Source organism: Triturus cristatus, chromosome 3_1, assembly GCF_964204655.1.
Source record: "Triturus cristatus chromosome 3_1, aTriCri1.1, whole genome shotgun sequence".
NCBI lineage: Eukaryota > Metazoa > Chordata > Amphibia > Caudata > Salamandridae > Triturus > Triturus cristatus.
In genome coordinates, this window is record NC_140583.1 from 395,537,671 (window position 1) to 395,792,947 (window position 255,277).

Here is a 255,277-nt window from a genome sequence, read left to right on the forward strand (position 1 = left end):
AGAGCATGCCCATAAAAAACACCTGGACAATCCCTGAAAATCCAGCTGTCTTCATCCAAGTGCCTTCTAAGCACCACCCTGGTACCAGGAGCTATGCCCACATAGTGTATGGTGTCTGTTCGAGCAAGGCCATTAGGTCTTCCAAATGTCTGGAAAGATTTTGCTGGACATATCCCAGAAAGCTTTGGTGTACCTGCCCGGAAGGCACACCACACTTGATGACCTCACGGTCTAACCTGCAGAAGAGAACAAGCTCTTTCTGACAGCATTAATACATTTTGACTAACTATCCAGAGGACTGATCAGGCATCAGGGGTAGGTTACTATATTCACCAACACCTATAACATCAGGCTTTCAGGTGCACGTTGATTGGTCATAAAATCAGGATTACCAAGTGCCAGCCTATATCCCCTGTCAACAGGTTGACTGACCAAACGGCCTGAGCACAGAATGGACAAAGGAGCCATAAGGGTGGGTGTAATATTCTTGTTAAATCACAATAGTGGCGCAATAGAAGTTGAACCTCGTCAAAGGATCTCAGTCAACAAGTCTCCTTTGGTTTCAACAGAAGGCAACAATAAAATCAAGCACTTCATTTTCATACAACTATTGCAAAAGAGACACTTTTCTTCCATTGGTGGCCTAGATAGCGAGTCGAACTTGGTCTCTTGGCATGTACTAGATATTTATCTTCCCAGTCCAGCCCATCCTCATGCTGTCAAGGAGGAGCAGGTTATCTGCCTCCTCACCATAATTAGTGTCATGAGAAAGATTCTACATACTCTGACCAGTGTCAGAGTACAATTCAAATACAGCCTCTAACAGTACTGACATCCAGGCAAAGGTTGAAATTAGAGTCTGGTTGAGCCTTTGTGATCTAAGAGAGTGACATACGCCTGAAGCGGACAAACTATAGCTCAGTGTCAGACACTGGAATCTCGATCGGGTCCTGGGCTGCTGCCTACAGGGAAGGGACTTGCGTAGACCCTAGAGCCGGAATGGAAACATGAACCTTGGGTACAATGGGCCTCGGCACAGTTCCTAAGGAGTCAGTTGGTATCTGCTGGTGGATGCCCAACTGGAGCACCTCGAGACTCCATCGAGTCCAAAGGAGTGATAAAGTGAACCTGAGGCATCTGAAGCTTTGGTGTACCTGACCAGAAGGCACACCTTGAAGAGCAGAATTTGCCGCAGGGTTGATGATGGCCTGAAGAATTGAGGATGAGTCACAAACAACTGTAGGACGGGATCAGATTAGAAAGATACTTGGATGTTATGACCACATGATTGACACACTTGTGCCTTCATGTTGATTTCCAGTGGCAGGATGGAGTCGAGTCCTACCTGGCCTTCTTACATATTTTTGACATCAACTTCTTGGAAGGGTTTCCGCAAGAACAAGACTTTGCACAGGACCAGCCCCTTAAACAAGATTGTGAACTGCACGCAACTGGGAGCGGGATCGATTTTTTTACCACAACCTCTTCTTATGTTTGGCGACTTAATAGTTTCAACTCTACCTCACAAATCACAATCAGGTTGCATGAGGGAGGATTGATCTCACAACTAAGTCGAGGCTGGAGACCAAGCACCAAAGGCACAAGCTGTGTTGGTAAGTGTCCCACATCTGCTACCTACAGTCACAGCATAGCTTTAATCTTATAGTTTTCAGGGGAGACATCATCCCTGGCACACTGTAAAGTTTTGAAAGTCACAAGAAAGCCAAAAGAGTTAGGAGCAAAGCTCCAGATCTACTTAGAAGGGTGTGGAAATAAAGGATCGGATGCCAGTAATGGTGTTTATATGATGCTTCTTCACTTACAAGGAGGAGGAGAGTCTTTGTAAAGCCACATAGCGCACAAGAGCATTGCTGATAAAATTCTCCAGATCCAGTCTGGTGTCTGGGGCTATTCTTAAGGTGAGCAATCAGCCGAAGTATCCCTCAGCATTAAAAAAAAAATTCCTTATAAGGATGATTTTATTCAATATTTGTAACCCTTTATGCTTTCTCTAATTTTGTGCCGTTGTACTCTTACAACTTGGTTCAAATGTTAATAGTCTGTATAACTTGGCTGTACTGTTTGTGTCACATCACATACCTTAATCCAACCAGTAGCTCGTGAGCTACTGCAGCTCTCCAGCTACCTCCGAGTAGCTCACTTGTGTTCCGCCCAGCTTATTAAATTGGAAAGAATTTGCTTGGTTGAATAAATATATACAGATAACACATTTGAGATTATACAACACTAACAATATTAGTAGCTCTCAATGTGTTTCATTGAACATAAGTAGCTTTCAGTACAGAAAAGGTTGGAGACCCCTGGTTCGATCTGCTCTGAGCAAACTATCAGGTGTGCAAAATAAATGATCAGAGGAAAAATAATTATGCCGGTGGATTGCATTCTCCTGTTCAGATTTTGAGAGAGGAGTTATAGCTCACATTAAGCAGCTGTAAATCAACTCTGTGCCAATTCTAAGGTTTCAGCTTTCTTTAGAGGCTAACCAGTCACTGCTTTCATGTCCATTTTTGATTTATGGTTAAATTATCAGCATCAATCAAAAACTATTAACAGCAGGAAAGTACATTACCTAGTCCAGAGGGTCAGAAAAACTCATTTTCACTGGGTTTACAGAGTAAAGAACCTTTTATTTTTTCACGAATTTAAAGAATGTACCTGTATGAGGAAAAATTGGGCTTAACAAATATGGTTATGATCATAAATCCAGACCCTGTAGCACTTGAACAAAACTGTTGAGAAATCAGTTCAGTTAAGGTTTCCTCAAAAGCAGGTACAATAAAGCAACCTAAATACTGAAGCCAGGTGCAGTCTATCTTACTGCTTCAGTGACATATTTGGTTAAATTAAGTCTATAGGCAATAATGTAAACACACAAGTTGTTTATGTATTGCTCAGAATAGTCACTATAAGCTGAGAGTTTTACGTAAAGAGAAACTTCTATAAAAAGATCCAAAGTTGGAGAAAATTTGAGGAGAAATTTAAATTCATGTACTCATCTTTCGGCAAACCTACTGCACAGGATGCACATTGCAGGCATACAAGTGACTGAAGGGGGCTGAAGACTGGTATATTATACATTTCTCTGCTCTTGCATTTTGAAAATATTTTAGGCATCACTACGAAGAAATGACCAGTCTCCCCACAAGGCAATGGTCGGCTCCACCAGTTAGAATACTTTGCAAGTGCACCTACTGTTTAGAATGTTAATCATTGTGGCACTGAGTAAGAAATCAAGTCTGAATTGCTGGCCTTGTTTTATTTCTTTCTTTTAAATAGGGGACCATTGATACAGAAAGGACTTTCAAAATTCAAAGGCAGAACAAATTTGCAAAAGATCGAGATGCTACATGCTATATTTAACCTAATTGTATCCATGCTGGCTCAGAAAATATATCATTCAATTAAAACATACGATAAAAACGAAAAATGTGTTAACATACACCATGTAACCTACAGTAAAGTTGTACCTTAATTACCTTCATGCACACAACTTTGACATTACATTTTTCTTTTGTATAAAAATTAACACAATTAAGACTTCTATGAGCAATTGATATTAACAGTTCCTAATTTTTATTTGCAGATATAGGTCAAGCACCTCCAAGATACAAATTCCTATACACAGTGAGAGCTTTCCATGAAATGAAAGCTATAAAAAAATAAATCAGTGATGAGTTAAGAGTAAAGCCTACAAATAGGCTGATGTTATATCATTTGCAATGAAGGCAGTAAAACCATAGTGCTAATTGAAACATTTTTGTAAATGTACTTCAAAATGAAGTTGATTTTTAAATACATATCTTAACTTCGCTAGAATAAATAAAAAAAATTATGCATATTAACACTTCACTACAAATAATGCATGCCAGAACATTTACAAACATTGAGAGATTTTTTCAATGTGGACAGCTACTACAGTAATGCTGGTTTAACAGAAGTGCATGATGAAAAGCACTACCTGTGGCTAATGGTTTGCCACATACTGCTGTTATCTTGAGGTAGATAACACATGCGTACCAAAATGTATTTCTTCAGTTGCTGCTGGTATCATGTGTTTTAAGAAATGTGTTAAATAAGAAAAACTCTACATAGCTCACTGATGAAAGATGGATTACGACTAACAAATTGTCATTTTCATGCAATTATGTAGTCTCACTGTGTACAATTCAAGGCAAGATAATTTATTTCCCGTCAAAACATGGGCAACTGTTTTATGATAGAATGTTTAACTTGGTTTAGTGCATTTTTTCTTCCTGCATTGCATTAGTTTGCTCAGTTCTTCAATTTACATAGTGTGCAAACAACATGCCATTTAAAACAATAACTAAACAAATGATGACAAAGTAAGTCAGAATTATAAAAACAATGCTAAACTGAACACTAAAATGAAAGACGCACTAAAATGACTGAATTTGATTCAAGTAAAAAAATACTTAATAAAAAAAGTTTCATGAAGAACACAAAACAACTGTCTGCTGAGTGTTTTAATTTAGATGTTTCAAAATGCTGCTGTAGGTTTTGTGGGGTACTTTGGGGGATGATTTCATGACTGAAGGTGTTAACGTAGCTTGTATTGATTTAAGGGGTGAACCGACAGGACTGTGAAACTGAGGGATGCCAATGCATTCTAACTGCTTGTTGAAGATGATGTCCCCATTAAAACTAATAAATCCTTCATCTCTATCTTTTTCTCCCAGCTTCCCTTCTTCCACTTGTTCCGTTTCTGATAATTCTATATCTTCCTTCTTGCTAAAGAAGGAGTCTAAGTAACTGGGATAAGTGTTTTCCTTTTCAATGTGTTCATCTTTCCTTACTTCACAGCAAAACTGGCCTATAAGGAAGCTCTCGTCAGCACTGCTTACAAATTGACTATCCCAAGAATTTTGATTGAGGGCTTCAAATTGGGCTAAATTTGCCATTCCTTTTTTTTGCTTTCCCTGATTTAGTGACTTTATAACCATACTTTTTAATTCAAGCTGGGACACAGAGCTATTCAAGTCATTTAATTTGTCAATTTCAGCAGAATCACTTTGAAAGCTCAATTGTATAGTATCAGCTATGAAAGAATCAAAATCAAATCCTTGATTTTTCTCCCTTTCCTTTTCAACAATCTGCTGCGATGCTTCCTCAAGGGCTATCTGAGCTTTTACTAATCCATTTCTTTCACATTTTGACTTGCCCTTCTTATCAGCTTTCTCTTTACTTTGCTCCTTCCAGTTAGAAAGATCTATAATAAGTTTAGGCTCATAGTAATGGTTAACTTCACTATCTCGCCATACTAAATTATCGAGATAAGAAGATCTCATTTTGTAATTACAGGTGTGGCTACATTCCAGATCACAGTACTTATTTTCATGGTGATCTAGGTAAGGCCAGACTGGCTCAGTAGAAAAGTGTGTATCAAAAGCTGGATCCTCTAGATACTTTTCTCTGTCTCCATCAAGATATTTGCGTGGATCTAGTTGCACTTCTTCATCATCTGTGACATCAGAAAGAGCCCTTGGGTCACGCTGAACCTCATCAGCATCAAAATTATTATGTATAGGCCAGTCGTGGTCCGAAAACTCACTCTCTTGGTATCTGTAAGAAGTAATTGTACAAAATTAGTATGAAAAGTATCTTAAGAATATGATTTGTTTTCGGATACTCTACCCAACGACAAAATGGATCACAATGAATGCATTTTTAAAATCAATTTGAGAAATAATTGAAAAATACAATTAAATTCTTCTGTTTTGCTTGCTCCCATTTGCAATTATAAAATAAATGTCCTCTCTTTGAAGAGAAGGATCCTCTTTTAGGAACCCGTCTCAAAGAATACCAAAAGCCTTTGAGGGTGAAGTGAGTCAACCTAAACCACAAATTACTTTGCTGTAACTTGAATACTGGGAACGTCTTAATCTAGGGCAATTTTAAACACATAATTTAGGGTATACATATTTTTTAAAGTAACTATATTGACTGAGCTTTGCATTCTTTCAGATTATAAAGCATTAGGATACTATGGTCTCGCCTCCAACCATTGAAAGCCCATCACCCACAGCAACCCCTGTCATTATTGCCTTAACATTCACTTTTAATCTAAGAAAAAAGTGTGCGTATTCGAATTTTTTAATAGGCAGGACATGGTTATGAATGAATAAAAAAGAACCAATCAATTATTTTTAAGGATTGCTATTTTGAAAGACCGCTATCCACTTGTAATTAAAGAGGGTAAAGACAGGAAAGAAAAACAAGTTACTTACCTTCAGCAGTGCACTGTCAGGTGGATACTCTAACTGCAGATTCCTCACCGTGTGAATATCCACAGGCACCACACTGGATCTGGCAGATTTTTTCAGTCCAATCCCTGACCGTCAGTAGAAGTATGCATGCAACTCTGCTCTGCCCCAGAAGTGACGACCGAAACCATACATAGGCACAACTCATAGGTGCGGATGTCAGTTTCTTTCCAAACACTGTCTGTGCCCTCTGACGTGGAGTGTACTAATAATCAATTACGCCACTGTGTAGCTCTCTAGAACGGTGACCTTTTTATATTGGAAAAAAGTGCATTCTTCAGAACAGTGAAGAGAGAGGGTAAATCGCTCGCAAGTCCAGCAAATTGATGTAGAGGTGGGTATTACCATGACAACCAGCCTTTTGATCGTGACCTCTCCCAGATAACCTGGTCAATCGAGTGGCTATACATCTGTAACCACCGTCTACACCGTTTGGGGCAGGGAGAGTGGTCTGCCGCTGGGCTATCTTGTCAAAATGCCACCACTGTGGTTTTTTTTGCAGTCTCCTCTGACACCTGGTTGGAATGTGACTGGTTTCCTTGGTGCTGGACCCACTGATACCTCAAGTTTCACTGCAAAGCTTGCATGTGCAACCTGGCAGGATCGAGGAGCAGGATAGAAGAGGCTAGGAGGCCCAAAGGCTTCAATCATCCTAACTGAAATTCAGAACAGATGCTGAATCAGAATCGTAGGCTGAATGCCCTGGACTTGGTCTGGAGAAAAGGCTTGATAACGCATTATGTCCAGGATGCCTCTGATGAATGGGAGCCTCTGCCAAGGAGTAAGTCTAGCAGGTCGATTTTGAACCTCAAAGATGTAAGGTTTGTCATCCTCTGGATGCTGTCTAAGAAGGACTTTGGTGAACCCACCTTCAGCAGGCAGTCAGAGATATGGGAAGACTGGTATTCCCAACCACCAAAGATGTGCAGTGACCATGGCCATCACTTCTTCAAACTCCTGAGGTATGCTGGTAAGCCCGAAGGGGAGCAAAGAGATGAAAATGCACATAAACCATCCTGATCCTCAGGAGATTCACGATAGGAATGTGAAAAAAGGCATCTTGACGGTTAAGTGACACCATCCAGTCTTCTGGAATCAGGGCAGATGGAACATGAGCCAATGGGAGCATCTTGAAAATGCCCTTTTTCAGGACGAAATTGAGGCCTGAGGTCTAAAAAAAGGACATACCATATAAATATTCTTGTCAGAGTCCGAAGGAATTGGCGCCGTGCTTGTAAGCAGTAAATACGTGCACTGCTCTGTACCAGGTAAGGACAGATTTAGTTTAGAGTCGGACAGCACTATGGGTTAATCATTCCCTTCTAGTGCATGTGGTGTTGGGCCTAATGATGGTGTGGCAGGGTCCAGCGCAGCTCGCAGCACTAGGTTTGTAATTTGTTCTGAATTGGGTGCTGAACCCAAATTTGGTTTGGAAGGCTTAGCTGGCACAGTAGCCCAGCTGGAGGTCTTTGCAGATCTGTGGGGCCCACAGGGAACTAGTAAGGTGCAGACATGCCCCCTTTAAACACTGCAATCTGTTGTGGGGTCACTGATGGACCCGGGACCTCTGAGTGCAACAGGATCAGTTGAAGAACTGGTTCGTTGTTAGAGGACCAGGAACAAGACTTAAGAGCACTTTGACTTCCTAGCAAATTCAGAGCCAGAGAGTGGTGAGCTACGATGAAGCCAGCTTGGACTTTTTGTGCTTTTGCTTTGACTTGCACTCCAAATCTTTGGGTACATTCAACAAAGATCTGTACCAAGCCTGACCCCTAGAACAGGCTGGTCGAGTCCTGGACTTTTAGAGGGTGCTGCCTTTTCACTATTTCCAGCAATATTCGTGGCACCCTATCGCCTTCGGATTCATCAGCCCACACTACCAGCATCTACCGTGAGCATCCCACCGTGAAAGTAAACCTTGTGGGGCTCTGTCACAGTCATTTGCTTGCGACAGTCCCTGCAAGGCTTAAAGCCTGCGTTCTTATGGAGTGACATTTCCCTTACACATTGGAAAGGTTAAAAAAATATATATTAAAAAGGGAGCTCAGGTGCCTATAGATTTAATAAACAGCGAGGAATCCGCGGTTAGAAATATCTATCGGAATCAGTTGTCCAGGCTGGTCGTGGTATAATCAATTGGAAGCTTCACTTTTGAGGGCTACACTTGCTGAGCCTTTGAGGTCTTCCTGATGCAGTTTATAATTTTGCTGAGGCTAGCATGCCCCTCTCTGACTAACAGAAAAATGTATTAGGCTTTTTAAATTTTCCCTACACACAGCATATAAAGGATCAGGGCCAGATTTCAACATAGGAGCACTGGTATCATCTGTAAGGCTAAAGGAAAATCGATTCTACTTGCCTGCATGATACATGCAGGGATGTACTGGTCTGTGCACAAGTGCACGGATGGGTGCTGCATTGTACATTTACTGTCAGTGACACACCAAGTGTCAGTGGTGGCAATACACATGTCAAAGAATGACCCCCTCCACTTAACCTACACTGTGCAAAATGAATTGCGCGACTTGGAAGCACTGAAATGCACTGAAACCAATCAGAGGCTCTTTGCACTATTAGTGTTATAGCCCTTAAGTTCCTAGTTCGGTCAAGGCAAGAGACATCTGCTGCTTTTCCCGCAGCTTGTTGTCTGACTGCCACCCCACAGTGCTCTTCATACTGCCAACCACTTGAAAGAAAAAGAAAAAAAAACTAAGCGGTAGCGAGTGATCAAAATAAATTGAGAGGGAAGGAGAAGAATCACAGTTTGACAACCGCACCTGAAGAATCTCACTTATTAGATATATTTCTTTTTTGCCACCATCATCTTGGCAATTCATAAACTGGGAAAAGAGATGGTATGCTAAGGACAGAAAGGAATTTATCATCAGACCCAGAATGTAGCTACCCATTAAGGCTGAAGCTTTCATTTCATAACCCCCTTACCAATTCTGGATTCTACGATAATAGGACTGGAAAAGACCTATCTATCCCCACCGCTCAGGGCTTTCCAAGGATAAAGTGATGAAATTCATCACAAATTCCATTACGAAACTGCAAGCCTCCCTACAGATCATCGTGGCCAGCATGTCCAATGCTAGTCAAACCTATCTGCAGATTCCACTAGTTCTCACCAGGCCTCCCACCCTCCACAGGTGTACCTGGTGCCTCACAGTGCTCAAGTTCCTCCTGCCTTTTGACACATGCTGGGGATAAAATGTATGCAAGTACATCAAATACTGGTATAACTAGTGGCAGGAAGCTTGCAAAGAAGCACAAAAACCAACACCCTAAACACCTTTATGCCACCACACTATGCTTCCTTTTAGGGAGATTTTGAGAGAGAGTACTTTACTTTCATCTGGCAACAAGTCAAGAGGTTGAGCTGGCTACTGATATGGATACAGAGTGAAAACACTACTGACTTACTGATTCTGCAGACCATGTCATGCACTAAACTTCCTTCCTAGATCTAAATGGAGATGCCATTGTTCACCCAGAGAACTCTGCCATTCGAAGTCCTGGAAATGGTTTAATCTTAAACATGTCGCTCAGTCTGCTAGACTTAGGATAATTTCTTCAGATAGTCAAAGCTGAGCACATAATGCCCACTTTAAGGAACAGAGCCCGCATCACTCCAGAGAGTAATCCTAATCGTATTTGTGTTCCCCCTTTGCTCAGGCAGTAATACAAAGAGAGCATAAACTGCACCCTAATCACATCCTTGATGATTCAGGCCTCTTGTAAGCTTGTTGAATATGCTGGACCATCCAATGCCTCCTCTTCCAAGGCAGTTCACCTCAATGCCAGGAGAACTGTACTTAAACAACTGTATAACTCCATGGGGATGCGAATGCCATCCTCTTTGCTGAATGTCCGTCCTAGACCTTAATAAAACAGACATGGGTTCAGAAAAGCATTTAAACTCTCTAGGAGGCTTATTTTCAGTGATAACTTTCTCAAGGAGAGCGCCAAATTCAAAGTCTTCTTTTCTCTGGACCACACCCTTTCCACCATCAAGGTGTTCTTGCCGGAAGTATATTTTTTAACTGAATGAGGACAGGTGGGTATTCTCCATTTGCAAACCCTTTAGTCAATTCTTCCACTGTGGCTATATTTTTCCTTTCTTCCACTCCTCTCATCCCTTGTGGTTTGTGGGGGGTATGGGAATATGGATGGTCGAGGAAGGGCCATTTTTTTTTTTTAACGATTAAATTGGCAGAAATGGCTGCGGGATCCTGCTTTATTCCAAAAGGTTCTTTCTAATAGAATTTCCAGAAGATCCCTCACTTACAGATCCATCATCCCAGCTTATCCTCTCTCTCTCTGGTGGATCTAAAGTCCTCACTCTTTCACTCACACTAGCCATCGTTTCCAGCCCTCTACAAGTACATTTTGTCAACTCAATCTTTCTGGTCTGCTCCATCTTTATAATGTGTAAGAGGCTCAGACTTGTTTCTGTACATTTCCAATAGAATGCTCTCACTTGGAAGTTTTGTTGCCTTCTTTATAGATCTGTCTTCTGACCTTTAGCGTTTCATTGAATACCTTAAGGCTTGATGCACAAAATCATTTTGCAGTTACAAAGTCTGTGATTAGCCAAGTCACTGCATTTGTGACTGCAAATAGTCATTTTGTTATTTACTAAACCCATTTTGTGATTCAGTAACACTTGACCAAATCCCAAAGTGGATTGAGAAACGCATACCAAATTGCGATTTGGAAGGGATATGTTTAGGGCGTTTCAAAAAATGCTGTCATGGCATCCTGGACCTCCGAATAACTAGCTTAACATACACAGGTATGACATTCCCATGTACTTTCAAAAATATTTTTAATTCAGAGGTTCACTAAGCCTCTAAATAGTAAGGCATGTATGCTTACCTCTCCCAGTTGTAGACATGACTGTGACTTTCATCCATGAGTAAAATATCATCCACCTCATCTTCAATGTGAAAGGGATGGTTGGCAATGGGCTCATCCAATGGAAAGGAATAAATGCTCATGTATGGATGTGACAAGGCTTCCTCTGCTGTTAACCTGTCCATAGGACTAAATGTCAAAATCTGCTCCAGGAAATCGAGAGCTGCAAGGAGAAATCAAAGTGGCAATTAGAAAAAACGTACATTGTTACTTAAATATACTGCAAGGAGAACTCAAAAGTCATCAACTTTTTCCTTTAAAAAACACATACATGCCCGTGTTAGTAAAATAGTTTGCCCACATACACTAAAAATACTGAGCAAGGTGCTTAACAATTGTGATCTAGATATAGCTAACGTTTCAAGTCCACATTCAAAGACCGAGCAATACTTACAGTTCTATAGAAGTGTTTAACACTTTAAAATAGAAATTATGAAGTCACGACAATAATCCTTCTAAGCAATCAAATATTTGATGCTCATTTTTTATTTACAGCAATAAAAATAACTACACTATTCTGTTCCATAAATCCTCTTAACAGTTCATTTTCAATGGTTCAGTTCTCCCCAAAAATGCTAGCCTCTTGCGACCTAGGAAACAAATCATGCGAACAAAAAATAAACTGCTTACTTGTAACTAAATGTCCCCATCACGGGATACTTACTGAGAATACTATAGAAATGTACACCTCTGTAAAAGATCATCATCTTAAATGATATTGCTGAAAATTTCAGTTCGGCGTCGTTTTTTTTGTGGAAAGAACAGAGGCGTAGGCCTCATGAACATTTATAAAAAAAAATATTAAAAAAAACTATTCCCTGAAAGTCTCCAGTCTGACCCCTGCTTTCATAACGGACAAAACTTGGAGTTCAAATTTCTGCCTCTCAGTCACTACATTGCGGAACACTGGGCTCTGTTCATTCAGCATTTTAAAACTGAAAGTACTAGTAATGTTGAATCTAATCATCTCGCCACTAAACAGCCTTTTATTTTCGAACATTTTAGATTTTTAACTTTTTTTTCTCATTTTTGCCACAGTCAACAACATCCTTTTGTGAAGTATTCTTGTGGACGAAAATGAAAAAAAGGCCACCAGTTGGGCTAGACGTTCAAGGCAGAGCTATCCAAAGGAATCAAATGCAGAGTTGAGGTTATGCTCAAAGTCTACCACTTCTAGACAGATACAATCAACACCGATTGCCAAGGCATTCTACTATGTCAAGGGTTAAGGTAGTAGCTGCTTCAACACTATGCTGGTCCAACCATTTTCAAATAAACTAAATACTGAAGAGACAGCAAACAAAAGAGAAGACCCCTGAGCAATAACCAATCTTCTGGAAGGCTGATTCAACATCAGGGATATTGCACGTGAGAAAAGGGCATCACATTTTTAGGTCTTGCCTGACCCAGCGCATGCGCTGGTCTGGCGAGACTTATTGAGAGGGCTCCAAAAAGTGCTACCAGGCCAGCCTAGAGGTACAGTGCATGTGCCGCTTTGATGTTTGATCGCGATCACTTTCGCAGCCGTGCGGCCGCTTGTTTAATTAATCCGATGACAAACGGGCAGGAAGTAAACAGGAAGACGGAAGTGCCACGTGCGTTGCCAGAGCCTTGTCCAGTGCAGGCTCATTCATGTTGAAGAGGCTCCTTGGAAAAGATGGATCCCTTGCAGCGCGCAGTGAACGGTCGGCTGTATCCATTCTCCGCCGCGGTGGCAGTCCCGAAGTCCAAGTGACGCTTAATGAACATGTATCATGAAGCGAAAGGTGTCCTGTTGCCTTTTACTGCAGCAGTCAGCTGTTGTTGTCTTGCCACTGGCAAGCTGAATTTAATTAGCTATCAGAATTGATGCTAACTCTGGGGCGTCGGCACTTAGCGCGCATGTTGGCCCGTGCCATATTTCATGTTGAATTAGGACTATTGATCTTCTGGGTGTAAACAATATTGCATACTTCATATGCTTTGCGTGGAGTCTAGCAACGGAAAAGACAGACACATGGAGAACCAAAAGCAGCCCAGGCAAAAATGATCAAAGCAGAGGGGAACGAGTATTGAAACGCCGCCTACCTGCACCGGGATTCTCTCGCTGTTCCCTGCTGCTGGGGGGCCTCTTGCTATTGCTGCCAGCGCTACTGGGTGTTCTACCTTCCTTCTGTCGCCCCCGCCGCCGCTCTTTCACCCGCGGCCGTGAGCAGGGGGTGACTACATACCCCAGACTACCTAGCGCGCACTGACGCTACCAACGCGCCCGGAGGCGCTTAAAAGACTGCGACTACTCCGGGGGAGCGGGAACGAGTATTGAAACGCCGCCTACCTGCACCGGGATTCTCTCGCTGTTCCCTTCTGCTGGGGGGCCTCTTGCTATTGCTGCCAGCGCTACTGGGTGTTCTACCTTCCTTCTGTCGCCCCCGCCACCGCTCTTTCACCCGCGGCCGTGAGCGGGGGGGGTGACTACATACCCCAGACTACCTAGCGCGCCCTGACGCTACCAACGCGCCCGGAGGCGCTTAAAAGACTGCGACTACTCCGGGGGAGCGGGAACGAGTATTGACACGCCGCCTACCTGCACCGGGATTCTCTCGCTGTTCCCTGCTGCTGGGGGGCCTCTTGCTATTGCTGCCAGCGCTACTGGGTGTTCTACCTTCCTTCTGTCGCCCCTGCCGCCGCTCTTTCACCCGCGGCCGTGAGCGGGGGGTGACTACATACCCCAGACTACCTAGCGCGCCCCGACGCTACCAACGCGCCCGGAGGCGCTTAAAAGACTGCGACTACTCCGGGGGAGCGGGAACGAGTATTGACACGCCGCCTACCTGCACCGGGATTCTCTCGCTGTTCCCTGCTGCTGGGGGGCCTCTTGCTATTGCTGCCAGCGCTACTGGGTGTTCTACCTTCCTTCTGTCGCCCCCGCTGCCGCTCTTTCACCCGCGGCCGTGAGCGGGGGGTGACTACATACCCCAGACTACCTAGCGCGCCCTGACGCTACCAACGCGCCCGGAGGCGCTTAAAAGACTGCGACTACTCCCGCGTCGCGGGACGCGCGCGGGCGGCGCCGGGCTAAGCCCGGGCAAAGGGCGGGCCCTCTGTGGCCCTCAGAGGACCGATTGAGGCCGGGACGGGCCACCTCACTACCGTGTAAGACTTTACAAGCCTATATTATCAGTTACATGGTGGGGGTGATCTGCCCTATTTATGACATATCGGTTCTGTAGTATTGTTTTTAGCTTGTTCATATTTGGCTATCAGGCATCATCATATGTGTTGGCGTTGCCACATTGTGTGAAAGTTTAATTTAAGTTTAATCTAAGTTTTAGGTCTTCCCAGGGGTTTGCCAAACATGGCTAAAGCTTTAGCAGGCAGCAAATCCACGACTACGTCAACGTTAGATAACTACTTAGTCAAAGTAGTCACTAAAATTAATAGTGATAGGCGTAAATCCTTGGGACAGGGTTCAAACCTAACGACCACTAGCCCTCTGTTAAATAACACAGTCACTTTATCCTCTTCTCCATCTACTACTAAGAATTGTTTAAACGAGGATAATGATTTATTAACCCTGGGTGATCATTTTCCTAGTGAACAAGAATCACTTGAAGTTAACAGAGATTTAGTAACTGATGTGAACGAGACTGTAGAAGACTCTCCGGACCGGCCAACCCAGAGAGTGCTAAGATCTCGTAAACGGACTCTTTTGAAACAGGGTTGCCCACGAAGCACTCATAAAAAGACGGGTCCTGCTCCAACAAAACAGGTTACCAAGGAACCAGCCATCCCCAACAACCCCATGGCTAAGTTAGACTCTCACCAACTTGATTCCTTGTTAGGTCTTTTAGAGTCCAAAATTTTGAAAATTGTTGAACCCTTAGTCACCAAGATTGACGAACTATCTGTTGAGATTGAAGGCCTACGTAATCTTTTGACACGCAAGATTAATTCCTCTGGGAATATGACTAGAGTAGCCGAGGGTCCACCTGTTTCTGCTGATATCCCTAGGCCCCCAAAGGATACTCTAAACAGTACAGCACCACTGGTTGTCGAATCCACGACAAACGAGAATAACACTTTACCTCCTGAAAGTTGCTTAAGTAGTAATAACGCAACGGCAAGTACATACTCAGGAGGAGCAAAACCAGATCTTCCCCCTGACTGTGCCCCATTTGTTGTAGTGTTAACAAATGTACCCCCCTTGAAGGACGTCGCCAAGAATTCTTTCCCTGAAACCCATGAATCTCTTAAAAATAAATCAGTCTCGTGGTTAAATAAGCATTATGGTTTTCCAGCACACTTATCCCACCTGATTTTAACAACGAGAAGAGTTTCCTGGGTTGGGCGATCGCGCAAGACTATAAAGGGGGATTGTGTAGTAATAAACTTTAGAAATCCCTTCATAGTGCATAATATCTTATCAAAAGCTACCTTGCTCCCACACACTGACGAGGGTATTACCCTTCACTCATTGGGTTATTTTTATAAACAACAGATTAATTTACCCCGCAGTGTTCCATTGGAGGTCAGAGCATGTCATCCTGAAAGCCAGTTTCCTCAAGGTCTTGTTATCTCAAATCGTTTTCAGGCTCTGAGTAACTTAGATTCAAATGATTGACTGCACTCTGATGGGGCTACTTCTAGACTTATTAGGGAAAGTTTATCCCCTATAGAAGTAGAGGACATGGTTTCCAGTGGTTCTGTGCCAGTTACAAGTAGAGAGGGCACCCAAAACGTTACGCCTGCAATGGGGATTGTCATTGATGAAAGAGTGGATGATACTGTCAGTGCCCCTCGAATGCCCTTAGGTACAAGTGTCCTTAGCTGGAATATAGCTGGCCTAAACAACAAAGTTCATGATCCTATTTGGAGGGACAGTCTATCAGGCCACGAAATTATTGGTCTACAAGAAACCTGGGACACTGAAAATACCTTTTTGCTGGATGGGTTTTCTGCTTTTGGTCACCAGCGGTGGCCTCTAGTAGGGGGAGGGCTAAAGGCGGACTTTTAACCCTTATCGCATTGACCATTGATGGTAAATATAGTAAAGTGGAGACAGGCTCGCCTTATTGTTTAGCAGTAGAAATCCACTCCAACTCTAATGGGATCTGGCTCATTGTGAATTTTTATAATTCATTTATTCAGAATACGCCAAATGAACATTTACTCAGTCTATTTGATTTTTTACAAATGTATAGTGAATCTTGTAAAAATCCTTATTCGGTTGTTGTGCTTGGTGATTTTAATGTTCATTCCTGTTTTAAAAATTGTTTTATACGGGACAGTTTAGGTCCACACAATCAAGGTAATTTACACTTTGAACACACACCACAGGGGATATTTTTAGATGAGCTTCTAGTTGGGAATTCTATGGTTTATCCCGCGAATCACATTAATGACATCCCGTCCTACAAAGGAAGTGGCTCAGGATCCACTATTGACTACATCTTTGTCACATCTAACTTAGCTGGAAATGTAAGTCAATATAAGGTAAAATGGTCTGTTTATAGCGATCATAACCCCGTCCAGTTAATTCTCACTGATGATCTCAAAAAAAGAGATTCTGATAATTCTACTGTCAGAACACTGGACATAAGGCCAACTGACCAAACTCGACGCCTGAAATGGTGTCAGTTGGTCCCAGAGGATTTTACTGAAAACTTGTGGGGCACGGTTGGGGACGAAATACTCTTGTGTTTACAAGACGGGATCTGTAGTGACGCAGTTCTGACAGCCTATGATAAAATTTGCTGTCAGGTAAATAGTGATCTTAAAAAAGTATGTAAGGATAAACCCAAAATTGGGGAGAAATGGTTTGATCACAGCTGCTCATCTGCCCAACGGAAGCTAATATCAGCTCTTAAAGCGGTTCCACTTGATAGAGCAGAAATTGCCATTTGTAGGAAGGCCTATAAAATGGCTCCGAAAAAACGCAAAAATGAAATTAGGGATGAGGCATGGAATGAACTCCTGTCCACTGATGTCATTAAAAATAGTGCGAAATTTTGGTCTATCGTAAACAAGCCTTTTTTTAACGGTAAAAGCAACACTGAGCTTGAATGCGGTATCCAAGAGGACAAATGGTATACTCATTTTAAACAAGTGTATGATGGAGATGGCTCGAGGGTGGGGTCCTCATTTAACTCTGAGAGTTATACTTTGTCCTTCACAGAACTAGAGGTGTCGAATGCTATTTTGCAAATGACAAGTAATAAGGCGCCGGGACCTGATGGAGTCCCGGCTGATCTTTTTAAATCAGATATAAAACTTTGGTCCAAAATCCTTTTTAATGTTTTTACAAATGCCTGTCAACTGGGCCTTCCATCAACGTGGGCGAAATCGGTCATCGTTCCTATTTTTAAAAAGGGGGATAGAAGCGACCCGAGCTGTTATCGCCCAATCCCCCTCATAGATTACTCAGTCAAAGTCCTGGGGAGGGTGGTCCTCGCCCAACTAAACGGTTGGCTAGAGGAATCAGGAAAACTCTCTAGGGTCCAGTATGGATTTAGGAAAGGGATGGGTACCATAGACCAATGTTTAAATCTACAACTTTTAATTGGTAAATACTTGTGGCCAAAAAAGGAGCCCTGCTGGTTGCCTTTATGGATTTGTCATCGGCTTTCGACCGTGTAAATAGATCAAAACTATGGCCCATGCTCCTTGCACTTGGTGTAGACAAAGACATTGTCCACTTTTTAGCGGACCTACACAGAGAGTTAATAGCTACAGTTCGCTACGATCAAAGGGGTAATTGCACAAAAGATATACCCATATCTTATGGGGTCAGGCAGGGGTGCATTTTGGCACCTCTCCTTTTTACACTGTATATAAATGATTTAGACAATACCCTTATCGCCTCATGTAAAGATATCCCCCGTGCAGGGAAATATTCAGTCCCTGCCCTTTTATATGCGGACGATGCCGCCCTAATTGCTAGAATGGGAGTGGGCCTTCAGCTATTGCTAAATTCATTTGCCGATTTTATAAAGGGTCTGGACTTATCTGTTAATTTTGTCAAATCACATGTCATGGTCATCGGCCCTAAATCCGCTAAATCTAAAACCTTTTTATGTGGGGGTCATCAACTATCCAGGGTTTCTTCATTTCCTTATTTGGGTGTTCTTTTTGATGATCGAGATTCCGGGGTAACCCAAATTATGGCAAAAAAGATTGTGTTTTCAAGAGCAACAGTGGGTGTTCTGGGCTTCGCCAGAAAACTGGGTGCTAGACCAATGAAGGCCCTTATCCAGGTGTACAAAGCTAAGTGTCTCTCCATAGCTTTGTACGGAGCTGAGGTTTGGGGCATAAATAATGCCAAAAGCATACAGACTGTTGAGGATAGATTTTTAAAAAACCTCCTCTCAGTCCCGATCTCAACTGCCAACTATATTGTTCATCAGGAACTTGGTATCGGTTTTCTTGAAGATAGTATTGCTCTGGCCCCGATGCTCAAATGGATTAGCATTTGGCTTAACCCGGATTTACACCTGAATCACACAATTTTGAGAGACTGAGAGACTGTCTGTTGCTTGATCATGGACTGCACATACCCTGGTTGAAATATATTCGGAACATGGCGAACAAGCTTGGTAGACCAGAGCTGTTTCTTTTTCCTGAGACCCTGGTAAAAGGTGACATTAATTGGTGCAAAGAAACTCATATGTACATATCTACCTCGGCAGGGGAAGAGAAGGAGCTGGTTAAGGGCTCCGTTAGGGCCCACCAGCTCTGTAAAACAATACCCTCTATGGAACCTTATCTTGGATATGTAACAAATGCAAATCATCGTTTTCTTTTAACCAGATTTAGATTGAATCAACTACACCTATTGATTGGAACTAAGAAAGACTGGAAAAGGTCGTTGGACCCTGGCCCCTGTTCCTGTGATAACTTTTCCTCCCAGGACACACCTTTTCTTTTTCTGTGAGCACTTTATTGACATTAGGAAACGTTTTTTAATCCCAATATTAAGAGATAAAGGCTTTGTTCAAGTGAGACCTGCTTTCTTGTACTTACAGCTGTTAAACAATGTTTGGGAAACTTTTAATATTGCAAGTTTTTTAACTGTGGTAATTCGTACCTTGAAGAAATGAACTGTACTCTTTTAATGTTTTTAACTGGACACGTTACCTTGTTAAACCAATTTGTGTAAATGTGTTTCTTCTTAAGTTTGGTAATCCACTAAAAATGAACTTTGTTTTTTAAATATGTATTTATTGTAGTATGCTTTTATGGTTTGCACTTAAACCGAATAAAGACTTTATGACTGACTGACTGACTGACTGATCAAAGCAGTCACTCCCTTCCTTTCCTCTCGCTATGTATCTCCTTCCAACCATCCTGTCACTCTCTCTCTCTCCTGCTCTCCTCTCTCTTTTTCCACTCTGATCACTTTCTCTCTATCTTTTTCCTCCCTCCTTAATCTCTCTCCCTTCCTTTCCTGCGCCATATCTGTCTTTCCAACCATCCTCTCTCTCGCCTCTCTTTTCCCTCTCTAATACCAATACCTGATATCTCCGGGTCAATTTTGCGCTAATAAAAACAAATATAATTTCATTTTACCTCACAGTCTGCGCCCACTGCGTCGCTCTTCGCCAAGCGACCTTTTCATCTTCTTACAACCCTTCAAGCGCCTGAAAGCCCCTTGCCTAAAAGTTTTGGCGCAACTAAACATAACTGAAGCAAACACAAAAGCATCTTTGACTGTAAAGTTTACATACTGACTCCAAGAATCACGATAAATGATTGTTTTAGAATCGTGACGTGCACTTAAAGTGGTGCATAATATTCCAGTATGTCGGAATTGCACATTAATATTTCTTGTTTTCATTGTACTTTGCTTTGTGGTTTCTCATCGTCAGTTCCTTCAGAGGTCAACCTCCCTCTGCATAGAAGAGGCAACCCTTTCTTGTAGAGGTCCTTTTCTTCAAGTTGTACCACCTACGCACTCGGGGGATGTATTTATTTGTGCCTGTGGAGTTGATTCAAGGAATCCGCGTAAAACAAGACCTTCGCGTTAGCATTACAGAGCTGTTATAGTTATAAACTTCCAGCACCACGTGGCATACACAAACCACCCCCGAGGGCACCTCTCTGCCCCTCTGTGAGCTCAGTGGCGTCTGCTCAAGTCTCCTGTCCACTGCTCGATCTGTCTGCTTTGGGTGGGCATGGACTCTGTAAGTTAACATGACAGACCCCTACTTAATTGCATGCACTAGGGCTGGGTCACTGGGTGGTGTGTTCCACGGCCACTATTGTGATGTTCCTTTATCAAAATGCACTATAGGCAAAATCCGTAATTTCCGAAAGATGCTAGCCTTACGTTAGACATTCTGCTATATTCCTAAATCACAAATTATATAGCACAATAATTGTTATCGCTGTAGACCGTGTTTTAAATAACTATTGTCATCATCAAGACAGCAGCACGTCGTGTAGACCGAATGAAGCTTATATCAAGAGGAAGGAACATAAAGGGCCATCAATTCGGCTCAGGCTTTTTCCGGATTGTTTGAGTGGCAAGTAAACCTTTGATGACCTATATGCAAAGAGTAGCTAAGTTTTCGGGTCCCCTGTTTGTTGATTCCGTGACAATATTCAAATATAGCCTTGTTTATACATTGTATTTTGGGAATGCACAGTTTCTTCGAATACAAACTTTCAACCAGTGTGTCTTAATTCTCCATAGAGCTGAAGAAAGGGATAGTAAGGGCACTTAATGTTACATTCAGCGTTCATCATAGACCCGTTTGATCAAATGCAGTGCAACTTTTATGTGGTCTACTCTACCTTACTGGAAATACTGTGTTACTCGTCACCTTTTAGTACAATGCAAGCAGGCGGTCCAACCAACTTTGGGATTTGAATGTCTGGCAGGGTATGATCCTGCGAAGGCCGGCTTGCACCCTCCAAAGGGTGACATGTAACATACACAGAACTCATGGGAGCACAGAAGTGGAATAGACTTATGTTGGTGAAGAAGGTCGTGGTTGTGACCGAAAAGCCGGGGGAGGCCTTATGCAGTCCGTCTCAAAAACACCCATGAAAAGAAGTTAGTGAAGGGACAACTAGTAGTCATGAGACTGATCTATTCCATAATTTCCAGGTCTGGACAGCTTTGCACTGTTTTAAGAAGTATCTGTTGTAGATCACACACGAAGGGCCACAAAAAACACTTTACAAGTCGGAAAACGTTTCTGACTTGTAAAATGGGGTTTGTACATAATAAATAGCAATTTTATAATCACAATCCCAGTGATTTTGCAAATCATAGGGTTTGCAATTGCAAAATCCTCTACTACATCTGTCCCATTGTTCCACAGGTTGGGCCGTTGCTTGAAATGCATAGAGAGACAAGCTGTAACTCTCCCACTGATAATAATGTATACCTCCGCAGACTGGGCTGGTCATCTCCCTATCAAATAAAATAAGTGCATGTTCTCAGAGCATGGCAGTGCCTGTCCATTTAAAAGCCCCGTTCCTGGCGAATAATAAGAATTAAAGAGGAGCCCAAAAGAAACCTAATATTTTCCAAATTGGCAAAAAGTGTTAAATCGTTTGTTTTGTAGTGTCATCAGACAGATTGAACTACCTAAATAATTTGAGTCCTTACAAAGGCAACCCAGGCAGGTTTTAGCAATTCAATCAGATGGTGTTGGGGCAGAAAAGGTTTCCCTATATAACTCTGAAGACTGAGTATGCTTCCCTTTCTTGAGTTCTCCTTTGCAAGTTTGGTAGGTGTTTTTACTTTTTCGCAGCAGCACACGACACTTATGCATTTACGTTGAGGGCTTCCTGTAACACAGTATGTGACAGGGTGCATGGCTCTATGGTCCGGAAACGTACACCTTGTAGGCCCTTTAAGTACTGATCGTGACTAGCTCACCTCATCAGAGAGCTGAGACCCAACAGTGGTGGTAACAACAGTTTATAGTGGAAGGACAGGCCTTTTTACCTGTAACCTGCCAGGAAAAGACCTCTGCAGGCCTCTCCTGTATCTTTAAACTGTTTGCCAGTCCTGTGCAATCGGGTCTTTCACTCCATACATGTGGGACATGGATGGCTCATGTGTATATATAAATTCTTGGTTTGCGTGTTGCACATGAATCATGTTTGTTTCATGTGGCTGTGCCTACTCTTGCTTATTTTCTGATTTATTGAAACCAAAGTGGTAGGTAAACTGGGAGTTGAAACACTTTGGAATTATACATTCTTCTGATATCCGTAATGGTATAACATTTTATATTCTGAGTCCTCAACATATCTGGTTTGTTCTGTGTGTACAGGAGCCTCTCTGTCCTCTGCACAACCTTCAATTAAATGTAGCCGCGTCACCACACCTCTCAAATTCTTACTCCTACACATGTGACCCTTTTCCACCTCTGCATATCACAAAACGATCCATTTGGTTTTTACTTTCAACAGGAATGGTTGGTTACCTAGCATCATTGTTACTCATTTTATTTGTGGAGGTAATGAAGGTGGAGTGTTTCTTCACTAGCCATCATGCATAAACGTGTCTATGTTATAAGCATTAAGATGGCAAATTTCCTGCCTTAGCATGGCGGTGTAGTATCTCCAGCTGTCAAAGTATACTTTTTACACAGCTTTGTGCTTTCTCCCTGACTGGATTAATCACAAATTGGCATCTGTGAAATATACTTCAACACAGACCGGCATCTCTCAAATATTTTGAACAGTCACAGCCTCGCATCTCGTTATGATGTTGAAAGTCACGGATTGGCATTGCTCAACCATGTTTATCAGCACATATGAACATGTTTCAAAGACATACAGCAATCCGAAACAAGCATTGGCATAGTCAATAGGTCTCGCCTTTAGGACCTTTAAGTGTTTAGCCATGCAATAGTTGCATAAATAAATACTTATAAAGGTCCCAAAAGCGAGACCTATTGGCTATGCCAATGCTTGTTATCTTCTTCCCACCAGGATAGAAAAAGGAGAAACACAGACACAGTTGGATGTCAAAATTACATTACACTGAATACTACATTAGAAACAGCAGGCTTCTACTGGGTCACTACGAGTGCTCTTAAGACAGTCGGGATGTTTGCTGATAACTTCCCCAAAAGGACAAAAAAAAAAAAGCAAGATTTCCAAGAAATCTAAAATAGGGAATTTAATGTCATTGGCAGATGTGCACTTTGATTTCCTTGGGATTCTTTTACAAGATTTAGTGGAACATGACTGAAGAAACGAAAAATCATTTTACTCTGGTGAGCCAGTCCTTTATTTGCATTTTTGTTCTTATGTATGCCTTTACATGCTTAAAACATCCAAGTAGTAGCCATGCAAATGTTCAGAACAGAAACACATTAAAACACCAGAAGGAGCCATTTTCCCATTGGTAAAATTAGCTTTAGGCTTGTTAGATAAAGGCCACTTTCTGGTAGCATGACATTATAAATTACACTATTCACGTAAGAAAAAGCTTGATTTGCGCAAGCCACACTCATGTGAACAGTCCACAATTAGCAAACAGTTGTTTGGAAGCTGCAGAATTAAAAATAATATATTAGTGCATACTTTTGACACTAAATGTTTCAAGAGCATCACTGACAGGGAAGAAGACAGCTGGAAAGGAAAGTGAAGTGGAAATAACTTTGGGGGGAAAGAAGCGCAAGTTTTTAAGGATACTTTAAGCGCTCGCCTAGTCTGCTGTCCCTTGCTGGATTTAGTAATCTATTGCCAGAGTGCTAGTTTGCTCTTTTAGGCTCTCTGCTGAATTTAAAATTGTATTCAACTCAGAGGAAAGTCCCTCAAAATAGAATACTGAACTCACTACTGGATGCCTGTGGCCATACAGATTCATTTTAAAAAGTTGATAATTTTTGACAATGTTAATAATATGCAGATCAATAATAAAATCAGCCAATGCTGCCCAGAAATTTCGGCGTTTTTCAGAAGATCTTGGTTTGAGCAGCAGGATGTTGGCACATCCCATATAAAAAGACACACTTTAGATTAAGTATTTAATTACAATAACATGGTTCCTTTTAAGAATTTTGCAGGTGTGACCACCCAATCAAGCTTCACTAAACCCTAAAGATAACAAATCGCACAAAATCATAATCACAGAGTTATCTGGTTGTGGGGTGAAATGGACTCAAATGAGTATGCTTTAACTTTGCCAAGCAAAAAAAAAATTGGTTTATGAAGTCTACGACTTTCCAAATTGGCAATCCACACAGTAGAATAGACCTTACCGTGAAGCAGACCTAACTGCATACATATTTCAATTAGTTAGAAAAGGAGTTAAATCAAGCTAAAGTACTCTACATATGAGACCATTAGCCAAGTAAAGAACAGACCATTTCAACCCTTTTCAAGCCTGTAATCGCATATTAATGGCCTCTGAATCTTATGCAGTTTTCCGAGCTCACAGACCTCCTGTGAGGAACAAGCGACCTTTTCTCAAAAGTATTTATGACACCATTAAATGTAATATGGCGTGAGAGGGCCGAGTCACCAATATCTACTAAGCATCCACCTGGCCTAACTCTGGTAATATTTCACCCGCAATGGGAAAGATACATTTGGTGCTTCTCATGAATGCTGCCAGTGGCTGCATAAAACAAGTTTGAATCTCTTTTGGTAAGCACCATAACTGAGCTATTGAACGTATGCCTTATGTCTTGAGTAGTCCTGGATGATTAGAAGAGAAGAGCGTAGTCATCATGCTAAAAAGAAAATCTGGTTGGTCTGGTTATTTCTTCCCCTCGCTGGGCATGCTCTTGAGGTTATTTGAGTCAGGGTAGTTCACTACTTAGATGAAAGATTCAAATTTACTAGACTTGTGGCAGACAAGATTTGGTCTGGGGAAAGGAACTGAAACCACCTAGTTTACATAACTTTATGAGATTCAATCTTGGATGACAAGTAATTTTGGTAAATCGCTCGGCTGCATATGAAAAATAAAAATCCTCAAGTCTTCTGTTTTTTAGATCTGCCAAATCAGAGGCACTGTGTGGGGTTCTTCCATCTAATCAATCTTGTTCAAAATGTACATCCAGCCTCTAGTCTATGATCAGATCTTTTAGATGTCTTGCTTTAATGTACGTGGATGACACACAGTATTAGGCTGGAAATACAAGCAAATATTGCAAATTTAAGTTCTCGTTTGGCAGCATTTAATCAATGAATTGGCCATAGTTGCTTAATGCTCAAAGCCAATATAATTAATTGTTAAAAGGGATCCCCAGGATCACTGGGGCCCAAGCGTATAGCCACTGTGTCAGTCCCCACCAGTCCTAGTTGGCTATGTAAAATCTTCAGGGGAACTTATCAACAGAGAGCCTCCTCTGCAGCATCAGGTCAAATCTGTGATGGCATCCGGTTATGGCTAACAGTGGGTTTTGAGGAAGGATTTACCCTTTTTTCTGAGTGAGATGCACAATACTGTGGTGCTTTGAGCTCAAATGGAAACGGGTGCCTCAAGAAGGGCGCAAGAAATCCAGAGTAACATCCACCTGTATGGATCTTACGAATTCTATTAACCGTTAGTAGTTCTATAGCGCAAAAAGTGAGAACGAATATTAGCTTCTTCTAGATATTAGGCAACTCCCGTTTCTAAAGTGGAATATGTGTAATACATAAACCCTTGTACTGTACTCATTGCTTACTCTGAAGCCAGGGGAGAGCTCTATGCCCCTCTGATATGGGACATTGCTCAAATAAATACATATAAAAATGTTAACAGCCTTGGCAGGACTGTATCTGCATTCCATCCCACAGATGCTGATTAAATAGTAATTAGGCAATAGCAAGTGAATAGTAAAAGTTTGCTGTTTACAGTTTGATTAAAATATTGTATCACTTGTGTATCGACTGGCTTCTTAGTAGGGGTGGGCAGAACTCCGTTACACTGAGCAGAATTCCACGGAGTGCCAAAAACTCTGCGAGATTCCGCTGAGTTCGGCAGGCGGAATTTGGGATGCCACGCTGCTCGGGTGGATTTTTAGCACCGGGAGCATATTCTGCTCTGTAAAACGGACTAGCGCTGCTTCTTTCTGCCGCTGAAGTAAAGTTTCTACTGGAGCAGCAGATTTCTCAACACGAATGGGCGCAATCTACTGCAACCACCGGCACTGAGAAATGTCACTGGAAGGTGTTCAAGGACCTGAAAAATCGCTCTAGGGGATGCAAATTTTTGATGGCACACGTCAACTTAATGTTGGTGACCCACATGAGACAAAACTCCTCTACGTGGCAGGTGGCAGAGTTTTGCCAGAACTTCGTTATTATTTGTCCAGCCCGACAAACCACCCAGAGTTTGAGCCTCATATCTCAGATTAACACGGAGGCTAAAATGATGGCAAAGGCTCTCCCGAAAAGACTGGTGAAGGGGATGGGCTCTCCATTTGATAAACAACAAAATGTATTCATGCCAAAACGAGGGACTGGGCATTATATTTGTCCAATACAGATGACCTGAGCACGTTAAGACGAGTTGGAGGAGCCTACAGTCTTGGCCTTAAAGATACATACTCACGTTGGTTTGCTGCTGGCTGTTTGCATCAACACTGGTCAGCTCCAAACAGGAGTCTTTTATTAACAAAATTAGCTATGTGTGTGGGAAGTATGCGTGACGTGATTTGAAGCTCAGTGCCACTGTGAGACATCTACTTGTTTATATTGTGATTTTGGAGCACCGTTGAGGCTGTCAGAGGAATGTGGGTAGAACGAAATTCCTCTTGCTTGACTGCCCAACATCCCTGCTGCTTTCCAGAGGTATTTTGATACTTTCACGTCGACGGTCTTCGGTGGCTGCACTTAGAATACCATTTTGAATTTTTCCTCATGGTGGCCACCGTTTCGTCAGCGCTGGATTGATGTGGGAAGTGTTGATTTGTTGCATCAGTCTACATTTCCTTCTACCTGTGCTATGCTTTTTTGCCCTACTTGTGCTGTTTTCGTATGAGGGCAACAACCGTCTGCTACATATAAGGGCATGAACAAGAACTTACTACACTAAATAAAAACTCACACCACTACCTTTAATAAATCTCGATCCGCTTTTGTGAATTCTGGGGATTGTTTGCTCACCACTAGTGCTATGGCTCAGCCTGGTTTGTCTTGACCTGTGTCCCTACCCATTACACCATCAAAAACACAGTCGTCCTCCTCAGCCACAAAGCGACTTAAACGAGGTCCTTCCCTGCCGAAACCCGCTTCTCCTGCTCATTTAGGATACTGTATGTATTCCTGAGTCTATATTTACAGGCACATTTCTGGAATACCTTTTTTTTTTATATATACTACATTCAGAGTGATATCCTGGAATGTTAAAGGTTTTATTAACCCTATAAAGAGACCGAGAATCTGGTCGCACTTTGCTTCTTATCATCCAAATGTTGTTCTTTTACAAGAAAATCATCTCACTGCAACAGAGGCTCAAACTCAAAAGGCATTGGGTAGGTTTTGTTCTGGTATCTCCTACTCCCATCAAGAAAAATGGGGTACTTATTTCATATCATAAGTTAGGAATGTACTGTTCTCTCTCAAGAAAATGATTCCGAGAGTAGATAGTTATTAGTTAAGTTACTTATTAACAATATTTCGCTAACTGTTTTCAATGCGTATGACCAGACTCAGACTCTTCATTTTGGCCTACTAATACACACAAGTGTCTCTAATATAAAGATGACCTTTTATTGTAGGAGGGAACTGCAACCAGATTATGGATCCATTTACTGATCGTCAATCCCAAATTAGTTTTATTCCCCATAAATCTCAAACAATTTCATAACACAATTTCTCAGTCTTACCTTGTGGATGCTAAATTATGCAATCCTAAAATGATAGAATTCTGTTTTTATTCCCCTCCTCATGGTTCCCTTATCCAATTAGATATGTTCCTTTCTCAATCTTTGGTCCAAAACCTTGTTGCGTCCTCAATTGAACCCATTGCTATTTCTGATCATGGCCCGGTTGTTGCGGACGTTAATTTGCTCCAAGCACATTCCAAGTCTAATAGCTGGAGATTTAATAATTCGATTTTGCATGACCCAGTTTTTTCTTCCTTCTTCACATTTTTCATGGATGAATTCTTTCTATTAAAAATAAAGATCCGAGGATTTCTCCTCAATTGTGGTCGGATTCTTTTAAGGCTATAAATATGAGAAAAGGCCTTAATCGATTAGATAAGCTTCTTTCTTCCTGGAATCCCCTCTTCCTCTCTTGGTGGGGACGCCTGGATACCAATAAAATGATGGTTACTCCTATTTTGTTATATATTTTTTCTAGGATTCCAATCCATATCCCATCCATTTATTTTAAGAACAGATTCTTTTCTAAAATGTCTCTGGAATAGGAAATCTACATTGTCCTCATCACATCTTCAGAAATCCTAATCTATTAGTGCGTCATGACTTTAGGGTTTATCATAAAGTCTTTTGCCTTCAACAAGCCTCTCATTGGCTTTTTTCAGATCCCTCCCCTTTTGCACCTCGATGGCTTGCTATTGAACTTGCTTTGATCGCACTTTTTTCTATAAAAGAGGCCCCTGCCTTTTATTCGAAGAATACTATTACTTCTCTTCCACTTTTTAAACATACATGTTCACTATTGCGTCCACTTTGTCAGTCAAAGGTCACGTCTATGGACTCTTTCCTTCAATCTCCTCTCTGGTGTAACCATTTTATTACTATTAAAAATAGATTTCTTGGAAATTTTGGCGACTTACAAGGATAATTTGGGTTCAGGATTTATTTGATGGTATGGTTACATGTTCTTTTCCAAATTTTCAGGCTTTGTGTCCTCGCTCGTTTTGGCCTAAATTCTCAGTTCTCATGGGCATTATTCTGGATGTCATTTATTCATTTTCCTCTCCTGAAATGATTCCCACCGAAGATTTGCTTCTCCATCTTCTTGCATCTTTTACAAAACCATAGTTAAAATTATACGTTTTTCTCAGCTCCAGACCCTGCTCGTGTTAAACCTGGGAGGTGGACTTGGGTTGTGTTTGGAGCATTGATTTCTGGACTACACTCTGAGCTAGTTCATTGAAGATGTCCAGATCTGCACCTACTACTCAATCTATGTTCTTTTATATCATATTGTTTTTTTACATACATCTGTCTTTACGTCATTTTGCCCATACTACTGATACGAACTATTGGTCATGTGGTTCTCCCTCTGTTGATTTGTTACATCTTCTTTTCCGGAATAAGGTTTGGTTTCATATTTCACATATTTTTATTCTACGTATTCCTTGGTCCAATGTTGTTCTTTTTATAGGAAGTTTATAAGATAAGTTGGATTTAGCTTCATGTGACACTGCATTATTAAACCTTATGCTGCCTTTGGCCTTTCAAAAAATTACACTGAACTGGAAATGTTCCTCTAATTTATCAGTTAAGGCTTGGTAGAATATTGTATGTCATTATCATAGATTGGATATTGTTTTTGCCTCTTCTTGTACACCGTCGTTTAATAGAGATTTATTTTGGTTACCATTAACTATTTAATTAAGTTTGAAAAAATGCATTTACTCCATACATGCTCTGAAAATTTTAAACCCCCATTCCCCATTATTTATTATCTTTTTTTCTGTTCTTTTCCTAAATGGTTTTATTGCCTTTTTATCATTATTTGTTATTAGATATTATTATGTACTGACACTTGTTCTTCAGTTGTACGTTTTTTTTGTTTTCTTTTCCGTTTTTCCCCTCCCTTTCATAGTGCTAAAATGGTAAAAAGCTTTATTTTCTAGTATATTGCTGATTTGCTCATGCCTTCTGTGTTTGTTATGTAATCTTTCTTTTTTGTCTCTTTTGTTATTCTTTATCTTCAATGAAGCTTATTAAATATAAAAAAGACCTAGATATCACAGGGGCATATCTGCTTGTGCAGATATGTCCTCATATAAAATATAATGCACCCTGCCTTAGTAACTTTGGCATGGCACACAGGAGTGTAACATGTCATGTTTTCACTCATGGTCTGCACTAGGAGTCTGTGTGGAATTGGTGTGGGTACCTTAGGGTGGCAAACGATATGCTGCAGCCCTTAGGGACCCTCTTTAGTACCCATGCCTTAGGTATCTGGTGTACCATTTACTAGGGACTTACAATGGTCCTAGAGAGCCTAGATCCATCCCAGATTCTCAACCTCCCCCAGGTTTTTGAATAACATAACTGCCTTGATATTAGTAAATAGGGCGGGATACCCCAAGAATGATAGGTGATTTACAGTCAAACGCTGAGTTATGGTCCACGTAACATAGATACAGGGGCTGTTTCTTAGACTTGTTTATCCATTACTAGAGCCAGGAATTGCAAATGGATTTCAGTTCTCACGCCCTGGATGAAATCCTGTCTGATTTGGAGGGACAATTTTGTTTTCACTTTCTCACTTTAAAAGATCTAAAAGCAGCAGGCTAGCCAAGTATTTAGCATCTATATCTTGGAGGGTAATTGTAAATTACCTGGTTGATGTCTATTATCCTCCTTAAAATGGGGTTTATTAGTGAACCTGTGTTAACCTGCTAGCCTAAAATTTTACATCTGCCTTAAATAAAGCCTGAGGGAGCCCATTTGGGCATTTGAATCTCCAAGAAAGTAGAGGCTAAGGGCACCTGCAAACAGGGCGGGGGGAGGGGGTTGCTTCTGACCTGCGTAGAGGGAAATGGATTACTGAACCCTCGCAGAAGAATCGGTCTATAAGGCAAGGGATGGTCGTAAAAAATATGCTAATATTCAGGGGGCATGGTGGGAGCACTTTGAATGTTATACCCAGCCTATTGTGGGTGTAGCATGCCTAATGTTAGTCAATGGTACAGGAATCCCAGGTGGCAGGTGTGTCATGGCAAGTCTATTAAGTGAGACTACAGATCCGAATGTGAAACTGTAGTTGTGGCAAGTTGTTACTTTTTTCACATTGTATGCTTAAGTTTTATTGAATGAGATGATAGTAATAGTCAAAATGAAAGCTTTAAAAAACAAAACAAAAAAAACACAATAGATTAAGTAGTGTAAACTAACGCATCACTATTGGATTTTAAAAAAATCATTAATTTGCAACACCTTCCTAGAGAGGTTACCCTCAAAAGTTTACAAAACATTCACAACGATTAGAATGTTTCCATTAAATATTAAGTTACCTTCGGGACTGATTCCGGGAAGCAGCTGCATTAAAGGCTTGTGTGGCTCAGACATGTCATTTCTTATGTAAACTGGAATTACACTGAGAAGCTCCTGACGATCTTCTTCATGAACAACAGGAATTGATTCAAGAATAAGCTGCATCTGTTCAAGCTCATGTGCCCCTGTACAAGTGGAAAAACAGATGACAAATAAATCACAGGATTGGTTTAAAAAATAAAAAAAAGCAAAATACAAGTTTATTATTCTGGCAATCAAGGGAGCGCTCCAAGACTCTTTATCGATTTGGCGCTGCTCATAGCCAGGAAATCCACTGCTATGCACTAGAAGGTCAATATACCACCTACATTCAAACAGTGGTGCGCAGGAACACTTAAGTGGGGGTAGGGCTGACTTTGTAGCCCTCCGGTGGAAGGAGACCAGAGGCCAGGGCAAGGCCCCCATAGCGGTGGAATTGGACACTGCTACACGAACTGCAAGTATTCAAAGATGACATTCCTGATTTAGGGAAACCACTGAAGGGCATCAACCAGTACTGCATTGAGAGAATCTGGTAAGTCCACCAAACCACCTTCCCCTCAAGGGGAGCTCTCACTTGCTGTTGATAATAAATACGAGCTGTTCTGGATCAGCATGCACCTGGCACTGCCCCAATATGCTTAAACATGCACACGAAAGGGAGATTTACTCTAAAGACGGACAAATGAATACATTGCTTCTTAATTACTTATGTGTGAATATATGGTTGTTATGACCTAAATGTTATCATGGTTTATTCACTTGTTTGTACCCTAGGGCGAGGTAATCCTGTCAGACTAAGCATGTGGTAATGTAGTCACGGGCCCCATCGGGAACACATACCATGTTTTTAGAATTTTGATGCTCATGCCTTATGTTACGCTATATTGAAAATCAATAAAAATTGGCTAAAAAGATTATTCAGGTGATCAGGTTCAAAATTAGTTTTTGTAATTACTACATTTAACTGATCAATCCCCCCTCCCCCGACTTCCGTTACCAAACAAATCCGAATGTCTATAATGAAGTGTTCCAAGTTAACTGTGCCTGGACTTTAGTAAAAGAGAAACAAAACCTTTATAGGATGTGCCATTCAACAGCTTCCCACCTTTTACCAATTAAAGCCAGTCACCGATTGGTCATCACAGCGCACTGAGTCGTCGTTTAATTAAATATTTTTCTTTTTGAGCAACCTGGTTTGAAAATGTGATATTCATTTTATTTAAATGAATACTTAAAAAAAATTGGATCTAGGCCCAGATTGCAGCGAAATGCTGTACATACGTACAAAAGATACACATCTCACATTGTATACTCATGCAGGTTAGTTTATACTGAGAGTTTAAGCAATGTAAGTAGATGAAAAAGCTAGTATTTCAGATAAAAAAGAGGAGAACACATATGGGGCTGTTCATAAACTGCATTTTGTAGTTCTACAAATATTTTACAAAATGGTTTCACAAACCTAGATACTGAGGTTCTGCCTCTCCTATCTTCTGTGCTAAGATCTCCGCCCCGACTGCACATGTAATATACTTTTAGTAGTAAATGCAGGAGAACATATGGAAAAGGCTGGAAAATGGGATGTACTTACTATAAAAGGAGAGGGGTTAAGGATTTGTGTGCACCCACACACATCGCGCTGTCTATTGCCATTCTCAAACTGCCCTTCTAAAAAGTTTATACAGTCAAATAGGGACCCAAAATGGTAGTACATTACTCCAGCTCAGAGCAGATACTTGCACCAGATGTCATTCCTATCTTTCCCTTCAGGGTGAACCACACCAATGTAATGCTCTTTCCGAACTGGAAATTGTGGAAGTTTAGGTAACTGCTTGGTATTTCATGTTTTTTAGAATCGGAAAAAGGTGAATTTCCTCCGATACCGCCTATCAAAAACAAGATTTCTAGTTTTACTTGTTGATCTATTGAAAGAGAAGTGTGTGGAAATTAATGGCCTATATAAATTCCAGTGTCTTGAGTGTCTAACCTAGTATCCTTCTGTTAGCCTTGAAAAAACAATCTTAAGGTTCTCCCCGTCACTGCAGTGTGCTGAAGACTCAGAGAGCTAACGATTCAGACCGCTTGATTTCCAACATTAGTGAAGGCTACTGAGTGGGCCTAAGTTGCTAGTCCTGGAGCCACAGGCTTTTAAAAAATATATATTTATTTACTCTTTTCAAATGGCACATGTACACAGAATTTGCTCATCAAAGAATGATAAGGGAACAAACAAAATACAACTTGTCTGGGGAAAAGTGTAGTTACAAAGAAGAGAAGCAACTTACCTCAGCAGATAAAAGTCATGAAGGTATAGGTGGTGCATCCAATAATACACAAAAGAGATACCTACCTAATAAAAAGTCAGCAAAGCTAGTAATACAAAAAGCCCCATGCATTGAGTAACTTGACCAAGTAAATACAGCAAGTCAAGTAGCATGACTATGAGCTAGCATCAATGTCCACGGACAGTAGGGTGCTCCGGGAGGGGCCCATATGTATCTTTGGGTCGTGATGAATGGGGTTGCAGCACCGCATAGGCCTCACTGGTAGAGTCACAGTAGATCATATCACACAGCCAGTCTGCATCTTTTGGAGGAAATCTATTGTCCCAGTGCATTGCAATACAGCGTTTAGCGTGCGTCAGGGCCAAGAACCGTCAGGTGCCCGGGAGGATATCCTTGACATAGCTTAAGAGAGCCCAGAGGAGTCTCCATCATGGAAACTATAAGCACTGCCACCTTGGCCTTGGATCGTCAGACATGTCCAATCGAGATGTATAAAGTCAGCATGGTCGACTCGACAATTGGAACAACAGTGGAACTGGGTAGGCTCAATCCTGGCAGATCTCTCTGGCGTGGCGTAAGTGCAATGCAAGTAGTTGTAGTGTGGCAGTTTGTAGCAATAACTAGGGGAAATGGGTTTTGTTGGATTACAACTGTATTGCCACATTGCATCAGGTATAGAGTGACCCAAATATCTCTCCCAAGCAACCCTAAACCTCTCCACAGATTTCAGTCTCAGGGCAATGTGCGTGCGGCACAGCCTAGACACTAGTCTTGTGGTGTTGGGGGGAGGTGATAGTAAGGGTTAACGGAGCAAAATTGTCCAGTTCCACCAAGAGGGATAGGAGATTAATCGCACAAAGTGTAATGCAGCCTTGAGATTAAGAAACAGTCCGAGTGCATTGCATCGCAGAGATTGGCACCAACCTCTCCCCTCATGAGTGGGAGCCATGGGTTTTGCATCAGGGAGATGGATGAAGCATAGGGCAGTCTCCCACAAAGCTTACAACTAAGTTGTGTGCAAGGCCCTACATGCGCTCGAGAGGGTCTGAATAATGGCAGAACTACGAGGCAGCCCCGCGGTAAGGAGGTATTGCAAGGGAGCATCTTCTGCCTAGTCTCTACAGTCGAAGATAAGGAGGGTGATCTTCCACATGGTACCAATAACTTGCAAATAGCATTGCGCAACCAAAAAAATAAAGCTTGAAATCTGACCCCACGAATCCGCCTCTGTCATAAGGCAAAGTCAATACCTTCCATTTGATCCAGATGAAAACGCTTCTAAGCATGTGATCATGGCAAAAAAAATAGTAGTCAATTGAATAGGAATGTTGGTAAACAAATAAATAGAGCACTTAGGCAGCACGATTATCTTAATGATAGAAATGCAGCCGGCCACGCATAATGCAGTTTAATCCAATTCTCCACTTGCTTAGCAAGTTTATCAATAGCTGAAACAGTTTAGGTGGACAACAGTTTCTCTCCATCTGTGAAATGTCAGTGAAGTCGGTGCTCCATGTGAGCAGGTATTCCAACAATCAACGGCTTAGTTTGTCTGTGATGGGAAAGAGCTTAGACTTGGCCCAATTGCTATAGGAGGCCAAAGAAGCTGTCAAACCGGATTATTTTCTGCACTAGTTGGGATACATTTGTGTCAGTTCGCAGTACGAAGACTAATATGTCAGCAGCATTTAGAGAGATCAATAATTGGCCGGAACATTAGCCCGCAGTGAAGGAGTTTCTCCTGCTGATGCTGGACAAGCAGGCCGATAGCTATAATAAAGAGTAATGGGGAAAGTGAGCAGCACTGGAGAGTACCTCAGTCACAGGGAACGGACCTGAAATAATATCAGTGGCGGGGATACACACCCAGGCTCTGCATAAAGCAGCATAATAAGATTCAGAAACCCACGGGGGATCCAAAGTTTATACAGGGTTGGCTCAGGAGCGCCCACTCCGAGTTAAACGCTTTCTCAGCATAAAGAAGCGCGACTACCACAGGGAGAACAGGAGATATTCGATTCAGTATGGCGAAGAGGATTCACAGATTGATGCGGAACAAAGACAGGCTGCACTGGGGATATTATGTGCTCCATAAGAAGAGACAAGCGGATAGCAGCAACCTTAGCAAGTATTTTATTGTCATGATTAAGAGGAGAGAAGGGCCTGTATGAGAAACGCAGGCTGGGAGTCCTACCGGGCTTCAGGAGCGGTGAGATCACTGCCTCCAGTGCTTCTGTGTAGACCTCTAGCAAGTAAAGGGCAAGTAAATGTTTATAAGGCTTGTAAAAGTTACCTGTAGGGCCGTTAAGCCCAGGGACCTTAGTGCTATTGAGAGCATCAATAGCCAGTACTATTTCCACGCAGGATATGGGGCACTCAAAAACTGCTACTGCCCATCAGTAAGCCACTTCTGTGAGGTAGTTTGTGGGGACCTGCGTAAGCTCCGTGGTATGGGACATGCGTAAGTCCCTTTAGTAGTAAACAAGCACTTGCTTTGGCGTTGGTGAGTATAGGTGAGCTGTCGGAGCCGAGGAGCTCCATTATGTACCCAATTTGATGGTTGGGACGTGGCAGTCGGGCTAACGTTTGGCCGGGTTGCTCACCTCTGTCACAGCATGACGCCTGGGCATTCTTTCACAGATAAGCAACATTTTGGTCTGCCAATTTCCCTAAATGCCTCCATAAACAGGGAATAGCGATGAAGGTGGTAGTCATGGCTCAACTGCACTGCGGTCAAGTCACCCCAGCCTCAAGATAACCCAGTTGGGAGAGAACGTCCTACAACACTCCTGCGTGCTTGCCGAAAATAATGCCACGTATGTAGGTCATGAAGGCATTCCAGAGTGTCGCATGTGTTGAGATGATTCCATTATTGATCAAAAAAGTTTCCACAATTGCGTCATGCAGCTCAACTCAAAACACAGTCATGCAAAACCTCAGTGGGGAACCTCCAGGGGACCTTGGGATGCTAACGCTGGATATCTCCAAGATCATTCTAACCGAGGTGTGACTGGACAATGTACGTGGTAGATGGGCAACTTAGGCCACCCATAAGGCAGCAGACCGTGATAGAAACGAGTAGTCTTCATAGGATCACATGCCATGTGGGACAGGGTAGAATACGTAATCTAATGCAGCAGTGTGTCTCATTCACCAGCCATGGACTGTCAATGAGCTTGCGGAAAACGCACAATGCACGCAGTTTGCGGCCTTGACAGGTGCCAGTAGAGTGAAGGCAGGGGTTGATGACCATATTTAGATCGCCTCCCCAGATTACTAAACGGACATCTATACGGCCCATCATTGCAGAGATTTTGTGAAAATAATTTACACATTAACCATGACATTTCTGGAGCCACAGACTTCTGCTGGTTTTGGCTTGGATTCTACTTTTGAGGTTGGTCTACATGTTCGGTTAAATTCTTTATTGGAAGTCACTCAGCATTTTGGCATCAATATACTGTAAAAGACTGTTCTGGCTCATGAAGCCTATCTTAATTTAGAATATCCTCTGCTTTCAAATCTTCAGTACCAGAAGTGGATGTGTAGATGTCCTTTTGGTCTGTGACCGGTGTCAAGTCTTGCTTGGGTAATGTAGTTTTATTTAGTGTACTATAAGGATGGGATTTACAGTCTTTCCCTTTCAAAGACCAAATAAATTGCGGGATTTGTAGTTACAGACAATCTCATGGAATGGTTCTTAATCATCAATATGGATGTAGTCTCCCTCAACATATGTATTAAGCATGAAATGGGGTTAGGAGCTCACAAATATCCAAATACTTTCCAAGTACTAAAATTCTGGTAATATGCTAGAATATTAACTTTCTGTTTAATGTAGAAGTCTTCAGACAGAAATGTGAAACAGAAACAGGACTTTTTCTTCCTGAGCTTTGTAAATCTCTCAATCGGACGGTGCGAGAAGAAAGTAGCATGGGGACAGATTACTTAAGTAGTACTTGTAAAGCGCTGCTTCTCACCCAAGAGGGTATCCAGGCGCTGTGCCACAGGTATCAGTTGTAGAGCCAGGGAATGAATCCCTTCCTGAAGTGGGTCAGCAAGGGTGCGGTGAGGAAAGGAGGGGCGTTCCAGGCTTTGGCGGCAAAGTGGAAGAAGGAGCGTCCTCTGGAGTGACAGATGTGTGGTATCTGTGCGAGAGCGGGGTGTGCTGAGCAGAGATTCCTTGGAGATCATTGGAAGTGCAGGCGGATCCTTGGTTGTGGAGGGCTTTCTAGGCCTGGGTCAGAAGCTTGAAAAGTCATCTCTTCTGGACAGGAAGCCAGTGGAGGTCTTCAGGTGGTGGGTGATGTGGGTACTCCAGGCAGGTTGAGGATCAGTCTGGCGGTTGCAATCTGGATCGTTTGGTCTTTGCATGAGTTTGGTGGTGGTGCCTTCATACAGTGTGTTGCCACAGTCCTGTTGGCTGGCGCTGAGGGCCTGCTCCATCATTTTCCTGGTGATGAAGGCGAGCCACTTGAAAACTTTGCGGAGCACGTGGAAGCAGGCTGAGTAGAAAGCGCTGATCTGCCGTTTCTGCCGTTTCATGGAGTGTTAGCTGTTCAGGATGATTCAGAGGTTGAGGGCAAGGTCCTTCGGGGTGGTGGTGGGTCTGAGCTTCACCAGCCACCAGTAGTCATTCAAAAGAGAGGGGGGGGGGAGGTGTTTGCCGAAGAACTTCAGTTTTGTCTGTGTTGAGCTTTAGGCAGTTGTCCTTCATCCAGGTTAAGATGTTCTTCATACAGTTGTGGGAGTTGGTCTTCGTTGAGGTGGGGTTCCCGGAGGGCGAGAGTACCAGCTGGGTATGGTCGACGTAGGAGATGAGGTTGTGTGATCTGACGATATCTGCGAGTGGAGTCATGTAGATGTTGGAGAGGGCTTGACTGAGGAATGAGCTTTGGGGTACACTGCAGATGGTGTGCTTGGGTTGTGAGGAGAAGGGAGGGAGATGGACTCTCTGGGTTTGACCTGGGAGAAAGGATGTTACCCATCTGAGCGCATCGTCTGCGATTAAAATCTGGTGTAGTCGATCGATGAGAGTGTGGTGGGAGATGGTGCTGGTGCAAATGGAGAGGTCAGGAAGGATCAGGGTGGCTGATTCTCCTCTGTCCACTAAGGTGTGACTGTCATCTACGGCACCGATCAGGAAGGTTTCGGAGCTGTGATTGGGAAAGGTCCAGTAGGTTGTTTTCCTCCAATTAATCGGCAAGTTGATTGGCCTACTCCAGGATTTTGGTGGGAACAGGAGACGGGACGGTAGTTCTGGAGCTTGCTGGGGTCTACTGAAGGTTTCTTGAGGTGGGGGTATCACCTAAATGTGTTTCCAGGCGTCGCGACAGGTGGCTGTGGTTATGGAGGCGTGGAGGATGGTGGTGAGTTGGTGGCTGATCTAGCCTCTACAAAGGTTCAAAAGCGAGTGGGTGAAGGCGTTGGTGGCTGATCTAGCTTCTTCCAAGGTTCAAAAGCGGGTGGGGGAAGGTGCTGGTGTATGCTCCTGAGTGAATGGAGTTTATAAGAGTGGTTGTGTTGGGTGTGCTGAGTTGTTCTCAGGCAGTGAGAGTATGGTCAATGGGATGCTGAGGAGGTTGGAGATCTATGTTTCTATAGTTGGTTGCTATCTTATTGTGGAAGTGGTTCGCGAGGGCACTGCAGAGTGTGGGAGTGTGTGTTTTTTTTGGTAGCCGACGGTCATGAGAGCTCTTTGACAATGGTGATGAGTTCCTTGGTTTGGTTGGCACTGGTCTCGAAGTGGACCAGGTCCTCCTTTGTTGCGGCTAGGAGTTGGCAGTGGTAGTCATTGAAGGCGGATTTGAAGGTGGCTCTGTCAGTGTGGTCCCTGCAAGTTCGTCATTTCTTTTCCAGTCGTTTGCACCTGCTCTTCGACATACTGAGTTCAGGAATATCAATCATCTAATCAAACTACAAACAATATGCAAAGTACAGTCTCATCATAGTAAACTCAAGATGACGCAGCTGATAAATGGACATACCAGCAACAGACAACATAGCAAAAAATAGCACTTAGGGTGATGGCATTCAGGAAGTAAGGATAAACCACAATGTCACATAAATCTAGGCGACAAAGCACTATTTAATTAGGATCATATACAATTATTTCAACATGGTCTTCATAGAAACCATGAGAACAATAAAGACATTTACAACAGGGAAATGCAAAACGAGCTACATCACAACATGTAAGCAGTGAGTCTGTATGGGAATAGTGACTGATAATCACTGCCAATAGCCCATAAACATTTTAATTCGGAATGGTCACGCATATGCTTGAAAAAGTATGCACCCAGTCTTGTGAATTGGTTAGAGGCTATATTGATCAGATCCCTGCGTTTCCGGATATTCAGTAATCTGCAGTGCCTGAAGATGCATACTGTAGTCCCTGCAAGAGATGAACTGATACACCTGCAACAGTTATGGGTGTCACACTTTCAAAATCAGAAACATTATGCAAAATAGTTAGTTTCACCTTAGGCTGGAGGTATATACACTGGATTACACAACTGGGTGCCACATAGCTGTCGAGTAAGCAGTAAGATTGGGGATGGACAAGAGCCCCTGTAGCAGGTCATAGTTAGTTTCCTTATCTTTCAAGCACCACCAGTCTGGGCTCAGCCCAGTCATTCGGACGTCAAGAGGGGGTCCAATTCTTATGCGACTGCTTCAGAGAAACTGAATCCTAGCCTAACCTTTGAGGCCATAGTCTTGTTTGGGTGACTTGGGGGGTGACTAATCTTCCTCATTCTATTTCGTGAATAGATGGGCTTGCCTGCTTAGTTCAGAACTTAACAGATTCTGAATGAAAAACAGTTTGGAGATTAATGTGCCACACACGCGAGACTTGGCACTACCAATCTGTCCTTATGTAGATGGAGGACAGTATCAGATTTTCAAATTCAAATCTGTTTGATTAATAAAAATCACAAAATGTATTCATTCTACAATATAAAAAATAGTGCAAATACGCATTTCTCCACTTGAAGCAATTAAAACTGGGTCATAGTTAGAAATGCATAAGATTAGTATTTACATGAGTTTGCATAAGAGTTTGACACAAAACAATTCCATGTAAGGACTGAAGGCTAGGATTATGCTCATCCATTCTTCACTCTTTATTATACAGCAGCCTTAACATCCCAAAGAAAAAACTTCCTTTCCCATGAACCCTTAGGAAGGACCACGACAACCACCACCAATCAGAATGTCCTCATCCAAATAGAGTTCATTAACAGTCTCTATGCTCCCTCTTTCTTCGCTGCTCCTGCAGCCGTTAAGATAAGTGCTCCTTCTTTGTATATGTTTGCTTAATGTGTTATTAATGGCAAGTTGTGCTAGAAAAACTGTATCGCGCCGAGTGACATGCATTTAATTGGCCGACTGTGCTTTTATTGTCAAGCGCCCACAGGATCACGGTCATTGATCCTATGCAGGCGCAGTAAACTCCCGGGCTGCGTGAGTGCTGCTTGGCGGTGTGGCCCATAGAGGGTTCCTGTCCACCATAGAGTTGCAGCCTGCCTCGCGTGTTCAGCTTCCTCACAGCGCGAGATACGAGCGCAGAGGAGCCTTGGCTGATCTATGTGCCCCAAAGGCTGCCTGAAGTGTGATGCCCGCTCAGACGGGTCTGTATTGTTCAAAGTGTTTTTCATTCACAGACCAGTGAACAAGGCGGTAACCATGATGCCCACATAGCGGGTACGTATCTGATAGGTACTCCCCCTTTGGGACACTGCTGCGCAGGCCCAGACTGCAACCCTTACATTAACAAGGGTATGAAGGCCCACTGACTTTTTCATTCAGTCCAGGACTCACTGAATTGGGTAGATTTTCTAGCGCGAATTGAAACTGCGAATCAAGCACCCTGTAGTACCTCTTTCCTTCCCTTGGATGAAGAGTTTTGCGAAGCAGTGGACGCCTCCATCCAGCACACTCAGTCCTAGCCCTTCGCGCCCCTGAAGGGCAAAGTTGAAGAATTGGTGCAGCTGCGTCAACTGCCCACAGGCCCCTCAGGGAATCCAACTCATCAGAGCTTAAAAGGCCCTACAAGGTAGGGGTCAATAACGATCAATTTGAATGCCTTAAGAAGGCTTCCCTTCATTCACAGCCTCAACGGCCTTCCGACAAGGACTCTTTGGCATTCGCTACAGATGATGCAGTCCCTTTTGAGGATTATGTTTTGCGGCAGGATCAAACATTGAACTGGAGCCATCTAGACCATGGCATCCTACCTTCGAGGAGACACTCCAGCCTCAATTGAGTCCTGGATCCCAGGCCGCTGCCATTGCATCCAACATGTTAAAACCTGCTGATCTACTCCACCCCAGGTCCTCTATGCAGTCCCCTGGCAACAAGGTTGCAGCCTACGTTGTGTGGCATTGCAGGAAGCATCTGGAGAAGGAGGTCAGAGCCTTCTTGCAGGCGGAATGTCCAAGGCCATAACTTAAGTGACATTACTCCTTCAAAGCAGAATTACCAGCTATCATGCACTTGTTTCTGTCCATCATTTCTCAACTTTAAGTTTAGTGCTTAAATACAACCACAGAAACCATAAACATTACTCATTAATGAGCATATCTCACACAGTACATTTATGTATTACGTTCACTAACCTGCAAAGAGGGTTTTTCCAGTCAGCATTTCTGCATATATACATCCTGCAGCCCACATGTCAATGGCTTTTGTATAGTTGTTGGGAGAAAGCAGGAGGCGGGGTGATCTGTACCATTTGGTTACCAATCCTTCAGAAAGATGACCCTAAGCATTAAGAAAATACAGTTCAAACTTTTCTTGGATCATAATTTTCTATCAAGATTTGCATTTACGACCTAAAAATTGTACTTCCTTACAAAACAGCACTCCAGTGTAGATATGAAGAACACAGTGGCATGGCCTTAAAGGTCTCAATTGCACTTGGGGGGGAAGAGAGCTCTTTGCCACTAGCGATTGCAGATTATCACACGTTTGACATAACAGTGCCCAACTTAACTCATTTTCATAGAGGGACACAAAATTAAACTTGAGGATTGGGTGAATCTTAATATTTTATTTACCTGCAACAATCGATGGTTCTTCATATAGGAGGAGTCTTTTTTTCGGATTCATATCCATTATAATTATAAACCTTAGTCAGGGCTTTCACAATAACCTGTGTCAAATGTAGTTTTAAAAATCTTTTTAAAGCAATACAAATAGTGAGAAGACATGCATATTCCACAGTGACAGTTGTCACTGTGTAGCTATAGTTTAGTTACATTTTCCATTAAAAGGCATTTTTTCATTTAACGTTTCACTCCACGGACGGGCCTGCACTAAATCTGGCACTAGGTTAGTGCATGTAACTAAGGTCTGGCATGCCAGTTCTCGAGCAGGGGAAAAAAAGGTCTGGCCAGAGTGAGAGGCGCCAGACCCCATGGTAGTGATGGGTCATTAGGATGTGGAAAGCGGGTAAAAAAAAAAAGTCTGCCTTTCTCTTGTCATATATATTGTCTAATAAATACAATTTATCAAACATGAAAAAAATAATCAATTTTTAGGAAGCTACTCTGCTTTTGAATTTGTAACTGCTCTATTTGCTCATCTTTTAACAAACTATTTTTTGTAGGACTGGCCTAGATACTAGTGTATACGTCTGCCAGCTTCAAGTACTAAACAGAATAAATATATTTAAAACAAACAATGGCAATGCCAATAGGCTTGGCTTTATAGGAATGTTGTATGCTAAGTGAAGCATTACAAGACAATAGCATGGAATAGGTATGCATCTGTGTGGAAACAAAGAACTGGGGTGCTGCTGCCACAGAAAAGCAACTTACGTTATCCATTTAGTTAAGACACTTTAATAGCATGTCAATGTCATGTGTGTGCCCCTAAACGTTCAAGCTTAGGCAGCTAGATAAATGATAACAGCTGCGTGGAGGGCAAGCATCTTTTTGTAGATACACACAACTTCTGCCCAGTCAAAACATGTACTCCTGGCTCCCAACATGTGGACGGAGCCAAATTCCCCCCTAATGATGCTCACTTAACTGTCAAACGACAGCTGGGCTGACAAGCCAGACCATAATTATCATAAATAAAAGGACGTTAGCCCAGCCTTCTCAGTCACTCTTCAGTTAATATCATTCAAACGTTGGGTCAGCCCTTTTAAGGCATTCATTTTTTGGCAATTTCATTCTCCTTTTGCATCATCCCACAGGATAGTCGTTTTGTAATTGGAGTGCAAGTAATGACAAGTAACAGTAATTTTGTCAATTACATGCGTTTCCACATAAGAACCACTGAAAGTCAAAAAAGTGTGTTTCTCTTTCAGACTCTCCAAATATCGCCCTGATCGCCTTCGCACGCTGTTCTTTTCCAGTCCCTTGCAAAACATCAAACTGCCCTTTCACTGGTGCTTCATATGTGTCAGCACTGCACTACGGTCTGCTCTCTCCCCTGCATATTGGCCACAGTGAAAGTCTGTGCAGCAGGGATTCGTCTGTGGTTGCACTGCGACATAACCAATAGGTCATGCTTCAATTGAAATTCTTTTTTAAAGTTTGCCTTGTTGTGTTGATGGTTGAGTGAATAAAAGAATGATGGATGGGTGGGTGTATGTATATCTGGAGTGAGAGCAAGGGTAAACTAAATGGCAGTACATATAATGAAAAAAGCGTGAAACAGCAAACGTACTATGTGAGAAGGGCTAGTGAACTGATGGAAGGAGCAAGTGAAAATGACGTGTGTATGGGTGTTTCAAGACTGCTAATCTCGCAGTTGTTCAAGACCAGAAAATCGTTCAATGCCTTGGAAAGTTTAACTTCGAAATACAGCCAGCCAATGATGTTAGTCCAAAATTTTCTAAAGCTGAAAATTGAAACCACTCAAATTCCAACACAGCGGAGTTCACAAATGTTTGCCTTAGATGTGGGGAGAACACAACACAGCACCAATTCCTTTCACAATGTTTTGTTATGTGCATTTGTACAATGCACAGCTCACTTGTGAGGGTATCCCGGCAAAGAAGCAGTAGCTGTATGGGTCAAGCCAGGGCTAGGTGAATTGTCAGGTTCTCAGTTTTTTGCGGAATTCAAAATCTGTGCAGGAGGATCCGATGAGCAGGTGTAAGTCGTTCCAGGCTTTAGGAGCGAGGGAGAAGGCACGACTACTGGATGATGTTCTTCATTTGTGGGATGCGTGAGTAGGAATCCGGTTGGTAGGTTTGCTGAAGTATATGCGGCTGTTTAGGGATGTGGGGGCCAATGTCGTGTAAGGCTTTGTATGTGTACTTGAGGAGTTTGAAGAGTGATCTGTGGATTGAGGGGAAGTGGATTCTTCTGGTCAGTTGAGAGTTGATTCCAGCATAGAGAGCGCTGCCGTAGTCTAGCCTGCTGGTGATAAGGGCATGGGAGATGGTTCTGCAAGTGTTGGTGGGGAGCCATCTGAACATTTTCTAGATAATCCCAACTATGTGCAACCAGGAGATGGAGACTGCATTCAGTACGCTGTTCAAGGTAAGTTGGTTGTTGATTACCATTCGGAGGTTCTTTGCATGTGATGCCGGTAGAATGTGGGTCAGAGTTTGGCAGGCCACCAGAATAGCTTGTAGCCCCAATCTCTGAAACACAAAGGTCGTTATAGTGGCAGAAAATATGGTAACCCCCGATGAGCATTAAAACCACCTGACAGTTACTATGTTGTCAATGAAACAAAAATAGCAACTGTCACAGGAAAAGCAAAGTGCAGGGAAAGCATAAAAATACAAGACAGACATGTAAAAGCATAGTGAATAGGGACCAAAGCATTTGAAATGAGATTAGGTAAACGTTGATTGTTGGTAAATTTGGCAACCATCATAGCGGATCCAGTGCTACTGAAATTAACCCATCACATGTAAAATACATGCATATAGTTTTGTTAAATGTGCAGTCATTTAAAAAGTGTTCAATAATTTGATGTATTCTTTACAGAACTTGGTTCCAATATACTTCAGTTTGTAACGACCATAACGAAAACAAAAACTTTTTCAGTTACCCTTGTAGCGTAGATGAAATGATACAACTCTACGATGGTTGTAGCTCTTCCTGGCACCGAATGCATCACTTAGTTTGCTCTGGCCCTACTTGAATTGCAATTACTACAAAACTGGTGGGTAGCTTGTAATTTTGCTGGGTATGCTTCACTGCCATTAAAAGATTTTGAAAAAAACAAAAATCACTCTCTCAAAACGCGTTTCAAATAAAAAGTCGAGATTTTACCTGTGCACAAATAGAGCTCAAGTCTGTAAATGTAAAAATGATTATAAACGCTCAAGACTTGCTGAACATGAGGCAAATCTAAAGTGTGCACTGAAAGGTAAGGTATTTACTAAATAAGAAAACGAGCCGAAGTAAAAAAATAAATTTAAAAAAAAACTGCCTGAACAAATACGGCTGCCCCAAGTTGTGTAACAGTCAGTGCCAATCTGCAATAGCAGACGCTAATAGAGCGGCCATATTAACCTCTCGCATCCCAAGTCCTGAAAAACATTTTATAAAGATTGCTGCAGTGAAAAACAATAATACATTATTGTATGTACAGAATGCATATATAACAAAAAACTGAATGTAAGAAGTTGTGTACTTTGTAGGTTTGAAATACCCAGCATTCATTGCAATGCAAGCACTCTAAAAAAAGATGGAATAAATAATAGAGTCGTAGTGAGAATAATCTGAGGGCAGTACCACCCACACAACTCTTTAAAACGTAGAAAAATATGTACAGCCAGACTCATAAAAACAGCTAGTAGGATTTCCCATACAGTCACAGTGTGAGCATAGGAAGAGGCAGCCTTCTTGTGATTTTGAGAACTAAAAGATACAAGAAGAGAGACTAATAGAAGCTCCGAACAGAACATCCATCCTAATAGAAGCATTACACAAAACCAGTTCCCATTCAAGTGATTTCATGAAGAAAACAGACCTCATCAAGAGGTACACTGCACATCTATTTTACATTAAATGCAGAACATTCATTTTAAAGAGGCCAGACCTATGGCTTTGCAATTAAAGCTTCTAAAACGTTTTTTTTTTTTTTTTAAGACGTCAAAGCACTAGCTGGACATTTAACTGAAGGGTAAACATGTTTTAGTCATGTGACACCAGGTGGTAAAGGACACTAACCACCACAGATACAGAGCGACCCTTGACCTCCTGGTAGGTCGTTCCCCCCTCTGCTGCAGCTCCGCCTGCACCCCCGCTGCCGCTGCTCACTGACCGCTGCTGCTGCCACCGCTGGTGAAATAGAGGCCCTCCTCCACCCGCAGGCTTCCACCTGCGCCTCATCCCTGGTGGCCAGTGGTGGTCCTTAGGTTCGTTGTTCACTGTTCGTTTTGCTCTGTTTCCTTTTGCTGCCGTTGCTCTGTTCCTGAATCTGTCCATGCCCCCTGCCCCCGCTCGCCACTCTGCTGTGCGCCCCCTGTATTTTATACCCTGATCGCCGCTTTGCTCTGTGCCCCCTGCCCGCCGCTCCGCTTGTGCCCCCTGTAGTTTGCTTTCTGTATCCCGCTCGCCGCTCCGCTTTGTGCCCCTTGTACTTTGCTTTCTGTATCCCGCTCGCCGCTCCGCTTTGTGCCCCTTGTACTTTGCTTTCTGTATCCCACTTGCCGCTCTGCTTCTGTCCCTGTATTCTGTATTGTGTAACCTGATCACCGCTCTGCTTGTGCCCCCGTATTTCTGTATTGTGTAATTGGATCGCCGCCTGCTCTGTGCCCCTTGCTTTTGTTCTCCTTTCGCTCCTCGGTGCCCCGCGCCGGTCTCCCGTCCTCCGTCCCAGCCGCTGCCTCCCCTGCGGCCCCGCCCCTCCGCACCCATTCGCCACACCCATCCCTCGCCTCCCAGCTGCTCCTCCCTCCCCACCTCCCCATATATGGCGGCCGAGACCCTCATCGCTCTCAACCCAGGAAGGACCCACACCTGCTGCAAGGTCGCCCCGAGGTGCACCCACGTGCCCCTTCTCCTGCCGGAACTGCAACTTCTCCTGCCACAAAATCGCCAAGACACCCACCACAATGGAAGCCAACCAGCTCCTGATCAACACCCGCTCCGCACACAAACACGCCGTCGAACTCTGGGACCTACTCGACACCACATCACCGGACGTCGCCTTCCTGACCGAAACCTAGATGAACGAAGCCTCCGCGCCAGACATCGCCATAGCCATCCCAGACGGTTACAATATCACCCGCAGACCGCGCAAACAGAGCCGGAGGAGGTATCGCCATCGTCCACAAAAACCCCATCAAGATCTCTACAAACACCAACGACACCCTCAGCACCGCCGAACACATGCACTTCCTGATCCACACAGACCCCAAGACCACCCTAAAAGGCACCCTCGTCTACAGACCACCAGGACCCCGGCCTCAATTTTGCGACTCCATCGCCGACCTCATCAGCACGCACGCACTGACCTCCACCGACTACATCCTCCTCGGAGACCTGAACTATCACATGGAGAACAACGACAGCAACTCCTCCACCCTGATGGACAATCTCGCCAACCTCGGACTCAAACAGCTCGTCACAACACCGACCCACATCGCCGGCCACACACTTGACGCAATCTTCTCATCAAGCCCCCACGTCACCTTCAGCCACGCCTCCGAACTTACCTGGACTGACCAACACTGCATCCATTTCTCCTTCCAAAAACCACTCACACACCACCGCATCCTACAGACCCCCCACCGCCGCTGGGGAAAAATCACTGAAGAACAACTACAGACAAGCCTCACACTCAACCCTCCGATGAACCCCACCAACCCGGATGAAGGTGCACTCTCCCTCGAACGCTGGATGAACGATAGCACCAACACCATCGCGCCGCTAAAAACCCCACCAACAGAGACACCAGCAGAAGAGTCAGCTGGTTCACCCCGGAACTCCTCAACTCCAAACGCACCTGCCGGAAACTGGAAAACAGACGGAACAGCAACAAGATGCCAGAAAGCCACACTGCCTACGAAGACGCCATCCGCAACCACCACCACCTCATCAGGACCGCCAAAAAGACCGCCTTGACAACAACGCACACAACAGCAAGGAGCTCTTCACCATCGTGAAGGAACTCTCCAACCCTAGCTCCAACGACATCCCACCATCACAAGCCCTGTGCGACTCACTCGCCACCTTCTTTCACTGGAACATCACTGACATCCATGACAGCTTCAGACCCCGGACGACCCCTGCCGACCACACCACACCACTCTAAACCACACCAAACCACACCAAACCCACCGCACCGCACCCCACGACACCCTGGGCCAACGTGAGCATCGAGGACACAATAAAGACCATGGGATCAATCCACTCCGGTTCCCCATCCGACCCCATACCACACCACATCTTCAACAAAGCCAGCAAGTCCATCGCACCCCACCTGCACAAAATCATCGACCTCTCCTTCGAGACGGCCACCTTTCCTGAGAACTGGAAGCACGCAGAGATCAACGCCCTACTGAAGAAACCCAAGGCAGACCCGAGTGACCTCAAGAACTTCCGGCCCATCTCCTTGCTCCCGTTCCCAGCTAAAGTCATCGAGAAGATAGTAAACACCCAGCTCACGCGACACCTCGAAGACAACATCCTAGACCCATCACAATCAGGATTCCGCAGCAACCACAGCACCGAGACCGCCCTCATCGCCGCCACTGACGACATCAGGATCTTGCTTGACAACGGCGACCCTCATCCTCCAAGACCTCTCCGCCGCCTTCAACACCGTCTGCCACCTCACACTACGCACGCGCCTCCACGACGCAGGGATCCGAAACAAGGCCCTGGACTGGACCACCTCCTTCCTCTCCGGCAGAACTCAAAGAGTCCGCCTCCCCCCGTTCTGCTCCGAGGCCTCCAAGATAATCTGCGGCGTCCCACAGGGATCCTCCCTCAGCCCGACGCTGTTCAACGTCTACATGGCACCACTAGCACGCATCGCCCGACAACACGACCTCAACATAATCTCCTACGCCGACGACACTCAGCTGATCCTCTCCCTCACCAAGGACCCCTTACTGCCTAATCCAACCTCCACCAGGGAATGAAGGCCGTCGCTGACTGGATGGAAGACAGGCGCCTCAAACTGAACACAGACAAAACGGAAATCCTCATCCTCGGGTCCAACCCCTCCGCTTGGGACGACTCTTGGTGGCCCACATCACTGTGGTCCCCCCCGGCCCCCACCGACCACGCACGCAACCTGGGAGTCATCCTCAACTCGAAACTCTCCATGACCAAACAAGTCAACGCAGTCTCCTCCACCTGTTTCAACACCCTCCGCATGCTCCGCAAGATCTTCAGATGGATCCCGACAAACACGAGGAAAACAGTCACCCAGGCCCTGGTCAGCAGCAGCAGACTACGGAAACGCCCTCTACGCCGGATCCTCGTCCAAGCTCATCAGCAGACTACAGAGAATCCAGAATGCCTCTGCACGCCTGATCCTCGATGTCCCGCGCAGCGACCACATCACCCCCCACCTGAAGAACCTGCACTGGCTCCCCGTTGACAAAAGAACCTCCTTCAAGCTCCTGATCCACGCACACAAGGCACTCCACAAAACCGGCCCAGCCTATCTCAACAGCCGACTCTCCTTCTACGTACCCGACAGAAAACTCCGCTCCGCTGACCACGCCCTGGCCACGGTCCCACGCATCCGGAGAACTACTTCCGGAGGCAGATCCTTCTCCCACCGTGCCGCCAAGACCTGGAACACCCTCCCCCTCCACCTACGCCAAACGAAGACCTGCTGACCTTCAGGAGACAACTCAAGACCTGGCTCTTCGAGCCTCCTCCCCTCCCCCCCCCAGCGCCTTGAAACCCGCCCGGGTATGTAGTGCGCTTTACAAGTTACTTGATTGATTGATTGATCCCACTAATTTAAAGACTGCCACAGAACACTACACTAAAGTACTGACCTAAAAACAAAATGACCTAAATGTTGTTACATACACTCCAAGTAAACGTACAGGGTGCTTTCTATACATTTTAATCAGATTCACGATAGGTGGCTATTCCAATTCAAGTTCTTTCTGTTTGGGATCAACCTACTTAATTAATGTCTAGAGATAATTGCATTCTTCTGCAAAGGCACCACATCTACACAGTTTCTAGTCTAGATTCATTACAATGGAAACCCGGCGAGAATGATCAGTGGATGTTCTCCAAAAGTCAACTGGTACACACACCATTGTGACTTATTGATCAGCTTGGTAAAATCAAAACCAATTGAAAGACTTAAAGTTCAGGAAGGTTGGATCACACAACGTAAAAGTGTTTCAATCAGAGGGCAAATTAGTTTGTTCATCCCAGTTTATATCCTTTTGGAAAGCATGGTAAAACTCTACAGCACTACTGCTGCATTACATATGCTAGCAGAAGGAAAATCCTAATGTGCCTACCCTTTGAGGATCCTCAGCTGCAGTTATTAATGATTACAAACACAACATGCCTGGTTTGAGGAATTCACTTGATCTCAGGCATGGCCTGTGTACGTTGCAAGATCTATCAGTATTTTTAAGAGAGTAGTAAAGCCAATCATCCTGTAAAAAGATCACGTTACATGACCAGCTATAGTTAACCAATATGAAACCTACCAATGCCGACCCAGCTAACTAACAAAGGTGCATTTCTAACCTTAGCAGCACATCTCTACAAACCCATGGAGACCATTGGAAATAGAAAAGTTTGAACTGCTTGGAGGAAAATGACTGATGCAAAAACAATGGGCGATTTCTAAACAATAATATAAATTGATGTAGAACTGAACAAAAATAGATAGTTGATAAAGACAACCAACATAATAGCATATACCCAATGGGAGCAAAGGGGCGACTAGGAGTCAAAACTCAAGACTTATGAGAGTGGGCTCTCAGAAACAGTTTAGAATGAGAAAGTGAGCTCCAGCGGATTCTCTAATTGACTTGCAACTTAAACCAGTCGGAGATCCTTCCTTAGCCTTCCAGCGGAATTCAATGGTGCCTGCTAGCTTCTTTCACTGTAGTGGTTAGCTCATTAAGTCCCCATAGATGAATTCTAGTAATGCCCTTTATATGGCTTAGTATATTGCTCATCTGGCTTTCTACTGGTCTGATTCTCCTTCCATTTTGGGTGAAAAAATATCAGGCCTCAACTACTTAGTTGTCCTTTACTCCTGTGTTTAATTATTATTTTGCTCCTGCACTGTAGGAGACAAATCCAGGGTTCACAAATTTCTCAGTATTAGCTCTTCCCATAGCCTGGTTTGTGCACGGCCCATATAACTGCAAAGGTTTGACAATTAATGACCTGTTTGCAAGAACCTCTGTCTGGGTGCTAAACTGCATTTTACTGCATTTGTATATATTAAAATAACTTGAGCGTAACAGGAAATTGCATTCTCAAGTGGTAGACATTGTTATTAATCATGAATAGTTGGAGGAATAAGCATTTGTTCATTTGATGGAAAAATACTTCTGCCATCATCATAGGACAGCAGCTCAGATGGACTAGTCAAAGGCATCATATCAACACAAGGAGCATACGAAAGGGGTTCCATGGCAAGTGATGTTCTTCTCAAGCAGATCAAATAGCTGATGTCAATGTTCTTCAGTGTTCTCTAGCAAGTATGAATCCAGACTATAACGCATACACTAATTACAAAAGCCGTCCTAAAAGTAAAAAAAATAGCTAGAAACAAAATAGTTTTTTAATACTTCTGCTGCCCAATGTATAGAGGTCAGCTTGGCAAAAACGTATGTATACAGCAAGTCTAGTAAATCCTAGATTCGCAAATTGAAGTTCAAGCACCCACAGTCATATTATTTAAAGAAGTACCAAGAATTGAACAGAGTGTGCTCTGATGGAATTAAGGAAGACTCTCTAAGGACGCTACATTATCAGCTGCGGACTATGCTTGTTCAAACATATTTCCTAGGTCACACTAAACCGTTATCACAAAATGTCAGTAAGAAAGGGAATGACAAATATGCATCCCAAACGTGTTCGTACAACTAGAAATAGCAGACAAATGGATTTAAAATTATCAGAATATAAGTCAGAACGTATCAAACGTCAACATTATTCACAAACAATGTTGGAATTCCATGAACAAGAGCTTCAATTCTTTTCCCAAGCACCAACCAAAACAGTTTTTTCTTTTTGGTTTTGGGCTGGGCTCCGCCAAAGTTAGGGGGAAACTTTGTGCTGCGCCTTTGCTACGATACCTTGCCAGGAGTCCATCAACCATCGAAGCTGCTGCTACTGGGAGTAAAGACCTGAAGGACTGTATATTGCTGAGGCTGGATCAATCTTTGAGGAATCTGCTAAACAATACTGATCACAAATCAGAGTGCCTGCGTACAATGGAGGCCAATGCATTTTCTCCAATGCAGAAATCAATATCAAATGGAGACACCCATTCCATACAAAACAATGCTCCTCTATCCCTTTTTCCAACCAGCTTTATTAAATATGGTCATGAGGTGAAGGTTTTAATCAAAGTGGTTCATGGAGAGCATGGTTTCTCAATGGCATGCTCACAAGACAAAGGCAGCTCCTCCAACCCTGCTTGACAATATTTAGGTGATTAAATATCCACAAGTGAGAGGAATCTGAAAAATGGTTGGGGTGCACTTATCTCCGCATCAACTGTCCAGTCCTAATCAAGGGGACATCTGACAGGGTGAGAGGTGTTTCACTTGCAGTGCGCATGGGTGGTCTGGTGACAGGTTGCATATACATTAAGGCACCCTAAGGATTTAAAAACAAAATGTAAAAAAGAAGAAAAAAAACTATTGTAGCAGGATGACAGGAAGGTCTTTTTCCATAATAGGACACAGATGTTTAACAAAATCACCTTGTAGCACAGACATCTTTGCACCCAGCAGTTATGCCTCATGGGAATAGTTAAAGAATTGGTGCATTAGTGTGCGTCCCCAGGACATCCACTGGATAGGTGGTCATTTGGACCACTTCACCACACACACAAAAAATCCTACAGGCAGATGTGACATCTCGGCTTCCCTTTCAAATACAGGGCAGGTTGCTTCCTGTATAGTAAAAGGCAGACCAGCAGGTTCAAACAGCCAGTCCAAATGTCACTACTGTTCTGCCGACAGGATATGTACGAGTTTATAACTGCCCTTCGGACAGCGCATTCATTGTAATAAGGTACACTGACCCAATCTCTGCTCGGCACATGCTGTTCAAGGGTCACGAACGTAGACCAAGGCAGTGTGCCCCAGCTGTACCTGGCCCTAGCTGCTCTTCAGAGGAATTAAATATCTGTTGCTCACTCCATTGTGAAAATGTTCTGCTATCCATATGCAAACAGGGCGAGATCCGACTAGGGCAATATCATCAGTGACGAAAGGCAGGACCTTTAGCATCAGTTGCTTGGAGTTTAGAATCCCTATTTTGAAACTTCAAAATTAAACGTTAGTGGCAAACGCTGCAGAAACTCCACGTAGCTTTAGATATCATACACAAATGAATACGTTATTACTTAACCATGCTACACTGTTCTCCAAGAAAGCATTTCTCTATCCTTCAGTTATTCAAGAGTTTCAGGAACAGGAGGTAAGAAAACCTCTAACTTTGATGGCAGGCAGACGTGCGAGTTCCCCTTTCTTGGGAATATTCAAGTGGTTTAATAAGACAAAAAAATTCAACGTCGAAGCGTTACTTTAAATGTCCACTTTAACAGTGGGAAAGGGAGCATTACATTACGATGTTTAGCCCTCTGTCAAAGGCAAATAGCAAGCACTAGCAAAATGATGCATTATGCCTTACAGTAGCACCTGTGCTTTATTACCACTGTGTGAGACTGCAGCATTTCCAGGGATGCAGTACTAACAAGGAAGAGGGCTTTTAGCAAAAAAATATTTTCAATGAAGTAAAATAAGTTAAATATTTTCTGCCAGTGCGCCTTCGGAAAGCAACCATTCAAATGAACGCAATGGAACAAAAAAAAAAAAATGTAGCAAAGCAACAAGTCTGCGCAATATGAAAGTGGCAAATTCGTATTCATGAAAGAAAAAGATATGAATCCCTTATGAGAGGTTGTATTACATCACATTCATAACAGGAACACCATTTCACTGCTAATTAACCCCAAGTGATCACAACCGATCACTGGAGCTGCAAGCTGCAGTTCCACTAAACCTTTGGTCTCAAATGTTGATGTTTTTAGTGGGTTTTCTTTCTATTAATGCTTGCAGCACAAAGAGGTTTGCAATGGTTCTCCTGATAGAAAACTTAAAAGGAGGGTTTCTATTTTACTAGTTACGATTAAGCTAAATGAACAACCTTTTAAGAAAACTGTAAAACTTCTTTTTAATAGGCACGCTTGAACGCAAATCGGAGTCAAACTGGAATGATAGACAATAGGCCTCGTAGACCTATTGCCGATGTCAATGCTTTTTGCCAAAGTTGTGCAGCTGCAAAAAAAAAAAAAAAAAAAAAAAAAAAAAAAAAACAACCCCATGTTGTGGCCATTATCGCCGGATGGGTCATTCTATAGGCGAGTGGTTATTACGTATGCATAAACATCGATCACCAGGCATGTGCATGCCTACGGAAAAATGTGGGTGAGCTTTTCTTTATCTACCCAAACTGCCACTTACATTCGTAAATTGAAAAAAACATTAAAAAGGTAAATGCACAAATATGCTGTGCATCAAGTGGAATGCCTAGCAGCAAATGGCAGCTGCCAGGCCATCCAAAACAAGCATTGGCATAGCCAATACGCCTCGCCTTTGGGACCTTATAAGTGTGTAGCCATGCAACAGTTGATGTTGTTGCACTTTGAATATTGTGCTGGATAACTAAACATTTATAAGGTTCCAAAGGCGAGACGTATTGGCTATGCCAATGCTTGTTTAAGAATCTTTAAGCTCAGAGATTGCTTGATAACTATGGCATTCGGCTTTTTGCATATCAACAGGTTCTTATTCGAAGACAGGGATAGACCCAGTCGCACAGCCTCCTTTTTTGACTGGATTGCACAACTGGATTTTGACCGCATAGAGAGATGTTCCTTCCATGCTTGGTCCACAAAGTCAGTGCTTCTCAAGCTCAGCCTTATTTGATAGAAGCCATCTGACTTTTAGTCTGAATGGAAGTATAGCCAATGTGTGTGTGTTGGAAATGGCCCTTTTTGCAGGGTTATCCCTAAACTTTTTGCTTTTTCATCCTATTTTTTCCTGACCTGTGTGTGTTGGTTTTAGGACTCTGGGCACTTTACCACTGCTGATCAGTGCTAACGTGCATATGCTCTCTGTGTAAACTGTGTTTTGATTGGTGTTTCCATGATTGGCTATTTGATTTGTGTGTCAGTCCCTAGTAAAGTGCACTGCGAGTGCCAGGGCCTATAAATCAAATGCTGTTGGTGGGCTGCAGCACTGGATTGTGCCAACCACGCAAACAGCCCGTAAAGTGTGTCCAAAGCCTGCCATTGCAGAGCCTGTGTGCAGCCTGGGGCTGCCATGTCGACTTGGCAAGTGCACACACTTGCAAGTCCCTAAACCTTCCCTTTTCTATATGGTAGTCACCCCTAAGGTGGGCCCAAGGTACCCCTGTGGGCAGGGTGCATTGTATGTGAAAGGTAGGACATGCCCTGGTGTGTGTGGCATGTCCTAATAGTGAATTACAGCCATTTTCGTTTTTCACTATTGCAAGGCTACCTTTTCTTCAGAGGCCAGAATGGGCAGTTTGATTATTACATCTTATAATCCTAACTGACTCAGGGAACATGGTAGAAATTCTAATTTAGTATGCCTGAACTCAGAATGATAAAATACATCTTTTAGTAAAGTTGGTTTTAACATTCTGTGTTTGAAAATACCACTTTTAGAAAGTAGGTATTTTCTAGTCTAACTATCCAACCCTGCCTCTGCTAGGTTGTGTATTCCATGCCTGGAGTTTGAGTGACAATGCTGGGGAATTCCAGGAGACAGGGTGAGTCTGCCCAGTGGTGAATAGAGAGATCCGCATTTAGATGGGAAGGAGGAGTTGCACCTGAGACCTGAATAGGACTGTGCCTGCCCCCGACAGTGCTGGCTCCACCCCCTGTGGCGCGTCTGATGTCTCTGCCCTGCACTGTGAAAGGAGAGACGGAATCATGTCAACAGAGTGCTCCAGGGCTGTGCCTTTCCTCCACCTCCTGTGGGGCGTCTGATGTCTCTGCCATGCACTCTGAAAGGAAAGAAGGAGTCATGTAAACAAAGTACTCCAGAACTGGTTAGGACTAGGCAAAGACCCCTCTGCCCTCAGAGGACAAAGGATTTGGTGGTATAAATATTGGGGCCCAGAAGCCAGAACTTTAGATTACTTCTGAACTAAGGAACCTGCCAGGAAGAAGGACCGGGCAAGCTGGAGGAGGAGTACTGCCCCTATGCTGCGTGTTGTTGAGTTGGCCTGCAGTGGTTGCTTCGGTCTTGGATAGGGAAAAGACTGGACTGTACTTTCATCATCCTGCTGTTAGAATTTTCTCCAAGGGCTTGAAGTAGAGCTTGCCTTCTGTTGGAAGTCTCAAGGATACAAAAGACTTCACAGACCTCGCTGGAATCAAGGAACCTGCCAAGACGAAAAGCTGCCAGGAGGAGTACTGCCCCTTTGCTGTGTTGTTGCTTTGTTGGGTTGGCCTGCAGCTGCTGCCTTGGGCAGTGAAAGGACTGGACTGAACTTTCTCTACTTGAGCGGAGTATCTCCAAGGGCCTGAACTGAGCTGGCCTTCTGTTAAGAAGTCTCAGGGACTGCAATGACTTCACCAACCTCTGGGTACCGCTCTTGGAACCCCTGTTTCAGTTGCCACAGAGAAGAGGGAACCGCGACCAACTCAGTCACCGACTCCATCGCTGGCCTTGTGTCCTGAAGGCACCGCAGGCCGCACCGACTCGCCCTGCACAGCAAGCCTTGGTCTCACTGATTCAGTCACCGAGCCGCTGCCTGCACCGCATGAAGAGACACCGCAACCTGCATCGCCTCGCTTCACTTCGCTGGCCTAGGCTCACCGACACGGTCGCTGCTGGTTCGACACCCGTGACCGACTCATCACGCACAGCTGTCCGGCTCGGCCAGCGCCAATTCCCGCCAACCGGGTCTGTCGCTTGCATCGCAACTTGCCAGCACCGCATCGAGCACCGTCTCACCCTGTACCGTAAGCCTTGGTCTCACCGACGCTGCCTACATGATCGTCACCGAGCCGCTGCTCACACCGCATCGAGGGACACCGCACCTTGCACCGTGACCACGACGAACGCCACAACCGGCTCGGTCACCTGCACCGCAACCTGCCAGCACCGCATCGAGCACCGGCTTGCCCTGCACCGCAAGCCTTGGTCTCACCAACGCCGTCTGCACCACCGTCACCGAGCCGCTGCTCACACCGCATCGAGGGACACCGCACCTTGCACCGCTTCCATTTTGCATCGCAACCGCAACGGATGCCAAGACCGACTCGCACACCCGTGTGAGCCGCACTAAGAAAGGTACTGTGAAAGAATCTCTCCCGCTGTTGCTGGCCCGTACCGACGCGATCAGCGGGAACTGCAAGACTGTTGTTTTCAGCATTGCGGTAGGCTCAGACCGAGCTACCGACTCCTACGAACTGTGTTTTTCAACGTATTTTGCAACTTATAGACATTTTGAGAAGTAACAATTTCTGAAGTACTGTATGGTGGATATTTATCGTATTTGGTCTTGTTTATATAAAAATATTGGATATTTTTCTAAAACTGATGTGGTGTCCGTTTGTAGTGCTTACATTGTATTACTGTGTTTTGTGCAAATGCTTTACACACTGCCTTTAAGATAAGCCTGACTGCTTGTGCCAAGCTACCAAGGGGGTGAGCAGGGGTTATTTTAGGAGTGTAACTCCCTTGTCCTGACTAGAGAGGTGGTTTCTACCTGGCTTGGGTGCAAACCGTAGCCAACCAGAAATCCCATTTCTAACAGTGTGCTTCCAACACTGCCATTGGGAAAGTTGCTGGAATTTTAAGTAATGATTTCTAAAAGGTCCTCTCATATAGTCCTGTGCACTCACTTGTCAAGCCCCCGTATATGTGCTCATATGTGATTTGACTTCCAACCTTTACTTGGAAAACCTTCTTAATAAAGATAGAAGCCTGTAACTGTGCTTGTGCGCCAGCCTGATACGTCTGATGGTTTGTATATGGGATTTCCATTTTAATGTTTTGTCGATTATTACCCCCCCCAAGTACTTGAAGATTGCCACTTGCTCGAACTTCTTGTGGTTTATGAAAATGTAAAACTTGTTTTCACATTAACTCCTGGAAAGCTTTACCTTGGTTTTGCCTGTTATTTGTTGTACAGTAGTTTCCATAGCTAGTATTATAGCCCTTAGAATGAGCCCGTCATTAGAGGCCCCTTTTTAGTTACAGAGATGTACCTGCAGCCTACGCCTAAAGCTTGGGGAGAGAGCCTTTACCAATAATGGCCACTTGTACAAAATATCTCCAGCGCCTTACCAAGTGATATCAAGTGATATAGTCCCCAAAGCCAGAGTATATAATGCTATATCAGCACACTGGAATGTTGGAAACAACACTGAGGATTATAATTAGGCCTCACGGTTTTATGGTGTTTATATTTGTCATTTCCGTCTGTATTTATCCATATTTCTTTTTTTGCAAATTTTACCTGTATTTATCCATATTTATTTTAGGTTTGTTGAAATAATGAATCTGAAATGTGTATATTTCTGCATTTATTTAACCAGTTAATGTACACTCATGCCTGAACGCCTGATAGTTTTCAATGATATGTACACACTCGGATGATAAAATTTGCACATTTTAGTACCAAGGTTGTGTAAATCTACTGCTGTTTAAGGCTCTTTACTAAAATTACTTTATTTTTTAATACCCAGGCCTGTCAATGTGCACAGCTACTGGTCTGGAAGTCATGACTGACAGCATTTAGAATCACTCAAAATTAACCCAATTTCCGTTTTTGTCCACATTTATAAATAAATGTAGACAGGAAAATAAATGGTTTTCTGTCTGTATTTATCTGTAAAAATCTGTAAAAACGGAAAACAGGGAGCCTTAATTATAATGTGGCAGAGGTCATATATTGACTGGCCCACGGCCTTTGTTTCCTTTGTTCCAAAGGCCTCCTTTTCTCAAACAGATCTCAGTTGATAGATTGTTCTGTTACCATTATAGCCCTCCTGCCTTGGACTGGATGTACTTTTGTGTCTGTCACTCACCCTCTGTGCCACTCTCTCTCTCTGTGGCGCACACTCTAAAGCAACAAGGGAACAGCCAATCTATACAAAAACTCCCCTGGTTTTGTGATGCACCTCCCTCCTTGTATAATCTGCCCAAAAATTTAAACCAAACACAGAGCCTTATGCTCGCACTGTGTGCAACTCTACTGCCCCTACTGTTTCTCTAGGGGCGGTTAGAATAACCAAAAATACACTTATATCAACTGTAGGTTGCACCACCTTACAAGAGTCCATAGAGAAGTAAATTTACAAATGTCCGACCAGTGTTGAAAAAAAATGAAAAAATTCTTTATTCTTCTTTACAATGTTGACAATTGTACAGCAAACAGCCAAAGCGTTTTGTTCTATGCCAAGAACTTCATCAGGGCAAGTCGATTAGATGTTTCAAATTTTTGACCAAAATATGCATACGTGGTCATCTAGTGTACTCCACTGATCATTCTCCGTGGCCTACCGCTTTTCTTTAAAAATAACTGCAGGCAAAGACTAATTAAGTCTAGTTATGCCTGTTGATAGAACTACATATGGCCCAAGTCCAACTCGGAAAATAAGCTATATAGAGAGCTGATGTGCCAGAAATGTCCGTTCCCACGCTGCACAGCAGACAGGTTATTTGATATACGCGCGAAAAACTCACACACTGTCTCACTCAGGGACTGTATATTTAACAACTAGTAAGTGAGATGGCGTTTCATAAATTATAGTTGATATACTTTCTAAGCACTGCTGAGTTTTCTAAGATACTTTAAGATGTGGAAACCCTCGCTTATAAGCAATATGTGTTATTGCGCATGATATGTCACAAGCAGACTGCAGGAAGGCAAAGACATATAATTTTCACAACGAGCATAGAAAAAGGTTAGAAATGCAACTTCACAAATACGTGTCGTAAATTGGATGATTTTCATTTAGTAATTAACCATCGAAATCGCATTTTCGGGCCACTATTTTCCTGTAAACCACACTAAAAATTAGAAGACACTATTAACATGAATGTGCATGCTCTTACTGGTTTACTGAGGAAAGGGAACCAAGGCTCAGCATAAGACATAATTCCCAAGTGATAAATGGAGAAGTCAGAAAGCAGAGCGCATATAAGCATATTTTGCTGCCCTGCCATCTTTTACATAGACTTTAAAAAACTCCAGATTTGTAAATGACCAGTCACACTTGACAGTCGCCTCATCTTTTCGTTATAAATAAACCAGACAATATAAATCTACCTTAATGTTGTACTGAGCTATAAATCAGAGAGCAAGGAAATATCACGCATGTTATGGATGTGTAAACTACCGAGCATAGTGTTGTCATTACAGTTTGACTAATAATCATACCACATTTCAGGGGCACACCTGCTCCAATGTCGGTTTGTATGAATATGTGATAAATATTTTCTAGTGAAAATTAAAATGCCCCAATAACACCTAATATTGGGTGTACTAATAAAATATAGATACACACGTTTTACTAGAATGCATAGCTCAACTTTCTTTTTATTACCACTGTACAGTGAAATTACTGATAAAACAATGTTTACAGGCCTACAGATTCTATTTTAGGATCAATATATATGTGTTTAAAAACAGATAGAGGTTAGTTAAGGTACAGCGAACACAGATACGAATTAGCCCCTACATTTCCGAGTTATGGATTGCAGTAGACCAATCCTCACATCCTTGCTATGTTTTGCACTTTGTAGATAGACTTTTTTTGGCATTGGCTAAGGGGTGTACTGAGCATTGAAAAACCATAACTGGTGTGTTTCCGGGATTCTTCGGTTTTGTGCTCTTCAATCAATTTGTGATAAAACAATGGGCACAGACCTATAAAACGGACATCCGCAACCTCTAAAGACTAGGCTCAGGTGAAATTTAAATTGTGCTGCTTAATTTTTTTATGTTTCAGGAATTTTCCGTCATGCTTATTTTGCAAATTTTCCAGCAATAACTAACGCCACAACCACACAATGCATAATTACGCTGATGTTTGTGGCAGGATAATAGAACTGGTGCATCGAAAAAACACAAACTTCCAGAACACGAGCCGATTTTGTTAACGGCAACTGTGTTTCATATTATTTTTATGCACAAAAGTGTCCTTGCTACAAAAATTGACACGAAGGCTCATTTTTCACATAAAATATACTACTAATTGACAGATTTGCATCTCACTCCGATTTGCATAGCTTTCACGAAATGTCACGCACTTATAATAAAATCTAATGAAGTTAATTTTGCACACCCCTACTCAAGACTTGACATGTTTGTGACCATCACTCACCCGAGATTTTACCTCTCCAACACAAATGGGTAACAACTGTTATGGTGGCACCAGTAACACACTTAAGAGCCTACATGGCACGCAATTTACTTTCTATGTCAAACCCAACACTTGTCTGATGGAGCCCTGAGAAGTTGCAAAGTTGCTTTTTTATAAGCAACATTCTGTTGATGTTTCTGTATTCACTTTCACATCCATGAATGATGGCCTCTTGTTCCGTTACATTTCCAGATGACCTGTTTTCCAACATACTCATATGGGTAGCATTAATCAACGCATTCCTTCCAGGTTCCCCAATATATTTTTTTTGTGGAGTTGTATGCTGCGCGAACTAGGACCAGAAGTATAGAGCGCTTTACATGAGCACCAGTTACGTTACAGACGGACACATTCATTTTCTTTTTGTTAGGCATGGGAGATTAGGTGATTTGCCCAGAATCACAGAATGTTGAGCGACCCTGCCAAGACTCAAACCCGGCTCAAGCATCTGGTGATTCTGGGCAAATCATTACATCCCCCCCCCCCCCCATCCCAAAACAAATGGGTCGGTAATGCAACAGGTGCTCATGTAAAACACTTTCGGGTGAGTTCTCGCTATGTAAAACTGTAATAAAAAATGCCTTACGAAGAAGTTTTATTATTTCGCTGAGTTACGAAAAAAAAAAAAAAAAAAAAAAGTTGGGTGTTTAACATCACGCCTTTCTTTCAGATGCTCCGAAAGTCTTCCCGAGGTGATCGTTCTGCTGCGTGCGCAGACGTGTGAAGTGTTTGTGAAGCTGCTTTTGAAGTGTCGTTCCGCGTGGCTGCTGCTCGGGGCTGTAGACGAGCGCGTGTTTACAGAGGGCCGAGGGTTCCTTCACGCACTCATAGTTCCCCTCAAGTGCTCGCATGCGAGTGCTAAACTGTTTGCCTTTCTAATGAAGTGACCTGTTTGTTTGCGGTATGGAGTATCAAGTGTTTAATCAGAGCCCTGAGTAAACCCCGGAGTAGTTCAAACAAGTTAATGGCGTGAGTGCACCATATTAAAGTTAAAGCTCGTGAAAGTACAATTCTAAAATGTTTTAGTGCACTTGAGCGAGTCACTGCAGTCATCAAGGCTCTGTTTGGTGTGCGGCGAAAAGTGAAAGCAGCACAAATTAACGCGAGACGCAGCGGGGAAAGGACGGAGGAGCGTTCAGAGAGCAAGCGAGAGGAAAGACAGATGTCGCCTGATCGGCCGCTGAAAGCTGGCGGCTGCGCACGGGCGCGTAACCGCAAGCGCTAGGCCAGCAAAAGCGTGGGAAGCAATTTTTAAAGCCCACTACTAAATGTCTCGCAGAGCAGCACATGCGCTGGCTCAGGGGGGACATAAAAACCAAAGTAAAAATAATTTAACTGTCTGTGATGTGCGTGTGGGGAGACATGGGCAGGCGTTGGCTTGGGTAACACGGAAAATACAGAGGAGAGATCAAAAAGGAGAAGTGTGGGGCTATAAAACAGGCACCAATGGGGTTTTATTCTTGCATGGTAGATAAAATGCCTCGATCAAACTATCAGCACTCTTCTGGATATTAACATTATTACAAGGGGAAAAAAACTCTAATTGCTAGAAGGGAAATGAAGACCACACATATTGCCAAGAGGAGTGAGGTCCAGAGCACACTAATTACAAGTACACACACAAAGAAACTTTGACAAAAATGGTCTTAAGACATTCAGCTGAAGGTCCCAAAGGGCTCAGCTGTATGTGCAAGTAGAGAGACTAGGCTAAAGCCTCCCCCGGATTCGTTCCTGCAATCCTACGTTACTGCCGATTAAATCAATAGAGCTCTGACACAGCAGGACAGTATTTTCTACAATGGAGACCCACAATTTAAATAGTTCCTTACAGGTTTCTTTTGTACCATCGCTCTTCAAAAAGGGGTTTGTTGCAAGCGGATTCTGGAGTGCCTTTCATAGAATTGTCAATACAAACACATTTCAAGTAATTCGTCATTACTAACAAGAACAAGTGAAATAATGTGCATGCATTTCACAGACTACACTTACCTTGTGAGAGTAATGAGGATCCATAATTCTTGCTAAACCAAAGTCGCCAATTTTCACTACCAGATCTTCAGTATTTATGAAAAGATTAGCTGGTTTCAGATCACGGTGCAGAACATTTGCTGAATGGATATACTTGAGCCCACGTAACAACTGGTACATGAAAAGCCTGGCATGTTCCTCTCGTAAGGGACCTTGCTCTAGCAATTTAGCCATATCTGTCTCCATATACTCTTGAACAATGTAAACTGAGTTCAGCTCTGTAAGGGAGTTCACGTCATCAGTCAACTGACTTCCGTTGGGACCAAGAATTTCAAACACTTTCACAATATTATCATGGTCAAGTCTTCTGATGATTTTGATCTCCCGTAGAGCATGCTTAACACTCTGCGGGTCTGTGAGAACTATTTTTTTGACTGCCACCCGTTTGTCACAGTCATTGTCGACAGCTGAAAAAACGAGGCCATTTCCACCATAGCCAAGAGGTTTTAAGTCCATATATCGAGAGCCCAAATCAAAACCATGAATGTTCATAAGACTGTCAAATTTTTCAGCCATTTTGAAATTTTTCGTTTCAAATTGTAAAACTTCGGTAAAAGCTTTGGGATAATCTTCAGCACTTATTTTAGAACTTCATGAAACAGGGACAACTAATGTATGTGCAAGATGGTCTCCAAATATTCTCATTGCTTTTTTTATCCAGACAAGCTTCACGTTTCCCATTAACGAGCACTCCAAAGCTCAAACTGTACCTCGCAGCAATTACAGTACTCGTCGTTATTAAAAAGGTGCAGCATCTTTGAAGTCATCAAGGAGAAAAATCATAGGAAATGAAACGGAATGAAATGACATACTGTATTCTGCACGAGAGGACAAAACGAGTTAACATCTAACAAAAACGTGAATAAATATGCACACAGACTTTTCTCAACATCCTCCTCACAGTGCAGATACATTCAGTGTTGGACTGGTCCTGAGCAGCGGCATTCTATGGAGCTGGTAAACACTATGGATATATTTTCCTCCTTGTCCTATTTTTCTTTTCTTTTTCAATAGGATGTTATGATGGCACTTGATTTACTGAAGATACCTTAGGTCAATGATCAGGTGGCTCCAGCTCACCACAATCACAATCAAAGCTGCTATCCATTTTATTCCTTGGCTACCTAAAACAAGAAAAAAAGGGTGTGGTTACAATCGTGTTTACTTAGTAACTTGTGCGGTACAAAATTAACTGAATGTAGGATACAACAATACAAACAGAAATGCAGGCACCATCATTTGCCGCCACCCTAGGCCCATTATATATTGCAACTGACTGAATGTCCTCCACAGGTGTTATTTACTAAGCATAGAGGGAATTACGAATGGATCGGATGGGGAGGAATGGAGGAGACTTATGCTAATCTATATATTTCCATAGGCAGGGGGAAAAGATGGGGAGCAAGAAACGTTTCCTTCAGAAACTGAAGACTTTCTTGAGAGAAGAACACTAGGGACTTGTGGGGCGATGTAAGAGGGGATGAATAGCGACGCTTTCCGCTATTGAGGAAATCAGGCCTAAGGAATTACATTAGCCATCAAACTGAATTAGCAAACTGAGCTCAGTTCTATTGAGTGAAACAACCAAGCATTTGTAAAAGCACAACTGCCTCCAGAGGCATCTCGGCGCTAACACAAACAAAAGAAGGAACCTGGTCCATCCAGAAAAACACTTAAGACTGCATGAACAGCCATTTTCAGAAGCTGTCTGAAAGTAGCAAGGTTGGCAGCATGCTTTAGAGCGAGTGGAAGATTGTTCCATGCCTTTGCTACGAGAACAGATATAGATCTGCCCCCCACCCTAGTCTGTAACCTGAACTACGGGATAGCTAGAAGATCATGACAGGCATATCTCAGCGTTCTCGTGGCCGATATCAGAAAGGAATTTGGGACCAGTTGAATAATAGGCCCAGTACGTGTTGAAATACCGATCTCGCTGCAACATTTTGTACCATCTGTAACTTCTGGATCAGATAATTAGGCAGACCCAAAATAAAACTAGTGCAATAATCAAGCCTTGAGGTGATCAGGGTATGACCAACAGACTTCCTTGCTGAAAAAGGTAGAAAGTCAGCAAGCGTTTCAAAAGACTTCAGCACACAAAAAATAACCCCGACATGGTATTTACATGGGGGGTAAAAAGACAAATCATTATCCAACTTGACTTGTCACAGGTAGGGTTTCGTGCAGATTCATCAGAATCGTTTATCGAAGGATTTTTAGCACGCTCCTTGCCAACTGCCTGGCAAAGGTTTCATAACATACCAGGTGCATTTGTAAAAGCGCACGTTCACCCCAGCAACGGGGCATCTTGGCGCTGAAATAACAGATGAATATTGTTACCCAACTCAATGGTACTCATTTTATCAACCTCAAATGGATGAAAGGCTGAGTGGACCCGTCGGGATTTGAACCCGTGACCATGAGGTCAAACACAGGCCCCTGCAGTGAATGCATTAGTCCACTGAGCCACCAGACCCGTCATAAAATTCAGAAAATTATAGCTACTCCCACGCCCCCCTCTTTTTTTTTTTCTTTTAACTTTGCCATCCTTTGACAGACCTACATGAATCTCGACATACCAACAAAGCTAAACACATTTTAATTTTCCTGGGAAAAAAGTCAACTGCTACCAAATTTACAAGCAAAAACACCACCTTTTAGATTTTGTGAAAAATCTACTTTTTTCCCCTCAAAACTCAAACGTATTCTCATCCACTATTATCCTAACAAATCTTGCCCGGCCTCCAAACCCCCTTACAAACATATTTCCCCCTCACGTTAAATACATGAATTAGAGCAAAGCTGAGAGCTCAAGACAGTGGGAAAAAAATTAATTGAAGCTTTACACCAATTGAATCTCTTGAACATGCATTCTATGAATAAGCAGGGTAAGTAAAAAAGGAACACACACAAACACACTGAAAAACCAAATGTTAAAGGGATGTAACAGTTAAGTGAAATTGTTAGTTAAAATATACTGTTCTAAATTAAACAACTGAAATTCACCATTATAGTTAACTATTTCTTGTGCCCTCGCTATGCACAGTGATATCAAAAATGTTATAGAACAGGTCATGAGTGATGTAATAAGCGAGGTAATTAGTGCATGGCAAAGGCGTGAGTTACAGCTATCCTACAGCATGAGTTATAGTTAATTGAGACAACTATAAGTTGTGAATTTCAGTAGTTTTGTTGGTTTAAAATGGTATGTTTTAACTGACATTTTCATCTACCTATAATGTTTAACCTGTTTTTTCCAATGAATTTCTAGTTTTTTTTTTTTTTTTAATGTAAAGTAAGATGTTCACCGTGGTGCATGGCATTGGGCTGGTGTAGTGCCTGCCAATCATTTTTCTGTTTTTTTGTTTATTTTTTGGTTGCTCTGGTCCCATCTGGGACACCCATAATTTATATTCACTTTGGCACAGCAGGAGGGGGGGGGGGGCATACTGGTTGCCAATGGAATACAGCTGTTATTTTAGGGTGGTTACCACCTGGGTCACTCACACCCTTGCTAAATCTTGGAGGCAATGTGAGGGGGCTCAAGGCCCCCGCGTTTCAAGAGGACCCAGACATTATTTCACCATGGATACCCTGGTGCCATCTAAGGAACCAACACCTTTTCTAAATGTTGGGGGGGGGCGCTGGGGAGCTAAGCGGCCCTTGACAGCACTCATGAATGAAAAGGCATTTCTAAAGCGCATGGCTACCAGGGGGCAGTCCAGCGCAAGTAGCGGTGCAGCTTCAACTCTGGGCAGTATTAGGGAAACAGATAGGTTTTTAACTGCTTTCGAAAAGTCAGGTAGTTTGGCTCAAGGCAGATACCGAGGGGCAAGAAATTCCACAATATAGCAGCATTGTACGAGAAGCGACGCCCTCTGCTTTGTGTTTTTTTTTATTTTTGGGACTACCGCTAATTTATTATCTGACCTTAAAGACCTATTAGAGCGATAGGGTTGAATATTGGAGATGATAATGGGCGGGCCCTTGCCTGAGGGTGCTTTATGTGCAATACACAGAGCCTTGAACTGGATTTTCTCTTGGATAAGGAGCCAATGAAGCGATGCAGGCTTAGCTGAGAGACGTTTGGAAGTATTCGTGAGCAGGCGTGCTGCAGTTTTGCACTATCTGCAATTTTTTTATGATTGTGAGTGGGGCTCCCAGATATAGGGCGTTAGCGTAGTCAAGGCGTGATAAGTTCAACGCTTGGACCAGCAATCTTCTGGCAGAGAAAGGTAGCAAGGAGAGGATCTTTCTTACCATTCTTAAATCCCATAACAGGCTGCAACCTTACGTGCTTGCGCCTTAAAATCAAGATTGCGGTCCAGCCATACACCCAAGCTCTTGATTTATTCTTTTGGGGAGGGTGGTGGCCCCAGACAGTTAGGCCAAAATGAGCTTATGCTCAATGTAGTGGAATTACCCAAGAGCATCAGCTCTGTCTTGGCTCCATTAAGTTTTAAATAAGAGCTGTCCATCCAACTCAACACCTTTTCAAGGCATAAGGCTAACCCAGAGTCGGAGTTATCCAGTTGATTGAGCGAGACCACCAACTGAGTATCAGCGTAGGTAATGATGTGAATGCCAAAAGGTGTTACTACTTCTGCCAGGGAGCTCATATAGACATTAAATAGAGTGGGCCTCTGGGAAGATCACTGAAGAACACCACATCTAAGAGGCATTCGCTTTGAGGTGATTTCATCTTCAAAGACAACAAAAGAGCGGTCCTCTAAAAAGGACTGTAGCCACTTTAACGCTGTTCCGGCAACTCCTGCCTTCCTAAGTCTTTGAATTAACAAATGATGGTTCACCGTATCGAAGGCTGCGCTGAGATCTAATAAAATAAGAGCAGTGCAGACCCCCAAAGGGTGATTACATTCCTAAAGGGCAGGTACTCCTCCCTTTTTAATGGCACAGCAGCACTGTTAAAAACAACTGCCCTTTTAGCACCAGATGTGTTTGTCCATCTAGGAATCCTCCCACTAGGACATGGGGTCAAGGTATCCTTATCCTGCAACCCAATATGTTTTTTTCAAGATAGGGGAGTTAGTCCCCGAGACCTAAAATGGCTGTTACATGTTTGTTGATGTGGTGGCAGCCAAACAGATCTTATTTTTAGGTCTGGTGCATCAGCTCATCCTTCGGGGCACAATATAAACATAAATCAGGGGTCGAAAATTGATAAAAAATGTACTAGAACTGCAGGTCTAGTAACTTGAAAAATCTACTCGACCCAACTAAAATGTACTTGACCTCTGTCTCTGAAAGCTGAGCAAAATGTGACAAGATAACAAGATTTAAACGCATCTTTATTGTTCATTCACCTTGTGAGCAATAAAGATGCCTTTAAATCTCGTTATCGTCACATTTTCTCCGCTTTCAGATACAGAGGTCAAAAATCAGTTTGTCTTCCTACTCTCCGGAAAGGGCGAGTAGGCCTTAAAAATAACACGTCCTGATTAAAACTGGCTCGCCATAGGGAGCAGGTGAGTGGATTTTTCTAGCCCTGTAAATACATTAATTTCTCCAAAACTCCTGAACAGATTCACACCAAATGTCAAAAAGCATGCTTTTTTAATCAAGTGCTAGCTTTTGCCAAAAGTTGGTGAACTATCATATAGCTGTTTTGGAGTGTCTAACTTTCCAATAGAAAACTGCATAGGGAAAATACATTTTCCTAGCCCTTGCATCACGAGTTACTCAGAAACTTTCCAGAAATATGTGACTTTTTGGAAAGTATCATGAAGATTTTTCAAATAGCTCTTAAGTTACAATCAAATCAAAAAATCTATTTCCTATGTAAACCTGTTACTAATTCCAACTACCCAGTGGTGACTGCCACTAGGTAATTTAAATATATATATTTATTTTTTTCAATTCCATATTGACTTTTTTGGGGTAGACACCCCATAACCCACCTTGTTCCTAATTTACTCCTAAATTCCCCTTACCACTACCCATCCCTAAACCCTAAATTTACCCTCACCATTGCCCACCTGTAAACCCTAAAATTACTCTTCCCTCCCTTTACCACTACCCGCACCTAAACCCTTTTTTCAAATAACTTAATTAGGCTAGTTAAAAAAAATACTTACCTTTGTAGTAAATCCACACATACTTACCTGCATGGTAAAGGCACTTTGTGGTAAAGAGTTTGTTGTAAAGGCGGTTTCCCTTTAGTGTGTAACTCTTAGAAGGCCATGAAACACCTGTTTATAGTACAAAATATTTCCATAAACAAGGGGGGTTTACTAATGTGGATTTCTCAGCACTCAAGGCTGAAAAATGAGGTGAAGAAGATCCATTTACCCGCCAAGAATCCTTTTGTGAATTCCTGAAGCATAAATTCAGTATTTCTGGCTGACAAGAATAGTACCCCTTAGTCTTTGACTGACTTTACTGGTGGACTGTTGTCTAAATGCCTTCCTTGCTGCGGAAACACAGAAAACTGGCTTCCAAATCTCAGGTAGAGGAGGGATAACCTAATTGGACTGCATTGGTGCCTAACCTAGTTAGGCACCAATGGATACAATATGGGCAGGAGGGTAGGCAGAGAAAATGCCAACATTCTTGTTTTGTAGATAAAGAATAAAAAAATCTCTTACTGTTTTGAAACATAACCAAAATGTCATACATTTTAATTAATAATGTATAACAAAAATCTATTTTTGTTAGGGTGGAATGGAAGATTTGCTCCAGTCATGTTGAAGAGCAAAGAAAATACTAAGCATATGCCCAATTGATACATATGGGTGCGAGAACCCATGGGTTTTTTGTGGGAGCAATGCTGTGTGTTCAACATGGACTAGGAATATTCGACTAAGTCTAACGTTAAATTACTATGGAAGTCTGCACACTTGCATCATACCACAGGGCTAAGCCTCACATGTAGCCCATCAGTCTTCAGCCCTCAGTGTAATGATGGTTTTACTGTAAACGTCAGTAAAATTTTATTTTCAATCAGAGGGCCCATATGTCTGCAACACTGTGGCTGTTCGATTCCAGGCAAACCAAAGTTCTTTGACTAGTAGTCCTTCTATTTGTATAAAACACTACATGAAATGGGTTGTCCCCGTAGTGGTTTTATAGTGTAGACTATCATGTGATCAGACTGTACTTCGGCAGTGTATAAAGTTAAAAGTAAACCAACCAATCAGAGAGAACAGGTAAAAAGGATGGCATGAGCGACACGCAATTGCTCTCTTAAAACGGATGTGCTAAATTGGTAAGCAAAAATTTCACCCAAAACCCTCGCTGGAAACAAACCAACTTTCTTTGTAGCAGCAGCATGTCAATGCGCTGAGAACTGTCGTCGAACAAACTAGTTTACGTGTCAATCTTACTATAGCAAACATCATAACATGTTCGAGAATCAATTTCAGCGTCTTATGCAACTCCTTATAAAGGTTATCCCTATGCCGCGCCATATATCCATACCTTGCTTTGAGAGCTGCTCCAAGCCAAAGTAATAGAATAAAGTACTATTGCCACGCATATGTAAATTAGCATAACAGTCAATGATTCAGGACAAAAATTCTAACTCTTTACTGCAATTCATCGAGAACTGAACTTACATGTATGACGCTGCCGCTATACACAGAAGAACATGGGTCGCTTTCCTAAAGGAAGCAGCCTATGTCAGTTAACACCAAAGGGAGGATCGGAGCTTACCAGAAACGAATGCAGCGGGAGACATCTGACAGGAGGAAAGAAACGCATGGATATCGGTACCACGACTACAAGTTCCCGAAGAAGGTTCGACACACGGGTAGAGGAGAATGTGTGTGCTCCGTGTGTACTGCCCGCCTCGGTTGCCACTCCATCCAAGGAGTCAGAGTGACGTAAGCGCTAGGGGAAGGTCCTTAAAGGCAATTTAAATGTTACGACACACACAAAGATCACGGTGTGCCGGAGGCCAGAACTCATGACAGATCTTTTAGGTAAAAGGCTTGCCGAACATATATTGCCAAGTCGTTGCCCAACGGAGGTACTTCGAAGGCAAATCCTGCAATGGCAACCAAGAACCACGGAACGCCCTGTCAGATATTCGGGTTTAGCCCCGTAGAGCTACCCAGCTGCAATGTGAGTAGATCCGCTCTGGCTTGACGCACACCGCAAATGTAGAGGCAGCGGCCACGTCGCACACTGCAAATTTAGAGACAGCAGCCACGTCGCACACTGAACTGTACCGATACACCAGCCACCCCGCGCTTGAGTGAGCAAAGCATGAGTCACGGGAGAAGTCATGAAAACTGCTCTATTTCCACCGCCCTCCTACTCACACACTTAGGGGAAACCGGTTGCATATGACTAACAAATAAATGCATTATGCATTAGTGCCACACAAACAACCCGAGTCAGAAACTGCGAATGCAGATGGTCCATAGTTTCAAAAGCCTTTCAGTATTACAGAACAGATTGGAAGGGCGGGAAGTTCCGACCAGAAATGAGTTGTCTCCTGTGTTGCCTAAACTACCCCAAGGATAGCAGTAGCAGTCCGGCAACAGATTCCTTTTAGCCTCAGCCACTAGAACTGCCCTAAGATAACTGAACGTATGTTAAAAGACTAGGCTGTCCCGAGTCTGATAAAAACTGACTCATGTGATAAACAACTCTCTATCCTTTGGTGACCAGCCTAGACAAGTTAAAAACATACGTTCAACACCGGTAAATGCCGTATAAACAAAGAGAAATGCAGCCGTATCGGGTGCTATTCACACTAAGTTCCTAAATGCGCCCCGATGTGCGATGTAGTCGTGACACATTCATGAGCTGCCAGTTCCCTTCTCGGTGCATAGATGCAGCCTGCCGAGCAGGACAATCGGTACCCCAGTAGGAGTTGAGTGCTCCGTTAAATCTCACTTAAAAATTCAGCGACTAACAGCAGTATATACACCACAGTAACATAGCAAGCTTCAAAGACAATGAGAGTTTTAAGACTTGGCAAACACAAGGAGATGATGGACAGAGTGCTGAAACTTTTCACCAAACACCGACCCCCAGTCACAGATCTGGGTTGAATCCACCATTGGTCATTAACTCACTTAGCCACCCCAGTTGACACACAGCTATATGCTAATCAGTCTTGACCCTGTGCCTCATAGGAACAGTCCAGCTCACACTGCCAAGCAATGTCTTCCCTGGACCGGAAACAAGCATCCTAGGACCGGTTTCGGGGTAACACCCCTCATCAGCCAGGCTAGCTTGAATCCCGTGGCAAAGTGTGTAGGCGACCAAGGTCTGGGCATACCCTGCCAACTTAGGACGAAGAAAGCAAACACAAGGAGATGATGGAAGGAGTGCTGTAACTTTTCAAACACTCACCCCCGTCACAGATCTAGGTTAAATCCATCATCTAGACTTGGCCATGATTCGCACTTCGTAGACATGCAGGACTGTGTATTAATCATCTATATAGCAGGCAATACACAGTGAATGTTTTTGAGGCGTAACAAGTATGTATTCCTATTTAACCCTTCTATCAAATGTATTCAAACTTACATAACGAATGATTGAAATATGCAGATTCAAAATTATGCTTTGCAGGTTACACACACGTTTGTGCTGGATGCGTAACTCAGACATTTTACCCGAGTGTAATCCATGCCCTGTGGGTTAAAAAAAGACTTGCCGCACTAAAATCATTAACCCACTGAGCAATCCAACATAAAACATTTATGTTACGGACATTTTGTGCAACTCTTTGCACCAGTCACTTAACCCAATTTAAACGTTTAACCCAATGATCGGATATTACACACAGTGCTCTCTAGCAAGAGCAACACTCACCATAATGATCACAGTGGAATTAAACACTTAAACATGCATCTCATTAAGAGATGCATTAACCCTTTACGCCATCTGAAAACCCATTCTCTTTGAGCTCTTTAAGCTATAATAGTTGCAATGCCACTTTTTTCCCATATGATCATTTTCTTTTCGCAATAAGGGTTGGAGTTAGTTTTTTTTTTAAATGGGATAGTGTGACTGTCAGTTACCCATGACTCATCGAACCTACCCGCAGACTGCGGCGGAGGAGGACTGTGCATAAATATATGGGTTTCCAATGTTGTGACTACTCAAGTCGTGATTACAGAGCTAAAACAAAAGAATCGCAGCCGTTCACTAAAATGACTAGAGTACTGAACTCCAAACAAAATATTTAGTTAACCCATGAAAGGTGGCAAACACGACACAAACCAGGAGTACCTTTATATGATTTAATTTAACATCTATTTCCGACTTTTCCTCTACCATTCAATTACCAGACAAGCAAGCTTTGAAGTGAAATCAACTTTATCAAATTGATTCGTGGTCAGAGACGGATATTCTGACACTTTGAAAATTACATCTAGAACTACAACATATTTATTTGGCAGTAGCAAATTGGGTCTTCTCCAGTACATATCTAGATGCCAAAAGGAAATGGGTAAAAGCCCTGCCACAATGAGTCGGTTTTCCTTCGCACTGCACTGAAAAGGCTCCTGACTTTTTAAATGAACCCCATCATACAGTGAATGCAGGCTAGCGGAGGTTGGGATGTCAGTCGCGTGGTCTAATGGTTTAATGTGAACAATGCACTAGTCACAGGGCCGTTCATGCTGCGGAAGCGGACAGGACAAAGGCTTGAAACCCACATCATTTCGGGCCTGGGGTCCGCCGTTGACACCTCGCAGGTAGCGGAGTCGCGCGGGGAGACCCAGGCCTGACATTGATCGGTGACCTGCTCTAATGTGAGCGGGAGAACGAGGTCGCCGGTTCCCGTCGTGCGCCCTGTACCCGCTTCCTAACAAAGGTACCCTTTGAACAGAACGTACCTGCTGTGCGTCCCGCATTAGGTCAGTTCCTCTCACCGGCGTCCCAGCCTAAGGCGGCTGGAAAACCCCTGTATATCGGCCTTGCGACGGGAACCGCTGCTGGGTAGTAGACTGTGCCCCCTTCAGCCCACTTCCCCGCACAACAGCACCGACAGACTTCCGCCAACGAGAGCCACCCGGCACTTCACGTCACGAGGAGGTCACTTCCTGTGGCCGCCTCCCCGTTGTCCTGCGGCTGCGGTTCTCAGAAATAGATTTCCGTGAATAGATTTCCACCAAAAAGTCCTGCGTTTCGATGTTAGGTCAGCGGTGTGTCGTTTCGTATAGACTTCTTCGCCGCTACCTTTTGTGTACCGCAGCTCTGACGAGTGGATTTCCGTTGACGAGAGCCACCCGGCCTAAAACACCGTCACGGATGTACCGGGGCCTTTTTTGAACACTCTTTCCATTGCCAGCCCCCTCCCTGCCCCACTCGGTGGTTTCCAAATTAAATAACTAAGCCTTATTTTCCCGGATCAAGCACACTAGGATAGCAATTATGTTTTAACGTTTGCAATTTTTATTTTTGAGGGTGTAAGCAGAATGATTTGAAATCCAGGGCACGCACTGAGCTTGTGTCCTTGTGTATTTTGCACTGATGTAGTTATTTAATTGTTAAATTGCTGTTTATAGCATGTTCAGAGTGATGAATTTTTAAATTTGGCCAAGCAAACTGTCTTGTCTCCTTGAGGATTTGAAAATGTTCCAATCATGAATGGAATATATTGTTCACTCCTTTTCATTTTAAACTGCACAAAGCACCTCTATTCAGAATATTTGCATAGGTCAAGGTAATATGTTTTATATTTTTAATTTGGCAGTTTTAATATCTGGAATATAGACAAGCACTAAGGACCCATCAGTAGTATCTTTTGTACTATCAATGCTATTATATTGTGAGTCTTCTTATGCCAGGCCAGAGAGGAATTTTTATGGATAATCTCCAAAACCTTTTAGAAGATCGGCTAGCTGCCTCCAACCTAACAGTGTTGGGGGATTTTAATTTTCATCTAGGAGCCATCGTAGAGGCGGATACAGCTAACCTCCTGGATCTCATGGAGAGTTTTGGGCTTGCACAATGGGTGAAGGGGCCGACCCATCTGGCGGGTCATATGCTCGACACGATTTTTTCAAACAATCCATTAATCTTAGTTAAAGATACCCACTCGTCTGGTCAGACCATGCGGCCATTTTGTTTATTATTGGCCCACTAGAATCTGACCTCCCTACTGGTGGCATAGCCAGAAGTAGATCCGGGAGAGCCTGGAATAGGGTTAATCAACAGATATTTAAAGAGAACCTAGCTAGTTCCCCCAAATGGAGTATGGGGAGTATGTAGATTTAAATTCTTGCCACTACAACCTTTGTTTGGAAAAAAACGATTCACGATTAGCCTCTTTGAGCTCTATTCACTCGAAACGCAGCCGCACGTCAGCCCCTTGGTACTTCGATAGGCTGAAGGACAGAAAACTAGGCTGTAAAAAGCAGGAACAAATTTGGAGAATAGCCTACGATCCTGTAGAACAGGGGTCTTCAAAGTGTGGGGCGCGACCCCCAGGGGGGCCGTGGAGTGATGGAAGGGGGGTCGCGCATTCCCAGTCACACTTCTGCCCAGGCCCATCGGACTACAAGGGATTCAGCCCCCTCCTCCCCCCGTAGTGTGTATCAGCTCGAGCTGCTGTGGGCTCCACTGTCTGCTGTCTTATCTCCAGCACAGCCCAGCACGCCTGAGTTTTTCACAGGTCGTTAAAGACCATTTGCATATTTACATACCTTTTGTAAACTGGTTACTGAGGCTTAGTTTTTTTTCTAGTTCCAGTACCCCCTGGGCCCCAACTCTGCCTTTTCCTTACATTTGTATTTTACATTTACTGCTGTAGTGTGAGAATGCATTTCATGAAAAGAAATATAAAGTAAGGGTTGCCAGAAGTAAAATACCAGCCACTTGATGTTTAAAGAGCCTGCAAAGGCCTCCTCTTGACACTAAATAGGATTGTAAATAAAATCATATGTATTCATTCGTAATGTGACTTTTCTGTCTTTGTTCCCTTTAATTAACAGTCCTGGATCAGTGAGGCAGCCCTAGAGCACAATTAAAAGCGCTTTCTATATATATTTGCTGTTCTAAGTACGCACAGATGAGCACTGAAATACACAGCTTTAGGTAACTTCTTATTTTTGTACCATCTGGGACATCAAAATAATGAGCAGGCAACCCTAACCATAGGACTGGAAGTGTGTTGCAGGATCAGCATATTATTTATTTCTTCCATCCTCGATCCCTGATTAATGTAATAATAGCAATAGTTTAACTTATATCATAAACCCTACGCTGCCGTCAATAATATGCTGAGTTACTTCAAGTGTCTGGGAATGCACCCTGCATTCAGAGAACTCACTTCTCATTCTCGCACTTCACTTTCACGCTCACCCTGCACTTACAGCGATCACAATGCACTCACACTGATCACCATGCACTCACATCATTCACCCTGCACTCACAGTGATCACTCTGCAATCACAATGCACTTGCGTTGTTCACCCTGTACCTCAGCCTGCAGTCACACTACTCATCTGCACTCATCCTGCACTCATGTGACACCTCATTCACCTGCCCCCTCACTGCTCAATTTGCGACTCGCTCAAACAAGCCCATCATTAACCATGCATTCATTCGTCCCACTCTGCACTTACATCCGCACCCAAATTCAAATGGTCACCTCACTCACCCTGCAGTCACTCCTCTTTCGCTACTCTCACACTGTTGCATCGCTCACCGTGCACTTACATGGGCCCTCTTCTCATCCACAGAGTGCAGAGGGTTAAGTACCTGCTACAAAGAACATGTACTATGCAGATCACAGAACTGAGTGTGAGTTAACAATGAGTAGCACTATAAAAAAAAAATGTTTGTCAGAAAGGTGCTACAGAGAGATGAGGTGCTTTATTGGTGAGTGGTAGTGAGGGAATTTATGGAGAAGGAGGAAACGTGGGCCGGGGCACCAAAAAAGACTGTTGCGCTATATGTGACGGATCACTGACATAATATCGACTACAAAAATATAGACTTACAAAAATATCGATGCCAAAATATAGAATACCAAAATATCGACTCCCTATCTCCAAACAGGAAAGTACAAAAATATAGAATCCAAAATATCGTTGTAAATAATATAGTTAGTCAAAATATCGATTTTTTTAAATGTTTTAAAAGTAATGTAAAATTTATGAAATAATACATATAATTAACTGACACATACTTAAAAATACTTAAATAACATTAAAATTAATAAACAATTAATGTAAGTAAAAAAATAATTAATACATATATATTGACGTAATATTTATTAAAAATATTCAATATTTTCTGCATAGGATAGCGGGCGGGTAAAATTTACTATTACCACTCCAGTAAGTGCAATAGTAGGGAAAGCGTTGGATAGCGGGAGGGTAAAAATTACTATTCCCACTCCAGAGAGTGCAACAGTAGGGAAAGCGTTGGATAGCGGGAGGGTAAAATTTACTATTCCCACTCCAGTGAGTGCAACAGTAGGGAAAGCGTTGGATAGCGTAAGGGTAAAAATTACTATTCCCACTCCAGAGAGTGCAACAGTAGGGAAAGCATTGGATAGCGTAGGGATAAAAATTACTATTCCCACTCCAGAGAGTGCAACAGTAGGGAAAGCGTTGGATAGCGGGAGTGTCAAATTTACTATTCCCACTCCAGTGAGTGCATCAGTAGGGAAAGCGTTGGATAGCGGTATGGTAAAAATTTACTATTCCCACTCCAGAGAATGCAACAGTAGGGAAAGCGTTGGATAGCGGGAGGGTAAAAATTACTATTCCCACTCCAGAGAATACAACAGTACGGAAAGCTTTGGATAGCGGGAGGGAAAAAATTACTATTCCCACTCCAGAGAGTGCAATAATAGGGAAAGTATTGGATAGCGTAGGGGTAAAAATTACTATTCCCACTCCAGAGAGTGCAACAGTAGGGAAAGTGTTGGATAGCGGGAGAGTAAAATTTACTATTCCCACTCCAGTGAGTGCAACAGTAGGGAAAGCGTTGGATAGCGTAGGGGTAAAAATTACTATTCCCACTCCAGAGTGCAACAGTAGGGAAAGCGTTGGATAGCGTAGGGATAAAAATTACTATTCCCACTCCAGAGAGTGCAACAGTAGGGAAAGCGTTGGATAGCGGGCGTTCAAAATTTACTATTCCCACTCCAGTGATTACAACAGTAGAGAAAACGTCTAATGGCGTAGGGGTAAAAATTACTATTCCCACTCCAAAGAGTGCAACAGTAGGGAAAGCGTTGGATAGCGTAGAGATAAAAATTACTATTCCCACTCCAGAGAGTGCAACAGTAGGGAAAGCGTTGGATAGCGGGAGGGTAAAATTTATTATTCCCACTCCAGTGAGTGCAACAGTAGGGAAAGCGTAGGATAGCGTAGGGGTAAAAATTACTATTCCCACTCCAGAGAGTGCAACAGTAGGGAAAGCATTGGATAGCGTAGGGATAAAAATTACTATTCCCACTCCAGAGAGTGCAACAGTAGGGAAAGCGTTGGATAGAGGTAGGGTAAAAATTACTATTCCCACTCCAGAGAGTGCAACAGTAGGGAAAGCGTTGGATAGCGGTAGGGTAAAAATTACTATTCCCACTCCAGGAGTGCAATAATAGGGAAAGCATTGGATAGCGTAGGGGTAAAAATTACTATTCCCACTCAAGTAAATGCAAAAGTAGGGAAAATAATAAATTAATATTTTGTTAAAAACTAATTAATTATTAATACCAAAACAAGTATTACAATTAATTACCAATCACACAAGATTTAATAATTGATTATTTATAAATACCAATATATTTTTGTTTAATTAATTACCTATTAATAATTAATTAACAACCAATTGTTTTTCAATAACAAACATTAATAAATGCTAATAATACCAATTAATCATTAATTAATAATATATTGATTAACGATATACACAAATTATTTAAATAATTAATTTTTTACAATTATATTACTTCCCACCATATTCCCCTATAAACACACTACCCGCTACAAATATTAAATGAATACAATTAACATAATTATGAATTAAACAATTAATACAAATTAATTACCAATTAATACAAATTATTTACCAATTAATAATTAATCAATAACCAATTAATTTTCAATACCAATTAATAATTAACTAATAACAATTAAATTACTTCCCACCCTATTCCCCTATAAACCCACAACCCGCTACAGAAGTAAAACGCTAAATTAAATTAAAAATAATTAATAATTCCTATAAATTATTATTTAATGTACTATAATTAAATTACTTCCCACCCTACTCCCCTATAAACCCACAACCCGCTACGGAATTAAATTACACAAAAATAAAATAACATAAAATTCATTACTTTAAAAATATACTAACATACATTACAATATTAATACATACTTTTAACACATATACTAACACTTAAAACACTATAAAAAATTCGATATTTTTAACAACTATATTATGAATGTCGATATTACTTACTTCTATATTATTGCAATCGATATTTCTTACCTGTTTTTCGATATTCTTCACCACTATATTTTGGCAATTCGATATTCTGTCCATTCTATATTTAAAACTCGATATTCTGTCCACTCGATATTTTTTTTTCGATATTGAGGTGCCGATTACGATCCGGTAAAAACCGGGTACGAACCGTCGGTCGGAGCGTATTCTCCGTCCGACTCGTACCCGGTTGTAAAACATTACAAACATGGAATTACGATTCGCACGGAAACACCATTTCCGTACGAATCGTAAAAAACACCGACTGACGAAAAAATGCATACGAATGTGATCCGGGAATGCTGCGAAGTGACGTCGGGACGCTTCCAGGCAGTGTTTCACGACCCAGGAAGTACGATTCGAACCGACAGCAGTCCGGACGGCAATATTTTTACGGCACCCAAAAAGTGCCGGAAATGCGAAGTACGGCGCGAAACGACCAGAGTAGGTGGCCCGGTAAGCGCCGTACCCCCCCCAGCCCCCGCATGTACGCGCCGTACCCCCCCCCAGCCCCCGCATGTACGCGCCGTACCCCCGTATATGTACACCCGAGTACGTGTCGAACCCCCCGTGTATGTACACCCGAGTACGTGTCAAACCCCCCGTGTATGTACACCCGAGTACGTGTCGAACCCCCCGTGTATGTACACCCGAGTACGTGTCGAACCCCCCGTGTATGTACACCCGAGTACGTGTCGAACCCCCCGTGTATGTACACCAGAGTACGTGTCGAACCCCCCGTGTATGTACACCCGAGTACGTGTCGAACCCCCCCGTGTATGTACACCCGTGTACGTTCGAGTCGTACCCCCACCCGTGTATGTACGGTGCGTACCCCCAGGGTACGCACCGTACATACACGGGTGGGGGTACGACTCGAACGTACACGGGTGTACATACACGGGGGGGTTCGACACGTACTCGGGTGTACATACACGGGGGGTTCGACACGTACTCGGGTGTACATACACGGGGGTACGGCGCGTACATGCGGGGGCTGGGGGGGGGGGTACGGCGCGTACCGGGCACCTGTCTGGACGTCTCCATGGTTGCTATTGGAGTTCGGTGCCGACGGTCTTTTAACCATACGGTTGTACATTCGGACGCCCGGGACGGATCGTGATTCCCCGGTCGGACTTCGCTTTTCACGTTTGTACGGTAAATCGTCCGAGGACGTGTCGGACACTTTTTCCGACCCGAGGACGTGTGGGGAATTATTCCCAATGCGACTCGTATGGGCTTTTTACCATGCGAATCGTGATTGCCAGTTTGTACGGCACTTGTACGATTCGTACGGTAAAAAGACCGGATACGAGTCGTACGGGAATTTTTTTTACCGGATCGTAATTGGCACCTATGTCTATTTACCATATGTGACCAGTGCTATGGCCAGCCCTGCCTGGGAGTGTAGGCCCCCGCGAAGTTTGGGTCCAGTGGCACCCATGCTTCTGCCTATTACTATTATTATTTACTTTTGCAGTGTGCTACTGTTACCAAAAGGTGTCCTGGGGCTAATAGCAATCTGCTGCCTGAAGGCAAATGAGAAACATACAGAAGGGGAAGGAGAACCAGCCAAATGGAGTGACCTACAGAGCATAGAGCCAGGTTTTTATATCTTCCTAAAGGATAATAGATTCTTGGTGAAGCGAAGCAAAGGAGGGTGCACGTTCCATAACTGTGTGGCCTGCATCAAAACAGCAAGACAGACAATTTGTGCCTTCCTGAATTAGGGAACAATAAGCAGAGTGGCACAGGCCAAGAGGAGCATACGGGTCCAACCCGTATGCTCGGTGAGGAGAGATGAGAGTATGAGAAAGAACAGCAAGGGAGTGAGGGAATTTGATTGAAGAGGTCAGGGATGAGGAGAAATGTGAAGTGCCGAAGGGAAGTGCGGACACGCAAGAAGTGAGTGTGAGGGAAAGTTGAGGGCACAGAGGAGGGCTACTGTCAAACTGTGAGAGAAGATAGCTGAGAGATGATCTGTGACCTAAAAAGTAATTTGATGCGACTTGGGTGAGGGACAGCAGCTCTAGGGGAAGAGAGGGAGTACTGGGGTGGGTGCTGAGCAGTGATTAATTTGTAATAAAACATGTGCCAGGGCCCTCACCAGTAGGCCACTGCAACTTTAACCACCCACCCATTGCCTTGCCTGTGCGGCCAGTGACAATACCTATGAAACTACCAACCATAACACTGTACAAGTGTGACTATTTCAAGCCCCCAAAGCTATAAGAATGGCATGGATGTCAGGAGTTTATCGTTTTTAATGTATATTGAATTAATAAACAGCTGTTCTGCTCATCTCTAAATTACACAGACAAAGCCACCATGTGGAAGACGGTCATAGTACCAGTGTGCACAATTAGGTGCCAGTGCAGAGCACCGGAAACCACCTGCTCAAATTAAGCATTGGTGCTGAGGTAACAGGGGAGAGGGACATTGGTTCAAGAAGGTGTGAAAAAACAAAGGAGAGATGTGAAAGATTAATGGGGGGACTGGAGAGGTATAAGATACAAATAGACAACAATTTGAATGGAGAGACTTGAGGTGAATGAGAAGTGCAGATGGGCACGGAAGGTGACGGGGCCAGAGAGGCCATGAGATAAATGCGAGAAACTGTTAGAGATGAGGGCAGTGAAAAGATAGAATGGCAAGAGGTTTCTAAGGGTGAAGTGAGAAGTTGAATGGGGAGAGTTCAGAAGTTGTAAAAAGGGTGAAAGAAAATGGCCTGCAAAGTGAGAGAGGGATCCAGGATTGGGAGAGCAGAGGAGAGGAGAGAGGGATGGAAGGGAAGGGTGAGAGGAAAGCGGCATGTGTAAATTGCTTAACTCTGCACAAGACCGCCAGGGTTTTAAGGGACCCCTGCTGCTCCCGGCCAGGGCCAGGTGAGCTTCTAATGTGGCAGCACGTATTCCTGCGGAGTGAAAGGCCCGTCACAAAGTGTCTAGTCACAAAGGTTGACTAGACATCTTTCTGATGTTAATTGCTGTATTTTGGTTATAAACTGATACTGATGGGGTGAAATCTTTCCTCAGTGTTACTGTGTGCAAAAAATGTCAAAATAATGAAGCAATTCTATCCTAAAATAACGCGGCATCACATAACATTACGTTATTTAAATTTTCTTCCCACACAATTTAGTCAAGCCTGTCGTGTAATTTGGTCCTCACCTGCCTCGTAATTCCAGAAACCCTGCCTACAGGTTTAGAAATGTTTGTCAGGAGGGGGTCCTTACGACTGAAAATGTTGACAGGGGGGTCTTGGCACCCAAAAGTTTGAAGACCTCTGCTGTAGAAGGGCAAAAATACAAACATAGCCTGAGTAAATATAAGGAACTGATTAGGAGTGAAAAAACTATACAATTTTCACAAAAAATTAAGAGCGTAAAAAATTCTTCTAAGGAATTATTCAGCACCATGTTATTGCTTACCTCGCCACCTATCCCTGAAACGGTGCCAACTCAAGCCCTGTTTGATGAGGTTGCTAGGCACTTTGTTGATAAAGTGGAAAGCATCTTTAATGAAGTAGGTAGCTGTAGAACTAAGGCAAAATCTTTCAGTTCCAACACTGATCTAGTAGTAGACAGTTCTGCTGGGGAACCTTGTTTTGACAAATTTGCTGACCTAGATATGGTGCAAATGATGGACCTTATTGCTAACTCAAAATAAGGTTCACCAATTGACCCCTGCCCTGTGACGGTGGTAAAATTGGCACAATATATTGTAGCAGAGAACCTGTTAAAAATGTTAATTTAATTTTTAGGACAGGAGTGTTTCCTAAGCTATGGAAAAGGGCATCAATCTTGCCTATCCTAAAAAAAAAAAAAATTAGATTCTGCAGATGTTTACAACTATCACCCTATATCAGGTCTACATTTTCCTGCTAAACTCCTAGAGAGGGCTATGAATAAACAGCTGATGGAATATATTAACCTACATGGCTACCTAGATGAAATACAACATGGCTTTCGGACAGGGCACAGCACGGAGTTGGCCCCGATCAAATCATTAGAGGAAACTAGGGAAACTCTAGATAACGGTGGAAGGGCCGCCCTTATTATATTAAATCTATAAGCGGCCTTCAACACTGTTCACCATTGTATTTTGGTGGACAGATTAGTAGGAATTGATGTGCAGAGAACTGCACTTCACCTGTTTAAATATTTTTTAGATGATAGGACGCAATTTGTTGCTATGGACCCATTCAAATCCAATCCTTTTCAGCTCCCTTGTGGATTGCCTCAGGGCTCCTCAATTAGCCCTACTCTCTTTAATGTTTACATCGCAGCCCTGGCCCCAATCATAAAATCCTTCCGCTTTGCCATAACCTCCTACGCTGACTATACACATATTGTTGTATCAGTCATGAAACAACCATATGTCATCAGTAAGCAGTTCAGTGATTGCATGTCAGCTGTAAGCTTATGGATGAGCTCAAATAGTTTAAAATTGAAATCAAATAAAACCGAAGTGGTATTTTTTGAAAGCGACCCTTCTTTCTGGTCCCGGCAGTGGTGGCCAGCGAATTTAGGCGATTTACCGAAACCAGTTGAACAGGCCAAAAATCTCGGTGTAATTGTGGACAATAGGCTCACTTTCGCTGAACATATCAATGCTCGTACTTCTTCCACCTTTTTCATTGTAAGAAAAATAAAAAAGATGCTGCCTTTTATCCCAGCAAATTACCAAAAACTGGTCGTATCAGCTTTGATATTGGCCAGATTAGATTACTGTAATGGCCTATATCTTAAAATGCGGGCCCAACATCTGAGCAGACTCCAGGTATTGCAGAACACAACTGCAAGAGTTCTTACTTGCACTCCGAAAAATGTTTCAGTTAGGAATATAATCCAACAGCTACATTGGTTGCCAGTAAAGTATAGGATCCAAATCAAAGCTTTGTGCTCTGTGTACAAAGCTTTGCACAATATAGGCCCTCAGGACTTAGCTCAGTACTTTAGATGGTACTTGCCTAGTAGAAGACTTAGATCTTCCAGTTCTAGAACTCTGATGGTACCAAGATTCAAAGGAACAATTTGGGGTGGCAGAAGTTTCTATCTGTGTAACATCGCCATTTGGAACAAACTCCCACTTTCCATCCAGTCAGCCACCTCTCTTCTTAAATTTAGACCAGAGTTGAAAACTTGGCTTTTTAGCTGATCAGATTATTGGTAATGATTTCTGTTCTCGGGTTCGATCGTAGGTTAGCGCCAGGACACCGTTTGGTAACAGTGAGCTCTACAAATCCTCAAATCACACAAGATGATGGACGGAATGTTGCACATTGGCAAAACATTCACCCCCAGTCACAGATCTGGGTTTAATCCATCGTTATTTTGCTCACAATGCCACCCCAGTTCAGGCATGGCCATATGCAAATCAGTCTTGACCCTGTGCCTCATGGGAACAGTCCAGCCCGAACTGCCAAGCCATGTCATCCATGGACCGGAATCAAGCATCCTAGGACCTGTTTCGGGGTTTCACCCCTCTTCAGCCAGCATAGCTTGACTCCAGTGGCGTAGTGAGCACGGGACACACGTCTGGGCATACCCTTCCCATATAGGGCGAACAGCAAAACACACAAGAGATGGACGGAATGTTGCACATTGGCAAAACATTCACCCCCAGTCACAGATCTGGGTTTAATCCATCATTTTTTTGCCCACCACGCCACACCAGTTCAGACATGACCATATGCAAATCAGTCTTGACCCTGTGCCTCATGGGAACAGTCCAGCCCGAACTGCCAAGCCATGTCATCCCAGGACCGGAATCAAGCATCCTAGGACCGGTTTCGGGGTTTCACCCCTCTTCAGCCAGGATAGCTTGACTCCAGTGGCGTAGTGAGCATGGGACCCACGCCTGGGCATACCCTTCCCACATAGGGCGAACAGCAAAACACACAAGATGATGGACGGAATGTTGCACATTGGCAAAACATTCACCCCCAGTCACAGATCTGGGTTTAATCCATCGTTATTTTGCTCACCACGCCACCCCAGTTCAGACATGGCCATATGCAAATCAGTCTTGACCCTGTGCCTCATGGGAACAGTCCAGCCCGAACTGCCAAGCCATGTCATCCCTGGACCGTAATCAAGCATCCTAGGACCGGTTTCGGGGTTTCACCCCTCTTCAGCCAGGATAGCTTGACTCCAATGGCGTAGTGAGCACGGGACCCACGTCTGGACATACCCTTCCCATATAGGGCGAACAGCAAAACACACAAGATGGACGGAATGTTGCACATTGGGAAAACATTCACCCCCAGTCACAGATCTGGGTTTAATCCATCCCATGAGCCACAGGGTTAAGACTGATTTGCATATGGCTGGGTTCAAACCGGAACGGCATGGTGAGCAAAAAAAAGATGGATTTAGGCCCAGATCTCTGTACTGGGGTGAATGTATGACATTGTTCTGCATTCTGTCCATCAACTGTTGTCTTTGCATTTGTCACCCCGAGTGGGAAGGGTATGCCCAGACGTGGGTCCTGTGCTCTCCATGCCACTGGAGTCAAGCTATCCTGGCTGAAGAGGGGTGAAACCCTGAAACCGGTCCTAGGATGCTCAGTTTCCAGTCCAGAGAAGACCTGGCTTGTCAGTTCGGGCTGGACTGTTCCCATGAGGCACAGATCTGGGTTTAATCCATCCCATGAGCCACAGGGTTAAGACTGATTTGCATATGGCTGGGTTCAAACTGGAACGGCATGATGAGCAAAACAACGATGGATTTAGGCCCAGATCTCTGTACTGGGGTGAATGTATGACATTGTTCTGCATTCTGTCCACCAACTGTTGTTTTAGCTCTACAAATCCTCTACATTAACATTACTCTTTCTTTATGCCTGTATATACGTGAGTGTTGAATTTTGAAACTAAACGAAGGCACCATCTGGCCTTTGTAGCATACTCGCATGAGCAATGTTACCATGTGACACTTTCATTGTATACTCCTTTTACATGGTTTTTTAAAACTTGGGTTTTGGTTTATCTGAGTACTTGATGTAGAAACTTTAGCATGTATGATTCATGCTTTTAATCGTGTCCTGGTGGGGGTGCCCAGCTGCGTCAAAAACCTTTTATAATAAAGGAAGTTAAGCAGTACAGATACATGTAAAAAATGGATTTTATTTGGTGATGTTTTAAATTTGTGATTTTTCTTGTTAAAAGTGTAAGTTTTAATGAATTGAACAATAAAGGTTATTCATTCATTCATGCCAACCCTCTCCCCTGTCCCACTTGGTCATTTTTTGTGAGTCCTATCGCTAGTAGAAAAGTGAGTGTGCATAGCTGCCAAGTTTTGAGTTTTCTTAGGTGTGACATTTCCTTGTTTTGAGTGTGCGTATGTGTGACATTTCAATGTTTTGTGTGTGACACTTTGAGTGACAGTTTACCACGACTGGACTAAAATATGACATCCATGTCATGGAATGCATTACAGATATTAAGTTTAGTGTGATTTCATAGCCTATAATCTAAAACACTACCCTGCACTACACACACACCCCAACACTACCCTAAACCCTAGAATACTACCCTGCACTACACACACACCACAACACTACCCCAAACCCTAAAAAATTAGGCCCCACCCAAGGCCCAATCCTCCTTACCATTCCTCCTGGTTCCTCTCACGTCTGCTGAGGGGGCTGCACGGTGCACGTCGTTGTGAGGAAAAGGAAGAGCCTCCGTTTCCTCACAACGCAGTGGATCGCCATTACATCTCATGCATTATAAAAGCACATGCAATGTAAAAAAATGCTTAGTAATGGCTACGCGTTGTTACATCGCTGGAGTTTTAACTCTTGTGATGTAATGGCATGTGGGGAAACAGCCGCGTTGTAAAGGCTGTTTCCCCCTGACACCATGCTGCCTGCAACACCAACATGCAATGAAAAGGAGGCATCCTGTTTATCGAAAAGAGGTGACAAGCCCTGCAGCCGCAACCAGTGGAAACTTCCTCTTCTTGACCTCGGGCACTAGCCGCATCAGCTCATGTAAACACTGAAACAGTCCACAGTTCTGCACAGACAAATTAAAATTTTACACATCAGGCTGTATGTTACATGGAAAATAACTGCTGTTTAGCTCAGATGAGCTTTGAATTGCGTGATATTCATATTCTGTGTGGGAATGTTGACACAAGTGCCTAATTGTGTTAGTTTGACTCCTGATGAGTGATACTTGGCAGGGCAGAGTGTGAGGCGCTGACTCCCCCCCTCATTTCCAGTTCCATGAATCTGTGCTCCTCTGCCACTATTATGTAAGGCTGCGTTTGCAACCCCTCAAAATCTACTGCTATTTGAGAGTGGAGTGGATAGGTTGTGTCCCGCCAGTAAACACGGTTCACGGATGTGGGGGAGTACTTGGTTTTCACTAAAGAATCACTGTGTCTTAGCGGAGAATCCAATCAGTGCCCCTGGTACCCACTGTAATACGGCAGAGGGGCTGGGATGCCTCTTTGGTATCACAGATTCCCACTGATTTGTCGATGTGGAGTGGGCTACCGTTTCTTGGGTAATACCGCACTCTCAAAACTTTGTAGCATTCAAATATGGCCTTATAGAGAAGTAATGCCTGAGCTAGTGTAAAGTATATATGTATATCTATCCACTGAAAAAAATAAAGGTTAAAGTGATGTTATAATTAGATGGAAATGTTGGTTAAAACATAACATTTTAAACTAAAACAACTCTGAAATTCACCAGTTGTAGTTTATTGAGCTAACTAGAACTTGTGACCCCACCATGGTCAGTGTGGTAATCAATAATGCAATTTGAGAAGTTATCAGTGATATAAATAATGATGTTATTGAACATGTCATGAACGATGCAGCCTATGAGGTCATAAGCAGGGCCACGGGAATTATGCGATTCTGCAGTTTTATTCGCATGATTATGGATCTGCTGAATTTGCCACATAATCTGGTGCTCTTTAGCTGTATAATTTGCTGTGGCCCTGATCATAAATGGAGCATGCTGGAGCGGGTAATACAAAATTTTGTATACCCCCCCCATTCTGCATGTTTATATTAATCCGAATTATCAATTAATTGTAATATTATTAATTTATTTGAAGTGATAAGTCACCAACTATATTAACAAAATGGGAATTGCACCTTGCATGGCTATATTAATTGTAAACTAACTTGAGTACGCATATTAATAGTAGAAAACTAGAATATTGTATGTTATATGTCGCTTTAGTGATGTATTTGTGATTTGTGCTTTATTCAATGAGTATAAACCGCTATGAGTGTTGCTTCTGCTATATAAATACACAACATATGGGTATTAGCAAGGGGATAACATTTTATTAGCCATTTTTATGTTTTAATTACGTTTTTGTGTTTCTTTTGCTTAAGTTGACCATTTCGGCCTAAACAAGATGGCTGAACGAGACGTTAAACGTGACTGCCCTGACAACACGAGGTTCTGGGTGAAGTGCGCAGGCGTCACCACCAGCAGCAGTGGCCTGGACCTGACCCCGGGAGAACATGTACCCTTCAAGGACGATCCGGGAACCCATCCAAGACCAAAGACAAAGCTCAATTTAAAAGCCGCAACAGGCAAGTTTGATGACTTCATCATTCGACACCCTGAAAACTGTACCCCACTACCCCAAGTTGACCAATCAGGACTTTCTAAACCCCGATCTTGATACTTTTTGACATTATTTTCATTATAAAAGTAGGTAGGGAATTAGGCTAGGTAATTCGCTGTGGGCATGCTCTTCTTTGACGAACTTGATTTCCTGACGTTATGCTGACGGAGAGGACAGTGACACAGCTGGACAGCTGTTATCCTAAATCTTTGAGAGACTGAATTGCGGCCTAACTTTGCTGAATAAATACTTCCTTGACTGATTGACTTAGAGTACGACTTTAGCCAGAATAGGTAAATATGCTCTGAAATGCTGATGATGATTTCTAACTTTTCTTGCAATATTTCTTAGATAAAGAGTATTTGATTAATTGACAGATGTGTTGTGTCGATTATTTGAATAAGAGAATAATGGTAAAGAAGTAATGTGTAGATAGACGAGTTTATTCATTAAAATCATAGATAACAACTAAATGATCCATCTCCTTATGATAGGAATATCTTAGGTCTGAGGTCAATGTGTTTAAAGTAAGGTAAAGGTAGTCCTCTCATGTCAGCGTTTGGAAGCGTATTTTCCCTCAGAAAACAGATCAACGGAGTGTAAGTATATTGGTGTTATGGCCCCACCAAATACATTCGTATTTGAGTGAATTTGATGCCGAGGTAGTTGGTCTGTGCCGAAGGGGGAATTTGACGTTCTGCGCCGCAACAGTTTTCTGGTAGCAAGACGATGGTTTTTATTGTTTTGGTCTGATGAATATTGCTTGTAAATAGCTTATTGATTATTGGTTATTGATATTGGTTCATGTACTAACACTCTATGTTGAGTCGTGTCGAGTTTTATGTTGTTTGCACGGCTTCTGGGATGTAGGAAGTCGGAAGTTTGTAACGGTTCCGTAGTAGAGCAGAGGTAAGCGCTGTTCTCGGGAAAGACGGAATTGTTGTTATCCTGTAGATACACAGGAGAAACGTGTGACGATTTAAGTTGCACGACGCGTTGTCTGGGTTCGACTCAGTGACATTGCCGTGTGTTGCCATTAGAAACATTTTCTGTGTGGAAGAAGTGTGTATGATAGCGAAGGTTACCTGTGAAATTCTGGTCTTAGGTACCAGGGATCCAACTGGCATTCCGATAACGCTTATCACTGGAAAGGTAATAGGTACTCTCTGAGCTCAATAGAAGGACAAAGGAGAGGTAAGCGCTGCTTTGTTAACGTATGTCATAATTCTGTAGCAGGACAGACTGTTCTCTGTTCTCGGGAAAGACAGGATTCTGTGTGAATGTACTACATTTTTGTTGTGTGAAAGTGCGTGAATGAAAAGGCATTCGGGTTAATTGTGAAACTAGTTTTATTTCTCAGGAGAATTGGGTCTCCAACTATGTGTCTTAATTCTGGAGAAACGGTTAGGCAATGCTTGTTAGAAGGGTGAAGTAGAGGGATGTGCTACTTTATCAACGGAAGTAACGATTCCGTAGTAGGGCAGAGGTAAGCGCCGCTCTCGGGAAAGACGGAATTCTCGTGAGAAAGGTCTATTGCTATTCTTTGGTTAGCGAAGCGGACAATGGAGACGTTTTTATGTTGTTACTAACAGAATTGTAGAAATTGAAACAAAACCTTACTGAGCAGATTTGTAAAGGAGGGGTAGACAGGAGCAGGAGCTGCCGCAGCGGCTGCTGACGTCAGAACGACCGCGCTGGGATTGGACAGTCGGTCAGAGACGTTAAACGCTCCGGATTGGTGCGTTAGTGTGCGCCGCGCTAGGAGTGGAGAAATACAGGGTGACGTAAAACGCTCCATATTGGTGCGTTAGTGTGAGTCGCTGTTCTGCTTGGGTTTTCGGATCAGATAGAACCCGCTCATCAGAGCCTCACTAACCCAGCCAGAACGTTACCCCCTCCCTAGAACCTATTTACAATCCTGCAACCACATATATCTACCACCTAAGGACAGGGGATTCCTACTATGCATACCAAGACCTCTTATAATCGGCGGCCTCGCGATCCCATACGGATCCAGACCTCTCTGCCCATACGACAGTATCACAAGTGGCGGCCTCGCGATCCCCTACGAATCCAGACCTCTCTGCCCATACGACAGTATCACAAGTGGCGGCCTCGCGATTCCATACGAATCCAGACCTCTCTACCCAGACGGCAGTCTCAGCACAATCGGCGGCCTCGCGATCCCATACGGATCCAGACCTCTCTGCCCATACGACAGTATCACAAGTGGCGGCCTCGCGGTCCCATACGAACCCAGACCTCTCTACCCAGACGGCAGTCTCAGCACAATCGGCGGCCTCGCGATCCCATACGGATCCAGACCTCTCTGCCCATACGACAGTATCACAAGTGGCGGCCTCGCGATCCCATTCGAATCCAGACCTCTCTACCCAGACGGCAGTCTCAGCACAATCGGCGGCCTCGCGATCCCATACGGATCCAGACCTCTCTGCCCATACGACAGTATCACAAGTGGCGGCCTCGCGGTCCCATACGAACCCAGACCTCTCTACCCAGACGGCAGTCTCAGCACAATCGGCGGCCTCGTGATCCCATACGGATCCAGACCTCTCTGCCCATACGACAGTATCACAAGTGGCGGCCTCGCGATCCCATCCGAATCCAGACCTCTCTACCCAGACGGCAGTATCACAAGTGGCGGCCTCGCGATCCCATCCGAATCCAGACCTCTCTACCCAGACGGCAGTCTCAGCACAATCGGCGGCCTCGCGATCCCATACGGATCCAGACCTCTCTGCCCATACGACAGTATCACAAGTGGCGGCCTCGCGGTCCCATACGAACCCAGACCTCTCTACCCAGACGGCAGTCTCAGCACAATCGGCGGCCTCGCGATCCCATACGGATCCAGACCTCTCTGCCCATACGACAGTATCACAAGTGGCGGCCTTGCGATCCCATCCGAATCCAGACCTCTCTACCCAGACGGCAGTCTCAGCACAATCGGCGGCCTCGCGATCCCCTACGAATCCAGACCTCTCTGCCCATACGACAGTATCCCAAGTGGCGGCCTCGCGATCCTATACGAATCCAGACCTCTCTACCTAGACGGCAGTCTCATACGACAGTTCATCCTATGATCACCATAACATACAAAAAGGGAATCAGTCTCACTATTCATCAGATCACACAAGGATTGCCAGTTCGAGCCTAGCCTGTTCTCAGGTTCGAGGGGCTCCTCTTTCCCTTATTCAGTTACCACTTACCTGATCAGGGTTAACATCTGTTCATGTAGCCGCAGCTGACTAGAAGAATAGGCTACCCTCTCATACAAGAACACGCAGCACATGTTGGTTCACTACAAACTGGGTGCTTTATTACTCATTACATACACAATCACATAACATTACGATATAACACATAACCTGCAAAGAAAAGTGAAAGATTAAGTTGTACACTCTAATAAGAAAGGGTCGACATCACCTTAGTAGTATGTAGCCTGCACTCAGTGGTCATCTAGGTTCCCTTCTCGTCTGTGTCTCGGCTCGCCTGGAATCACCCTTCTCCGAGTCACTGGGACCTCTTCCTTATCGGCTACTCTCTCCTCTCTGGCTATTCTGCTAGGAAAGCATCTGTCTCTCGGTTCTTCTCCGCCTTCAAGATGGCGTCTGTCTTCCCTGGAATAAGTAGTAGCTTTACTGCTAACGGCTAGATGCCGCCTACGGACTGAACATGTAACTGCCTCAGACTTTCACTAATATAGAGGTGCGTTTCCTCATGGAAAATTCCGGCCCGTAACCTGCCGCCCACCAAATTCTTGTACCTCCCCGTACCAAGGACACGTTCCCAGCCGGCCGGCCTGATGTAGTGTCTTTGGCATGAAGAAAAATACAATCCTTCGATAAGGGCCGGCCTGAACCGGTTCTCTCCAAGCGAATAACACCTCATAACTAAAACATTACGTTTGACCTAGAAGCATCCCAAGCTGCCGGAGCAGAAAGAAAGATGGAGTCTCTCCCGTTTGAGGCCTACCAGGCCTGAATTCAGCACAGCTCCGTGAAATACCCTCACTACAGGACAGGTTATCCCTAATACTAACGAATCTATCCCCTAGGCTATGTGTGCAAGCCCTGATCTATGGGGAAGAGCACAGAATCATGTCGAAGTGCCTAGTAAATAGGCTCCATTCACTACTCTAACCCTTAGACTTGAATGATAAGAGACTGAAGTCACATTACATTATTGTTCCTCACAAGAAGGCCGGGAAAATCGAGCAGAACATTTCACCCTTGACTTCAGTCTATTATACATTTATTAAACAGAACTAATATCTGTGGAAGAATAATATGAAACAAGACTAACTGATCTATGTCTAGTACCAGGTGTGCAGAATTGAAGTAGTGAAGGAATACACTGAATAAAGCAACAGATAGAAATCAAAATGCCGATAGTAATCAGAATACCTCCTAATATCTGACGTAACATATGCAAATTAGGTAACCAATTAAAGAGCCAGTCAAACCAGCCCTGGTCAATTTGTTTTCTAACTTCTTCTGTCAAGTCATGTAGTTTATCAATGTGAGCTTGAATGGATTTTGTATGATCCGACAAGTTAAAACAACAAAGACCCTCAAAATCAGAACAATCGTGTCCATGTTTAAGCAAAAGATAATCAATGGCCGCTCGATTTTGCAAGATAGCCCTACGTTCACCCTGGGCGTCTAATAGCATGTCAGACAGGACTGTAGAAGTATGATTGATGGATTTTACCATCCAGCAGGCCATTTTCCCAATAGATTTGGCATTATAAACTGCCAAAGCAGGAACACCAACAATTGAAATAGCCAGGCTAAGGTATTCAGACTTGGAATATAAATGCAAAGATGAGTCACAATCCTCCTGTAACCTCACTGTATCTCGAATCACACGAGAGTTGGCATTCGGATGTGATGAAAACATGAGCAAGCTCAGTCTAGTAATGGCACAAGGGCCTCCAGAAATATTTGCGGGTATATATGGCCAGGAAGTATTACCACATGAGAAAAGCCATCCGGCAGGCAGTAACATCGTGCGATAGTGACTGGGGGTAACTACCATACTCTTGCAAGTCATGTTATTCTGAACAGAAGTACATGTTTTCGGTGTCCTTTGAAGGCACAAAGTTCGTTCATGAGCGGTGAATGAAGTGGCACCTTTCAATCTTAAACGCATACAATCAGAAATCACCCTAGGATCACAAGTAAGGAAAAAACATAAATCACCCTGTGTGATATTATAGGTAACTATTTGGGACTGGATGGGCGGTATCGGGTCTGACAGTACAGTACACAAGGGGCAATACTCATGGGCAGCGAAATCGCCCAGAAGAACATTGGGGCGAGCATTTGATATATTAAAAATATGAGTCAAAGTCTCCAATGAAGCAGGGACAGCAACTAAACAAGTTGCCAGAATGTCCGTCACCGATCTCATCGGTGTCAAGCAGAAATGAGGGGCTTTAGTCACTTGCTTGGCCAATGTAATCCAAAAGTTCGACGACGAATCCCACGCAGCGAAGGAACGCGACACTCGGGTTCTCAACTCAGCCCGGGTTGATGGGATCCCTCCTCTCTCGTCGTACCAGCCCAAAAGGAGTCCAACGCCGACACATCCTGCAGCAACAGTCCAAAGAATGATCTGAAAGAGAATCAAATACAGGCATTATTCATTCTCGTAAGTAACATTTGTCAGCCGGGACTGCATCCCAGCTATCTTTCCCTGGTCTCATAACTAAAATGGTGTTGTCTTGACCGGTTGCAATCACTTCTGCTTGTTCAGGGGGATTCTTAGGCGACTGCACCCAAACTCTGGCCCCAGGATTATCTGTGGAGCCAAAACCTTTCTGGCCTCGTACAGTTAGCAACGTTGGGGCAGTGCCTTTTGTCATCTCACCACTGAAGACAGGCATTATTAGCAATTGAGCCACTCGGTCAGTTTGATGTATCAGTAAGTCAACCTCACTGCTATTCAGCAGGAGCACCTTAATCTCTCCCTGATAATCACTATCAATGATTCCTCCAAGCACCTGAATGCCTTTTACAGCCAGCCCCGATCTAGGGGCGATTAATCCGAAATTTCCAGTTGGTATATGAACACCAACACCAGTTTCAATGATGACTCGATCCTTACTTTTTATAACGGTGTCATCCATGGCATGCAAGTCTAAACCTGCCGACCCTGGGGTCGCTCTACATGGAGCCAAAGCTCCGGGAGTAATCTCCCAGTACATCACAGTCTCTCTGATTTCATTGGGCTTAGCATCAACATTCGGAGGAAACAAACGCATAAGTGGGGATTCAGCATTTAGAAAAGGACGGTTATTTAAAATCAATAACGCTTGAGGCAACAAGTCTCGCCAATTCTTATACTTGTCATCTGTTAATTTGCGCAATTGGTCTTTCAGCAGGCCATTCAACCTCTCCACAAGACCCGAGGCCTGTGGATAATATGGTATATGAAACACCCATTCAATATTGTTTTCCACACAGAATTCCTGTACCAATCTTCCACGAAAATGGGATGCATTATCAGATTGAATTTGGAATGGCACACCATAATACATCATAATCAATTCCAATGTTTTAATAGTATTCAATTGGGTAGCTTGCTTACAGGGAAGGGCCACCAACAGGCCACTGTATGTATCAACAATGGTGCAAACATATTGACAATTCCTACTCATAGGAAGTGGACCAATGTAATCGATCTGCCAAATTTGAGCGGGCAATTTCCCGCGATGTAAATGACCTTTAACAATTTGGGGCACTTTGCGCTGCCTATAATGCTGACAAATGGGACAATGTAGAATAACATTTTTGATTAAATCTAGGGGAATATAAATTCCTCGATCAGCAGCCCACCTGCTAGTGGCTTTCTCTCCAAAGTGTCCTGCTTTCTGGTGGGCCCATTTCGCCAATCCCGCAATATCAGAATCTTGCGTGTCCACCACTGCCTCAGCAATTTTAGATTTCTCATCTGCAATATTATGAAAGAATTTGTTAAGAGAGTCTATCGGGGTATGAGCATCCACATGGAAGATTGTAACAGTACTCTGTGGGAGCATTTCCCAAATCTCCTGCCATAATTCTTTTCCCCACAGTTCTTTTGAATGGATTTTCCAACTATGGGAATGCCAAGTCGGTAACCAAACTGCCAGTCCATTGGCAGTAGACCAAGAATCGGTAAAAATATGACATGTGCCAGGTAACTCTTGTTTCAGAACTTGATAAACAGCATAGAGTTCAGCAAATTGACTGCTCTTACCCTCACCAGTTGTACTCAGCAATTTTTGTGTGATCGGATTATAGGACACTGCCTTCCAATGCCGTTTCGTCCCTATGAACCTTGCTGAACCATCCGTAAACCAGACATGGTTTCTGTCCTCTGCGGACAAATCATCAAAAGGTCTACCCCACTTAACAGGAGACTCCTGTACTAAAGGTACGGAACATTCACTCTCAGTCTCAGTTGATGGCGCCCGTTCCACCTGCTCATGCAAAGATGCAACTCCTTTTTGTCCCACACGTGCCCTGTCTTGTATATACCATTTCCATTTAATCACACTCGCCTCTTGAGCGTGTCCAATTCGGTGAGTTTTCGGCGAACTCATAACCCACTGCATGATAGGAATTTCAGGTCGCAAAACTATATCATGTCCCAAAGTCAATTGCTCGGTATCCACCAGAGCCCAATAACATGCAAGTAACTGTTTCTCAAAAGGTGTATAACGCTCACCAGCATCAGGTAACTTTTTAGTCCAGAAACCTAACGGTACTCTACTCTTGCCTTGTTTCTGCCACAAACTCCAATTCGCATAAAGGCCTTGTACAGACACATTCAAATCCACCTCACCATCACATACAGGCCATAAATCCAGAGCATGCTGAATTGCTTCTTTTGCCAGACTGAACGCATCTTGCTGTGGTTTATCCCATTCAAATGCATTCTTTTTACGAGTGACCTGGTACAAAGGGGCCAATATTTGACTTAAATGAGGAATATGCTGGCGCCAAAAACCAAACAAGCCAATGAAGCTTTGGGCTTCTTTCCTATTCCTCGGAACTGCAAAATCAAGAATTTTCTGTTTAACCTGAGGGATCACTTCTCGGTGCCCCTCATGCCAATTAATGCCCAAAAATTTCACAGCCTGGGACGGACCTTGTAATTTATCCGGGTTGATTTCCCAACCTTTCTCACGCAAGCACTCAATGACTCTATCTAATTGGGTCTGAACTTCCTCTTGTGATTCGCCTTGGATCAAAATATCATCAATATAGTGACATATCTGAATTTGCGGATGAACCGGTACCTCAGCCAGATGCTCTGCCACCAGCCGGTGACATATCGTAGGACTATGCACATAGCCCTGGGGAAGACTTCTAAACGTCATCTGACGCCCGTTCCACGTAAAACTGAATTGTTCCTGACACTCAGGGGCAATCGGAATCGAAAAGAAAGCATTAGCAATATCAATGGACGCATACCATGTACCTGGATGTTTTTGGATTCTTTCAATTAGGGTAATAACATCCGGTACTGCAACAGTCAAAGAGGGTGTCTGTCTATTCAATTCTCGATAATCAACAGTCATGCGCCAAGAATTATCACTCTTACGTACAGGCCAAACAGGATTATTCCAAGCAGAAGTAACTGGGGTTATAACTCCTGCATCCACCAACTCCTGAATAGTGGTACTAATCTCTTCATGACCACCTGGAATACGATACTGCTTCTGACGAACCACTTTTGTCGCCTGGGGAACTTTTATGGGGGGCATTCTTAAACGACCAACCCGTACAGGCCTGGACGATATATAATGTTTAGTTCCAAATTGGTAACATCCATCATCTAAGTGCAAAGTCATTCCTTTCAAAATATCAATTCCAATTATGAATTCTAAGAGTGGCACCACTAATACAGAGTATTCTTTTCTAGGAATTCTACCTATTCTCATTTCAAGTAAAGTTTGAACTGCGGGAGTTTCCTTTCCACCTAATCCGGTAATTGTAAAAGGCTGACCTTTAAACTTCTTTGATTTTCCATGAATAAGAGTGGCCTCCGCTCCTGTATCTACCAATGCTCGGGCCCTTTGGATATTACGATGTCTCCAATAAATATCAATATCTACATAGGGTCTATTATCTCTGTGAGCCCATCTGTGTACTGGAGCTTGACCTATTTCCTAGTCATCTTTACTGCGTTCTGTGTACCAGGATAAATCAGGATAAAGACTCTCACGTTTCCCAGGTATCGATACCTCCTGTTCATATCCATCTCCATTACGAAATGGATTCCTGTTCTCTGCATTGTACTGCGGGTTTCGATCGGCCAATATGTGTCGATCCTCTCTCCTTCTCAACTCAGGGGATTGATCCCTATCATCTCTACGTCTGCTGTTAACATAATCATCTCTCCCCCTCTCTCTTTCCCCCTCTCTCTCCCTGTCTCTCTCACGACGGGGGGACAAATCACGTACATAACGTCGATCATCACGACGATTAGAGCGCCCACGGCGGTCGTCATCACCGCTACCGTCAGAAAAACCACGATCACACTCAGTTGTCCGAACACGCCGGGCACCCTCCTTTCGATCCAAGCCACGTTTGCGAAACATTTCCCACAAACGAGCAGTAGTCTCACCATCAATGTCCTCCTTCCGCACACCATCGGCCATAAGACCAAAAAACATATCACGTCTAGTAAGTTTATTGTCACCAGGAGTACGAGTGTCAGGCCGGGACTGCCGTTCAGGTTTAAACCACTCACCCAACTCACAGAGTTGGCGTACCGATTCCAGCACCACAGATAACATATTACCAGTCTGATTAATCAATAAAGTCATCATGACCTGCTTATAAGCAACAGGGGAAGAACGAATAATACGATTCCGCACAGAAGATGTCAAGAAACCATCAAGCAACCTGTCGGCAGTATTTAGAAAAATCGCCGTTTTCATCACCTCCTCTTTGAGACGTTGTGCAGCATCGCGCAAAGTATACCACGGTTTGTCATTCACAGGCCAGTCAGACTCAGTAGGATATTTTTGATTACAACCCTCAGTCGCCAATTGAAGCAAAGAAATTTGACCACCAGCATTAAAGTTACGAAAATGATCCTGTACAGTAGAATCCGAACTCAAGGAACAAAACTTCAAACAATCGCCAGCATCCAACATAATGCCAGCAGCGCCCAGTTCATAAAGGCGCACCATCCATGTGAGTAAGGTCTCACCAGCTCGCTGCCGAAATCGCTGCAAAATATCACTAATTTCTTGTTGAGTAAAATCCTCCAAAGAGTCTAAAGCAATACCATTCGGAGCACCGGGAGCCTGCTGCACCTTCCGCCGAAAAACTGGATGCACCGAGACCGCGGGACGAGCATCACAAGGAGCTCGACCAGTACACGTAGAGGAACAATCAGTGGAAGAAGCATCGACCCCGCTCGAAGGACGAGCGCAATCACGGGGTGCACCATCAGAGGCGCAAGAAGCAGACTTACAATCACGGCCGGAGCGAGAGGACTCGCGCTTGGCAGACTCCTCACCCGAGGAAGGAGAATCACTCGAGTTCCAGATATTACCATCCCATTCATCAGGATTCCAATCCAGTCCGGCTTTCGCCACGACCAGACGCACCTTTCGCGTCGAAACCCGACCACGCCGATTCTTGTATTTATAACGAGCAATTCGCACAGCCGCCCTTTCGGCAATAGTTTGGTACGTCTCAAGTTTGTCAGCAAGCAACTTATTCTGACACCGCAACAAAGTATGAGCATTCTGAATCTCAACAAAGTTCGCTTCCAAATCCTTATGCAAGTTCTGTAACTTCAACAACCTTTCATGCAGAATCCTGTACGCAGACAGAACAATCCAACCTCTGCGCCCCAAAACGGGTAGCTCATCACCCTTAGATACCGGCGCCTTCTGTAAACAAGTAATCACATTAGCCGGCTCCGCCAGCTCCAAAAAAGAATTCCAATTCTCACTCAAACCAGTAGAATCAGCCCACTCACGGGCTAAGGCTTCATAAGGCGTTGAATCCCAGCCGGGAATATCAACGGGCAACTTAAAAGTAGATTTCGACTTTCTAGAAAACATCTCGGAAAAGAAAGAAAAAGAGAAAAAGAGAAAGAAGAAAGAGAAAAGAAAACTACACACAAGTATATACAAATAATATACAAACAAAACCACGCACGCGCCGAAAGCAAACACGATACAACCACAACGCACACAGGTTTCGTAAACGGTTCGTGACGCCAAATGTTCTGCTTGGGTTTTCGGATCAGATAGAACCCGCTCATCAGAGCCTCACTAACCCAGCCAGAACGTTACCCCCTCCCTAGAACCTATTTACAATCCTGCAACCACATATATCTACCACCTAAGGACAGGGGATTCCTACTATGCATACCAAGACCTCTTATAATCGGCGGCCTCGCGATCCCATACGGATCCAGACCTCTCTGCCCATACGACAGTATCACAAGTGGCGGCCTCGCGATCCCCTACGAATCCAGACCTCTCTGCCCATACGACAGTATCACAAGTGGCGGCCCCGCGATTCCATACGAATCCAGACCTCTCTACCCAGACGGCAGTCTCAGCACAATCGGCGGCCTCGCGATCCCATACGGATCCAGACCTCTCTGCCCATACGACAGTATCACAAGTGGCGGCCTCGCGGTCCCATACGAACCCAGACCTCTCTACCCAGACGGCAGTCTCAGCACAATCGGCGGCCTCGCGATCCCATACGGATCCAGACCTCTCTGCCCATACGACAGTATCACAAGTGGCGGCCTCGCGATCCCATCCGAATCCAGACCTCTCTACCCAGACGGCAGTCTCAGCACAATCGGCGGCCTCGCGATCCCATACGGATCCAGACCTCTCTGCCCATACGACAGTATCACAAGTGGTGGCCTCGCGGTCCCATACGAACCCAGACCTCTCTACCCAGACGGCAGTCTCAGCACAATCGGCGGCCTCGCGATCCCATACGGATCCAGACCTCTCTGCCCATACGACAGTATCACAAGTGGCGGCCTCGCGATCCCATCCGAATCCAGACCTCTCTACCCAGACGGCAGTATCACAAGTGGCGGCCTCGCGATCCCTTCCGAATCCAGACCTCTCTACCCAGACGGCAGTCTCAGCACAATCGGCAGCCTCGCGATCCCATACGGATCCAGACCTCTCTGCCCATACGACAGTATCACAAGTGGCGGCCTCGCGGTCCCATACGAACCCAGACCTCTCTACCCAGACGGCAGTCTCAGCACAATCGGCGGCCTCGCGATCCCATACGGATCCAGACCTCTCTGCCCATACGACAGTATCACAAGTGGCGGCCTCGCGATCCCATCCGAATCCAGACCTCTCTACCCAGACGGCAGTCTCAGCACAATCGGCGGCCTCGCGATCCCCTACGAATCCAGACCTCTCTGCCCATACGACAGTATCACAAGTGGCGGCCTCGCGATCCTATACGAATCCAGACCTCTCTACCTAGACGGCAGTCTCATACGACAGTTCATCCTATGATCACCATAACATACAAAAAGGGAATCAGTCTCACTATTCATCAGATCACACAAGGATTGCCAGTTCGAGCCTAGCCTGTTCTCAGGTTCGAGGGGCTCCTCTTTCCCTTATTCAGTTACCACTTACCTGATCAGGGTTAACATCTGTTCATGTAGCCGCAGCTGACTAGAAGAATAGGCTACCCTCTCATACAAGAACACGCAGCACATGTTGGTTCACTACAAACTGGGTGCTTTATTACTCATTACATACACAATCACATAACATTACGATATAACACATAACCTGCAAAGAAAAGTGAAAGATTAAGTTGTACACTCTAATAAGAAAGGGTCGACATCACCTTAGTAGTATGTAGCCTGCACTCAGTGGTCATCTAGGTTCCCTTCTCGTCTGTGTCTCGGCTCGCCTGGAATCACCCTTCTCCGAGTCACTGGGACCTCTTCCTTATCGGCTACTCTCTCCTCTCTGGCTATTCTGCTAGGAAAGCATCTGTCTCTCGGTTCTTCTCCGCCTTCAAGATGGCGTCTGTCTTCCCTGGAATAAGTAGTAGCTTTACTGCTAACGGCTAGATGCCGCCTACGGACTGAACATGTAACTGCCTCAGACTTTCACTAATATAGAGGTGCGTTTCCTCATGGAAAATTCCGGCCCGTAACCTGCCGCCCACCAAATTCTTGTACCTCCCCGTACCAAGGACACGTTCCCAGCCGGCCGGCCTGATGTAGTGTCTTCGGCATGAAGAAAAATACAATCCTTCGATAAGGGCCGGCCTGAACCGGTTCTCTCCAAGCGAATAACACCTCATAACTAAAACATTACGTTTGACCTAGAAGCATCCCAAGCTGCCGGAGCAGAAAGAAAGATGGAGTCTCTCCCGTTTGAGGCCTACCAGGCCTGAATTCAGCACAGCTCCGTGAAATACCCTCACTACAGGACAGGTTATCCCTAATACTAACGAATCTATCCCCTAGGCTATGTGTGCAAGCCCTGATCTATGGGGAAGAGCACAGAATCATGTCGAAGTGCCTAGTAAATAGGCTCCATTCACTACTCTAACCCTTAGACTTGAATGATAAGAGACTGAAGTCACATTACATTATTGTTCCTCACAAGAAGGCCGGGAAAATCGAGCAGAACAGTCGCGCTGTGATTTGAGAATTGTGACAGTGACGTAGACGCTCCGGATTGGTGCGTTAGTGTAAGTCGCGCTGCAATTGGACAGAGTAGTGGTACAGTCGTAAGGAGAAACTAGTAAGACACGAAAGAAAGGAAAATGTATTACGATCCACCAGAAAAGGAGAAAAAGTCATGGTTTAGTAAAATTAAGAGTGGTTTAAGAAGGACAAACCAATCATAACTAGGGAAGGACAGTTACTTCCTCTACCGAAAACCCCTGCATCCTTTATGGTTGCGAAATATGGATATCACACCTGTATTTGGTTAGACAACTGGATTAAGTATACGGAAAAAGACGGAGTATTGGCTTTTCTAGAGCATGGTTCATTTAATTTGGCAGTTTTGAGAAATTTGAGAGAGAGAATGATGAATTTAGAACCGAGACCTAGACGGACTCAATTCAAGGCTTTGACGGAGTGGGAAGACAAAATGCATGACCGAGAAAGACAGAGAAATGGTAGAGGATATAGGTACCTGTTTGGCAGATCATACGGACATGAGACGCATGATGATCGAATGAGAAGGTGGTGGAATGCGAATATGACTGAGGGTTTGTTTCCCGTAAGAACTGCAGGAGAGAATGAAGGACGAAAGTGTGTAGAAAAGAGGCATAATGTGGAGTCGAGAGGGTACGGAGTGAATGAGTCCGAGGATGATGTTCTTGATGATATGTTCTATAAGAATCCACCACCATACCGACCAGAACCAGAAATATTAACTCCAAGTGCCCCAATGAAAGAAACAGTACGAATCATAAAATTGGAACCAGAGTTCCAAGATTTGGGGAGAAACAATCCTATTAGAGAGGTAGAAAAGAAGTCTGGAGGAAAATTGGATGGAGAAAATTCAGCAGAACAACCCTAGAATTAACTGAGAAAATAAGAGAATTGACTAATTTGGAAGCGGTAACTGTACCAGTAACAATAGGTCCAGTAATGCCTATTTTTGACAAGCAGAAAGACAGCGAACATTGTTTGACAGTCCCTTATAAAAGTCATAAACCGGTTGAACAACCAAGAATGAGTCAGAGTGAGAATCCATGGAGACAGACTATGAGTATGATTGAACCAAATTTTTCAAATAACCCGTTTATAGGTCAAAACTGTGCAGAGAAACGTATGACAATGATAGAGACAATGTCAGAAACTCAAAAAGATTTTGGACAAGGAAATGTAGAGAAGCCAGTAGCACCATCTACAGAGGAGTTGAGTGAATGGTTGAGAAGCTTGCAAAAGAAATACAAGGAATCTCAGTCAATAGATGTAGCTAAATTACGAATGGTACTGGAAGAATTAATAGTGGGAACTATCCCGACAGAGAAGTTAAAAACGTACCAAGATGAGGAATTGTTATTTCTGTGCAAAAGCGTAACATGGAGAGCAAAAAGTCTTCATGAAAGATTAGAAGTGGCAAATTAAATGGCTATTGATATTGAAAAGGTAAAAGCCCTACAGAAACCCTATTGAGTAGATTTCACCAAAAAAGATATTGAAAACATGAATACCACAGGACGAATAGGTCAGATTAAAGAAATAATTATTTTGTTGAGAAAATGGGGAGATGTGGACAAATGGAAGAGCAGATGGTATCGTACGCGAGACGAAGTTTCAGACAAAACGTTTTCAGCTTATCCTGTGAGAGAAAAAGAGAAGGTTGTGACAGAATGCCCTATGAGAGAGATTCCGGGAGGAGGATATGTGCATGTCCCATGGACTAGACAGGATATTTTGTCATTTACAAATGACTTCCCTCGACTGCGTAAAAAACCTGTCGAGTGGTATAGACAGGTGGACAGATTTGTGAAGCTATCCAAAGTATTGTGGATTGACCTGAATAGCTTGTTTGACATAATAGTACCAGCAGATCTATGGACAGAATGTAAAATAGTAATAGATTGGCCGACACAGGAATACCCAAGGGATCCTAAGACAGGAGCTCCAGACCCTGAGGTAATGAAGAAATATGAATAGGTGATGGCATTCCTGAAGAACAAGCTACCCCCTAGGGAGACAGATTGGGTGAAAATTGACAGAACACATCAAGAAAGCAAAGAATCAGTACATGCCTACTATGAGAGGTTAATCTTAGCCTTTAAGCAATTCAGTGGAGATGAAAATTTGAGTGACAAAGATTTGAGTCATTTCGTATACAGGTTTGTATATGGTCTTCGTCCAGAAATTAGTGAAATGATAAAACAGCATACGGTAGATTGGCAGAATAAGAAAATAGATGAAGTATTGAGACATGCTAAATATTTCAGTGATGAAATTGAAGCAAAACAGCAAAAACTAAAAGAGAAGGCAATGTGGGCACAGGTAAAGGTAGCCGAGAGACAGGAAGCACAATTAGTGGAACAAGCTGGGTCAAAACAAAGATTGAATCCTGGGAAAAATAAAGGGCATATTGAGGAAGCTAAAAAGAAATTTTCGTGTCATAATTGCGGTAGGATAGAGCATTGGAAATCCGAGTGTAAGAATCCACCAAGTACTAATGATGAAAATTCATCCTTGAATCCACAGGTGCAGAATGAGGTGAGTGGTCAACAGCAACGACAATAGCAGGGTGTAACACAACAGAATCAGGTGCCAAAACCACCTTTCCCACAGAACAAAAATTGACAGAAGTATAGTAAGGAGAATGGATTCTACCACGAAGAACAGGTAAATAAGCCGCAACACGCTAGCGCTGCTTCGCAGTATTGGCTGCAACGCGATGAAAGCGACTCAGAAGTAGGTTATTGAAGGTGCCGAAGGGAGGAAGAAGAGGGCGTACTTGGCGCAACTCTAGAAGTAGACCAGACAGGCCCATTTGTAGATGGAAAAGTTAATAATGAAAATATTACTTTCCTAGTTGATACTGGTGCTACTCGATCAACAGTTTGATCAGCTGATGTTAAGAATCTTCCTCTCTCGGATGAAACGATCCAAGTAGTTGGGGTCTCCAACAGACAGATTAAAACTTACCTTACAGAACCAGTGAAAGTTAGTATAGGGAAATTTTCTGAAATGCACAGATTCGTAGTGTGTGACACTAGTCCTGTGAACTTGTTAGGTAGGGATTTATTGTGCAAGATGAATTGCACTATATTTTGTACTCCAGATGGAATAGCCTTTGAAACACCAGATGATGATGTGTTGTATAAAATGACATTGGCAAACAGAGAGAAAGAGGTTACATGAATCTATGCTGTATTCAACCCTGACGAACTACCAAAAGAATTGAAACAATCAGTAAAAGCAGAAGTTTAGGACTTCACAGGAGAGGATGTAGGATTGATGAGGAATATAGATCCAGTAAAAATAACTGTAAAAGAAGGAGTATGTTATCCAAATGTCCCACAATATAAATTGACCCCTGAAATAATCGAAGGAGTTACTCCTGTGATTGAGAAAATGATAAAACAAGGAATTTTGAGAGAAATAATGAGTAGCCCATGTAATTCACCAATAATGGGACTGAAAAAGCCTAGTGGGAAGTTCAGAATAGTGCAAGATCTGGGAAAGATAAACAAAATTGTTGTACCGAATCCATCTGTGATGATTTTATATCAGATCCCTCATGACGCAGAATGGTACACTGTGATTGATTTGTGCCATGCTTTCTTTTCCATCCCATTGCACCATGACAGTCAGTAAATTTTTGCATTTTGTTTCGGCAAGCGTATTTTGGCGTGGTGCCGAATTCCACAGGGGTATACAGAAAGCCCCTCAATATTTAATCAGCTATTGAAAAAGTCTTTGGAGAGTCTAGAATTGCCTGAAAATTCAGTACTAGTCCAGTATATCGATGACCTACTTGTAGCATTGAAAACTCATGAAGCGTGTGAAGTAGAGACGGTAGCTTTGCTGAATCATTTGGCAGATGGAGGACTAAAAGTGTCACCATCGAAATTACAATTCTGTAAGAAAGAAGTCCAATATTTGGGACACAGCATTGAGAAAGGACACAGGAAAATAACCATAGATAGAATTAGGATCATAAAAAGAATGAGTCCACCAATGACCCAAAGAGAAGTGAGAATTTTTCTGGAAATGGTTGGATATTGTTGTCAGTGGATAGGTAACTTTTCATTGATTGCAAAACCTTTGGTATGATTGACCAGAAGTGATGTGAGAGATCCAATTGATTTGAACAAAGAGGAGTTGGCAGCATTCAAGAAGTTGAGAGAAGGATTGTGTGAAGCGCCAGCATTAGGTATGCCTGACTATGATAAGGAGTTCGAGTTGTATTGCAGTGAGAGAAATGGATGTGCACTCTCTGTTCTAGTACAGAAGCATGGAAAACTGAGGAAACCAATTGCTTACTTTTCATCCATGTTAGACCCAGTAGCTGTAGCCCTTCCTGGGTGTCTGAAAGCAGTAGCTGCTACATGTCGAAGTTTGGAACAGAGTGAAGGAATTGTGATGGGATACCCTGTGAAAGTGTTTGTGCCTCATGATGTGGCGATTCTTTTTACAAGGAGTCGTACTCAGTATATGACGCACAGCCGACTGACTAAGTATGAAAAGGTAATTTTGGGTGCAACAAATGTGAGTCTTGTGAGATGCGTGAATGTGAATCCTTCAACATTGTTGCCTGATGTAGAGCATGTGGAGGTAAGAGATGGAGCAGATCATGATTGTTTGGATGTACTTGACTTTTATACAAAACCAAGACCTGACATAAAAGATGACCCTTTACCAGAAAGTGATTATGTCATGTTTGTTGATGGATCTTGTTTGAGAACAGATGATGGAGTGCTGAGTGCAGCATATGCGGCATGTACAGTTGCAGCCGTGATGGAAGCATCATATTTGAAAGGAGTAAGGCCGGCCCAAGTAGCTGAACTTATTGCCCGGACCAGAGCCTGTAAGATTGGGAAAAGTGTGAGAGTGACTGTGATAACTGATAGCCAGTATGGCTACGGGGTCGTCCATGATTTCGGCCAAATTTGGCTGCAGAGGTTTCTTGACCTCAAGTGGAACTCCCATTAAGAATGCTGAAGTGGTTGGAAAGTTGCTTGAGGCAATACAGCTGCTTAGGCAATTGGCTGTGGTAAAATGTGCTGCTTATAGTCGCAGTGGTGATTACATTGCCACTGGAAATAAATTTGCCAATGCACAGTATTGTTCACCAAATCAGAATTCAATCAATCGGGAAAAGGAAAAGGAAATGATTTCTTGTTTCCCAATGTTTACTAACACTGTGGGAACATGAGATGAGGTAAGACAATTGCAGGAAGAAGCAGGAGAGGAAGAAGTAAAACAGTGTGTAAAAGCAGGATGTGCCCCAAGAGAGGAAGATCATGTGTGGGTCTATCGAGATGGAAGACCAGTTATGCCTGATAGCATGATGTCTGCCATGGCACGGATGTATCATGGACAGGGACATATGGGGAGAGACACCATGATTAGGTATTTTAAACAAACTTGGTATAATGCCAAGTTTAGGCTTGTGGCGGAAGTATTTGTCAAAGATGTCTAATTTGTCAGCAGTACAATCCCGGAAGAAAGACAGTGGTGAGTCTAGGAACAATAGGTCGAGAGGGAGGGCCTTTCACCAGAATGCAAGTAGATTTCATTGAGATGCCTCCTTATAACAGGTTGAGGTATGTTTTGGTAATAGTATGCCTATTCTCTAGGTGGGTAGAGGCGTCCCCAACAAGAAGAAATGATGGCATGACAGTGGCAAAATTATTGTTGAGGGAATTTATACCTAGGTTTGGGTTCCCAATAACAATTGAATCAGACAGAGGAGGACATTTTCATAATGAGATCATAAAATTGATTTGTGAAGCATTGAATGTATGACAAAAACTGCATTGTGCCTACCGACCAGAGGCTTCTGGTGTAGTAGAACAAATGAATGGTACTATCAAAAACAGAATAGGGAAAATGTGTTTAGCCACAGGTATGAAATGGCCCGATGTCTTGCCTCTAGTACTCATGACTATCAGATCAATACCAGACAGAACTACTGGTTTGAGTCCTCATGAGATCATCATGGGACGCGCAATGAGACATGTATTTATACCAGTCAACAAGCTGATGACAATAACTGATGACATGGTATTGGAATACTGTAAATGCCTGGCTGACGCAGTTCATTCTGTGTTTCATCAGGTTGGAGCGGATGCCACCACTCTTGAAAAGAAGCCAGCTCATGATCTAAGCCCAAGGGACTGGGTAAGGATAAAAGTACACCAAAGAAGAAACTGTTTGGTTCCCAGGTGGGGAAAACCAAGGCAAGTCATTTTGACTTCAACAACAGCTGTGAAGTGTGCTGGATTGAAGAACTGGATCCATACAAGTCATACTTTGTGTCACGTTCCGTGTTCCCTGGTTCCTCGGAGCTGTGCTGATGCTGAATGGGGTCCACCTCTTGACCTCCCCAAGTCCGGAATATAAAACAGCGCGGACTGGTGAAGTGGTCAAGCGAGGGAAGGAAAGGGTAGGGACAGCGGGGAAGGAGATCTGAAATGAGAGAGAGAGCGCACCATCAATATATATCTACAGAGACTTCGTGGACACAGTGTGATTACCGGATGGATACTTTATATGGGGCTTCCCCACCCCTCCCTGAAATGAGAAGCGGAGGAACAGAATAGTGGATGCGGGGTTGGTCGCGGTGTGGTTTACCTCCGGTACCAGGATGCAAGGAGACCGGTATACTCTCTGTGAGAAATATTGTCTTTCCTCAACAGAGGAGTGAGGCAAACAAGTAAAGGTGTGAGCGGGGGTTGTGTCTTACGGAAAGTGTACCAAAACCCCAATCTCATCTATACCCCGACATGACAGCCAGAAATGATACAAGAAAGCAATTTCTCCCTTGAGGGAGTCTTACTGCCGGTGGGGTGTGTCTCCTCCAGGGGATCCTCCAGCAGCTGGACTAACCGATGACTCTGGCTTGGTAATATGTGGCCAACGGCGGTGCTCCTCTGCACGAGACGTAACCACAGTCTCTCCAACAGAGGAGCGAACAGGGAACACACCACTGCCGGGTTGGTAAATGGCACACAAAGCTTTAGCGCTCCTCCGCACGAGACGTAGCAACCGTCTCTCCAACAGAGGAGCGAACAGGGAACAAAACAATGCTGGGTTGGTAAATGGCACGTGAAGCTTTAGCGCTCCTCCGCACGAGACGTAGCAACCGTCTCTCCAACAGAGGAGCGAACAGGGAACAAAACAATGCCGGGTTGGTAAATGGCACGTGAAGCTTTAGCGCTTCTCCACACGAGACGAAGCAACCGTCTCTCCAACAGAGGAGCGAACAGGGAACAAAACAGTGCCGGGTTGGTGAACGGCACGCGAAGCTTTAGCGCTCCTCCGCACGAGACGTCGCAACCGTCTCTCCAACAGAGGAGCGAGATGGGAACAAACAGTGCCGGGTTGGTGAATGGCACGCGAAGCTTTAGCGCTCCTCCGCACGAGACGTCGCAACCGTCTCTCCAACAGAGGAGCGAGCAGGGAACAAACAGTGTCGGGTTGGTGAATGGCACGCGAAGCTTTAGCGCTCCTCCGCATGAGACGTCGCAACCGTCTCTCCAACACAGGAGCGAACAGGGGTAAGATCCGGAGTCGAGTTGGGAAAGGCTCAGCCAGAATACTCACGACTTGGAAACGGGAGCCTCTGGAGCTGGTCGACAAGTCTGTACGTCACACGGAACGCCGGGACTGCATACAGCATAGGAATAACCAGCGCCTGTCCGTCCTTCCGGGTTCCCAGATATAGGTTTGGCGCGCGCATACACGGTGCGTGCAAGGCGCCTCGCGCTGTGCCTCATGGGAAACGTAGTCTTTTCCCGGATGTTACCGGGATGGGAACAGTCAGTGTTTACCGGGTGCTCGGCCTGACAGTACATCCGCCTTTCCGAGAACACTGACTGATGCGCGGCTTACCCGGGTATCGTGCATGGAATGCAGCAACCAATCGGGCCGCGTGTATCGCGGTTGCTGGTTCCCAAGAGTTTTCTTCTGGCCCATACCCTTTCCAAGCCACCAGGTACCACAACTTGTCTCTCACTACCTTGGAGTCCACGATCCCTTGAACCTCATACTCCCGATCATGTTGTACCCATATAGGCACTGGTTGTCTTTTCCCTGGACAGTGGGATGGTTTAAGCAGGGAAACGTGAAAGACCGGGTGGATCCGAAGGGATGGAGGTAACCTTAGTTTGACTGCTACAGGGTTAACATGCCTGATCACCTGGTAAGGACCTATAAACTTCGGGTGGAAAGCGCTGTACTTTCTAAACCTGATATTCTTCGTGGAAAGCCAGACCCGCTCCCCTTTCTTGTATGTGGGGCATGGTCGTCTGTGTTTGTCTGCCTGGGCTTTATACCGCGTCTTGGCATGGAGCAACTTATCTCGGGTATTGAGTAAAATACTGCGGATATGTTCTAATCTTTCTTGCACTGTAGGGAACTTGGAGTTCTGATGTGGAAGGATAAGAGGAGTAAACCGGGGGTGAAAACCGTAAGTGCTAAAGAAAGGGGAGTGTTGGGTAGAGGAGTGTTCAGCGCTATTGTAAGCTATCTCAGCTACCCAGAGCCACTCCACCCACGCCTCTGTATTGCTGTCCACGTAGCATCTGAGAAACTGTTTTAGCGTCTGATTAAGTCTTTCAGTTTGGCCATCAGTCTGCGGGTGAAAGCTGGGAGAAAGTGCGGATTCTATCTTGAGTTCAGAGCACCAGGTTGTCCAAAAACGGGCAGTGAATTGGGCCCCCCTATCTGATACGATGACGTTCGGTAGGCCATGAAGCCAAATCACATGGGTTAGAAGCAGCTTGGCTAAGGAGCTTGCTGTTGGAACCTGTTTACAGGCAATAAAGTGACCCATTTTGGATAGATAGTCAATGACAACCACAATAGCGGTGCACCCTTGATCTTTGGGTAACCCCACAATGAAATCCACCGAAAAGCGTTCCCAGGGGGTATCCGGGGTCGGTAGTGGTTGTAACAAACCCTGTGGGGGGCGATGGTCGACCTTCATTTGGGCACACGTGGAGCAGTTTTTTACCCAAGACAAGACATCACGAACCGAGGGCCACCAAAATTGTCTCTGTATTTTTTCCAGGGTTTTCTTCCCTCCGGGATGTCCGGCACAGGGAAGGTCGTGACACCAAGTAAATACCATCCTTCGTAGCTCTTGTGTTGGGATCAGGAGTTGGTGACCTTTCATCAACAGACCCTGGTGGTTTTTCCAATCGGGGTGGAATTTCGACCAGGTCCTCCACGTAAATGTATTTAAACCATGCTTGGTTTTCTGTAAGAACAAATCCGTGTGGATGGTTCCAATCACTCTGGTGGGTTCGATAATGGCCCTTTCCATTGTTCTGGAGTGTACTGGTGAGGTTTCTTGTCTCGTAAGAGCGTCTGCTTTCCGGTTGTCTTTGCCGGGGCGAAAGGTGATAAGGAAATGGAACTCTGCAAAGAACAGCATCCACCGAAGTTGGCGAGGGGTGAGATGGCGTGCAGCTCGCATGAATTGGAGGTTACGATGATCGGTGTAAACGGTGACTTGGTGAGCGGCCCCCAATAACCAGTGTCTCCATTCGCTAAATGCATCCTTTATAGCTAAGAGCTCCTTCTCCGCTATCGTGTAATTCTGCTCTGCGGAATTGAGCTTTCTGGACATGAAAGCAATCGGGTGGAGGTGACCCGTTTCTTCGTTCCTCTGGGATAGCACCGCTCCTACCGCCACTTCTGATGCATCTGCTTCCACGATGAAGGGTATCTCAGGACGGGCATGGGCCAACACAGGAGCAGATGTAAAGGCTCGTTTGAGCAGCTCAAAAGCCCTTTGGGCGTCAGAAGACCATACGAAAGGAGCCTTCTTTCGAGTGAGCTTGGTGAGCGGTGTTACCTTATCCGAAAACTTAGAGATGAATCTTCGATAGAAGTTGGCGAAACCCAGGAAACCCTGGATTTCTTTCACATTCCGAGGCTGTGGCCAGTCGAGGATAGCTTTGACTTTACGTTCTGCCATCACCTGACCCGATGGGGTGAGCATTACCCCCAGGAACTCCACTGTGGTAACTTGGAACTCACATTTGGATATTTTGCAGTAGAGTTGGTGGTCCTGAAGCGCTTGTAACACTTGGCCTACATGACCTCGATGTTCTTTTTCGGTAGCCGAATACACCAGAATGTCGTCGATGTAGACAACAACAAAGCGATCCAGGAATGGTCGCAGAACGTCGTTCAGGAAAAACTGAAACGCGGCTTGGGCATTACACAGCCCGAAGGGCATGACCAAGTACTCAAAAAGCCCATACCGCGTCTTGAAGGCCGTCTTCCATTCATCGCCTTCTCTCATGCGAACCAGATGATACGCCCCTCGTAGGTCCAATTTGGTATACACTACCGCTGTCTTCACTTGTTCTAGCAGAACGGGGATCAAGGGCAGTGGGTATTGATTTTTGACAGTGATGGCATTCAATGCTCTATAGTCAATGCAGCATCGCAACTCCCCGTTAGCCTTGGGTATAAAAAAAAGGGGGGATGCCGCTGGTGATCTGGACGGACGGATGAACCCCAATTGTAAATACTTGTCCAGATATTCCCGGAGATGGATGTTTTCGGGTGTGGTGAGGGCATATATTCTACCACACGGGATCTCCGCGCCCGGAACCAAATCGATCCGGCAGTCGTAGTCCCTGTGCGGGGGGAGTTCGTCCGCTTTACTGTCACTAAACACTTCCGCGTGTTTCATGTAGCACTCTGGCAGGGTCACATCCTTTTCTGCCGCTGTGGCCACGTGAAAACCAGCGGCTAACGTCTTTGAGGGTCGCGTAGCGGACAAGTAGCACCTGTTCTGACAGAAGCGAGACTGGAAGGTTAACGTCTGGTTGGACCATTGTATGGTAGGCTCGTGTTTTTGCAGCCAGGGAAGACCAAGGATCACTCCGTAATGCGGGGCATGAATCACTTGAAACGACAACAGCTCGTGGTGGTATCCTCCATAGACGATTTCGTATTCTCTGGTCCTGTAACTGATAGGGCCAGACTCCAATTCCTTGCCGTCCACGGCATATACCTTTTCAGGAGTTGTTTTCTGGATGAGGTGCAACTGCAGTCGTTGGGCTTCTTTGTAATCTATAAAACACCCAGTGGCGCCAGAATCCACCATGGCCTTTGTATGCCGGATGACGTTTTCCACGTGGATGTCTACCTCTATGTAGAAATGTTTTGTCTCGGCTATGTCATGGCTGTTAATGGAAGGGATCAGATACGTGCTTGATGGCTCCCCTTCTTGGGCCTTCAAGCTTTGATGTTTTCCGTGTCCTTGTCGGTTGTGACCGCGGCCATTTGTTCCGGTCGGGAGCGTCCATACCTAGGTCGTACTGGACAATCGCGTAGGAAGTGCCCCTTCTTGCCGCAATAGAGACAAAGGCCTTGCTTCCTTCTCTGGTCCTTCTCGCTCAGGGTGAGGGACGCCCGAACTGCTCCGATTTCCATGGGTTCAGGTTTGCTAACCGGAGAGTCCGTAGAAGGACCACGATCATGTTGAAACGGAGTCTTGTCCCTTCGCCTGTGGTCTCCTTTCCGTTCTTTGAGGCGATGGTCCAGTCGCAAGGTCAACTCTATGAGAGCGGAGCATGTGGAAGGTTGCGGGTCAATCTGGGCAAGGACGTCCTTCAGCTCTTCTTTCAGTCCTTGATAGAAGATGGCGGCTTGTTTGGATTCAGGCCAGTCGGTCTCTGCCACCAACCGCCGAAAGTGATTGAGGTAAGTAATCAAATCGGTACTGCCCTGACGAAGTTCCAATAGGTCTCTGTCCGCTGCGAAGGACTCGGTCCTCTGATCAAAGGTTTTCTCAAATTCGGTCCTGAACGTGTCCCAGTCGTATAGCAGGGGGTCGTCTTTTCTGACCAGCGGTACTGCCCACTGCGCCGCTTCTCCGGTCAAATAGGAGATCACGAAGGCCACTCTCGCTTGATTCGTGGCGAATAATCGGGGTTTACAGGTAAAGTGCAGGAGGGCCTGAGTTAGAAATACTTGCACCTTTCTATTGTCCCCATAAAACCGTTCAGGAGAGGCCAACGGAATTTGTGTGGGCATCTCTACTACTACAGGAACGGGGTTATGGCGTGAAGGACCCCCAGCATCGAACGGATTTCTTTGCATCCTATCTACTCTGTCTTGGAGGGCGGCCGTCTCAGTACGTGAAGCCGTAAGCTCGGCCTGCACAACAGCCAATGCTGCCATGACATCCTCGAGGGTGGCCATTCTGCCACCAGCACAACCGGGAAGAAACAAACTCGTGGGCTGGTTATTCTGTCACGTTCCGTGTTCCCTGGTTCCTCGGAGCTGTGCTGATACTGAATGGGGTCCACCTCTTGACCTCCCCAAGTCCGGAATATAAAACAGCACGGACTGGTGAAGTGGTCAAGCGAGGGAAGGAAAGGGTAGGGACAGCGGGGAAGGAGATCTGAAATGAGAGAGAGAGCGCACCATCAATATATATCTACAGAGACTTCGTGGACACAGTGTGATTACCGGATGGATACTTTATATGGGGCTTCCCCACCCCTACCTGAAATGAGAAGCGGAGGAACAGAATAGTGGATGCGGGGTTGGTCACGGTGTGGTTTACCTCCGGTACCAGGAAGCAAGGAGACCGGTATACTCTCTGTGAGAAATATTGTCTTTCCTCAACAGAGGAGTGAGGCAAACAAGTAAAGGTGTGAGCGGGGGTTGTGTCTTACGGAAAGTGTACCAAAACCCCAATCTCATCTATACCCCGACATGACAGCCAGAAATGATACAAGAAAGCAATGTCTCCCTTGAGGGAGTCTTACTGCCGGTGGGGTGTGTCTCCTCCAGGGGATCCTCCAGCAGCTGGACTAACCGATGACTCTGGCTTGGTAATATGTGGCCAACGGCGGTGCTCCTCTGCACGAGACGTAACCACAGTCTCTCCAACAGAGGAGCGAACAGGGAACACACCACTGCCGGGTTGGTAAATGGCACACAAAGCTTTAGCGCTCCTCCGCACGAGACGTAGCAACCATCTCTCCAACAGAGGAGCGAACAGGGAACAAAACAATGCCGGGTTGGTAAATGGCACGTGAAGCTTTAGCGCTCCTCCGCACGAGACGTAGCAACCGTCTCTCCAACAGAGGAGCGAACAGGGAACAAAACAATGCCGGGTTGGTAAATGGCACGTGAAGCTTTAGCGCTCCTCCGCACGAGACGTAGCAACCGTCTCTCCAACAGAGGAGCGAACAGGGAACAAAACAGTGCCGGGTTGGTGAATGGCACGTGAAGCTTTAGCGCTCCTCCGCATGAGACGTCGCAACCGTCTCTCCAACAGAGGAGCGAACAGGGGTAAGATCCGGAGTCGAGTTGGGAAAGGCTCAGCCAGAATACTCACGACTTGGAAACGGGAGCCTCTGGAGCTGGTCGACAGGTCTGTACGTCACACGGAACGCCGGGACTGCATACAGCATAGGAATAACCAGCGCCTGTCCGTCCTTCCGGGTTCCCAGATATAGGTTTGGCGCGCGCATACACGGTGCGTGCAAGGCGCCTCGCGCTGTGCCTCATGGGAAACGTAGTCTTTTCCCGGATGTTACCGGGATGGGAACAGTCAGTGTTTACCGGGTGCTCGGCCTGACACTTTGAGAATTCCAAATCCAGTTGATTGTAAAGAAAAGGAGTATTTTGATGAGTCAGAATCCAGTACTGAGTCAGATGACGGAGAGCCAAAAGATAAAGAAGGAGAAAACTCTGAAAGGGGGGAGACAGAGCCAAGGTTAACTTTGGTCCCCAGAAGTAACTCCCTGAGGAAAAGGTTACAGATTTCTGAATCCAGTTCAGACTCAGAGACAGAACCAAGAGCCCATTCATCCAAGAAAGAACAAAGGAAGAACAAAGAAAAGGACAGTGGAGAGACAATAAAAGAAATCCGTGAGAAATGCCAGATGAAGGATTGAGAGAAATTCCACCTGAGACAACACCCTTAGATGGACAGATGCCAGATACAGAGAGAGAGGGAAAGATCATTGCGGAAGACCCCCGAGGAGGTGTAGGGAACTCCAACATCCAGTTGAAAGCAGGGACAAGTAGTCAGCAGGAAGATTGCGTGACGGAGATACGAGAAGGGACAGAAGTAGGGAAAACAAAAGAGGTGGAAAAAGAACTCATTGAAGGTAAAAAGCAAGTTGAAACAGAGTCTGAGGAAAGCGAAGCTGAAATACCAGAAGGCCGAGTTCTGAGAAAGAGAGCTTGGAGAACTGAAAAGAATGATAAAGGGAGTAAATTGAAAAGAGCGGCCAAAGACGAGGTGTGGCCAAACAAAATAAAGAGACTGAGGTATCGACTGACACGTGTAAATTCGCCAAGAGCTGAACAGGTAAATGAAGTAACGAGTCAGGAAAAATCGAAAGAAGAAGAACAGACAGTAGTCAAAGAAAACAAAAGAACAAGAAAACCTAACCAGAAGTATAAATCACCGGAATGGACATATGTGGCCCTGCCTGAAGTGAAGGAAGAGGCGGATAGCCAAGGAAATCCAGAGGTGGTTGTACCGGAAGTGGTTGAGGAAGATGAAGAATCGGAAATCCTGAGAGTTATCTTGTCCGATATTGGAGAAGAAGCGGATGTTCAGGACAACCTGTATGTTGAAAACGAAGTGAAAGATGATGAGATGCCAAACTGAATGAGACAAGGAAGTTACTGATGGAAAAACAATAAAATACTGAAAAAGACAAAAACTGGTAGAACCACGTAGGTGCTTAGAAGCCTTGGGTTAGAAACTAGTTGTGAAGTAGAAGAGGTTAAGTCAAAATACACGGCTCATTTAGAAAAGATGGCAAACATAGAAAGTAACAAAAGTAGATGTACCTTCCTTAGAAGATGGTGCAAAATGTGTTGTTGTTGTACAGGATTATTAATGCTTCTTTGGAGTATTCTTGCTCTACTAATTTAATTTAAAGTTACTGTTGATACATTAGAAGGACATAGTGATAACATAACTAATATAGGGAAAGTTCAAAAGGTAGTTCCAACTAGAATAGATAAAAACTGTTTACATAAAGACAGGCCAATAACAGATTTTTCTAACAATGTGTTTTCAAAGTTGTTGTATGAATATGTAAAAACAATGGACGTAAGGGATTGCTACGTATGTATGCAATTACCTGCATCTGTATCTGAAGGAGTGACTTATCATCACCTTCCTGTAACATATGGAATAACATGTAGTGTAATAGCTAGTTTATTTTATCAAACAGGTAAATTAGAGTATTATTTTTCTGATGTAGATACTATATTTTCGCAAGTACCAGCAATTAAAAAAACTAAACAAGGTAAAACCTGCAAAGGTATTAGGTGAATTTTTCTTAGAGACAAATGAACTAACCGTGGAATATATATTTAGAAATAACTTGACTTGCAGTTTACAGAAAGAGGAGAAGACATTTTTGGATATGGTTGAAGAAAGGGGGTTGAAAATGCAAAGGAAGTTTTCAGAAGGGAAAGTGGAGAAAACGGTTTGGGATGTAGAAACGGAGAAACATTTAAGAGGAGAAACGAGTCCAACTATGGCTTTAGATTGGCCTCAGAAAGGGAAATTGTGTATAAGAAGGAATCAGACGGCGTATGACAATTATTTTCTAGGGAATAGTGAGTGCCATGATACATACCGAATCATGGGGGGATGGGGATTTAAAGGTGGAAGAGATCCAGTCTTTCCAGGACTGTATTTCATTTGTGGGAACAGGGAATATTATCGTTTGCCAGACCACTAGTATGGAGCACTGATACCCGCAGTGGGAATATCTCTGAATGCGAACAAAATTAGTAAACTTTCAACAGTAGTGGATCGCTTGTCAACAAGCACCGCTGGAGGATTCCTATTGGTAAATACTGAAATGGTTGCCATGCGTGCTATGGTAATGCAAAATCGACTTGCCCTTGATATATTATTGGCAAAAGAGGGTGGAGTCTGTGGAATGCTGAAAGTTCAAAATTGTTGTACTTACATTCCTGACGAAAGTAGAGATTTGAAAATTTATATTAAGAATATTACAGAATTGCATGACAAAATTGTACCACTGGAGGTTAAAGGTGTTTGGGAGAAGATTGGTAAGAAAATATCAGCTATTAAGGACTTTGAAGTAAAATTAGGTAGTACATTTATAGGTAAGATATTCTTTCCATTAACATGTGTAATTACTTTAGTATTAATAATAAGATTAGGTTGTATTTGTTATAGAAAGAATAAAAACCAGAAAAAAATAAAAAAAATAAACTTAAGGTAAAGGGATAAGAAACAAGAAAGAGAATTTGAAGAAATAGAACTAGAAGAGTTAAAGGGTAGCATGTATAAAACAGCAAAAAGAGAAGAAACAGGGGAAACTGAAATATGAACGAAACAAGAAATCAATTTAAATTTTCGTAAAAGGGATACAAAATGTTTGATTAGTGTGGTGATTATATAAAGGGGGGATTGCTGGAGCGGGCAATACAGAATTTTGTATACCCCCCCATTCTGCATGTTTATATTAATCCGAATAATCAATACATTGTATTATTATTAATTTATTTGAAGTGATAACTCACCAACTATATTAACAAAGAATTACACGTGGGAATTGCACCTTGCATGGCTATATTAATTGTAAACTAACTTGAGTATGCATATTAATAGTAGAAAACTAGAATATTGCATGTTATATGTCGCTTTAGTGATGTATTTGTGATTTGTGCTTTATTCAGTGAGTATAAACCACTCTGAGTGTTGCTTCTGCTAGGTAAATAAACACACATATGGGTATTAGCAAGGGGATAACATTTTATTAGCCATTTTTATGTTTTAATTACGTTTTTGTGTTTCTTTTGCTTAAGTTGACCATTTCGGCCTAAACAAGATGGCTGAACGAGACGTTAAATGTGACTGCCCTGACAACACTAGGTTCTGGGCGAAGTGCGCAGGCGTCACCGCCAGCAGCAGTGGCCTGGACCTGACCCCGGGAGAACATGTACCCTTCAAGGACGCTCCGGGAACCCATCCAAGACCAAAGACAAAGCTCAATTTAAAAGCCGCAACAAGCAAGTTTGATGACTTCATCATTCAACACCCTGAAAACTGTACCCCGCTACCCCAAGTTGACTAATCAGGACTTTCTAAACCCTGATCTTGATACTTTTTGACATTATTTTCATTATAAAAGTAGGTGGGGAGTTAGGCCAGGTCATTCGCAGTGGGCTTGCTCTTCTTTGACGAACTCGATTTCCTGACATTATGCTGACGGAGAGGACGGTGACACTGCTGGACAGCTGTTATCCTAAATCTTTGAGAGACTGAATTGCGGCCTAACTTTGCTGAATACATTCTTCCTTGACTGATTGACTTAGAGGACGACTTTAGCCAGAATAGGTAAACATGATGCTCTGAAATGCTGATGATGATTTCGAACTTTTCTTGCAATATTTCTTAGATAAAGAGTATTTGATTAATTGACAAATGTGTTGTGTCGATTATTTGAATAAGAGAATAATGGTAAAGAAGTAATGTGTAGATAGACGAGTTTATTCCTTAAAATCATATATAACAACTAAATGATCCATCTCCTTATGAGAGGAATATCTTAGGTCTGAGGTCAATGTGTTTAAAGTAAGGTAAAGGTAGTCCTCTCATGTCAGCGTTTGGAAGCGTATTTTCCCTCAGAAAAAAGATCAACGGAGTGTAAGTATATTGGTGTTATGGGCCCCACCAATGAATGTATTTGAGTGAATTTGATGCCGAGGTAGTTGGTCTGTGCCGATGGGGGAATTTGACAATCCGCGCTGCAACAGACACAAGTTCTAGTTAGCTCAGTAAACTATAACTGGCGAAATTCTGAAGTTTTCTTGAGTTTATATTTTAGCTGAAGTTTTCACCCAAATTTAATGTCAATTTAACCTTTGTTTTTTTCAGTGAATGTGTAAGATTTATTTTTAATGTAAAGTAAGATATTACCATACCTAACTATAATCTCACTCTCACCTTTGTTTATTCAGTAAATTGATAGGTTTTTTCACATAAAGATCTTACCCAACCCTCGCGGGCAGCCAGCTCCCTACGCCGCTCTGTGTCGAGTTGGGCAGAGGGCCTGTCATCCACTCCATTCCGCAGGTGGGCAACCCCCCCGCACAGCCTTTGACCATGTGACCAATCCCCTGTTGTGAATATCCTACAGCTGTACATGGCGGAGGATTGGATGCACGGCTTAGCCACCGATGGGCAGCCAGGCCTCCACTGACACCCCCGCACATTTGTTATTTTTTGTAATTCAATTTCCCGGTGCATCTAGAGTTTTGCAGGATGGGTTTGGGTGTAGGGCCCACCTCCACTAGTAGCAACCCTCCACAGACACCCACACCACATTTATTCTTTTTTGTAATTCTTTTTCCCCGTCCCTCCGGCATCCTAAAGGATTTAGGCGATGATCACATTTTTAAAATAAAATTTTGGGCCCAGAGGAACTACTACCCCAACCCATTCTCCATCCCACCCAAGCCCCAGGAGATCAGGGTACTCTTACCATGCCCCCTTTTATGGTTTTTAAAAACATTCTCAGTAAAGGGGACTGAGTCCTGTAATAGCTGCTGCAACATTTCTGTTCATGTTGCAGCCAGCCAATCAAAACACTTGCTTCAAAAAGCCCCACCAGCCAATCAGAAGGCTTGCATTTTTTAATTTTAGATTGACTGACAATTTGTCTATACATTTTGAACCTTCATTTCTATAAAACTACTGAACAGATTTACACCAAATCACAAAAAGTATGTTTTCTGTGTAAAGACCTAGCTTTCTGAAAAATGTGGTTTAATTCCATTGAGCCGTTTTGGCTGCAGCACTGTCTAAAATTCTCTATGGATCCTCCATTTTCTTGGCCCCCACTTGACGGATCACCCAAAAACTTTCTAGGAAGGAGCTGAGGTGGATGAAACTTTTTTTTAAAGTTTCATGAAGATTTTTTAAATGTCACCAAAGTTATTAGTAAAACTAAAAAATGCTCTGCCTGTGGAAAGTCTGATCCAACTATAACTACACAGTTGCAACTATCTCTCTCTCTCTCTCTCTCTGTTCTCATGTAAACCACTGTTACCTTTGAGGATGGCAATACTTCTAAGCTTCCAAGCCTTACCATCACTCAAAAGAACAGCACTACGTAACAACTTGGTTAGCTGTAAAGGTTCTGAATATTGGCTCTCACCCTTCCTGACCTTCTATGGTTTTTTAACCTTCACCCACATGCCCACTTTAATATCAGCATTCTTAGAGCTCATCTTGCAATCTAAAGCTTGTTTATACTGTAAATATTTTCCTACAATGCTTTTTCTAACCTTTGCTATGGAAATTTCGATGCCACCACTTTTCATTAACTATTCAGGGTTACACTTAATTCTAGCTCTCCGTCCCCTCATAACCTCAAAGGGAAACATTCACAAAGCCTTATGAATATTGGTTCTATATGTCCAATCGGTTTTATAACCCTGCAGTTCGCACTCTTCAGGTTTCATAACTGCAATTTGAATATCATTCTTCACCACTCTATTAAATTTCTTGATCATACCATTACCACTTTATTATAGAGCGAAGTAGTTCTATGTTTCACGCCAATTCTCTCAAAATAATGCTTGGCCATTTTTTACATGGATTGCACATCATTGTCGCTTATAATCTGAACAGTAATCCCTCTCCCATGAAAATTCTGTCAATAAACTTTAACACAGCACTAGAATCATTTCTATCCACAACCTCAATAATGACTGGCCAACTGGAAAACACATCAATCAAATAAAGTATGTATTTAGGTGGAGTACCAACGGCACCCATAATATCTATGGCTACTGTGTGCCATGGCCCTTTTGGAATAATGGGTTAACACATATCAGACCTTAAAGTCCACAATGATTTATCAGAGTTGGCACATACCACACAGTCCCTCATGTTTCTTTCCGCACACATCCATGCCGGGCCACCAGTACCATCTTTTAACTCTTTGTTTGGTATTTAAAATTCCACAATGATCCTCATGACAAATCTTCATAATGAGATCTCTTAAGGCGGTTTGAGGAATGGCCCTATCCCCTCTAAAAACTGTACCCTGATTAACAGATAATTCATGTTTTACCTCCCAAAACTGTTTCAAGTCCAATGCACCTTAGACTTCTCTGACCAACCTTGAACCACATATGTAAGGAGAGATTGTAAATTCCCAACCTTTAAATATTCATCTTTCCATTTCTTTTCACCCACACCGGAGGTACCTTCATCGTGATTTAAGGCAATTTGCAAAGAATCCCATTCATTCTCCATGCATTCCTGTAAGTCTAAAGACATACGAGAAAGAAAATCCGTCAAGACATTACTTTTCCCAGGCACATAGACTACATTGTAGATAAAGTCCTGTAGGCGCATCAACATCCTTGCAATCCTAGCTGAAGCCTTTTAAAGGCCTTCAGTAGTGAGCAATTTGACTAATGGCTCGTGATCACTTTTAACTGTGCGTTCACTCCCCCAAATAAAACTACGGAAGTGCTCCAGGGCCCAAACACAGGCTAGAGTCTCTTTCTCAATGACTGAGTATTTCTCTTCAGCTTGAGTCAATGATCCAGATGCATAAGCAATAATGCATTCCTTGCTTTGTTCATTAATCTGAGATATAACACTTCCCAACCCTTTGCTGCTTGCATCTACGGTGATCATACTCATAACATTAACATCAAAAGCACTCAATATGGGTGCTTGCACTATGGCATTCTTAATGCTTTCAAACTCCTTCTTGCAAGGATCAGACCAACACAACTTGACTTTGTTCTTCTGTAATTGCTTGATATTGTACACTTTGCTTGAAATCCTCCCACAAACTTAGCATAGAACTCTACCATGCCCAAAAAAGACCTCACCTCATCCTTATTGACTGGATGCGGAGTATTTTTAATCGCATCAACTAACTGTGGTTTTGTAGCCAAGCCCCTGCCACACAAAACATGACCCAAATATGTCACTGATTGCACTCTGAAATTACACTTAGAGTGCTTCACTGTTAATCCCTTCTCCTCCAGTACACCCAGAACCTCATCTAGTATATTGTCATGATCAAGTTTTTTTTCTCCAAAAATCAATATATCATCCTGAAAGCACCTGACCGAAGAATATTTACCAAAAAACTTTCTGCTTCAGATGCTAATCCAGAAGGCATCCTTTTATTTTGGAAACATCCAACAGGAGTAATAAATACAGTATACTGTTTACTCTCCTCATTCAACAAAATTTGGTGGTATGCTGCAGACAAATCTATTGGGGAAAACCATTTGGCATCCTTAATAAGTGTCAGCATCTCTGAGATGTTTGGTAGCGGAAACTTTATCTACCACTATGTTGCTATTTAAATGGCACAAGCCTACACATAGCCTCATTTTTCCATTGGAGCGTCTAGATACTACAATGGGAGAAATCCACTCTGAGGTTTCTATAGGTTCAATATTATTTTCACTCACAAGTATGTCCAATTCTTTTTCAACTTTGTTTCTAATAAGAATGGGTATGTCTCTTGATTTATGAATTTTGGGACACACATCGTTTTTCAAGATTATGCGGTGCTCAAATCTTTAAAAACCTCAACTTTACCACTGAAGGCTCTTGTGACCTTATTCAACATTTCAGTACCCACATATCCACCTTCATCTTGAACTAAAACAGGATCTGGACTGTTGGAATTAAGAATAATGTTAATCCACCTTGATCTTTCCATCCTAAAACAGACGGACCATTTTTAGCCACGTACGGACTCTCTATTCTTAAATATAAAAATCAAAGACCTGTACTCTACCCTGTCACTTTTTTCACCTGAGTAACCCTCAGGGCGGATGTTCCCTAATCTTTTTTGAAATTTGAGTGAGTTCCACACCTCCTGACACACAATGGAATAAGGAGAACCAGAATCCATTTGTACTGAGACTTCACCAATTGCCATATCGCATATTGGTTTCTTCCTAATCTGCATTGCGTTTGATTTTCAACAGAAATTGCTCTTTGTCTACTGCCTCATCCATTGCATCTTTTAAAGTACAATGCATAATTTTCTTTACTAAATTCTTATCCTCCCTTGAAATGCCTTCATCGACGCCATTCACTTTATAATTCTTTTTCTTTTTATAAACCCTAGCGTAATGTCCTATCAATCCACAAACAGACCATTTTTATTTAATCGCGGGACGAAATGTGCTACTAGCCAAATGCGACCCACTGCCGCAGCAATAGCATTTTAAACCTTCTGTCTTATCAAAGTCAACCACATTCGCCGTCTTTCTCTTTTGTTTACCAACTTTACTACCTTCAATTTTCCCAACCACTTCTTCAGTGGTCTCTTTAGCTTCCTCTTTAAGAGCCTTAGCGCTGCAACCGGATAATTCAGACTTTCTGACTTTTGCCAATATATCTTTTTGATCAGCATCGCCATTAATCCATAATCCATCCTGGATCCCAGGTCGTGAGTGTGCATCACGACTTGATCCCTGATAAATTGTTCTTGTAGATGGTCAAACTTACAATTCTCACAAGTTTCTTCAATGCTTCTACATATACATCTACAGTTTCCCCTAATTCCTGTTTCCTTCTAAAGAATTTTTCCTTTGTAATACCTAAACACACTTTGAGAGCAAAATGGTTATCAAAATCTCTCAAAACATCTATAAACACATTTGAATCACCCCCTCCTGTAGTTTTTGTAATTTCTTCATACACTTTTAAAACACCAGGACCCACAGAATGTAAAAATAATGCATTTTTCCATTCCAGTTTCATATTTCCTTCGTCGTCAATAGTCTCAATAAAATTAAAAAAATATGATTTCCACTCGATCCATCTCATGCATGGTTCACTTCCCGCAGGCCAAAAGACTAATGGTGACTGTAAAGAAAAATTTTGTGTTGCCGTAGTTAAATTTCAATAACTTCACTCAGTGCCCCTTCTCCACCCAAAGGGACTAGTTCACTGAATAAGAATGTGAAGATAAAGTTAAGCCATGTTCCTTTTCCACCACCAGAACGATGTTTAAACAAAAGTAGGAAAGAGCAAAAAAAATTACTCACAATGAAGCATAATCCTCTTAAACGGCTGATAGCTTTTAAATTAATTGAATTGCAGCCCAATATTCCTTTGTATTGTTAGAAATAGTGATTTCTGTAAATCCTGGTTAAACTCGACATGTTGCTGTGTGCATCCAATTCTAAAATGGCCGCACATACACGTATTATAAAATATGAGAAGCGTAGCCGGAATGCGAACCTAACGCTTGTCTTGTCACAAGGCACTTCTGGAATGGTAGCGCACGAATCCCCCTCACATCCGCCTAACCTCCAAATGCAGAAGATAGAGTACGTGCGCTAGAACGCGGGCTCGCCGAACCAACAGAGAAACAGACTTAAAAGATGCAGGAACCGAAGGCTTTCCAACTGTAGCCCGAAGTCAGTAGCCTGCAGTGTCAGACCGCTTGCCGAAAATCAAAGGTAGAAACAATGTCATTACCAATCCGTTGCCAGAACAAAGGTTTCAATATGCATATCCCAGATCCACAGCCCAGTTCCAAGTTTCCACATGTAATCAGTATTCACAAAATGCAGCAATGGTAGTACGGTCGTTACTGTTCGCTGTTAAAACGTTAATGGAAATAAATATAATTAAATTGTAGTGCTGCGTAGGTTCGTCCTCCGTGGTGTTTCAACGCTAGAAATCATCACCAAAATTGTAATGTATAGTCCTACTCCAATTGAGTTGAAGATATCTTTAATGGTTTAAACACCAGAACAGCTCACAGGAACATCTTACAGGATCCTCATCAATCAGCAACTGCCTCCGAAGATCCATAGAAAGGTTCTAGAACCAAGGATGTAAGCGCTGATCAGAACCTAGGAATAGGTTCAAGGATGAATAATCTAGGTGAAACTAATAGTAGCTAAGACATATCATGGGGGTGGTGTAGAATAATTATTTGGGCCGAGGGGCGTATGCCTGCCCTCCCTGAGCCTCAGTGTGCACCTGGAGGCGAGGTAAAAAATGGAAGGAAGGGGGCCTGTGGGCCCCCTGGAGCCTCATTAGGCCCCATGAATCCTATCCACAGGACTGAAATCCATCAAATAAAAGGGGAGGGGTGCCCTTGCCCACCCAACTCTGAGCCTTAAAAGACCCTTGAGACCCCATCTCCGGTGGGTGAATGTAACCTAAAAGGTAGGGGGGAACATGCCCCCCCTTCCTGAGCTTCTAACTGCCCCAAGGACCCTATCTCCATGGAGCTCAGTTACTGTGTCCTGGGGAGCCCACAACCAGGACACGGAAATTTATCTGCCCTAACTATTGTAGGCAGGGAAACATGTTTGCTCCCGCCTAGCGGGAGCATTTTTAAATCTCCCACCTAGCAGGAGAAAGCATACCATCACATCGCATGCGTTACAATGATTACAACGCGGTCGTTACAACGACTGCGTTGTTACATCGCAGTACCATTACAACGCAAGTCGTTACACCGACTTGCTGTAGGGGACTCTCAAAACTAAGGAATAGTATAATTCACTATTTCAACACCTTCCCACACTGTCCCTACTGTTGCACACACTGGAGTTGGAATAGTAAAGTATACTATTCCTAAATCCAGCACACCTATATTCCTACTCCCTCCTGGCGAGAGCTTTAAACTTGATCAAGCCAGGTAGAAGCTGACATTTGTTTTCCTGCCGTGCTCCTGCGGGCAGGGAAACATAAATTCCTCCTGTTTAGAGGGAGATGCAAAAACAGCTACTTTCTCCTGATGGGAGCAATGCCAGCTCCCACACCATTGGTGGCGCTGGCTGGGGCCGCAGGGACCTAGGCGTGGTGCTTGGTAGGTGCCTAGGGTGGGCACCTACAGTTTAGAGATGGGGTCCTCGGGGCCTAATAAGGGTTGGGGGGGGGGGCTGGGGTGCGATATCTCTGGCATAAAGCTTGGGACTCCCTTAGAGGTAGTGGCAGGTCCCTCATGAAGCACTGTGAGTGAGGCAAGCACTTCCAAATTCCACAGGAAAGGCAATTTCCCAGTGTGGGACGATTATTTCATTTGTCGGTTAACCTTTTGGGTATTATTCCCCATGCTATTCAAGCCTCGATAAAGCAGTAAAATCTTGCCAAATCTGCAGGTCTTGTGACTTGAATAATCTCCACGACCTAACTGTAATGCATTTGACCCATAAACGCGTCCCAAATTGTGTGATCCCAATGCAAATATTTTGTTTCACGAGTCACCTTTTTCTTCATTATTACATACAAGAGCACCTTCAAATATGTGAGTTCAGCATGTCTGCTGTACAACAAACTCTTTAGTTTAATTTAATAGAGTAACATTTTGCACCATGTATAATAACAATCTAGACCACACATAGGGTGCACATGACCAATGACTTGCCTCAATAATGGCACTGTCATCAGGGTGGGACCAGGAATGTTTATCAGTTCATTTTTAAAAACTCACTTTTAATAACTATATTACTAAAGCGTGATATGGTAGTGCACTGCCATTTACAGACAGGCATCTGGTCATAACTTACCCACTCACATGCAGTTTTATAAATAAAACTATACAGCATATAGACGATAATGTGTGGAAATCAGGTTTCAACAAATATTTATCATTTGGATATCACCAGGTAAAGTATTCTTATAAGTTTTGGATTTATTAAAATATATGTTCGCATCTCACTTCTGAATTTCAGAAAAGTGCTTTCCAAACTAGTGAAACACATTTTGAAATATCTGTACTGTGCATTTACAGCTAATAAATTGTTGTATGGCCAGCGCCATTGTTAGACAGTTAACTGTACAAAATCCTCTAACGTTGTAGTCAAAGAAAAGTAAACAGCAATCTCCATGATTAAAAAACAGCAACTCTAGAAGACATAAGCTGACATTTGACCTCTTTGTCTTTGAATGCACAGCAAACATGACAAGATAAAAACAAGATTTAAAGGCATCATTATTTCTCTTTCACTTTCTGAATGAACGGATCACCTGTTCTTTGCAGCTTGAATTCTACACAGACTGGGCCAGTAGGCCCTAAAATCAGCTTGCCTTGATAAAATCTGTTACTCCATAGTGAGCAGGCAAGTAGAATTCTCCAGGCCTGCAATTATTATTTCACTTCTTTCCCTTCGTCCAGGCGATCTTGAAATTTGACATTAGCCCACATGTACCCCACAACCTTAATGTCACTGCCTTGGGTTGATGTCATACTCCTAGACAATATGGTACACAAGGACCCTGATTCTACCATGAGGAATGCTTCTTGGCGGCGTGGCTTGGCGCGCGACTAAGATGGTCACAGCCCTGTAGAGCTCCGTCGTGCTGGTGCCTTTATCCTGGGATTTCTCCTGCAGGGGAACCCCTCCTGGGTGCTGTGGGCTGTGGCGGGGGCGGCTCGCTCACCCCCCAACACATCGGCGTGACAGTCGGCACGCGTGGGCATTGTACGTGCGGCGGGGGGCGCCCGCAAGTTGCGGCCGGCAGTCCCGGAGTGAGGCTGGAGCTCGGCGCCCGGCAGCGACCCCGACTGGACACCGCGGCTTGGTGGAGGCCCACTGGGCCGCGGCAGTTACGGCGCCGGAGATCGTGATCCGGAGGTAACACGGAGGATCCGTAGAGGTGCCAGTGCGGTGCGCATGCTGTGAGGAGCCGGCATTGAGGACCCACGTAGAGGAGCAGGTGTCCGGTGCTGACGGTGTGCACGGCGGGAAACCCTGGAAGACGGACGACCTGGCCGGCTGCGGTGAGAGCGGGGTAGGCTTGACGACCCAGTGGGAGCCATCCTGCGGCTCGGAGCCCACCGAGGCGCGATCGCATTGCAGGGAAGGGGGAGGCGCTCCCCGCTGCGACCCCCGGCTGCCCGTGGTGAACTATGGCGCAAGGTAGCGGGAGGGCCGGGGAGTGAGACGCTGCCCGGGGCCCACAGATAGCAGGTCTTCCGCTGCTGCCCCGTTGCCCCGCTGTGTGTCCTGGGAGTGCGACACCTTGCCCTGAGGGGCCACGCGGAGGAGCGGGTGTCTGGCGCTGACGGTGTGGACGGTGGACAGCTCTGGGAGGCGGACGATCTGGCCGGCTGCGGAGAGAGCGGAGTAGGCCTGACACCCCGGCGGGAGCCACCCTGCGGTTCAGAGCCCACCGAGGCGTGATCACGTTGCTGTGGAGGGGGAGGTGGCCCCCGTTGGGGCACCCGTCTGCCTGCGGAGGACTATCGTGGAGGTAACGAGAGGACCGGGGAGTGTGACGCCGCCCGGGGCCCGCGGATAGCGGCTCTTCCACTGCTGCCCACGCGGTGTATCCAGGGAGTGCGGCGCCTCGCGCAGGGTCATTGCTGGGAGCTACCTGGCAGTACACAGGCGCTTGACTACCGACGTGGAGGCCCGCACGTGAGAGTCTGTGTGGGAGCGTAGCGAGTGGATCCACGGTGCTGCGGAGGGACAGCCGGCTTGGACTGGACAGGACGTGGTCGCCGGTCGCGTGGACTGCGGGCGGATGCCCACTGCACAGCAGCTGGTCATGGGTCGGCTGCGCAATGCCCAGAGGGATGGCCAGCCACCGGCGGCCGGCCCGGGCCGGGCTGCGGCGCCCGGAGATTCTGGCCCGGCTCCACAAACTGAGCTACTGGCGGCTAAACTGGACTCTGTGCTGGCCGCAGTGGAGCGGATAGGATCCTCGCTCGAGCAAACGAGATCCTCCTTGGAGGCCCGCATTGACAAAGTCACCGTTGACTTCACGTTGCTCCACGCGGATCATCGCAAGCTGGCGGACAAGGTGACGCTGCAGGGGCAGACTCTGCAAGACGTACGACCGGTCGTAGCCACTCACACGGCCACCCTCCAGGACCTGCTTGACCGCGTCCATGCTCTGGAGGATCGCGTGGACGATGCCGAAGGACGTTCACGGCGCAGCAATGTGCGCGTGGTGGGCCTGCCGGAGGGGGAGGAGGGGCAGCAGCCGGAGCACTATGTGGAGGAATGGCTGCGCGGCCTGATCGGCCCCGAGAAGCTTTCGCCGCACTTTGTGGTGGAGCGGGCCCACAGGGTACCGGCGCGGCGGCCCGGCCCCGGGTCTCGCCCTCGGCCCTTCCTGTTTAAGCTCCTGAACTACCGGGATAGGGATGTGGTGCTCCGGGAGACCCGGCGACTTGGTAACATCGCTGTCGGCAATGGACAGGTGCAATTCTTCCCGGACTATACTGCCCTGGTGCAGAGGCGTCGCAGCAACTATCTGGCGGTCAAGCGTCGCCTGCGCGAGTTGGAGATATCATACGCCCTTTTGTTTCCTTCCCGTCTGCGGGTGGTCACCGCTGACGGCACTCGCTTCTTCGATGCACCATCTGAGGTTTGGGACTGGTTGGAGGACACTGGGCGCAGCGATGGCTGGCGGCCGCCGGATGGGGAAGCAGCTCCGCGGCGTTGCAGGAGATCTCGGCAGCGCAGGGGGAGAGGACACTGGCGAGAGGAGGAACGCACCCTGGGAGTGGCCCCTAGCCCGGAGAGGAGCAGAATGGAACGGCAAGAGGCGCTGGAAGCGGTGGCCACTCTTGGGTCCCCGGACAGCAGGAGTGGGGAAGCTACCCGAGAGCAGGGTGGACTGGTGGCCAGCGGCTCCTCTTCCCCGTCCACTGTAATATCGGATGACCAGCTGCTGCCGCTGGTCACCCCACAGACATCGGACCATGTCATGTAGGGCATGGGTGGTGGGGAGGTTGGGGTCATCGCCAAAGGTACTCCCCAGCATTGGGCCTGACTCGTGTGGGCTGCTGCCGCTTGACCCGGGCCTGTGGGGTGGAGGGGGTGCTGGGGGGTGGACGGAGGTGGGGCCTGTTGTCGGGGTATTTGGAGGGGTTGGCGGGGAGGCTGAGACGAGGAAGAGGCGACCGGGCTTGTGTTTCTCTCTAGTGGGGTGCGCACCTGTTGTGCTGGACGTTCCCGACTGCGGGCACATGCTGTGGGGGCCGCGCGCTCCTCCGGCTCACATTGCACCCTGCGCAGGGGAGACCCTTGCACCGCATATACACAGGCACCTTTACAGGGGACCACACATACGCAGCGACCACCACTCGCCCGCCCCATCAGCCACAATTAGGCTCAGTTTAATATTGTGAGCGTTGCCTCATGGTTTGGACGAACGCCCGCAGAGGGGTTTGCCCTGATGGTTACTTTGGCCTGTTTGGTCTGGTTTTGTGTTTGATTGTACGTTTACATGATGTTGTTCTAACTGGTTATCAATGCAGCTCCCTCTGTAATCTAGTGACAGTCCTCTGCCTCCCGCTCTGGGGCGGAGTCCCTGGCCCCGGTCGCAGATCTCCACTTTGGATCTACCCATGGCTGTTACCAATGTAATTACGTGGAATGTCCGAGGTATGCACACGCCGGCGCGTAGGTACTCGGTCTATGCATACATGCAGCGACACGCAGTGGCCATAGCTCTCCTGCAGGAAACACATATGACACCGAGGGAACTGGACAGACTGCGCATGCGCTGGAGGGGACAGGTATACGGCACCACATGCTCGGCGCACGCTAGAGGCACGCTGATATGGGTGAGGGCGGGTACCCCATTTGTTTGTTTGGAGGTGGACCCGGAGGGGAGGTATACCCTGGTACACGGGAAGATTGATGGGCAACAGGTACTGCTGGGGTCCCTTTATGCGCCCAATGTAGAACAGCCCTCTTACCTGGCCGGGCTGTCGACGGCGCTGGCGCCGTACGCTGGCCTTCCCTGGCTCTTGGGAGGAGATTTTAATTCCATCCTAGATGTGCACTTAGACCGGTCCTTCCCACCCCTGCGGAGCACACAGGTGGGGTCGAATGCTAGGGCCCTGACCGCCTGGCTATCGCAGTGGACCCTGATTGACCTGTGGCGGAGCATGCACCCCGGCGACCGCGTCTACTCATTCTATTCAGCGGTTCACGGCCTCCATGTTCGGTTGGACAGGGTGGTGGGTACCCAATCGGTGCTTCCGTGGGTGGTTCGGGCGGAGTATATGGGTAGGACGCACTCGGACCATAACCCCCTCATCCTGGGACTTCGGTGGCGCCCGGATAGACCTCCGGTTCCGACCTGGCGCCTTCAGACGGTGGCTTTGGAGGACTCGGAGTTCCGTGCCTCCCTGGGTACAGCGATCGAACAATACTTTGACCTAAATGAGGGCACCACGGATAGTGAGTTGTTGGAATGGGACGCCCATAAGGTGTATATTAGGGGGCACTGCTTGGGTGCGACGTGGAATATTCGTAGGCAGTTGGCGCGAACTCTTGCCGACCTGGAATCCCGCCTCCTCGCGTGTGAATTGCCTGGGGAGGGTGGCGGTGCAGGCTCAAGTGGCTTATTGGAGCTCAGGGCACGCCATGCTGAACTTCTAGAACGGCTGCGCTGCCTTAATTACGCGGCCCACTCGGCTAGGGTGCACGCTATGTCGGATAGAGCCGGGCGTCTCCTGGCCTGGCTGATTCGGCAGGAGACCACGCGGGCCCCTATAGGCGCCATTGCTGGCCCCGATGGTACGCTTGTCCATACCCAATGGGAAATTCATCAAGCATTCACGGCGTACTAAACCTCTCTGTACCGGTCAACTGGAAGGAGGACAGAGTGTGACTTAGATGAATTTTTGGGCAGTGTAGTACTGCCCGTGGTGCCGGAGGAGCACCATGATCTTCTGGAGGGCCCCCCCACGGTGGAAGAGATAGGAGATGCTATTTCCTCGCTGGCGACGGGTAAGGCGCCGGGGCCGGATGGGCTCCCGGCGGAATACTATAAGGCCTACCGCGAGTCCCTGATACCAAAGCTCCACAGCCTCTACTTAACAGCTCTGGAGAACGGCACGTTACCGGAGTCGATGAAGGAGGCCTATCTGATTTCCCTGCTTAAGCCGGGCCGCGATGCTACCCAGCTGGGGTCTTACCGCCCGCTCGCCCTGCTCAATACCGACTATAAAATCCTGGCGAAGATACTGGCGGAGAGGCTGGCGCCGGTGGTGCCTGCGCTGATACACGGTGACCAAAACGGCTTCGTGCCTAAGCGCAGCACCTCTCTCAATTTGAGGCGGTTCTTTCGAGTCATGGCGGAGAGCACCCGCCTCTGGCCCCGGGCAGGATGTCTGATTTTAGACCTGGAAAAGGCCTTTGATAGCCTGGAATGGGGGTACCTAGTGACTACGCTGTCGCGCTTCGGGATGGGGCTCGGCTTTCTCCAACTGGCGGCTCTCCTGTATAAGGGTCCGACGGTGAGAGTGCGTACTGGCCCATATGTTTCGGAACCCATTAAGGTCGGACGCGGCACCAGGCAGGGCTGCCCGTTGTCGCCTCTCCTGTTTGCGCTCGCAATGGAGCCGCTGGCGGCGACGCTTCGTAGGGACCTGGCAGACGGCATTCCGCTGGGGGATGCGGTGCACCAGGTATCCCTTTATGCGGATGACCTCCTAGTCTTTGTTAGGGATGTGTCTTCTATCCCTGTGGACTTGGAACGAGTCTTGTCCACTTTTGAACAGCTCTCGGGACTCCGGGTGAATGCAGCCAAATCCTGCCTCTATGCATTTCGAGACGACACTCAGGACCCCGCTTACCAGCTTGGTGGGGTGCGAGTGCGGTGGCAGCCGGACACCTTTCGTTACTTGGGGGTCCAGATCTATCGCCGGCCAGAGGACCTGGTGGAGGGCAACCTGGGGCGCACCGTGACGGCGCTTCGGACTCAGATGGCCTTCTGGAGTACGCTAGCCCTATCTGTCACTGGCCGTATAGCGCTGGTCAAGATGGTAGTGCTGCCTCGGTTGTTGTACTACTTCGCCAATCTGCCGCTGTACCTGCCGGCATCTTTCTTCGCAGACCTCATGCGCTCCCTCCGGGATTTCGTCTGGGGAGCGGCACGCCATAGGGTTGCGTTGCCCAAGCTATGCCTTCCCGTTGGCCAGGGCGGGCTCGCAATGCCCTGTCTTGAACACTACTATTTGGCGGCGCAGTTGCAATGGATAGCCCGGTGGCTGGCGGACAGATGTCGGGAGGATACTGCAACAGCGGAGAGTCCTCCGATGGCGGTGGCGGAGCTTCTGCGGATCTTTCACCCGACGACGGGTGCTTCACGGCCAGCACCGGCGCTGCTGGCGGTGGCGTGCAAATGCTACCGCAGAAGCCTCCGGCTCACCAGTACCAGGATCCCTTATGCCCCGGCTATGCCCCTGGAGGGTTCCCCTTGCGGCCGGGACACACTTGGGGCCGCGGAGCTGAGGGACTGGCATGCGGTGGATATCCACACGTTGGAGGATCTCTACCGTGAGGGAGAATTGTTGTCATTCGCGACCCTTGCGGAGGAGACGGGACTAGCACAGGGCCAGTTCCTCCGCCATCGGGCCCTGGTAGAGACGCTCACGGGGCACTGGGGAGACCTACGGGAGGAGCCGGAACAACACTTGGTGATGCAGTACCTCCATGTCTTGGGCCGCGGGGGACACCTGATCAGGTGGTTTGCTGCGGCACTGCGCGCGCATGCTGTGCCGAGTCTGGGTGCACTACGCGAGAAATGGGAGGGAGACCTCGCCCGCCCCATGACAGACAAAGAATGGGACAGGGTGTTGCAGGGGCCGAGGAGGGTACCTCGAAATATGAGATTTCGTCAAATACAGTTCTTCGTCTTGCATAGGGCCTACCTAACGCCTGCCGCCATTAATAGGTATTTCCACCGTGTGGATGCCAGCTGCCCCCGTTGTGCGGAAGCTGATGCTGATCTGCTTCACATGCTGTGGGGTTGCCCGGAACTGAGTACATACTGGCAGGCGATACACGGGATGCTCCGTCGGTGTACGGGACGGGAGATCCCTCCTGAGTGGCCTACTTACCTGTTGCACCTCTTTCATAGGTCGCCCCCGGTCAAGGTAGCATCTCGTTTTATAGACCTGGGGATCATAGTGGCAAAGCGACTCATCACTAAACGCTGGAAAGCAGACGCTGCGCCACACGTGCGGGCGTGGCGCGGCTCTTTTCTAGTCTGGGCCAAGGCGGAGGAGGTGGCACTTCGGAGAGAGGAGACGCTGGGTCTCCGGATGACACCGATCGCATCCCAATGGGGAGAGATGCTGCAGGTCCTGCTACAATCTGATGGGGTGACTCTGGCTGGGGTCGAGGGTGAGCTGCAGGACCCGGGTTAGCTGCGGGGAGGTGGTCCGATCTGACGGGGTGCCGCAGCGCTGGGGCTGATTTGCTTGGATTCTGGCATTCCTGCGCGTCGCAGCCCGGATGTTCCTACACATGACGTTCCTGGGGTGGGAGCCGGGGGGGGGGACTCGACGGGAGGGGGGGTTTGAGGGAGAAGGACGCCTAGAATTGAGACAGGAGAGCTGCTGTTAGATGTTGTTTTCGTTGTTCTGTGGCAAGCAGGCCAGTTCCCCAGTTGCAGTATGGGTGCGCAAGGCTGTTTGATTATTGATCTGGGTGTACACTGGGCAGCACGCGTCTATAGTGAATAAGGCGGTGACTTGCTGCCCTCAACTGACACGGTGACTGCAACAACACGCGTGATGGTAGTGGTCATTACAGACTCACGGGTCACAACTTTAGTCCATACTGAATGCTCCTCAATTGGCGTAAAGTGTTATGCTTATATGTGGCATGCTCCGAGTCCTTACTGTGTATCAGCTGTAATTATGCTCTTTGCCATTCTGCACTGCATTGTATAATCTTCTTGCTGCAAATTTTAAAATTCAATAAACAGATTTCTAAATAAATGAGGAATGCTTCTTGGCTTCTTTTCTCGAAAGGACCTATTCTTCGTCCCCAATTCTTCTCCAATGCTCAAAACATTATTTTCCACCATCCTCTGCACATCTATGCAAAGTAACCTGCCGCTTCTCCTGCAATCATCTCTGATTGCAAAACAATTTTCAGGCTTTGCACTATAATAAAAGCTGCCATACCCGTGACAAGGTCTGTGTTTGCCTTTTGACGGTGTACAATTCAATTTGTTAGCTTTGCTATCATGCCAATCTTGATATGGTTCACATTTGTCACCCCTGAGGTAGGCCCTGGCCAGCCCCAAGGGCAGGGTGCAGTGTATTAAAAAACTGGACATATGCTTTCACATTTTACATGTCCTGAAAGTGAAAAACTCTTAAATTTGTTTTCCACTACAGCAAGGCCTATGTCTCCCATTGGATAACACTGGAGTTACCTTATTATATTTTATAAGTGTAATTTCCAAATGGGAACAGGTGACCCTTTCATGTTTGGTGTCTTTGGAATTGCAATTTAAAATCCTAACTTATGTTGGTTGGATTTTAAATTACAATTTTGAAAATGCCCATTTTGGAAAGTTGGCATATTCTTGCCATTTGGTGCTCTGGGTCACACGACTGGGTGTGGGTGACAGTTGGGCTTTGTATATTGCTCCTAGACGGCGACACACAATGGAGAGCTTATGTGTGACTGGATGAGCCTTCACTGGCAGGATGGGAGGGAGGAGCTGGGGCCAGCCCCACTTACACCTGACTAGGCTGTGTCCTGTCTCCACGCAAAGAACTGATTACCCCCTGTAGTTTACCTGTGGCCAGGACACCTGTGCCCTTCAAAGACATGCTGAAGCCTCTCCCCACTTCAAAGGCACAACTGGGCATAAATCTTGACCTCGTACTGTGGAAATTTAGCGTGCAAACTGAACATTATCTGCGCCATCTTGCCTCTCCCCAGCGCCACGCATAGCAAATGCACGGCCGCCATTTTAGGCACCCCACTCTCTCTCCCCGCTCACTCTCGATCGCCAGCGCTTTCCCCCGGCGCTGCGAGCATCCCCCGCGCGCCGGCCACCCCCGCTCTCTCATACAGGCCATAAACCCTCTCCTTCTGCGCGACCCTGCTACGGAACCACATCCGACCGACATCCCATACATGGTCATGCCTCTCCTTTGATAACCCCCTTCCTCTGCGCCCCATTGTCCGAACTGGTCCCAGGCCATCACCTAGCCCTGCGGATGCAGTTTATTGCCCCTACTGTAAGGGAAACACCCCGCATCAAAGGGATTACAGTAGATCAAAGCCCCTACCCCCTGAGACCCGGCCGGTTGCACACACCCCCGGGAATTAGCGGAATTCCCTGCTGCGCGATAGCCATCTCCCACTGCGGGTAGGGTGGGAACCTCTACTGTAACCATGTGTGGGATCGGATCTGAGCCGGGGCTTCAGGGGATGTTCTTTCAGGCATCAAGAGAATCTCAAGAATGTACTATATGTAATAAAGCAATAAACCGGTGTATAAGAGACCAGGTCTCAGAGATGCGGTTAGAGCACCTCGTGACGATACCTTGCTGTCTGATCTGATGTGTTCTGCTCCGACGGAATAAAACTTTGTTTCCTGCCTTCCAGTCTCCGGCGCCTGCCTCTTTTATTGGTAAATTATCGAGTGGTATGAGAGGCGATTACCGCCGGGCAAATACTTGAAAGGTTATCAACTGAAACTGCCGCTACCATTTAACAATTGGCGCCCAACGTGGGGCCCATCAGCGACACGTGGATCCAGTGGGAGAGGTCCCGACGACAGAGTGAACGACTGCAACGATCGGGAGAGCTCCTGCCCAATAGACCCTCGTCTGGCAGCCGATCATCCGAACTTCACTGGTTCCGAGCAGACCTCTCTCGAGTGATCTACGGTCCTGACTGGGAACCATCAGGAGTGCCGCGGCAAATACGGAGAGTAGAGGACGATCGGGCGCTGGAGGCGGAAGACGAGAAACTGTCCACGCGGTCCGGGTAAGGTCGTGATACACGACAAATTGAGAAATAATTGATTGATTGTTTGATGCTTTGGAAATACTAGTATTGCTCATTGATTGTGCTCATTGATTGTTCTCTTTGAGATATTCGCTGTCTACAAACGGGGAGGAGTAGAAATACTCTCTCTCTCTCCCTTTGCAGATAGTGAAGGGTAGGTAACGCAGACTTTTGTCCCCGTTGAAACCCGTCGTGCCTATCTTTATCTCCCCATTGATTGATTGTCCGAACATTGATTGTTTTGGAGAATAGTGCTTTTTGAGATATTCTCTGTTTGCAAATAACGTAGAATAGGAATATTCTGTCTAGTCTTTGCAAATAGTGAAGGGTAGGTAATGCTGACTTTTGTCCCCGTTGAAACCCGTCATGCCTATCTTTATCTCCCATTGATTGATTGATTGATTGATTGTCCGAACACTAGTTGTTCGATATTGGTTCTTTGGAGGTATTCTCTGCTTGCAAATAACGAAGAATAGAGATATTCTGTCTAGTCTTTGCAAGCAGTGAAAAGATAGGTAGTGCTGACTTTTGTCCCCGTTGAAACCCGTCATGCCTATCTTCTCCCCACTGATTGGTAGTTGGTTCTGCCCGGACCGCTTATTAGAGGTGAACCATCCGGCTCCACTGGAGGGCACCCCTAATAAGGACATGTTCACTAAATATGGACTAGTCGCCGTAGCTTATACCAAGCTATGGCATAAATATACAAAGAAGGACCCCGAGAGTCAGTGGCCACTGATGGGATCCTTCGACGACCATAAGATAGAAGCGCTAGAAATAGCTCTGCGTAGCAATAAGACGACGCCTACTATGCTTGACAGTATCGGCATGTGGCGCAAAGAAGCGACGCAACGGAAAAAGAGGGAAGAAGTAAAAGCAGAAAAGGAATTACGAAAGGCAGCTCACCTTGCCGCTAGAAAATTAGAAGAAGACATAAAGGAGAGAAGGGAAACTAAACTAAGACAGGAGCCCGAAACCTCAGGCCAGTACGCTGTTAGGACCCCTTCTTTGCTCTACCCTGAGTTGTCCTCCAAGCAGCGAACGAATGACGAGTTACTGTTAGGTCCCCCGATCATTTACATGCCCCCTCCGTATGCACCCTCCCAATCAATAGTGCAACACCCACAACCCCCGAACACGAGCGAAAGCAGTACAGGGGCCTCGGCCCTCACGGCCTCCGCGCCGGCTGAGCCTCTTGTGCCGAACCCAACGTCGACTACAACGCCAGACGACCATGAGATAGGAAAGAAAGAGTCCACCAGAATGAATCGATTAACTAAGGATGAACGAGCAGGAATTGACAAGATAGTAGGGACGCTGGTGGAACGAAAAGAAAGTGAGGAGTATATAACAGACGTGTATAACTCGTATGCCGACAGCCGCAGACGACACTTCGTCGTACGGCTCTGTTATCACGCCCTGAATGCATATGAGGATAGGTACCACGATAAAGGTCCCGAAGGCTTAGCGGCCCTATATAGGAAGGTAGACATTGGGGAAGAAAGAGAGGGCGATGTAACGAACCTCTTCACTCGTACACTCGAGGTCTACCGACACCTCAAAGAACATGGACAGACCACCAAAACAGAAACCCCCATAGCAACTAATCCCCAGGGAGGAAGGGCCGATGCCATGATGCCCATTAAAGAAGCTGCCCCCTACTGGGTCCCCCCACGGGGTCAGGGAACACACGACGACATCAACAACCCAGATGCGAAGGGAAGGGTTGTATATAACTGGGTCTATCAGCCGTGGGACCGACAAGATATTTTGACTTTTAGAAAGACTCTACCCGACTTAAGAAAGAACCCGACTGCCTTCTACACGGAATTGGGTACAGCCTTAGGCTCAACGATAATGACGTTAGCAGATATCGACTTGTTCTTTGGGCTATGTCTGCCGGCTGATGTGTGGAAACAAATCCGGAAAGTTGACCACGCTGAGCCGTTCGGATATACCTGGGTACAACTCGATACCATAGATAAACAGCGAGAACCGGGACAGAAACCCCCGAAAGCCATCTTAGAGCTCCCAGACAAGATTGTACAAAAGCTGAAAACTCTAATCCCAGAAAGAAAGGTAGACTGGTCGATAGTGACGGCTTGCCGTCAGAAACCCCAGGAAGATGTGTCTGAATACTTCTCCCGATTCGAGACTGTGTTTTCCGATTACAGTGGCCAAGACATGACCACCGCAACCGGACACCACCTCTTTGTCCAGAATTATGTAAAGGGTCTGTCACAAGAAGTTTCCCAGAACCTACAGACCAGCGAGAGTAGTTGGGCAGCCTCCAAACCCGCAGCAATTCTCCAGATGGCCCAATACTACGAAAACCAGAAGAACGAGAACGATAGGGCGTCAGAGAAGAAGAAAAAGGAACTAAAGGAGAGGGTAATGATAGCACAGTTGCAAGGGGTGACCATAGGAAGAGAACCTCCAAAAGAGAATTACCAACCAACCGCCCCTAGAAAGCTACCCCCTAGAGACCATACACCTGCACCCTACAACGGACGGAGGGACTTAGATGGGAATCAATGCGCGTTCTGTAGAGGGTTCGGACACTGGAAATCCCAGTGCCCGGTCCTTCTGGAAATGAACAAGAATAGGGACCCCAGAGACACAGCATATGACCCCAGAAATAGAGGACAGGGACGAGGGCACACGAACAACACCATCAACGACAGGCCAGGCAGACCAAACACCTTTGATCGCCCCCGACAAAACCAGTGTCAGCAGTCCGACTATGAAAGCACCCATGACTTCGCATAGGACCGCCAGGGGCAAGGGAGGGATCCAGTCGAACTCCGTGTTGACCAGCAAGGCCCTTACGTCACTGCTAAGGTCTTGGGCACAAAATCCCCATTCCTGGTAGACACTGGGGCGACACGTAGTGCGTTATCCAAACGACTGATCCCTAGGGCACCCTTGTCTGGCTCACATGTAACCTCAATAGGCTTCGATGGAACGCCCTCCACTAACCCCTTATCAGCACCAATCTCCTTTGACTTAGACGATAACACCACTGACACGACCTTTCTGCTCTCCTCCAACACCCCCGATGCTATTATGGGACTTGATTTGCTAAAACATTTTCGAGCTACCATCAGATGCTCCCCAGACGGAGTTCGAGTCATCCTACACGATAACCCAGATCTGTCCAGACCCTGTCACACACGGCGTATGGTCTCTATAACCGACGCTGACATGTCCCTACTCGACACATTACCTTCACATCTATGGGCTAAAACCGACTCAGATGTAGGGCGCATGGTGATCGACCCGGTACACATAACCGTCCGACCGGACGCAGTGCTCCCAAAGCTTCCACAGTATCGGATATCACCCGAAGGCGAGAAGGCATTGGTGGAAATCATCGAGTCCCTAGTCGAGGCAGGAGTGGTAGAAGAAGTAGTGAGTAATGTTTGCAACAGCCCTATCCTACCCATTGTAAAGAAGCAAGGCGAGGGGGATGAGAAAGCCTACCGTTTACTACACTAAACCTTTCCCCCTCTACACCCACGAAAGGGAGGGATGTGCGTTGTCTGTCCTAACCCAGTCCATAGGCCCTAAGCAACGCCCTTGTGCCTACTTCTCTGCCACTCTTGACCCCGTAGCCAGAGCTTTGCCCGCCTGCCTTCGAGCAGTAGCCGCCGCTGCTGTCTCTATCCGGCAAAGTGAGGGGATCGTGCTCTCGAACCCCCTCACAGTATTGGTACCCCATGCTGTTGATACCCTCCTGAACCAAACCAAGACTCAACACCTGACTAGCGCACGACTGACTGGGTATGAACTGACTCTGCTTGCACCCCATATCACATTGAAACGATGCACCACTCTGAATCCAGCTACTCTACTACCTCTCCCTGACGCTGACCCCAATGCATCCCCTATACATGATTGCGTGACCCTCACCGACGAACAAACCAAGAGTAGGGTTGACCTCCGGGATACTGCCTTCCCGGACCCTGACGGAGAACTATGGGTGGATGGCTCATGCATCAAGCTCCCTGATGGCACCACCTCAGCTGCCTATGCAGTCACCACAGCTCGAACAGTTGTTGAGACAGCCCGCATCACACAGCGATCCGCACAGGCGGCTGAACTAATTGCCCTCACACGAGCCTGCACCCTGGCAGCAGGGACAACTGCAAACATTTACACAGACAGTCAGTATGCCTTTGGGGTAGTTCACCACTTCGGGCTCTTATGGAAAGAGAGGGGATTCTTGACTTCTCATGGCACACCCATCCTGCATGGAGATCTAGTCTCTGCCCTGACCGAAGCAGTCCTCCTCCCCACACGGTTAGCTGTGATCAAATGCCAGGCACACAAGAAGGTGACAGACATTATAGGACAGGGAAATGCACTGGCTGACATTACTGCCCGAACCACAGCCGAAAATAGGTCCACGACCCGTATGTACGTGACCAGGTCACAAACTGAGAAATGGAAGGATACTAGGGAAACAATTAGGGATATCCAACTAGCCAGCACACCACACGAGTTAACTGAATGGGCCCGGGTGGGATTGAAGGACGATGACGGTTGCTGGCGAACCAAAGACTTGAACAAATGGTTGTTACCAGATTCATACTTGATCCCCATGCTGACCATGGCACACTCCCCCGCACACATAGGGTCTGCCCCCATGATCGAACTCATCTCCAAAGTCTGGCACAACGACAGAATACCAGACTCAGCCAAACGTCTGGTCCAACAATGCCTAGTATGCCTCCAACACAACCCTGGGAAGGGAACTGCTGTACCCCGGGGAGGGTTTGGGGTCCCCAATCACCCCTTTGAAGTCCTACAAATGGACTATGTCCAGCTAGAAAGGTGCCAAGGTTTAAAGTATGTACTTGTCGTTGTGTGTGCCTTCAGCAAGTGGGTGGAAGCCTACCCAACCCATGACAACACCGCTATGACTACCGCAAAAGTACTGCTGAAGGAATTCTTCCCCCGATACGGCCTTTGTCGAATTTTGTGGAGTGACAATGGCCCCCACTTCGTAGCTGAAGTTATCCAACTCATCTTAAAAGGGTTGGGTGTAAAACAGAAGTTCCATGCGGTCTTCCATCCCCAATCTGCAGGCCTGGTTGAGCGACACAATGCCACATTGAAGCTTAAGATGGCAAAAATAGTCGCCACCACAGGACTAAGATGGCCAGACGCTCTCCCACTAGCATTGCTATCAATGCGTTCCACCCCCACCAAACACCACTTAACCCCCTACGAGGTCGTCTTTGGGCGGCCCATGAACCTTTGGACTGCACCAAAACCAACATCCATCCACGACGTCCCGGACGTCCTCATGTCTGACTATTTGTATAACCTAACTAAGACGTTGTCTGTTATCCATCAGCAGGTGCTGCACGCCATTCCCGATGTTTCCAGGGGCCCGGGACACGACATCCAACCCGGTGACTTTGTCTTAGTGCGTAACTTCCAGCGCACCAAGAGTCTGGAGCCCCGGTGGACGGGCCCCCTGCAAGTCCTGATCACCACCCGAACAGCTCTTCGAGTGGAGGGGAAACGCAATTGGCTGCATGCACACCACTGCAAGAAGGTATCACCGACCCTGACAACCACGGACAACATCACCGCCCAAGAGGTTCTTCTGGACAAAGACCGACCATCCCTGAGCCACTGCCCGGATACAGAGACACTTGAATTGATTGAATATCCCGATCCCACTGTGCCATCCAAAGAAGGGTATAACTTGCGACGAAAGGAGAGAACTTCGGCTAAGCAGACCACAGGCTGAGTGGAAATCTCAGAACGGTAGCCTAGTCACCTCAAAGGCCACCAGGAGAGAAACTAAAACAAAGTCTGTGGTTCTGCCCGCTACCGAGTCTCTTGAAGGTGATGGAAGCGCCCGACATGAAGATGATGGAAGCAACCGGACGTCCGAAGATCCACTTCAAAAACCCAAAGACTGACCGAATGCACAGCTTTAAGACAATAGCGCTTTTCATTTCCCTTCTCTTTTGCCTTCTCCTCGTGATCACCTTCTGGATCATGGAGGAGAGCACACCCGCTCATAAGACATTGCTGACTACCGTTCAACCTACCACCACGAAAGAACACCATCTGATCTCACTTTCACCCCAACTCCGAGAAAGGCGTAAGGAGTTCTGGAATAACTCTTTTGTGCAGTTGCTCCACCAACACAATCTTGCCACCAACGCCACTAACTGCTGGATCTGTGGATTGCTGCCCCATGCCACTGGGCACTCAATCCCCTTCATCCCTTCACCTTTTTCTGTCCATGGTTCCTGCCTCGCCTGGCTGATCCTCCTGCAGGAGAGCTACAAGGACAATGCCACTTCCGGCAGAACCATGTCACACTTCTACCATGGGTTCTGGCTGAACAAAAGTGGTAGAACCTCCGCCCTCTTCTGCCCTCTGAGATCGAACACTTCCTTTCACATGGACATCCCCGCCAAAGAACGAATTGAAATGCAAGTGTTCAACAATCCAGCCAGACCCACCTTCTCTTACCTCCGAAAACGGACAGCCGCCACCCTAACAGTGGCCCTGTCCGTCATCAACATCACTGGATCTGTATGCCTCGAAGGCCTGGGGGCACAGCTGGTGGGCCACAGCTCCTGCCTCATCACCCGAACATTGGACTCAGTTGACCCACCCTCCTTTGTTGCCTCCCCGAATATGTACTTCGTCTGTGGTACTAAGGCCTACACCTGGCTCCCGAAAGGTTGGGGAGGCACCTGCTACATCGCCTTTGTCCTTCCTCCGACGTATGTGGCTCCAGCAAACCATCACCGACAGAAACGTGCCAAAGACATTGTACAAACCGACTCCACCGGAGCACAGTTCATGGACGCAGTAAAGGGTCTTGTTCCGCTCTGGGGTCCGATGGCAAACAGCCGTGCCATCCGCCACTTAACCCAGGCAGTCGAAACAGCAATGAACATTACAGCTGGCGCCCTCGCCAACAACACCGCTGAGCTTCAGGCCGTCCGCCTGGTGGCTCTCCAGAACCGCCTTGTTCTAGATGTGGTTCTGGCTGATCGCGGAGGAGCATGCCGCATCATTGGGTCCAGCTGTTGTACCTACGTACCGGATAACTCACCCTCAGTCTACAAAGCAATTGAACACCTCCACAGACTGTCCACAGAGGTCCATCAAGAGCAAGAAGAATGGTCACTGGGGAGTTGGTTTTGGGACACTATTAAAGGTTGGGGATGGAGGCTGTTTTCATTTATCCTCATACCAATCATGATACTATGTGGATGTTGCTTGGGGATTCAGTGTCTGCCACCTTTATGTTCGCTTTTTATGAACTGCATCTGCCCTAAGACTTTGGACTTTGAAACTGAGCGGATGAAAGCTCTGAATGAGATGGAGGTACGGGGTATTATGGGGATAGATCCAAACTAGGCAAGCTGGCGAGACATGTTAAAAGGGAGGACTGTGGAAATTTAGCGTGCAAACTGAACATTATCTGCGCCATCTTGCCTCTCCCCAGCGCCACGCATAGCAAATGCACGGTCGCCATTTTAGGCACCCCACTCTCTCTCCCCGCTCACTCTCGATCGCCAGCGCTTTCCCCCGGCGCTGCGAGCATCCCCCGCGCGCCGGCCACCCCCGCTCTCTCATACAGGCCATAAACCCTCTCCTTCTGCGTGACCCTGCTACGGAACCACATCCGACCGACATCCCATACATGGTCATGCCTCTCCTTTGATAACCCCCTTCCTCTGCGCCCCATTGTCCGAACTGGTCCCAGGCCATCACCTAGCCCTGCGGATGCAGTTTATTGCCCCTACTGTAAGGGAAACACCCCGCATCAAAGGGATTACAGTAGATCAAAGCCCCTACCCCCTGAGACCCGGCCGGTTGCACACACCCCCGGGAATTAGCGGAATTCCCTGCTGCGCGATAGCCATCTCCCACTGCGGGTAGGGTGGGAACCTCTACTGTAACCATGTGTGGGATCGGATCTGAGCCGGGGCTTCAGGGGATGTTCTTTCAGGCATCAAGAGAATCTCAAGAATGTACTATATGTAATAAAGCAATAAACCGGTGTATAAGAGACCAGGTCTCAGAGATGCGGTTAGAGCACCTCGTGACGATACCTTGCTGTCTGATCTGATGTGTTCTGCTCCGACGGAATAAAACTTTGTTTCCTGCCTTCCAGTCTCCGGCGCCTGCCTCTTTTATTGGTAAATTATCGAGTGGTATGAGAGGCGATTACCGCCGGGCAAATACTTGAAAGGTTATCAACTGAAACTGCCGCTACCATTTAACAGTACAGCACCACCTCAGTACAGTTCTTCGCATGTGAATACTCTGCCAGGAAGAAGGACTGCTGTGCTACTGAAAGGACTGCCACTCTGCTGGACTGCTGCTCTGAAGGAACCGCTACCCTGCTATGCTGACCTGCTGCCCTTTTGCCTGGTGAGAAGGACTGGACTTGCATCTCCTGAACCTAGAACTCTGAGTGACTCCAAGGGCTAGTTGGTTGGCCTCCTGATCTGAAGTCTCAGGGACACAACATGGTTCACACAACTTTGCCTCTGCAAATGGACTCTGCCATTTGTGAGTCTACCCTACCAAGTTGTGCCACCCCAATCCGGGACCCTTGGAAGTGGGCTTAAGGTGCTCTGCCAGCCTCTGTGGATCCAGCAGAACCGACACATCCCCTCTGCTGTGCGGTGCAAACCCAAGCAAAACTGAGGCATCACCACAGCTGTGTGGATTGGACCCATCTCAAAGACCCGCATCGCAGCTCTTTGGAACTGCTGCATCGCTCTGACTGCACAACACATCCTTGGTGCAGGCCCTTGCATCCGTCATCAACGGTAGCCTCGATGATGTCGCCAGACTCCCCATCTCAGCCTTGCAGCTCTTCAAAACCGACTCATTGTCCTGACTGCAAACTGTATCCTCGACACCTGACTTTGCATCACAAGCCCCGGCGGCAGGGCACTCGACACCAACGCAGGCCCTCGCATTGCAGCCTCGCCAAATCTCGGAAGAAATGCATCACTTCAGCTGCACAATGCATCTTTGATGCAATCCTAACAATTCTCCGCAAACCAGAATTTAAGGGACTAACTGGGGCCTTTTAACTGGCCAGTGTTTCATCGCGGTTGGCCTGGACCTGTGACTTTTTCCTGGTCATGTGCGACCAGATATCCATTTTTGACGGTTTGTGCTTTTGGCGCTATTTTGACTCAAATATTTTAAATTGAATATCTTTGGTTACACTGATTAGATTTTTGTTGTTTTTTTTGTTTGATTTATTATAAGAATTTCTATTTTCTGAACTTGGTGTGGGATCCCTTCTGCGTGGTGTTTTCACGTTATTACTGTTTGAAGTGTTGCACTTTGCCTCTAAGTTAAGCCTGATTGATCTGTGCCAACCTACCAGAGGGTTGAGCACAGGTTAATTTGGGGCTGGCTGCTGCCTGATCAGGGCTCACAGCCCAGTCAACCAACAACCCAATTTCTCACAAAGAATTTCTGGCATCTCGAGATGATTCAGGTTGAGTTTACTGCACTACAATTCTGTGGTGGCCAGCCGGAAGCCAGCTAGATTTCTAATTGCCTCAATTAGAACTCCAATACCACCTGTTTTCAAGACATAGACTATTCAGAATGCTCCTGCCTTCATGTAAACCTACAGGAATAGAATTACCAGAAAGAACTGAAGTGCTAACACAGGTGATTCATATTATAATATGGCTATTTCAGCAAGACCATCGCATTTCAACTTAAATGTATACAGAGCACCATCATCTTTCCAAAGATTGTTTACTGCCATAAATTTGGATTTTGTTTTTATCACTGTTATTCTTCTACCAATGTTGCCCTATCCAATTGCGCACCATCAAGAGACAGTCTTGTACTGTTTGAGCATCCAAGGTAGAATTGTGAAGTATAAAGCTGTGTCATCTGCACAGGTGTATACTTTTAGACCAAATGAGGACAGTGACTCAGCCATAGGTGCTATGTTTAAATTTAAGAAATATGGAGATAGGTGTAGGAAGGTGGAATCTAAGTGCATGGTTGCCCCCACTTTTTTTCTGGTGTTTTGATGGTTTTTGACTTAGTTTGGCTGGGAACTTGCTATTCAGGTCCCCAGCCTATCTGCTTTCTCTTATAAATTGATTCCATGTACTTAAGGTACACTTCCAATTGGATCCTGAGGTACCCTTGTGAGTCCCTAGTATATGGTACACTATGTACCCAGGGCATAGGTACCCCAGAGGCCTACAAGGGGATGAAGCATGTATTATGCCACCCCTGGAAAGCCACGCAAAATGACACCACAGGTCTGCTACTGCAGCCTGGGTAAGGTGGTGCATGCACCCCTTACTGTGATATAGGTTACCTATATCACTATATGTATACACACATATAAACCTATGTGACTCCTATGGCAGGCCTTATCAATCCTGAAGGCAGAGTGCTTGGTTCTTATGTGAGAGGGTACCCCTGCATGATTAGTACACCCCTCTGCAGCATTCGGAGACCCTTCTCTGATGCTGTTTGTAGTGCAGCCTGACCATATACTCTTAAGTGCATTATAACCAAACGGAAAATGCTAACTTTGGACTGGCTGCACGGAAACATGCTGTGTTTGGCGTCGAACACCTTGGAATCATAACCCCACATCAGTAACTAGTGTGGGAGTATGATCCCACCCTTCTAGAGGGAGAGACATGGCAGCACTGGTATACCCGGTAGAAACGTAATAGTGCCCTGGCATCACAAAATGGATGCTGCAGCCACAGAAACAAGTCTGGCCTCCTACTGCTGACCGAAACTCCGGCAGGGGAGACCTGGACAATAGGTTTCCTGTCACAGGGAGGTGTAACCATCTCCCGGACAGGATTATGTGTATTGGGGCTGGGTGGGAGCACTCTCTGACTGGTTTGAAGTCCTGCACTGGGGGCACATTTGATGTCCCTGTGCATAGTCCAGCTCAGACCGGTTCAGGGGCTTTCAGCCCCTGCTCTGGCACGAAACTGGACAAAGGAAATGGGTGTAGCCACCCCTCTTTCCAAACCCTCCCATAGGTGGGTCCCCAGAGTTAGTCCAACCCATAGGTATAAGTAAGGAATCTCTGTAACCAGAACTTTAGATTACCCTGGACAAAACTCTGAAGCCAAATCCTGGACCTTCGACGCTCTGCTAAAGACCAGAGGACTGAAGAAATCTCCCTTGGGGTCAAGGAGTGACTCCCCTGCTTGGCAGGCACCAACGAAGCAATTTGCCGGTCTGCATTATCGAAGCTCCCACCGGACTCCGAAGTATTTGCAGCCCAGGAAGAAGATTTCCAGACATCTCAGAGGCCGACCCGAGTCCCCAGCAAAGCAGAGACCCGCTGCCCTCGTGAGTAGCGTGGAACCAGAACTCCTGGTTACCGTGCACTTTTGCAAGTGCATTGACTTTTCGACGTCTCCTGAAGTCGTGCTTGAGCTGACTTATAGCCTCCATCTCGAGCACTGAATCCACCGAAGATTGTCGGTCTGGTCACTCTGGGTGACCCGTGGGCCGCAATTTTGTGTTTCGTCTCGAGGTCCCTTCGTGATCCCTGGTCCGTTGACTGGTGGGTCCCTGAGGGGGTGACTTTAAATTTTCTTGGGCTTCCCTGGTTGCTCCAGACGTGCCCCAACTCCCTACCAAGTGGTGAGTCCCACAGACCTTGTTGGTCTGCACCGAAGCATTTTTCTTGTTTCTGCGTGGGTTGCTGTTGCCAAGGCTTGTTGTCTCCAATCTGGGCACTGATACTGCAGCACTCGAAATCCTTCATGGGACAGCTCGAATCCAGCTCCTGGTTGACCTCGACGCCTCCTGGTCCTCGTGGCTGAAGAGTCAATCTTCACCTCTTTCACCTGAAATCACCCGACATCGGTGGGCATCTATCCATCGCCTTCCTGGTCACTGGCTAGTGACCCAGACTCTGTCCCCTCTGCTTTCAGGTTCTTCTCATCTTCGATCCAGGCTTGGATCTCTTCGGGCACGTCGCATCTTCACGGCAGCAGCACTTCTTCGCCAGCTCCCATTGAAATCAACGAAGCGACCGACACCAAAAGACACCTATGCACCCGGCTTCCCTGGGTGAGGTAACACGAGTACTCCGGTGCTCCCGTGGGTGCTAGCCATAGAACTTCCTAAGTCCAAAAGGGTTTGGTCTTGACTCATTTCTAAGTGTCCCTAATCGTTAAAAATCTAACCGTGACTTTCCCCATATAAGCTCGCGGCTGTGTTCACACACTGCACCTGGCCCCTGTGGGTCCGCTCTGTCACTACCTTGGGTGGTTCCTTGGGGTACCAGCGATTCTACAGGCTCTAGGCCTTGTGTCTAGTCTAGTTTAGTCGTGGTTCTTATACCATTATTTTAGTATATGGTTTAGCTCGCCCCTAGGGCCTGACGTGTATTTGTGCTATTTTACTGTGATTATTGAAGTGTAACTTATGTGTTTTGACCTCTAGTCTCATAAATAGACTAGGAGGGTGTGTTTAGTAATAAATACATATATTTTATATATATACCTGGTGTGGATATCTTTCATTTAGTGACTCAAGAGATTACAGACTGGTAAAACAAGCTTCTTTACATTCCTTCAAGACATAGCCTGAAGGCTGCTCTCCATAGCTACCACTAGGATAGCTTTCAATATAGGTTGTCTTTGACCTATAACCAATAAGGGGTTGTTTGGACTGATACAAGGTGCCCACTATAACTAGTGGACAGCATATATCAGGCCAACTTCTCACAATAGGGTCAATTTTGTGGGACTCTGCACAGACAACTCGTGGAAGGACAACATTATTCTTCTAGTAAGTTGCTAGTAACCGCAATCTGAGCTGATCTTGGTGCTTACTTAAAACTCTTGAAAGAGAAAGAGGCTCCTAGGGGTATATGTTGAGCTGTACAAATAACTACTTAGCAATAATAGTACTATGACTTTGGCCTAAGCCAAGACTATACAGATTAGATATCCCTACTGTACAGAGGTGTTGCTGCTTATATTAAAACAAACATTATGATTTTTTTGTGATGAAATATGCAAGGGAGGCACACAAAAGGAGAGGGTCGATTGTTACCCTTGATCTTGGCCCTTATGTAGGAACCACTGGCCCAGATACTGAGGAAAATATTCATGGATAGACGAGTAGTGATTTGCAACAAAATGTATACTATGTTACTCTACGCAGATAACATCTTACTATATTTGCCTTTCTACAAATGTCAGCCATAGAGGAATGTGGAGTGGCATCTCGGTGCAAGTGAACTGAACTAAATCCATGTTTTATCCTATCACGGATATGTCTATACATGAGTTGGGTTTCCTGATAATTGAGGTTACCAGAAAACCCTTTTGCTTCCTGAAAATAAAAGCTAGCCTTTCCTGGTGATAGTGTACTGTATACATGGCGGCATCTGCCTTTTGAACTATTCAAGATGATGTATAAGAGGCTAGCTGTGTTATTATTGAAATTACTCTGGGGTAGCAATGCAGCAAGGATAGCGTAATCTACACTCTGTCTCTGGTGGGAGAATGGAGAGATAGCCTTACTGGTCCTCATACAGTACTATGTTGCTAGTCAGGTTCAATATATGTTGTCTTGGCAGTCTGGAGCTTCATATTTAGTGAAATAAATGTTCAGAGATTTGAGTTTACTAATTCAGCTGATCTCACTGCCACTGTTATAGAGTGTCAGAGGTGCGTTGAGTGAGTTCCAGAGAAGTTATCACAGAAAGAACAAAACAAAGGCAAAGTAGACATCAACAGACCGAGAGACCATGTAATCAACACCTAAAATTGATGCTGGATCGAGGATGTGGTTTTTCCAATTGGTTTGCAACATAGTTAGAGTATGGTTTACAGCAGAAGTAATATTTCTGAGATGTAATGCATTTTGGTAGCATGGGCAGGCTTTTCAAATTGGGACCCAGCTACAACAGAAAGTTCTTGCTATGCATGTTCCGTTTTACAAGAGACCATAATCTGGAGGATTGTTATGCATTTTCACTTTTCAAACAAAAGGCATTAATTAAGATAAATTCTTGGCATATTAGTGCACAGCGGACATGTTGGGACAAACAGAGTTGAAAAGGCAGAATAAAACCCCACCAAATATGGCGAGCATGGGGTTTTCAGAAGAAGAAGAGACACTGCCGCAGGATCAGGGAGAACAGCCTCTGATTTGGACCTTGAAGAGGTTTCCTCTTACAGTGTAGAGCAGAGGTCGTCAAACTTTTTTAGGTTGAGCCCCCCAGCTGAATTGTTTTAGATGTTGTGCCCCCTCCCCCCCACCCACCCACCACCTAACCAAAGATTTTTGGAATCTGGTAAACTACATAATCGACCGCCATCCGCATATCCCAGGCCATATCCATCAAATAATGTTAAACACAGTAAGAATGTTTAGTAAACTGCAGGTTTGTGAGTGGCTGTGGATAAATGACAGAGGCTTATTACACAGTTCAAATAAAACATTTCCAAGTTAAAATGTGCACTAATTGTTTTTACTAGGATGCTTTGTTTTACACATATAACATAATTTGACATAGATTGATCATTGCACCACCAACATTAATGTGACAGGTGTGCCTGTTTTTCGCCACAAAGACGGTCAATCTGTGGATGGATTTTTGCTACTGCCATCCTCTGGTTGTGCTCCGCATCCAGTCTTAAACGATACTTAGTCTTTAATACCGCAAGTGCTGAGAACCCAATCCCACATGAATATAATGAGCTAAAAAGCAAGAGAGTTTTGATAACAGTTTCTCTCAAAGCTGAATGTTCTGTAGACATTTTCAGCCAAAACTCTCCCAATGAGACTTTGCTGAATTGCATCTGAAGAGTGCAGTCACTTTGGTGATCCATTAGTTCTTCCTGAATGCAAATCAGGAGATGGCTCCCCACCTCTGCCAGAAATGGTTTGCAAACCCAATCATTGAAGTTATCGTTGTCCTCAGGACAATACTTTCGTAAACTGTCCCTGTGTCCCTGTGAGACGTCAGCTGATTTTTTATTATCTCAGCAACACTTGGAAGTTCTTATTTAGTCTCCTCCAGAGCATCTGCTAAACATGGAAATGGATCAAACAGGCCATCTTCAACTCATCTTCTCAATAATTCCAGCTGCTTTTTGAATGCAGTTATTTTTTCATTCATGTTAAAAGAAGTGATTTGCAGAGACAGATTCAGGGAATTTAATTTCTTGAAAATGTCAGCAGGGTATGCTAAAAGCACAAGCCAGAGGGGATTGCATAGTTCCTCTTTTGCTGGAGTCCAAAACACAGAAGAAACTGCCGTACTTTATTCCTTAATTCAAAGATGCTAGTCAGCACTTTCCCCCAGGATAACCACCACACCACTGTATGAAACAGCAAAACATCATCCTCAGCTCCCATTTCTGCACATAAAATTGCAAATAGACGAGCTCTTGTGGGATGGGTCTTTATAAAATGTACTATTTTTATAGCTGAATTCAGCACATCCTCAAGTTCACTGTCCATGTTTCGAACAGCAAGGGCTTCCCGGTGTATCATGCAGTGGGTCTACAGATTATGTGGAGCCACTTTCAACACGTTAGCTCTTAGGCCAGCCCTAGCACCACACATTGAAGAAGCATAATCTGTGCAGACTCCAACACAGTTTTGACATTTTAATCCATGGATACTTAGGTAGTCATTGATAATGTCAAACAAACTGATCCTGTTGCTCGCCCCTTGTTTGGCTTGCAAAATAAAAAATCTTCCAATAATAGTGTTTCATAACAGTATCGAACATAAGCAATTAAATTGGCATCCTGTGACACATCAGTTGCTTCATCCAGCAAACTAACTTGATTTCAACCGGGTTATGAGCTGGTTCTGGATATCTTTCGATATGTCAGAGATGCAGCAGCAAAATGTTGTGTCTGAGATAGGTATACTTTTGAACTTCTCTACTGCTTTTCACCCATCATTGTCCTAGCCACTTCAGGCAATACTGAGAGAATTACTTTTTCACCATTGCCCATGTTTTTGGCAATGTGGTATGCTACTTGGTATAATGCTTTTAATGCATTTGCTGGTGTACTTGCCACATTTTTCACACCTTCTTTCTGCTCAGTTATCTCTTGCAACTTCCTGGCCAATCTCTACTTTTTCCTGCTAGAGACCCATGTTTCTTTTGAAAGTAACGCCTTTGTTTGGTTGGCTTCAAGCTGTTGTTAGCTAAGTACACACCACAAACCACACACTCTGGTCTATTTCTCCACTAACAACAATGCAGGTGAAACCAAAATCCAAATAGAAGGCATCATATTTTCTTATTTTTGCAGCTTTTCTCTCTCCATCTGTTTCTGTTTCAGCCTTTTGCTTGAGCTTTCTACCATCTTTTGGCAGCAGGAAATGATCCATGTCAAATTTGTGCTTAACCTAAGATAAAACAATTCAGAATCTGTATGCTGATGAATAGTACATGGCTGCAATTTTACAGCTGAATGAGGTACAGCAGGTTTTGACTTTGTAGTTTGAAAAAAATCTTTAAAAAAGATCTTCTTTTATTATAAATAAAATACGTTTGGATAAAAGAATACTTTTGTGGTAAGTGGATAGAAAGTAATTCCACCTCATCCAGGCTTTAAGTAGGTGCTTCCAAAAGTGCTGCAGTATGTGATATAGCAATGATGAGGCTCTGCAAGTTACTTGTACAAAGGTTAGTGTGGGCAAACTTTGGCATGGTCCCTTCACCCATCACTCAAAAACAAATGCGTACCTTCTTATTCACTTCCTTGGATGTTCCTGCTGCTTGAATAGGAGTCCTCTGTCTAGCTATCAAGTAGCTTTTCCCCTTGCAATGAAGAGAAAATGTTTAAGAAGTATTAATTGCATGTTCTCTGTATGTTTTGCATGAGCCATCATGAAAGCTCCCCAGAGATCAGAATCATAGTGATGGCATGCCTAGAAGTTACCTACTGTCTTATCATATGGGCAAATAAAATATGCTATGATCTGCAAGTTATTAGTTTGAAGTCCTGATGGCTGGGAAGTTAGCCATGATCTCCAAGTTAAAAATGTGATTTCTGGCAGGGCCATTTTAGCTTTCTATTCTCAAGATGGTTAAATTGATCTTGCATGTACTTCCTTGCAACTCCTTCACTTAAATTGATAAATTACAGTAGAGAGGCATGAAAATAAAAAAGGCACACATTTACCAATTCTATTTTATTTTGCTTTCTATGTTGTGGGATAGCAGGAGAATGAGATCACATTGATTTCAGCTGTCATTTTATACATTACATCATAAAAACAATTTGTACATTCCTTCGGAGGCAGAAATCTGGTTCTAGTCACTGGGCCATAAATCTGGTTGTTTGATAGAAAGCGCAGGTGGGTTTCGACCATGCGTGGACACAATGTGGGGCCAGTGGGTACCTGTCCGGCATGGGGAGCTAGTGATCACTGTGTGCAGTGTGCATGCGGTTTTCTAATTGGCTGAGTGTTCCTAACATAGTGTGGCATCTGGTGTTTTGGGAATGTGTGCCCCTCCGGCCAACGTGTTTTTTTGGGGCCAATCTCTATAGACCATTGTGGCGTCGCTGCCTATCTGTTTGATCGATATGGGTTTTCCTAATTGCGTGCTTGCCCAAAGTTTGCGTCTCCCCTCACCTGTTATCTGTCAATCAGTTGCTTCAGGCCTAGGTTGCAAGGCCTGCCTGACCACATATTTCTGACTCAGGGTTGAGAGGGAGGTCATATGGGGTGAATTCAACAACGAAGATGCGAGGTTATTATTACACATACATCATATATCATGGTGTATTTGGACATCATATTTATAAATATGAATACCTTCCTTTCACCCTTCTTTTTTCCACTTTCCAAAAACCACTCCATCCATCCTTCCTTATTTCTTCGCCCCACCATCCATTCCTTCCTCTCTCTACCATCTCTTCCCTCATCCCTTCCTTTTTAATTTAATCTTTTATTTCTTCCTTCTCGCCTTCCTTTCTTTTCCACAAATCCTTATCTTTTTTGCTTTCTTCTACCCAATTCACCTGTTCATTCCATTAGCCTCTCTCACATATGTCTTTTTTCTCCATATGCACTTGACATGGGGAGACACAGGCTGAGCGAGATAGTTAGATTACGCCCCCTATTGTATTGGGCTAGACTAAGATCTACCCCCGAGTTATCCCACTATGCGGCAGGTCTTAGCGAACTGATCACTCTGGACACTGGCAAAAGGGTAAAATGGTTAAGAGAGCTTAAGGAACTCTTATTGTCTCTGGGCCTAGCTGATGCGTGGGAGAACCAAGTACATCTGCCAAAGGCGGAACTAAAAAAGATCTACTGGAACTGGGTACATCAACGGCTCCTACTTCACCCGAGGCATGGGAAATTAACTGAGGATTTTCTTTTTCACAAACAAGTTGGTCAATTGGAACCTTATTTTGATTTTATTAGAGTTCCCATGGACAGGAAGTTGTATATGCTTTTTCGGTTTGGGTCCCTATATCTAAATGCTACAGTTGCTCAAAGGGATCCAGCCAAAAACCTTTCACCAAGCTGCCCGTGTTGTAATAATAAGCAAGAAACCATAGCCCATTGCCTATTTGTATGCCCGGCCTATTGTCAGCCTAGGAACAAATGGCTAAAATCGATCTGTGTTCAGGTGGGAACTAAGAAGTACCAAGTTGCACTTCGCATTTTGAGATCTGACGCATCCAGGCCTGCTTTTGTGTGTGGAGTTGCTAAATTTCTGGGCTGTGCCTGGATCATTCGAGCAAAAGCTATTACCAAAGCTGTCTAAATATATGATGCTGCTATATAATGATCTTGTAACTTTTACTCTTTCAAGAGGGTAGGGGGGATGAATTGTGCATACTAGATCACCTATTGAAACGAGTAATCTGTTTACTATTGGGAATCCTCCCTTTCATGAATTACTGTTTTAATTATTTGCGCTACAGTCTGTCTTTTAATCTTTTAAAATTTCTTTTAAGTACCAAAAAAAAAAAAAAGTTTCTTTTTTAATTGTATAATATTGATCTTATGGATGCAGGAGCTTTTATGGTATTAATTATCGAATAAAGCAATTCAACAACCATATGCATTCTGTTGCTGGTACTGCAGCTCTTCAGCTTAGCAGCACATCAGGCCCAGAGGCAGCCCCAACCTTAGCTCATAGACTGGTGGTATTCAAAACACCACTAGAATGCAGGTTGAGGCTGTGGGTGTCTTACTACAGGGGTAGTAATTCATTTGTGGGTTAGACAAGTGTTATACTGATAACAGTACGCCAGTATCACATTTTACAGTCAGATTTGCCTAGGTACCTCAGCCCCAATCTATGGTGACACATCAGTCAATTGTACTGAGCCCCAACTATTCTGGTAATAGAGATGTACACAAATGCACATTTTGCAATGAACTTTGACAGAATGGGGTCTTTGCCATACCTTTACAGAAACATTCCATACTCAGTGTGTGAAAAGGGCTAGAGGGAGGGATCATTTCAGTACAACATCTATGGCTTTATCTCTCCTTCCTCCTATCCTTTCTCCATTATCCCCTTCTTGTCGCATGTCTTTATTTTTCTCATCACAGTCATTCCTCTATTCTTCTCCTTCGTTCACCTTCACTTATATTTTCACCCTCTTCTTTCACCATCCACTCCACACAATCATCTTTCTTGCAACCCCGTCTCTCACCTTCCACAATTTCACCATATTGTTTAAAACCAACTTTCGTATTATTTATTTTTCCTATTTTTCGCCCTCTTTTCATCTCAAACACATCCTCTCTTACATACTCCACACCGCGAGCTTCCTTCCTCCACTTTGCTGCATACACTTGCCTCACTCTTCTTCACTCTCGTCACCTTCAGACCTTTCTCAAAATATTTTTAAAATACATTTTCCACATCTTTTATTTCTGCTTTTCACTCCCTTTTATGATTTTATCACCAAATGTTCTCTGATTTGCTGTCTCACACACAGTCTTGCAATGTCTTTCTCCCACCTGCCTCTCACTAAAACGTCCCCTCTCTCACACAGTTCACATTCTCTTAAACCCACTATCCCTCATAAATCCTTCTCATACCCTCTCCTGACTGTGAGGTCATACACTCCCTCAAACTCTGCCTTCTCTCTTTCATGCATCCTCTATTTCTTTTTCGCATCTCTTGTGTTTCATATGTTTGGTACACCTACGATTTATCGGACACACACTTTCCAACAATACCTATGTTTCTTATGATGTCCATCACTAGGGCACCGTTGAATGGAAAGTTTACTAAACGTTACAGCTGCAAAAACTGTGTTCCACAGTTCGGTAATACTGACCTAGTGGCCTTGCGTTTGAGGTCAGTTGTGCAAACCAAGCACATGGCTGAAGGTTAAAATCAATGAAGTGATGATATCAAGGTGTAAATTGACTTGTGAAAGAAAAGAAGCAAAAAAGATTCATGCCATTATGACATTGTTAGACTTGTGTATGTTCTTCAATGTTTAGGTGTTAAAGAGTTTTACTTATACAGTTGAGCCATATGGGGACAGTTTTATCTGGATCAGCCCAGTCACCTCCTAAGTAATTACACTCAAGTCAGGCAAATACCTACCAACATCTTCATAAACACTTTGAATGGAAGTGAGCCACTCAGTCCCAGGTTTGTTGTTGCACCTTCTCAAATTGTTGAGCATTGCCAGTGCAATTGAAGGCTTTGTCTTGATAATACTTGGGTAACTATCAAAGGAGGTGGCCATAGGAAGCAAAGAAGGAAAGCCTAGCACATTCCCTTTGAAAAGAAGGATCTCACAGGGTGGCGACATCCCTTCCTGTGATGTCGTGTGACAACAATGTGCATTGCTTATGCTAATTAGTCCCCCCACTTGACACTCTATGCCACTCCACTCTACTACCCTCTTGCCGATTCCACTCTATGACACTCCACACCACTCTCCTCTACGCCACTCACCTTTAGCAATGATGAACAGCAGCATTTTAAAGAGGTTAGCAATCTCAATGTTGAGTTCCCTCACTCTATTTTCTGTTTCGGACATAGAAAGAGTTTTCCTTCTCCGGATGCTGTTCTTTCGAGACCAAATCCCCCTCGTTCCCATAGCACATAGGAACGTCACCACTGACAAAAGCGAACTGCTCGCTTTCGGTTTCACAGCACAGGAAACTCCCTGCCTCTCACAGCAGCTGAAGCATTTCAGCTCCCAGTACAGTTACTTTTTGACAGAAAGAAGCAAAGTTTCTCTTTAAATTGCATAAGTATGGGCATGCCATGCCCCATCACGGTTTTCTTTCAAAATTACAAAAGTATGGGCATGTCGAGCCCCATCGATTTCCCCTCCCTCCCTCCTCCAACGCCCTTCCTCTGGGACTTTGAAAACTAGGCAACACTGAATGGCCAGTCAATGTGTGGATGAAGACTGCATATATATTATGAAAAAATTTAGTCCAGTCTACTTTACGCCTCTGCACTCTACACCACTGCACTCTGCAACACTCTATGCCAATGCACTCTACACCAGTCCACTCTACTCTGTGCCACTCCACTGTATGCCACGCTACGGGACTCCACTGTATGCCACTCCAGTACATGGACTAGTATAAAGTGTATTGGTGCAGTGTGGCAGAGTATAGCGGCGTAGAGTGCAGTGGCATAGAGTGCAACAGTATAGAATTCAGTGGTGTATGCAGCATCAGAGAATGCAGTGGTGTAGATTAGTGTTGCTAAGTAGAGTGCAGTTGGGTAGAGTGGAGTGGTGCAGAGTAGACTAGAGTGGCATAAAGTAGAGCGGCATAGAGTGCAGTTTTTCAGTGTACAGTAGAGTAGCATAGAGTGCAGTGGTGTTAAGTGTTGCAGAGTAGAGCGGTGTAGAGTGGAGCAGAATAGAGTTATAGTGCCGTAGAGTGCAGTGGCAGAGTGGAGTGCTGCAGAGTGCAGTGCAGTAGAGTGGAGAGGCATAGAGTAGAGTGGCATTGAGTACAGTGGTGCAGTGGCGTAGAGTGCTGCTGCAATGATCGGTGAACCATGGAGTGGAGAAGAGCAGAGTGGACTGGAGTAAGGTGCTCTGGTGTAGAGTGTTGCAGAGTATAGTGGTGTAGAAAGCAGTGGCATAAAGTGCAGCAGCATAGAAATCAGTGGTGTACAATGCAGAGGTGTAGGTTAGAGCGGTGCAAAGTAGAGTGCTGTGGGGTAGAGTGCAGTGGTTTAAAGTAGAGTTACATAGAGTGCAGTGGCATAAAGTGGAGAAGTGCAAAGTGGCGTAGAGTACAGTAGCGTAGAGTAGATTGTTTCAGAGTAGAGAGAAGTGGCGTAGAGTGGAGTGGCGCAGGGTAGAGAGCAGTGGCATAGAGTGGGATAGAGTGAAATGCGTAGAGTGCAGTAATGCAGAGTAGAGTAGTGTCCAGTGGATTGGCATAGAGTGCAAGTGTATACAGTGGAGTGGTACAGAGTAGAGTGCATTGACGTAGAGTGCAGTGTTGCAGAGCGGCGTAGAGTGGAGTTGTTCAGAGTAGAGTGGAGTGGCCTTCGCTGGAGTGGTGTACAGTGCAGTAGAGTAGAGTGGCATAGAGTGCATTGGCACAGAGTAGAATGGTGCAGAGTAGAGAGGCATAGAGTGAAATGGCATAGCATGCACTGGCACAGTGGAGTGATGCAGAGTGGAGTAGAGTGCAGTCACGCAGAGTACAGTGGTGCAGAGTGTTGTAAAGTGGAAAGGTGCAGAGTGAAATGTAGTGGTGTGGAGTGATGAAGAGTAGAGTTGAATGGCATAGAGTGGAGTATGCATGGTCTGTTAATTAACTGCTATTACAGACAACACATTTGCAATTAAAATGGCCATTACATTTGCACCGATATTTTTAAATACCTGCACGGTTCATGTAAATGTTGTGTGCTAGAAAAAAAATATATTCCTACCCCCCGTATCCGGCAAGAATTCCACATAAATCCTTTCACTTTGAAGTCAGAGAAAGAAAAGTAAACACCAAGCTCCTTTGGAAGAGAGAGCCTGACATTGGACATATGAATGCTTAGCAAATGTGACAAGATAACAGCAAGATTTACAGTCCTGTTTACAGAAAGGAGCACTCGTGGAAGAATACAAGGAGAGGGAGTGTGAAAAGGCTTTACTCCTTGGGAGGGACAAACTGACACTGGACAGCCTAAAACAAATAAAGCAAGCAAATCAAAAGCCAGAAAATGTGAGTTAAAAACCGCAAAGCCAATGGTTAGTAACAAGCAAAATGCATTCCCTAGGAAGCTTTCTGAATGTCCCCAAGATGTCTTTAGCATTTAGAAAGGCCATCAAACCTAACTTTTCACTGCCCCCTAGTTTTCCGGTAGGCCCTCTGCTGTGTCTGTCTTTCCTGCATTAGCGCCGGGACGCCCCCTTGCTGGGCCAGCAGTCGCGCTCTACAAGATAACATAACATAACATATCATAACATAACATAACATAACATACAGTAGGCTTCAACCTAAAAGGGGCATAGTTCCCAGCTTCTCAAGGTCCATCTTCAAATAAAGATAGTAAGAGACTCTAGGGAGAAAACTAGAGAGAGTTGCTGGTACTCAATTGTGCAATGCCACTTGCAATGTATTAAAAAAAACGTACACTAACAATGGGATGGCATAGAGTACTAAGCACCTACCCCAAGAATTTCAGAAGAGGGCAAAATCTATAGCAAAAGAGGTGAGGATTATATCAGACCATGCTTAAAATTGGCACTAGACTCTCCAAACACAGCTAGCATACAACTTGAAACCGCAATGTGTTATGTAGACATGCATGGTTATGCCCTGCAGGTTTCAACTCCAATGTCTAATCAAACATAATAGATATGCCTTTTCAGTGGCAGTCACTTGTTTGGCTCAGAAGTCGATCACTCTCAGGAAGCCATGAAAAAAGGCAAACAAACCGAACATAATGACAACACTTGAAAGCATGATAGGCCTCTTCAAAAGAGGAGGTTCTACAGATAGGCGAGATCAAGGTAAATGGACCTATACTGTTGAAATTCAGAGATAATCTGCAGGAATGGGTAGTCACAAATCAGTGCTTTGGAAAGAGGCCTAGCAGATAAAAAGTACCTTTAGAGGTAGAGGAAAATCCCAAGTAGCGTCCTCAAGTTGGTCTGTCATTAGCACAAAATGACTTAATCACTTAGCTCCCTCAACATTTAACACCAGTAGGGGGCAATATAACGGACTACCTCAGTGTCTGGAAGCTCATAAAAACACAGAAATAGGAGCTACTCTTGATGAGGCATGGTTATTGTATAGAACTGCTACCAAAAACTTCCTACAGTGAAAACGAAGTCACACACAAATACTTCACCAGGAAGTTCAAGAACTATTACAAAATAATGTAACAGAAGAAGTTCCCCTGCTGCAGATAGACTTCGAGGTACACTCGATGTACATCTTTGTACCAAAACTGTATCTAATTTTGTAACCAATATTAGACCTGGTGGTTTGTGGCAAAACTCTTCAAAACCCAATGTTGCAAATGACAACCATCCAAAAGGAGACTGCATTGTTGGCCAAAAGCTGATATTTGGCAGCCATCGATCTCAAGGATGCCTACCGTCGTATTTCAGTGCATCCAATAAATGGCTTATATATCAGGTTTGTGATGGTGGAGGTGTTTTATCAATTCATTATTTTACTATTTTGTATAACCTATGCCCCCAGGGGTATTTACCAAGACATTGGCAGTTGTAACGGCTCACTTAAGTTACCACTTGAGCGTACCCGTATTTGGACGACAGGCTGGTGACGGAAAACTCATTCCATCAATTGGATGTACAAACCTTTGCAAATCTGCTATTGGTTGGTGTTCAAGATCACGTGGAGCATTGCTCTTACTTTTTTGGTAAATAAAAAAATACTTTTGATGGTGCAATTGGAAACAAAGAGAGTATGTTGGTACAGGATTTCCAGGCACAAATTTCCATATTTCAGAAGTCTCAGTTCTGTCAGGGATGGTGGTAATGACAGTGTTGGGCAGAGGACATCATGTATTTTTTTGATCCCAAACACAAGCCCAGGAATGTTTAAACAATGATCTCACATAAAGGGGGACTGAGAGGATATCGAGTTTGTAAAAAGGTCAGCATGGAAATGAAATGGTGGAACAATAATAATATGGCAGGCAGATTTTGTAAGACACTACTCCACAATAAACACAACAGGAGAAGCCCGTAAACCCAGTTGAGACCTGGGTGAATATGATAACCTACAACAAGCGAACGAAGAGAAATAAGAGAAACACCTAGGTCGACTATTGCAGTCTGTATTTAATGATAATGGGCACAGAAATACATTTCAGACAGCAATATCAATATTACATAATTAAAGGTAATCTGCAAAAAAGTGCAAACATAGTCCTCATGAAAAGTGAAGGTCGCATGTGAGGCACGTGACCGTGAAAGTAACTAGCGAGAAGGCGTTACTTTAAAATGGTACATAACATAAAAAACTGGGTAGACGAATTTACAGACATTTAAATTATGTGTCAGAGGTCGTAAGTCCACTGAGTTTTGTTGACGACGTTTCAACCCGTGTGATTTTAGGTCATCTGCAGGACAAACACTACACAAATCACTTGTAATTGCTGTGCATCATCTGTAAGTACGTGGGCATATGAGTCCAGGAAGTGGCATGAGACCTCGCAGACAGGTAGGAGGTGAACCAATAAGTAGGCGTGCCAAATGGTTTGTCACCTAAATTGTCACTTTGAGGGACCATTAAAAGCTATTGGAAGTTGCTAATAAATCAATGTCAACACGAGGAAGGAATCGATATGCCTGGAGTAGCAACCAGGGAAATTAATTAACCGCAGGGATGAAAGAAACCCAAATCAGGGTCGGAAGCCTATCTTAGAAGAAGTGCTTCAAGGCAGGCAGACGCTCAGTGTCGGCGGTAGCTCAACACGAGAGATTTTGCACTCTACCCCACTTAACACCGATTGGTTTTTAATCTTATCCCTATGTTATTGTTCTCCCTCAATAAAGATTTAATTTACCTACAGGATTGGAGGTAATTTTAATTCACAAACCACTGTCGACATCCAGTCACCCTTCTGTTGGAGGTTATGATGTCACTTGGAAAACGGGACAATCAAGTGACAGATCCTATGATAGCACTATCTACGGAATCACACTAAGCAGAGATTATATACACCGCAGACTATGAAAGTGTGGTTGAGGATCTACGAGACACTATCCCTGGGACTCTGGTATTAAGATCTATGTGGTCCCTTCTCTCCTTTGTTGTGATTGATGACAAATATCACTTGGAATCTGAATGCACTCCTGCTTCTTTTTCCCTCCATTTGTAGGTCTCGCCTAGGCAGCGCATGTGCTATTTCTTCTAGAAATGCCATATCTGGAATATGGGCTTTCAGCACGGCCCATCTTTTTAATTGGCTTCTTTAACTGTTCTTTGTAAATGCCTGTTTTTCGTTGGTTAATTTGCTTTGCAGTCCCTCCTTTTCTACTGTTGTAACCTCCCAAGAGGGCTGCCCATGTTTCATGTCCTCTTACTCTTCATGTTTTATTACACTTTGTGAAGCACTCTTTTTTTGCTTGCATCAGCTGGCGCTCAGCTGATGTCTGGTTTCCTTTCTTTTGCGCACGCTACACCCGCCAATTAATTTTCATCTCTCCCATTGGGGTACCCTCCCACCACCACCACCTCCAGTTCATTGCCTGCCTCGGTTCTTTGTGGTTGCGCCGACAGGGCAGAGAGGAAAGGCAGCCCGCCCCACGCTGGCTGCTTTTTATATAATGTTGTTGTGCTCGCAACCCGGAGCTTAGAGGCTTGCCATGCCCACTGATTCATTTCATCTCTCCGTTGGGGTGCCTCTCACCTCCCAACACCACTTCCTGTCCGTTGCCTGCCTCTGCTCTGAGTGGTTGCACCAACAGGACAGAGTGGAAAGGCGTGGTTTGCAGTGTTATATAGCGTGAACTGGAACTGAAAGTATCAGACCGCTTTATGTGGCCACCAGTTGCATTACAGATGGACACATTCAATTTACAGCTATGGCCGATGCCAGTTCCCCAGATTCAAGGTGCACAGCCACTAGGCCACATCCGATCGTTGCTCCCTTCTCTCCTGTTCCTAAACTTTCCTCCTCACATGGAGCCATCCATCAGTGGCTACACACGGGTAAGGGCGGAGACAAAGGACCATGGTGGCAGCATGGTTGCTTGCTCTCTTGGGATGCTTGACCTGTTTCCATAGCGCCAAATTGTTATTTCAAGCTTTCCAGTCAGCTACTCGAAACCTTGAACTGCTGCAGACTGCTCCTTGTCTAATGAACACGCCAGTCTTTGTATACAGAAATTTGAAGGTCTTGTGTATTTAACTGCACACCCTACCATGGAGTCTGAGGCCTCGCAGGTGGGCACACAGAGCTACAGCACTTTCCTGTGGCCACAGAAGCAAGCACTATGCTGCACCTCCAGACAAAGAGAGATGTGTAGGTGTGTGTCTGTGTGTGTTTGTGTGTATATGTGAGTGTGTCTGTGTGCATGTGTGTATTCCCAACCGCGCGTGCCTTCGCCTCTCTATCCAATTTACCACATGATCCGAGCAGAGTGCTCTTGTTATTTGTTGACACCGGGTGACTCCTGGTGCCACTGGTTCTGTAACATCTGTTACGTGTTTACATCTTCATGTTTGCTGGGAGGTAACAGTCTCAAGTCATGAGGAAAGGTCATCTGTTATGAAGTACAGGCAGGGCTGGAGCATTGCTGGAGTGACAGTTTGCATCATGCTTGCATTAGTGCCTCGTATCAGTTGTGATGTTATAGTGGTACATTTCATAATTGTACCTAAAGAGGCAGTCAGTCACTTTTCCCCCTATCTTTGTGTGTTTTTTCTTGCTTTTTCTTTCTCGCACCCCCCGCCCTCCCGTCATTGTGCTGCCAGTCTGAAGGCAATGTGAGCCAGCTTCACTAATCAGCGTGGCTCATTAAGGGTGCTATACCTTATGTGGCTAATAGAGGTTCCGTTAGAACTCTAGAGGGACACCTAGTAAAAGCATGTGGTACTGCACCCTTTCCTTGTTTCTTGGATTTTCTTTTATTGCTTATGATACTGCTTGGATATTTTTACAAAAAAGCATAACTAACAAACAGTGTCATTTGCAACGCCAATATCTCTAACTTTCACTAATGTGAGACAGATCGGATTACGAATGCTTGTTTTGATTTGAACTGTTGTATTTTGTACCCACAACCCTTTCTGCAAAGTTAAAATTGTAGGCTCAGCTAAATCAAAAACTGAGAAGGGTAAACATGGAGGACACCTACACCTCAGTCAGTGAATAACCTATTTTTGGATGTTGTTGTTGCTCGGGTAATGCATATTCTGCTTTTACCTTCTCTTACATCTTCTTTTTGCCAGTGACTCTCTTAAAATGGGTTGTACATTCTAAACCATTTGTTATCTAAGTTTTCAGTAATCTATACAGGGTGTTACCTAGTACTAAAAACTGCCAAATTCACTATATAGAATAATTTCCCTGGACCTTTTCCAGGCAACTCAGGAATTGTTATAAACACAAGCACTAAAAGACATTTTAGTTTCGGATCACCGTTGGGCATATCATGGCCATATCAAACTGAGAAAGGCAATCTGCTAATACTCCAGTGATACCAGCGAGAACTCCTGTTGGCACGTTTTAAACACCCCGCATGACAACAACCATCTTTAAGAGATAAAGAATGTCTTCATCATGCAAGAATTTGTAAACCAGTTACATCTGTATTCTCTCGCATTCCAACAACTTTTTTCACTGAATAAAAATTATGTTTTTTCCCTTTGATTTAAAAAATGTTTTACTAACATTCCGACCTCTTATCATGAAACAGTATAAAGGCATTTCAAAGCTAATTTTAAAACTCTTTACTGCCTCATAATAAGCAACCTTAGAATATTCTAAGCTAATACTCAACACAATTATTTCAAGATGGAATCTTTTAGGTATCTGCCAGTCTTTAATTAGTTTCTAAACTGTCGTTACTGTGCCACTGAGAATATTTTAATTTTATTTGCATACATATTAGTCTTTTGTGATCTTAACAGTGTTTGTGTTGGTACAGATAAAAGATGTCATTGAAAATAACTGCAGCTTGCAGAGGACACTACCATCATTTAAAATCAAGTCAGATTTTGTTGATCTGCTTCTATCGCTGATAAGTGTCTTGTTTATCTCAAGAAGTTGAATGCATTAGAACAGTGATCCTCAAAGTGTGGCCCTCCTGACTTTCACATGGGTCCCCTGTGGAACAGCAGCATCGAACTTCTGTTTACGGGACTGAGAACTGACTTACAAAGCTGTTAAACAGGCAAGCATTTATTTACACGCTAACTAAAGTAAAAGAAAAGAAGCGTTCAAGGTGTCCTACACCATTTATCTTTAGGAATGTACCCATTTTTAAAGACATTGTGCATTGTAAAAATAAGATAAGCTCTCCTTAAAATTAAAATAAGTGTATTTCATTAACACGCAGAAGTGGTTGACTTTAGTAATCAGATTATATCACTGCATTGAGAGGCATTTACTACAAGTACTAGTTTTCAAACATGAAGTTAGAAACATTCATGCCTTCCTCAGCCCTGCCAACAATGCCATTAGTGAACCAAGAGCAACTCATTTGTCATGTGCACCATCTGGGTGGCCTCGGTTGTTATTATACTCGGAGCAGCATTATAGTTTATTAAATCAAACACAGGAGAAGGTTTTGTACAGAGCACATACTGAACTCTACTTCAAGGGGCTCTTGTATGCGATAGCTGTGTCTGGTGGCTCAATGGACTAATGCGTCCTCTGCAGGAGCCTGTGTTTGACCTCATGGTCACAGGTTCAAATCCTGGCGGGTTCACTCAGCCTTTCATCCATCTGAGGTTGATAAAATGAGTACCATTGAGCTGGGTAACAATAAACATCTGTTATTCAGCGCCAAGATACCTCTGGTGAACGTGTGCTTTATAAATACACATGTTATGTTATGTTATAATGTAGAAAAAGGATGCAAAGTAAAAAAATAAAACAAACAAAACAATTGTCTAGAATCAGACAATTTGGTAAAGTGGGAAAGCCGGATTAATCCCTGATTTTCTGGTTTCACATTGTGCAATTCAGACACTAGATAGGTATCTCTTTCCCTCCCAGGTTTCCTATAAAAAATTAAGGGTTTATCTTTAATTACTGGTGCATGATGTTAGTGCATGGGTGGCAGACAGAAGCCCCATGAATGCTTGAGGCTCCAAGATAACTTCAAACGGAGCTAGAGTCAGGCATCCGGCCCGAGCTTGGCCCGAAACATCTCTAGCTCACCCACTTCTATCACATAATGGCAGTTAGGAAGACAAGCAAAGGAAGGATATGTTTTGACCCTCGAAATAACTCCACGACTCACTGTTCACATCATGTACCTGCTTTGCTTCCTCTACATCCACTTTACACTACCCCGACCCTCATCCTGCCTGCATCAATGCCGCTGCTTATTAGGCCACAGACCTTTTTGACTCCTGAGAAAATATTTGTGAGTATCCATGTATTAGAAGTATTTAACGTCTTAGTGGGTAGTAACTGGTTCATAATAACCATCAAAATAAACAAAGAAGGGGGTATCCTTAAATGAGAGAAGGTAAAGACCTTCTGTCTGTTAGAGAGTTCTCAGAGAAGTAAAAAGAGAAATTATTTCTTTTTTATGAAACCCCTCACTCACCAACCTAGTTGGTGACATGCTTCATCATCGGGGTCCACCCGAGCAGTCGAATACCACTCGGGTGTGCTTCAATGCCTGATTACAGCGGAGCAGGTTTGTTATTATATCAGTACGTGTAAGTGACGTGTGTGAGTGAGTGAAATAAAGTTAAAAGTAATCCTACTGTACTCCCTAACAAATTTAATATGGAGCAGCAGGGTCACGATTAAAAAAGTGGTGAAGTGTAATACTAATGTAGGTTTAATTTGACCTAAAGTATTATCCAAATATTGACGGTCTACATGTTTCAACCTTTGAGTGTAATCACAGGTTTTCGTCAGGACCTATCGACACACCGGGCGGTCTACACGCACTAAGGTGCATCCAACCCTGGAGCGTCTGTGTGCCACCTACATATACTTGCGAAAGTGGTGAAAAGGGTTCAGGGAGTCCTCTGTGTACAGATGAACCTGAAAAAAACACATACAGTTCTGGGCAATCAGAAAATGATCTATTTAGAATTAGAATGAACAGTGCCCATTTCCGTGTGAACTCTCATTTTTGCGCATATAATCACCTCATTCTGAGTTATGCGCCCCATGTAATTGCCATTGGTTGTTGGAACCGAGCATTCGTTCCATATTATGCGAAATTAGCATCAACCCACTAAATCATGGTGGAAATCGTGGGTGTCTTACGGCTACACAGCAATTGTGAGTATACTTGATGTGTGATTCTATAGAGCGGACAAAGACGCACGTGAGAAAGACTCTATTTGTGACATGCGTGCGCTAAGGAAATTATTTAAAAACAGAACACGGTGGAAAAAAGGAAACGACTCAAGACTCACTCGCGATTCTTACTCGAATCGTGTCATGGGCTCATAAGTGAGACAGACGGTGCTGCATTACTGTTGGACAAGAAACACAAAACACGGGCGGCAATGGTCAGAACACTTAACTCTAAGTGCCTCACGTGTGCGTGGCCACCAGCTCTTCCCTACATACTCTTACCTCAGCTCACCGACTGCCTGCCACAAACCTGTGGTGCTTCCCCCAGGCGCCCGGATGTTACTGAATGGGCAGCAAGGCTTCAACTAAATACTCCTCACTTCCTGGTTATACGTCACATGACTAGTGGGCGTGGCCTGGAGTGAGGAGACAATTCTTAAAGCGACAGGTCGATTTCTGCCGGTGAATGGCTAGTCATAGGTGAGAAAATAAAAGGAGTCAAGAGTGATTATTAAAAATATATTTACATGGAATAGGACCTTCCACACGTAGGAGGAATGCTACAGAAAGGAAAACAGTATTTCAGTTAAAATTACATGGCACAATGAGGTTATTTGTTCAGCACAGAGTTCCAAGGTATGCAATCGTTCATACCATGTAGACGAGGGGGCAGTGGGACACAACACGAGGAGCAGGACCAAGGAACCCCAGGCAGGGACGAGCAGCAACAGAGCCTAGTCACAAACCTGTCGAAAAAAGAGCTCACATCGGCAGAAAAACAAGTTTTGGAAAAGGGACTGGGCTTTGTCCCGACAGCTAAACAAGATAAGTTCAATCTACACTGTGAACTTGCCACTTTCTTCCGTAAACTAAGACTAAAAGCGTTCTTTGCAACTAAAAGTAACGACATACCAATTGTTGACACTAATGAGACGGGACTACGACTCAAATCTAATTTTACACCACCACCACACATGGTCCCTGGTGAAATAAGCACCTTTGAACAGGCGGTCTTCAACGAAATCGAGAGATTACCAGACAAGAAGCCGTTTTTCAATCTCAACAAAGATTGCAAGTTTGCTTTAGAGGGTCTCAAGAACTGTGAGGACATCGTAATAAAACAAGCTGACAAGGGTGGAGGGGTGGTCATACTGGATAAAGCAATGTATCAAGCAGAATGTTTGAGACTGTTATCTGACAGGAGAAATTACCTCCCACTCCCCTCTGATCCATCTAATGACCTAAAATGTGACATCAGTTCATTGGTTAACTCAGCAGCCTGTAACAAGGAGATCTCCAAAATGGAGGCAGATTACTTGACAACCACGGCAAAATTCCTTACTTTTACATCCTCCCCAAAATGCACAAAGATAAGTTCCCACCACCAGGGAGGCCCATTGTTTCTGGGATTGGTTCACTCCTGGAGCCACTATCACAATTTTGTGACTTCTTTTTCAAGACTATGGTCCAACAATCGGAAACATATCTCCAGGATACCAAAAGTCTTCTGTCATTACTTAAAACAATCCAGGTTGACGGACACACCATCCTCGTCAGCCTGGATATTGAAAGTCTCTACACCAGCATCCCTCAGGATGCGACCCTAAACGTGCTTGAGCAGTCACTCGAGAACTCAGAATGGTCCCATAGAACCCCCAAGGGGTTTATCATCGACTGCGCCACTCTAGCCCTGAAACGGATTTTTTTTGAGTTCGAGGGTACCCTGTATTTACAAACGGGCGGTACTTCTATGGGTAGTACCTACGCTCCTAGTGTGGCAGGACTCTATGTCTACGACTTTGAGAAGAAGTTCATCCTGACCATATCCAACCCCTTCTCTAGAAACATAACAGTATGGCGCAGGTACATCGATGATGTACTCCTAGTATTGAATGGACCCCAGAATGTTCTAAATGAATTTTTCTTATGGATAAATACCTGCGATGACCATCTCAGATTTACTCACTGTAGTGACACCCAGTCCTTAGTCTTTCTGGACGTTGTGATCACTATAGAGAACGGGGCCCTTGAAACCCGCGCACACTACAAACCGACTGCGAAAAACAATCTACTTAGGTTTGATAGCTTCCACCCTAGGCCCCTCAGGGAAAACCTCCCTTTCGGACAATATCTCAGAATTCGGAAAAACTGTAGCAAGAGCTCTGACTTCCGCTCCCAAGCTAATGACCTGTCACTCAAATTGTCAGACAGAGGATATCCCAAAAAGATATTGGCAACTTGCAAAAAACGGGCTGCTAATCAGAACCGTGAGGCACTGTTGGAACCCAATCCGAAACAAGTGACGGACACGCCTCTTACGTGCGTCACCACATACAGTACTATCTCTAACCAGGTCACAAGGACAATTAACAAACACTGGAACATCCTGAATACAGGCAATCTAAAATGGGAAAAACCCTTGTTCTCTTTCAAGAGAGCAAGGAGTATTAAAGATGCATTGGTACACACCAGACCAAAACAACCAGAAACACCAACAAGATGTACTGTCCTTAATTCATGGGGACTACCTAACATTACAGGTCATTTTCCATGCGGTGACTGTAGCGTGTGCCATCTCACCACAGCCACAAAAACACTATCCCTAGAACCTGGCAGAGAATGGTCACAAAGAAAACATACAAACTGTAACACCACTAATGCAGTATATTTAATTACCTGCCCGTGTGAACTTCGTTACATAGGGATGACAACAAGGAAAGTGAAGCAGAGGATCTGTGAGCACAGAAGCACTATTAGATGCAAAAAACAAACCACGCGTCTAACAGAACACTTTCTTCAACACAATCATACACCCAACGATATGCGTTGGACGATAATTGAAACTGTGACTGGTATCAACACACAGAAATATCTGTATGAAAAAGAACAACGCTGGATACACAGATTGTCCACCCACAAACATGGTATGAACGATTGCATACCTTGGAACTCTGTGCTGAACAAATAACCTCATTGTGCCATGTAATTTTAACTGAACTACTGTTTTCCTTTCTGTAGCATTCCTCCTACGTGTGGAAGGTCCTATTCCATGTAAATATATTTTTAATAATCACTCTTGACTCCTTTTATTTTCTCACCTATGACTAGCCATTCACCGGCAGAAATCGACCTGTCGCTTTAAGAATTCTCTCCTCACTCCAGGCCACGCCCACAAGTCATGTGACGTATAACCAGGAAGTGAGGAGTATTTAGTTGAAGCCTTGCTGCCCATTCAGTAACATCCGGGCGCCTGGGGGAAGCACCGCAGGTTTATGGCAGGCAGTCGGTGAGCTGAGGTAAGAGTATGTAGGGAGGAGCTGGTGGCCACGCACACGTGAGGCACTTAGACTTAAGTGTTCTGACCATTGCCGCCCGTGTTTTGTGTTTCTTGTCCAACAGTAATGCAGCACCGTCTGTCTCCCTTATGAGCCCATGACACGATTCGAGTAAGAATCGCGAGTGAGTCTTGAGTCGTTTCCTTTTTTCCACCGTGTTCTGTTTTTAAATAATTTCCATAGCGCACGCATGTCACAAATAGAGTCTTTTTCACGTGCGTCTTTGTCCGCTCTATAGAATCACACATCAAGTATACTCACAATTGCTGTGTAGCCGTAAGACACCCACGATTTCCACATTGATTTAGTGGGTTGATGCTAATTTCGCATAATATGGAACGAATGCTCTGTTCCAACAACCAATGGCAATTACATGGGGCGCATAACTCAGAATGAGGTGATTATATGCGCAAAAATGAGAGTTCACACGGAAATGGGCACTGTTCATTCTAATTCTAAATAGATCATTTTCTGATTGCCCAGAACTGTATGTGCTTTTTTCAGGTTCATCTGTACACAGAGGACTCCCTGAACCCTTTTCACCACCTTCGCAAGTATATGTAGGTGGCACACAGACGCTCCAGGGTTGGATGCACCTTAGTGCGTGTAGACCGCCCGGTGTGCCGATAGGTCCTGACGAAAACCTGTGATTACACTCAAAGGTTGAAACATGTAGACCGTCAACATTTGGATAATACTTTAGGTCAAATTAAACCTACATTAGTATTACACTTCACCACTTTTTTAATCGTGACCCTGCTTCTCCATATTAAATTTGTTAGGGAGTACAGTAGGATTACTTTTAACTTTATTTCACTCACTCACACACGTCACTTACACGTACTGATATAATAACAAACCTGCTCCGCTGTAATCAGGTGTTGAAGCACACCCGAGTGGTATTCGACTGCTCGGTTGGACCCCGATGATGAAGCCTGTCACCAACTAGGTTGGTGAGTGAGGGGTTTCATAAAAAAGAAATAATTTCTCTTTTTACTTCTCTGAGAACTCTCTAACAGACAGAAGGTCTTTACCTTCTCTCATTTAAGGATACCCCCTTCTTTGTTTATTTTGTATACCTCAGGGGACTGGGAGTACCCCTTACAACTTAGTTGTGAAATCCCTTTCTCTCTCTTTTGTTATATCATAATAACCATCTCCATTTAATTAAACAGTGTTGTTGGTGTTGAATGTTTCAGCTGTGTTTGCATACCTGCATTCATGTTCATAGGGTGCCTTCATTTTAATGGCAGTCATGTTGGTGCCGGTCTTCTAAGCAATCATTTATTATATCAAGAGACTGTAGGGTAGATCAAAACCACATATACTGTGGGCGTCAGTGCCTTCTAGGAATGTTGTTGAAAGGCCACTGTGATTTCCTGACCCTCCTTACATCCAGGCCCTAATATTATGTCAGGGAAATGCCCCTTAGTACAGGTAGTGCTGTGGCACATATGAAGTAGTAACCCAGGTAGTCACGCAGTCTTTCACTTTGTAAATATCATACAACTGAGATACATTGCTGGCAATAATTCAGATCAACCCAAATAAATCGTTTAGCTAATGTGATATTTGATAATTTGATTGATTACTCAGGAAACTAAATCATCTGAATATTTGTTCAGAATACAAAATATTTAAATGTCTCTATTAATAAAAGGAGTCAAGAACTTTCTTTAGTAGAACTAACCACTGACAATATCAACAAAGGCTAGCCAATTGCTTTTCATAATTTAAGTTTTGAAAACAAGAGAATGAGCAGTGTCACCGTTTATTTCTATCCTCATATATGTCATTCTTCTCATTAATGCACCCTTCTGAGCAGGGGATGTCCCACAAAAGACCAACTGTGTCATCACTGTCTTACCCTAGCTATCAATGCCCGGCAAAGAGATCTTGGTAACCTGTGAGCAGTAAGCTCATGTCAGGCTGTGTAGCTAAGGTGCTAGAACTTGGAATATCTCTTCGTTACCTACCACTCTGTTTTCCATCAGGCAAGGTACATGTTTTACCCATAATTATATCTAAAAGCATCCAAGGATGACGGTCAGACTATGACACTTCTCTTTTTCTGACCCCTTTGCTACTTTCAACATGGTAGCCCGTGAGGCTGTGGTCCATTTCCTCGTTGAAAGGTGGGTACAGTGCTCATGTTGATATTTTGTCAATACCAGCTTGCGCTACCAGGCTAAATTGCCAACTTATATATAAAAATGCTCTTATGTCAGCAGCATGGCACCACAGTGACCGACCTTCTTCTTGTTCCTGGCCTGTGTACACACATTGCTTCTGGTCGACAGCAAATGGAATTACTAATTGGGTTTCCAAGTGTACAAAGATGAGACCGAGGCCTGCCTCAATGTTAGGAGGATGCAGCTGGCCTCTTAGCGGTTGCTTCATGATCGACACATCCACTAACTAATTATTCAAAACTAGTGATGTGTGAATGTGGAGAAGACTGAGATTCTGCTGGCCCTGCACCAGGCCATCAACCCTGTGCCCGCCTCCTTCCCAACAAGGAAAAGTTACAGAACTGAAGGATTATCCCTGACCCTAACTTGTCATTGGAGAAGGAAGTGGATGCTATGCCGAGGAGTCTATTCTACCACCTGCCTGTGATCCGTTGGATCCCTGTTTGTTGCAGCCAAGTATCCTGCCGGGATGATTGAGGCAACACCTGCCTCAATACTCCTGGACTTATGTAAAACCCAGGATGATGTTGTCCGCCGTACTTCTAGTTCCAGATTTTCGGATCACATCCTACCAACTGTGAGGCCTCTGCACTGGCTCCCTATTTAGCAATGCCCGGCTTGAAGGCCCTCTGCGTGGTGCACAAATCAGGAAACCGGGGAGCCCTGGGATATCACTCTAGCTCTGAATGGCAGCCAGTGGTCACTGTCCATAGTGTGATATCTTATAATAATTTGACCTTCCTGATGATTGCCCTTGAAGTAACATGCCTGGGCGAAAGGGCTGACGTCCTGCAAGTGGCTGAACACTAGACTTTGTTGAACTGCGTCTTGAGAAGCACATATCCCCACTTACTACTTACATTGGGGCGCATTGTGAAAATCTGTGCCGCCCACTTGTGATCACTTCATGCCATTACACAAACAATCTGTATGATTTGGGTGCCCTGATGGAATCCTAAGGTTTGGTTTTGACTACTTTTCATAAGGACTATGAATTGAGCTTTAGCATCCATTTAGTGTTGTGTTTCTAAGTATGTTCATATAATAATGCACCCCAGATTGTCTCTGGAATACCCGCTTGGAGTTGGGTTACCATTACTTGACTGTTTTCTTGGTGCCGGATGGTGCTTCCTGCAATAGCTTTACTTTCATGACTGGTGGAGCCATTTCATTTATTTAACGATAAAGCGTTTATTACATGATTTCTGGTGGTATCTGCTGCACGAGCCTTTAAATTCGGTCTACCGTGGCTGCCTCCAGACGGACATTGTGAGTTCGGTAAGTTTTCATTTTTCCACTGTGTACTTCCAGATAGGCTTTCAGTCCCGTAGAATGATGCCTGACAAGGGTTGCTTAGCGCTCAATGAAAGCATTGAGCTTCTTATTCACACTCCCTTCAGATCCAGGGACATGTTAGATGCTTTCGGTACAAGTAACGCCCCATTTGGCCCCATTTTTGCAAACGTTTCTCAGCTAAAGAATCCTTTCGAGTAATCGTGGCTTCCTTGCTCTGCTCACTTTGTGCTGTTCATACTGGGTATTTACAACACCTCTGTTAGACTTTACCAGCAGCTCCTGGTCATGTTTGTCCTTTATGACATCACTCAGTTTTGAAAGCCAACAGCACAGCTGAGTACGGTGGCCCATGAGGGGCATGATCCCCTCTCCCCCCAACTTGGGTACAAATTAGGCTCTAAAATGCCCTATAGGACCAAATTTCTTTGGTGAGAACCTTCCAGAAACCCTTCGATCAATTAGACTTTACTCATTATGTGCAATTTGTTAACAGAGGTTTAACCCCACCAACGTTAGACTTCACCAGCCATCACTGTTCACATCTGCCCTTTCTGTCAACCACCAGCCCCAATATAATTGCAATAGACTCATTTAAAATTAACAGCCATAACTGATTATGGTGCGCCTTGAGGAGTCATTTGCCGCTCTTGGCACAAACACCTGCCTCTGCCACTGGATGGCCCCCTATCCTGCCTCTCTCGTCCTTCACAAAGAACGCCCATCCTTTTGCTTTCCTGCCACTGGGCGCAGATACTGCCCAGTGCATGATTTTGCAATGTTAACATTGCCTAATCGCTCCTACAGTACCCAGAGCCAACAATGCTTGTAGTGTACCATAAGTGGTCAGCTTCAGTGGACCATAGCCCCTTGTTTGACGGGACACTGGGGTCACGAGTCCATAAATCAGGAACTGACCACGGACATCAACTTCCTCAGTAGCTTTGACGAAGAAGCTATGAAATCCTTAACCATAGAGGTTTCCAACACCCACATCTGCTAACATGAGTATGATGATTCCATGTGCCATTTTAGCAAACTGTGCCACACTCAGGGGGATCCTGCATTTGTAGGCAGAAGAAGCCTTTGTTCTCAGACACTTCCTCCAAAATTAAATGCCTTTACTACCAGTCTGGGAGGAGATGAATGGGGTCCCTATCACTCAACAATCAATTGGTAAGGTTGTGGGCCACGTGCAATTAGGCTGACGTGTCTTCTCTAATATCTTATTCTCAGACACCGCACAACCAACTGGAGCTGAGCAGTAAGATAATACAGCTTCATTTCAGAAGCATGCAGTCAACGGTCCACTAGTCTCAGCTGAAGTTTGTCTAGGGCTACGCTCCTCATTCCATTGCTTTATATTAGACCAGTAGGATAAAATTTAGGTCACTAAAGAAGGACGACTCAAGTATGACTTTTAGACTTGGCATATTTTGGTTTCTCCTGAGTTTTGCCTTCTTATCTCCTGTTTTTGACTGTGTGCTGAACTTCGGTTTTACTGTGTTCAGGACTCTGTGCACATTTTACTGCTTACCAGTGCTAAAGTGCATGTGCTCTGTGTCTAAAATGTAATAGCATTTGGTTTTTCCATGATTGCCATATTTGATTTACTATTAAGTCCCTAATACAGTGCACTAAATGTGCCCAGGGCCTGTAAATCAAATGCTGCTAGTGGTCCTGCACCACTGATTGTGCTACCCATACGTGTAACCCATCAAACATGTATCAGGCTTGCCACTGCAGAGCCTGTGTGTGCAGCTTTCAACTGCTATTTTGACCTGGCAAAATCACCTACTTTTTAGGCCTAAACCTTTCTTTTTAGTATACATAGATCACCAGTAGAGTAGGCATTGGACAGCCCATGGGCAGGGTGCATTGTACTTAAAAGTTAGGAAATGTACTCTTTAAGTTCTATATGTCCTGGTAGTGAAATATTCTTATATTCGTTTTCCACTACTGCAAGGCCTCTCTCTCCCATAGGTTAACCTTGGAGCTGCCGTGTAACATTTTACAAGTGTAACTTTCAATTGGGAAAAGATAGGAAGAGTAAGTTTGATGTCTCTGGAATCACAATTGAAAAATACATCTTTTAGTGAAGTTGGTGTTTAAATTGCAGGTAGGAAAATGCCACTTTTATAAAGTTGGCTATTTCTTACTTTAACCATTCTGTGTCCTCTGCCTGTCTCTGGAATACAAGTCTAGTTTGGGTGATAGCTGGACCTTGTGCATTCCCTCTAGACAGTCACACACAAAGGGAGCTGAGGTGTGCCACTGACATCCTGCTGGCCCATCATCAGGCTGATGGGTCTTCCCGAGCTAGAGTGATAGGGAGGAGCTGACACTTGCACCTGAATAGCGCTGTGCCTGTCCTCACTGAAAGGGTTGCATACCTCCCTGTAGAGAGTCCGGAGCCAGGGTAGGAAAGGGCAGGGTCATGTGCTCTACAAAGACCTTTCTTTAAAGTCTCCCTACTTCAAAGGATAAAAAATGGGTATAAGTATTGGGCCTCTGACACCATTAACATACCCTTCTGGAACTAAGGACATTCTACCATAAGAAAAGCTGTTGTGCTGCCAGGAGGGACTGGCACTTTGCTGCCTGCTTTGCTGTGTTTGCTGTGCTTGCCTGCTGCCTGGTGCTTCTTGCCTGTGAGTGTGAAGACTGGTTTGACTCTCTACATCATGCATCTCTAAAGGTTCCCTAAGGGCTTTTTTAGGCTTCCATCCTGTGTATGAAGTCTCAGTGATATCAAATACTTCACCTGCATCTTGCTACCAGCCCCTGGGCTCCTCTGCTGGAAGTTCTGCTCTGCCAAGTTGTACCAAAGCCTGCCTTGGGCCCTTTGAAGTAAGTGTTTGGTGCTGCAACTCAAGAAACCAACCCATTGACACAGACGCGGCGATCGGAACCAGCACATTTTCCTGCGATATCGCCGCATCGCTGCTGCCCGCACCGTAGCTGTGGAAACTGCTCACTGACTGCATGGCCCAATGACCTCAACTAACAACGCAGCCCCGAACTTGCCAGCACAGTGCCTCTGCACCACCACTGCTGCACGAGTCCTGAACACCGCACCACCGACATCTGCGATGCACCATCCCTAAAGCATTCCCGGCCTTGCGTGGCCTCACACCAACGCATCGCCTAAAGCTCAGTGGTTCGACATCTACGTATTGTCCCGGCACACAATACTCTTGACATCAACGCATCAATGACATTGTCTGACTTAGGAAACAACGCATCAGCTTTGACAGTGACGCATCCAAGGTACTATCAGCGGATCTGCATGACTCCTGTATTCGGCTCCATCGTGGTCAGACTGAACCTTTGGATTGGCCCCAGTCAAGCACGACCAAATAGCCCCAATTGGAGTTATTGATTTCTAAGCACTGCATTTTGAATTCATAACTTGACTTGTGTAAAATAAATATTGGCTATTTTTCTAACCTGGAGTGGAGTACTGTAGTGGTGTTTTCACTGTGTTACTGTGTGTGTGTGTGTGTGCCAAAATACTTTACACATGGTCTCTTTCGTTTAGCCTGCCTCCTCTGTCCCAAGCTATCAGAGGGTGAGCATAGGTAAACGTTTAGTGTGTACTACACTTACCCTGGCTAGGATTGTGTTCCTGCTTGGACAGCGTGAGTACCACTGCTAACCAGAAACCCAATTTCTAACAATGACTAATACATTTTGGAAGTAATAGAGAAGTTGTGGTAGGTACACAATTTTAGTTATGTCCACTTTGACAGAATATTAGGGAGCTACATGTAGTTCTCCCCAGCAACGAGGCAGTCATCAATTTGGTATTCAAATGATATATTTAAATGTTAATTGGCCCATACACATCCAAAATCATTGTGATTGGAGGATTATCCCACAATCTACTTACAGCAGTGGTTCCCAAACCCTTTAGAACCAAGACCCAATTTATAGAATAACAAACTGACAAGCTAAACCATATCTAGACTGAATACCTAACTAGGAGCACAGTTTTTATTTAACACATTTTAGGTTATGTGTCATGCATATCCTGGTTGCCTTTCCTCAGCAGGGCAGCTGCTTCTCATCTTTGCCCTGTTGTCCATGTGACAATACCAGCCAGCAATCTACCATGCACTTTGCGTTTTTTTTGTTGGTTATTTTTACAGCTCCCAGGATTCTATTTCTTCATCTTATTTTATGCTCTATTAATTGTAGATCGGCTAGCCAGAGCCTTAAACTCCTGCAGTGCCTATTGTCGAAATATGTTTGTCACGCTATTATTGGCTTTATTTGTCATTCCCTTAAAATTTGAAGATACACCAGGATATTGCCAAACAGTTAGCCTTGATCTGTTTCACTGCTTTTTCTCTTGTTTTACTCTGTTGCTAACTGGTTACCTCTGCTGCTATTTTGTCAATTTGTAACACCTTATTGGCATAAAATATTAGGCTATTATCACACTTTTATCTGTTTATGTATTGCTGCTGTTCTTTTATGGTCTTATTGGCTGAATAAAGTTTTTACTGACTGACTGTTAGAAATGGGGGTCTCTAGTTTGCAGAAGTAGGTACCTTTGACTAAATAGGGACCCTTGCTTCTATTCAGGGTAAGGGGGATACACACTTTAGATAACGTCTGCTCACCCCCTTGGTAGCTTGGCACGAGCAGACAGGCTTATACCAAATGCAATGTGTAAAGTATTTGTACCAACACTCACAGTAACACATTGAAAACACCACAAATGGACACCACACCAGTTTAGAAAAATAAAATATCTTTATCTAAACTAAACAAGACCAAAACAACAAAAATCCAACATACAGAAACTCAGTAGAATGTCTTTAAAAAGGTTGTTGCAAAAATAAACTTGTAAATGATCAAATGCAACACTCAGTCTCAAAGTACCTGGGATGTGTAACGCAAAACAAACAAAAGGGGCGCAGAGAAGGCGATGCATCGGTTCTTCCTGCGCTCCGGTTCCGATGCGACAAGATGGCGCCTCGATGCGTTGATCACGAAGTAGTCTGACTTTCAGGGGTCTCAGCTCTCATATTTATACCCCAAAAGTCTTTGTTCTCTATGTGTGACGGGTCCTGGCCCAGTCCAAACCAGTTCTGGGTGCACTCTGCCAGTGCACATCTTCTTCCTTTGTGAGTGTGGGCCAGGGCCATCAGACACACCACAGGGGGTAGACCAAGCATTGTGGAATGCAGGCACAGCCCTATTCAGGCCCAGATGCTACTCCTCCCACCACTCCAAATGCAGATAGGTCTATTCAGCCTAGTGCTGACTCACCCAGCTTCCTGGAGCCACCCCAGCCCATGTCACTCTCAAACCAGACAGGTAATCCACAAACAGGCAGAGGCACACAGAAAGGTTGAACAAACACTGAATTTAAAAACCATCCTTCCTACAAGATGTGTTATTAAATTCTGAGTTCAGGGATACCAGATTCCAAATTTCCATCTTGCTCCTATGGGAAGATATGCAGGTAAACATGATACACAGCATTCCCCATTCTGTCCTATGGGCAAGATAGCCTTTCAATAGTGAAAAACGAAATTGGCAGTATTTCACTATCAGGACATGTTACCCACACTAGTACATGTCCCACCTTTCACATACACTGCACCCTGCCCAGGGGGGTACCTTGGGCCTACCATAGGGGTGTCCAATGTGCATGAAAAGGGAAGGGTAAGGCCTGGCCAGTGTGTACACTGGCCAGGTCAACATAGCAGTTAACAACCTGCGCACAGGCACTGCAGTGGCTGGCCTGAGACACCATCTTAGGGCTACTCCTGTGGGTGGCACAATCAGTGCTGTAGGCCCACTAGTAGCATTTGAATCACCAGCCCTGGCACACTCAGTGCACTTTACTAGGGACCTACTGGTAAAACAAAAATACCAATCATGGATAACCAATCACAATAACAATTTAACCAGGTAGCACTTGCACTTTGGCACTGATCAGTAGTGGCAAAGTGCCCAAAGCATCTAAACCAGCAAAAATGAAATCCAGCACAGTGTTAAAAATACAGGAGGTAGAGGCAAAAAGTCAGGGGAAACCACGACAAGGATGCAAGGTCTAACATGTGTCCCCTCCAGCTGAAAAGTGGGGAGAACTACCCACCCTCTTGGGAGTTCTCATCACTAAGGCGGAAGAATTTGGACAGACCATCAGCATTGGCGTGTTCTGTAACAGGGCGGTGTTCCACTGTAAAGTCCATTCCCTGTAGGGAGATGGACCACCTCAACAGTTTTGGGTTCTCACCCCTCATCTGCATTAACCATCTGAGGGGCCTGTGGTCTGTCTGAACCCGGAAGTGAGTCCCAACAAGTAGGGCCTTAGCTTCTTCAGCACCCAGATCACAGCAAAAGCTTCCCTTTCAATTGCACTCCACCTCTGTTCCCTGGGAAGTAGCCTCCTACTAATGAAAGCTACGGGTTGGTCCAAGCCCTTGTCGTTCAATTGTGAGAGTACTGCTCCCACTCCATGCTCTGAAGCATCTGTCTGCACCACAAACTCTTTGGAGAAACCAGGCGCCTTGAGCACGGGTGCCATGCACATGGCAGCTTTCAGGGCATCAAACGCGGTCTGGCAGGCATCGGTCCAGATCACCTTCCTGGGCTACTTCCTTGAAGTCAGCTCTGTCAAGGGGGCAACAATGGTGCCATACCCCTTGACAAACCGTCTGTAATACCTGGTGAGACCTAAGAAGGTTCTCACCTCCGTCTGGATCTTGGGGGGCTCCCAAGCCAGAAAGGTATCAACTTCGCTTGGAGGGGCACCACCTGGCCGCTCCCTGCCTGGTGTCTCAAGTACACCACAGATCCCTGCCCTATCTGGACTTGATAGTGAGGCCTGCACTTTGCAGAGCCTTCAACACTTCACAGAGATGTTGCAAATGTTCTTCCCAACTGGAGCTGAACACAGCAATGTCATCCAAGTAAGCGGCGCTGAGTTCCTCCAGCCCGGACAGTACCCGGTTGACCAGTCTCTGGAAGGTGCAGGGGCGTTCTTCAACCCAAAGGGCATGACACAGAACTGGAAGTGCCTCTCTAGTGTTGAAAACGCTGACCTCTCTTTGGCCCCCTCAGTTAATGCAATCTGCCAGTACCCAGATGTTAAATCAAACGTACTGAGGTACTGGGCAGCGCCCAACCGATCCACGAGCTCATCAGCTCTGGGGATGGGGTCTGCGTCAGTCTTGGTGACCGCATTGAGCCCACGGTAATCCACACAAAACCGGAGTTCTGGAGTGGCACCGGGTGCAGCAGCTTTTGGTACTAAGACCACTGGGCTAGCCCACGGGCTGCTGGAGGGCTCAATTACCCCTAGCGCCAACATCTTGGAAACTTCTTCTTTGATGCTGGCCCTGACCTTGTCAGCTACCCTGTAAAATTTCTGTTTCACAGGTAGACTGTCCCCAGTGTCCACATCTTGGATGCACCAATTGGTGACTCCTGGTGTCAGGGAGAACAGGGAGGCAAACTGACCCAACATATGGCGACAGTCCCTCTGCTGCTCTGGGGTCAGGGTAGGCGAGAGGTTCACCCCATCCACTGACCCATCCTGCTCCTCTGCTGACAGGAGGTCAGGAAGAGCATCACTTTCCTCCTCCATCCCATCATCTGTAGCAAGGAGCATTGTCACTTCAGACCTCTCAAAGTGTGGCTTGAGGCGGTTCACATGTAGGACCCTCAAAGGGTTCCTGGGAGACTGCAAGTCAACCAAATAGGTTACATCGCTCTTGCACTCCACCACCTCATATGGCCCTGTCCACTTGTCTTGGAGCACACAAGGCTCCACTGGTACCATCACCCACACCTTCTGCCCAGGTTGAAATTGGACCAGAGTGGCATTCTGGTCGTACCATTTTTTCATTTCTTCCTGGCTAGCTTCCAGGTTCGCCTGAGCGAGTTTCCTCAAGCGTTGAGTCTGGTTGCGGAAGGCCAGCATGTAGCTGAACACATCCTGGGGGGTCTTACCAGGGGATTTCTACCAACCCTCCTTCACCAGACTCAGAGGTCCTCTCACAGGGTGACCATACAGGAGTTCAAAGGGACTGAACCCTAAGGACTTCTGAGGTACCTCCCTGTAGGCAAACAACAGGCATGGCAAAAAGACGTCCCACTTCCATCTCATGGGCTCCGCAAGGCCCCTTATCATGCCTTTCAGGGTTCAGTTGAATCTCTCAACCAACCCATTCCATTGAGGATGGTAAAGACTTCATGTACTTCGAGATTAAGTTGTTTCCCCGGTCGGAGATCACCTCTCTGGGGAACCCCACACAGGAAAATATCCCCATCAATGCACGGCCCACCACGGGGGATGTGATTGTCCGTAGAGGGACAGCTTCCGAGTACCTGGTGGCATGGTCCACCAAGACCAAGATATACTTGTTGCCACTTGGGTTCCAGTGACCCCACAATATCAATGCCTACCTGCTCGAAAGGGGTGCTCACCACGGGAAAGGGTTGGAGGGGAGCCTTACACTTCCCTCCACTCTTGCCGCTTGCTTGGCAAGTCTGGCAAACCCTGCAGTGTGTACTGACGTGCTTCCTCATTTGGGGCCAGTGAAAGTGGGTGGCAAGCCTTTGAAAGGTCTTGTCGCACCCCAAATGTCCTGCAAGAGGCACGTTATGAGCCAGATATAGTAGGAAGGTCCTGAAGTGCTCAGGTACCACTAGCACACAGGCTGCACCGGGCTCAGCGACCTTAGGCTCACTATAGAGCAATCCATCTTCCCAGTAAATGATGAGTCTTGGACTCGCCACCTGCTGCCTGGTCTGCAGCCTGCTGCCGCACACCAATGAGAGAAGGGCATTCCATCTGCGCCTTGCAGAACTCCTCCCTGGAGGGACCTCCTTCTTGCTGCCAATGGGTCAGCTCAGGCAGGTCTCCCAGTTCTGCTACCTGTTCCCCTGTCGCTTCTAGGGCACCCCCCTCAGGTTCTGCTGCCTCCGGGACCGTAGGAACAGCTGGGGCTGGATTCCCACGCCCCCTGCTTCTTCTCTTCCTGGCAGGCACCTGGGCCTCCTTAGCAAGCTCACTGGGATCAGTTAACTTACTGTCCAAAAGATGCTGGCTCAGCTCTGGAACACATAGACTGCTCAAGTGCTCCTAACTAATTAGATAGCACAACCCCTCATACTCAGTAACTTTACTGCCCTTCATCCAACCTTCCAGTGCACACGTGTACACCCTCATACATTCAACCCAAGTGTCTGATTCATTCTTCTTGGAGTTCCTGAACCTTACTCTGTACTGTTCTGGGGTGAGACCATACTTGAGACATATGGCCTCCTTCATATTGGCGTGGGTCAGGGTACCCGCCTTCTCTAAAGGTGGTAAAACAGCCCTCCCAGAAGCCTCAAAGTGTTTCCATAGGCCCGCCCTCCAGTTCTTTTCAGGCACCCCATTCATCTTCAATGCAAGCTCATATGATTCAAACCATGCATCAATATCCTCTCCCTCCCGGAAATTCTGCACGAAATCCTTGGGTATGTACACATTACCCTCATTCACTGGCTGTGCGCTGCCACCATTTGAACTGGACTGAAATTGTTTGGCCTTAATGTCCAGTTCTCTCGTGCTCAACTCATGAGCCAAAAGCAATTTCTTCTCTTCTATTTTGGCCTTAAGCTTCAAAACTTCCAGCTCATGTTCTCTGATCCTCTGGTTCTCCTCCCGCTCCTCTCTGGAGAGACTTCCTGCGGAATGGACACCGGCAGCCCTGGAGGCTGCTCTTGGCACAGGCAAATCCTGTGGCCCAAACCAATTCTCTTGCTCATCCTCATCCACATTTGTATCATCACCTCCTTCTGCTCTTTTGGCCTCCCACCAGGCTTTTAAGGCCTTCTGTAGCTCATTCTTCTTAGCGCTACTCCTTGTGGGACATCCCAAATCCTTGCAAAGTGGTTTGAGTTGATCTACCTTGTAGGAATACAAATCCTCCATGTGAAACTCCAATTCTGCCTCCTCACTTGCTGCTTTACCATTTTGAGACATGATGCGTGGATGACTCAAGGATCAAAAATAGAACCAAAAAGAAAAACACAGTATGTGGCTGCGTAGTGGTCTGCACTAATCTAGTGATGTACACCAATCACTGTGGGTCAAGTACAAATGCAAGCTCAAATCCTCACCGCTGACCACCAGTGTTAGAAATGGGGGTCTGTAGTTGGCAGAGGTAGGTACCTTTGACCAAATAGGGACCCTTGCTTCTCTTCAGGGTAAGGGGGATACACACTTTAGCTAACCCCTGCTCACCCCCTTGGTAGCTTGGCAAGAGCAGACAGGTGTATCCCAAAGGCAATGTGGGAAGTATTTGTACCAACACACACAGTAACACAGTTAAAACACCACAAACGGACACCACACCAGTTTAGAAAAATAATATATCTTTATCTAAACTAAACAAGACCAAAACGGCAAAAATCCAATATACAGAATCTCAGTAGAATGTCTTTAAAAAGGTTGTTGCAAAAATAAACTTGTAGATTATCAAATGCGACACTCAGTCTCAAAGTACCCGGGATTCCTAACGTAAAACAAACAAAAGGGACGCAGAGTAGGCGATGCATCGGTTCTTCCTGCACTCCGGTTCCGATGCGACAAGATAGCGCCTCGATGCGTTGAGATGATCCGATGCGATGTGACAAAAGGGCGTCCATGTTGCAATGCGACAACGTAGAGGCGATGCGTGCATGCCCGACAGCCGTGCAGCGACCTCGGTGGCTTTCTGAGCCGCGACAGGCCCTGCGACACGCTGCCCTGGTGATGCAAGGACACCCTCGGTGACAGCGACGTGCTTCCCCGGTGTTGCGGCGGCGATCAGCGGCGTCGCGCTTCCTCATCTATGCGACGGTCCTGCGACATGCATCTCCGGTGATACGACGGCGAACAGCGGCAGTGGCGACACGCTTCCTCGATGATGCGACAGCGGCTGTTGCGGCGGCATCACGCTTCTCTCTCGTTGCGTCACGCTTCCAGCTCCCAACAGCAAAAAGGACTCACACACAGTTACAGGCCCTCCTGGCAGACTGGAACTCCCAGCAAGGACGTTCAGGGAAGCTGGGGGTGAAGTCCTTTTGTGCCTGGGACTTCAGAAACAGGAGGCCAACTCTTCTCAGGCCCTTGGAGACTTTTCTTCAGATGGACACAGCACACAGCAAACTCCTTCTTCAAGCAGGGGGACACAGCACACAGCAAAGTCCCTTGGTTCTCTCCTCAGTAGAAACAGCAAACTGCAGGCCAGCCCCAGACACACAGCAATTGCAGTACTTCTCCTCAGTCTCTTCAGCTGATCTTCTTTGGCAGGGATTCCTCTTTATCACGAAGTAGTCTGGCTTTCAGGGGTCTCAGCTCTCATACTTATACTGCAAAAGTCTTTGTTCTCTATGTGTAAGGGGTCCTGGACCCAGTCCAAACCTGTTCTGGGTACATTCTGCCAGTGCACATCTTCTTCCTTTGTGAGTGTGGGCCAGGGCCACCAGACACACCGCAGGGGGTGGAGCCAACATTTTGTGAGGCAGGCCCATCCCTATTCAGGCACAGGTGCTACTCCTCCCACCCCTCCAAATGCAGATAGGTCTATTCAGCCTAGTGCTGACTCCTCCTGGAGCCACCCCAGCCCCTGTCTCTCCCAAACCAGACAGTCAATCCACAAACCGGCAGATGCACACAGAAAGGTTGAACAAGAAAACAGATATAGAGTTGCAGCTGAAGTATAATACGACCACGATGGTGGTGGACTGCCTATCTCCAGCTTCGGGCAGCAGCAGCAGCAGCAGCATTACACACTTGATTCTGACTGTGCCATCCAGGAATACCGAGTGCATTGGGGCGCATGCCCTTGAAGTGAGCAGGAACTATCCATAGCCCTCTCATGAGGAGTGTCTGACTCATAAGGAGGGGATTAAATTCACCTTGGACAATGGGAACATGAGTAATCCAAGCCTCCACTTTATGCATATCAGCCCTTCATCCTCAAGGGAGCTCCAGGGATGCCCCTGGGCCTGCTGTGCTGGCTAGGATTTCGCAGTTGTATAAATTCTCCAGAATATGTTGTGGTGGGCTGGCAACTTCAAGTTTGTCCAGGCAGCCTATTGTAACTATGCGTTAGTATGGCAGGCCACTGCCATTTCAGGGCCCAGCTGTCTCTTAAACCAGGACCTCTAGCTATCAGGAATCATATCAGATAGTGATGGGCAGTTAACTTACCTTGGACAGAGATGGTGCATAAGCCCAAACTAAAATGAAGGCGCCTATTTGTGCCCAGAAGAGAGAACTGATCTGTATACAAGATGTGAAGTGCCATCTTTGAAGCCAGCTTGCCAGTGTAAACATGGTTCTTAACTTGTTTTTCCCCATTGTGGAAATTTGTCCTGTTGCCATTCTGCTTTTCTTCTTAAAATTTGTGTTGTATGTGGAGATCTTTGAAAACCCCACAGTTGCTACAGCGCATCAGTCATGAACCTTTCCGTTAATTCTAAAAGTTGCCGGCGAGCCGCCTCTCGTCCTAATGCTTCACTGGGCTCTTTTGGTCATGAACTGTTCTGCATGTGGTATTTCCTGCTCCACGTGTATGCACTGCCTAGTTCGTCTAAGAATTTTTCTTTAACACCTAGTTGAACTCTTTGTCTAGCTGACTGATGGTATTGGTTAGTGAAAGGCCTGCGGGACCATTATATTTCTAAACCCTCCTGCACAATTCACCTACTCGGTCCAATGAGTACACAAGGGACATCACTGTATGCATGTGTGTCTCTATATATATATGTTGTATTTCTATGGGCGATCCTAGCCAAAAGGCGGCGGAGAAGCGTCCGAGGTATCAGCATTTTGGGAGCTTTAGATTTTAGTATGTTGCCAGGATTGTAATATGTGGTCAGTCAATGTCCTCACCGATTCTTTTCGTTTCCAATACTAACTCATTTCCTCGCCTTCTCCGATGAGCTCTAACTCATTCACTCTGTAAAACGTCAAGTGAAGTTTGAAGGCTCTGCTGTCTCCTGGCAGGAGAGTTGTCACGGAGGCGCTGGGACGGATGGGGCAGAATGAAGCCAGAAATCTGCGCCCAGGAGCACAACATGTGTCTGACAGCACCGGGAACGGAGCTATTAGTGCTTTTCAGAGAAAGAGATTAGACGGATGCAGCTGATACGGTCCCACCGACAATAACTCTCGCTGAGCGCCTTCCAGTCAAAGGAGCGCATCATGTTTATTTATGAAGCTGTTTTCCAATTAGACTCTATAGCGAAACTCCAACGGCGCTTTAATTTCGTTTCCCAAAAATAGTAGCTTTTTGTTTTCGATTAGACGTCCTGGAAGGGAGCACAGTTTGTTCTTTCTGCTACTGCATCACCAGGAATTCTTTGTCTGTGCTCGGAAAGGGATGATTTAGGAATTAGGCCTGGGGAGCAGAAACGTCTTGACTTCAGGTCATGATGTCCCTTCATTCATGAGTCTATCTTCCTCATAATCTGCCTTTCCAGGAATCAGCTCTCTGCATCCAGAGTCTGAAACGACAGCGTGCATAGAGCAGGAAAGGGACAGGCCACGATATTCTACCCCCACCGCCTGTGACATCATAGGGAGTGACGCCACGTGACCTTTGATCCCAGTGAAGGGCTAGTGTGACTTGTTTTAAAGCAGCTTGTATTGAAAGTAGGGAACAAGCATTTGCAAAAGGCACATGAAGGGCACCTAACTATAGCAAAGGCAAATCCAGCTCTTACTCTTAATACATCATAGTTGGATTTGGTAAAAAAAATCAAGGGAGTGCAAAACAGCCCAGTGAGCTGCACCTAAAGGAAGACTCTGCCAGACAAGGGTGTTTCCATCATGTTACAAGTCGAACAATTTCACCAGTTCCTGAGTGAATATTATTAAAATAATCCGGTTTAGCCTAAATATCATTCCTCGAACTTTGAGTCCTAAACATAAATCATTCTCACCACTCCCTGTGGCTGTCTAGCAATGGCATCATCTTTACCTCTTCAGAGGAACCTTGCTTTCTTCGACCCAATGGCGTTCACTTACTGGATGATGTGATTATGGCTGGGAGACCATTAAACATTCCCATGGTTCTTTTATCCTCCTCAGTCATTCACAATCAGGTGGACTCCAAATTTAAACGAATCTGAAAAAATGCTTCTGTGTTTCCTCCTCCCTTCCGTTCAGTTTATGGCCGTGCACCTGCCCAAGGGTTAGTTACTTCACTGATGTTTTCCCACAGAGAGGCCTTTCTGATTCCTTGAAGGACCTTGGTTGGGAAATCTGTTCGAACTTTAACAAGCAATGCAGAGCCTCTTTTGGCAGCAGCCACTTTCACATTTGAAATATGATTTGCAGACTATGCTTCTTAGGGGCACATGCATCATTGCTTTTTGCGGTCGCAAAGGGGCAGATTCGCAGAATCTGCCCCTTTGCGACTGCAATTTTGCATTTGGGATGCATCATCCCAAATGCAAAATTCGCAAATTAAGGATTCGCTAAAATTGTGATAACTTTAATTATGATTGCATTTCAGGAATCGCAATTTGCGATTGCTTAAATGCAATGCATTAAATAAAAAATTATTGCGATTTCGCTATTAGGAATCGCAAATTACCATCAAACTAAAGTTGATGGTAATTTGCGATTTCGGTGAAAAATGCACTAAAGTGCATTTTTCAAAGTCACATATTACACACACACATGCCCTTGGGGCAATTGTGTGCGCAACATGTGTAATAATTGGAATTTCAGGGGTGCAACAGTGTATCCTTTTGGAACCCTTGCACCCTTGCAATTGCATGCGCAGTTTGCGAGTACCTATGGAGTACTCGCAAATTGCGCATGCAATTCCCATTCGTTCCTATGGGCCTCTGGGCCCACAGGAAAGAATGGGAATCAATTCCTTAATTGTGACTCGGAAGTTGCAAGTCGCAATTAAGGAATTTTAAGGAATCACATTTTTTATTGCAAATCCTACATGCATTTCATTTAGCGATTTCTAAATGGCAAATCATTAAAATTTGCTATTTAGAAATCGCAAAATGCGGGAATGATCCATGTGCCCCTGAGCTCCTTGTCGAAGACACCTAGTCCTCTAAAATCAGAGGTTATACAGAGATTTTGTTTTCAAAAAGGCTTCCTTTTCTTGCCTTTTTCCACTGTATTGATTGCTTGTTTGTACTTCCTTATATTGGATTAGGTCCCTGTGAGAAATTGGTTTATTGGTTAAGGGGGATGTGAGTCCTTCTCAAGTATCAACCACAATCTCTTTCAGAGTGAACCACAAAAGTCACAACATTTACCTGTGCTTATCCCTCAGGTAGCTTGTCCCAAAAGCAGTCAAGCTTAACTTAGAGGCAATGTGTAAAGTATTACGCAGCACACAGACAGAAATAAAGTGAAAACACATACAAGCAAAATTCCCAACCAATTTAGAAAAATTGTAATGAATGATTTGACACCAAAACAACAAAAATCAAATTGCTAGAATTACTGATAAGTAATTTTAAAGGTTCAGGAAAAAAATAGCGCTTAAAAGCACAAAGTGCCAACTATTGTTATCTGGTTGTGGCACACTTGGACAAAGTCACCAGTTCAGGCTGACTGCAATGGAGCGAAAGCAGTATTCATCAACCAAGTTAGTCCCGCTGAGAAACGTATCTTAAATCCAAGTTGTGGAGCGTTGCGCTGTGCAGCAGCGGTTCCCATGAGTTGCGCTGAGGCTGCTTCATGCTGTGTTGGTTCTGATGAGAGGCTGCGTAGTCTGTGTTGAGGATGAGATGCGCTGCTACGTTTCTGATGCGCTATGAGATACGGGCTACATCAAGGCTGGATCGCACTATGTCATTTCCGATGAGGCACTGCGAGGAGCTGTGCAGGGTTTGTGTTGTGCTGCATAGGTTCTGTTGAGACCAAAGCTGGGCTGACAGATGACCTTCAACCCCACTTTCAAGGGTCCAGGACTGGAGGGGCACCACTTTGGGGGTCAGGACTCACTGCAGGCAGGGTCCAGAGCAGAATTCAAGTTGGTTGGAGCCTTTTCCGTGCCTAGACTCTGATCAGGTGGCCAGACAACTAGCCCTTGGAGTCACTCTGGTGGTCTTGGATTCAAGATGCAGGTCCAGTCCCCCTCACTCAGGCAACAGGGCACCAGGGTAGTCCTTCTTGCAGCATTACTGCAGTCCTTCTTCTGAGTCTTTCACAGGCCCAGAAGTGTACTGACGTGTTGGGTCTGAGGGTCCAATATTTACATTGGTGCCTTCCTTGAAGTTGGAGACATTTTTAGAGTCCTTACCTTACAGAGGTGTGAGGAATGTCCCTCCTCCCTGCCCTGGCTCCAGCGTGTCTGGGGGCACAAAAGACTAGTGTGCAACCCTTTGTGAGTGTGCTAGTGTGTTAGGTGACAGGTGAGGGAATATAGGAACAGTTGTTTCCACTTCTTCAATTTAAATGTTTCCATGAGGCTCTCAAACCTTTCTCTTCAGATTTCTGAGATGTGAATATTCCATACTGCAGCTGGATCTCCTTATGTCTGTTTGCAGACAATCTGTTTGTTGTGGCATTCTCAATGGTGGGTGTGTACACTTCATCTCATATCTTGTCTTTCCCTCTGCTTCTCAAGCCAAGGTTTGAAGTGGTGTCGCTCTGGAGACCTAAATTGTCTATCCACTATTCTGAACTGTTTAGTTGGAGCTCGAAGATAAATCGGTTAGTATCCATTCATATCCATTCATTGTGCCTTAGCTATGAGTGTACTTGGAAGCTTCCTTGGATCCCCTTAGTTGTGGCTCTACGAAGTGCAGCGGTGCCTCTTACTTGCAATTTACCCTTTCATGTTTTTGGTTGTGGAGTGCTATCCCTACATCCTTACTGCCAGCTGGAGATGTTTTGTTTTATTTCCATGAGTGTGGGTGAAGGTTGGCTAGAAGGAATGGATATTTGGATATTGGGAATATTACAGACAACTCTTTGTTTCACCATATTTCGCAGACCTCATTAACCAACCAAGTACCAGGGCAAAAGTGGTGGCCTCTGTGTTTTTTACTATCCCATTCCCCTTTCTAGACTTCTGCTACTGCCCATGGTTTTTCTGTAGATGTGATCAGTTAGTTTGGAGTGTTAAAAGGTACAGCAGAGTATTGCTCACATTGCATCCTGTGCATAAGGCTGGGGTCAATCTGACAGTAACTCTGCTTTCAATATTCTGTTTGATTTCTGTTTATTGTGTCTGCTCCTTCATGTCTCTGTATTTTGCAGGTTGAACCCTGTGGTCCATGCCCCAATCCAGAAGCGCAGGATCCTGCTGCTGCTTTAATCGTTCTAATCCTGCTGCGCAGAGCCCGGCACCATCCTGCAGTGACTCCATGGGGCTTTGTGGTCTTCACTGACTTCAGTGGAGCAAGTTAAGATCCTTTTCGGTGCTCAGTGTGCAAGGACACCCCAGACAGAGACAAACTACCTGAAGGACACACTGCCTTCCACTTCACCACGGTGGGAGTAATGCTTCACAGTGTTGCCTCAGAGACAAAAGCTGGACAGCAAAGAGTTGTGGCACCAGGGTATACCTGTTTTCAGCATTCATGCTGCTGAGGAGCAGGAGTTTGCAAAGGAGCAAAAGATCACAGATTTTCCCTTATTTGAGCATGAAAAGGTTACAAGCTTGCATCTTTAAGGATTTTCACCAACTCTTCTCTAATTTCTTCCTACAATGGGAAAGGTTGAAATTTGCTCTTGACAAGGCAAGAAGTGAAATCTTTTCCAGGGTAGGAAAAAGGTGTTGTTGGAAAAGTGAATTTGCAAATGCTCAGCATATTTTCGCATAAGCAAACATACACATCCATATTTGCTCGTGCTCAAATGCAGTTCACAAACCTTTTGGGGAATGTGGTTTACAGACCTACTTCTGTAAATTCTTGTGAATTCATGAAAGTTTTGAATCTGCTCTAACACAAGCACATATACCATGGATGCACTTTTGTGACCTTTAATAATTGGGCCCCTCATTACATATGCTGTTAACGAAGACCATACACATATGTAACTTTTTATATGGCTTAATTCACTGTGAGAGATGGCATTCTGCTCTTTCAGAAGGAGCATGTTGGCACACAAAGTAGTTTCTTTCAGTGCAAGGGACTACTATGGCAATGTGTGCTTTTTGAGTCCCTAAAAAAGCATTGTTGCTGTTAACGATGTTGTTGTTGCATGGGTGAGGGCCCAGGAGCTCCCACAACAATAAAGGTTTACAAAAACCATATAAAACACACAAATTGGCAAAACCAAAAGGCTGGAAACCACCACAAGTCTATTGTCTTTGTCAATACTTGGTTATTTTTATGTTTCCTATAAACTTGACAAAACTGATTTCAACCTAATTTTCCATTATTCATTTTTTGGAAATACTAGCATGTGTCAAACACCTTTAGCTACATGATGCCTCAAAGAAATGCTACCTAAATTTGCACAGTTTAGCAAAAGATTTTCTTCTAGATGCTGTCTTTTGTGTACATGGTATTTTGAAAGCAAAGATCATCTGTCTTGCTTTCAGGCTTCTGTATGTATTTGCAACTGATCCAAAAGAATGCTGGGAGCACCATAATTAGTCTCAAATTGTTAAACTTTGCAAATATGTGTGAACATTTTTATTCTGGAACCACTGTCAGTAGTGCAATTCGAGCTCACAGTATTTCCTTATATAAAGACTTTGCTTTAATGAATCATAAATACAAGTTCCAACAGCAGGAACGTATGGATGAAAATCCTACCTCAACTGAATAGAGTGCTCTGTGACCTGGCAGCTAAAGGGTTTGTACTTCTGGGAGTTGGTCCTCCTTGTACAAAGGACAAAATAGGCATGATAACTTGATGTCTTTGACCTTACAAATATGTCCTCTGCGTTGGGACATTCATAATGGGTAATGTGGGACAATTGTGTATCAAAGGGCTCTGCTGACATCATAAGCCACTAGATCAAAGTCCAAGTGGTTTGTATATTTCCCCAAAACGCCAAGATAGCATCACACAACCATGTTACACATGCTCATTATGAATTATTTATATTATGTGCTTATTTTGGGGTACTAACTATGAAAAAGCTGTGTTCTTTAAAGTACATCTAACAATGGCCACACATTAGAATTCAAATGTTTCCGTTTTGTTTACATTTCATGAATACATTATTGATAAAACATTGGACTACGATGGGTGTAAGTAGATTTTTACGATTCTGTGGCTGTAGCATTTAGCACATAATTACAGATTAAAGACAACTGCCTTGTAATTTGCCACTTAATTTGCATAATTTTCAGAATTTATCAAAATTGTTATTCCCAACTTGAATGGATGGAAGTTTGATGTCTACCAGGCATGTTTTTCTTCCTCACTAGGTTGAGTCTCCTCTACGTTGTTTGTCACTTTCTCACACAGCATATGTTTATGGTTGCTGTGTCAACACTGAGTTTGCGTCACTAGAGTATGTTTCGCTGGTATGATGTGCTGTGTTTTACAAAAGACATCAATCTGTACCCTGTAAAGCAGGCAACGCTCCTGGTCTCCTAATTAAAGGAACGTTTTTCTTATCAGATCCCTAGCAATCTCGAGAGCTCCCTCATGCAGGCCGAGCCCATCCAGATGTACCATTATTCTGTATTAGGGACTCAATGATGAAGCATGCCCTGAAGAAACTGTGGGTGAGAGACCCTATATAAAAACCAAAAGAGCAAAAGGATTTCTTTTTTGCAGGACACTGGCATAGCATAGGGCTACCATTCCTTTATCGGTCTGAAAATCAGAACACCTTATTTGTTGAGTTTCATTGATTAGTATGTTGGTTCACTTCAAAAGCCCCCCAGTCTGTCTTATTGTTTAGTAAGGAGAGATTACTCCATCAAAAAGTGACAGATATCCCATTCGCCTCATTACAAGTGCCACAGGATATAATGCACGTGTAATAGGGCAGAGCAGATATCTATCTCCCAAAATCAAATTCAGGCCCCTAGTGCGTTACAAGTTTGAAATCATTCCTAGTCTTTTATCAGTCGTTATACAGTGTTATCAGTTCGTTTGCTTGTATACTTCATAGTATAATGCTATTTTGAAATTTCATCAACATTTCTCTTTGTCTGTACAGAGTCCTGACTATACTCTTCTGTGTCTTTTGATACTGCTTGTAGCGCATGCTATTTTGACAAGGGAGATCCAGTTTGGATTATTAGATTATTTAATTTTATTGTTTCAGCTATCAGCCTTACAATAATTAAAACTTCAATTAAAAACACTAAGGGGCCTATTACAATGGCGGGCAGACACCGTACCGGGAAACTGGACCGGCCGCCACAGTGGCGGCAGTCCCACCATGAGAATTAGGGTGCCACTGCCACGGTGGCAGTGGCATCCCGCATATATTGCATTGTGGCAGGCGGTGCTGTAATCAGCACCCGCCACAATGCAATATATGCATGTCCTGCATTTGCATGCACACCGTGGCTGGCATCGCGCGGTTCCTGCCACATTGTGCATGCAAATGGAGAGGGTACCCCCAAGTGCGCCCACAGCCCCTCGGGGCCCACAATGGGCCCCCGAAAGTGAACTCCGCCTGGCTTTCCATGGCAGGGTCTCCGCCATGGAAAGCCCTGCACCGCCGCCCATCCTAAAATGGATGCGGGTGTCTTGCAGACACCGCCACCATATTGGAGCCCTTTTCCGCCCAGTCACCTGTCCGACAGATTGAAAACCGGCAGACGGCCTTTCTGTCTGCCGGGGTCCCCACCGCCATCGTAATTTGGCGGGGGAAATGGTAGGCGGGCGGTGGGAAATGGCTGGCGGATCACCACCGCCAGACGGGCGGTGGCGATCCGCCCGCCATCCAAATAGACCCATAAGAGTACACAACTTGTTTCTTAAGAGATATCCTATGTGTGGCACCACCCATGTGCATAATTAATTTGTTTTACTTTTGTTCAATGCGTTTCGTCCCGTGAAAGTAGGTTAAAGGGCTTCATCAAGACTATTGGTGTTGGACCTGATAAATGTAAAAAGTGAGGAATGGGAAATATACTTTCTCTATGTTGTGAAAATTAATTGACAAAGAAAAGTTTATAATTATATTCATGGATGCTATGTTACGCAGACATACTAGACTTTTATCATTCAGGCAGTGTTGTGCTTGTGTGTACTTTATCCTTAAACAAATGCTCCCTCTACAAGATGGTGGCTGGAGCAGCTTAATGGAAACTGATATAGGACTTACTCTCCTGCCCATGCACAGAAAGTAAAGTAGGACTCTGTGCAAATTACCATTGCATGAACAGAAAGGTAAGACTGTCCTCTTTGTACCCTAAAGGAGAGGCCATCTTGCAATGGTGCATTTTCATCTTCATCTTACCTATATCCCTAATTAAAGATTGCCTCTACAAGATAACGGCCCAAGCACCGTGTTAAAAACTGATATAGGACTTGCACTCTAACACTTGCACAGAAAGTAAAGTAGGGATCTGCGCGATTTATCTTTACATGAACAGAAAGTTAAGACCATCCTCTGTGTACCCAAAAAGAGCGACCATCTTGCAATGGTGCCTCGGCAATTATAGTCCTGGCTTTCAGGTGAACTGTCTTAGTATCCTTGTTGCTTGAATCTAAAATTAGCCCATAGCAAATATGACTATGCTATGTTTGAATAATAATCACAATTCGAACAATGATGAATGATTCCGCAGAACTCAGTCAAGGAACTCCCATAGCAATGTACCTACACAAACCTGTGGATCCTGCCGTGGCCAGATATGGGCCAAACTCATGGAGCATCACATATCCCAAAAATATCTCCAAGTACGCAAAAAGAACCTCTAACATAAGCTACTAAAGCTGCACCCAGAAACACTAATAGCTGATACCTACCATAGCGTGCTTAACTGCTCCAAGAAAACCGATATTATTTTCTACTTTAAACGTCCAGCTAAATGGAAAAACATCTTCCTCCTCCTCCTACAAGTCACCAAAACAATCGAAATACCATATGGAATAAACCTGATGACGTCTCCCTCCCCATCATTTAGAAGAGAAACTGACATATCCATCTTCAGAACAGGGAATATACTCATTCAAGCCACTGACACTCACCTTACCATCTTTGATAGACACTTTCTTTCGTTTCTCAATGCACTCACACAACAGGGCCAGATACCCTCAACAACTCCCTCCCCTGTTCCTCAATACTCTAACCCTGAACAAGCCGGCCTTCTTCCTCAACTTGACTCTATACTGTCTGCATCCTTCCCCCCTGACACTACCCCCAACCCTGCCACTCCCTCGAACACTCACCCCCGACCAATGTCCTCAATAAGGACATCTACAGTGCCCACCCAAACTAGCAACTCAACAATTACTTACCCAGACGACGTGATCAACAACCCTAGGGTAGTGGGCCATATCATTAGCCTGTCTTCCTCCAATCTGACTACAGTTGTCACCCCCCAACTCTCATAGCAGTAAATTGCCCACCGACAAGTCCTCCCTGTGTCTACACCAACACACAATCACAATAGAACTAAGCCTGTTGAGGCCCACGCAGATCTTGGAGTGCCTCCCCCAACGGCACAGAACACCCTAATAGTTTAACGGCCTCAGCACTCGCAGGCGCAGAACTTGCTGTGTCTTCCCCCATCAACTACGTGGATCACATCAATCACACACTCACTCAGATTCTCTAATGTATGGAGTGAAAAATAGACTCTTGCACAGCTGAACTAGCACACCTGAGACAGGACCTATCAATTCAGACCTTCCCTACCTACCCTCCCACGAATGAGAGTCGGCAACGGCCTCCTCAAGTAGGCACACTGTTAGCCTTACAAGGCCCTCACTGGCAACACTGTGCAGGCTGGCTCACAGGCCCAGTCGTTCTCTCTGCCCCTTATCTATACGGGAAGCTGAGGCTCTCAGCGAATCCTACCCATCCAAATCCCACCCCTTCCTCCTCGATTCCAGTAATAATGGGCATTAATAGGACCCCTGTTATTTCTAACTCACCCAGACCCCCTGCCCAACTCATCACGATCCAGTCCTTACAATCTGCAATAGACTATCCCTGCCTGCTACCTTTCATGCTTGCAAACTGCAGATCGGCATCCACAACCCAGACCATGGCACACAATCCCCCCACCATCCCAGTACTAGTAGGCATAAATAGATCCCATGTAACCACTGACTCACCCAGATCTCCTGCGCAACTCACCACCATTCCGACTCTTCAACTTGCCAAAGACATTCTTGCCCCTTTATCCTGCATGCTCGTCAACTGCAGATCGCCAGCCCAACACGCTTCAGATATCGCTGAAACCATACTCAGTGAGGGAATTGATTATGCTTTCCTCACGGAGTCCTGACTCAATGATCACTCAAATGCCATACTTGATCTGCTAACCCCTTCGGGCTACTCCATTATAAGACAAGACAGACTGGAAAGAACAGGTGGAGGCCTAGCCATTATCCACAAAGCTGACATCCCTCTTTCCTTACTAAATAAGGCAGAATACTCAACATTCGAGTACCTCGGCGTCGAAGTTAAAGGAATTGGCTCCACACCTATCAAACTACACACCATCTATCACCCTCCTGATAAGCTTGCCCTTTTCCCCCGAAGAGTTATTGGACCTATTAACTCGGTTCTCCTTAACTGACACGCAGGACGTGTTTCTGGGAGACGTTAACTTACACTGGAACAACCTCGACGACCCCACAATCAAGCGCCTCATGAACCTTCTAGAAATAAATGACCTAAAGCAACTCTGCAATAAACCAACACATAGCAAAGGCGCTACACTTGACACGATTATCATCAACAATTAATTGGTCTCCCTTATGCCATCCTACCCATAGACTGGTCAGATCATCATCTCATACTGTTCAACATCGAGACCTCCATCAAACCACACTTAGACTCATCAATTAAACCCAAACACTGGACCAAAAACCTCAAACAAGTCCCCTTCACGGACCTTGAAGCCAAGATCTGTGAACAACTGCAACGTCCCCCTTCCTCGCATAACGTTTATGACCTGACCACCCACTTCAACACTGTGATTACGGAAGCTCTCAATCTAATTGCACCTCTCAAACTGAAACAACTAAGATTGACTCAATCAAAATCGTGGTTTACCTTGGATCTCAACAACTACAGAAGACTTCTGAGGCAAGTTGAAAGGGCCTGGAGACAAAACCCATCATCAGTACATCTTACTCTACTCAGAACGGCAAGGTTGCCATACAAGAAGCATATCTTCAGAGAAAAAGCCACCTTCTTCCGCAATCAACTTGACCATGCAATGAACAGGCCAGGAGAACTCTTTACCATAGTCAAACAACAAACCACTTCTCCCTCCACACGTGAAATTATAGCCTCTTATGAACGATGTGAAGAAATTGCCAGTTTCTTCACTGACAAAATAACAAAAATTGATCAATCTTTCCTGAAAGTTACTACCCCACCCCCTTACCACCTATCTGCTTGGACACTCCCGACACTACCTCAATCACTCCTTTGGACCTCGCCAAAGACAAAATGGAGCGGCATCCAATTGAAAAGCAACGCCAACTGGTCGATTTTCAAACCAATGACAGAACTTGAGGTTTTCAATATTATTGCGAAACTAAAGCACGCCTTCCACACCAAAGATCCCCTCCCTGCCAAAACCGTACACAACCTTAACCACATTATTGCCCCGTATTGGACAAAAATCATCAACTCCTCTCTCGCCTCGGGTTGTCTTCCAGAGTCCCTTCAACTAGGACAAATCACACCCAGTCCCAAGAATCCCAAGGCTGACCCAAATGATCTAAGCAACCTCAGACCTATCTCCAACCTCCTGTCCCTAGCCAAAACCATAGAAAAATGCGTATTGCAACAACTCAACCGACATATTGAGGACTCCAACTTACTTGACTTCTTCCAATCAGGGTTCAGAAAAGGCTGTAGCACAGAAACTGCCATACTTAATATCACAGATGACATCCATAGATCCTTAAATGATGGTGCTGCATGCATACTTATCCTACTTGACTTATCAGCGGCCTTCAACGCTGTAAACCACACAGCCTTGCTGGAATCCTTGAGGTTCTGTTCCGGTATAAATGGCACTGTTTTAGAATGGTTCTCTTTTTACCTTCAACACTGATCACAACAAGTCAAAATCAAGTCTTGCCTCTCAAAACCCACATCAGTCTCTCTTGGAATACCATGGGGCTCAATCCTCTCCCTGTCACGGTTCAATCTCTTCATGAAACCCCTTCTATCATCTTGAAGTAAGCTGGAATCAAATTCCACCTCTTTGCCAATGACACACAACTCTACTACAAAATCAAGGGCCATATGTATCAAAATAGAGTTTTGCGATTCTCAAATTGCGATTTTCAGCGAATCGCAATTTGAGAATCGCAAAATGCAATGTATGTGGGATTTTCTAATAATTTTGCGAATCCCACATATTTCTTATTTGCGAATCGCAAATTGAGATTCGCAAATAAGGAATACCTTCCCATTCATTCCTATGGGCTAGGAGGCCCATAGGAATGAATGGGAAGGCATTCTCAATTTGCGATTAGCAATGAGAGAATCGCAAATTGAGAAAGCAATTTCAAGGGTGCCAGGGTGTCAAAAGGACACCCTGTTGCATCCCTGAAATGTGCATGTGTGCACATGTGGCACACATACATGCCCAGAGGGCATGTATGTGCGCCTCATGGCACTTTAAAAAAAAGCAAAATAGTGCATTTTTGAGTAAAATCGCAGTTTATCACCAACTTGAAGTTGGTGGTAATTTGCGGTTCCTTAAGGCCAAATCACACTTTCTTTTGTGCTTCTTACATTGCATTAAAGGAATCACAATTTGCGATTCCTTGAATGCAATCGCAAAATGGGGATTCAGAAAATTTGCGATTCCTTATTTTGCGAGGGGGTTTTTGTGTGATACATTACACACTACTAATTTGCGATCGCAAATTGGCTTCATACATATGGCCCCAAATCTCCTAATGACATTCAACATCTCTGTGTCACATTGTGTAATATTCTATCATGGTTTAACGCTAACCATCTAAAATCAAACCCCACCAAAACAGAAATTATCTTGTTTACCCCCATAAGTAACCACCTCCCTATCAAATACTGGATCACTGACCTGAAGGCTCTAAAGCGTACTCTCACTCTCTTAAATTCAGGTAAATCCCTAGGATTCACCCTGGATAAAGCCCTGTCAATGAAGGAGCACATCAAAAACTGAGCCAAAGGAGAAATTAACACGCTAAAACACCTAAAACAAATCAAACCATTCATTCCCGCGGATGATTTCAAAAGGGTTGTTCAATCTCTGGTCCTCTCCAAACTTGACTACGGGAATATCATCCTCACAGGGACCCCGAAATCACACCTAGCTCCCCTCAGATCAGTGCTAAACATGGCAGCCAGGCTCATTACAGATATCAAACGGTATGATCACATCACGCCTGCACTTAAGATCCTTCAATGGCTTCCTATAGAAGGAAGATGCAATTCCAAGACTGCCTGTATTACCCTCAAAGCCATTCACTCGCACACCCCAGAATATTTAGATAACAAAATCATTAAAGCAGGAAGAACCAGATCACTGAGAAGCTTCAACACACTTCTTCTCATCCCTCCCAAACTAAAAAAGAAATCTACCCAGTCTTGCTTGTTCTCGGGTAACACCACCAGCATATGGCCCTCTCTCCCGAGGGACTTACGATGCAACGCCTCCTTCACTTGCTTCAAAAGAGATCTTAAACACCATCTCCTCAACAAATACTGGAACACCTGAGCAATTTCTGGACCTCAGTTACATTAGTCTCCCTTTAACCTGTTAATCTGCTGTCTGTTTTATTTCTGTTGCTGCCTCCGTCTACCCTTGAAGGTATTCCTCTCACTGGACCCAAACAGGTGACTTGCCCTTTAAACAGTTACCGCCCTCAGAGCCTGGCTGCTGTCTGTATATATATTGTATTCCATTCGCTTTGCCTAATATTTACTTGTGTATTTACTGTTTGTTGGTACTTGATCGTAGTTTGTTGTGCGTAATTTACGAAGTGACTGGATTATAACCTGGGTCTTGGCTCTGTAAAGCGCTTTGATACCCCTGGGTCGAGCTAGCGCTATATAAAACGTATACAAATAAAAAAATAAAAAAATATTTCTACTGTTTAAGTATGACTCCTCTTGTGAAGCCCACAAACTGTAGTGGAATGCAGAAAAGGGGTGAACCTTAGGAGATTGCTACATAAACAAATTGTGATTAAACTTCCAGTAGATGTATTACTTAGTCTCACAAGCAGAGACTAGTTTTGGTGAAGCTGGAACAGGATAATACATTATCACAGACACTGCTGCAGTTTTTGCTTGTCGGGGCTCTATTGGCACAGCGTGATGAGTTGAACTCTATCAGATTCAATTGTTGTGCCAATGTTTTGGAATTATGTTTATGAGGGATCCTAGTAAAGCACTTTTTAGTAGTAAAAATGTTGATTAAGCAGTTATTTTTCTTTTGAACTTGGAGCGAAGCGTGTGCTCTTCAAAACAAATAAATTCATCTGAGCAAAGTGAATCCACATGAGATAAACCAGGTCAAAAACATATAAAGTAGCAAGAGTCAATGAGCTATACTTGATAGTTTTTATCGACCCCCAAAAGAGCTGACGCTTGAGTTCCCTTTCTAGGATTTGAATATGCGGTTGGAGGGATCTACACAACCCTCAACAGGAGGTGCAAAACTATCTGAGGTACGTCTCCAAATAAAGACCGAATTGCACTGCCCCACCATCACTGCCTCACCATTACTTGACGGTGATATCACTAGGATGTAAGCTTAACAGTAGGGAATGGTTTGCGTCCAGTTTCTGGCCCGCGCCATTGACAGCGGCGGCCATCTACTGGCTTTCAAACCCAGCAAAACTGAGCAGTTTTTCAAAATGTGACTATTGGGAAGTCTCTACTAAGAATTTTTCCTGCTGTGTCGCTTTCATTGAAGAAGGTCGTTTTCCTCCATATTTGTGGCCTGAATGTGGTAAGAATTGCTTTTTTGTTTTTTGTCTGGAGCATCTTGACATTCCTAAAGCCTAGACAAGGTGCTGAAGAGACCAATTGGCATTTCCAATGCTTGCTCTTGGCAGCTCACTAAGAAAAGAACTGCATTACATGAGTGTTTCTGACTGAAAAACAGTGACCTTTGACTGGCTCAGTGACCTTCATGTTTCATATGACCCCCAGAGGCAGCGTGCCGCTCCACAGTGACTGACAAATCTACAGATGGTGGAAAACAGTGACCTGTGGCTGGCACAGCAATCCACATGTCTTACATGACCCACAGAGGCAGCATGCCTCTCCACAGGAGCATGAAGAATCTACCAAAGGTGAAACCTAAAAGCTCCTGTGGGTGGGGCAAACACAGAAAAGTCACCAATAAGAGCAAAGTAACTAAGATTGACATGAAAGCAATCTAATCTTGATCCAGAGTTGACTCGGTGGAGTATTGTAGGCAATGCTGCTGTCTGCGATAGACAGCTGGAGCTGCAAGGGACTGCAAGACATGAGTGTCTCCAAAAGGAAAATAGCAAACTCCAACTAGCACAGTGACCCTTGTGTTTTACACATCCCCAGGGGCCGTGTGCCAGATCCTGGGCAGGGTGCTGAGGGTCCTGGTGTCAATAAGAAGCGTACCATGGTGTTGGATTGTGGTGTTGTTAGGCATGTTGCGCTTTGAAACTGCACATCTAAGGCAGGGAGCGCTATGCCAATGCTATATGATAGCGACAAAGAGTCACTTTGCACAGCATTACTGACATAAGTGACGGCACATACTTCAGTGGCATTTCTGAGCCCAATTGGCATTGCCAATGCTTGCTCTTGTCAGACTCAGCACATTGTGAGAGGGACTCCACTACACAGCTGTTTCCGAATAAACTCTATGAACTGTGCCTGACACAGCGATCCCTGTGCTTCACATGACCCTGCGGTGCAGCGCGTCTTGCCACAGACTGAAGAGGACTCAGCCAATGGTTAGAAACAGCGAGCTGCGGCTGGCACATGGATCCCCTTGCTTTACATGCCTCCCAGACCCAGCCTCCACAGACAAATAACGGATCTACCAATGATGAAGCCAGAAAGCTCCTGTGCACTGATCAATCACAGAAAAGCCACCAATAAAAGCGAGGCTACTGAGAATGCCAGCTAACCCCTCTAATCCTGAGCATGGGTTTACCCTGTGGAATGTTATATACAAGGCTGACTGGACTGACAGCTGGAGCTGTCTGCAGCCAGATGTGAGAGGGCCTGGCTGGAATTAAGGGTGGGAGAGGTGATCTGAGAAAAGGGGCCCTATGAGGCTCGATCTGAAGTATTAAAGCAAGGTGGAGGTGGAGGAGTGTTTACAGAGAGTGAGAGTAGACGGCTTTCTTTTCTATGTGCTTTTTTTCTGTTGATTTCAGAATTTTAGGGCTCCTTTTTATTTTTCCAACTCCCCCCTTGATTCTACTCAGGCAGGTTTGCACTCTCACCAATTGACAGAAGCGGTGGTCTGTGATCTCTGCATGATCCTTGATCAGGCAGGAAGAGTCGCCCTGGTCCTTCTGAACCAGAGAACTGTTCATGAGGCAATCTCCCAGCAATATCTCAATAGGCATCTCTCATCCATTGGCAAGTAGGATTCTGCCTTGAGCTTCATTACCTGGGATCTCATAGATATACCCAGGTGATCCATCTGCCCCCGTTTCAGTCAGAGTCTAGTTCACCACTCTTATGCAGTGTCCACGCCGCAACCCAGACCTTTTCAACCTCTATCTCCCCACTCTGGTCTCTTTACTTTGATATTCTGGTTTTGTTTTGTTATGTAGTAGATAAGACAAAAGAGACTTGTAGAGGTGTAGTGGAAGAATTCATTAAAGCTAGCATTGTATGAGTACAGCATGGAGGAAAGTATTATTTGAGAATCCAGTAGAACAGATGTTAATGTAAAAACGTCTGGAAGAGCGGCCTGTCACGTGGAAATGTGCAAAGCATCTCAAAACTATCACAGACTAATGGATGTTGAGGTTCATCAATAAAACTGCATTTATTAATTATCAAATTGATGACCTCAGATTGAGAAACCCTGTTACAAGATATGATCTGCGTGGGATGGTTGCATAAAGCAACAACTAGAAGAACAAACATTGGCGACGCCAATAGGTCTGGTTCTGTCTAAGTGAGCCCTCTTCTGTATTGATTGGCCAGTTTGTGTGTGTTAAATGGATATGCAAATGAATAGAATAGAATGGAATAGATAGAAACAGTGGATGAGTGACTGCATGGATTAATGAATGGCTGCATGTATAATTAATGAGTGACTGAGTGCATGCATGGAAACTTTATGGTGAGATGAAGAGGTGAGTGAGTGAGTGTGTGGATGTAGACAGCTTACATTAGTGTTATAGGTCGAGACCTCAGCAAAAGTGATAATATCATTAAATTACCAAAACGTTTCTACATTACTCAGTGTACATATTACATCAGCGCTAGACACCATGATTCACACACTATATTAAGAATTATCACCAGTATGACAATGAGTGTATTATGCAGGTTTGGACACCAGTATGCCATGGGTGCCAACAATAGATAAAAAATTACCACCATTATGACATGAGGAGCACTCTGCTCGTGGTGGTCGAAGACATGCTGTGTACGAGGATAGCGGCTTATTATACAGTGTGATTGTGCCACCTTTCCATGTAATAAACTCACTACCTGTACTGGGTCACGTTAGATTCATCTGAAAAACCTTAGTTTAATCCTGGGTAGCTGTGACATTGAGCAATCCGACTTTATCAAATAAATAAGTTTAAAGCATTAAAAAGTGCCAAAACTGTTGAATAAGAAAAAAATAAGACTCAGTAAAAATTTGCCACCAATTTATAAAATAGGTTGTATTTCTGTCTTTAAATAGACACCTCAACAGCAAAAATCAACCAGAGTGTTCCGGAGATATGAATTTTCAAAGGAACAATAAATCACTGCTTTTTCACTTAGCACAATACATCATTGTAACGGACTGTGCCAGTGGAAAACTTTACCAGTTGTTCCATTTCACTGACGAATTCTTCCTTGCTGGACAACCAAACTGCACTCTGATGACTCTCTCTGGTCCAGCAGACTATGTTGCAACTTTTGAGGTAAGGGCACTCGGTCTACCTGGCTACACTTCACTGGTCAGTGGTGTCTGAGGCTTGGGTATGACTTTTCCTCAAGCAGGGCACAACAGGCACTGTGCTGTCTTAGCTAACCCAAGGAGTCCACTTTTTGGTGCAGCCTCACTTTGCTGGGTCTAAGGAACAGTTGGCCAGTTGTTCTTTGGTTCCCTCTTCAGTACAGATGTGAACTGATGTCTGGGTGCCAGGGCCTGTATTATGACACGGGCACATTTTTCCTGTTTGTGCCATGCGCAAAGAGGGTCTCCAGGCACAAACAGGAAAGTGAGCCCTATTGTGTTATATGTGCTACCTCAGGGCACCCACCTGCACTTTCAAGAGGGATTAGAGATCCCCTTGAAGAGAGGTGCCGTTACTCATTGCACCCACCTGCAAGGGGATGTCTGGAGGGTCTATGGGACCCCGTTTCTCCCCTTCAGAGGGATGCCTTTAGGAGGTGCACTGAAAGTGTGCCACTTTATTTTGGCACACTTTCAGTGTGCCTCCTAAAGGCATGTTTGCCTCTGCACCCACGTCCATAATACAGTGCAGTTGCAGAGGCAAAGCGATTTCCTCATTTGCATGGGCCCACACCTGCATGCATATGAAGGAACGCCATCTTGAGATAGTGCTGTACTACATATGCGTTAGAGCTATCAGTATCACAGAAGGGGCCTCACAAGCGTCTGCAGCCCCTTCTGTAACACCAAAGTGCCCTGGGGGTGCACAAAGCCGCCGCACCTGTCCTTTGTGCTGCCAGCTCACGTTTTGTAATATGACCCATGAGTGCCACTTTTATGACCAGTTTGTGCCATTGGAGGATGTGGTGACTACTAGCCAATGTGATGACCTCCTGTAAAGTGCAGCATCTAACTAACCTAGAATGCACTAATGTACCCACTCTCAACAAGGAAGATCCCTTTCCTTGACATGAAGAGCTCCGTAGCCTATTCCTGTGGTGGCTTCCTGGGAGCTACTTGCCCACGGAAAAACCGGTATGACAACAACATCCCCAACTCTGTCCCTCATGCCAACCTGTTTGCAAGAAAAAAAGAGGAGCCCTTCTTGTATGTGTCCACCATTTGCCCTACGAATGCGACTTCCACTTTGAAGTTCCCTTTTTTAGCTCACACCCTGTCTGGCCTTCCTGTCAGGGAGATATAGGAACGTCATAGTTTTTGCCCTGATCAGCTCCATTTTGTGGCTGATGCTGGTGGTTACTGACTCTGGAAGTGCCCTGGGCTCTGCTAACCAGGTCAAGGGCCAGTGCTCTGTCTTTAAAAGGTTTATGGTAATTGGAATTATTCTAAATGGCCAAGACAGCCTAACTATAAGTCCTTAGTATATGGTAGGGCATGTAGGTAAAGGGACCACAGTTGACTTAATGCACTTAAGTGTGCACTGCTGTGGCTTCTGGTGTCATTTTAAAGCCAGGCCTGCCTTGCAGGCTGGTTTTTAAAATAAAACGGTGTCCAAATTCTACTTTGGAATTCAAAGCAGTCCAAAACTACCTATCTACTGCATACAAGCCACCCCTAAGTTGAGCCCTAGGTTTCCCAAGGGTAGGGTGCCTTGTTATAAAAATCAGGGACATTATAAAAAATGTTTTATATGCCCTGGTGAGGAAAAACAGCCAAAGTAATATGTCCCCATTGTAGTGTTGCTAGCCCCCAGGCTAACATGAGAAGGCTTTATTACACTTAATATAGTCCAACATTTGATTGGAGGTAGCCAGCAATATTATCCAAAGTATCAAAATAATGGTTATAATAAATCCAACAACTTGCCAAGGTTGGATTTATAATAACTATTACCGGAAAGTCGTTTTAGAACTTACTATCCTGAAGATACCTATAGCAGCCATGTAGCAGCCTCTTCTGATTGGGCAGACTTTCTCAGCCTGAGCCCGGCTGCCATCTGAGTAGGTGTGAAGAGGCCTGGGGCTTCAACAGTATAGCCATTTGGTGGGAGGAGATCTGCTTCCTGGAGAAGCCAGGGAGACAAAGGAGGCTGGGGAGATTATCTGGATTTCAAAAGTAGAAGAGCAGAAGTCACATGACCCAGGCCAGCACCCACTTCTTTAATCCCCAGCCAGATGGGAGCCCCCTTGATTCGATTAGGAGAGGGGCTGGAAGAGAAGTGTAGTCAAAGATAAGCTACACCTCTTGGATGGGTTACACTGACACACATACAAAGGAGAGAATTTCTCAATTTTTATTTTTATCCCAGCAGTACATTCTGGATCAAAAATATGTCACACTTCAGAGGAAGTAGTCACAGCAGAGGGTGGCAACTTTACCCCCTATTTGGTTTAGGTGCCCCCATTCTGACCAGGCCAGAATGGAGAATAAATATGGGAGATCTGCAGAATCCCCTAAGATCACCGCCTGCAACATCTGAAGAAAAAGGACTACAGAAGGCTGGCACTCAGAAGGACTGCACCTGCTGCACCCTCAAGGCACCACAAATAAAGGACTGTGGCTGATTCAAGGAAACGAAGTGGACTCCCTGAGCAGCGACAGATAAAAAAGTGCTGGAAGAAGTCACCTGCAGGAGATAAAGAGAGGACTACTCCAGATGACCAGCTACAACTGGATGTTCCTGGATTGCATTTTGGGAGATTGAAACCCAGACCCCAAAAGGCAATCCAGAGCTTATGAACCCTTGGCTGGTGCTGCGGAACACTTTTCAATATGAAGGAAACAACCAAGAAAGAGTTCTGAAAGTTTGGGAACTTTCTACAAAGTTTTGGTAAAAAGCTCCAGAAGAAGACCAGCTTGATGTCGAGAGTCAAGCCGCCGTTGTCGACTCGAGAATCGGCCTGCCCGAGCTTGTTTATCCTGACGAAAGTTCTGGAGTTCCTCGCTGTTGAACCTGTGGACAAAGACTTCCAGTGACACACATAAGCATCATGCTGCAGCAGGCCACCACTATCGAAGCAAACCCCATATCCGACAAACCCGAGGGCTCGACGTCGAGAGAAAAACTCCAAGAAAAAAACTAAGTCCGAAGGTGAAATCTTGACCAGGACCTAGCACACAAGCTATCTGACCCGCGCTCCATCTCGGTCGGCCTAAAGCTTTGACTTTGTCCCGGTCCTCCGCAACCAGATAGTATTTAGTGCCAAAAAGCTTAAAGCAAGTGACGCTCTAAGCTGTTTGGCACTAGATGCAATTTGTTTAATTTAATCTTTAAAAATTCATATCTCTGGTTAAATACATTGGATTTAAGTAATTTTGGTGTAAGTTTAAAGATAACATTGTTTTTATTGTTATGAATTGGTGTTGGATTTCTTTTATGTTGTGTGTTTTACTTACTTGTTGTTTTGGTGATTTTACATGCTTTACTCATCTGTCTCCTAAGTTACGTCTGACTGCTCATGTGCCAAGCTACCAAGGGTTGAGCAAGGATTAATTTATTGAGACTTGACTGGACCTTATTAGTTATCGTGGTATTTTAAATAGCTGAAGGTACATAGTTCCACTTACTAATAACCCACTTTCCAACAGGAGAGGACACACTTCTTCCAATGGCAGGCTCTTTGTGTCCCATCCAGAGAGTCGTTTACACCTTCTCCCAGGAGGTCAGAAGACTGTCTTTTAGCAAGCAACTGTAAATGGTCGCTGGAAAACTTTTGGCAGCAAAGTGGCTCCTTACTAAAGGTGCCACTCATGCCAAAGTTATATTAAATTTGACTTGGCCATAAAGCTGGGTTCAATGCAACAATTCTTTTGATATATTCAGGTATCATATTTAGTGGTCTAATTCAGATGTTAGCACTGTTGATTTGTCAGCACGTAGTCTTGTACTCACCAGTGGGGCTACTAGCCTTTCCATAGCAAACATTACAATGCAAGGATTTTACTGTCGGGACATATAAAGTTAAGACATAAACAATAAGGCGATGGGTGGAATTCTTGAAACCAGTCCTGGGTTAAGATTGGAGCACAGTCAAGACTGATTTGCATATAGCTTGGTTCAGACTTCGGTGTCATGGTGTACAAAATAACTGTGGATTGGGATGCGGCCGCAAGTAATTACCAGTGGCTGAGATTAATTCAAACAGTCAATCATTCACTCTTTTTATACTTTAGTGTTTTGCCGTAAGTGGGACGGGTATGCCCAGAAGTTGGTCCCGTGCACACTCTGTCACTGGAATCAAGCTGTACCTGGCTGGTGAGAACATAACTAAGGCAAAACTGGTCCTGGGTTGCTTGTATTCCGATTCGGGGAGGACCTGGCTTGGCAGTTCGGGCTGGATTGTTCCATATGTAGTAGGGTCACGACTGATTTGCATAGAGATGGGTACAAACTGAGGTGACATGGTGTGCAAAATAATGATAGATTGGGATGCGGCTCGAGTAATTGTCAGATGGTGGGATTAATTCAAGCTGTCCATCCAGCACTTTTTGTATACTTTCATGTAAAGTTAAGAACCACATGTCTAACGTATTAATATAGTGCACCTTCTCCTTAGAGCTAAGTGGGCCTGCCTTAGGGATAACTTATAAATATTAAAAAGGAAAGATTTGCCTTTGCCATTACTTTAAATGGCAAAGTCAATTTATCAGTTGAAAACTGCTCTGCCAGCCAGCAATGGCGGGCTGAGAGTCACGCTTTGCTTTGTCACAAACATGGTGGCACACTGAGTTCTGCAGTCCATGAGAGACATTTGAACTTGCAGGCCCTGAGTACCCCTTGTACAGTATACTAGGGACTTACAAGAAAATTAAACTATGTTGATTGTTGGTAAAAATAAATCAGACATATATCTTTTAAGGGTCAGATCACTGGCACTGAGGTCTGGTTAGCAGTCCTCAGTGCACCTTGAGAGGCTAAAAACCATCAGCATCAGTCCAAAACCTTGGGGGCGATCTTGCATGAAAGGCATTTCTGTACGCCATGGATTCCCACTGCTATCAAGAGTTACCCCCATTGGGCCATATATTGTACCCACAATACTAGAAGCAGCATTATGCCATTAGTGGGTACCATAATGTCATTGGTGTCAAGATAACAAACTATTATTGTACTGTACAGGAACTGATTACAATAATTTAAGTGAACCAGGGCTTCATGTCATGGAAGTCAAACCAATCAAAAACATCATGGTGTATAAGGGCTGGCAAGGAGACCTCGGGCAACCCCAGAAGGAAGCTGCTCACATAACTTTACAAAGATGAAAAGAAATCTTCATGGAAGGACCATTCAGTGGCCAGCACTCCTCTTCTTGCTGCTTCACACTAGAACTCAGCGATTTCAAAATAAGTTAGGGCTGCATTGAAGTACTAAAGACTGTTTACTCAAGCAGTGGACTGAACTGACTTGTCTTGAAGAGGAGGCCATGCTTAGGGAAGGTGTAATAATTGAGGTCAATGAATAGGGGTCCCAAGTCTTTCAGCTCCCTTGTCCATTGCAGTCATTTCTGTCCTATCCCACAGTAGTCCAGACGCTAAGCACAACCTATTACTTGAAAGCTAAGGTGGGTTGTACGTTTTAGAGCAGCTCCTTGCATTCCCGCTCTTCAGCTCAGGTGGCGTAATAGAAACTTAGCGTGTTGAGGCATACAGTTCATTATATCACCCAAACCGTTTCTATTTCCCCGGGCACTGCGTGTAGTACAGTTCATTTTTTGCACCTGTTTTATGCACCATAAGCTTTGCCAGCAGACTAATGGCTCTTGAAAGAGAGAATTTATACACGATGGAACCACATGCAAATGAGATTTCTCCCCATATTCCAGTGTGAGTTTGTATGACACACAGTGCCCGATCACGATTGGGCCCTTAGTGTTTCTGCTGAAACAGGATTACAATTGAGGCGCAAATTGCAGGTGCTTGCCCCTGAGATTGTAAGCAGATAAAACCTGCTGCAAAGCGTGGGAGCAAAGAGTCCCCCCGCTTTGGTTGAGAGCCTGGTAATGAGTGATATCATGCACAAATTGTGAGTGATTCTCCATTCCCAGGTGTGCAAATCCTAATCAGGTGCATATTGTGCACCCACTAATTAGTGCACCCTATGTTAATGCAGATTAAGAGTTGCACATTTGCACCTGATGTTTGCAGCCCTGTCATTGTCAGGCACAAAAAGCAATTGTTTCCTGGGTTGGGTCCAATTGCACGATCTCTAACCACCTCAGGGCTGGTCTACAAATCTCTGTCTTGTCAGAGAAGTCTTTCTAATGAGTCAAGGGTCCGAGAAACTAATGAAGCGAGTGTGAGTCTTCAAGGTAACATCAAGATGAGTTTATTGCACACCCACCAGACAGTCCACACCAGCAGCAGATGCTACAGCTGACACTCATCATCTGAGGTCTATGCGTTCCGCAGCTGACATGCCTAACATTCACTAAATGAACTAACAATTAAAGGGCAAGTTACAACACATGTCTCCTTTATAATATAAAAGAACAGCGAAATAAAGAGAGGAAAAGGATACAATGGAAAGAAATGGAAAGAAAGAGAACAGAGAGTAGAGAGAAAAGGAAGGTCAACGAAAAGCATGAGAATGATTACATGAGGATAGCATAATTACTATACATATTATTCAAGCCCATAATCCTGAAGATGCAGAGGAGGCCTCCTAGCTCTGATGGTAGGACTAAAAGAATCAGCTTGGACCTTATTAACGCAACTCTGGAAATAACCAGTACTAGTCTGGGAGTGTCCAGTCTGAGACCGGGAGCATCCAGTCTGAGACTGAAAATCCATATTGCCATCCTCATTCCCACATTTTGAAAGACGAGACATGCTACCAACATCACCACCAGTGAGCAGCCCAACATTATTCATGACTTTAATGACTTTGGACCAAAGAATTTGGTCTCACCTTTAGGAGACCACACCGCTTTCTTCACAAAAACAAAATCGCCCACCTTCCAGTCACACCTACGTGCCGCCACCTTGTTATCAAATCTTCGCTTGTAACTCTCTTGATATTTCTTAACTCTCGAATCGTTCACGGAATTGCTCCTATCCTTGATACTCAACCACACCAGGTTGAGTTTGGAACCAGCTGCTCTGCCTCTAAGTTTTTTAAATGGAGAGCAACCCATAACACTATTGGCAGTGTTCCTGTGTGCCCATAATTTTTCTCTTAGGACACCTCTGAGGGGGGACCTTGTTTCGACGGCAGTTTGAGCACAAGCTCTTACCAGTCTGTTCATGCTCTCCACTAAACCATTGGCTTGCGGAGAGTAAAGAGCCGTGCGAGGATGGGTGATGGAAAGACTGTTTAGAAAATCAGTCATCTCTTGAGAGGAGAATTGCACCCCGTTATCAGAAACTAAAATGTCACGTACACCCTCGCAATTGAATGCATCTTTTAAGAATTCAATGATATTTTTTGTGATAACGGAGCTCATGCAACATGCGGAGATTCATTTGAGGTATAGTCAACCAACACAACTACGAACCTCTCTGAGGGTGCTAGAACCTCAAATGGTCCAACAATGTTGATAGCAAGCTTGGACAACGGGCGTTCAGGTAAGGGCATAGGGGACAGCTGTGTTGATTTTACTGGACTTGTCATTACCAGCACAAATGGTGCAGTCTCTGACGGCTTCCTCAACCTATCTGTCAATCTCTGGCCACCAGTAAGACTCCCTAACCCTTGCCTTGGTCAAGCTATGTCCCAGATGACTCTCATGTGCCAAATTAATGATTTTTCTCTCAAAGAGTGAGGAGGAACCAATCTGTCACCCCGGAAAAGTTCTCTCTGCACAATGTTCAGTTCATCACGTATATTCCAGAAAGCCCTGACAGAACTAGGGACACCAGGAAGAGCAGGCCACGCATTCACGACAAGCTCCATTGGTGGTCCCCTTGAAACATTGCATTCAGCACAAGTCTTCCACTCTTCCCTATTGAGTGCACACTCTCTGACCCAGGATACCACACATTCAGAGGAGTTCAACACATTTTTCTCAAGCGGCAACCTGGAAAGAAAATCGGCCGGGACATTCTTAAGGCCAGGCAGATACTCAACTGTAAAGTTAAATTCCCAAAGTCCTTCTACCCATCTTTTGATTCTGGGGGTAGTGCTCTCATCATTCCTGCAGGCAAACATGTGTACAAGGGGTTTGTGGTCGGTACGGACCAAAAATGGTAAGCCCCACAAGTAGAATCTAAAATGGTTGATGGCCCACGAACAGGCCAACGCCTCCCGCTCGATCACGGAGTAGCACTCCTCTGCTCCCTTCAATGAGCGCGAGGTGAAACCAATGACCTTCTCGCTGCCATCAACCATTTGGGAAAGAACCGCACCCAAACCCCGTACTCTAGCATCGGTAGTAAGGATGGTTTTCTTAAGTAAATCAAAATGGCCTAGGGTAGGCATGCATGCAATTTCACTTTTTACTTTTTTGAAAGCAAATTCAGTCTTAAGACCAAATGAACTCAGCACCCTTTTTTGGTAGTAACCTTAGAGGTTGCACAACACTAGCAAAATTGCATTTAAACTTCGAGTAATACTCAGATAAACCAAGGAAGGACTTTACATGATCTTTGTTTAAGCAAGGTCAATTTTAGGGCTAATACCTTCGCTTGAAATAGAGTGACCAAGATATGATACAGAGCTGACCCTAAACGTGCACTTCTCACTTTTCAGAGTATCCTCGCTCTTAGATAGTACTTTAAATAACACCTCATCATGCCTGTCTCTATTCTGTCCATAAACAAGTATATTATCCTGAAAAAATAGTACAGAGTCAATCCCTGCCAACATGTTCTTCATGACTCTTTGGAAGCATGCAGCAGCACTCGCTAAACAAAAAGGCATCCTAATAAAACTATTCACATCCAAAGGTGTTACAAACTAAATTAGTGCCTTAACATCTTCATGCAACATGACCTGATGGTAGGCCGATGATAAATCCATGACACTGAAAAGGCAGGCACCACCTATATTTGTGAGAGCTTCGTTGATATTGGGTAATGGCTGCCTGTCACCCAGATGCAATTGTTTAGGCTCCTCAAGTCCACACACATTCTAATTTTTGTTTCCTTGTCCTTTTGGGCCAAAACAATGGGGACCAACCACTCTGAGGATTCAATCTCCTCTATGACGCCCAATTCAAGCAGTCCATTGAACTCCTCCTCAAGGGGTTTCAGCATGAGGTTTGGGACCTTCCTCACTTTATGTACAACCACTGTCACATTATCCTTTAGAATTATTCTGTGTTTGAAGCCTTTGAGGAGACCAAGCTTTTTACAAAAAACTCTAGGGTATTGCTCTGTAATATCCAGATATTCACCATTGGGAGTCACCAACATTACTTGGTCAGGAGCATTTGAATTCAAAATAACCCCAAGGTCTTTTTGATGTCGCCAGCATAAGAGATTGTCACTACGCCTGGCAACATAGACCTTGCCGACTGTCTCACTGCCTTTGAACACAATGGTTTGGATGGAAAATCCAACAAGGTCAATGTTCTGTCCACCATAACCCACAGGGTTGATGTCTGGAGGCAAAAGTTTGACTTCCCTGAATGCGAGAGTGGAATCCCAAAATGTATCACTGAGCAAGGTATACGGGGAGCCAGAATCAGCAAGAACGGGAACCACTACATTACCAACAGTTATGTCACATTTTAGTATAGAGACATTACCAGCATCAACTCCTTTAACATCAAGTACAGATTCGTTACAACTATCCGTGATACAGTGAATGGCTTGTTGTGAATATATTTCTTCGTCATCAATCATGTTTACTTTCACATTCCTACACATACAGGCATAATATCCTTTTTTTCCACAGTTTCTACAATTAGTACTCCTGGCAAAACAACTGGGAAAATTGGGCCTGTGATTTAGGCTTCCACATTTCGGGCATTTTGTTTTTCCGTCTCTGTTCCAATTGGGATTTGACTTGGGTTTGCCACTTCTGGTAAACCCCTTCTCTACTTTAGCATTGAGCTTGGATACGGTGGCAACTGTCGTCTCTAGAGATGTATTATCAAAATCACTTCTTATTAAATTAGTGCTAGCATCAGTGGCAACATTGGTATTACGCATTTCCTTTACCCAGTGAGAGGTATGTTCAATACTTTCCACAATGGCGTTCGCCTCTTTGAGATTTGGATTCTTAGAAAGTAACTTCTCCTGGCTCTTGGGGTCATTAGTGCAACGCACAAGTTGGTCACAAATAAGAGAGTCTGATAAGTGTTCAAATTCACATGTCTGTGTTAGAGATTTTAAAGCCACTACATAGCTGCCGTCCCTAAAGGAACTAACAATTAAAGGGCAAGTTCCAACAGAAACCCTTTGAGTCTCCATTCACGCGACTGCTCCCAACTCTGGACGACCCACAGATCCCAAGTCAAGGTTTTGAGGGGGCTCAGATTGCTAGAGCATCAGGCTGCCATGCGTCTTTCCCACCGTGCACCTGTACTCCCTCCCTGCCTTTAGAGTCTCCATATCTTGTTTGTTCTTGGTTTTATTAAAGCTCACACTCTCCCTCTGTTACACAGTTGTGTGTTACACAGATACAGGTGAATTTACGAAATTCCACTCCTCTGAAAAACAAACCTAGGTAGTTAGTGACCTGGTAAGATACTGGGTCTCTCCCATATTTAATTTAACACAGATTAAACAAATTATCTCTCCCTTTTTTAATTTGCTTTCAGATAAGGCACATTCTGTAACATTGCTGTTGTGAGAGTGACGCAATTCAAAAGGGAAATCAGTATCTTTGCTTCCTTAGAAGTCATTTAGGGAATCATTAACTGTACATTATGCAACTGAAGTATGGCAGAGAACTTGAGACGAAATTCCAGTGACCAATGTAGAAAAAAAAAATACTATCCAAATGAGGCAAAGAGTGAACAAGCCTATGTTTTTTACCTGTGTACATTGACCACCACTTCATTCCCCGACCCTTGCAATTAATGTAATACAGAGTTATTCAACAAAGGGCCTTTATTGTGATCTCACTACAGGCTGCTTTTGCAGTGCGTTGCAAGAAGCATTTTTCCATACCTTGTTAAAACATTTAGCTCTTCAATTGGATGGCTCTATTGGCTGTTTTAATGTTGTGATTTGGAGTGGCGGCTTTCCTACCTGTCCTGTATGTGCCCTGCCTCTGCAGCATTGCGCTCTCACTATGCATTTTGATTGACTGTCTAGTGTATCTTTCCTTTGCTGATGTAATTTGACTTTTTAATCTATTTCCCTTTTTAAAAGTTTGCATTCCTTACCCTGCTGCTCCTCTCTTATGTCATGGTGGTTGCAGCTATTGGCTTTGCCAATACCAGGGTCAGGAACTATTAAAATCAGGCACAGCTTTAGGAATGTGCTACCGGTGTAGCCACGCCGGGTGCTGAGCTGGGGCGGGTGCTGTGTTTAGAAATAATGCATGGATTTAATTGCACCTCCTGCAGATTTCCTTGTATGTCCCGCTTTTTTCGAGAAAACAGTAAAAAATGTCAAGATAACTCTGGTAGTTAATGTTCCTGTTGGAGTCTTGTCTAGTGGCAGTTTAAAACTCATTATAAAGTAGCACTAAGGGTTAATATGCCTGCTGCAAATATTGTGTACAGTGCAGGTCACATACCTGTATTTTATGTGGATAGCTCAGTGGGTTACTACTTTTGTTACAGAGATCCTCATGTTACTTGCAGTTCATAAGTTGCAATCATAATATCGCACTATGACTTATGAGCTGTCATAAAAGACCTGCATGCAAACTGTAAGGCATAGGTTAGAACTTTCTGTTTTTTGGCCAGTCTTTCATTTTTTCCTAATGTTGCTAAAAAGGGTTTGTTTGGATAGAAATACAAATCAAAGCCAACCACTGTGGTACATTCTAAATCCGGAGTTTGTGATTCTCCAGGCCAAACACTCTTAAAATATACTTCCTACTAGTATGGATGTCATGTCAATCCTACTCCATGTAATCCTTATTGTTTTATATAGCGTTTCCTATAGACTGATCTACACACCTCTGATTCACTGTCTTTCTATAATATGTGTGATGCAAAGTGCTCCGACACTCTGCTCTGGTATAAGTAGAGCTATAAATCAAATGTAATTCATGTGAGAAGCTATGGAGAGAAGAGGGGCACTGTTGGAGGGTGGTAGTGAAGGAATCTGTGGAAGAGGTCAAGGGGGCAGGATGCCAAAAAAAGATTGTGGCATTGGGTGCCACCAGCACCATGGTCGGCCCTGATTCAAACAATTGGGAACACAGGGCCTAGACGAGGCAATGAAACTTAGTGCTCCAAAGGGCAAAAGGAAACATATAACAAAAGTTCTGTATATAAACATGCACAAGTACTTTCAACTTTTTTTTATAGTTTATTATATTAGAAAATATATTTTTTCAGTTTTTTATGATTATTTCTTTAAAAAGATATACATAAAATTCATTTGGGATGACAACTATTAATGTGCAGTTATCAAAACTTCACAATTTCCAAATCTATATTGCTGATGCATTCAGAGAAAATCTTTTCATCAATAGATATGCAATACAAATGAAAGGCGAATGTATTTTTTCAAAATGATTAGAATTCAAATTATGGACATAGATTGTCTCAGGAACACATCTGATTTCTTGTTTTATACATAATACAATATAGTATTGAGAGAAGTGGCGGTGTATTTAAACGACGCGCGTTTCGGCGAAGCCTTCTTCAGGGTGCCATCTCAGTAAATACTCTATCAACGATTAAAAGCCTTATTGTAACTTGTATGTAAGACATCGCCCGGTTCTAATGGACTTTGAAATACACTCCCGCTGTTCCTGCTTTGTTTAACCCCTTCAGTGCCCATGACGAGCTGGACTCGTCATGGGCTGCGGTGGCGCTGTGCCCATGACGAGTCCAGCTCGTCATGAACTCCGCCCGCTAATGGAAGGCGCGGCACTGGGCGGGGAAAGGGGCGGGCATGCAAGGGGTTAAAGACCCCAGTCAATGTGGGTGCTGTCAGCCAGAAAGGGAACACGGATTCTGCATTTGAAATGAAAGAACTCTACAGGTTTGAACGCTCGCTGAATAGTCGCCGAGCGTTCAAACCTGGAGAGGTTTAAAGAAATAATCATAAAAAACAGAAAAAATATATTTTTCTAACATATTAATCTATATAAAAAGTGGAAAGTACCTGTGCATGTTTATATACAGAACTTTTGTTATATGTTGCCTTTTGCCCTTTGTAGCACTAAGTTTCATTGCCTCGTCTAGACCCTCTGTTCCCAATTGTTATATTCCCTGTATTAGACACTTATCATACTTACAAGGGCCCCATATACTTTTCAGATTCATCTGCCCTGATTCAAATCCATCAGCATTGGTAAAGCCATTAGTAGCAAGTAGCCATGTCAGAAGTATAGAAAATAAAGCATTGTTTTCAAAATTTTCAGCGTGTGTTGTCTTCAGGTTGCACCATGCAACGTAGCAGCCACACAGCACCATAGACAACAATATTTTCTATACTTTCGAAGTGGCTGCTGTGTTGTGTGACGTTCATTGTGTTGTTACTTCACATCATGCAACACAATGGACATCTAGATTTTCAAAATGGCTGTTCCCTGGAGTGAAGTGACGCGGTGACACAACGCCTGCTGTATCATATAATGAAGTGCCTATCTTGGGGGTACAAAAAGCTATTTTCTATTCTATTAAAATAGCCATTCGTTCATTGGCAAAGCCGATCATACTGCTTGCTCAGCATTGGCAAAGCAAAACTGAGTGTCTTTGCCAATGGCTCTTTTTAAAGATTGTGGTCAGCCATCTAACGGGCTACGAGACTCAAATGGCAAACCCTCATTAAAGGATTCTGTATTTCCAAGAATTAAACCAATCAGAGTGTTGCTTTGGACTCAGTGACCATGGTACCCAGGGCCGGACTGGCCGTAGCGGGCACCGGGCAATCCCCTGGTGCGCCGCAAGGCTGGGAGCCGGTTTTGGGCCCCTGGGGGCCGCTTTTGTTACAGGGCCGTTTTTGCAGCATAGCTGCAAAATAGGCCCTGTAACAAAATCGGCCGAAAACCGGCCCTGGGAAAGAGCTCGGCCGCACCCCAAACCCCTGGGGGGGCGGCCGAGCACTTGGCCATGGCCGGTTTTGGTTCCCAGTCCGGCCCTGATGGTACCTTGCAGAAAACGATTGCAGGTCAATTTCCAGTGTACATACATTGCAACGGTGCAGGCACAATTTTGCCCCTGGATTTGAGTCACCTGATGAGAAAGAAAATTACATTTTCATATACACAAACAAGTGCAAAAGCAATCTAAATGCTGAACAAAATTGTCTTGGCACCAGTCCAACTGTGGACTTGAGAAATGTTGGTGCAAAATTGAACTGGAACCCTTTATGTAGGCCTATGAAAGATATATAAGTAATAGAAGCAAACTATGTAAATGCTGAACTTTCAGTTGTTTCTGTTTTTCATAGTCCCATTAGAGGCTTTGCTTTGGGGAAACCTTTACAACGCAGTCATTAAATCGCACTACATTTACAACGCAGTCTTTACATTGCAATAACCTTTACAACGAATGTCAATACAACGCATCCATTACATTGTATGTCACTACAACGCATGACACTACATCGCATGTCACTACAATGCAGGCATTACATCGCATGTCATTACAATGCATACCATTACGACGCATAGTACCCCTACACTATCCAACACTTACCCTACTGTTGCACCTCCTGGAGTTAGAATAGTAATTTTTACCCCTACACTAGCCAACACTTACCCTACTGTTGCACCCCCTGGAGTTAGAATAGTAATGTATACCCCTACACTATCCAACACTTACCCTACTGTTGCATCCTCTGGAGTTAGAATAGTAATGTTTACCCCTACACTATCCAACACTTACCTTAAATGCAATGTAATGGTATGCGTTGTATCGGTATGCGTTGTAAAGGTATAATGCGATGTAATGGAATGCGTTGTAAATGTAGTGTAAAAAAATTAGTTGTAGTAGTATGTGATGTAAATGTATGCATTGTAAAAGATGTTGCGATGCAAAAACTGAGTTGTAAAGGCATGCATTGTAAATGTATGCGTTGTAACGTCATACATTCTTTGCTTTGCTAAGCTTACATTCTACAAACATTATGTGTAACATGAACTCGGAAATTCTGTCTCATCTTCTCCCAGGAAGTAAAGTGCAATGTTTACCATCAAGCATAGGTGTTTATTTCGTCAGAAATTCCACACTCCGTGCTTTCCACTCTCCTCAGCAGGTTTTATATATCTTTAAATATAGTTTAATCAGAAAATACACTCATGTGTTAAAAAGCACAATTCCAAACAATAACGTTTATAAATAACTGAATGCATCAACGACTTCAGGTGGGGTTTATATTCCTCGCTGCAGCTCTGGGGAGGCCTCAAGGTTACCCAAGCGGTTCATCTGGTTGGCTTCACCTCGGGCAACAAGTACTAACAGAGAAGCTGCAGGAACAGGCAGGCGTGACAATGCAAAAGTCTCTGAGAGACGCGATAAGGACACCGGCTAGACTCTAGCAATGACGCAGGCAGGGGCCTAATAAAAGACTAGAGCCTTGATCCACAGCCAGGCTGGCTATCAATTTCCAGTTCCTTAAAGAAGATATGCCTCTTAGTGCTGGAGAGCTTGGCACTGACCTACCTCACTTGTTGTACTGGGTGAATGTATTCAAGCAAGTGTAGTAAGGCTGTTCCTGAAGAGGGAAATGTGAAAGAAAGGAAGTTTGGAAAATACATTGATTCCGGGAAGTCTTTGTCTTTGGAAGATGAAGCCCTCACACACCCAAATGGGTGTCACACTAGAGTCATGTCAACCTAAATTTAAAGAAACCCCAGTATCAAATATTGTGGGACTATCACGGGTCATAAGTTCCCTAACAGATAGTACTCACACCAGTGTTTTTATCCCTACCAAGGGTGCTACCAGGGTAAAGAGTATAGAGCAGAACTTAGGTAGTTTTAACTCACTATTTCACACCCTACCCGACTTTCATATTCTTGCACTCATCAAAATGGCAAAAAATGAAGATTTCCAACAAAGAGCCCTCTGGCGGGGCCCGTGGGGCATTGCAGCGCCGGCCCCATGATGAGCAAAAGCCCAATGAAGAAGCGTGACACCCATTTAGGTTTGCGAGGGATTTATTTTCTAAAGAGGAAGACTCCCCAGAATCAATTTATTTTCCAACCTTCCTTTCCCTGACATTTTCCTCTTCAGGAACAGCCTCCCTACATTTGTTTGACTACTTAGAGTAGGAGCACGGGTGGCTGGACCGTCAATAGCTGGATGAGAAACAGCCGACTGAAGCTGAACTCAGACAAGACGGAGGTCCTCATCCTCGGATCCACCCCCTCGGCCTGGGACAACTCCTGGTGGTCGACTGCACTAGGAGCATCCCCCACACCCACCGACCACGCACGCAACCTAGGGGTTATCCTCGACTCCACCCTCTCCTTGACGAAGCAGGTCAACGCCGTCTCCTCCTCCTGCTTCAACACCCTCTTCATGCTTTGCAGGATCTTCAAGTGGATCCCCACCGAAACTAGAAGGACGGTCACCCAGGCCCTTGTCAGCAGTAGACTGGACTACTGCAACGCACTCTACGCAGGAGCCCCGGCCAAACTCCTGAAACGGCTCCAACGCATCCAGAACACCTCCGCACGCCTGATCCTCGACATCCCTTGCCGCAGCCACATCACACCCCACCTGAGAGACCTGCACTGGCTCCCCATCAACAAGAGGATAACCTTCAAACTCCTCACCCACGCACACAAGGCACTCCACAACACCGGACCAGTGCACCTCAACAGCCGACTCAGCCTCTACACCCCCACCCGCCAGCTCCGCTCCGCAGACCGCGCCCTCGCCACCGTCCCCCGCATCCAAAGAGTGACCGCCAGCGGCAGATCATTCTCCCATCTCGCCGCCAAGACATGGAACACCCTACCCATCCGCCTGCGGCAGACCGAAGACCTCCTATCCTTCAGGAGACTCCTCAAGGCCTGGCTCTTCGAACAGTAGCAGCATCCCCTCCCCCCCACTTAGCACCTTGAGACCCTCCCGGGTATGTAGTGCGCTTTATAAATGCTATGATTGATTGATTAATTGATTGATAGCTCCTGGTCCCCCGTATTGATTGACTATAGGTACATGTAGACAAAATACGCTCATACATTACTATTCCATCTGCCTTGCAAAAACTTTGCTCTTCAAAGCATAGTAAACCAAAAGCTTTAATGTTAAGGATTCTGTGGTATAAACAGGGTGGCATGTACGTCAAACCTCAGCACGCCACATTACGTAGGCATTGCCCTCTTGAAGATGTCCAATTGTTTTCCAGTTTCTCCCTGATTTGTGGAGCGGATTATCTGCATGTGGACAATCTACTTTGCTACTAGTGATGGAAATGTGCATTTGCACATTTATTGTTTTCCAATGTGGGGGAGTTGGTTAACCTATACCTCCATTCTATTTGGGTTGTCCCCTCACTACCGTGGAAACACTTGTATTTTTGGGCTTATAAAGAGTTTTACATGTTTTTCGAGGTAGAAAAGGCCAAGCAAAATATTTGTGGAAACCAGCAAACCCAGGAGTCTGTGGTTTTACCATGCTTTTTGCATGGCTGCACGCCCCTGCAAATCCTTCTTCCCCGCCACAACCGTTAAAATGTGTGTCGTAAAAAATGGCCCTAAGTTTATCCTCCGGGCGTAAATCTCCAAAGATTCCACGCATCAGGATCCTGACATCACCCACCGAAGATGGCTTTTTCCGACACTGATGTTCAGACAAGGTGTGCAGCAAAATCTAAATTGGGCCCTTGGTGGCAGTGGTTACAATCTCGCCCCACAAGGAGAAGTCATTGCCACCTCATTTCCCCAGGGTGACAGAGTGGAGGCACAGCTGACCTGTGTCATACTACACCTCTGGGTCGTGGGTGGTAAGTCGGGGCCGGTAGAAAGTTATTCAAAAAGGTAAAAGCTAAAAAAAAAAATGAAATAAAATCAGCTGGCGCCGTGACTTTATCAGATCGCCTTTGAGTCGCAATAATTTTGGCCTTAAATAATACGTACAGAAAGTCCTATTTCTCGTGTTGCAGCATTGTTTGGTTTAATATTCAATCCCGTGCTAGGAGAAGTTCAGACATTTTCTGAAAACAGTACTGACCTATTTTCTGTTAGCAAAGAAAATAAAGATCAGTGTATCTGAAAGTAATAGTGATGCCAGTCATTAAATGCCCAATAACCCGCTCTCCTCTGCTCCATCGCCCCACCGCCAGCGTCATCTAGTTTTTAAACCCCTAACAAATCAATTGCTTTCCTGCATTTACACTAACGCGCTTTGGTTTCACTGCAGCACAGCCTCGCAGCGCTTACCATGTTTCACATTGTGATTCCTCCAGTTTCACAAGTGTTGATTTCCCCTCGAAGTCCCCTCGGGGTTGAGCCGCTACTTGAGATGTAAAGTCCAGCACAGGGCGCGGAAAGGCCACGGAGGCTGCTCGTCAGAAATAGAAGTGATCTGACGTGAAGACAAGCCCTGTCCCTGTGACACGAGCACTGACTACAGCTGTTACTCCAGTAATAATTCATCAGATTCATGTTTAATGGAAGGGGAGGAGATTGTAGCGCTATGCGAGCCATCCCTCGGCTCACAAACTGCAGATCCATAAACTAAGACAGCCTTTGAACTTTGGTTTCATAACACACGTCTTACAAGGTGCGCCGTAAAGATATTGGTTAATGTAAAAGGCTGCCCAGCTTTTCCTTTCCATAATTATGGTTAAAGGCATTCGATTTCATACATGAAGGCAAACAAAAATACAGTATTATTTACACTAATTATAATACTTTCAGTGTCAGTCGTTTGTTTTTGAAGCGCACTGGAGTCTGAATTGGAACCCGAAGCGCTATCCATCTTTATTTTCACACCTAAGGAGAAATAGTCTTCTTCCGCCTCTAAATTATTTCAGATCAGCACTTCTGCCATCCTAGGTCATGTACCGCAAAGAGCCACTAAACCATTTCCTCTGAGAAAACTTCACTTCGATCAGATTGAACCATCAGAGAAAGAAGCTAGGTAGGCAGGAGGTCGGCATTGGGAGGCAGCTGCCGCTGGGCAACCACGCGGCTCAAATAAATGGGCTTCACCAGTCCAGAAATGACAGCGATGGACAAGATCCTAGAGTAGGTATATATGAACTCCAATCAACAAAGGTTCCATGACACATTCACTTTGGCTATAAAATAAGAAAATTGCATCTAAACAACTGGCCACCCAGCCTTGACACTGAAGCACACTCCTTTTCAAGACATTATACACATATGAGCATAAAATGCCATCATTCATTGGGCAATAGAGTCAATGACTAATGCGGACTGAACCGTTTATGGCTCCATGCATTCACAGTTATGGATAGGAGCAGAGTGTGAATGACACTCGGATCGGTGGCAGAACAGGGCTGACCCAAAGTCCCTCTATGTAGCTATATATGGATGTATTATTAAAAAAATGTTTTTAAGTACAATACCTTGGCAGACCGCTAAGAAGAGAGAGTAAGGTTTTCTATACGGCAACCATAAGACACAAAGTCCTACAATTAGAAAGGTGTACAAAATTATAGCTGGCTAAGCAAAATATTATCTGCCCTAAGATGGCCTAACGAGGATTTTCACAGATCAAACCTTCTATGTGCTTGATTTGTAACACTGGGTGACCAACACCAAGTTGCCTTATACGGTAATCTGTGAAATTCCATGTAACAAAATACCTATCTGCATTCTTTAATATAGAGTAATAACAATCCACGTAGCAAATGCTTTTCACAATAAATACATCAGGCCTAGCGCTTTATCATTGTATATTAAAATAAACAGATTAGGCCTCTATAGACATGATCATTGGCTTACCACCATAACCAACTCAGACCTGCTCTATCGAGTATAAACTTTGCCACAAGCCAAAAAATGCAATACAAGTAGTCTTTTTAGTGTTAGCACACAATTTCATCCCAATCACATCCTATGGTCAGGGGAAGCAAAATGTGGGTGGCGCCTAAACTCCTCAATCAGTAGAACTATAAAAGCTTTTTTTTGTTGATCACATAAGGTCGAAGAATAGTTTTACTGTCAAGCCAGACCTAAAAATCCACGTAGATTAGAGTAGCAATGGGCTCTCAAACACAAAATTAGACTCTGAAGTCTAAAGTTAATGACTGCCTTCCTCCAATCTGTGCTGCTGCCAGAGAAAACGCTCTGCAAATCATTTAGTTATCTAAGACCCTTTAATATCATTACAATGTCATGTGGTGCCACTGAACGTTTAAGCTCATGCAGCTGGATAAATAAACAAATTGATCACACCTGCATGGATGGCAAGCACTTTTTTGTGTGGGAACACAAGTCTGCCAAATCAAAACATGTACTCCTAGATACCAACAAGTGGGTGGAGCCAAAACCTCTCCCCTGGTAGTGTTTCTTAAAGCACTTTTTTAGCTTCATCACATGTCTGGTGACAGCTGCACTGTCACGCCAGCCCTTAAAAAGAGCTGAACCACTCTTGTCTTGCTAAGTCACATTCTACTCATTGATGTGGAATGATAAAGGAGCATAGATTGGTCACTACTCTGTTATTTAAAGGACACAATGAGGTAAAACAAACTAAACATCAATGGGTTGAGTAGAAGGCAAATTGCTCTTCTAAGTGTTACCTTTAGTACACTCTTTCAACTGACACTCTTCTGTCAATCACAGAGTGACATCCCATTCATTCTTTGAAATGTGACCCTAACGAAACGAAAGTGTTCCCACTGCCTTAACCAATATTTTCGATCTTCCCCTTACATTATTTACCCAATCCACTTCATTTTCCTACGACTGTCTATAGCTTTTAGCTATGATTCTCTATTGCCCACTTTGCCTTCTCATATTTTTACCCTGTCTGCATTTTTCAGTTATATAATATCTTTAGACCCAAACTTAACCTCAAATTCTATGCCTGCCTAAGGTTATTCTGATATTTGATTCTCACCAACAAGACTATTGTTCTACCCTTCTTGTTGGCAACACTGCTTACTCTGTCACTGACATCCATTTTATTCTTAATGTGTCATCTCATCCTTTTAAGCACCCTATCATCTGTTAGAGACATCTAGCTGCATATTCCTTGCCTTTTAATTTCCCTAGGTGTCAAACTGGATCCTTAAATGTTTTCATGATCAGTACCCCTGCACACCAGTAGGTGGGGTCGATCAGCTCCGCAGGCCATTTTTGGCTTCGTCTGGCACAGAAGTGATATCCAGATCACCTATATAGGTGCCACCTAAGCACGCTGAACATCATCAGTCCTTTTCTTTCCAGGCCAGACAGCGCTGATCTGAGAGAAGAGCTACCCCTCGGTCAGTTTTTGACAGGATTTTTGCAACGTTTTTTGGGCCTTTTTTGAGGTTGTTTCCTCCTGGTGTGTCAAAGAGGTCATTGAGGAAGACAGGTTTTAAACCCTATAGAACCTGTGACCGCACCATGTCAATGACAGACCCACACCTCGCATGTTTGAGTATGTGGAGCACAACCACAGCTCCAAGTGCCGGGCCATGATGCCGAAGGCTTTAAGGGAGCAGTACCTGAACCTGTAAGAGCCAGATTGCGATTGCGATTGCGATTCCATGCAAGTACCCCTGTTGGGACCATTTCAGTCCGAAGTCCTCTTCGTCCCATTCAAAATCATCGGGCACTCAGGGAAGCGACACTATTAACACAAGAAGTTGAAGCGTGCTTCGAATTCTCCTCATCCGTCAGCTGACGTGATGAAAGAACATCGGCATTCAATGCCTGGTTCCTTGGAGCCTGGTCTGACTCCGTGCCTCCCCAGTTTTCCTGGAGCTGAAGCGAACCCTGCTCAAATTACGAGGCCATAAGTCTCATTTTTGAGCGTCCCGACCCCTCCGCCACGCCATTGGGCCAGATGGGATTGGAGGGGGCCCCATCTGCTTCCACGCCTGCGCCTCCAGCGCCAACTTTGAAAGGCCCCCATGAATCTAGTAATTGATCCAGACTGGTGCCGGTCATGCCACTGCGACTTACCAGGCGGTGGCCATGACGCTGATGCTCTAGGCGCCACCGATACCCATCCGTGCCGCCAGCCTCATTGTGATCCCGAATCAGGTGGTGTGGAGGGTAGCTGAGATCCTCAACCTTCAGTTGCCCTTGGTGGAAGTCAAGACCAACGTCTTGATGGCTGAGCTGCAACGAGGAGTCTCCTCCTCTGAACCCCTACTTCTGTTCAACGGAGCACTCACTGTTGTCCTTCTGGGGATCTGGTTCAAACCCAGCATAGGGGCTCCTGTGAATAGGATGATTTCCCAACGCCACCGTCCTGCTCCAGGGGGCCCAAATTTACTCACCCAATACCCTAACTCGGAGAGCCTGGTGGTCCTAGCCTCCACTTTCCAAGGCGTTTCCTGCACCTCCCCTGGACAGGGAATCCAAGAGGCTGTACATCTTGGGAAAGAAAATGTTCTTTACCGCCTGCCTTGCATTGTGGTCAGTGAACACCGCATATTTAATGGGCCACTATTCCAACTAGCTGTGAAAAACGGTTGCGCAAGTGCTGCCACAGGTTATGGAAGAGGCCCTGGCCATTCTCTCCCTAGCAGTTACAGATGGGAGAGATGCAGCGAAGTTCACTATACAATGTGACTTGGATATGACCAATTAGCTGGGCATAGCGGTTTCGCCTGGCTGAGAACATCTGGCTTTTCGGAGAATGTCTAGGCTTCCCTCATGAACATGTACTTCAATGGCACCCGTCTCTTTGGAGACAAGGCAGACTCAGCACTGGACTGCTTTAAGGACTTGCAGGCTACTGCAAAGTCCTTGGACCTCTTGGTTGCCCCACTGTTGCCTTTCTCTCCTTTCATGGCCATGGAAGGGGCTTTCAACCACTCAACCCTATCCAGGCCACCGAGCCTTTGCGTGGACAAGGACACAGTTCCTACTGGACTTGTGGGCCTGGTAGTTAACGGTCTGGTGCAGCCACCACCCCGGCAACTGCAGCCTCCAAACCTTCCTAACATTGCCCTTTTAGATCATGGGTGTCTAGTTGCTGACAGGATCCACCATCACCACCACCACTGGCAGTCCATAACATTTGGCAGGTGGGTTCTGCAAATCTTCCGAAGGGGCAACTCCCCTCCCTTCATCACAACCCCCCCCCACCAAGCCCACATCTTTTGACCGTCCGATGGAGGGTCATTTGTCCCTGCTCCACGAGAAAGTCATGGCTGGTTTGGCCAAGGTAGCCATAGAGAGGGTTCTGGCATCAGAAGTAGGCTGTGGTTGCTATTTCCACTACTTTCTGGTCCTTAAAAAGGACAAGGGTCTTCTTCCTATACTTGATCTCCAAACCCTCAACTACTTACTCAAAAAGGAGAATTTAAAGATGCTAACATTGTCTCAGGTCTTGTGTTCCCTGGACCCAACAGACTGGATGATAACATTTGACTTGTAAGATGCCTATTTCCACTTTCCCGTCTTACTTGCCCATCGGCGCTACCTGGGGTTTACGGTGGTCAAGAGCATTTTTAGTTAACTGTTCTCCCTTTTGGCCTTACAAGGGACCTCGGGTGTTCACCAAGGTGATGGCGGTGGTTGCAGCTCCTCTGCGAAGATCAGAGGTGACAATCTTCCCCTATCTTGGCAACTGGCTGTTGAAGGCAGGCTTGCCCCAGGCTGTCATCTCCCACCTCCAGACTACAGCGAACCTTCTGCACTCGTTGGGCTTCACTATCAACATGACAAAGTCACACCTGACTCCCTCTCAGACACTCCCTTTCATCTGAGCTGTTCTGGACACAGTTCAGTTTTGGACCCCTCTAGAGGAGCGACTCCAGGATATTCAGACTATGGTACCATTGTTTCAGCCTCTAACCTGGGTTTTGGTGAGATTGACTCTGAGGCTGCTGGGCCTCCTGACAACCTCCTTCCTTCTGGTGATGCATTTCAGATGGCATATGCGGGCTCTGCAGTGGGACCTGAAGTTGCAATGGGTGCAGCATCAGGGCAATCTCTCTGACATGGTTCAGAGCTCAGAGGGAACTGCAAGGGACCTGCACTGGTTGCTAACGAACCGTGATTGGGCCAGAGCCAGACCCTTCTCCCTTCCCCAACCAGATCTCACAGTAGTGACAGATGCATCACTCCTGGGTTGGGGTGGCCACCTGGGAGAGGTGGAGATCAGAGGACTCTACTCTGGCGGAATCTGAACTCCAAATCAACATGCTGGAGCTCAGTGCAATCCGACTGGCATTGAAAGCCTTTCTACCCTCCATCAAGAGAAGGCTAGTGGAGGTGTTCACAGACAACACCACCGCCATGTGGTACTACAATAAACAGGGCGTGGTGGAGTCGTGGATCCTCTGTCAAGAGGGCCTGCATTTCTGGACATGGCTAGAACAGCAGGGCATATACCTGGTGGTACAACACCTGGCAAATTCTCTGAACAAAGCGGACAAACTCAGCCATTAATGCCTAGCAAATCATGAAAGGCATCTCCCCCCAAAGGTGGTGCCAGGTCTCTTTCAGCAGTGGGGGGAGCCTTGGTTAGATCTGTTCATCTCTGCCGAGAATGCTCAATGTCAGCAGTTTTGCACGCTAGAGTTTTCAAGGCAGCTCTTGTTAGGAGACACTTTTCCTCTTGAGTGGAGCTAAGGCCTCCTGTACACCTTTCCGCCCATACCACCCTACCTAGAGTGATCAAGACTGGGTCAAGTCATCCTTGTGAGTTCCAACTAGGCACAGAGAGTCTGCTATCCCAAGCTTCTGAACATGAGTGTCGATCCTCCGATTAGGCTGCCCCTTCGGAAGAATCTTGTCGCAGAAGGGGAAGATCCTACACCCGAACCTGTCAACTCTTCACCTTATTGCATGGAGATTGAGCAGCGGCAGCTTTTAACCTTCCTCCTGAAGACTGCAATGTTATTCTGACAGCTAGGACGGTAAATGACTGTCGTTGGAAGCCATTTGTATCATATTGTACAGAAAGGACCATTGACTCTCTCTTTACTCCCTTTCTGATATTTTGCTTTTTATTTTGACCCATGCCCAGTAGGCTCTACTTTGGGCATCCTGAAGTGTTAGCTTTCTGCTCTTATCCTTCTGCTCTGTCTGCCTTAATGTGGCTGCCTGACTAACCCTCCTTATTTAAGTACACTATTGTAAATAGATTATTGAAAGGCCTTGTACATATGTTCCCCTTTCCCTTTATCATGCCTCAGTGGGACCTTAATTTGGTCCTCACATTCTTGATGTGTGCTCCTTTAGAGCCTCTGCACAACTGTCCGCTCAGGCTGCTCACCATAAAGACAGGCTTTCTTGAGGCGATTACATCAACCCAGAGGGTGAGTGAGCTGCAGGCTTTATCTTCCAAGTCTCCATTCTTATCAGTTTATCCGGACAAACTGGTGCTTCGCACTAGTGTAGGAAGCTGGCTCTGTATATATTATACCAAAATGAGGTATAGTGTGCCCAGAGTCCAGTGGAACCCCAAAGGTAGGCAGAGGTAAAAGTAGATAGCACCTTACTCTCTATTTGTGGTAGTGTGTGCAAGCAGTAAGGCTTTATCAGAGGGTTAAGCATTTATTGTAAAATATTTTTTTGTTATTTTATTTCTTTGAACCAAGCCAAGCGTGGTGCAGGTGAGTGAAATAATACTTTGCAAAATCTTATACAATGATTTACATTTGAATGCAGATTAAAATGACGTTGGTTGGATTACAGGTCAGTCAGCAGTTCAAAATTACTTTTCAGTTACTTTACAGATTACCATCTACTTTACTTTTTAGATTACTTTTCAGATTACTTTTGCTAATCAGTGTGATATGCCTAGATATCACACTGAGACATCTCCTAGACAAAAGGTAAGTAATTCACTTTTAGTACATAGCAAGTTTATCAATGTTCCATACAAACCAACTCCACACTTACAACAATCGTCAAGGAAAAAACAGTCAATGTATTCCTATTGAGAAAAATGAAGTTAGTGGTTTGCAGGTGAGTCCTTATTTGTGGGAGTTGGTATTCTGGGGTTAGAACCAGGGTTCCCCCAGGGTGAAGGATGCGCTCTGAGAACACCCTCACAACACTAGGGCGGCCGGGTGCAGAGTACTGAGGCCAAATGTTATCCAATGGGGGATAGGGGGCCTCCGGTTGGTGGCTGCTCATGAGCAGGCCACACGGTTGTGGGAGCAAAGCTTCTGGTGTTAGGCTCAGGGTGAAGGGGGATCCGAGTTAGCTCCCAAAGTACACCCACAGAGGCGCAGGGGTGGCTGGGTGTAGGGTGCTGTTTTGGCATAGGGTGCCCCGTTGTTTTCAATGTGGATTCTCCGGTTGCAACAAAAACTGCAGGCTCAGGGACGAAGATCTTCTTGAGGTGACCACCGATTGGAGAGATAAGATGGGATGCCTGGGGATGCTGGGACTCCGTAGGATGGGCCACCCAAGCCTATGGGACGTAGGGTGCAGGGGTGTCTTTAGGCGTCGGGTTTTCTTACCAGCTCTGGTCGCGGTCATGGGCGTCCTCCAGAAAGAGCCTGCAGGCGTCGTTGAGAGTTAAGGCAGGTCATAGATCACCAGAACTCAGGCCAGGATCGCAGAGAAGACCCCCTCGTGGTGTTGGGCCACTCGAACACGGGCCGTAGGCGTCAGGTGCAAAGTGGTGCAGACTCGCAGTTTTGGCTGGGGCCAGAGTCTGTTGGTCAGCAAATCCGGTGCTCAGGGGAGACAAAGTCTTGGGTTTGGAAGGCAGGGCAGGTCCTTTTGGTTCTTGACGCTGCTGGCTGCAGGGCACACCAGGATTTCACTGGAGCAGGTTTGAGGTGGGGACAGGGCGGTAAGGCTGGGGCCAAGTCAGAGGGCATCCTCCTCTTCTTAGTTTTAGCACAGCTTCTTCTGTCTTTCTTCTTTTCTTCTGTTTGGTTCTTGTCTGAGGAGGCAAGGATCAGGGTTGCACCTAAATACTAGATTTAGGAGTGGTACAGGTAAGTAAAGGTTGGGACCAATGGGACCCTTCTTTGGGGTAGGTACACCCCCTATCATGCCACCCTCCAGCGGGAGGGGGCATATGCCTCTCTCTGGTTGGCTGGGCCCCCCATCTGTAAGATGGCGGGGTCTGAGAGTTGTGCTTTCCCTCTCCTCCCTCACCTGAGGAGTAGGGTTGGCAAAGGTGGGCACACCTCCATTTCTCACTTGGGTTTTCTGCTGATTTTCCCACCCAAAGTGGAGGTCAGAACCAGTTACTGGAAGCAGCAAAGGGCTGGGGTAGCTCACAAAGGTGGCAAACCTTTGAAGCTTCTCCTTCATGGACACTGCCCATCCTGAGGGAGGAGGCTTGACACCTCGTCCCAAGATGTGCATTGTTTCAGACCCCCGAGAGCAGCAGGCACTCGCCTCGGGGGTCCAGAAACATGTCTGGTGGTGGCAGCTGGCAAGCAGCCACTCAGACAGGGCGCTAGTGTTAGGTCGTTTTTCAGGAAGCATCTCTAAGATACCCTCTGAGTGCATTTTTCATTAAATTCCACACTGGCATCAGTGTGGGTTTAGTGTTTGATACCAAACTTCCCAGTTTTCAGTAACGCCATTATGGTGCTTTTGAGTTCGTAATGACAAACTCTCAGTACCATATACGCTTAATAGCATTACTGCACTTACAATGTCTAAGAATTGGCTTAAACACTGTAGGGGTACAGGGCTCATGCACCTGTGCCCTCACCACAGGTACAGTCCACCCAGCCAAAGGGTTGGCTGAAGTATGCCAGGGCAGTGGTTTGTAGGCATGGCACATAGGGATGGGTTACCTCATTGGAGTACAAAAAATGTACACTGCACACAAGGCGCCCTACTCATAGACCTTTGAGGTTCAAACAGTGATAAGCGTGCTCAACCAAGGTAAAAGTAATTCAACCACTTCTTAAGATCACTTATTTTTTTCTGTTGTTACACTTTTAATTCAATGATTGCAAAAACATATGCAATTATATGATTCTATGAAGTCTACACATGAAAAAGTAATATTGTCTCTCTAACAATGTTACATCACATTGCTAATGTACAATACACGTTTTTTAATGAAAGTTTCTTCTTTTCCCAATGCATGTCAGGTTTCCATAACCCTTCATCAGGGGAACTGTAAAGAAAACATTTAAATGAAAGATCTAAATTGTATCCGTTAGGAACATTATTTAAATTACAAAAATTGGGGAAGTTCATGTCCAAATTCCCAATGGCCAAAAAATACCCAGATTTAAGATGATCTCCAGTGCACACCCGAATCCATTGTGCCCTTGTGCAACCATGCATGCTGTGAAACAATCCTCTGTGCAACTGTTGTCAAAGTAAAGAAATCCTTGCATCTCAGTAACCCGTAAGGTAAGAGTATCTATGAATTCTCGTATACCGAAAACATATGTGAGAAAAGGCCAAGTACACCTTCAAGTGTCCCTATCTGATAACTATACTTGTACCTAGAAGATAACAACAATACTGTAGTCTTGGGAATCGGTAATTCAGTGCGAGCTCGACCGCTATAAAACAAGATCTATGTGTTACTAGCTAGATGCTCACATCTTTCTGGATGTGTTAGTAGGCTTTCTCAAACGTATTACTTACGAAAAGTTGAAGCCGCCTCAGATCCACAAACGTAGTGACTATATTCACTTACTCAATTATGAAAGATACCAGGTTTCTAAATAAATATATTGTGTTAAAATGTATCCTCTGGCATGATCGTCAGAGCATGTGTATTTAAGGTTTACATGTCCTGGCAGTAAAAAATATCCAAAGTTATTTTCACTTTGGTAAGGCCTATCTCTCCTATTGACTAACACTGTGTTACCTTAATTGAGTGCTAACTTTAGATTGGGAGCAGGTAGACATATGCTGTTTAAACTCAAATGTATTGTAATTTAAAATTCCCTATAATGGAGAAGTTGGATTTTAAGTTACAATTCTGAAAATTCCACTTTTAGAAAGTTGGCATTTTCTTGTCCCAACCATTTGTGCCCACTACCAGTGTACTGTGAATAGCTCCGCTGCTGGGATTTGTGCATTGCTTCCAGACAGTAACACAAAAGGGGTTTAGGTGTGGACAGGATGAGCCATCCTAGCAGCCCCACTTACACTTAAAATGACTTTGCCGCATGCACATACAAAGCAACCTGACACTAGGCTAGCCCTGACTTTTGTTACCCTCAGACAGTTTGGAACCTTCACATGGGAAGGAAAAAACTTACCAAAACCAGATTTTTGGGGTACAGCAGGGAGTCCCCCCACACTCACACAAAGGCTGGCACCGTATATCAATATTGGACCTCCAGAGCCACTCATCAGAGCACTCTTGGACCTGTAGAAGTTACAGAAGAAGGGCTGCCCTACTGCTAGAAGAACTTCCTTGCTGTCACAAGGAAGGAAGACTTGACCTGCTTGCTTTCATTCCAGGCTACCCAGAGTGTCTCCAAATGTCAGTGGCCTACATCCTGTGTCAGCTACAGAGACATAAAAAGTTTCAGAGGCCTTCCAGTAACTGCCCAGCTGACCTGCTGCAAATTGACCTACCTGAGCCATGCTGCAGGCCTCTGCTGGAGTGTGTCCTCTCCCTAGTCATGGGCCCTTGCTGGCATGAGTAAGAGCTTCTCCAAAGGAGAAAAGGTGAAAATCCAGAAGTTTGAGCTGCTTGCAAATGTGAATAGGTCTATTCATGCTAAAATTCTGCCTCCTACAACAACAGTCAACGAGAAGATCTGACTAAACCTGCTCTTCATGGTGACAATGGCCATCCGTGGCACAACCTCCTCTTCTTGCTACAGTGATGATCTTCGTTGACACCTGACCTGCTCTTTACGCTACAGTGATGATCGTCCACAATGCTCTGCCTCCTGCTCACGTCCTCCTCCAATGCAAATGGAACTCTTTGTGCCAGACTTAGAAGGTAACAGTTAGAAGGTTTCAGTGAGACTAATCTGATCCCTGTATCAGTGCTCCATCAAAGTCAACCTGAACTTGTGACTTTCCCCCGGTCTAGCGCAACCAGGTAACCAGATGACCACCAGTGACGCTTTGTGCTTTTGAGATGCTATTTTCACTTAAAACTTTGAGATTGAATATACCGGTTCTACCAATTGGATTTATTAAGATATATTCTAATTTTCTAAATTGGTTTGAGATTTTTGGTTTCACAAAAATTCCGATATCGAGCTAGAGCTACTTTAACATGGCCCTCAACAGTCATAGACTTTGTGGTACTTAAATGGCCACGCGTCTGCTATATATAGAGTCATAAAGAAATGTTTCACATATACGTCATAAATGTTTCATATTGCATGCCCTTCCTAAGCAGATGCACCCCTTCTGCTATTTACCAAACGTCTTGACGTTTAAGATAATATAAAATCTCTTAAATGCCCCTAGTGATCACTGAGAAACCCGCAACGCATAAACGCAGAACGTCAGAATGTATTCTTTACATAGCGTATTCAGCAATGGTGATGTTGCATTATTACAACAGCTTTAACGCAGGCAAAAGCCATAAAAACATAAGAATTATGTTGAAATTTTTAATTAACACATATACGAACAGTGCATGTTTATTACCCTTTCAGATTCTATTTCTTCTTTGTGATGATCTAGCTGACTAATGCCGTTATCATTCTTTCTACCATAGAAGGGCATGAAGTGGCTGCCTTGCCCTTGCTATCCACGGCCATAACTAGCGGCCATTTTGGAACTGAAAGGAAAATTATATTGCTGGGCAGAGAATTGTTATGTTAAAGTGTAAATGCCGACCCAGCGGATTAACTTCATGCCCAATGGCTACAATGGCAGACCCGTTCGCATGATGCAGAATCTATTTTTTTTAAGATTTAGTATTCGGCATTTTGCCATCACTGAAACCTATAGTTGCATATCGTGACGGCAATTTTCTTAAACCAAAGACGTTAGGATAGTTTAGCATTACTGAACACGTTCTCCTCAGGCCTCACCTTCCCTCTGGTTTTTCCTAAACAGCTAGTAGAAAAGTTCAACTTCCCATGAAGCTGCAAACTAAGGAAAACTGATATAGTATTTCAATTCAAATTATAGTCCCTCTTTTATGTTCATATTGATGTGTTAGAAGGCGAGATTCTGGTATTCTGTGCATTCCGTTCTGGTTTCCTTTAATGTCTTTGGGGTACATGTTGGTTTTTCTAATCTTTATTTACCCTGGGATTCTCCCCGGCTCAGAATGTATTAACAATCTGACCACAGAGTGATCTTTAGCCTCCAAAGAGGATCTTTGTTTTATTCTGCGTCTAGCCTCACAATTCATACTAAAACCAAAATTCAAAATAATACATACCTCCAGTTTAATGTTTTTGTAATATGTCAAAGAAATTCGTATATTTACTACAGGTAACACTAAAAATACATATAAAAAAGCATCTAAAGTTACCTCATGTATAAACATCAGGAGCAAAAGAATAACCTCTGCTTCAGCCGTTTTTGTTTTCCGGCTCTCTGCTCCCTGTTCTGCACCACCCTGCGACCTTCCCATTTTTTTCCCAGTGCTGCACTACCACCTGCTTTTCCTGCTGCCCAATCTAGCCCTGCCCTTAGCCCCCAGAACTCCTTCCCGGTCATAATCCGACTTAATTTCAGCCCCAGCGCTAGCCAGTCATTAAGCAGACACTACCTGGCCCTGCCTGTCCCACTTACCTGTGCCCAGTATTCCGACTAAACCATTAATAGTAACGGGGTGACCCAGTAGTCCTCAGAACCTTGGAAATCTAGTGGTATGCAACAACAATTGGTTCTGTGGAGAAGGATATTTCTTCTACAAAACATTAATTAGTAGTAAACATTCTTCAAGAAAACATTAATTAATGATGGAGCAAATCAATTGCACCCCCATGGGGAAAAAGTAATAATATAAGACAAGAAAAGGAGACTTTGTAAGTGTGATATATTATCAATCATATATCGTGAAGTGATGCAAAGAGGAATAACATGTCACAGAAAATACACAGGACTGTTACTGAACATATACAATTATGGAATATACAAAAATGAACAAAGAATAAGGACTAAGACACAATAAGCATACAATGATATAAAGGTTACATAAATGAATCATTAGTGTGTCCCAAGATAACAGATGAGTGCATAGACAATTGTCCTTTTTAACTTGGAAATAAGAATGGCTTTGCAGGGATAGGGAGCGCCAATTATTATTGTTGATGTTTCGACCCTTTATGTGTTAAATTCAAAACATCACTGTGGGTCTTGATCAGGACTGAGCACAGAAAACAGCCTGTGATTATGGTGAGATGTAATGAACGTTTCAAACCACAACTTCCACTCATGAGGTCGGTGGTTTGCATGGTGTGGCAAGACAATCTGGTAGGGTTGCAGTGCCCAGGGGTGTGAGAGGCCCATTGCTCCCCAGTTATGACTGTCTTACATGACCCAACCAGCAACTTTGGAGGCTATTCCACCTGCTTGCATCAGGGCCAGAACACCCTTGCGATGCCACTTATTTATTCTAAAGTTGTTCACTGAGCGACAGTGGAAAATGTCAGGCTCCGGAATTTTGTTGTTGTATGCGACCTACCTACACAGACCTCCAGTTAAGATTTGATCGGCCCAACTGTTCATGTTGTGCTAAGTGCACTGCAAGCCTAAGTGCACAGAAGACCCTCTCAAAGCTGCATGCCTCTCCTTCTGCGCTTGAGAATGAATGTAGCAATCAATCACTGCTCGGCCTCCTGCCTTTCCACATTTCCAGAATGTTCAGGCAACCCATTCTTGTCCTGGCTCCTGATCACATTCAACAGAAAGGCGGCTCTTGTGCACTGTGCACTTCCGCCTGCTTGTGGTCTGGTCATACATAACAAGCAGTTTGCACCAAATGAGAGTCCACTCCTTGGTTCTCAGCCTCATTCTGGGCGGGGTATCCACCTTCTGTATTATAAAAGAGATATCTGTCTCACCCCCAAACTTGCCCAACTTCGTCATGAGTGTATAGAAGTTGCTATCCGGAGATCTCATAGTATTTGCCTGCCCGGGTGCCGAGCACGACCTCGCTGATCCCTTGCGTGCTTACTGGCACTCTGGTGCCTTATCCGTTCATTGCCTCAAGCCACAGATCCACCCCGCCTGGTCTCGCGCGCAGCACACATCCGTATTTCAGCTGAAATATTTAGATGTAAACACTTCAGGCGCTCGTGGACGCACGCAGCTGACGCACGAGAAACTCAAACTCTTGTTGCAAATGTCGTGCAGGGTGGCCAGATAATTATGCAAGTACCTTTCGGTGCTACTCACCACACCGCTGTACGTATTTTTATGGCCCTCACTATGACGTCTGCTGAACGCCCAATCAATGTCTCCATTAGTTGACTAAACAATGTATATTCCCAGTGCTGTATTCAAGCAGCACACACAATTTAAAATAAGAACATACATGTACTGGGCATCCCTGGCACCAATGACCACCCTTAAGGGCCAGCTTCCTGTGTCCTGGGTGAACCCCAGGTTCCACACTTGGGGTTCTGTTCGGAAGGTGTGTAGAGAGGAGGAAGGCGGAACCACTGACTTTAACGTGTCATCGATTAGCGGGACTTTTAAATACATAGATGCGGCTGCATTCTCTCTCCTTCAGTCCCACTGAGGACTCATTGCATCTTTGTTGTTCTATTGGGAAAATACAGAAGTGGGTCGGTAGTGAGACTTTTTAAACCACGCATGCTGCTGGACAGGCACTTAGTATATTCTGATACTTAGGCAGCTGTACACACTCTACAGAATAAAGCCCCTTTCACTGTGACTGGAGTTCAGTTCTTTCTACAGTCCTCTGTGTGCTGCATAGTAGGGTTGGATGAAAAAAAGTGAAAACCACCGCAATTTTTTTCATCTGTGGAGTGAAATTGAAAAAGCCCGAGTTTACTCCACAGACCATTTAGAAAAGATACGCGGATTGCCTCCCTGTGCTGCACAATTCGGTCCACAGGGATGTGGTCTGCCTAAAGGCATTTTGATTGGCTGCTTACAATCAATAAAAACAGCGCTAACCCAGGGACGATTTTAACCAATCGTAGTATTACTATTCTTTAGGACCATTTCTGATTCCCAGACCCACCGCCCGAGGATCATGTGCTCCGGTAATTTCACAGTGGCTCGTGGACGTCCAAGGAATTAGCACCCTCAGTTCGCCACCATCTTTAGTCCACTGTAGGCAAAAGCGGGTCAAGCAAAAATAGCAGGGACAGGGTCATGATTTGCATCCACATACCAAAAATATAAACAATTTCCCTAGGCGCTCCCGTCTCATCCTTGGTGTTCTGATCTGCATGTGCAAGAGACAGAATCTGCAACTCTTTACCTTGTGTGCTAAAAGAAATTCTTATATTTGGAATTATACAAACAATGTATGAAAATTATGTTACATTTTTCCAGATGTGTCAAGTTAAAACACAAGCTTTTGCAATGTGATCAGTCTTGAATTTTTTAGAATTAGAGCTATTGGCATTGTAAATGTACGTTTTAAAGTGCTGGTGTTGACAAGTACAAGTGTAGGAATCTCTTCAGTCAGAAATGAAATGAAATAGTTCACAGCAGGATTGTTGGAGGAGAAGGTACTTTATTACAGTATAAGGAGAGAATACCCAGCCAGCCCCCTACAGCTTCTCTACCCACCTTCTCCTCTCCACCCCACAACATTCTATTCTGACATATACATGATTCCAATCAGGGGCCGCTCCGCCACATGGGCGGAGGAGCGTCGCCCCACTGCTTTCTTGCAGTGCGAGAAGCAGTAACATAAAATGGCATTATCAATACCATTTTATGTTTCTGCTTCTCGCACTGTAAGAAAGCAGAAGGGTTTGGTTGGGGGCGGGTGGGTGGGCGGTCCTGCCCTAGGGCAGGGCAGGACTGGCTTGCCCACTCTTGTGGGCGCTGACTGTTTGGTCAGCCCCAGGGACGACCAAATCAGTCATACGCACTCTGCCCTTTTCTCCATGTAGGCTCCCTATAGACGCTGCCATTGCAGCGTTGTGATTGGTTTAGGGGAGGGAGGGAGGCTATCTGCTTCCTGTATGGAGCAGAGACACGCAGGACAACGCGGGACCAGACCGGGCCGTGAAGGTAAGTTACATTTTTTAAAGTTTATTTAAAATTAGCTGCGACTCCATCCCAGCGCGATTCCCCCCTCCCCTCCCCGCGAGTCATGCCGGCATCGACTGATTCCAAGGTCTCCCTAGGCATGACATCACCCTCCATGACTCTGATACCACATACCTCCCTCATTTAACAACTAAACAAACAAGCTATATACAGAAAATTATGAAAGCTTAAGCAACAAGTAAGTAGATATTGGATTATTGAAGACAATGGGGCCAAAGAAAACAGAAAGAATCTGAAGGATAGAAAGGTTTAAATTTAAGGAATGTCTTAAACAAAATCATGCAAATAACCAGGTTTCCTGACTTCTCTACAAGACTTTCCTTGCCCAACTTCTCTTGAGAGTCAATAACATGCCCTCCTTTTGCCAAGGTCATTTCCAAGTACCCTTTGTGTGAAGAGGAAATAAGAGGAGCATTGTACACCACTACTCTTCCAAGGTTCCAAATGCGATGATCTTGTGTCTTCACAGCATTCTCGAAAACTTTGATGACTTTGATGGGTTGCGAATATTTTGCTTCTTCACCAACCCTCCCACGACGTTTGATCATTACGAAATCACCCACAGCAACCACAGTTTTCTTACAGCTTTTCTCTTATCAAAATGTAATTTTCTTTACAACACTTTTCTCTCTTCCTTATCACCACCGGTCTTTACTGCACCTCCTCCCTTTATTCAAAATTCAAAATTCCACACCCAAAAAGGCTCGATCAAGGTAATAGGATGCCTCCCTCTAAACACTTCAAATAGAGTCTTCCCCATTGTGCTATGGGGTGTCAACCTATACAGCTCAATTTTCTTTTCCACTTCCTCTTTTTAGTTCAACGAATTTGACTTTGGAAGCATAATGGTTTTCTAAAGAACCCTGTTTAACTGTTCCACCATCCCATTTGTCTCAGGATGATAAAGTGCACACTTCTTGTGTGCTATGCCACATGCCTTCAAAAATTCCTCCATCTCCTTTGAGACCAACTGAACCCCATTGTCAGTAAGAAGGGTTTCAGGAATACCTTCTCTAGCTAGGAGACTCTTCAAGAAACACACAACTTTTTTGGTCTCAACGCTCATCGCCAGACATACCTCAGGCCACTGTGAGTACATATCCACCACAACCAACACATAGGTTTGATGACCCTCGCTATGACTTGAACCAAAAATGTCTAACGCAATTTCCTTCCAGGTTCCAGAGGGGCGTTGTCTCAGCAACATTGGCTGTACCCTAGGTTTCTTGGACTTCTCACTCAAAGAGCATGGCAAACAGTCATGAATCTTTCTTTTAATCTGCATGTCCGTACCTAGCCACCAATACATCTGACGCAACTCCTCTTTTGGCTTGGATATTCCCAGATTGGATTCATGAGCCAAGTCCATAAGTTGTTCACATGAATCAACCGGAGGAACTAGTCGAGTACCACGACACAAAAGACCACCACATGTGTTTAACTCATCCTTCACACCCCAAAACATGCCACAACCATCAGTACCTTGTTTACTAGAATGGCAACCCTCCCTCACCAAGGACAATACTTCCATTAGCAAGGGATCCAAGTCCAAGTTTTCACGCCATCGCTCTTCTGAGATAGCATTATTCTCCAACACACACACAAATTCAGACTCCTTATCAAACACATTGGCATCACTTTCGCCATGGCTCTCCTTTGAGACCAACCTGAATAACGTGTTGACAGTCCCATTCTCCACCCCGGGATGTGCTACATATGAAAATCGAACTCTTGCAAAGCTCTGACCCACTTGGGTATTCTCATCGACACTGAGGCAATCCCCTTCTTCATAAAACTGTCACATAGAGGTTTGTGGTCAGTTTGAGCCTTAAACCTTACACCCCACAGAAGTTTCTTCAACTTCTTGGTGGCCCCATATACTGCGAGAGCCTCACGCTCAAGCACCGACTATCTTGACTCAGCCTCTTTCAGTCCACGAGAAACAAACATGATGGTATCCACGCTGCCATCACACTTTTCCTGCTGCAAAACTGCACCTAAACCTTTAAGGCTAGCATCGGCGGTGATGACTGATCTCTTCCTAAGGTTAAAGTTCATCAATTTGGGTGCTGAATTGAGCTTTTCCTTCAAAAGCAAAAATCCGCCCTCACAAGCTTCATTCCACAAAAACATTGTACCTTTCTTCAACAATTGTCTCATGTTGACACTCAATTCTTCAAAATTTTGTTCAAATTCGTTATAGTACTCAACCATCCCCAAAAACGTCATGAGTTCTTCCCTTGAAGAGGGCGAGGACATGCGCTCAATGGTATTAACCAACTCAGTTTTGGGAGCTATCCCATCACCAGTGATGTTGGGCTCCAAATAATCAATGTTAGTAGTGGCAGATATGCATTTCTCTGCTTTAATGCTAAGATTGGAACTATCCAACCTTTGCAATACATCCCTAAGGCGAGCAATGTGTTCTTCCAAATCTTTTCCAAAGACGAGAATATCATCCTGATATACACAGACACCCACAACCCCTTTAAGTACTCTCTCCATGGTACATTGGCCGATACTAAACCAAATGGAAGGCGAATGTATCTGAAAGTACCAAAAGGGGCGATAAATGCTTTGCAATCTCTAGAATAATCCTCAAGCTCAACCTGGTGATAGGCAGAGGTGAGCTTGATGGTACTAAATGCCTTTACATTCCCAAAATAACAGCAACTCAAAAACGTTTTGGCGAGGATAACTATCAACAATGACATTCCTGTTGAGCTGCCTCAAATCAGCGCAAAGTTGTAAACTGCCATTGGTTTTGCGTGCTACAACCATGGGTGCAAGTCACTCTGTCCCTCCTACCTCTTCTATTAGCCCTACAACTTTGAATTTCTCAATATCCTTCTGCATCTTATCTCTGAGGGATATGGGGGACATTCCTAACTTTACAACATACAGGTTGGGCCCCAGCCACCAACCTTATCTCATGCTGATACCCTTTCAAGAAACCCAGATCTTCTCTGAACACATTGGGAAACTCTTTCCTTATTTCACCATCAACATTTCCTCCAGACAAGCCATTTTCAAGAACAACATTCACCCTTTTCCTAATGGGGATCAGAATTGGGCTCTTACAGGACACCAAGCTCACCTTGATGTATCCAACTTATGATACTGTCCCCTTTTTCAGAGACCTAAACCTTACCCGAGACATATCGTTCTTTATATTCAATGAGAGTATATGGGTTCACCTCCATATGCATATGGAACAATATCAGGTTTTAACAATTCAAATTTTCCTTTAAGTTCCTCCTTGAAAAATGTTTAGAGACAATCGTGATCTTTGCACCAGAGTCAACGAGTACCTTGGTTGGTTCCCCCTCAACTAGAATGGTATCAACTGGTCTTACCTTGTTTTCCTTACATTACATTTTATCTGTAAAATAATTTGCCCACACTCAAAATCAGGGGAACCATTTTCTTGATCACCCCCTTCTGGATCATCCTCTACTGTAACCCGTTTGACATACGTACTGATGTTTCTTGCCTTACACACTGATGCAAAGTGTTCCTTTTTATTACACCTGGTACACATTGCTCTCAAAGCAGGACACGTCTTATCATTAGCAAGATGCTCTGTTTTCCCGCACCTATAACACTTGCAAGGGTTTACACTCTGATTCACCGCACACTCTTCACATTAGGTTTCTTCACTCTTTCTTTCACCACTTGTACACTCTAGTCTTTTTCCTTCTTTATTGCCGCCACACATTTCATAGAGTGTTCAACTCTTTTTGCAACTTGCAAAACCTCATCCAAAGAAGGCTCATCTCATCCACAACTCCTACCTGACCTTTTCTATGTCACATCCCAACAAGAATTGGTCTCTTATTCTTTCATCAACAAGACCCTCAAATTTACAAGAGGAAGCTAGTTTCCTCAATTCGGTGACAACATTTTCAACAGATTCACCTTCCTTTTGAAGCCTCCTAGCAAAGTGATATGTCTATTGTATAGTACTCACTTTAGGTAGAAAATGAATGTCCAATTTTTTAGTACATATCTCATTCTTGTTTAAGTCCTCAGTCTCTGCAGCGGCAAGATCTGGGAGATGATCAAAAATATCTTACACCTCAGAGCCTAAACAATGAAGTAGCAAAGAAGACCTTCTTTCAGCATTCAAGGATGCTCCACATACCTTTTCATATCTTTCAAAAACCTTCTTCCACTTTTGCCACTACATAGGGGGATCACTAGATCACTGGGAGTAATGAGAAAAAAAGGTGGTACAGGTGTGTTTGCCTTAAAAAAAAATTTTTTTGTTAAATAAAGCTTTAACTGAATGGGTTCCAAAGCACACCAAATGATTACTAAAGTTAATAATTGTGTTCAATTAAAGAGTGTTCACATCACTGTTGTTTTCTTGAGCAGAAAATCTTTGAAAAAATGGATGCCCAAAAAATGTGCACATCACTCAATTCCAAGTAACAATAAGTAAGTGTGACTGTCACTGAACAGGCAGACAACACAAAGTTGCTCTGGAAAGTCTGCCCGTCATTGAACAGGCAAATGAGAAGGCAAGATCAAACAAAACTGTATCCCAGTTCAATGCAAATGAGCACAGATGAGGAATAAGTGTGCCTGTCACTGAGCAGGCAAGATACAGCAAACAAAACCTGCTCCAGAATGGCGTATGTGTGCCCATCACTGTGCAGGCAATTCAGAAGTCTAGTTACATGCGTGAGAACGTCACACTAAGGGAGCTTGCATGAAGGGAAGAGGTGCGGGTAAATATTTCCGGCTGCTCCATAAGCCAAAGTGCTGTGGCCTGCATAGGGAAGACTATCTACAGGCGCCAGCAGAACCAGACGCCCCAACGAGGGACACCACAAGTCAGTGATGGAGACAAGCACCTGGCAGCGTGCCAACAAGGAAACACCTGCTCTGGAAGCCCGTCAAAGTGCCAGGCCTGCGCAGTGAAGTCTCTACCCAGGTGGCAGAAGGAACATGCCTCCCTAATGAGGGACCAGGAAGCGGCAAAGGAAAACAGTCCCGGGTGGTGCGCTGGCAAGCCGTAATAGAAATCAGCAACGAGTGGTGCATTAGCAAGGTAGCAGCCAACAGAGAAATTGTTGCGGAGGAAGCAACCGCCCAACAGGTTAGTGTACGCGTGAAGATGACTGGTGATCCGAGCACCGTCAGTTGAGTAGAACGGTGTGTAAATAACCAAATTTCATTGTTCTGTGAAGACCTTGCTATGCACATCCACGAAGGAATATTTTAAAAGAGGTTTCTCACCAGATTTTTTCAAACATCTTGGAATAGGACCTCTCATGTAGCTGTGATAGAAATTCTTCAGGATTGTTGGGATTCTGTCCTGTGGCTGCCGATTATGCCATTGCAGGAATCTCATCGGGCAGAAATGAAATGAAATAGTCCACAGCAGGATTGTTGGAGGAGAAGGTAGTTTATTGCAGCTAAAGGAGAGAATACCCAGCCAGCTCCCTACAGCTTCTCTGGCCAACTGCTCATCTCCACCGCAAAAGATTCTAGTCTGACATATACATCATTCGAAGGCCTCCCTAGGCATGACATCACCATCCATGGTTTAGATACAACAACAAATAAGTGTCGTGCTATGAATCCACCGGCTCAAATTGAGCATTGGGTATACTGTGATGCTGTGATAGCTGTCGCCACTCTCGCCGTGGTTACTGATAACATACCCTTTCTGTGACAAGGGTGTTAAGAATACTCTCACAGGAGAAGTTGAAAGAGAGAGTTTTATTGTGGTATGGATCCTTCAGTGCCAGCTCACAGAAAGCCTCATCAACATTCTAAGGCGAGCTTCACCACCGAGTTCCAAGGTAGGGTAGTACCAAGTAAGGGCAGGGGAAGGGGGGGAGGAAAGGAAAGGGGAACAAAGGGAAAAGGGAAGTTACAACACACCTCAAAAAGGTGAAACAGAAAAACATGCACCTCAAATGTGAGGGGTCAGCAGAAATGTGGATACAATATATAAACGACAAAATGTAAGAGGTGAGCAGAAATATGGATACAATATATATATATATATGACAACCTAAAAATATACTGTACAAGAAACTAAGAGAGAGAAGGTATCAAGAGGTGACATTTTATAATCAGCTTGCCAAATAGGTGGTCGGCGCGACCTCGACACCTTGGGATCAAAATCTATGGTGGTTGGAATGCTTTGACTGTCTCCCCTAGGAGACGTGGAACCAAGAATTCTTGGACAGCAAGCTATGTTGTCCATGCTCCAAGTGCTACTGTCTTCCAACACCACAGTATTGTTGTGAACACGTCTTATCCTCAATGGTTTTGATAATGAGGAGATCTTGGCTCTGGAAACAGTGGGTTTCTTGACAACTACACATACGCCTTCTTTCCAATTCTTGTTGGATGTACCCCATTTTGTGTCATACCTGTGCTTATATTCTAGATGATGTTTCTCAACCTGTCTTAAAGCAGAATTCCTGTCTACCCAAACAGGAGACCCACCATTAAGCCAGTTGGGTGTGAGCTTAGAACCAGGGTTCCTTCCTTTAAGAGAGGTAAATTGAGAAACCCCAGTGACTGCATTAGGTGTCGTGTGATACGACCACAACATCTTCCTTATAGCTTCTTCAACCGGTTCATGAGTGACCAATGCAAGTTGAATGGTGTCCTTTAACATCCTGTTGGCCCTTTCCATCAGGCCATTAGCTTTGGGGGAGTAGAGCGGGGATCTGAGATGTGTAATGGATAGCGTGGTCATAAACTGCTTCATCTCATCTAAAGTGAATTGAACACCATTGTCTGTTATTATAGCATTTGGAATACCTTCTTTCGAGAAAGCTTCTCTCAAAAATTCGATCAATGATGTCGTAGAGATGGAGTAAACCAATCTTGCTACCATCCAGTGGGAATGGTAATCAACGAGAATGAACATGCATCTTTGAGAATGACTAAGTAGGTTCAAAGGACCAATTATATCCAAACCCAACTTGTCCCAGGGTTTGTTGGGGATCGACACAGGCAAAAGTGGGGATTTGCGGATGATCTTAGTTTTGTCACTGGTTCTACAAGCCACACAATTCTTTGCTCGGTTCTCAACCATGGAGTCCATGTTGGGGAACCAATAGTCTTGTCTGATTTTGCTTGGGTCATGTTCCTTCCAGGGTGGCCTTCATGCGCAATTTGGATAATGCGCTCATACATGTTTCTTGGAGGAATGACTCTATTTCCCCTGTAGACAAGGTCTTTTACAACAGATAATTCCTCTCTCACAAACCAGAACTTACGGAGGGCTTCTGGTCCACCTTTTATGGTTTCGGGCCAACCATTGCAAATCATGTTCTTCAGCATAAGGAGATCATGGTCATCCTTTAAGGATTTCTCCCATTTTTCTTTATTGATGGCTGGAATTTCGACTGAGAGGATGGTCTCCTCAGGAGGGTTATACGAGAGATTCCCATTGGCCAATGGGAGTCTTGAGAGACAATCAGCTACTCGATTTTTAGTTCCTGGAACATAGATCATGGAGTAGTTAAAACCTTGTAGCCCCATCACCCACTTGGAAATACGTGGAGTGGCACTTTCTAGACGTTTAGTAGTGAATAGAGGGAGCAACGGTTTGTGATCTGTCTTCAATGAGAATGGAATCCCCCATAAGAAATATTTGAAGTGATTTATGGCCCAGTAACAGGCGAGGGCTTCTTTCTCTATTGTGGAGTAATTGAGTTCGGCATCTTTTAAGGTTCTAGATGCAAATGCTATTACTTTTTCTTGGCCATTTGCTCGCTGTGTAAGTGAAGCTCCTAAGCCCTTCATGCTGGCATCCGTAGTCAGGATGGTCTTTGCGTTAGGGTCAAATGCACTTAGGACGGGCGCTTCAGCAATGGCTTCCTTGATGTGTGTGAAAGCGTGCTGGCACTGGTGACTCCACTCAAACGGTACCCCTGTTTTTTAGTAGTTCTCTGAGATGTTCGACTTGGTCTGCAAAGTTCTTGACAAACTTGGACATGTACTCAACCAAGCCCAAAAAAGATTTAAGTTCATCTGTATTAGTGGGAGCTGGAGCCAGCTTAACAGAGTCTACCAGGTTGGATTTGGGTTTAATTCCTTCACTTGATATAGTGTGGCCAAGGTAGATAACAGATTCCACACCAATTTTGCATTTTTCTCTTTGAGTGGTGAATCCTGCTTTGCTAAGTCTAGTCAAAACTGCCTCCAGAGTTTTATTGTGCTCCAAAGCTGACGCTCCATGAACCAGGATATCTTCCTGGAAACAAAGTACTTTATCTAGTCCTTGTAATAAGTGCTGCATTATGCGTTGAAATACCGCCGCAGCAGATGCTAGTCCAAACGGTAATCTTGAGAACTGATACGCTCTGAACGGAGTTATGAAGGAAGTGAGGGGTTTTGACTCAGCATGAAGAGCAACCTGATGATAGACTGAAGATAGGTCTAAAACCGTAAAGAATTTAGCTCCTTGTATGACAGAAAGCATTTCATTAATGTTGGGGAGGGGGTATCTATCAACTCAAATATTGGCATTTAAATCTCTGAGGTCCACACATAAACGAATGCCCTTGCCTCCACCCTTAGCCGCTACTACAATGGGGTCCAACCATTCCGAGCTTTCGATCCTTTCGATGACCTTACTAGCTTCTAACTTGTCACGTTCCCTTTTAAGTGGTTCCCTTACAAGCAAAGGGACAGACCTAGGTTTGTGGACAACAGGATTAGGATTTGCTTTGAGTATAATTTTGTGAAGAAAACCCTTTTAAAGACCAAGGTTGTCAGTAAACACCTCTGGAAACTTCTCACAAATTTCCACCCCAATGTTCGATCTATCTACTAGGTAAACTGGTTTTAGGTGCATTCGGGTCCAGTTTAATCCCTAAATCTTTCTGATGTTTCCATCCTAGTAGATTTGAACCATTTTTAGTGATGTAAACCTTTCCTACCATTGATCTGTCTTTGAGGTCTATATGCATAAGCAGCATTTCTACCAAGGGTATGGGGTCCTGATTGTATCCCCCTGGTCTGATGTCTGGAGGCAATAGGTTGTACTTTTTTTCTCCTGAATTGGCAAGGAAAGTGGTTTCATTGAGGAGAGTATATGGGAAACAAGAGTCGGCAAATACCTCATACATGACGCTGTCTAGAAATATTTCACATTTAGGGTATGTATTGCTATTACACTCAGTAAAATTACACACTTGGAAAACAATGTCCTCACCAGGCAGTTGTGGAGCTGGTTCACTCTTTACCATGTGGGTGACATTTTTTTTAGATTCATGATATACTTTCTAGAAATGTCCGCTTTTCTTACATTTACTACACGTAACACTTCTCGCCGGACATTTCACATTGTTTGCTAAATGGTTTGGGTTACCACACCTGTAGCATCTTAGTTTATTCCCACTGACAATTTGCTTCTCAGAATCTGTAGGTGGGGTTTTATGTTTGGTGTCCCTGCTAGAGATTTTGTTTACATTACTGTCTGAAACTTGCTTGACCTCAATTGCTTCTTTCATCTCATTCATACAATACGCAGTATGTTCTATACTCTTAGCAATGTCAATGGCGCGTTTTAAATCTGGGGCTTCCGCTAAAAGTCTTTCTTGTATTTTCTTGTCACTAGTGCATCTGACAAGCTGATCCCTAATAAGAGACTCTGTCAAAGTTCCAAAACCACAAGTTGAAGCTAAACCTCTCAATACTGCTATATAATTAATCACCTTTTCATTTTTTCCTTACACACGCAAAAACAACTTGTGACGCTCTAGAACAATATTAATTTTTTCACCAAATTGTGCCTCCAATTTTTTTAAGGTTATTTGATACACATCATGTTGAACATCTCCCTCCCCTTCCGCATCAACATCTACATTATCAATTATAGAATCAGGAAGCTCATCAAAAATGTCTCTACCATGCTTCCCTAGGTTGTGCAGGAGAACATGTTGTTTGCGTACTGCAGAAAACCTGTCACCACCTATGGCAATTAGATAAGATTCAAATAAATTCACCCTTTTTTTCCATGGAATGAGGGGTTCACCTTCTTCATCAAGAAATGACGGAGGTTGGGACATCGCAAAAGCAGACATGACAGCGAGAAAAGGTAAAGGAGAGAAAGACGAAAAGGAAAGAAAGGAAATAGTAAAGCAGGAAAGAAGATAAATGAGAGGATATATAAGCAGAGGAAGAATGAATAAATATAAGGAAGGATCTATAAAAGAGTACCAGAACAAGTAAATAAGAGTGCTGAGAAGAAAGAGAAAGCGCAAAAAGGAAGCAACAAGAGCTGTGCTAATATAACTAATAGGCTGAAAATCTAAACACAATGCCTAATAAAGAGCTGTGCCTGTCAGAGAAGAGGTGCTGGTAGGCTAATAAAGCTGTGCCTGACAACGACACGCAGTGGGTTGAATAAAGTTAATTCCAATGCAAAGTGAAACGATGAGCTCAATAAACAGTGCAAAATGTGGTTCAGAAGAAATGATGAGGAAAATAAAGAGTTAGTGCGAAAAGAAACCAAACCAACTGTGCTAAAGTAGATAGGAGGCCAATGTAGCGCACAATGCCTAATGAGGAGTTGTGCCTGTCAGCGATGTAGTGCTGGCAGGCTAACAAAGCTGAGCCTGTCAGCGGAAAATGCAGGCAGGCAATTGTAGGGATAGCTAAAAGGAAACTGGAGAAGGATCAGGCGTCTTGATAACCGCTGAGGAGAAAGCGGAAGTAGTTCGGCCTCAGTCACATGGGAGGGGTGGGAACATTCATCCAAAGCGACACCAACACGGAAGCAGCCGGAGCCGTGAGGTGAAGAGAGTGCTCGGAAGCAGCCAGAGCCATGTGGTGAAGGAAGAATTGCCCAGGAGAGCTCAGCAGAAAACAAAGGTCCGCC

General features: G+C 44.7%; 1 protein-coding gene across 3 annotated transcripts; it reads right to left on the reverse strand.

Annotated features, from left to right (window-relative positions):
- Positions 1–3,262: 3,262 nt before the first annotated feature.
- MAPK6 (mitogen-activated protein kinase 6) lies at positions 3,263–227,877 on the reverse strand. 3 transcript variants are annotated; one of them, XM_085644181.1, is made up of 6 exons: positions 227,584–227,877; positions 64,198–65,360; positions 42,252–42,396; positions 31,327–31,491; positions 11,184–11,385; positions 3,263–5,601 (listed from the first exon to the last, which is right to left on the reverse strand). In XM_085644181.1, the coding sequence occupies exons 2-6, from the start codon at positions 64,750–64,752 to the stop codon at positions 4,506–4,508; spliced, it is 2,163 nt and encodes a 720-aa protein (XP_085500307.1). In that variant the 5' UTR covers positions 64,753–65,360; positions 227,584–227,877; the 3' UTR covers positions 3,263–4,505. The 3 variants fall into 3 exon arrangements, with proteins under 3 accessions (XP_085500307.1, XP_085500305.1, XP_085500306.1); XM_085644179.1 differs by lacking the exon at positions 227,584–227,877 and adding an exon at positions 75,057–75,461; XM_085644180.1 differs by lacking the exon at positions 227,584–227,877 and adding an exon at positions 71,911–72,458.
- Positions 227,878–255,277: the final 27,400 nt, after the last annotated feature.

Excerpts from the sequence above, each read along its gene's own strand:
- MAPK6 (XM_085644181.1), bottom strand. The coding sequence starts at position 64,752 with ATGGCTGAAAAATTTGACAGTCTTATGAACATTCATGGTTTTGATTTG. Across the intron at positions 31,492-42,251 it reads TGGAAAAACCCTCTTTGCAG|GGGCACATGAGCTTGAACAG; the intron begins GTTAGTGAACGT and ends CCACTTGTACAG. Across the intron at positions 11,386-31,326 it reads TCCCGGAATCAGTCCCGAAG|CTCTCGATTTCCTGGAGCAG; the intron begins GTAACTTAATAT and ends TTCTCCTTGCAG.